This window comes from Dendrobates tinctorius, unplaced genomic scaffold, assembly GCF_039654945.1.
Source record: "Dendrobates tinctorius isolate UK_male_01 unplaced genomic scaffold, ASM3965494v1 ptg000125l, whole genome shotgun sequence".
Lineage (NCBI taxonomy): Eukaryota > Metazoa > Chordata > Amphibia > Anura > Dendrobatidae > Dendrobates > Dendrobates tinctorius.
The window spans coordinates 13,344,944-13,633,301 of NW_027361793.1; the positions used below are offsets into that span (position 1 = coordinate 13,344,944).

The 288,358-nt window shown below is 45.1% G+C and overlaps 1 protein-coding gene across 3 annotated transcripts; it reads left to right on the forward strand.

Annotated features, from left to right (window-relative positions):
* The first annotated feature begins 78,372 nt into the window (after positions 1–78,372).
* On the forward strand, positions 78,373–213,261 carry ZDBF2 (zinc finger DBF-type containing 2). Of its 3 annotated transcripts, none has more exons than XM_073541889.1 (7): positions 78,373–78,544; positions 109,629–109,726; positions 118,770–118,821; positions 140,622–140,673; positions 181,823–181,928; positions 186,058–186,185; positions 210,444–213,261. In XM_073541889.1, the coding sequence occupies exons 3-7, from the start codon at positions 118,770–118,772 to the stop codon at positions 213,049–213,051; spliced, it is 2,946 nt and encodes a 981-aa protein (XP_073397990.1). In that variant the 5' UTR covers positions 78,373–78,544; positions 109,629–109,726; the 3' UTR covers positions 213,052–213,261. The 3 variants fall into 3 exon arrangements, with proteins under 3 accessions (XP_073397990.1, XP_073397992.1, XP_073397991.1); XM_073541890.1 differs by having other exon boundaries at positions 78,407–78,509; XM_073541891.1 differs by lacking the exon at positions 118,770–118,821.
* Positions 213,262–288,358: the final 75,097 nt, after the last annotated feature.

Genomic DNA, 288,358 nt, shown 5'->3' on the forward strand with positions numbered 1-288,358 from the left:
CCTCCCCTGGGAAATGCTGACCTGGTACGATACCAGCACCTTCAGTTCCGGAAGTACTGGGGCCCGCTCCTTCCGGAGTGCCGAAAATCAGGGCTTTAGCCACTACCTCCTGGAACTGAAGGTACGATGTATTGGTGTGTCGTACACATTGTGACAGCAGGAAAGCGTTGAGCATTGCCATTTGTACAATGTGCACGGCCAGCTTTTTGTATCACACCCACGCCTTTCTCAAAGCATTTTACGGTTGGAGGAGTTGATCGGAGAGATCAACGCTCCCAATGTTTTTGTTGTACCCCGGTACACAGGTCTGTTTGCTGACCTGTGTAGAGGTACCCCGTACAGTGCTGAGGGCGCTGCCATCACCGTGTATAGTGGTCAAGAGAAGGACATCCCTCTTGTCCTTGTACTTGACCACCAGCAGGTGGTCGCTACATTGGGCTCTGCTCTCACCTTTTCTGAGCATCTGCCCAAGTAGCGTCTTCGGGAGGTATCTCTGATTTTTGTGGACAGTACTGCAGGCTGCGTTATCTCACGCAGAGAGGGATTTGTAGAGTGGGACGCTGGTATAAAAGTTATCAGTGTAGAGGTGATAACCTTTATCCAGCAGTCGGTGCACCAAATCCCACCAAATCCCACACAATTTTCCCACTCACTCCCAGGAAAGGGGGACACTCAGGGGGTTCAATTCTCGTGTTCTTCCCTTCGTACACTCTAAACCTGTGGGTGTACCCTGAGGTACTTTCACACAGTTTGTAGAGTTTGATTCCGTACCTGGCCCTCTTACTGGGCAGGTATTGACGGAATGGACTAAGGACTCATCCACGCAGATGTCCCTTTGGGGCACGTCCACTTCAGCAAACTTTTTGTTGAAGTGTTCGATGACCGGCCGAACTTTGAACAGACGGTCAAAGTTGGGGTCATTATTATGAATGAGTCACCGAGGAGGAGAGCGCAATAGGCTATGCCACCAGAACACCAGAGAGGTTGGTCACTCAGCAGATTGCAGACCCCTGATCTTAACAACACAGCTAGCAGTAGCCGTGGAGCGTTCCTACGTTGCCCTAGATTCTAGACGCCTCGTCACAGCCGGAGGACTAACTAAGCCTAAAGACAGAGAGGTGAAATCTAAACTGCCCTGGAGCAGATCCCCAAAGGAATAGACAGCCCCCAAGCATATATTGTCGGTGAGACAAGATGAAGCACAAACACAGACAGAAAATAGATTGAGCAAATGATGGGGCCCACACTGACTAGATAGGACAGGACAGAAAAGGCACTGTCTGCAATCACGCAAAAACCCTAATAATTCCAACACGAATGATGTACAAAAATACTGAGGTTTGAACAACCTCGTCCCCACTATATCAGCACTCAGGTGTGAACTGGCAGCTAGCAACAGGCTAATACAGCAGGGGAATGAGCAAACAAACACAAGATACAAAAATACAGGGCAGGAGACAGCAGCCCCAGGGGGAGCAAGCTGACCCCTGACAGCTAGGCAAAAACAGATGTAAAGGGTTTAGCAAATGACACTTAGCTGAAAAAATGCAGGATCAGGCAGCAGACAGAAATCCTCAGTAAGCAAAGAAAGCAGTATCACCGGCAGTCACTGAGAGAAGTCTGCTCGCTTATGTAGTCCCAGTCACTACCACCACTCCTCCAATTATCTTCTGCAGCTGTTGGGTTAACATCATGTTGACCAGCACCACTACCAGCAGTATCCACCAGAGGGAGCCTTGCCTCAAAAGTCGGATCAAGAGAGCTCACAACAGGTCATCTTGTGAGGGACACTGTGCATTATCGGTATAATGCAGAAATTTGTGGATAGCCTGAAAACGCTTCCGGACTATGACCATTCGGAACACTGGAGTCTTATATAAAATATCAACACTCCTATATTGCCGAAGTTCTGTCTTCTTCAGGATCCCCACGTGGAGGACCAGGCTTCAAAACTACATCATTTCAACTGCGTTTACAGGAGACCAGATAGAATATGATGAACCAGGGTTTTGTTCGAAAAATTGACGAGTGTACAAATTAGTTTGCTCCACCATGAGGTTAACAAAATCCTCAGAGAAAAAGACTTTGAAAAAGTCCATTTCTGTGAGGCCGGTGGTGTCAAACTTGACTCCTGATTATGCCGCAAAATCAGGAATCAGTGGCTCGTAATTTTTGGGGGGCGAGGTCCATACAGGGTCTGCTGAATCAGCTGTGGGAATGGTGGGTGCTGCCTCTTCATCTGTCCTGGGGCGTCTGCGTGGTGGTTCCGCAGGAGGAAGATGAGGAGAAGGAAGAGGATGAAGAATCGGAAAAGTAAAGAAAAGTGGGATCCTCTACCTCGCTATCAGTGTCGGAGGCAAGGAAAGAATACGCCTCCTCCATTGAATAGCGCTGTTGGGACAAACGTGACGAGCGGGACATTTTTTTTGTGAGTATGGTGCTTGGGTGCACTTTATTTATAACTATGTGTATGTGTGGGGGTGGCTAGTGATTGGTGCAAACTATTTCGAAAAGAAAAAGCTAAAAGGAAAAAAAGCAAATAGGGAGAAAAAATACCTGTGAAAAGAAAAATCTAAAACAGCAGGCCCTTGATCTGATAAGTGAACAGCGTCACTTATCAAAATTTATTGGCTGCTGGATGTGCGCACAGGGGTGGCGCAAAGAGGGGGTGAAAAAGAATAATGGAAAACAGCCGGCACGAGCTCTGATAAGTGAATTGCGTCACTTATCAAAATTTGGCAGCTGCTAAATGTGCACACGGAGGGGAGTAAAAGGAGGAGGAAGTGGGGGAATGGGGTGGATGAAGAGAGATCGGGCAGGGATCAGGGATCAACACTTACGGATTTAGTCAAGTGGCGCAAAGGGGGCTGAAAAAAAAATGGAAAACGGCAGGCCCGAGCTCTGATAAGTGAGCTGCATCACTTATCAAAGTTTGGCGGCTGCGGGATGGGTGTACGGAGTTGGCGCAAAGGGGGCTGAGAAAAAAAGTGAGCATGAGTGTTGATCAGTGAACTGCGTCACCAATCAACACTCGGCGGCTGCACAAAGGGGGGTGGAGGGGGGTAAGAAGAGGGGGAAGGGGTTGATGGGGGGAATGGGGTGGATGAAGAGAGATCAGGCAGGGATCAACAGTTAGGGTTGTAGTTAGGTGGTGCACAGGGGGGTGAAAAAAATGGAAAACGGCAGGCACAAGCTCTGATAAGTGAACTGCGTCACTTATCAAAGTTTGGCGGCAGCGAGATGTGTGCACAGAGGTGGCACAAAGGGGGCTGAGGAAAAAAAGCGAGCCCGAGTGTTGATCGGTGAACTGCGTCACCAATTAATGCTCGGAGCTGCTAAATGTGTGCACGGAGGTGCCGCAAAAGGGGGAGTGGAGGGGACTAAAAAGAGGGGGAAGGGGGGATAGGAAGGATGAAGATAAATTGGGCAGGGATCAGGTAACACTTACAGTTGCACTGTGTCTCTTCTTTTTTCTTTCTTCTGACTTCTTTCTTCAGCAGGGATTGTGTTGCTACAGGATGCTGTGGCACCACAAAACCCAGCACAGGAGGAGCTCTGGCAGTGTGTGACCACTCTACAGGAATCCTCAGCTATGTGTGAGGACTCCTGCAATGTGGTCACACAGGTCACATGCAGGTTAGAGACAGGTCACAGAGCGGTCACACCGCTGCTGTGACCTGTCATTGGTGGGATCGAATGATTGCATTGATCCCACTAATCAGAGCTTCCCCTGGTGACCCTCACAGCTCCGATTCCTATACAGGTCACCGGCAGGTCACCAGCAGGGCACAGAGCGGTCACAGCATGACCGTAGCTGTGCCCTTTGATTGGCGCGATCGATGATGACATCGATCTTGCCAATCAGCTCCTGCAGGCCCTACTGGGCCTGTCCTAGGCTCTTGCCTAGGATCCGTGCTATTACAGCACCGATCCATGCTGGTACTGGCAGGGCACAGCGGCGATCGCGCCAATCCGGGGGCTTTTCGGCGGTGCCTGCCGTTGCCAGGCACCAGCCTAGGATCGAGTACATCGGTACTCGATCCTAACCTAGGACCTCATTGTTTCTGCTGCTCTCATTGGCTGAAACAATGAGAAGCACTACGATGGGCTGTTTGGAATTGAACAGCCAATCACAGCGCTCGGGGGGGCTGGACCAGGGAGGAGATAGTGTCGGGATCCCGGGCTATCTTCCTAAAGGTAAGATGGCTTCGGAACTTTAATGCGATCACCACAACTTAAGTCGTGATGTCGCATTAAAGGGCATGACGTACTATTGCGTCCATGGGACTTAAGTCTCAGGTCACATGGACGGAATAGTACGTCCAATGTAAGGAAGGGATTAATTTCTCTCTCCTCTGATGTGATCGCACATCAGAGGAGAGAGAAATAGGGTCCCCGATCCCCCCGGTGGTCCTCGGCCCTCCTGCTTCCCCTCCATGGGCGCCGCCATTTCTTCCCAGAAGAAAATGGCAGGCGCATGTGCAGTGTGCCTGCCGAGATCTGCCGGCCGGCACCCGGCAACAATAGGAAGATTTTTCCTATTGGTTCATTTTGGTCTCTGTGATAGACCCTATCACAGTGATCAAAATAAAAAAAAAATAGTAAATAACCCCCCCTTTATCACCCCCATAGTTAGGGAAAATAATGAAATAAAGAAAATATATTTATTTTAATTTTTCCGTTAGGGTTAGAATTAGGGTTATGGTTGGAATTAGGGTTAGGGTTGAGATTAGGGGTGTGTTGGGGTTAACTAGAATTGAGGGGTTTCCACTATATACTGTAGGCACACCAGGGGGTCTCCAAATGCGACATGGCGTCCAATCTCAATTCCAGCCAATTCTGCATTGAAAAAGTCAAATGGTGCTCCTTCCCTTCTGAGCTCTGCCATGTGCCCAAACAGTGGTTTACCCCTACATATGGGGTATGGACGTACTCAGGACAAATTGCACACCAACGTTGGGCATCTTATTTCTCCTGTTACACTTAGGAAAATAAAAAAATTGAGGGATGAAAAATCTTTCTTGGAAAAAAAAGATTTTTTCATTTTCACGGCTCTGCGTTATAATCTGTGAAGCACTTGGGGGTTCAAAGTGCTCACCACACAACTAGATAAGCTCCATGGGGGGGTCTAGTTTCCAAAATGGGGTCACTTGTGGGGGGTTTCTACTGTTTAGGCACATCAGGGGCTCTGAAAATGCAACATGACGCCTGCAGAACATTCCATCAAAGTCTGCATTCCAAAATGGTGCGCCTTCCCTTCCGAGCTCTCCCATGTGCTGAAACAGTGGTTCATGCCCACATATGGGGTATCAGTGTACTCAGGACAAATTGCACAACAACTTTTGTGGTCCTATTTCTCCTGGTAGCCTTGTGAAAATAAAAAATAACGGGCTAGAAAATCATTTTTGAGGAAAAAATGATTTTTTATTTTCTCTGCTCTGTGTTATAAACTTCTGTGAAGCACTTGGGGGTTCAAAATGCTCACCACACATCTAGATAAGTTCCTTAAGGGGTCTAGATTCCAAAATGGGGTCACTTGCTGGGAGTTTCCACTGTTTAGGCACATCAGGGGCTCTCTAAACGCAACATGGCATCCAATCTCAATTCCAGCCAATTCGGCATTGAAAAAGTCAAATGACACTCCTTCCCTTCTAAGGTCTGCCGTGCACCAAAACAGTGGTTTATCCCCACATATGGGGTATGGGCTTACTCAGGACAAATTGCACAACAACATTGGGGTCTAATTTCTCTTGTTACCTTTGTAAAAATAAAAATGTGGGGGCGAAAAGATAATGTTTGTGAAAAAAAAATTATCAGCTGTCATGTGTCCCTAACAGCCACAGGTGGACTTATGATCCAGCTGCGGCTGTTAACATGTTATATTCCGCTGTCAATCTCTGACAACGGCATTTAACATGCACGCACAGGAAGTGCGTCACGTGACCACAGGTTGTCTATGGGTTGGCATGTCAACCCAGGGTCTGCAGCGGTCATTGCTCATAGCAAGTGAGCATTTCTGCTACATAAAGCAGGGCTGCAGTTCTTCTCTATGTAGCACAAGCGATCAGATGATCGCAGCTTCTAGTCTCTCATGGAGACTATTGAAGCAAGTAAAAAAAAAAAATTTTTAAAATGTAAAAAAATAAAAAGTTCAAATTATCACCCATTTGCCACATTCAAAATAAAACAATTAAAAAAATTAAAAATACACATTTTTAGTATCACCATGTTCAGAATCGCCCGATCTATCAACATATAAAAATAATTAATCAAATCAGTAAATCGCGTAATGAGAAAAAAAATCAAAACGCCAGAATTAGTTTTTTTGTCACAGCAACATTACATTAAAATGCAATAATGGGCGGTCAAAAGATTGTATCCACATGGAAATGGTAGCAATAAAAACATCAGTTCGGCACACAAAAAAATAAGCACTCACCCAGTTCCAGATCCCAAAAAATTGAGACTCTACAGGTCTCAGCAAATGGCGACTTTTTTTTTTACAAAATTTGGATTTTTTTACCACTTAAATAATAAAGAGCCTATATAGATATTTGGTATCTACAAATCACCTGGAGAATCATGTTGGCAGATCAGTTTTAGCATTTCGTGAACATGGTTAAAATAACCCCCCAAAAACAATTGTGGAATTGCACTTTTTTGCAATTTCACCGCACTTTGAATTTTTTTCCAGTACAAGATATGGTAAAATTAATAGTGTTGTTAAACACACAAGTTGTTTCGCAAAAAACAAGCCCTCAGGTGGCCATATTGACGGTAAAATAATAAAATTGTGACTTTGGGAAGGAGGGGAGCAAAAAACAGAGACTAAAAAATGAAAATACCCCTGGTCCTTAAGGGGTTAATTATTATAAAAAAGGTGAACAGATCATCGTTGCAGCATGGGTCTTGCTTAGTCGTGGGCAAAATGCGGCTTGCAGGTCACATCCGGCCCTCTGGCTGTTCCAACCCGGCCAGAGAACCAAGACAGCCAAAGGACTAAAACAGTGGCCAACATGCTGCACCATGCCTTTGCTTGGTGTCTGTCAGCTGTCACCGCTATCCGCCTACACAGGATGACGAAATTTCATGGCGTCACCTGTGCACTGCAGAGAGTCAATGCATCGGAGAGCAGAGCGTATATGATGGGATGTAAGTCTATAGGAGACTATGTGGAGCGCTCATACTGTATATTAGGAGGTGGTGTGGGGGCTCATGCTATATATAGGAGGCTATGTGGGGGCCCATGCTGTATAGAGGAGGCCATGTGGGGGCCCATGCTGTATAGAGCATACCATGTGGGGGCCCATGCTGTATAGAGCATACCATGTGGGAGCCCATGCTGTATAGAGGAGGCCAACGTTGGGGCTCATGCTCTATAGAGTCTATGTGGGGGCTCATGCTATATATAGGAGTCCATGTGGGGGCCCATGCTGTATATAGGAGTTTATATGAGAGCTCTTGCTGTATATAGGAGGCTGTATGGGGGCTCATGCTGTATATAGGAGGCCATCCAGGGGTTCATGCTGTATAGAGCAAGTCATGAGGAGGATCATGCTGTATACAGGAGGCAATGCAGGGGTACATACTGTATAGAGGAGGCAATGTGTGAGCTCATACTGTATATAGAAGAGCCATGTGGGTGGATCAAGCTGTATATAAGAAACTATGTGAGGGCTCATACTGTATATAGGAGGCAATGTGGGTGCTCATTGTATATAGAGGGGCTATGTGTGGGCTCATTCTGCATACAGGAGGAAATGTGGGGGCTCATACTATATATAGGAGGATATGTGGGGCTCATACTACATATACAGTGCCTTGCGAAAGTATTCAGCCCCCTGGAACTTTTCAGCCTTTTCCCACATGCTTCAAACATAAAGATACCAAATGTAAATTTTTGGTGAAGAATCAACAACAAGTGGGACACAATTGTGAAGTTGATCGAAATTTATTGGTTATTTTAAATTTTTGGGGAAATTCAAAAACTGAAAAGTGGGGCGTGCAATATTATTCGGCCCCTTTAACTTAATACTTTGTTGCTCCACCTTTTGCTGTGATTACAGCTGCAAGTCGCTTGGGGTATGTCTCTATCAGTTTTGTACATCGAGAGACTGAAATTCTTGCCCATTCTTCCTTGGCAAACAGCTCGAGCTCAGTGTAGTTTGATGAAGATCGTTTGTGAACAGCAGTTATCAGCTCTTTCCACAGATTCTCCATTGGATTCAGGTCAGGACTTTGACCTGGCCATTCTAACACCTGGATATGTTTATTTGTGAACAATTCCATTGTAAATTTTGCTTTGTTTGGGATCATTGTCTTGTTGGAAGACTAATCTCCATCCCAGTCTCAGGTCTTTTGCAGACTCCAACAGGTTTTCTTCAAGAATGGTCCTGAATTTGGCTCCATCCATTTTCCCATCAATTTTAACCATCTTCCCTGTGCCTGCCTGAAAAGCAGGCCCAAACCATGATGCTGCCACCGCCATGTTTGATAGTGGGGATGGTGTGTTCAGGGTGATGAGCTGTGTTGCCTTTACGCCAAACATATTGCTAGGGCTGGCGGACACTTCTCTGATGGTCACACATGATTTGGCAAATTTTTGCACTAAGAATCTTCATTTTTGAAGATCAGGTTTTTGTTTTCTGTAATTGCAAATAATACATCAACAAAAAACAATATCGTATAAATATCACAAAACTAAAATATAATGATCCTACCTGATAATAGTATGTCTTTCCTATTGTGCGATCTTTACACAATTTTGTGATACGTTCATGTGCTATTTGCTGTTGATTAGCAAAGTATATTGATTGTACTGTTTGCATTTATCGGTGTTGGCTTTGTCATTTTACATTTCTGTGCAGCTTATTTTCTCAGATTTGTCGCCCATATGCTATTTAATCCTTCTTTGAGATTGGCCACACGGTGTCCCTGAAATGTCTGGATGCGTGCGTGTGTACACTCAGCGTGAATATATGAGGTTGTCAAAGATTGTGTTAATTGCCGTGTTTCAGAATAGGATAATGGACAGGGCTGCCAACCGTCCATAAATATAAATATAAAGAGCATTTTTTCCCCCCCGTTCTTAAAAAAATATTGAAGAGTCTATGATTTTCTTGAAACTTGAGAAACTAGTACAGGTTATTATTTTTTACCATTTTACAGAATATTGTAAATGATGCTAATGTGTTCATTTTAGTATTATTGGCTATTGACATAAATTAAATTTGTAATGATATATTGTGTGTTCTGTCTCCGACATAATTAATGACTCCTGAACTGTCTATTTTGATAACATACAATGATTGCTGTATGTATAGAATTTTCAGATTTCCATAGTTTAATGTTTGGAGAATGTTTATCCCAGCAAAATGTGGGTCGCCCTCCCAGGGCCGTGGGGTACTCGGTACCGGGCCGGTGTCAGGGGGATGTGTCACAGCAGCGGTGACCCGGACAGTGGCCCATGGCGCCCAAGTCAATGGCGGAATGTATATGTAGTTAATGAAATGGAATAGTTTGTGACGCCACCTGTGGTGCTCGGCAAGGGAGGTGTTAAGCCGACGCTGCAGACAGATCCTCTGGAACAGATGGTAGGATGCAGCAGTGATGGTATAGCCCTCCACAGGCAGGGCTGATGTCCCAGGGCAGTGTAGTTGTAATGGTTGTGGAAAGGTGCAGGCAGTGTAAAAGATGGTACCCAGACGTAGCGGTGCTGAAAGGGTTGGCGCGAGAATGAATGGAGGACACCGAGGCTTGCAGTTCCAAAGCTTTACTCACAGTCTGCGGTACACAAGGGTGCCTGCCTCCGGGCCGTGTCCTCCGGGTCAGAGACTCAGCCAACCTCCAGGCCAGATGGAAAGCTCCTCTCCAACACTCCGCCAACATGTACCTTTCCTGAATGACTCCTATATCGCGCCTTAAAGTGTGAAGATCTCCAGTACCGTGGTACTCTGGAGTTCCTCTTGTCAGATGTTCCCAAGAACTCTACTCGTATGGCAGACAGCTGTAGCCTGCTTCGGGGACTCTCTACTCCTAAGTCCCGGCTCTCTATCCGTGTTGCTGTTGTGCCCCAAGTCTTAGATGGGAGTAGTGCATTTACAGCCAACTACTCCACCGGTGTCTGCCGCAGAACTATAAGTGTCCATACAGCCTCGGGGACTGGGCCCCGGCCTTGCGCTGAGAACCTATAGGCAGGGTTCCTCTTCCAACCCACGTCTCCTCTCTGTTCTCCTACTCCTTCGTTCCATACTGATCCTTCTCTCTCTTATGGAAGCTTAGGTTGCAGTTCTACGTCTTTCTCCTTCTGTTCCTTTCCCGTGTTAGCTGGCTCAGATCACTGAGGCAGCTGCAGCACTCCTTCCTCCATCCCTTCTTCCAGGGATCCCCACTCCTCCCGAGTGGCTTCCTCTCCCAGACTCTCTGTCTGACTGACTTCTTACCCGCCTGACCTTATGCCAGACTGAACGTGTAATCCAACACTTTCCCACTCTTTTATATATCTCAACTCCACCCACCTCCCAGCACATCCAGTGTTCCATGCAGGGAACCACCAGAGGTGCTCTGCTACTCTCTAAGCACTGAGCCGCAATGTGGTTGTGCAGAACTACCCTGTTGTGTGGAGTGCGAGTGTTGGAGCGTGGAAAGGAGTTCCCACCTTACCTGGATGGTGGGGCACTACTGTCACGGTCACGCCTCCAGTTGGGCGAATTTAAATAATAAGACGTGCAGCTGGATACACCGCCTCCAACTGGCGAATTTAGGTATTACATGTATTTATAAAATAGTCTGGAAACCCCGCCTCCAGTAAGGCGAATTTAAATAATAAAGGGGAACCTGGGTAACATTAACAATGGGGGGCCCTGCGATAGGGAATAGGGACGTGGAGACCTCCTGCACTCCCCTGAGCCAGAGTCACTGCACTCCTAACGTTCCCTATGCCGGTTCCACACCGGGCGACGCACGCGTACCTCAAACCCTGACTCGCCCTGCACCTAAACCCTCACTAGGGAATTGGTCGGTGCGGAAACTAATCCCACCACTGCACTAAACACACATGAGGAAAAATGACAAAACAGGGGGAACACCACTTAGCTTTGCTCTGTTGCGTACGCTCCTAGCAACAGAGCCCACCACCTGCGTGCATCTTCTCCTCCACCCGAATCCATCACCATAACCGGATCCATCACCATAGTGCAGCCTTGAAGCAAAGTCCACCACCAGTTGCAGCTGCCCAGTAAAAAGAGTCCCAAAGATGAATCCAGCTTCTGCCAAAAAGTCCAGCATGCTTGAGTCCAGTTTTCAGCAACCAAGTCCAGCATGCTGAGTGCAACTCTCACCATCGTCGCCACTCCACCAAGCCATGCAAGCACCTCCTGCTGACACCATAAACTGTGACTCCACCACGCCATGCCAGCCCTCCATGCAGACTCCATAGCTGACTCAACCCCTCTGGCTGGGCTGCCCAGGACTCTCAATCAGCTCCTTCTTTCACCCAGGCTTCCTTGAGAATGACTAACTCACAATATCACCAACAGTGATTGAACACACCTGATTTATAATTACGTGCACATTAAACCAAAGAAACTAAAGTGCACTACCGCTCACCACCACCGGGGCAACTTAGAATGAACGACACCACGTGTAAAAATTCTAATGGCCACCGGGGGCAATCACACCACTTTGGCACCAAGCGAAAGGAAAAAAGTTCACTTTGTCCATTTATTTGTCAGATCCACCATGGATCATGACGACTACAACTTAGGAGAAGGTGCAGTACCTCTGTGGCGACTGAGCCTCAGGGGCGCCACATACCCCCCCGTTAAACACAGCACGTCCGCGGGCTGCAAGACAACAAAGTTGACAGTACAGGAACACACAAAATTTTATAATGCTTCATAAACAATTCTTATACTAAACTTCCTAGTATAGGAGGTACTTATTCTTGAACGTTACAAACAATTCTTATTTAACTATCTAAATTTCAAGTCAAATAGTGCAATTTTTCATTCTAAATGCTATTATCTGTGACTCACTATCATTTCAGTATTATTCAGCTTTCCTTCTCTAGTACACGTTTCTCTATCATTTTTCTCTCTTCTAGACGCAAGATGCTGACCGCAAGTACCTGGTCCGTCACCTGTCACGTTCAATTCTTTATTCTTAATTCTCTATCAAAATATTCCTAATGCTTTGTAAAAGCCATTTACTAACTGCCCACTCCTTCCTAGCACCTAGGGCTTCTGCAGCTTGTCGGCGCTGATAAGTGATCCTGAGGTCACTATCCCAAAGTGACTGAGACTCATCTATTCCCCGAAAATGTTGAATCGTGCGCGCCTGTTCCAGCCGTACCCTTCTCAGTAGGGACCTCTTCCACCTTCCCATCTCTGACTGACTAGCACCACCAGCGGACTCTTCCAACTGCCCCATTTCGAGTTGCCGCAAACCCGCCTCAGACAACGTGAATTCGGAGGTCAACCCATTAGGAGGGTCGGGGTATATACCTGGTGCCTCCTGGCGGTGTGGCCTCTGCTCCGGCGCAGGCATAATGGCAACGGGCGCTGCCCGGTGAGACACTGGGGAAGGCGGGGGAGCCAATGGCAGCTCCGGCTCCACGGGGGTCGCTGGTGGGACCTGCGCAGCCGCGTCAGGTCCGGGCAGGGGCTTCTCTTCCTCTGCTTCAGCTCCCTCGGCTGCGTACAAGTCCTCCGATAGTAGCGGCAGAGAGGGAACAGGGTATGCTGCCAGCAACATGGCAGCGGTCACAGGCTCCACAGGTTCTGCCGGGTGGAGGTCCGGTGCAGTGGCGGCAGGTACCAGTGTCGCGGGTACTGCAGGTGTAGGCCCCTTCTGGGCGCGCTGCAGATTCAATGTCCAAAGTGGCTCCTGCCTCAGTTGCAGGCGGCACGCCAGCTGGGTAATTTCGTCCTCCAGCTGCTGGTGGTTCATCTCTGCTACAGGGTCGGAGCCTTCAGCCATGGCGCCGGGGAGATCCATCTTAAACTCCGCGCGCTCTCTAGGCCTCCTTCCCTCACTCTCCAAAATGGCGTTCTGGCATTCTTCTTCCTGCCTCGGCCCCTTTCCTTCCACTGGCTTCTTCTGCCCCTCATTCTGGGGGCGGCGTCTTCTTCCAGCGCCTCCATACCAAGCCAGTATACGAACCCCTCGGGGGTGGGCCATGTCGCTGTCACATAGTAATTCAGGCAGGGGAGGCCCAGGACTCTTCGTGGTCTTTTCTTAGGACCTCCCATCTCTTCACGCCCCTCTTCTCCGCACCAGCAGCCATTTCTAATGTCCCTTTTACAGTCCATCAAATCAGGTCTTCTGCACATTTTCAAAAGTATAAAATCCAACAAATCTTAGGCACACAGAACCCGATGGCATCAGGTCTCGTCATACTGTTCGTGATGCCAAATTGGGTCGCCCTCCCAGGGTCGTGGGGTACTCGGTATCGGGCCGGTGTCAGGGGGATGTGTCACAGCAGCGGTGACCCGGACCGTTGCCCATGGCGTCCAAGTCAATGGCGGAATGTATATGTAGTTAATGAAATGGAATAGTTTGTGACGCCACCTGTGGTGCTCGGCAAGGGAGGTGTTAAGCCGAGGCTGCAGACAGATCCTCTGGGACAGATGGTAGGATGCAGCAATGATGGTATAGCCCTCCACAAGCAGGGCTGATGTCCCAGGGCAGTGTAGTTGTAATGGTTGTGGAAAGGCGCAGGCAGTGTAAAAGATGGTACCCAGATGTAGCGGTGCTGAATGGGTTGGCGCGAGAATGAATGGCGGACACCGAGGCTTGCAGTTCCAAAGCTTTACTCACAGTCTGCGGTACACAAGAATGCCTGCCTCCGGGCCGTGTCCTCCGGGTCAGAGACTCAGCCAACCTCCAGGCCAGATGGAAAGCTCCTCTCCAACACTCCGCCAACATGTACCTTTCCTGAATGACTCCTATATCGCGCCTTAAAGTGTGAAGATCTCTAGTACCGTGGTACTCTGGAGTTCCTCTTGTCAGATGTTCCCAAGAACTCTACTCGTATGGCAGACAGCTGTAGCCTGCTTCGGGGACTCTCTACTCCTAAGTCCCGGCTCTCTATCCGTGTTGCTGTTGTGCCCCAAGTCTTAGATGGGAGTAGTGCATTTACAGCCAACTACTCAACCGGTGTCTGCTGCAGAACCATAAGTGTCCATACAACCTCGGGGACCGGGCCCCGGCCTTGCGCTGAGAACCTATAGGCAGGGTTCCTCTTCAAACCCACGTCTCCTCTATGTTCTCCTACTCCTTCGTTCCGTACGGATCCTTCTCTCTCTTATGGAAGCTTAGGTTGCAGTTCCACGTCTTTCTCCTTCTGTTCCTTTCCCGTGTCAGCTGGCTCAGATCACGGAGGCAGCTGCAGCACTCCTTTCTCCATCCCTTCTTCCTCTGCTACTCTCTAAGCACTGAGCCGCAATGTGGTTGTGCAGAACTACCCTGTTGTGTGGGGTGCGAGTGTTGGAGCGTGGAAAGGAGTTCCCACCTTACCTGGATGGTGGGGCACTACACCTTAGGAGAAGGTGCAGTACCTCTGTGGCGAATGAGCCTCAGGGGCGCCACATATGCGCTCCTGAAGGGTGATGATGGAACTTGATATTTAGATTTAAGGATGATTTTTACTTTTGATTCAAACTAGAATACAACCGGTTTCGACTTCTAAGAGTCTTCCTCAGGTATAATGTCAAGCATATAAACAGATCTGTCTGAACACATTTTATAGCAGATCTCCCAGCATGTGGTTTTGGGTGGGGCTTTTTCAGACACACCCAGATTGTCTTTTTGTTGTAAAAAAAATTTTTTATGTGAAACTTTTTGTATAACATTCATCTGGTATATGGGTTTTGTTAGATTCCTCAGAGTGCAAAATCCTGCATATCTGAGTATCTGTGTTCAGACAGATCCATTTATTTGCTTGGCATTATACCTGAGGAAGACTCTTAGAAGTCGAAACCGGTTGTATTCTAGTTTGAATTAAAAATAAAAATCATCCTTGAATCTAAATATCAAGTTCCATCATCATCCTTCAGGAGCGCATATTGCTGGGAAAAACATTCTCCAAGTGTTATAGCCTATGAAAGCACTGTCCAGTCCTCTCATTAGTTCCCAGATCCTTGCAGCAGACTGAATGGAAAGAGGAATGGAGTGATCCAGGGATTGGATCTACATGCAGTATCTCAAGACACCAATTAAGTGAGTGTAGTTGGAGCGCCCCGCGGGGCCTGGGGGTACTCGGTACCGGGCCCGTCGCCTTCCATGGGGGACGGTGTCACGGCGGCGGCGTCCCGGTCCGTGGCCCAGAGGTGTCCAGTAATAAAATAGGGGAAAGTTGTGTGGTATTTATGTGGCAAAAATGAAAATAAAGTTATTAGATGGTGAAATACGTGACACCACCTGTGGTATTCTAGTCAGAGGTGACCAGCGGCTGCGGTGTTGCTTCTCTGGGATGGATGTTGGGCACAGCTATGATGTTGTAGCCCTCCACAGGTAGGGCTGTAGTCCCAGGGCAAAGATGTTAAATAAATAGTAAAAGTGGCTGTAAACGTTGGGGTGCAGATAAATGAGAGAAAGACACAGAGAGGTGCAGTTTCTTTTCCTTTTACTGGTAATAGGTTGCAGTCCGGAGTACCATATACAGGTGATGGAATGAGTCCGGCTCGCTTGGAGGCATTCAGGGGATCCACCTTGCCAGGTGGGGATTTAGGACCTTCCTTTCTGTGTTTTGTGTGTGTGTCTCCGCTGTATATAACTATGCTGCGACCCTCTATTTGTTTCACTAACCTGTACGGCTGTCAGCATGAGCCTATTCCATGGGTAACTTTCTCTTAACCGTCGGCCCCGGGCTACTTATCCGCTGCCATGCCCTCAGGTGATTAATGTGCACAGGAATTTACAATCCCCTGTACTTTCAGATTCGGCTATCAGGACTTACAGTTCCTGTCAGCCTAGGACTCTGATGTCCCTTTTCTCTTTATTAGTGCTTCACTCAGGGGTCTGCTATATGCAGTATTTTAGCTTCCCTAGAGTTTCTCAGTCTCTGCTCTTGTCCTTTCCCTCTTCACAGATCAGCTCCCTGTCTTCATCTGACAGGATCTTCTAGAAAGATCTCTTTACCTCACCTCCTCACGTTGTAAACTGTCATTTCTCCTCACAGCTCACAGCTGCTTCGTTTCCATGACAACCCCCTCAGCTGATTTCTAGCTGACTCACCAACCCCCTCTGCTGTCCAGAATTTAAAAGGCAGCTCCCTTTTCTGACCTGCAGCATGAAATTGTGATTAAATCTATGCTGCCTGGCATGGGGATCCCTTTCTGCCTCCAAGCATGACTTTACCCATTAGAGGGAGGTAATGTCACTGTGACAACTGGACTCTGGGGTGTCACATATTCACACTGTGTATATACCCTTGGAAACTAATTACAACACTAAGAAGCTTGCATTTACCATTTTTCTCCCTATGAATCCCCTCTTGTTTCATAGTTTGATGTTTAGTGTTTTTGGCTCCATCTAGTGGCCAAAGTCATAACTGCATGTTATTATACATTGCACTTCCTGATTCATTTTCCCTCCAATCCACAATGTATCCTGGGTAAGTTTGCAAAGTACCATGGTCTATTCCTGCCCCCTTTTTCTCTTCAGTCTGCCATTTTCTATCAAGTCTGCATATTGGAAGCACCTCATCCCTCTTCTCCCCCTGCGTTAGCATCGCCGTTTCACCATCTATACACCTACGTTCAATAAACCACAGATTCAACCTACAGTCTTCTTATTGGACCCCGGTGTAGCGGTTTACCTGCTTGTTAAGCTATATGAATCCCGTTCATTTAGTTGAAGACAGGACAGTGAAACAGTGGCTCTCCAGCTAGTGGGAATATAGAGAGAAGAGCTTTCCATCTTGCAGGACCGCAGTAAAACAGCAGCTATCCAGCTAGTGGAACTCAGAGATAGAAGAGCCTTCATCCATCCTGCAGGAACTAGTAAACTGCAGTAATCCACCTAGTGAGAATCAAGTCACCGGCTACACAGAGACTAATACAGCTACAGCAATCTCTGCACAGCCAAGCATCCCTCTAAGACACCATGTCCCACAAATCACACAGGACAAAATCTGCTACATCTGCCTCCTCAAAGACTGTATCTATCAGCAGCGCGGTGTAAAATGCACACAATGTGGCACCACAGATCATAACCGTGTCCTACACCCTGGCCCAGCTCCATGGAGTGCACAAAACACGCCAGCTGACAGTGAGCATGGCGGGGAGGAAAAGAGCCCTGATGCAGCTACGCCAGAGATCACTTCACAATGTACTGAAGTCTGTAAAGGGACAATAGACAGTAGGTCTTGATCTAAAATATGCCACGTCAGAGTGTAATCGATCCCTGGCTAGATCAACATTCTTTGACCTATTCAACATTAAAGGACCAAGCACTCCTTACGCATTAAAGACGTGCAGGTACTGTGACAACAGTGGGCAGGAAAGCCAATGACTACCAAATTGAGTCCTTAGATGGCAAATTCTGCCTGCCACTACCTACAATCATCGAGTGTAATCAGATCCCAGACAACAGGTCTGAAATCCCTACACCAGATGTGGCAACCCATTAAGCTCACTTAAAACGCATAGCACACCTTATACCGGAACTCGACCCTCAGGCACAGATAATACTGCTGTTGGGAAGAGATATTCTGCAGGTTCATAAAGTGAGAAGTCATATCAATGGACTCAACAATGCTCCCTATGCCCAAAGGCTAGACCTAGGATGGGTCATAATAGGAAACGTATGCTTGGGACACATGCACGCCCCATCTTCTGTGACAAGTATGTTAACAAATACATTGGAGAAAGGGCGCCCATCTCTATTTCAACCTTGCAACAACGAGTTCCATGTCAAGGAACTACCAAGCAGCATCCAGCTACCCAATAATTTAATAGACTCTACTCATGACAACAGTATGGTGTCTGGAAGCTATGAGGATCAGATGGGGTGCACAGTCTTCCAGAGAACTAAGCAAGACAACCAAGTAACAATGTCGGTAGAGGATAAGCTGTTCTTAGAGGTAATGCACAAGGGGCTCGTAAAAGATGAGACCAACAGCTGGGTCGCACCAGTCCCCTTCAGAACCCACAGACCATGTCTACCAAACAATAGAGATCAGGCATTCAAACGTTTCTCCTCTCTCAAACATAATCTGCAGAAGAAACCAGAGGAGATGAAAGATCACTTCTTCTCCTTCATGTCAAAGATATTTGACAACTGCCATGCCGAACTAGCTCCCACTCTCAAAGACTCTGAAGAATGCTGATTCCTACCCATGTTTGGAGTATACCACCCTAAGAAACTGGGCCAGATTAGAGTGGTGTTCGACTCCAGTGCTAAGTTTGATGATGTCTCCCTGAATGATGTTCTACTGACAGGACCAGACCTCAATAACAAACTGCTGGGATTACTTATGCGCTTCCGTAAGGATTCTATTGCCTTCATCGCTGACATTCAGCAAATGTTCCATTGCTTCTTTGTGAGAGAGAGAGACAGGAACTTCCTAAGATTCTTCTGGTACAGAGACAATGATCCTACTAAAGAAGTCACAGAGTACAGCATGAGAGTGCACCTCTTTGGCAATAGCCCTTCTCCTGCAGTCGCCATCTATGGACTCAAAAGGTCAGCTCAAGAAGGAGAAACAGAATATGGATCAGATGTCAGACAATTCATAGAAAAAGACTTTTATGTTGATGACTGTCTGAAAGCCATACCTTCAAATGATGAGAAAATGGAAACGGTCTTAGGAGCGCAGGAAAGAGACTCAGACAAGAGATGGGGTTAAACCACAATGCGTTTCGATGGAGAATCCGTCTTCATCAGGTGGAAGTTTCATGCCTTCAAATGAGACTGCCGGCAGTCTTCTCAGGAGAGCCCAAGAGATGCTTGCTTGCTTCAACCTCAGGCTTCACAAAATAGCCCCAAACAGCCAAGAACTCATGAATAGTGTTGAGCATTCCGATACCGCAGATATCGGGTATCGGCCGATATTCGCGGTATCGGAATTCCGATACTGAGTTCCGATACTTTTAGCATATCGAATACCGGAATCGGAAGTTCCCGTAATGCTATGAGCCAGTTTGATTTGATTCAGCCAATGACAATCCTCAGAAGTGTGGGCACATCCTGTTAGGCATTTAGGCATGTTAAGTAATGGCATGGCTGTGATTGGCTGCTGAAATGATGTCATGATGCACTATAAAAGCCGCCGCCGCCATTTCGGGTTCACTCTGCTGTGAATTCAGTTAGGGACAGGCTCCAGTTCAAGACTCTGAGGGACAGTTAGAGATAGCGATTTTCCAAATCATATTGTGCTTTACCCAGGCTACATAATCAACCACTGTAGCTTTCTTTTGCCTTGCAGCAGTGTTCACAGCTGTCTGCAAGGTCTGTGTGAGTGCAGCTCACGCTGTGTAGTGTGTCCTGCAGCCACGTTTGGTTGTAGGCCGCTCAGCGCACGTCACTGCCTCATACATATTTTTATTTTATTGCTGCTCATTTTTCATTCTCCTATTGGTGTGCATCCATCCGTATCCATATACGTTGGTTGCAAACACTATAGGAGTAGACAGCGGAGCCTCTCTGCAGACTTTCAGTGCTAGTGCCCAGTTTTCTGCACTGTTCACGGCTGTCTGAGAGGTCTCTGTGTGTGAGTGCAGCTCACGCTGTAGTGTGTTCTGCAGTTACGTCTGGTTGTAGGCTGCTCAGCGTGCATCACTGCCTCACACATATTTTTCTTTTACTGCAGCTCATTTTTCATTCTCCTATTAGTGTGCATCCATCCGTATCCATATACGTTGGTTGCAAACTCTATAGGAGTAGATAGCGGAACCTCTCTGCAGCCTTTCAGTGCTAGTGCCCTCTTATCTGCACTGTTCACGACTGTCTGAGAGGTCTCTGTGTGTGAGTGCAGCTCACGCTGTAGTGTGTTCTGCAGTTACGTCTGGTTGTAGGCCGCTCAGCGTGCGTCACTGCCTCATACATATTTTTGTTTTATTGCAGCTCATTTTTCATTCTCCTATTAGTGTGCATCCATCCGTATCCATCTACATTGGTTGGTTGAAAACACTATATAGGAGTAGATAGAGGAGCCTTTTTTCTGGCTTGTGCCCTTCAGCCGCAGCCAGATTAGTATTACCCTATTTTTTGGAGCCTCATCTTTTGCATTGTAGGTTACCTTCCTGCATTGTAATAGCTCCAAAAAGTTTGTGATACTATCGCTTTCAAATCTTTGGTCACATCCTTTTTGTTTTTTTGAAAAAAAAAACAAAAAAAAAACAAAATAAAGTTCACCAAACACTCCATTTGACAGCTGTGTAGGCCACATTAGCTCATATTAAAGTGTAGCCCACACACTTTATAAAATTAGTGTTTCTTATACCTGTTAGCAGCTGTTCAGGAATAAGCACACTAAGCCCCCCCTTTGTACTTTTCTGCCTATCTTTATCAGTCTACCAAGATGAAGACGGCAGTGAGTAAGGCACATGGTCGTGGGCGTGGAGTTTCAGCAGGGAGAGGACGTGGGGATTCTGCAGGGAGAGGACGTGGGGATTCTGTGCCTGCTGCAGGCACCAGTGAGTCAGCATCCCCCAGTTTTACCAGGCAACAGTCCTTTATGCGCAGCTTTGTAGGACCTCGCCGTACCCAACTGCTGCGGGAGGAACAAATTGAAGCCATTGTCGGATGGATGGCAGCTAACGCATCGACTTCAATGACTTCCACGTACTCTCAGGGCCAGAGCACTGAAGAGCAACCATCTGTCTCTTCACCACCTGCCAAATTACCCAGGCAGTCAGAGAGAGCTGGACAGGAGCCATCACAGTCTCTACTTCTGTTCTCTGAATCTGTTGGCTTGGAAAGAGGGGGCCAGCCAAGCAGCATTCAAGAATGTGAAGAAGAGGGAGTATGCAGTGATGCGCAACTGCTTTGTCCCTCTGAATCTGAAGAGGCGGGTAGACCAGTGCCTATGGTCAGCACACCTCAGTACGCATCAGATGATGACGAGACTCAGGTGCCACTTTCTGGTGCGTACGGTGCTGGTGAGACAACCCAGGAGAAGCAGGTGTTTGAAGAGGGGAGTGTAGATGATTAGGTCCTTGACCCATCATGGCGTGAGGAACAGGAAGGTGGTGGGAGCAGCTCTGAGGAAGAGATTCCCCGAACGGCCAAAACAGGAGGGAGAGGGAGGGGGCAGACTTGGTTGCCTGTAGCCTCCACTTCGGCACCCGTTAGGAGCATTCCTCTTCCAAAAGCCAAAACGGGCGCTCCCAAGACTTGCAGTGCGTGGTCCTTTTTTGACACAGTTGTAGATGACATTTGCTTTGTCAAATCCAAGCTGTGTCATCAGAAAGTCAAAAGAGGGAAAAGTGTGAACAACCTCAATACCACAAATATGTGGAAACATGTGCGGACCAAGCACGTGGTGGAGTTACAAAGACACACTGAAGACGTAGGCCAACCTACAGCACCACCTACCACCTCTTCAGCTCGTGTTGCTGCTTCTTCCTCCAGCTCACACACAGCAGGTTCGGCTTCCTCACAGGATCGCTTTCCTCACAGGATCACCATGGAAGAACCTCTAGCACTGTTGTCCAGAGACCCAGTGACATTCCACCCACAGCACCACGTTCCCGTTCATCCTCACACTCCCAGGCCACTCTACAGCCATCGGTAGCACAGGCATGGGAGAAAAGGAGGCCATACTCGGCAAACCATCCCCGAGCACAGGCTCTGAATGATGGCATTGCCAAATTACTGGCCCTTGAAATGCTCTCATTCAGGCTTGTGGAGACTGACACCTCCCGGAACTTCAAGGCATTGGCAGTCCCACAATACACCGTGCCCAGCTGCTTTTATTTCAGCAGGCAAGCCGTCCCTGCCCTGCAAAAGCATGTGGAGGGAAAAATTAAGCATGCGCTACTAAACGCCGTCAGTAGCAAGGTCCACCTGACCACCGATGCGTGGACCAGTACCCATGGACAGGGACGATACCTTTCCCTCACTGCCCATTGGGTCAATGTTGTGGAGCCGGGTACAGATCTTGAGAGTGGCGCTGTAAGTGTTCTGCCAACTCCAAGGATTGCAGGAATCCAGCCTGTACACATTGACTCCTCCTCATACTCCAGTTCCTCAGAATCAGCGCTGCAGGAGCCTGTTACGACCGATATGAGCACAGCCGTGGTCAAACGTCAACAGGCCGTACTGAAAATAATTTCTTTGGGGAATTGAAGCCACACAGCGCAGGAGCTCTGGAATGCCATCAAGCAGGAGAGAGACGTGTGGTTTCTGCCAGCGAATCTCCAGCCAGGCTTGGTAGTGTGTGACAATGGCGGAAATCTGGTGGCAGCTCTGGGCCTAGGCAACCTCATTCACATCCCATATCTGGCACATGTGCTCAACTTGGTCGTGCAGAGCTTTCTGAGGGACTATCCGGATCTTGATGCACTGTTACACAAGGTCCGCATAGAGTGCGCTCATTTGCGGCGTTCCAGCACAGTAAGATCGCGCATTGCAGCTCTGCAACACCAATTACGCCTTCCGGAACATCGCATCATATGTGACCTACTCACCAGGTGGAATTCAACCTTACATATGTTGGAGCGGTTGTGTGAGCAGCAGGCAGCAGTAATGGAGTACCAGCTGCATCAGGCGCAAACAAGTCGCACTGTGCGCCGGTCACACTTCAGCACCAGTGAGTGGGCCTCTATGAAGGACATCTGCCTCGTTTTGCGTGCCTTCGATGATTCCACGCGGATGGCGAGTGCAGGTGATGCACTAGTCAGCATGACTGTTCCCCTTATCTGCCTGCTTCAAAAAACACTGCAAGCACTAAGGGAGGAGGTTTTGGAAGAGGTGGAGGATGAGGAGTCACAAATGCCATCTGCTTCTGGACAGTCTGCGCAACGTGGTTCCTCACAAAGACCTAGGCAGGGGACACTTTGTGAGGAGGATGAGGAGGAGTCAATGGAGGAGGAAGACATCTCTCCAGACGAGGGAGGTACACAATGCTCTAGTCAGTATGTACAGCGAGGGTGGGGTGATGCAGACCAGGCAGAGATGACACATCAAGCAGGGGACAGCGTTTCTTTGGCAGTTGGGAGTCTGCAGCACATGGTTGATTTCATGCTGCAGTGCCTGAGAAATGACCGCCGCATCGCCCACATTCTCTACACGGCTGATTATTGGGTGTACACCCTCCTAGATCCTCGCAACTGGGACAACTTACAAAGTCTCATAACACCGTTGAATCGGGAGCGTAAAATGCGGGAGTACCAAGACACACTGGTGCAGTCCATCATGTTCTCCATTCCACCCGAGAGCAGTGCTGCTAGTGCTTTACAAAGCAGCTCTGTGCGTCGAGGCAGTGGAGGAAGCTCTGCACAAAGAGGGAGCAGAGGCAGCGCCTCAGCACAAGGCAAGACCAGTATGGCCCAAATGTGGCAAAGTTTTGTGTGCCCGCCACAAATGTCTACACCATCACAGACGGCTCCAGTCAGCAGGAGGCAACGTTTCCGTCAGATGGTGACAGACTACATGTCTTGCCCTGACAGTGTACTCCCAGATGGCTCTTCCCCCTTCAAGTTTTGGGTCTCTAAGCTGGATACATGGCCAGAGCTTAGCCAGTATGCATTGGAGGTGCTGGCTTGCCCTGCTGCCAGTGTATTATCGGAACGCGTCTTTAGGTGGTGTACTAACAGACCGTCGCACGCGACTATCCTCCGATAACGTTGACCGGCTTCCTTTTCTGAAAATGAACAAGGCCTGGATCTCGCCAGAATTTGCCAGTCCTCTTCCAGAATAAATAATTGGTTGGCAACAGTATCCAGGTCTCCTGTTGTGTTCATGTTTCTACCACCTGAACTGTAATCCCTGGGCTTCAACACAGCCAGTTGTTGCTCAGAAGTGTTGTCTGCACTGAGAAAAACACTAGCTCATGTGTTAGTGGGGTTCAGTAACGCCAGCTGCTCCCCTGCTGTGTGGACGGCAATGTCTTCTGCTGCCTCCACATTCACACTACTATTGATTTCAAACTTGCTCCAACTAGGCCTCTGGCTCCACTCTGTCTCTAGTATTTCCCCTGGCCTCCAACCCCACCAGTTGCTGCTCAGAAGTGGCGTCTGCACAATCAACACTTGTTCCTGTGTTACTGGGGTTCAGTAACATCAGCTGAACCCCTGATGTGTGTCCGGCAATGTCTCCTGCTCTGTCCACATTCCCACTACTAGTGGGGACATTGTGCAGACGCCACTTCTGAGCAGCAACTGGCGGGGTTGGAGGCCAGGGGAAATACTAGAGACAGAGTGGAGCCAGAGGCCTAGTTGGAGCATGTTTAAAATCAGTAGTAGTCTACAACAGATATTAAACTTGATGAAATTAGGCCTCAGCCTACACACTGATTTACCCTGGGCTCCAACATCGCCAGTTGTTGCTCGGAAGTGCCGTCCGCAACAAAAAACACTAGCTCCTGTGTTAGTGGGGTTCAGTAACGCCAGCTGCTCCCCTGCTTTGTGGACGGCAAAGTCTCCTGCTGCCTCCACATTCAAACTACATCCGATTTTCTACTTGCTCCAAGTAGGCCTCAGCCTGCTGCATGATTACTCCTGGGCTTCAACACAGCCAGTTGTCGCTCGGAAGTGCTGTCCGCACAGAGAAAAACATTTGCTCCTGTGTTAGTGGGGTTCAGTAACGTCAGCTGCTCCCCTGCTGTGTGGACGGCAATATCTCCTGCTGCCTCCACATTCACACTACTACTGATTTTTAACCGTGCTCCACTTAGGCCTCTGGCTCCACTGTCTCTAGTATTTCCCCTGGCCTCCAACACTGCCAGTTGCTGCTCAGAAGTGGTGTCTGCACAATCCACACTTGTTCCTGTGTTACTGGGGCTCAGTCACTTCAGTCATTACTAGTAGTGGGAATGTGGACAGTGCAGGAGACATTGCCGGACACACATCAGGGGATCAACTGACGTGACTGAGCCCCAGTAACACAGGAACAAGTGTGGATTGTGCAGACGCCACTTCTGAGCAGCAACTGGCGGTGTTGGAGGCCAGGGGAAATACTAGAGACAGAGTAGAGCCAGAGGCCTAAGTGGAACACGGTTACAATCAGTAGTAGTCTACAATCTATATAAAACTTGCTTCAATTAGGCCTCAGCCTGCTCCATGATTGATCCTGGGCTTCAACACAGCCAGTTGTTGCTCGGAAGTGCCGTCTGCACAGAAAGAAACACATGCTACAGTGTTAGTGGGATTCAGTAATGCCTGCTGATCCCCTGCTGTGTGGATGGCAATATCTCCTGCTGCCTTCACATTCAAACTACATCACATATAAAACTTGCTGCAATTAGGCCTCAGCCTACTCCATGATTCACCCTGGGCTTCAACACAGCCAGTTGTTGCTCAGAAGTGCCGTCTGCACAGAGAGAAACACATGCTCCAGTGTTAGTGGGGTTCAGTAATGCCTGCTGCTCCCCTGCTGAGTGGACGGCAATATCTCCTGCTGCCACCACATTCAAACTACATGACATATAAAACTTGCTGCAATTAGGCCTCAGCCTACTCCATGATTCACCCTGGGCTTCAACACAGCCAGTTGTTGCTCGGAAGTGCCGTCTGCACAGAGAGAAACACATGCTCCAGTGTTAGTGGGGTTCAGTAATGCCTGCTGCTCCCCTGCTGTGTGGACGGCAATATCTCCCGCTGTCTCCACATTCAAACTACATCACATATAAAACTTGCTGCAATTAGGCCTCAGCCTGCTCCATGATTGATCCTGGGCTTCAACACAGCCAGTTGCTGCTCGGAAGTGCCGTCTGCACAGAGAGAAACACATGCTCCAGTGTTAGTGGGATTCAGTAATGCCTGCTGATCCCCTGCTATGTGGATGGCAATATCTCCTGCTGCCTCCACATTCAAACTACATCACATATAAAACTTGCTGCAATTAGGCCTCAGCCTACTCCATGATTCATCCTGGGCTTCAACACAGCCAGTTGTTGCTCGGAAGTGCCATCTGCACAGAGAGAAACACATGCTCCAGTGTTAGTGGGGTTCAGTAATGCCTGCTGCTCCCCTGCTGTGTGGACGGCAATATCTCCTGCTGCCTCCACATTCAAACTACATCACATATAAAACTTGCTGCAATTAGGCCTCAGCCTACTCCATGATTCACCCTGGGCTTCAACACAGCCAGTTGTTGCTCGGAAGTGCCGTCTGCACAGAGACAAACACATGCTCCAGTGTTAGTGGGGTTCAGTAATGGCTGCTGCTCCCCTGCTGTGTGGACGGCAATATCTGCTGCTGCCTCCACAAACTACATCACATATAAAACTTGCTGCAATTAGGCCTCAGCCTGCTCCATGATTGATCCTGGGCTTCAACACAGCCAGTTGTTGCTCGGAAGTGCCGTCTGCACAGAGAGAAACACATGCTCCAGTGTTAGTGGGGTTCAGTAATGCCTGCTGCTCCCCTGCTGTGTGGACGGCAATATCTCCTGCTGCCTCCACATTCACACTACTACTGATTTCAAACTTGCTCCAATTAGGCCTCTGGCTCTACTCTGACTCTAATATCTAATAGTAGTGGGAATGTGGACAGAGCAGGAGACATTGCCGGACACACATCAGGGGAACAGCAGACGTTACTGAACCCCAGTAACACAGGAACAAGTGTTGATTGTGCAGACGCCACTTCTGAGCAGCAACTGGCGGGGTTGGAGGCCAGGGGAAATACTAGAGACAGAGTGGAGCCAGAGGCCTAGTTGGAGCACGTTTAAAATCAGTAGTTGTCTACAACAGATATTAAACTTGATGAAATTAGGCCTCAGCCTACACCCTGATTGACCCTGGGCTCCAACATCGCCAGTTGCTGCTCAGAAGTGTCTTTGGCACGGGTACTCCCTCCTGCCCAGCCTGGTTCCAGCACGCCTGCTGTTTCCGGGTAGTGTCAACATTACTTTGCCACCAATACGTTGTCCTGTCGTGTTGCGGTCGGGTTAGCCGAGTCTATGGTCCCTGCAGTTTAGGTGCTTCCTATGTGGGCTGCAGGTTCTGGTAATAAAGGCTGGTTCTGTAGTGCCAATAGGACAAGCACCCCCTGTAGGACTGTGGGTTTCGGTAACTGCGGCCAGCTAGCGGCCTTGCAACTTTGTTTATCATGGGTACCTTCTGCTACCCATCCGGGTTCCAGCACCGTCAGCTGGTTCTCTGCATTGCCTTTGGCTGAAGTGCCTCCTTCTCGGTATCCGAGTTCCAGCAATGTCTGCTGGTCCTTGGTAGTGCTTTGTAGCACAGGTACTTCCTGCTTAATAACTGTGTTCCAGCACCATCAGCTGGTCCACAGTTGTGCCATTGGCTCTTGTTCCTTCAGCTGCCACTCTGGGTTCCAGCACTGTCAGCTGGTTCTTGGTAGTTCCATTGACTCTTGTAGCTTTTGCTACCCATCCGGGTTCCAGCACCATCAGCTGGTTCTCGGCAGTGCCTTTGGCCGAGGTGCCTCCTTCTCGGTATCCGAGTTCCAGCAACGTCTGCTGGTCCTTGGTAGTGCTTTGTAGCACAGGTACCTCCTGCTTAGTAACCGTGTTCCAGCACCATCAGCTGGTCCACAGTTGTGCCATTGGCTCTTGTTCCTTCAGCTGCCACTCTGGGATCCAGCACCGTCAGCTGGTTCTCGGTAGTTCCATTGACTCTTGTAGCTTCTGCTACCCATCCGGGTTCCAGCACTGTCAGCTGGTTCTTGGCAGTGTCTTTGGCACGGGTACTCCCTCCTGCCCAGCCTGGGTCCAGCACGCCTGCTGTTTCCGGGTAGTGTCAACGTCACTTTGCCACCAATACGTTATCCTGTCGTGTTGCAGTCGGGTTAGCCGAGTCTATGGTGCCTGCAGTTTAGGTGCTTCCTATGTGGGCTGCGGGTTCTGGTAATAAAGGCTGGTTCTGTAGTGCCAATAGGACAAGCACCCCCTGTAGGACTGTGGGTTTCGGTAACTGCGGCCAGCTAGCGGCCTTGCAACTTTGTTTATCATGGGTACCTTCTGCTACCCACCGGTTCCAGCACCGTCAGCTGGTTCTCGGCAGTGCCTTTGGTCTAGGTGCCTCCTTCTCGGTATCCGAGTTCCAGCAACGTCTGCTGGTCCTTGGTAGTGCTTTGTAGCACAGGTACCTCCTGCTTAGTAACCGTGTTCCAGCACCGTCAGCTGGTCCACGGTTGTGCCATTGGCTCTTGTTCCTTCTGCTGCCCCTCCAGGTTCCCGCACCGTCAGCTGGTCCTCGCTAGTTCCATTTGCTCTTGCAGCTTCTGCTACCCATCCGGGTTCCAGCACCGTCAGCTGGTTCTCGGCAGTGCCTTTGGCCTAGGTGCCTCCTTCTCGGTATCCGAGTTCCAGCAACGTCTGCTGGTCCTTGGTAGTGCTTTGTAGCACAGGTACCTCCTGCTTAGTAACCGTGTTCCAGCACCGTCAGCTGGTCCACGGTTGTGCCATTGGCTCTTGTTCTTTCTGCTGCCCCTCTGGGTTCCAGCACTGTCAGCTGGTCCTCGCTAGTTCCATTTGCTCTTGCAGCTTCTGCTACCCTTCCGGGTTCCAGCACCGTCAGCTGGCTCTCGGCAGTGCCTTTGGCCTAGGTGCCTCCTTCTCGGTATCCGAGTTCCAGCAACGTCTGCTGGTCCTTGGTAGCGCTTTGTAGCACAGGTACCTCCTGCTTAGTAACCGTGTTCCAGCAACGTCAGCTGGTCCACGGTTGTGCCATTGGCTCTTGTTCCTTCTGCTGCCCCTCCAGGTTCCAGCACCATCAGCTGGTCCTCGCTAGTGCCATTTGCTCTTGCAGCTTTTGCTACCTATCCGGGTTCCAGCACCGTCAGCTCGTTCTCGGCAGTACCTTTGGCCTAGGTGCCCCCTTCTCGGTATCCGAGTTCCAGCAACGTCTGCTGGTCCTTGGTAGTGCTTTGTAGCACAGGTACCTCCTGCTTAGTAACCGTGTTCCAGCACCGTCAGCTGGTCCTCGCTAGTTCCATTTGCTCTTGCAGCTTCTGCTACCCATCCAGGTTCCAGCACCGTCAGTAGGTTCTCGGCAGTGCCTTTGGCCTAGGTGCCTCCTTCTCGGTATCCGAGTTCCAGCAACGTCTGCTGGTCCTTGGTAGTGCTTTGTAGCACAGGTAGCTCCTGCTTAGTAACCGTGTTCCAGCACCGTCAGCTGGTCCACGATTGTGCCATTGGCTCTTGTTCCTTCTATTGCCCCTCCGGGTTCCAGCACCGTCAGCTGGTCCTCGCTAGTTCCATTTGCTCTTGTTCCTTCTGCTAACCATCTGGGTTCCAGTACCGTCAGCTGGTTCTCAGCAGTTCCTCAGCCTTCTTGTACCTTCTGCTACTTTTCCAAGTTCAAGCTTGTGGAAATGGTTTCTGGTTCTCACTCTGGATCTCCCTGACGACGACCCTGAAGACGACGACCCTGAAGACCACACCGAAGAAGACCAAAAGGATGACCCTGAAGAAGATGACCAAGAGGACAAAGAACATGAAGACAACCACCAAGATGCAGAACAAGAAGAGACAGAAGACCAAGAAGCAGAAGAACAAAAAGCAGAAGAACCAAAATCAGAATAACATTAAGCATAAGATTAAAAATCAGAGCAAAAGATGTTATCTAAATTATAAGCAGAAGAAGACTAAGCAGTGTATGGGGGTGAGTCCGTTCCTCCTCATGGTGCCCCTGGAAAATGCCTGCTGCTGCAGGCCAAACTGAACGCAGACAAATCCTGTTGTAAACCTTTTGTGACAGGCAGAACGGAAGGTGTAATCTTCAAACTTTTATAGATAACAACTACAGGAATGCCTGTTACAAATAAGAATATGATGAAGAAGAAGAATAGGAAGAAGATGAAGAAGTAGAATATGAAGAAGAATAATCATTGAATAAGAAGAATATGAATAATGTACAAAAAAAGAATAATAGTGAGAAGGTGAAGAAGAAGATGAATAAGGTGTAGACGAAGTTGATGAAAAAGATGCTGCTGCTGCTGAGGATCATGAGGGAGAAAGTGTGGGAGAAGTAAAAGAGAAGGTGAAGAGCATGGGAGTAGTGAAACATACATATCTGACAAAATATAAAAGAGGTTAACATAGCCAATATCTTTGTAACTCCGAACGTCTTTAAAAAAAAAAATTAATTCCTGCTATTCCATTTAATTGGGCTAAACCTCTATGTCTTTAATGTCTCCTCCACCACCCCCAATACATTCTACATTATTCTTAGTTGTTTTTCTTCTTGTAGAATTAACCTACAAGGAAAGAAAGGGGTTTTTTTAATTCCGATATTTCGGAATATTGACTTGAATGCGACTTCCGGGATCGGAATCGGCGATACCCGATACTTTTTGGATAGCGGCCGATCCAATCCGATCCGATATTTCTCAATATCGGATGGTATCGCTCAACACTACTCATGAAGGCATTCCCTGCACAAGACTTGTGTAACGATCTCAGAGACCTGGACCTGGGGTCAGACCCCACACCAATGCAACGTAGCCTCGGGCTTCTCTGGAATCTACAGTCAGACGCCTTTACCTTTCAGGTTAACCTGGAAGAAAAGCCTTTCACATGCAGAGGTGTCCTGTCTACCATCAATAGCCTGTATGATCCCTTAGGTTTTGCAGCTCCTGTTACTATACAAGGCAAAGCCATAATAAGAGACTAAACTAAGGAGACTTCTGACTAGGATGCACCTCTGCCACCTGATAAGAGAATCCAGTGGGAAGTGTGGAAGAACTCTTTAGCAGCCCTCTCCAATCTGAATGTGCCAAGGCCATACACCCCTGTGCCATCTACAGAGATACCGAGCCATAGACTGTATGTCTTCGCAGATGCTTCTGTCAAAGCAATTGCTGCTGTTGCTTATCTCAAAACTGTGGACTCCAAATGTCAGAGCCACGTCGGATTTGTTATGGGGAAGGCCAAACTTGCTCCACAGCCAGAGCACACCATACCAAGGTTAGAACTTTGTGCTGCAGTCTTAGCCGTCGAGTTAGCAGAGTTCATCGCATCCGAGATGGTTATCAATCTGACACAAGCCAAGTTCTACTCAGGCAGCAAAGTAATCCTGGGATACATCCACAATGATATTGTCATGGTTAGGACATGGTTAATGTCCTGTTCTCACAGGGTTAACTTTTGCCAGCCTCTCTTTGGATCTGGGAGGGGTATTTATACTCACTCCAGACTAGCATTCTCTGTCAGCTATACTGTTATTCTGGCTGTGTGTCTGACCGACCCCCCTGGTGTGCGTGTATTCTGCATTGCTTGTTTGATTCCCGTGTATGACCCGGCCTGTTCCCTCACTCAGTACTCCGTCTCTCGTTTTGGTACTATTGTCTTCTCCGGTTCTGACCTCTTGGCTTGGCTATTGTTACTTCGTTGCAGTTTGTCCCTATTGTACCGTCCATTGCCCGTTCTGGTTTTCTGATCTATTGCTACGTCCTGACTATTCGCTCTGTCTAACCCTTTGGTATTGTCCTGCTATCTCGTGCTTTGACCCGGCTTGATCTGGTTTCTGTCTCTGTCTATGCCCCTTGGTAACATTGTCCTCTAGTTACCTTTCTGGGAGTTTCCCTGCAGCTCCTAGCTCTGTGGAGCTTAGGCCATGCCCCCAGCAGTCACGTGCTTCAGGTCCTGGGGAGCATGCATCATCACCACTGCTGCCCGCTACACAGGTATCTTTGAGCACTGTTTTTGTACTCAGGACACGCGCACTGGCTCAGTGAGCAAGTGCAGTGCGGTGTTCCTGACAGATACCAGGTAATTCTACATTTATAACAACAACAGGGTGCTACGAATTAGGAGATCAGTTCACCTTTGAACTTGTGAGAGAGGACTCAGGTGCTGAAATCCGCCCTCAGGTGCCTACACTTCGTGCATGGACTCCAGCTACTTTCCTCACCCAGAAACCAGCACTATCCAGTGCCCCTCCAGGATGATTTGACGCTAAGGACCTCTACAAGCGCCAATGGAGACAGGTACAAAGTCTTGCAAATACATTCTGGGACATGTGGCGCAAACAATATTTGTCTACCCTGCAGACACAGACAAAGTGGCAATCTACCAGGCCTAATCTGAGGATGGGTGACCTCATCCTTGTTAAAGACTGTCAGGCCCATCGAAACCAGTGGCCACTTGGACTAGTGACTGCTACATTCCCGAGTAAAAATGTTAATGTCCGCAAAGTCGAACTCAGGATGACCAAAGGAGATAAACCTAAGACATTCTCCAGACTAGTGATTGAGCTGGTCCTATTGTTGTCTTCAGAGGATAGGAATAGTGGCATCCGTTCAATGCCAGATGGGGAGTGTTCTGTCTCCGACATAATTAATGACTCCTGAACTGTCTATTTTGATAACATACAATGATTGCTGTATGTATAGAATGTTCAGATCTCCATAGTTTAATGTTTAGTGTTTTTGGCTCCATCTAGTGGCCAAAGTCATAACTGCATTTTATTATACATTGCACTTCCTGATTCATTTTCCCTCCAATTCACAATGTATCCTGGGTAAGTTTGAAAAGTACCATGGTCTATTCCTGACCCCTTTTTCTCTTCAGTCTACCATTTTCTATCAAGTCTGCATACTGGAAGCACCTCATCCTTCTACTAGCCCTGCGTTACCATCGCTGGTACGTGACATGTTCCCTCTATACATCCCTATCTCTCATATTGTTCAGCTTAGCTAGTTCCCCAGTTCAGCTAGTAGTGCAGATTGTGTATGCCTATTCTGACTCATGGATATGTAGAACGTATGGTGCCTGGATAGACCTCTCTTTCTGGGCCCCTTCCATATCGACCTGTACTCACGTCCATACCGATTAATCAGACAGCTTAACTCAGCCACGATCTCATGTAAGAAGACTCCAGGAAAAGAGGGATGCTTTAACTGAAATTCTTGTATTATGATGAAAGCAGCAGGTAAAAAGGAATATTCTTCAGAGGACATGTAACAGGATGCATACAGATGGAGGGACGATCACAAAATGGAGAATGAAGGAGGGAACAAACATACATCACAGGACTACAGGGAAAGAGTTGGAACAAAATACAGGGAAAGGCAAACTTCTGCCTAGCAACAGATGATGCAACACAAACAATGCAAATATTAAATGATTTCCCAAGTCGTGGGACATGACACTCCCCATCTGAAATCCTTGGATTTCACGATGTCCGTAATTCTTCGAAGTCGTTCGAACCTGAAAAACAAGAGAAAAGAGAAAAACATGTATACAATAATAAACATCAAACATTTTTACTCCCCTCCCCTCACCCCCACACGCAGTGTGGGGTACAGCACGCAAGCATCCCATAAGCAAAGCATCACAGAAGATAAGCATCCAGCAAAACAGCAGTTATACATGGCATGGAATTAACATTCATCATCTCTCTTCACACAGGTAATCAACTGAGCCACCCTGCATGTATTTACTCCATTCACTGCCAGCAAGCAGCCTGAATGATACAACTTCCCACCTCTGCTGCCTCTATTTCTCTGCTGTAATATATCCAAATGGTAATCAACTGAGCCACCCTGCATGTATTTACTCCATTCACTGCCAGCAAGCAGCCTGAATGATACAACTTCCCACCTCTGCTGCCTCTATTTCTCTGCTGTAATATATCCAAATGGTAATCAACTGAGCCACCCTGCATGTATTTACTCCATTCACTGCCAGCAAGCAGCCTGAATGATACAACTTCCCACCTCTGCTGCCTCTATTTCTCTGCTGTAATATATCCAAATGGTAATCAACTGAGCCACCCTGCATGTATTTACTCCATTCACTGCCAGCAAGCAGCCTGAATGATACAACTTCCCACCTCTGCTGCCTCTATTTCTCTGCTGTAATATATCCAAATGGTAATCAACTGAGCCACCCTGCATGTATTTACTCCATTCACTGCCAGCAAGCAGCCTGAATGATACAACTTCCCACCTCTGCTGCCTCTATTTCTCTGCTGTAATATATCCAAATGGTAATCAACTGAGCCACCCTGCATGTATTTACTCCATTCACTGCCAGCAAGCAGCCTGAATGATACAACTTCCCACCTCTGCTGCCTCTATTTCTCTGCTGTAATATATCCAAATGGTAATCAACTGAGCCACCCTGCATGTATTTACTCCATTCACTGCCAGCAAGCAGCCTGAATGATACAACTTCCCACCTCTGCTGCCTCTATTTCTCTGCTGTAATATATCCAAATGGTACAACTCCATACTTCTGCTGCTTGACCATTTTGCTGCATATTTAAATGTGCTTGCTAAAGCTTTGGTATAATTCATTTGTTGCACTGTATGTAATACTTACTGCTTTAGATCTGTGACTGGGGCCTTTCTAGATCTTATTGTCATGATCCAGTGTTCGATCTGGCGGTATTAAAAGCACAAAGTGAACTTTTTTTTACTTTGGAAAGTTCCAAGGTGTCTTGACTGTCCCCGGTGGTGGTGAGTGGTATTGCACTTTAGGGTTTTTTGCACTTAATTATGGATCAGGTGTGACACCCTATAAAGGTGTGCTCAGGGGGTTCACTCACTGGCTGTGATATTGTGAGTTTGTGTTCACTCTGTTTTTGGAGAGCCTGGAGGAAGGATGGAGCTGGTGAGGAGTCCTGCGCAGCTTAGCCAGGGGGGATGTGTGTCAGCTATGGTGTCTGGACGAAGGGCTGGCATGGCGTGGTGGAGTCGCAGTGATGGTGTCAGCGGGAAGTGTCTGCATGGTCTGGTGGAGTGGCTACTATGGAGAGTGGCACTCACCATGTGGGACTTGGCCGCTGAGCTGGACTCAAGCATGCTTGACTTCGTGGCAGAAACTGAACACTTCCTTGGGACTCTGGTACTAAGCAGCTGCAACTGGTGTTGGACTCTGCTCCAAGGTTGCACTAAGGTGAAGGATCCTGTTATGGTGATGGATCCGGGTGGAGGAGAAGATGCACTCAGGTGGAGGGCTCTGTTGCTAGGAGCGCACGCAACAGAGCAAAGCTAAGTGGTGTTTCCCCTGTATTGTCTCTTTCCTCATGTGTGTTATTAGTGCAGTGGTGGGATTAGTCTCTGCACCGACCCATTCCCTAGTGAGGGTTTAGGTTCAGGGTGAGCAAGGGCGTTGAGGTACGCGTGCGGCGCCCGGTGCGAAACCGGCATAGGGAACGTTAGGAGTGCAGGGACACTGGCTCAGGGGAGCTCAGGAGGTCTCCAATTCCCTTTTCCCTATTGCAGGGCCCACCATTGTTAAAGTTTCCCAGGTTCCCCCTTTATTATTTGATTATTGTATGTATAACGTGTAATACCTAAATTCGCCAGGTGGAGGCGGCGTATCCACCTGCACGTTTTTATTATTTAAATGCGCCCCACTGGAGGCGGTGTATCCAGGGTCACGTGTGTTATGGGTCCGCCTTGCGGTATCATCTGCGTCCACACACACGTGACCATGACACTTATCAGGTGGAAGGTGCTATAGCATTTTGCCACATCTTGGTCTAGTGCCTTTGATCATCTAACATCCCCTGGTGTGCTGGCCCCAGCTGCCAAATTATACCCAACCATCTCCCACAATCCCTCTCTCCTGACCCTGTAGTGTGGCCTATATATGTAGTAGTTGCTAAGGGGAAGCACGCAGTGTGGGGTACAGCACGCAAGCATCCCATAAGCAAAGCATCACAGAAGATAAGCATCCAGCAAAACGGCAGTTATACATGGCAGTTAATCAGGGCAGGAGTCAGGTAACACACACCTTGCCTTCCCCTTTAACCATGTGCTTTATTTTTATCCTCCTGTGTTCCCTTGCCATCCACATTCATCACCCTATCCCCCCTCCATCACGACTCATACACATCAGCCCCTCTATACTTCCCTCTCCCATGTACAGCTCCCACACACTCCTCACCTTCCTGAGAAACCTCAGCCCATCTTGCCCAAACACATCGCAGAAAAAAACTACGTACAATTCCAACAACTATTGGCTCTTTATCTTCCTTCTCCTACTGATTTCAGGGGACATCTCCCCCAACCCTGGTCCACCATCCCCCAACCTCGACCCCTACCCTACCTCATATCGAAACCACAATAATCTGATTAACATTACTTGCACTCCCTCATCTCAATCTTTTAATTGTGCCCTCTGGAATCCACGGTCTGCTTGTAACAAGCTTCCTTTCCTACACAACTACTTTCTGAACAACTCTCTTAATCTGTTGGCCCTCACTGAAACCTGGATTCAGGATTCTGACACTGTCTCTCCTGCTGCCATTTCCTACGGTGGCTTACAATTCTCTCACTCCCCGAGACCCACAAACAGACCTGGTGGTGGAGTTGGCATACTCCTGTCCCCACAATGCACTTTCCAGGTCATCCCCCCAGTCCCATCACTCTTATTCCCTTCTTTTGAGGTCCACACCATCAGGCTCTTCCGTCCCCTCTCCCTCAGGGTAGCGGTCATATACCGGCCCCCAGGCTCACCCACCCTCTTCCCTGACCACTTTTCAGCCTGGCTGCCACACTTCATGTCCTCAGAACTACCAACCCTCATCCTGGGAGACTTCAACATCCCCATTAACAGCCCTAATTCCACATCTGCATCCCAGCTTCTATCACTAACCACCTCTCTAGGCCTCTCACAGCTTTCAACCTCTGAGACACATAAGGACGGTAACACCCTTGATCTGGTCTTCTGCCGGCTCTGTTCAATCTCCCACCTAAACAACTCACCGCTTCCACTCTCTGACCACAACATTCTCTCCTTCACGCTCACAAATCCTCGCCCACCCCAGCTCATTCCTACCTACCACACAGTCAGAAATCTACAAGCTATTAACCCTCAGACACTTTCAGATTCCCTACACTCATCTCTGTCCCCAATCTCCTCTCTTTCCTGTCCTAATCTGGCTGTTCATCACTACAATGACACTCTTAGAAGCACCCTTGACCAAGTAGCTCCCCTCACTCAACTTCTCAACTTCTCCAGCGATGCTCCAGGAGTGCTGAACGCCTATTGAGAAAAACCCGCACACCAGAAGACTTCATCCACTTCAAATTTATGTTAAGAACCTATAACGCTGCCCTTCACCTTGCCAAACAGACCTACTTCACCACCCTGATCTCCTCACTAGCCAACAACCCCAAGAAACTTTTTGACACTTTTCACTCCCTCCTCAGGCCAAAAGCACAAGCCCCTATCACAGACATTTGTGCTGATGACCTGGCCTCCCACTTTACAGAAAAAATAGATAATATCCGTCAAGAAATCTGCTCCCAACCACCAAGTGCTGTGACTCCCATCCCTTCCTACATCTCCCCTGGCTCACTCTCCACATTTGATCCCATAACAGAAGAAGAAGTCTCCAGACTCCTCTCTTCTTCTCGTCCGACTACATGCACTACCGACCCCATTCCCTCACATCTCCTCCAGTCTCTCTCTCCAGTCGTCACAACCCACCTAACTACAATCTTTAATCTCTCCCTCTCCTCGGGCATTTTCCCATCCTCCTTCAAACACGCCATCGTTACTCCACTACCAAAGAAACCTGCTCTCGACCCATCCTGCACAAACAACTACAGACCAGTCTCCAATCTCCCCTTCATCTCTAAACTTTTGGAACGCCTAGTTTACTCCCACCTTACCCGTTACCTCTCCATTCACTCCCTTCTAGACCCTTCACAGTCCGGCTTCCGCCCCCTACATTCGACTGAAACTGCACTCATCAAAGTGACCAATGACCTTCTGACAGCAAAACGTAACGGTGACCACTCTCTGCTCATTCTTCTTGACCTATCTGCAGCTTTCGATACTGTTGACCACCATCTCCTACTCTCTAGGCTCCAGTCACTAGGCATTAAGGACACTGCACTCTCCTGGTTCTCTTCCTATCTCTCTGACCGCTCCTTCAGTGTTTTGTTCTCTGGCTCCACGTCATCTCCTCTTCCTCTTGCTGTCGGGGTACCTCAGGGCTCAGTCCTTGGCCCCCTTCTTTTCTCTCTCTACACGGCCCCAATTGGACAGACCATCAGCAGATTTGGCTTTCAGTACCATCTTTATGCTGATGACACACAACTATACACGTCTTCCCCCGACCTTACCCCCGCTGTACTACAGAACGCCATTGACTGTCTGTCCGCAGTCTCCAATATCATGTCCGCTCTCTATCTGAAACTCAACCTCTCCAAAACTGAACTTCTTCTGCTCCCGCCGTCTACTAACCTCCCTAAATCTGACATTTCCTTCTCCGTGGGTGGTACCACAATAACACCCCGGCAGCAGGTGTGCTGTCTGGGTGTTATGTTTGACACCAATCTCTCCTTTACATCCCATATACAATCCCTTACCCGCTCTTGCCGCTTACACCTAAAGAACATCTCTAGAATCCGCCCTTTTCTCACTATGGAAACAACAAAAACCCTCACTGTTGCATTGATCCACTCTCGCCTGGATTACTGCAACGCTCTATTAATTGGCCTCCCCGTCACTCGACTATCCCCTCTCCAGTCCATACTCAATGCAGCAGCCAGGATCGTCCATCTGGGTAATCGGTACTCGGACGCGTCCGCTCTTCGCCAGTCCTTACATTGGCTGCCCATTCATTATAGGATCCAATTCAAAGTACTTGTTCTCACCCACAAAGCTCTCCACAGTGCGGCACCCCCTTACATCTCTTCTCTCATTTCTGTCTATCGGCCTAGCCGATCGCTGCGCTCTGCAAACGACTTTCGACTAACCTCTGCACTAATCCGTACCTCCCACTCCCGACTCCAAGACTTCTCCCGTGCTGCTCCTATCCTCTGGAATGCTCTACCCCAAGAAATCAGGACTATCCACAATTTGCATAGTTTTAGGCGCTCCCTCAAAACACACCTGTTCAGAGCGGCCTATCACATTCACTAATCAAAGTCATTCTCTGTGTAAGTGTGCGTGCGTAGCCCATTCACTATCTCCATCCATCCTTCACTCCTGCAAGATGGCTGGACCTTCATTGTAAATACACCATTGTAAATACACACCTGTACTCTGTATCTCCCTCACCTCATTGTAGATTGTACGCTCTCACGAGCAGGGTCGTCTTATTTCGTCTTATTTTGCTTTAATTATTGTATTGTTAGCGTTGTTACTTATGACTTGTGTTTTGAAACTGTTAAACTGTAAAGCGCTGCGGAATATGTTGGCGCTATATAAATAAAGATTATTATTATTATTATATTATTATTTTTAAAGTCCAACTCGTTGTTGTTGACCCGTAGATCACACCGGAAGATAAGTCCAAGACTATAAACCCATCTTCGGATTGGGGAAGCCGGAAACATGCGAACTCTTCCACCAACCCAGCAATCCAATGGAAAATGTCAATGTTCAATAAAAAACTGGGGAATGAGGAGGAATGCTCCCCGCCGTGAGCAACGTCCAGGAGCAATGTTCAGTTCATGTGACGTCCTCCTTTGGCAGTAGCAGCACGAGATCGGTGACCGGACGGAGGAAGGTTCGGGTAGAGCCCCCTTTTGTCGCCTTAACTTCTGTCTTACGAGTCTTTCCGTCCTCGCTGGGCATGACCTTGGTGATAAGACCCATTGGCCAGTCGTTACGATGAGCCTCTTTGTCTTTTAAGAGAACAAGGTCTCCTTCTTGGAGATTGGGACTGGGTGTCTGCCATTTGTGACGGTTTTGAAGCAGGTGCAAGTATTCGGTCTTCCAACGGTGCCAAAACACGTTGGCTATGTGTTGTACTTGCTTCCACTGACGTTTGTAAATGTCCTTGTTATCGAAATTCCCGAGAGGAACTGTAGCAGCTCCAATCTTCTGTGTAAGAAGTGTAGCTGGGGTAAGAATCATTGGAGAATAACAATGTGGGACTTGGAGTTGCTCTAAGAAGTTCAAGGACTTCTTCCATGTCTCCCACCTTTGCTGTTTCTGAGTCGGAAGCGGGGTGTCCCAATCAGTGTTCTCGGCAGTGAGCTGTCTTAACAGTATCTTGCCTTGAATAGTGATGGATGCTACAAACCCGAGAGGATCGTAGATGCTGTTTATGACAGATAGGACTCCTCGTTTGGTAAAGGGTTTGTCACAGGGCGACACTTGGAAGGTGAAGGTGTCCTGTTTGATATCCCACAGTAGACCAAGGCTGCGCTGTGTGGGAGGAACATCAGAACCTAGGTTGAGGTCCTTTAGGTTCGTGGCATGGTCCTCAGATGGAAACGCGCTCATTACTTCTTGACTGTTAGAGATGATCTTGTGGAGTCTGAGGTTTGATGTGGATAGCATTTCCTGTGTCCTGGAGAGTAGGTCAATTGCCTCTTCGCTTGTGGGCAAGGACTTGAGCCCGTCGTCTACGTAGAAGTTCTTCTCTACGAATTGACGAGCATCGGATCCGTACTCTCTCTCACCTTCCTGGGCTGTCCGTCTCAGTCCGTAGATCGCCACAGCAGGTGAAGGACTGTTGCCGAAGACATGGACCTTCATCCGGTAGTCTATGACTTGATTGTTGACATTGTTGTCTTTGTGCCATAGGAACCTAAGATAGTTTCTGCTGTCTTCCTTCATGATAAAGCAATGAAACATCTGCTGGATGTCGGCCATTATAGCAACAGGTTCTTGTCTGAAGCGGATCAATACTCCAAGGAGACTGTTGTTCAGGTTGGGTCCAGTTAGTAGCAGGTTGTTGAGAGAGAGGCCTTCATACTGAGCACTGGAGTCAAACACCACTCTGATCTGGTTAGGCTTGCGAGGGTGATAGACACCAAAGGATGGAAGGTACCAACATTCTTCTCCTTCCTTCAGTGGTGGCGCAGGTTCAGCATGATCTTTGTCAAAGATGTTCTGCATAAAGTCGATGAAATGCTTCTCCATCTCTGGTTTCCTCTTTAGGGTACGTTTTAAGGATGAGAACCTTGCAGTTGCTTGCTGCAGGTTGTTTGGCAACCTCGCTCTTGGGAAACAAAAGGGTAAAGGAGCTACCCAACTGTTGGAGTCATCTTGAACAAATTCTTTGTCCATAACCTTTATGAATTCTTTATCTTCCCTTGTGGGTGCTAGCTTGTTGTCTTCACTTGTGGAATCGAACACTGTTGACCAGAGGTTTTCGTCCCAGGGCTGGAGCATGTTCATGTTGTTGAAGGACTCCTGTTGCCTCTTGGTGTTGCTCACTTTCTCTTTCACCCAGTTATGATGTGGGCATGGCTGAAAATGAGTGCTGTGACCATTTGGCAAGATGTGTGTTTTGTAAGAGGAGATGTTATTAGGTCTCTTCATCTTGTCTATGCAAACATCGCCTATAATTACCCAGCCTAGATCAAAGCGTTGGGCAAATGGTGCGTCGTGTGGTCCGTTAATTTGCTGACGTACCTTGTGCAGCCGGAGAATGTCTCTGCCAAGCAGAATCAGGATATCTGCGCTGTTGTTGAGGGCTGGTATCTTGTTTGCTATCCCCTTGAGATGTGGGTGATGAAGAGCAGCCTCTGGCGTTGGGATCTCTTCTCTATTGGATGGAATCTGGTTGCACTCGACAAGTGTGGGTAAGGGTATCTCCACGGTGTTGTCGAGGGATGTCACTATAAGACCACTGGCCCTTCTCCCAGAGACCTCTGTAACACCGCTGCAGGTACCTAAGGTGTAAGGGTAAGCAATTCCCTTTAAGTTAAACATATGAAAGAGTTCTGACCTTGCAAGTGATCGGTTGCTCTGATCATCCAAGAGGACGTACACCTTCGCGGCTTTCTCTGGGTGACCGTTGGGATATACGTTCACCAGGCAAATCTTCGCACAGGACTTGTCCCAGAGACCTTCTCCGCAGACTTCTGTGCATGAAGAAGATATTGTGGTATGACTTGCAGTTTGAGCTGCGTCCTCCCCGCCATGGCTCGTGGTGGGGGAAGGAGTACGTGTAGAGTCAGGACGGTATGGGTGGAGTGCTTGTACGTGATCCTCACTGTCACACTCCATACACTTAATTGTAGTTTTACAGTCTTTAGCAAGGTGTTCAGTAGAAGCACAACATCTGTAGCATACCCCGAACTTCTTTAGAAGTTCCTTGCGTTCTTGGAGCGGTTTCTTCCTGAAGCCGATGCACTTTTTTAAGGGATGTGGCTTCTTGTGGATGGGACACTCACGATTTGGGTTCTCTATCTTTTGACCCTTGTTGCTCTTGCCTGGGGCTGATGTTGGTAAGGGAAGAATATCCGTCTTCTTCACTGACACTGGACCCCTGCGGTTTCTGTCATTCGAGCGTGTGCTCACGTATTTAGAGGGAGGTGAAGCTGGGCCACTGGATTCTCCGTAGGAAAAGCTTGGGTCGTTCTTACGCTCTGCAATGTCTTTTATAAACTCACAGAAGTAGGAGAACGGAGGAAATGACACTTGATGGTCTTTCTTGTATTTTGACCCTATTGCAGTCCACTTCTCTTGTACATTGTATGGTAGCTTGGAGATAATGGGGTTTACTCCACGAGCAGTGTCCAGGTAGCTAAGGCCAGGTAGGTGGGTGTCTGCCTTGGCCAGCTGGAGCTCTAACAGCAGGTCACTGAGCTCTAGGAACTTTGAACTGTCCTTGCTGGATATCTTTGGAAAACTCTGTAGTCGCTTGAACAGTGCATCCTCTATGGCTTCTGGACTGCCAAAGTTTCTCTCTAGTCTTTCCCATGCAGCCATGAGACCAGCCGTTGGATTACTGATATGTACAGACCTGAGTCTCTTGACACGCTCTGTGGATTGTGGTCCTAACCATCTGATCAGCAGGTCCAGCTCTTCCGCAGCAGTGATGCCGAGGTCACCAGTTACGGTTCTAAAGGCACTTTTCCAACCTCTGTAATTTTCAGGTTGGTCGTCGAACCTTGTGAGACCGGTTTTAGTAAGTTCACGGCAAATCATGTACCTTGCGAAGTCGGACATGTCTGTTCTTTCTGACTTAGGATGCACAATTGTAGGCTGAGCGGTGTTGTACCTAGAGGTGGAGACGTCTTGGACTTGAAACATGGGGAAGTATGGAGTGGCATATGCATTTAGTCCAGCAACTGGTTTGGTGGGTATAGTTTCTGCTACATGTGGAGGTGGCACTGTGTGGTTGTCGAGGGTATAATGACCTTGAATGCAGGATTCTGTAAGTGGATCGGCATCCTGGTGCTCTAGAGAAGCGTCAACACCATCAAGAGTGTTAGTGATGATCTGCGGTTCGCCATCTTGGCTTAGCACGTAGTCTCTTGTGCGTTCAATAGGGTCTTCTGCCTCCATTTCACACAAACTGACGCTGTCTCTTTGACTCCCACTGACAGCCTGCTCGAGTACCTTTAATTCTGCCATGGCTGTTGCATGCTCACATTCCTTCTCTAGAGCTTCCTTTTCCGCTTTGACGCGTGCCGCTTCTGCATCCATTTCTGCTCTATTTTGTGCAGCAGCTGCATCCATTTCTGCTCTCTTTTGTGCAACAGCTGCGTCCATTTCTGCTCTCTTTTGTGCAACAGTTGCGTCCATTTCTGCTCTCTTTTGTGCAAAGGCAGCATGTACCTTAGTAGTTTCAGCCTTAGCACGTGCTCTTATAAGCTGCTCAGTAAGAGTAGAATATTTTGATGAACTTGACCTAGATGAACGTTTTGAGTGCTTACACGATTTGGATGAGCGAGTTGATGCATCTGGTGTTCGTGCGATTCTAGCCTCTATCCTGGCTTTAATGTCACGTACAGTGCAGTCTCTTTCAGAATTAAGCTGCTGGAAACCTTGCAATTCGTTTAAAGTCTCTGGGAGATTCAGTTTCTTCAGGAGAATAATGTATTGGTCACTCTTCTGCATATACATTTGGTATGCTGTGCATAATTGTTCTAGGACTCCCTCTGGTGGTAACTCATGAGAAGCAGGCCTTGATGCAGTGTCTATATGACTCAGCACTTTCTTCCATACTGAAGACACATCACTATATAATTCACATTTTGCAGTCTCTAAATTCTCCATGACTTTCCATGTGGGTTTGACTGTACGTTTTCCCCTTTTGCTAGATGGTGGATGGGGGTCTGGGTCTCTTTCCTGTGCTTGTAAGTCTGGTAGGGACATAGTATTCCTTGCTTCAGACATGATTAGATTGCAGGCAGGAAGAGTTGATGATGGGGGTTATACTTCCCACTGTTCAGCAACAGGAAATACACAGAGACTCTGCACAGAGTTGATACTTATATCTAATGCTGGAGCAGCTGCAGGGTCCTGTGTAATGATGGGAGTTATATTCCTCTCTGTTCAGCTGCAGTGTGTAGCTTCTATGCACGCTGGGGTCTGGCTGGAACTGTCCTTTTCCACTGAGATTTAGCACAGACCTTGAGTTACTGTCTCTGAAGGCAGGTTATTCCTTTTTACTATTCTGACTCATGGATATGTAGAACGTATGGTGCCTGGATAGACCTCTCTTTCTGGGCCCCTTCCGTATCGACCTGTACTCACGTTCATACCGATTAATCAGACAGCTTAACTCAGCCATGATCTCATGTAAGAAGACTCCAGGAAAAGAGGGATGCTTTAACTGAAATTCTTGTATTATGATTAGTGTTGAGCGATACCGTTCGATACCCAAAAATATCGTATCGGATGGTATCGCCCGATACGAAAAAAATATCGGGTATCGCCGATTCCGATACCGGAAGTCCCATTCAAGTCAATGGGACTTCCGGTATCGGAATTAAAAAAAGGCCTTTATTTCCTTGTTGGCTAATTCTACATAATTGAAAACAAATAAGAATCATGTAGAATGTATTGTGGGAGGTGGAGGAGACATTAAAAGCATAGTGGTTTATTCAAATCACATGGCATAGCATTAATTCCAATTTTTTTTTTCAAGACGTTCGGAGTTAAAAAGATATTGACTATGTTAACTTTTTTATATTTTGTCAGATATGTATGTTTCACAACTTCCATGCTCTTCACCTTCTTTTGTACTTCTCCCACACTTTCTCCTTCATGATCCGCAGCAGTAGCATTTTTTTCATCAACTTTTTCTTCACCTTATTCATCTTCTTCTTCACCTTCTTCCCATTAATTTTTTTTTTCCATTCTTCATATTCTTCTTATTCAGCTATTATTAATTTTCATATGCTATTTCTTCATCTTCTTCCTATTCTTCTTTTTCTTCATTTTCTTATGGTGACAGGCATTCCTATAGTACTTATCTATAAAAGTTATAAGATTACACCTTACGTTCTGCCTGTCACAAAAGATTTACAACAGGATTTGTCCGCGTTCAGTTTGGCCTGCAGCAGCAGGCATTTTCCAGGGGCACCACGAGGAGGAACGGACTCACCCCCATTTACTGCTTAGTCTTCTTCTGCTTATAATTTTGATTTCTTCTATGCTGATTTTTTGTCTTATGCTTAATGTTCTTCTGCTTTCTGTTCTTCTGCTTTTGCTTCTTCTGCATCTTGTTCTTCTGTCTTTTGTTCTGTATCTTGGTGGTTGTCTTCATGCGAGAACCAGCTGACAGTACTGGAACCCGTAGTGGCAGCAGAAGGAACAATAGCCAATGGCACTACTGAGGAACAGCTGACGGTGCTGGACCCCGGTTACTATGCAGGAGGTACCTGTGCTAGAAACCACTACCAAGGACCAGCTGACGGTGCTGGACCTCGGATACCGAGATGGAGGCACCTAGGCCAAAGGCTGTGGCGAGAACCAGCAGACAGTGCTGGCACCCGGATGGGTAGCAGAAGGAACAAGAGCCAATGGCACTACCGAGGACCAACTGACGGTGCTGGACCATGGTTACTAAGCAGAAGGTACCTGTGCTAAAAAGCACTACCAAGGACCAGCTGACGGTGCTGGACCTCGGATACCGAGATGGAGGCACCTAGGCCAAAGGCTCTGGCGAGAACCAGCAGACAGTGCTGGAACCCGGGTGGGTAGCAGAAGGTACCCATTGAAAGCAAAGTAGCCAGGCCGCAAGCCGGCCACAGTTACCGAAACCCACAGTCCTACAGGGGGTCCCTGTCCCATTGGCACTACGGATCCAGCCTTCAGTGCCAGTTCCCGCAGCCCACATAGGAGTCACCTAAACTGCAGGCACCGTAGAGTCGGCTAACCCGGCCGCAAGACGACAGGACAACGGATTGGTGGCATAGTGACCTTGACACTACCCGGAAACAGCAGGCGTGCTGGAACCAGGCTGGGCAACAGGGAGTCCCCGTGCCAAAGACACTGCCGAGCACCAACTGGCGTTGTTGGAGCCCAGGGACAATCATGGAGTAGGCCGAGGCCTACTTGGTGGTAGTTTAAGATTGTTTGTAGGCTACAACAGACTGTCAACGTGCTCCAATTAGGCATCTGTCTCCACTCTGTTTCCAGGATTTCACGTGACCACCAACACCGCCAGTTTATGCGTACAGTAGCCGTCTGCCCAATCCACACGTGTTGCTGTGTTACTGGGATTCTGTAATGTCAGCAGATCCCCTGATGTTTGTCTGCCAATGTCTCCTGCTCTGTCCACATTCCCACCACTTGCAGTGGGAAGGTGGACAGCGCAGGAGACAGTGGCGGACACACATTGGGGGATCTGCTGACGTAACAGAACCCCAGTAACACAGGAACACGTGTGGAATGCGTGGACGGCAACTGTGAGCAGGAACTGGCGGTGTTGGAGGTCAGGGGAAATACTAGAGACAGAGTGGAGACAGAGGCCAAATCAGAGAATGTTTAAATCTGAAGTAGTTACAATTTGGAGGCAGCAGCAGTTTGCCCTCCACACAGCAGGGGATCAGCTGACGTTACTGAACCCCACTTTCACATGAACGAGTGTGTTTTTCTGTGTGGACAGCACTTCCGAGCACCAACTAGCGTTGTTGGAACCCAGGGACAATCATGGTGCAGGCCGAGGCCTACTAGGAGCGAGGTGTAAAGCAGAGGTATTTTGACTTTGGAGGGAGCAGGACACTTTGCCCTCCACACAGCAGGGGATCAGCTGACGTTACTGACCCCCACTTTCACATGAACGAGTGTGTTTTTCTGTGTGGACAGCACTTCTGAGCACCAACTAGTGTTGTTGGAGCCCAGGGAGAACCAGGGTGCAGGCCGAGGCCTACTTGGAGGCAGTTTAAGATAAGACGTTGTTTGAATTTGGAGGCAGTAGCAGTTTGCCCTCCACACAGCAGGGGATCAGCTGACGTTACTGAACCCCACTTTCACATGAACGAGTGTTTTTCTGTGTGGACAGCACTTCCGAGCACCAACTAGCGTTGTTGGAGCCCAGGGAGAACCAGGGTGCAGGCCGAGGCCTACTTGGTGGCAGTTTTAGATTGTTTGTAGGCTACAACAGACTGTCAACGTGCTCCAATTAGGCATTTGTCTCCACTCTGTTTCCAGGATTTCACGTGACTACCAACACCGCCAGTTTATGCGTACAGTAGCCGTCTGCCCAATCCACACGTGTTCCTGTGTTACTGGGATTCTGTAATGACAGCAGATCCCCTGATGTGTGTCTGCCACTGTCTCCTGCTTTGTCCACATTCCCACCACTTGCAGTGGGAAGGTGGACAGCGCAGGAGACAGTGGCGGACACACATTGGGGGATCTGCTGACGTAACAGAACCCCAGTAACACAGGAACACGTGTGGAATGCGTGGACGGCAACTGTGAGCAGGAACTGGCGGTGTTGGAGGTCAGGGGAAATACTGGAGACAGAGGCCAAATCAGAGAATGTTTAAATCTGAAGTAGCTAAAATTTGGAGGCAGCAGCAGTTTGCCCTCCACACAGCAGGGGATCAGCTGACGTTACCGAACCCCACTTTCACATGAATGAGTGTTTTTCTGTATGGACGGCACTTCCGAGCAACAACTGACGATGTTGGAGCCCAGGGATAGTCATTTTGTAGGCTGAGGCCTACTTGGAGGCAGTTTAAGATAAGACGTTGTTTGAATTTGGAGGCAGTAGCAGTTTGCCCTCCACACAGCAGGGGATCAGCTGACGTTACTGAACCCCACTTTCACATGAACGAGTGTGTTTTTCTGTGTGGACAGCACTTCCGAGCACCAACTGGCGATGTCGGAGCCCAGGGAAAATGAGGTAGTAGGCCGAGGACTACTTGGAGCCAGGTGTAAATCTGAGGTTGTTTGACTGTGGAGGGAGCAGGACACTGCCATACACACAGCAGGGGATCAGCTGACGTTACCGAACCCCACTTTCACATGAACGAGTGTGTTTTTCTGTGTGGACAGCACTTCTGAGCACCAACTGGCGTTGTCGGAGCCCAGGGAAAATGAGGTAGTAGGCCGAGGCCTACTTGGAGCCAGGTGTAAATCTGAGGTTGTTTGACTGTGGAGGGAGCAGGACACTTTGCCATACACACAGCAGGGGATCAGCTGACGTTACCGAACCCCACTTACACACGAGCGAGTGCTTTGTCTGTGCGGACAGCACTTCTGAGCACCAACTGGCGGTGTCGGAGCCCAGGGAAAATCAGGTAGTAGGCCGAGGCCTACTTGGTGGCAGTTTGCGATTGTTTCTAGACTACTACTAACTGTCAACGTACTCCAATTAGGCCTCTGTCTTCACTCTGTTTTGAGTATTTCCGCTGGCTTCCAAACACGCCAGTTGCTGCTCTGAAATGCCGTCTGCACAACCCACACTTGTTCCTGTGTTACTGGGGTTCTGTAACAGCAGCTTCTCCCTAGAGGTGAGTCAGGCAATGTCTCCTGCTCTGTCCACATTTCCACTACAAGTAGTGGGAATGTAGACAAAGCAGGAGACATTGCCGTGCTCAACTCTGGAGATGAGCAGATGTTACAGGACCCAGGTACCACAGGAACAAGTGTGGATTGTGCAGACGGCACTTGAGAGCAGAAACAGGCGGTGTTGTAGGCCGGAGGAAATACTCAAAACAGAGTGGAGACAGAGGGCAAATCAGAGAACATATTAAATCAGAGGTAGTCAGAAGTTGTAGGCAGCAGGAGAGTTTGCCGTACACACAGCAGGGGATCAGCTGACGTTACCGAACCCCACTTACACATGAGCGAGTGTTTTGTCTGTGCGGACAGCACTTCTGAGCAACAACGGGCGTTGCTGTAGCCCAGGAAATAAAGTTTAGGTCATAGAAACATGAACACAACAGGAGACCTGGATCCTGTTGCCAGCCAATTATTTATTCTGGAAGAGGACTGGCAAATTCAGGTGAGATCCAGGCCTTGTTCATTTTCACAAAAGTAAGCCGGTGAACATTATCGGCGGATAGTCGCGTGCGACGGTCTGTTACCACACCACCTGCAGCACTAAAGACACGTTCCGATAATACACTGGCAGCAGGGCAAGCCAGCACCTCCAATGCATACTGGCTAAGCTCTAGCCATGTATCCAGCTTAGAGACCCAATACTTGAACGGGGAAGAGCCGTCTGGGAGAACACTAACAGGGCACGACAAGTAGTCTGTCACCATCTGACGGAAACGTTGCCTCCTGCTGACTGGAGCCGTCTGTGATGGTGTAGCCGTTTGTGGCGGTCCCACAAAACTTTTCCACATTTGGGCCATACTGGCCTTGCCTTGTCCTGCGGCACTGCCTCTGCTACCTCTTTGTGCAGAGCTTCCTCCACTGCCTCTACCCACATGGCTGCTTTGAAAAGCACTACCAGCAACACTTGTGGGGGGAATGGAGAACATGATGGCCTGCACAAGTGTTTCTTGGTACTCCCGCATTTTTCGCTCCCGGTTCAACTGTGGTATGAGGCTTTGTAAGTTGTCCCGGTAGCGAGGATCTAGGAGGGTGTACACCCAATAATCAGCCGTGTGGAGAATGTTGGCGATGCGGCGGTCATTTAACAAGCACTGCAGCATGAAATCAACCATGTGCTGCAGACTGCCAACTGGACCGGAAACGCTGTCCCCAGCTTGAGGCAGCATCTCTGCCTGCACAGCATCACCCCACCCTCGCTGTACACACTGACTACTAGAGCCTTGTGTACCTCCCTCCTCTGGAGAGATGTGTTCCTCCTCCTCCATTGACTCCTCGTCATCCTCCTCACTAAGTGTCCCCTGCCTGGGCCTTTGTGTGGAAGCACGTTGCGCAGACTTACCAGAAGCAGATGGCATTTCTGACTGCTCATCCTCGACCTCTTCAAAAACCTCCTCACTTAGTGCTTGTAAGGTTTTTTGAAGCAGACAGATGAGGGGGACAGTCATGCTGATTAGTGCATCATCTGCACTGGCCATCCGCGTGGAGTCATCGAAGGCACGCAAAACTTGGCAGATGTCCCTCATAGTGGCCCACTCAGTGGTGGTGAAGTGTGTCCGGCGCACAGTGCGACTTGTTTGCGCCTGATGCAGCTGGTACTCCATTACTGCTGCCTGCTGCTCACACAACTGCTCCAACATACAGTGGGGCAAAAAAGTATTTAGTCAGTCAGCAATAGTGCAAGTTCCACCACTTAAAAAGATGAGAGGCGTCTGTAATTTACATCATAGGTAGACCTCAACTATGGGAGACAAACTGAGAAAAAAAAATCCAGAAAATCACATTGTCTGTTTTTTTTTCATTTTATTTGCATATTATGGTGGAAAATAAGTATTTGGTCAGAAACAAAATTTCATCTCAATACTTTGTGATATATCCTTTGTTGGCAATGACAGAGGTCAAATGTTTTCTGTAAGTCTTCACAAGGTTGCCACACACTGTTGTTGGTATGTTGGCCCATTCCTCCATGCAGATCTCCTCTAGAGCAGTGATGTTTTTGGCTTTTCGCTTGGCAACACGGACTTTCAACTCCCTCCAAAGGTTTTCTATAGGGTTGAGATCTGGAGACTGGCTAGGCCACTCCAGGACCTTGAAATGCTTCTTACGAAGCCACTCCTTCGTTGCCCTGGCGGTGTGCTTTGGATCATTGTCATGTTGAAAGACCCAGCCACGTTTCATCATCAATGCCCTTGCTGATGGAAGGAGGTTTGCACTCAAAATCTCACGATACATGGCCCCATTCATTCTTTCATGTACCCGGATCAGTCGTCCTGGCCCCTTTGCAGAGAAACAGCCACAAAGCATGATGTTTCCACCACCATGCTTTACAGTAGGTATGGTGTTTGATGGATGCAACTCAGTATTCTTTTTCCTCCAAACACGACAAGTTGTGTTTCTACCAAACAGTTCCAGTTTGGTTTCATCAGACCATAGGACATTCTCCCAAAACTCCTCTGGATCATCCAAATGCTCTCTAGCAAACTTCAGACGGGCCCGGACATGTACAGGCTTAAGCAGTGGGACACGTCTGGCACTGCAGGATCTGAGTCAATGGTGGCGTAGTGTGTTACTTATGGTAGGCCTTGTTACATTGGTCCCAGCTCTCTGCAGTTCATTCACTAGGTCCCCCCGCGTGGTTCTGGGATTTTTGCTCACCGTTCTTGTGATCATTCTGACCCCATGGGGTGGGATTTTGCGTGGAGCACCAGATCGAGGGAGATTATCAGTGGTCTTGTATGTCTTCCATTTTCTAATTATTGCTCCCACAGTTGATTTCTTCACTCCAAGCTGGTTGGCTATTGCAGATTCAGTCTTCCCAGCCTGGTGCAGGGCTACAATTTTGTTTCTGGTGTCCTTTGACAGCTCTTTGGTCTTCACCATAGTGGAGTTTGGAGTCAGACTGTTTGAGGGTGTGCACAGGTGTCTTTTTATACTGATAACAAGTTTAAACAGGTGCCATTACTACAGGTAATGAGTGGAGGAAAGAGGAGACTCTTAAAGAAGAAGTTACAGGTCTGTGAGAGCCAGAAATCTTGATTGCTTGTTTCTGACCAAATACTTATTTTCCACCATAATATGCAAATAAAATGAAAAATAAACAGACAATGTGATTTTCTGGATTTTTTTTTCTCAGTTTGTCTCCCATAGTTGAGGTCTACCTATGATATAAATTACAGATGCCTCTCATCTTTTTAAGTGGTGGAACTTGCACTATTGCTGACTGACTAAATACTTTTTTGCTCCACTGTATGTAACGTTGAATTCCACCTGGTGGGGAGGTCACATATGATGCGATGTTCTGGCAGGCGGAATCGGCGTTGCAGAGATGCAATGCGCGATCTTGCCATGCTGGAACGCCGCAAGTGAGCACACTCTAGGCGAACCTTGTGCAGCAGTGCATCAAGATCCGGATAGTCCCTCAGAAAGCTCTGCATGACCAAATTGAGCACATGTGCCAGACATGGTATGTGAGTGAGGTTGCCTAGGCCCAGAGCTGCCACTAGATTTCGGCCATTGTCACTCACTACCAAACCTGTCTGGAGATTCGCTGGCACAAACCACACATCGCTCTCCTGCTTGATGGCATTCCAGAGCTCCTGTGCTGTGTGGCTCCGATTCCCCAAAGAAATTAATTTAAGGATGGCCTGTTGACGTTTGGCCACACCTGTGCTCATATCTGGCCTAACAGGCTCACGCAGTGCTGATTCCGAGGAACTAGAGTAGGAGGAGGACTCAATATGTACAGACTGCATTCCTGCAATCCTTGGAGTTGGCAGAATACGTACAGAGCCACTCTCCAGATCTGTACCCGGCTCCACAACATTGACCCAATGGGCAGTGAGGGAAAGGTATCGTCCCTGTCCATGGCTACTGGTCCACGCATCGGTGGTCAGGTGGACCTTGCTACTGACGGCATTTAGTAGCGCATTTTTAATTTTTCCCTCCACATGCTTTTGCAGAGCAGGGACAGCTTGCCTGCTGAAATAAAAGCGGCTGGGCACATTGTATTGTGGAACTGCCAATGACATAAAGTTCCGGAATGTGTCAGTCTCCACCAGCCTGAATGACAGCATCTCAAGGGCCAGTAGTTTGGCAATGCCGGCATTCAGAGCCAGTGCTCGGGGATGGTTTGCCGAGTATGGCCGCTTTTTCTCCCATGCCTGTGCTACTGATTGCTGGTGAGTGGCCTGGGAGGGTGCTGATGACTGCGAACGTGGTTCAGTGGGTGGAATTTCACTTGGTCTCTGGACAACAGTGGCAGTGGTTCTTCCATGGCGTTCCAGTGAGGAAGCCGAACCAGCTGTGTGTGAGCTGGAGGAAGAGGCCCCAACACGAGCTGAAGAGGTGGTAGGTGCTGCTGAAGGTTGGCCTACATCTTCAGTGTGTCTGTGTAACTCCACCTCGTGCTTGGTACGCACATGTTTCCACATATTTGTGGTATTGAGGTTGCTCACATTTTTCCCTCGTTTCACTTTCTGATGACACAGCTTGCATTTGACAAAGCAAATGTCATCTGCAACTGTGTCAAAAAAAGACCACGCACTGCAAGTCCTGGGAGCGCCCGTTTTGTGTTTTGGAAGAGGATTGCTCCTCACGGGTGCCAAAGTGGAGGCTACAGGCAACCAAGTCTGCCCCCGCCCTCTCCCTCCTCTTTTGGCCGTTCGGGGAATCTCTTCCTCAGAGCTGCTCCCACCACCTTCCTGTGGCTGACGCCATGATGGGTCAAGGACCTCATCATCTCCACTCCCCTCTTCAAGCACCGGCTGGTCCTGGGTTGTCTCGCCAGCACCGTACGCACCAGAAATTGGCAACTGAGTCTCATCATCATCTGATGCATACTGAGGTGTACTGACCATAGGCACTGGCCCACCCGCCTCTTCAGATTCAGAGGGACAAAGCAGTTGCGCATCACTGCATACTCCCTCTTCTTCACGCTCTAGAATGCTGCTTGGCTGGCCACCTCTTTCCAAGCCAACAGATTCTGAGAACAGAAGTAAAGATTGAGATGGCTCCTGTCCAGGGCTCTCGGACTGCCTGGGCAATTTGGCAGGTGGTGAAGAGACAGATGGTTGCTCTTCAGTGCTCTGGCCTTGGGAGGATGCGGAAGTCATTGAAGTGGATGTGTTAGCTGCCATCCATCCGACAACGGCTTCAATTTGTTCGTCACGCAGCAGTGGGGTACGGCGAGGTCCTACAAAGCTGCGCATGAAGGACTGTTGCCTGGTAAAAGTGGGGGATGCCGGGTCACTGGTGGCCGCAGCAGATACCGAATCCCCACGTCCTCTCCCTGCTGAATCCCCCCCGTCCTCTCCCTGCTGAAACTCCACGGCCACGACCACGTGCCTTACTCCCTGCCTTCTTCATCTTGGTAGACTGATAAAGATAGGCAGAAAAGTAAAAAAGGGGTGGCTTAGTGTTCTTATTCCTGAACACCTGCTAACCAGTATAAGAAACACTAATTTGGCTAAGAGTGTGTGTACTACACTTTAATATGATCTAATGTGGCCTAGACAACTGTAAAGTGGAGTGTTTGGTGAACTTTATTTCCTTTTTTTTTTTTGGGTGGGGGAAAGGAAAGAAAGGATGTGACCAAAGTTTGAAAGCTATAGTATCACAAACTTTTTGGAGCGATTACAATGCAGGAAGCTAACCTACAATGCAATTGATGAGGCTCCAAAAAATAGGGTGATACTAGCCTGGCTGGCCCTGAAGGGCACAAGCCAGCAAAAAGGCTCCTCTATCTAATCCTATATAGTGTTTGCAACCAACCAATGACAATGGATGCGGTTGGAAGCACACTAATATAGGAGCAAAAATCTGGCTAAATTTGCTGCAAAAAAAGGACTATGTATGAGGCAGTGACGCATGCTGAGCGGACTACAGCTAGCGGTGGCTGTAGAACACACTGCAACGTGAGCTGCACTCACACACAGAGAGACCTATCAGACAGCCAAAAACAGTGCAGAGAAATGGGCTATAGCACTGAAAGGCTCCGCTGTCCACTCCTTTAGTGTTTGCAACCAACGTATATGGATACGTATGGAAGCACACTATAGAGGAGAAAAAAAAAGCAGCAATAAAAGAAAAATGTGTATGAGGCAGAGACACACGCTGGCCGGCCTACAAGCAGACGTGCCTGCAGGACACACTACACATCGTGGGTCTGCACTCACACAGCCCTTGCAGACAGCTGTGAAAACAGCGCTGCTAGGGAAAAGCAAGCTACAGTGGTGGTTTATGTAGCCTGGATAAAGCACAATATTGTTTTTAGAATCGCTATTTCTAACTGTCCCTCACAGTCTTCAACAGCAGCCTGTCCCTAACTGAATTCACAGCAGAGTGACCAGAAATGGCGGCTGCAGCGCTTTTTATAGTGCATCATGACATCATTTCAGCAGCCAATCACAGCCATGCCAGTAGTTCACATGCCTACATGCCTAACAGGATATGCCCACACTTCTGAGGATCCCCATTGGCTGAATCAAATCGAGCGGGCTCCTAGCATTATGGGAACTTCCGATTCCGGTATTCGATATGAAAAAAGTATCGGAACTAAGTATCGGAATTCCGATACAGCTAATATCGGCCGATACCCGATACTTGCGGTATCGGAATGCTCAACACTAATTATGATGAAAGCAGCAGGTAAAAAGGAATATTCTTCAGAGGACATGTAACAGGATGCATACAGATGGAGGGACGATCACAAAATGGAGAATGAAGGAGGGAACAAACATACATCACAGGACTACAGGGAGAGAGTTGGAACAAAATACAGGGAAAGGCAAACTTCTGCCTAGCAACAGATGATGCAACACAAACAATGCAAATATTAAATGATTTCCCAAGTCGTGGGACATGACAATGCCTATGTATAATGTGTATTCCTATGGACACAGCACTGATTCTCTGTATTTGTCTTGTATTGTAGTTTCATCATCTATATACCTACGTTCAATAAACCACAGATTCAACTACAGTCACTTTATTGGACCCCAGTATAGCGGTTTAGCTGCTTGTTAAGCTATATGAACTATATTCATTTAGCTGAAGACAATACATTGTGGTTTTACAATGTATCATAAAAAATGTAGGCTGTTATTGCTCAACAATTTGTCCAGAAAAAAAAAATAAAATCAAGTTGGCAACCTTGCTAATGTATGGCTAGTAATTTTCCATTAAGCAGATATATGAGAATGTGAAATTATCCCATCGTGTGATCTGTGTATATTCAGCTGTGTACTTAAAGGGAGAATCTGAATCACTCCAGGGGTCCCTGCAGTTCAGCATTGGGGTGTGATATTGTACTTAGGCTGGTTTCACATTAGCGTTTTTTTGCACAGCGCATCTGTGCGCATGTGTCATGCTTACCTATGTTTAACATGGCGTACGCATGGTCTTGCTTTTGCATGCGTTCGTCTGCGTTTTCATGCGCATGCGTTTTTTCAAGGTGTGAGTCTAGACGCGCCAGACGCAACCTGTTGCATTTTTGGGTCCGCCCAAAGACGTAAAAAAAACGCATGCGTTCGCTTGCGCATGGAATGCGTCATAACAACACATTACAGTCTATGGGTATGCAGGCATGCGTATGGACATGTGTATGCCTGCGTTTGCATATGCATTCGTTTTACGAGTAAACATGTGTAGACACTGGTTTAACGCCTAGAGAACGAATGCGCATAAAAAAACGCAAACGCATGCAAAAACACATGATGCGTTTTTGCATGCGCGTCTACTTGAGTACGATGCGCAGCGCATAAAGACGCAAATGTGAAACTAGCCTTAAACTCCATCCCCTGCATTGAGTCTCAGCCATGTCTAATGTGGGAGGTGAAGCTAGCCAGTGGAAGTGTTAGGTGAAGGATGCTCTGAAATTCGCAGCCCCACCCACGGTACTCGGCCCACCTTACCTGCATACGACACTAATGAAGTATTAAAATAAATAATTACATTAGAGAGTATTTGTACAGAACCCCACATTTTTATGTCAAAAGTGGTGAATGTATTTATAAAATAATAAGGTATATATATATAAGTAGCCGGCCAATTTTAATGGTTTGTTTGTAGCCCTTGGTGTACCATCAGTGTATTGGCTACGCCTGTGATGGGAAGGATATGGGAATGAATATTTGACTCATTTTAACAAAATATAGGAATCCGCAGGACTTCCAGAATCACTGAGCAGCCTTTTACTGGATGTCAAGACTTCACATAGCTAACACATGAAAGCTGTTTATGTGGCAGTCACCACTGAAAGACAGACTATAAGGGTGTGTGCACACGCTGCGGATTGCAGTGCGGATTTGGCCGCGCTGATTTTGTAAAATCCGCAGGTAAATCTGCAGGTCAAAAGACATGCGGTTTTACCTGTGGATTGGCCTGCGGTTCTGCCCTGCGGTTTTTCATCTCCTCAATGGAGGAGATGGCAAACCGCAGCGGAATCTGCAGAAAGAATTGACATGTCAATTCTTTCTGCGGTTTCAAAACCGCGCGGAAAAATCCGCACCGTCTGCACTGCGGCTTTTAATTCCCATAGGGAATAATGGTACTGTACACTGCAGCAAAAACTGCTGCGGATCTGCAGCGGCCAAATCCGCTGCGGAACCGCAGCGTGTGCACACAACCTAACTCCCACTGTCAGCATTCTAAATTACAGGCGGTGACTCCACATTCTGACTGCAGCATTATATAAATATTCTTGCTAATGTCTTCCTACCCCAAATCCTAATAGGACATTACCATTTCTCTACACTACATCCTATTACAGCATAGTGATAACCTCGACATTTATTTTTCTCATTTATATAGCGCTATTAATTCCCCAGCGCTTTACATACATTATTGGCACTGTCCCTGATCGGACTCACAATCTGCATTCCCTATCGGTATGTATCTGGAGTGTGGGAGGAAACCGGAGGAAACCCACACAAACACGGGGAGAACATACAAACTCCTTGTAGATGTTGTCCTTGGTGGGATATGAACCCAGGACCCCAGCGCTGCAAGGCTGCAATACTAACCACTGGGCCACCGTGCTGCCCAAGAGCTATATCTGTGCCATCATTTGCTGCAGTGGATGGGACAGAGATAATGCTGGGTACTGATATCTAAAAGGTTTTGTTTTAATCTTTTTACCCTCCACAGGTCCAGGGCTGCCTCCTTGTTACTGTACCCTCACTACTACCTGTTGGGGGCAATTATCATGTGCACTGTAGTTAGTACATTAACATTAGAAACAAAGACTACTGGATCTGAGAATGATATTTAACTCTGATTTTTGTGACGGACTCAGCTCCTGCTGAGCCCATTTTTTGAGTGGACCCTCTGGGTCGTGGCACCCACCCACCGAGGGCGAGCTGACCTTGTGAGAATCCACCCCCTATACAGGGAGTGTCAGGGGCAAGACCAAGGGGGTGAGCCACCACGACTGCTGGGACCAGACGGCCGGCTCAGGGGACACTAGACGTGTGTCTGACGACAAGGACGAGCAGGAAGCAAGACGAGACTAGACGTAGGTGCAAGGTATCTTCATTAGAATAACACAAGATCACATACAGGGAAAACAAGCAAAACGTGCAAGGTGCGCGCGTGGGCACGCCAAGGTCCATAACATGGTACGTGCCAGATGGCACGCCTAGGCACAGGTAATGGCATGATGGCATCGGACTCCGGACTGCTGGCAAACCGACAGGGTCCAGGGATCAGGCTGCGGACGTCAGCTCCGGACATCAGGCCGCAGTCATCTGGTTCCGGACCTCTGGCAACGGTCGGCAGGTTCCGGGCATCCGGCAGGCAAACCAGGGTTCAGGCAAGGAGGCACGACAGATATCCAAGCAGGGTGCGTGTTTAGGGAACACGCCAAGGTCCAAGGCTAGGTGCGTGTGTAGGGGACACGCCAGGGTCCAAGGCTAGGTGCGTGTGTAGGGGACACACCAGGGTTCAAGACTAGGTGCAAGGCAAGGTGCGTGTGTAGGGGACACGCCAAGGTTCGCAAACGAGACAGGGTGCGTGTGTAGCCACGTCAAAGCATAGAATAAGACAGAGTGCGTGTAGAGACACGCCAAGGCACAAGACAGAGTGCGTGTAGAGACACGCCAAGGCACAAGACAGAGTGCGTGTAGAGACACGCCAAGGCACAAGACAGAGTGCGTGTAGAGACACGCCAAGGCACAAGACAGAGTGCGTGTAGAGACACGCCAAGGCACAAGACAGAGTGCGTGTAGAGACACGCCAAGGCACAAGACAGAGTGCGTGTAGAGACACGCCAAGGCACAAGACAGAGTGCGTGTAGAGACACGCCAAGGCACAAGACAGAGTGCGTGTAGAGACACGCCAAGGCACAAGACAGAGTGCGTGTAGAGACACGCCAGGGTTCAGAGCAGGGCTGCGTGCTAGGAGCTACGCAGGGACGCACACCTCACTGGCCAATGCACACGGCTGTAACGCCAGCACGAGGCACGACTAAGGCACAGGAGGGGGCAAAGGAACCTTCGTGCTAGGAGCCACGCCAGGTTCAGGGCAGGGTGCGTGCTAGGAGCCACGCCAGGGTTCAAGGCAGGGTGCGTGCTAGGAGCCACGCCAGGGTTCGAGGCAGGGTGCGTGCTAGGAGCCACGCAGGGGGCACGCCACACTGGCCAGTACACACGGCTGTACACAAACACGTGGCACTTACCACGGCACAGGAGACGGCCAAGGGGAACCCACGCCGGGGTTCAATGCAAGGACAAGGCAGGGAACAAGGCAAGGAAAACAAGCAGAAACAGAGCCAGGTCAGAGCGAGGACAGAGTCTAGCAGCGGAGCGTAGGCAGAAGCCCAGAGCCGGGCCAAGGGAAGACCTTGGGACTAGACAAAGAAACGAGCACTAAGGAGAGGAGAAATGGTGCGTGTGCCAGGGAGCACTACAGAGCACCATAGGAGAGAGCGAGGCAGAGCAAGCAAAGACTGAGACCATAGGGAGGAACACAAAGCAAGGAATAGCAAGGCAGAGAACACAGGGAGGACTACAAGTCAAAGCATAGCAAAAGCAAGACATGGCAAAACAGGCGAGGCAGAGAACAAAGGAAGGACTACAAGTCAAAGCATAGCTAAGGCGAGACATAGCAAAACAGACTAAGACAAAGAACAGCAGAAGGACTACAAGGCAAAGCAAGGCAAAGACAAAGACAAACATGGCACGAGAGACAACACAAGACAAGAGGCGGAATACGAGCACGGAGCGTGTGCAGAGACGCACTACAGAGCAAAGTGCAAGGGCACAGAATAGAGGGAGCAACCCCACAGACCCAGAGCCTTGCAGGGAAGCAACACAATAATCAGGCCCTGAGCATAGGAAGAGGCGGCCTGATATAGGGCATAGCACCTTCTCCTCCAGGTCAGGACCAGGGGAGAACTTCCGGGATTCTAGACATGACGAGATGATAGCAGAACCAGACAGTGCAGGATCTTAGGAAACGTCACATGATCAGGGTTTCAGACATGACGAGATGATCACCGAACCAACCAGTGCAGGATCCTAGGAAGAACACATGATCCGGGATTCTAGACATGACGAGATGATTGCAGAACCAGACAGTGCAGGATCTTAAGAAACATCACATGATCAAGGACTCCAGACATGACGAGAAGATCACAGAAGGCAGAGCAGAAACGCAGGGATCCTGCAGCTCAGACATGAGGTGAGTCTGCACACAGCTCTAGCGAACATGCAGGACAGCAGACAAAACATGCGCATGCACATCGCTCCAGGAGTTCTTGAGACAAACAGACATGGCAGACATGGCGGACGTGACAGTACCCCCCTCTTTAAGCCCCCTCTCACCGGGGCTGGAAAGAAGAAAAAAAAAAAATTTTCTTCGGCAGAAACCAGAGTTTAGTACAAAACCACTCCAACAATGTTGATCCGACATCTGAAACGGACACCTGCACCGGTCAAGACACAGGAGCCGCTAACGAGACATGAAGATCCAGTGGTGAGGACTGCGGTTAGACAAGCAAGTCTTCTTACTCTGGCTGCCATCATTTCCAAATGAGTCCAGAGGTCAAGGGCCAGGTCTGATTTACATCAGAAGAGTGGCCGGGGTACCGCCATATTCAGGAGAGTCCAGGAGACAGAGCAGATCAGATTCTATAACAGACAGGTCATCAGACGGGTAGCCGAGGTACCAGCGGAGTCCATGGCCTGATTAACTGTGACGGACTCAGCTCCTGCTGAGCCCATTTTTTGAGTGGACCCTCTGGGTCGTGGCACCCACCCACCGAGGGCGAGCTGACCTTGTGAGAATCCACCCCCTATACAGGGAGTGTCAGGGGCAAGACCAAGGGGGTGAGCCACCACGACTGCTGGGACCAGACGGCCGGCTCAGGGGACACTAGACGTGTGTCTGACGACAAGGACGAGCAGGAAGCAAGACGAGACTAGACGTAGGTGCAAGGTATCTTCATTAGAATAACACAAGATCACATACAGGGAAAACAAGCAAAACGTGCAAGGTGCGCGCGTGGGCACGCCAAGGTCCATAACATGGTACGTGCCAGATGGCACGCCTAGGCACAGGTAATGGCATGATGGCATCGGACTCCGGACTGCTGGCAAACCGACAGGGTCCAGGGATCAGGCTGCGGACGTCAGCTCCGGACATCAGGCCGCAGTCATCTGGTTCCGGACCTCTGGCAACGGTCGGCAGGTTCCGGGCATCCGGCAGGCAAACCAGGGTTCAGGCAAGGAGGCACGACAGATATCCAAGCAGGGTGCGTGTTTAGGGAACACGCCAAGGTCCAAGGCTAGGTGCGTGTGTAGGGGACACGCCAGGGTCCAAGGCTAGGTGCGTGTGTAGGGGACACGCCAGGGTTCAAGACTAGGTGCAAGGCAAGGTGCGTGTGTAGGGGACACGCCAGGGTTCAAAGCGAGGTGCGTGTGTAGGGGACACGCCAAGGTTCGCAAACGAGACAGGGTGCGTGTGTAGCCACGCCAAAGCATAGAATAAGACAGAGTGCGTGTAGAGACACGCCAAGGCACAAGACAGAGTGCGTGTAGAGACACGCCAAGGCACAAGACAGAGTGCGTGTAGAGACACGCCAAGGCACAAGACAGAGTGCGTGTAGAGACACGCCAAGGCACAAGACAGAGTGCGTGTAGAGACACGCCAAGGCACAAGACAGAGTGCGTGTAGAGACACGCCAAGGCACAAGACAGAGTGCGTGTAGAGACACGCCAAGGCACAAGACAGAGTGCGTGTAGAGACACGCCAAGGCACAAGACAGAGTGCGTGTAGAGACACGCCAAGGCACAAGACAGAGTGCGTGTAGAGACACGCCAAGGCACAAGACAGAGTGCGTGTAGAGACACGCCAAGGCACAAGACAGAGTGCGTGTAGAGACACGCCAAGGCACAAGACAGAGTGCGTGTAGAGACACGCCAAGGCACAAGACAGGGTGCGTGTAGAGACACGCCAGGGTTCAGAGCAGGGCTGCGTGCTAGGAGCTACGCAGGGACGCACACCTCACTGGCCAATGCACACGGCTGTAACGCCAGCACGAGGCACGACTAAGGCACAGGAGGGGGCAAAGGAACCTTCGTGCTAGGAGCCACGCCAGGTTCAGGGCAGGGTGCGTGCTAGGAGCCACGCCAGGGTTCAAGGCAGGGTGCGTGCTAGGAGCCACGCCAGGGTTCAAGGCAGGGTGCGTGCTAGGAGCCACGCAGGGGGCACGCCACACTGGCCAGTACACACGGCTGTACACAAACACGTGGCACTTACCACGGCACAGGAGACGGCCAAGGGGAACCCACGCCGGGGTTCAATGCAAGGACAAGGCAGGGAACAAGGCAAGGAAAACAAGCAGAAACAGAGCCAGGTCAGAGTGAGGACAGAGTCTAGCAGCGGAGCGTAGGCAGAAGCCCAGAGCCGGGCCAAGGGAAGACCTTGGGACTAGACAAAGAAACGAGCACTAAGGAGAGGAGAAATGGTGCGTGTGCCAGGGAGCACTACAGAGCACCATAGGAGAGAGCGAGGCAGAGCAAGCAAAGACTGAGACCATAGGGAGGAACACAAAGCAAGGAATAGCAAGGCAGAGAACACAGGGAGGACTACAAGTCAAAGCATAGCAAAAGCAAGACATGGCAAAACAGGCGAGGCAGAGAACAAAGGAAGGACTACAAGTCAAAGCATAGCTAAGGCGAGACATAGCAAAACAGACTAAGACAAAGAACAGCAGAAGGACTACAAGGCAAAGCAAGGCAAAGACAAACATGGCACGAGAGACAACACAAGACAAGAGGCGGAATACGAGCACGGAGCGTGTGCAGAGACGCACTACAGAGCAAAGTGCAAGGGCACAGAATAGAGGGAGCAACCCCACAGACCCAGAGCCTTGCAGGGAAGCAACACAATAATCAGGCCCTGAGCATAGGAAGAGGCGGCCTGATATAGGGCATAGCACCTCCTCCTCCAGGTCAGGACCAGGGGAGAACTTCCGGGATTCTAGACATGACGAGATGATAGCAGAACCAGACAGTGCAGGATCTTAGGAAACGTCACATGATCAGGGTTTCAGACATGACGAGATGATCACCGAACCAACCAGTGCAGGATCCTAGGAAGAACACATGATCCGGGATTCTAGACATGACGAGATGATTGCAGAACCAGACAGTGCAGGTTCTTAAGAAACATCACATGATCAAGGACTCCAGACATGACGAGAAGATCACAGAAGGCAGAGCAGAAACGCAGGGATCCTGCAGCTCAGACATGAGGTCAGTCTGCACACAGCTCTAGCGAACATGCAGGACAGCAGACAAAACATGCGCATGCACATCGCTCCAGGAGTTCTTGAGACAAACAGACATGGCAGACATGGCGGACGTGACAATTTTATTTTTTTTCCCCAGGGTAAGCTAATAACCATAAAAAATTAAAGAGAAAACCCTTTATCCACCTCAGGTGCCAAAGTTAATAGCAACTGTAGGACTTTAGTTTTAGAGCAGGAAGTCTGATTAAAGGGAACCTGTCACCAGCAAAAATGCTATTAACCTGTAGAAGTGGAGTTATTCGGCAGGTTAATAGGGTTACTAACCTGCCCAGCGCCTGCACGTAGCTGAACACTGCAGGGAGAAAATGAACAGGTTTCAGTCATAGGGGTGGCGCCAACTCAGTCACCACTCAGACTACAGCAGCGGCGGCTGTAACTGCACCCCCGGCCCTGACTGCCTAATAGAGCGGTGACTGAACCCGAGCCAGCGCCACCCCCATGACTGAAGCTGAATGCTTCCAGGGAAAATAAAGTTCATTTTCTCCCCACAGTAATTTTGCCTGCTCCTCCTGAATCTTCCTGAGAACCCTTGAGATTAGGCTACTGGAGGAAAGGCATATGAAAGAGTCTTGCTCCAAACCTTGTTTAACCCCTTTCTGACATTGGGCATAATAGTACGCCAATGTCAGACTACCTCCCTTTTGTAAGAAAAAGTCCTTACTGAGAGCTGGAAGAGCCAGGAAAAAGATGTAGACAATCCTTTTATCAAGCTGAGGTTGAAGTTTATTGAGAGATACACGGCAGAACAGGTTCACAGAAAGTCAGTTGAGATCAAGCATGCAGGCACAAAACAGGGGTCCAGACAGGCAAAGTAACGCTGGGATGTCTGGCAATGGTTTGGCCCCGAGCTAGATTATAGGTGCCTTCTTTTATACATAATGCAAACAAAGAAAGCTGCATACATATTATGGCAAAAAGGGCGTATACAACCCCTGGCAAACATTATGGAATCACCGGCCTTGGAAGATGTTCATTCAGTTGTTTAATTTTGTAGAAAAAAGCATATCACAGAAACAAAGGTCAATTCAAATGGCAACTTTCTGGCTTTAAGAAACACTAAAAGAAATCAAGAACAAAAAATGTGGTAGTCAGTAATGGTTACTTTTTTAAACTAAGCATAGGGAAAAAAAATATCAAATCACTCAATTCTCAGGAAAAAATTATGGAATAACCCTGTAAATTTTCATTCCCAAAACTAACACCTGCATCAAATTAGATCTGCTCATTAGTCTGCATCTAAAAAGGAGTGAGCACACCTTGGAGAGCTGTTGTACCAAGTGGACTGACAAGAATCATGGCTCCAACACGAGAGATGTCAATTGAAACAAAGGAGGGGATTATCAAACACTTAAAAGAGGGTAAATCATCACGCAATGTTGCAAAAGATGTTGGTTGTTCACAGTCAGCAGTGTCTAAAATCTGGACCAAATACAAACAACATGCGAAGGTTTTGTGAATTCTCTTGCATGGAGTTCTGAGCCGAAACTCACTCTGCTCCCTCTGGTGGTTGCTGAGAGTAGTGGAGCTGACCAGGTGGATGGAAGTTCCTCACCTGATGAAGATAATTGGAAACCTGGGATTACTGGCTGGGAGCATATAATTGAGCTGGCTGCTCTTGGAGTTTGCTGGTGATTTCCTCAGTGTGCATTTGGAGCTCTTTTGTCCCCTGCCTGATCTGCATGGTTCAGCTAAGTATTCTTTTGCTGATCCTTTGCATCTAATCTGGTTGTGTTTTCTTTTTGCTTTTTGTTTTGCTGCTAGGGTTCAGTGTGCTCCCTGCTGGGGGCAGCTCTGGGCCCTGCTTCATATGTGGCAGCTTGTTCAGTCTCCTGTTATGTTAGTATCTCTTTGCTTACTGCCAGTTTATACCAGAGTGCTGATCTAGCCGGGGTGAGATCATAGGTTATTTTTGTTTATCAGTAGTGTTGGACTTTTTAAGGGTTTTTGTGCATGATTGCAGACAGTATCTTTTCTATCCTGTCCTGTCTAGACAGCTTGGGCCCCACCGTTTGCTCAGTCTGTTCTCTGCCTGTGTTTGTGTCTCATTTTGTCTCACCAACAATATATGTGTGGGGGCTGTCTATTCCTTTGGAGATCTGCTCCGGGGCAGTTTAGATTTCATCTTTCTGTGTTTAGGCTTAGTTAGTCCTCCGGCTGTGACGAGGCATTTAGGGCATCGTAGGAACGCTCCACGGCTACTGCTAGTTGTGCGGATTGGATCAGGGGTCTGCAATCAGCTTAATTACCAACCTCTCTGGTCTTCTGGTGGCCTAGCCTGTTCTTGCCAACCTCTTTGGTGACCCATTCATAACAGGAAGGTTGTTAAAGGCAATCATACTGGTAGACCAAGGAAGACATCAAAGCGTTAAGACGGGAAACTTAAAGCAATATGTCTCCAAAACAGGAAATGCACAACAAAGCAAATGTGGAACGAATGGGAGGAAACTGGAGTCAACGTCTGTTACCGAACTGTAAGAAACTGCCTACAGGAAATGGGATTTACATACAGAAAAGCTAAACGAAGGCCATCATTAACACCTAAACAGAAAAAAAAAGGGTACAATGGGCTAAGGAAAAGCAATTGTGGACTGTGGATGACTGGATGAAAGTCATATTCAGTGATGAATCACGAATCTGCATTGGGCAAGGTGATGATGCTGGAACTTTTGTTTGGTGCCGTTCCAATGAGATTTATAAAGATGACTGCCTGAAGAGAACATGCAAATTTCCACAGTCATTGATGATATGGGGCTGCATGTCAGGTAAAGGCACTAGGGAGATGGCTGTCATTACATCTTCAATAAATGCACAAGTTTATGTTGATATTTTGGACACTTTTCTTATCCCATCAATTAAAAGGATGTTTGGGGATGATGAAATCATTTTTGAAGATAATGCATCCAGCCAAAGAGCAAAAACTGTGAAAACATTACTTGAAAAAAGACACATAAGGTCAATGTCATGGCCTGCAAATAGTCCGGATCTCAATCCAATTGAAAATCTTTGGTGGAAGTTGAAGAAAATGGTCCATGACAAGGCTCCAACCTGCAAAGCTGATCTGGCAACAGAAATCAGAGAAAGTTGGAGCCAGATTGATGAAGAGTACTGTTTGACACTCATTAAGTCCATGCCTCAGAGACTGCAAGCTGTTATAAAAGCCAGAGGTGGTGCAACAAAATACTAGTGATGTGTTGGAGTGTTTTTTTTTTTTGTTGGTTTGTTTTTCATGATTTCATAATTTTTTTCCACAGAATTGAGTGACTCCATAATTTTTCCCCTCTGCTTGGTTTAAAAAACTAACCATTACTGACTACCACATTTTTTGTTCTTGATTTCTTTTAGTGTTTCTTAAAGCCAGAAAGTTTCCATTTGAATTGACTTTAGTTTTGTGCCATGTCTGTGATTTGCTTTTTTTCTACAAAATTAAACAACTGAACATCCTCCAAGGCCGGTGATTCCATAATTTTTGCCAGGAGTTGTATATGGTATCATCATACTGCAGAAAAGGAACAGGTGTTATTAGGACAGAGGAAAAAATGTTACTCTGAGGCAGCGGACTTCCGGTACTGGGGAAAGCGTGATGTCATTAATTGTTACAGCTAGGTCGGGTAAAGAAGATCTGTGAGATGGAGGAAAGATGATGAGCTCAGATTTGTCCACATTGAGCTTGAGGAAGCGAGAGGAGAAGGAGGATATGGCTGATACACTCTGGGTTTCTGGACAGCAGAGAGGTGACGTCTGGGACAGAGAGGTAGATCTGGGTGTCATCAGCATAAAGGTGGTACTGGAATCCATGGGACTTTATGAGTTTCCCCAGACCAAGTGTATAGATTGAGAAGAGTAGGGGTCCTAAAACAAAGTCTTGGGGGACTCCAACAGAGAGAGGGTGGGATGAGGAGGTGGTGTGGGAGTGGGAGACGCTGAATGTGCGGTTGGAAAGGTATGAGGAGATCCAGGATAGGGCGAGGTCTTTGATGCCGAAGGAGAGGAACTGTAGTAGGAAGCAGTGGTCAACTGTGTCGAATGCAGAGGACAGGTCGAGAAGCAGGAGTATAGAGTATTGTCCATTTGATTTGGCTGTAAGTAGGTCGTTAGTAATTTTGGTAAGGGCTGTCTCAGTGGAGTGATGGGGCGGAAACCAGATTGTAGATTGTCAAAGAGCAAGTTAGATGACAGGTGGGAGGAAAGTTTAGCGTGGACGTGCAGCTCCAGGAGTTTGGAAGCGAATGGGAGCAACGATATTGGGCGATAGATGGACATAGCGGTTGGGTCGATTGTTGGCTAATATGTATCGAATAAAACGTATTTTAGCTTTAACTCTTTTGAGTGGTGTTTTGGATACTTTGTATCCTTTCCTTAGATGGTTTAGTGTGCATTGGTCCTGGAATGTGTAGTGCCAGCTTCCAGCAAAGTGCCTGAGCTGTCCCCCCCACGTAAATGGTGTTATTGTCTCCTTGGACCTGAACTTGAGCCGAAATGGGAGCTCTACCCCTAACCCCTTTGGGATGGCTCGACCTACCTTATTTCCCTTTGCCCTACAATCTTGCCCCCCTTCAGGATGGGATCTCTGAAAGGGCTGAAACTTCCTAGCTCTATCTTCTTTAAGGCTCCATGCACACGTTCAGTATTTGGTCAGTGTTTCACATCAGTATTTGTAGCCAAAATCAGGAGTGGAACAATCAGAGGAAAAGTATAATAGAAACCTGTCACCCACTCCTGGTTTTGGCTTTCAAGTACTGATGTAAAATACTGACCAAATACTGAACGTGTGAATGTGGCCTTAGGCTATGTACCCACGTATACAGAAAATTCCAGACAAAAAACTGGACTCCTTCACAGAAAACGGGCGTTTTTTTCAGCGTGTTTTTGCTGCGATTTTGCATTTTTTACTGCGATGCGTTTTTTTCGCTGAAAAAATGCATCAATATGCACAAAAAGTGCAGAATTCATTAAAAAGAATGGGATGTTTCTTTTAGGCTACTTTCACACATCAGGTTTTCGGCGTCAGGCGCGATCCGGCGTCGTGCCGGAACGCCGGATCCGGCAAATGTTTAGTAAAACCGGATGTGACGGATCCGGTTTTCTGCTGGATCCGTCTTTTTCTTGACAGACAAAACCGGATCCGTCTCATCCGGTTCATCCGTTTTTCTATCCGTTTTTCGACGGATTACGCCGGATCCGGTTTTTAAAATTGACCCTTGTGGCCTTCCGAACGGGATTGGCTACTGGAAAACTATATATAGCATGTTCCTACAGCCCTTCTTTGACAGGTTGTAGAGGAGAAAGTGCAGGTTGGAGAGAAGAGCAAGTTTACTGGCGAAGATGGATGTTGTCATTGGAAATATTTTGAAGAATTTGGCGGATTTTACAGCGGAGGCAAATCGTTTGAGGGTGATTGTTCTGGAGAAGGAGAGAGCGAGACAGCAGCGCATCAGGCATCGTAGACGACGTTTGTGGATCCACCCCATCACAGCCAAGAGAATGACGCGTGGGGTCTATTCTACACTATGCATGGACCTTCGACGAAACCCGGATAAATTTTTTGGATATGTTAGGATGAAAATGGAGAATTTTGATTACTTGGTGGAGCGCATTGCACACCTCATAAGAAAAGCGGACACCTATTGCCGCTTCTCCGTTTCACCCGCAGAGCGTCTGATGGTGACTTTAAGGTAAGCCACATTTATTGGATATGATCGCATCAGAGCACACTTTCACTGCAATCTTGTTGGTGGTAATTTGTATCTCCAAGTGTTAGGTCAGTTTTGGTATAATGCTGTGATTTAAAACTAATTTATTGTTTGTTAATTCCCCACAGATTTCTTGCAACTGGAGAATCACTTTCGTCACTGCATTTCCAGTACAGACTCGGGATTTCCACCATATCTGGAATTGTGAAGTACACATGCCGTGCACTGTGGGACTCCTTAGCTGAAGAGTTTTTACCAGAGCCCACAACAGAGAGGTGGATTGAAATTGCTGACAAGTTTCAACAGATATGTCAGTTTCCAAACTGCTTGGGCGCTGTGGACGGGAAACATATCCGCATTGTAAAGCCAGCTGGATCTGGATCGGAATATTTCAATTACAAGAAATATTTTTCAATTGTCCTCATGGCCATCGCTGATGCGGAATACAAATTTATTGCGGTTGATATTGGGGCCTATGGCCGCTCCAATGACTCTCAAGTTTTCAAACTGTCTGCCATGGGGCGTAAACTGTATGGAAACACCTTCCAGTTCCCACCACCTAGACCGCTGCCGCAAACATCTGGTCCACCTATGCCATTTGTCTGTGTAGGGGATGAAGCCTTCCAGCTGTCAGAACACCTTTTGAAACCGTACTCTAGCAGAGGATTGACAAGACCAAAACGCATTTTTAATTACCGCCTCACAAGAGCAAGAAGAATGGTTGAATGTACCTTTGGTATTCTGACAGCCAAATGGCGGGTCCTATTGACTGCGATCAACCTCAAGACAGAAACTGTGGACGAGGTGATCAAAGCGTGCGTGGTACTCCACAATTTTGTTATATGCAAGGAACCCATTTCCATTGAGGACACCTCTGAAGAAACCACCTTGCAAGATTACCATGACATTACCACTAGAAGTTCTGTGACGGTTTCAGTAATGAGGGACAATTTTGCACTATACTTTATGTCATAGAATCATAGAATCGTAGAGTTGGAAGGGACCTCCTGGGCCATCTGGTCCAACCCCCTGCTCAAAGCAGGATTCGCTAAATCATCCCAGTTAGATGTCTGTCCAGCCTTTGTTTGAAGACTTCCATTGAATGAGAACTCACCACTTCTCGTGGCAGCCTGTTCCACTCATTGATCACTCTAACTGTCAAAAAGTTTTTTCTAATATCTAATCTGTGTCTCCTCCCATTCAGCTTCATCCCATTGCTTCTAGTCTTTCCTTGTGCAAATGAGAATAAAGTTGATCCTTCTACAATGTGACAGCCCTTTAGATATTTGTAGACAGCTATTAAGTCTCCTCTCAGTCTTCTCTTTTGCAAACTAAACATTCCCAAATCCTGCAACCTTTCCTCATAAGACAGGGTTTGCAGACCGGTCACCATTCTGGTCGCTCTTTTCTGAACTTGCTCCAGTTTGTTGATGTCTTTTTTAAAATGTGGTGCCCAAAATTGGACACAATATTCCAGATGAGGTCTGACCAAAGAGGAGTAGAGGGAAATAATTACTTCACGTGATCTAGACTGTATGCTTCTGTTAATACATCCTAGAATTGCATTTGCCTTTTTTGCTGCTGCATCACACTGTTGACTCATATTCAGTCTGTGATCTATTAGTATACCCAAGTCTTTTTCACATGTGCTGTCACTTAGCCCTATTCCTCCCATTCTATATATGCTTTTTTCATTTTTATTGCCCAGATGTAGTACTTTGCATTTCTCCCTGTTAAAAACCATTCTGTTAGTTGCTGCCCACTTCTCCAGTTTATTTAAATCTTTTTGAATCCTCTCTCTCTCTTCTCTAGTATTAGCTATCCCTCCTAGCTTTGTGTCATCAGCAAATTTAATCAGTTTACCCTCAATTCCTTCATCTAAATCGTTGATAAAGATGTTGAACAATACAGGGCCCAGGACAGAGCCCTGTGGTACCCCACTTGAGACATTCTTCCAACTGGATGTGCAGCCATTTACGACCACTCTTTGGGTCCGATCACTAAGCCAGTTATGAATCCACCTAACAGTTGCCTTGTCCATTCCATACTTAGTCATTTTTTCAATAAGGATTGTATGAGAGACTTTGTCAAATGCTTTGCTGAAGTCAAGATATACTATATCTACAGCATTTCCTTGATCCACCCAATCAGTAATACCATCATAGAAGGAAATTAAATTAGTCTGACATGACTTATTAGTTACAAACCCATGCTGACTCTGTTTAATCACTTCATTCTTATCCAGGTATTGACATACATGTTGTTTAATAATTTGTTCAAAGATCTTTCCTGGTATAGAAGTCAGACTCACCGGCCTATAGTTGCCTGGGTCCACCTTCTTCCCCTTTTTGAAGATAGGAACAACATTTGCTCTTCTCCAGTCTTCTGGCACTTCTCCTGTTCTCCAAGAATTTTCAAAGATTATGGAGAGGGGTTCAAAAATTTCTTCTGCTATCTCCTTCAGTACTCTGGGGTGTAATTCATCTGGACCTGGAGACTTGAATACATTTAGGTTAGCTAAGTGTTTCCTCACCATCTTTCTGTTTATAGATATCCTGGATTCTTCTATTCCCTTAATAGGACAGTGAATAACAGTTGATGTTACATTTCCATTCTGAGAGAAAACAGATGCAAAATAGGAATTTAAAAGTTCAGCCTTCTCAACATCCTATCTTACCATTTCATCATTTTCATCCTGTAAAAATCCTATAGCATCTTTGACTTTTCTTTTACTTTTGACATATCCCCAAAATCCTTTATTATTGCTTTTGACATCTCTTGCAAGCCTCAATTCATTTTCAGCTTTAGATAATCTGATTTGTGCCTTGCAGGTTCTGCAGACAGCATTATATTCTTCTTTAGATATGCCTCCTTCTTTCCATTTTATAAACATTTTTTGCTTCCTTTTTAGCATGTGCTTAAGTTCTGTGTTCATCCATCCTGGTTTCCTTAAATGCTTCCTATTCTTCCCTCTTTTCGGAATTGTTAACAACTGTGCTTTGAGAATTTCATTTTTCAAGATTTCCCATCCTTCCTGGACATTTTTGTCTTTAAGGATATCCAGCCATTGGATCCCTCCCTTGTCACCTCAAGGCAGAGTACACTGGCAGGATGACAGAGTGTGAAAGATTTGTGCCCCAAACTTGTGTACCTTCTGTACCAACAGTATATACCTTTGCCAACCAAAGTTGGCTATCTTGTCATGGTCTCTATTTTTAGCTTTAGGCCACAGGTGTGTACCTGGTTGTGTTTTATGCAAAGTATTTCACCTTTTAACAAAAGTTGTGTACATTGTTAGGAAATCACCAACAATAAACACAACTTTTTAGGTGAAATACTTTGCTTCAAACACAACCAGGAACACAACTGTGGCAAAAAGCTAAAATTTACCCACAGTTATATACCTAGTTTTGAATACCATTTCACCTTTTAAATACCCTGTATTTAACCTTTTTCGCCGCAGAAAGAAATGACAGACAACCAGTGTAAAATAATTTAACTTTTATTGAAAAATGTTTTTTTTAGTAAACTTTTTTAAAATTTTAATAAACATGTTTAATAAAAATTTGAAACTATAAAACTGAAACCATAAAACTGGTCATTTTTATTTAAAAACACACATTATAATTCTGTGTAGTGTGTGGTGGAAATACTGCTGTAGGGGCTGCGGGACACTTCGACACTGGGAGTGTGGAGAGAGGACTGGGATCGTTGTGGGGAAGGAACAGTTAGAGGTGAAGGTGTGGAAAAAACTACAGAATGGGTGGACATGTGGGAAGCAGAAGAGGTGGTGGGTGGTGGAGTGGAGGGTTGGGCAGGGACTGTAGGAGCAGATGATGTTGATGGCAAGTTGTATGGGGAAGGAGTTTGGTACGGGGCAGGTTGCTGGAAGTGGGGAGATGTCTGGTACGGGGCAGGTTGCTGGAAGTGGGGAGATGTCTGGTACGAGGCAGGTTGCTGGAAGTGGGGAGATGTCTGGTACGGGGCAGGTTGCTGGAAGTGGGGAGATGTCTGGTATGGGGCAGGTTGCTGGAAGTGGGGAGATGTCTGGTACTGGGGAGGTTGCTGGTACTGGGGAGTTTGCAGGTACTGTGGAGGTTGCTGGTACTGGTGAGGTTGCTGGTGCTGGGGAGGTGGCTCCTGCTGGGGAGGTGGCTGGTGCTGGGGAGGTGGCTGGTGCTGGGGAGGTGGCTGGTGCTGGGGAGGTGGATGGTGCTGGGGAGGTGGATGGTGCTGGGGAGGTGGATGGTGCTGGGGAGGTGGATGGTGCTGGGGAGGTGGATGGTATGTAATAGGAGGGGGAGGATGGAAAGTGGCTGGAGGTGGATGGTATGTAATAGGAGGGGGAGGATGGAAAGTGGCTGGAGGGGGTGTAGATGTAATAGGAGGGGGAGGATGGAAAGTGGCTGGAGGGGGTGTATATGTAATAGGAGGGGGAGGATGGAAAGTGGCTGGAGGGGGTGCAGGTGGAGGAACTACTGTGGTGGGAGGAGGAGGAGGAGGTTACTTGCTGGAGAGCAGCGTGGCATGAATGCATTACATGCATCTGCTGGGCAGGAGAGAGCGTTTCCATGCGCTCCACAACAGACCTGAAAAAGGTGTGGTTTGGCGAAGATCTTGCTTCTGAATGCATGGTTTGCAGAAGTGTCTTCACCTCCAGAATGCTGGAGTTGATCTGCTGATAGCCTGCGGAGATTTGCTCTGACAAGACTTTTAGACAGTTCTGGAAAGATGCATTCAGATGCAAGAACTCTGGCGCATAAGTCTTTTCCTGACCCCTCTGCCGCTGCCGCCCAGTACCCGCAGGTGTACTAGAGGTGGCAGGGGCAGAAGGGTGGGGTAAAGGGAAAGCGATCTCCTCACCAGCAGCTTCATGTAATGTAGGCGGCCACGATGCTCCTGTGCTGGTGGATGGGACAGATGGGTCGAATGTGTGGGAAGGCTGGGAAGGTGCAGATGTACCGGGGCGGTCGAAGTGTCCCTCGGTGCCGGTCTCCTCAGGGATCGCCTCAGAAGGGTCCAATCGTGCAGGCTCCCGAGTGCTGCTCACCGTGCTGTGGAATAAAGAGAAAAAAAAACAATTAAAATACTGACATGGTATGGCCCTGGCTGAAAAAAAAATTTACATCTAACATTTTTTTTCACATGTGGTGTGTAATATTTACCTTCTGGTGACCATTATTTCCCGGAGGAACGACAGGGCTTCTGCGTACTTGTACTTGCTCCTGCGTCCTCCAGATCCACTCGGGGCCCGCATCTCTTTATTGAACTCCTTCTTGAAACGATCCCTCACAGACCGCCACCGATTCACAATTCTGTTCCCTGAAACGAGAAAGGAGTGGTTAGTATACAACATCAGTGTTTCCCAAACTCCAGTCCTCATGGTCCCCAGGGGTCATGTTTTCAGGATTTCCATAGTAAATAGAAATCCTGAACACATGATCCGTGGGGACCACGAGGACTGGAGTTCGGGAAACACTGGTTTACATCAAGCAACCGGTACTGTATATACTTACGCTCTGTAATCTGGGCCCGAACATCGAGGTCCTCCCAGCGGCCCACAAGGAGCGAACAGATTTCCTCCCAGAGTCGTCGGGTAACGATCAGGTCAGCGTGGCGGCGGTCAGCCATATTCCAGAGCGGCTCCCTTTCTCTGACAAGATCGATGAGGCGGTCCATATCAATCCCTCCATCCTCAACGTCAGAGTCGGGAGCACGCTGTGAAGGCTGTTAAAGAAAAAGACAAAAATAACATAATTAGCCTCCACAAAAGAAATGAAATAAAAAGTGCAAAAAAACAAAGCAAAAATATTTATACTTACACGCTGGTGACCGCCGCGTTGCTGTCGCCGACGACCCTGGGAGGCACTGCGAGCACCTCTTGGCCAAGCACCAGATTGGGAAGACTAGAGAAGAAAACAAAAAAAGTTATGTCTTTGGATGTAGGCATTTGTTTGCTGTGTGTGGTCTGCAGAACATTGTTTTCTATGAGTTGTGTGTAGTGTGATGTTGTGTTTCTGCGTTTGATGCAAAAAACTTACCAATTGTGAGCCCACTCCAGGTGTCTGTCCACCCCTTCCTTCTTCTTCTGGGAGCTCCTCTTCATCTTGTGATTCCTGTTTTGAAATAAAAGGCCATGAATAGACATATATTACAGAGAAGATGGATTTTGGAAATAAAAACTTACCGTCAAACGCTGACGATGCGAGGGAGGGCTCCCAGAAGATGATGTGCTGTCTTCCTGGTGGCCATACTCCATGCCTGTGGGTGGTGTTGAAGCTGCTGCCATTGCTGCTGCTGCATCTATTGGGCGGCTGTTGAATAAAGAGAAACAAAGGGCCAATGAATATCTTGATATTCAATAGCCCTAGTTTGGAGGAATGGGTTATTTGATAATTACCGTCTCTCCTCTGCTGCTGGCCTCCCCTCCTCAGCATGTTCTATTTGCTGCTCCATTTGGGGTGGTGGTGGTGCGGATGGTGCTGCAGTGGTCTCCTGCCTTCTCCTGCGCCTGGTTGCTGTCTTGGGTGGCATGTTGGGTGTGGCTGTGGGTCCCACTGTCTTGCTTTTATATATGTCTTGTGGGCAGAGCTACTGAGCATGCTCAGACCAAAAAACCGGATCCGGCCGCCGGATCAGGCTTTCGCCGGATCCGGCGCATTGCGGCGCTCATAGGCTTTCATTGTGTGAAAAAGCCGGACGCGCCGGATCCGGCGTGTCCGGCTTTTTCGCCGGAGACAAAAAACGTTACAGTAGACGTTTTTTCCAGACGCCGGATCGCGACACATTGCGACAGATTGCCGGATCCGGCGATAACCGGATGAAACGCATGGCCATCCGGCGCGATCCGGTGCAAATGCAAGTCAATGGGGGGGAAACCGGATCCGGCATTGCATTTCGCCGGATCCGGTTTCTGTCAAAAGCGCCGGATCGCGCCTGACGGCGAAAACCTGATGTGTGAAAGAGGCCTTAAGCGTTTTTTTAAGCACACACCCTTAAACCCTTCCTTTTTTCTGAGGCCTTCTCTAAGATTTTATCTAACACTGGCCCAAATATTCTTAACCCTGAAAAGGGAATGGAGTAAAGTTTATTTCGGGAAAGGTTATCCCCCAACCTGCCTCTGTGGTGCCCTGTCCTGTCTCCACCGCTACCCCGACCTGCTCATTTTGGTGTAGATGGGAGAAACCATTGTAAAAACGCCAAAATGCGCTGAATTTGCATCTAATCAAAACAAATTTAAAGGCAGAATTCTGGCAAATTTGCTCTAAGGAATCAGGGCCTAAATATTGCTCTTCTCGTCTTACAGCCTCAGGAAAGAAGAGTTGTATGTGGCACGATGTTCTGCTAAAGTCTACACTGCATTATGCTTTAGTTATAGTTTTCAATACACTTTTGTATGTTTTCTTGCTGAAAAATCCACGCCAATAAATGCTCTTTTTAAAACAATATGCAAATTGCCTCTTCAGAGAAGAGGACTTGAACTCTATAGCGCCTCCTGTTGGCAGTCACACTCCACAAGGAGAGAGGTTTATCCTTTAGACCTCAGTCCAGAGCCTCTCACCTAGCCAAATCAGTTCTCATACTTTGCCCTGATGACGTACAATACCCTGAAACACCGTGTCTGCAAATTGAGATTCTGATTTGGCTTTTATCCTAAGACATATTGTAAGACTCATTAAAGGGTCAATAGTGCCATAAAGGATCGCTGCTTCCACTGGTGGCGCGATAGAGTTCAAGTCCTCTTCCTCTCTGAAGAGGGAAGCTGCATATTTACATTTCCCAGAGGAGCATGCATGGCCTGCAAGTCTCCTTAGGCTAGGTTCATACTGCGTTAAAGCAGCCCAATCAACGCATAGCATTGACGGGCTGTGTTAACGCTATGGCATAACGCGGTCGCGTTATGCTATACCGCTAGCGCAGATGCTTCATCTGCGCTAGCGGTAACGGACCCTTGGATGCTGCAGCCCGCGTCCGAGGGGCCGTCCGACTATGGCATGCGTTGGTGATGTGCCCGATAATGGGGGTTAATAGCAGCGTTAACGGCCTGCGTTACACCGCGTTATGCTGCCTTAATGCAGTGTGACCCCAGCCTAACAATGGTCACTCTCCACAAGCCTTAGGCCTGTTTCACACTTCAGTTTTTTGTGTCAGTTAAAATCCGCCAAAATAGCAGAAAACGGATCTGCAAGCGGACTGACAGAAACGGTGGTTAGCGGATCGGCGGATGTACGGATCCGCCGAAGGTAAAAATTTTAAAGGAACCACGCCTGGGGGAAAAGGGGAGAGAGAAAGAGAGAGAATTTTTTTTTATCCAGCAGCCAGACAGAAATGCGGGTTAAACCAGGAAATAGCGGATCCGGACAGTAAAAAAATGCTCCGTCCGGGCCGCTGAGCGGACGCCAAACTCTTGGCGGATCCGTACAAAAGAAGATCGGACGACCATCCGTCAAGATCCGCCGATAATGCGGATCCGCCAAGAAAAATGGCGGATCCGGTTTTTTTTTCAAATCGGCGGATCTTGACTGATGGTCACAAACGGAAGTGTGAAACAAGCCTTAGATAGTATTTAAAACCAAAAAGGTTATGGCATTTTGTTGTGGTTTATTGCACATTGGGCATGGTTTTTTGCGAATGCAATTGACTAACGTCAAAGAACAGCAGCGTGTGCACGTCAGGGGAGGGTTCCCGCAGCCCAGCATTCCGCCAGCTGGAAGAAAACTCGGCTTCAAACTCCAAAAAACACACAAATGGTTGAAAAAAAAAAACAGCACCAAGGTGCGATCACAAGGAGACTTTCATCTTGATAAACATCAAAAAGCGCATTATTGTAAGCCACAATGACACAAAGCAATCTAAAAGTAAGAAAACTGCAAACCTGCAGTAGAAACCAATGTGTATGAGGCTACCGCCACCGCGGCACACACAGTACGACCCTGCTGGACAGCGGTGGTCGCCAACGTGTCACACTAGCTGTGCTGAACTACTACTCCCAGCATATCCTCATAGACGCTGGGAGTAAAGTATTAAAAAGTATTAAAGTGTGTGTTGTGTCACAACTTGCTGCACACCACGTGACACAACACACTGCAGCACGCATGCGCGCCCGCAGCGGCTGAACGCAGCACACAGGAGCTCCCTGAGACGATCTTCTATCCATGGTCGCTACTCGATGGTTCTCTCCCCTGCAGGAAGTAGAAATGTGCGACCCCGGAAAGAAATGGAAAGCTGGGAAAGTAATAGAAGAGAGGCCTGGACGCTCGGTACGGCGGGAACGGCACAAGTTTCACTACTGAGGGTGAGAACTGGGCGGAGACTGAAATGGAGATGTCAGACACAGGTCGTCCTCCTGCACTCACTGTCCTGGTCTGTGTGCACTACAGAGCAGGCTGGGGGGAGTTGTCAGAAGCAGGTCCTGCACTCACTGTCCTAGTCTGTGCACTACAGAGCAGGCTGGGGGGAGTTGTCAGAAGCAGGTCCTCCTCCTCCTGCACTCACTGTCCTGGTCTGTGTGCACTACAGAGCAGGCTGGGGGGAGTTGTCAGAAGCAGGTCCTCCTCCTCCTGCACTCACTGTCCTGGTCTGTGTGCACTACAGAGCAGGCTGGGGGGAGTTGTCAGAAGCAGGTCCTCCTCCTCCTGCACTCACTGTCCTGGTCTGTGTGCACTACAGAGCAGGCTGGGGGGAGTTGTCAGATGCAGGTTCTCCTCCTCCTGCACTCACTGTCCTAGTCTGTGCACTACAGAGCAGGCTGGAGGGAGTTGTCAGATGCAGGTCCTCCTGCACTCACTGTCCTAGTCTGTGCATTCACTACAGAGCAGGCTGGGGAGAGTTGTCGGAAGCAGGTCCTCCTTCACTCACAATCCTGGTCTGTCCTCTACAGAGCAGGCTAGGGGGAGTTGTCAGAAGCAGGTCCTCCTCCTCTTGCACTCACTGTCCTGGTCTGTGTGCACTACAGAGCAGGCTGGGGGGAGTTGTCAGAAGCAGGTCCTCCTCCTCCTGCACTCACTGTCCTGGTCTGTGTGCACTACAGAGCAGGCTGGGGGGAGTTGTCAGATGCAGGTTCTCCTCCTCCTGCACTCACTGTCCTAGTCTGTGCACTACAGAGCAGGCTGGAGGGAGTTGTCAGATGCAGGTCCTCCTGCACTCACTGTCCTAGTCTGTGCATTCACTACAGAGCAGGCTGGGGAGAGTTGTCGGAAGCAGGTCCTCCTTCACTCACAATCCTGGTCTGTCCTCTACAGAGCAGGCTAGGGGGAGTTGTCAGACAGGTCCTCCTCCTGCACTCACTGTCCTGGTCTGTGCCCTACAGAGCAGGCTAGAGGGGAGTTGTCAGCAGGGCTGTGGAGTCGGAGTCGGAGTCGTGGAGTCGGTGCTCATTTTGGTGGAGTCGGAGTTGGAGTCGGTATAAAATGGAGCGACTCCGACTCCTAAAATATATAATAAAATGGGTACAGTAATTCAATGCAGGATGTGCTGAATATTTTTTCATAGGAGTTTGGGAAAGTTATGAAATGTCCTATAAATGGCTGTTCTATTCCTGATCTAAGGCTACATTCACACACAGCATTTTTCCTGTGTTTTTTGAGGATACGTTTTTCAGCTGCAAAAGCTGATCATCTTTTTAAAAAACCGCATCACCTGAAAGGTTTTTGAGCTCATAGATAAGTTTTTCAATAGCAAAAGCAGATTAGAAATCTGTTCTATCTATCCATTTATCCATATCTGTCTATCCATATCGTATCTGTACCAAAAAGAATGAAAACCGGGTAGTACACCAATATATATTGTGTTCTATCTAAATATCTTGATTATTGGATCATAAAAATGATTAAATGTCTGAGGTTCACATTGTACTACAATAAATTTTTCACTCAAATATAAGCAATATGTGTGGGAGTCGGAGTCGTGGAGTCGGTGTAAGGGAAATTGAGGAGTCGGAGTCGCAGGTTTGGCTTACTGACTCCACAGCCCTGGTTGTCAGACAGGTCCTCCTCCTGCACTCACTGCCCTATTCTGTGCACTACAGAGCAGGCTGAGGGGAGTTGTCAGAAGCAGGTCCTCCTCCTCCTGCACTCACTGTCCTGGTCTGTGTGCACTACAGAGCAGGCTGGGGGGAGTTGTCAGAAGCAGGTCCTGCACTCACTGTCCTAGTCTGTGCACTACAGAGCAGGCTGGGGGGAGTTGTCAGAAGCAGGTCCTCCTCCTCCTGCACTCACTGTCCTGGTCTGTGTGCACTACAGAGCAGGCTGGGGGGAGTTGTCAGAAGCAGGTCCTCCTCCTCCTGCACTCACTGTCCTGGTCTGTGTGCACTACAGAGCAGGCTGGGGGGAGTTGTCAGAAGCAGGTCCTCCTCCTCCTGCACTCACTGTCCTGGTCTGTGTGCACTACAGAGCAGGCTGGGGGGAGTTGTCAGAAGCAGGTCCTCCTCCTCCTGCACTCACTGTCCTGGTCTGTGTGCACTACAGAGCAGGCTGGGGGGAGTTGTCAGATGCAGGTTCTCCTCCTCCTGCACTCACTGTCCTAGTCTGTGCACTACAGAGCAGGCTGGAGGGAGTTGTCAGATGCAGGTCCTCCTGCACTCACTGTCCTAGTCTGTGCATTCACTACAGAGCAGGCTGGGGAGAGTTGTCGGAAGCAGGTCCTCCTTCACTCACAATCCTGGTCTGTCCTCTACAGAGCAGGCTAGGGGGAGTTGTCAGACAGGTCCTCCTGCACTCACTGTCCTGGTCTGTGCCCTACAGAGCAGGCTAGAGGGGAGTTGTCAGCAGGGCTGTGGAGTCGGAGTCGTGGAGTCGGAGTCGGTGCTCATTTTGGTGGAGTCGGAGTCGGAGTTGGAGTCGGTATAAAATGGAGCGACTCCGACTCCTAAAATATATAATAAATTGGGTACAGTAATTCAATGCAGGATGTGCTGAATATTTTTTCATAGGAGTTTGGGAAAGTTATGAAATGTCCTATAAATGGCTGTTCTATTCCTGATCTAAGGCTATGTAGCGTTTTTCCTGTGTTTTTTGAGGATACGTTTTTCAGCTGCAAAAGCTGATCATCTTTTTAAAAAACCGCATCACCTGAAAGGTTTTTGAGCTCATAGATAATGTTTTCAATAGCAGAAGCAGATTAGAAATCTGTTCTATCTATCCATTTATCCATATCTGTCTATCCATATCGTATCTGTACCAAAAAGAATGAAAACCGGGTAGTACACCAATATATATTGTGTTCTATCTAAATATCTTGATTATTGGATCATAAAAATGATTAAATGTCTGAGGTTCACATTGTACTACAATAAATTTTTCACTCAAATATAAGCAATATGTGTGGGAGTCGGAGTCGTGGAGTCGGAGTCGGAGTCGGTGTAAGGGAAATTGAGGAGTCGGAGTCGGAGTCGCAGGTTTGGCTTACTGACTCCACAGCCCTGGTTGTCAGACAGGTCCTCCTCCTGCACTCACTGCCCTATTCTGTGCACTACAGAGCAGGCTGAGGGGAGTTGTCTGACCGGTCCTCCTCCTGCACTCACTGTCCTGGTCTGTGCACTGCAGAGCAGGCTGCGGGGAGTTGTCAGAAGCAGGTCCTCCTCCTCCTGCACTCACTGTCCTGGTCTGTGCACTACTGAGCAGGCTAGGGGGGAGTTGTCAGAAGCAGGTCATCCTTCTGCACTCACTGCCCTAGTCTGTGCACTACAGTCATGGCCAAAAGTTTAGAGAATGACACGAATATTAATTTTTACAAAGTCTACTGCTTCATTTTTTCTAATGGCAATTTGCATATACTCAAGAATGTTATAAAGAGTGATCAGCTTAACAGCAATTACTTGCAAAGTCAATATTTGCCTAGAAAATGAACTTTATCCCCCAAAACACATTTCAACATCATTGCAGCCCTGCCTTAAAAGGACCAGCTAACATCGTTTCAGTGATTGCTCCATTAACAGGTGTGGGTGTTGATGAGGACAGGGCTGGAGATCAATCTGTCATGATTAAGTAAGAATGACACCACTGGACACTCTAAAAGGAGGCTGGTGCTTGGTATCATTGTTTCTCTTCTGTTAACCATGGTTATCTCTAAAGAAACACGTGCAGTCATCATTGCACTGCACAAAAATGGCCTAACAGGGAAGAGTATCTCAGCTAGAAAGATTGCACCTCAGTCAACAATCTATCGCATCATCAAGAACTTCAAGGCTTCCCTTGTTGCAAAAAAGGCTCCAGGGCGCCCAAGAAAGACCAGCAAGCGCCAGGACCGTCTCTTAAAAGTGTTTCAGCTGCGGGATCGGGCTACCAGCAGTGCAGAGCTTGCTCAGGAATGGCAGCAGGCAGGTGTGAGTGCATCTGCACGCACTGTGAGGCGGAGACTCTTGGAGCAAGGCCTGGTCTCAAAGAGGGCAGCAAAGAAGCCACTTCTCTTCAGAAAAAACATCATGGACAGACTGATATTCTGCAAGAGGTGCAGGGAGTGGACTGCTGAGGACTGGGGTAAAGTCATTTTCTCTGATGAATCCCCTTTTCGATTGTTTGGGACATCTGGAAAACGGCTTATTCGGAGAAGACCAGGTGAGCGCTACCACCAGTCTTGTCTCATGCCAACTGTCAAGCATCCTGAAACCATTCATGTGTGGGGTTGCTTCTCAGCCAAGGGAATGGGCTCTCTCTCAGTCTTGCCTAAAAACACAGCCATGAATAAAGAATGGTACCAGAATGTCCTCCAAGAGCAACTTCTCCCAACCGTCCAAGAGCAGTTTGGCGATCAACAATGCCTTTTTCAACATGATGGAGCACCTTGCCATAAAGCAAAGGTGATAACTAAATGGCTCAGGGAACAAAACATAGAGATTTTGGGACCATGGCCTGGAAACTCCCCAGATCTTAATCCCATTGAGAACTTGTGGTCAATCATCAAGAGACGGGTGGACAAACAAAAACCTTCAAATTCAGACAAAATAAAAGCATTGATTTTGCAAGAATGGACTGCTATCAGTCAGGATTTGATCCAGAAGTTGATTGAGAGCATGCCAGGGAGAATTGCTGAGGTCCTGAAGAAGAAGGGTCAACACTGCAAATATTGACTTGCTGCATTAACTCATTCTAACTGTCAATATAACCTTTTGTTACTCATAATATGATTGCAATTATATTTCTGTATGTGATAAAAAACATCTGACAAACACACATAAAAACCAGAGGGCAGCAGGTCATGTGAAAATATAATATTTGTGTCATTCTGTAAACTTTTGGCCATGACTGTACACAGCAGGCTAGGGGGAGTTGTCAGAAGCAGGTCATCCTTCTCCTGCACTCACTGTCCTAGTCTGTGGACAACAGAGCAGGCTAGGGGGAGAGTTGTCAGAAGCAGGTCCTCCTCCTCCTGCACTCACTGTCCTGGTCTGTGCACTACAGAGCAGGCTGGGGGGGGGGCGGAGTTGTCAGAAACAGGTCCTCCTCCTCCTGCACTCACTGTCCTAGTCTGTGCACTACAGAGCAGGCTAGGGGGTGTTGTCAGAAGCAGGTCCTCCTGCACTCACTGTCCTGGTCTGTGCACTACAGAGCAAGCTGGGGGGAGTTGTCAAATGCAGGTCCTCCTCCTCCTGCACTCACTGTCCTAGTCTGTGCACTACACAGCAGGCTGGGGGGAGTTGTCAGATGCAGGTCCTCCTCCTCCTGCACTCACTGTCCTAGTCTGTGCAATAAAAAGCAGGCTAGGGTGGATTTGTCAGAAGCAGGTCCTCCTCCTGCACTCACTGTCCTAGTCTGTGCACTACAGAGCAGGCTGGGGGGAGTTGTCAGATGCAGGTCCTCCTCCTCCTGCACTCACTGTCCTAGTCTGTGTACTACAGAGCAGGCTGGGGGGAGTTGTCAGATGCAGGTTCTCCTCCTCCTGCACTCACTGTCCTAGTCTGTGCACTACAGAGCAGGCTACGGTGGAGTGGTTAGAGTGAGTTGTGCCTGTTTTGGAGTTGATTTTTGAAATTTCTCTACTGAAATACAGGAAAGATATATATCTTTGTACCATGTTAGCCAGTAGATAGAAAAATATTTAGAATTGAGAGTCCTCAGTGGTTGATACCTTTTAATGGCTAACTGAAAAGATGGTAACAAATTGCAAGATTTCCAGACTACTTAACATTAAATTACTTGTATTAAAAGGTAACTTCAAATCTCAGAGAGACAGAAGGGTCTGGCTGTCATGTCAGACGCTGTTCACACCACAGCGTCCGGCAGGCAGAGGTAGTTCCACCTCCAGCCACTATAGCCTCAGTGGCGCAGGCTTGATCTTCAGGCTCTCGGGGGTTAATCCTGCTGGAGACCAGGTTGGAAGGTTAGTCACGCCCACGGTCTTTAAATAGTCATACTGGCATATGGGCGTCGCCGATTATAGCTTGTGTTTTCATACCAAGTGGTTCCGGTCTGGAGTGGAGGTGTTGCAGAGAGAGAGATTCGTATCTGGTGTTGTATGATCTGTCGTTATCCTTTCTCCTTCCCATATTTGTGTTTAGTTGTGCCCTGTTCACATTACTGTATATTCCTGTGTGTGTGCGGCGCAGTGCAGTTTAAGTTCTCCCTGTCTGTCATTATTTGTGTGGGAGCTTTGGTGGTGTGTCTCCTCACTGGGTGGAGGGTGGAGGGTTAAGTGCAGGGCTGAGCAGGAGATAAGGAAAGGGTGGAGGCTCAGGCATTTGCACCTTCAGCAAAAACCCTGGGTTGAGGGTCAGACAGGGTTTCCCCTAGTGAAAGGGACACCACAGGGGCCCCGGGTATTTCTGCCTTAGTTGTCCTAAGCCCCAGGTGACATTATAATCGGCCCACATTTTTTCAGGAGTCCATGGATCCCATGGATTCCATAACCCGCCAGTTGGCGGCGCTGTCCTTACAGGTCTCCGAGTTGAAAGGGGCAGTTCAGCAGCAGGGCCTGGTAGTAGCAAAGGTGCAAACGGCATCTGCAGGTATCGGTGCAGAGCCGAAGTTTCCGCTGCCAGAACGATTTTCAGGCGATCGCAGCAAATTTGTCGTATTTTGGGAGGCCTGCAAATTATACTTCCGCATGCGGCCAATCTCCTCAGGTAATGAGGCCCAGCGAGTAGGGCTGGTGTTGTCATTACTGAGTGGTGACCCCCAAGCATGGGCATTTTCCTTACCAGCTGACTCTGCTACATTTCATTCGGTCGATAATGGTTTTTTCTGCCCTCGGGCTCATTTACGATGACCCTGACCGACTGGCTCTAGCGGAATCTAAAATCCGCGCCCTCCGCCAGGGGGAGCGCTTGGCAGAGGACTATTGTTCGGAATTTCGCCGCTGGGCTGTAGACACACAGTGGAATGACCCAGCACTGCGGAGCCAGTTTATTCATGGGGTATCAGGGAGGGTGAAACAAGCCCTCCTGATGTATGAGACTCCGGCATCATTGGAGTCTGCCATGAGTTTGGTGATACGTATTGATCACCGTTTTCGTCAGGGGGCCCAGGAGACGCTACCTCTGGGGGAAAGCAGAGGTGCAGATGTGGTTGAAGTAGATGAGTCCCCTGAACCTATGCAGATTGCTGGCGTGGCACAGGTTCAGCCTCGCGCTCCGGGATTCCGGAAGCCCGGAGCATGTTTCTACTGTGGTAAAAGAGGTCATTATGTTAACGTTTGACCGGTACTACCTAAGAGGGTCACATCGGCGGAAAACTGTTAAGCTCAGAGGGTATGGAGGAGACCCAACTGAGCGTATGCATATCCTCCATGATGGTATCTCAATGTATGCTCCCTGCCAAGGTTATTATCGCCGGCAGAGAGCTACCTATATCAGTGTTTGTGGATAGCGGTTCCGCTACCAATCTCATAGATGAGGAGTTTGCACACACCGCCGGGTTTAAGATCGAAAAACTTCCTCACCCCATACAGGTGGTGACCATTAATGCTGTTCCCCTCCCTCAAGGGGAGATTACTGAGTTTGTGGCAGAGGTGAAACTCCACATTGGGGTCCTACATTCTGAGTCGGTTACATGTAGGGTCCTCCGTAATCTCCCAGCTCAAATGGTCCTGGGTTTTCCATGGCTGTCCAGGCACAACCCGGTAATTGATTGGAAAACTCAGGACATAGTGCAATGGAGTGGTTTCTGCCAAGACAATTGCTTGGCCACATGTGTGTCCGCCGTGACGCCCAGCCTGCCGGAGGCTTTGCAGGATTTCGCGGATGTTTTCTCTGAGAAGGGTTGCTCAGAACTGCCTCCACATAGAGCCTATGACTGTGCGATTAGGTTAAAACCCGGGGTCAAATTACCTAAGGCCAGGATGTTTAATATTTCTGGTCCTGAGAGGCAAGCTCTGAAAGACTACATCGCGGAGAGTCTGAGCAAAGGACACATCCGGCCTTCGTCCTCGCCTGTAGCCGCGGGGTTTTTCTTCATTAAGAAGAAAGATGGGGGGGTTACGCCCGTGTCTGGATTTCCGAGAGTTAAACCAGATTACTATCCGTGATCCCTACCCAATGCCGTTGATCCCGGATTTGTTCAACCAGGTAGCGGGGGCGAAATGGTTTTCTAAGCTGGACCTCAGGGGGGCGTATAACCTCATAAGGGTCCGTCAGGGGGATGAGTGGAAGACGGCGTTTAACACTCCTGAGGGTCATTTTGAGAGTCTGGTTATGCCGTTTGGGTTGACCACCGCGTCTGCCGTTTTCCAACATTTTATTAATGATGTATTTGCTCATGTCCTGGGGAGATTTGTGATTGTATACCTGGATGATATCCTCATTTATTCTAGCGATCGGGACACTCATTTGGAGCATGTTAGGCAGGTGTTACAGTTGCTCCGGGAGAACCAGCTCTATGCTAAGCTGGAAAAATGTTTATTTTTTGTCCAGGAGTTGCCCTTTTTGGGATATATTGTGTCCGCAGCCGGTTTTAAAATGGACACCGCTAAGGTGCAAGCGGTGCTGCAATGGGAGAGGCCGGAGAGTCTGAAAGCACTCCAGCGGTTCCTTGGGTTTGCGAATTATTATAGGAAATTTATAAAACACTTTTCGACTGTCGCCAAACCGCTCACGGACATGACAAAAAAGGGTGCCGATCTGGCGAACTGGCCTGAGGTGGCTATACGTGCATTTGAGCGTCTGAAGAATAGTTTTGCTTCAGCCCCCATTCTGGTGCAACCAGACGTGTCTAAACCTTTTGTGGTAGAGGTTGATGCGTCGGAGGTAGGAGTGGGGGCAGTACTGTCTCAAGGCTCGTCCTTGAGCGAGATGCATCCATGCGCCTACTTCTCCAAGAAGCTGTCGCCGCCCGAACGGAATTATGATATCGGCAACAGGGAGTTGTTGGCCATCAAACTGGCTTTTGAGGAATGGCGACACTTCTTGGAGGGGGCGGCTCACCAGGTCACAGTCATCACCGACCATAAGAATCTGCTCTACCTGGAGTCGCCCAAGCGTCTGTCTCCTAGGCAGGCTCGCTGGGCATTGTTTTTTACTCGTTTCAATTTTCTTGTGACGTACCGTCCCGGGGCTAAAAACACCAAGGCGGATGCTTTGTCTAGGTGTTTTCCGGGGGGAGAACCTCGGGAAGAGCCGGTACCCATCCTCCAGAAAGGGGTAGTGGTCTCGGCTCTCACGACGGAGGTAGAGGCGGAGATTGCCGAGGCCCAAGAGGAGGTACCACCAGGACTTCCCGCCAACAAATCATTTGTACCCCTGCATCTTCGGCTTAAGGTGTTGAAGGAACACCACGATTCGGTACTGGCTGGTCATCCAGGGGTGAAGGGCACCTTAGAGCTGGTATCGCGTCGTTTCTGGTGGCCCAAAATCCGGCAGGACGTGGTCTCGTACGTGGCAGCTTGCATCACGTGCGCTAGGGCTAAGTCACCCCGAACCCGTCCTGCTGGCACGCTACAGCCTCTGGGGGTACCCAATAGGCCATGGACAGAAATCTCCATGGATTTTATCACTGACTTGCCAGCCTCGGCAGGGAACACGGTCATCCTGGTGGTGGTTGACCGTTTTTCAAAGATGGCGCATTTTGTGGCGTTGTCTTCTTTGCCCAATGCTAAGACGTTGGCTCAGGTATTTGTGAAGGAGGTGGTCAGACTCCACGGAGTACCATCTGACATAGTATCTGATAGGGGTACGCAATTTGTGGCGAGGTTTTGGAAAGCTTTTTGCTCAAGGTTGGGGATCAAGTTGTCACATTCATCGGCGTTTCATCCACAGTCTAATGGACAAACTGAGCGCATGAACCAAAATCTAGAACAGTATTTACGATGTTTTGTGTCCGACAACCAGGAGGAGTGGTCTACTTTCCTTCCTCTGGCCGAATTCGCGTTAAATAATCACCGCCAAGAGTCATCAGGAGAGTCTCCTTTCTTTTGTGTGTACGGTCAACATCCTCAGTTTTGTACCTTACATCAGGGTGACTCCGGGGGTGTCCCGGAGGAGGATCAGCTAGGAGCCCAATTGTCATCAGTCTGGAGGCGGGTGAAACAGCGTTTGTTGAGCATGAGTGCCAGGTACAAACGGGTGGCTGACAGTAGACGCGTGCCAGGTCCGGACCTGTGTGTGGGTGAATGGGTGTGGTTAGCTACGAAGAACATAAAACTCAAAATTCCATCTTTAAAACTGGGTCCAAGGTTTATTGGGCCTTTTAGGATTTCTGCCATCATTAACCCAGTGGCTTATCGGTTGGAACTTCCTGCGGTGTACAAAATACATAACGTTTTTCACAGGGCTTTATTGAAAAAGGTGGTAGGCTTGGTGGACACGACGCCGATGCCACCTCCAGTCATGGTGGATGGCGATTTAGAGTTCGAGGTCGCCAAGGTAGTGGACTCTCGAGTAGTACGCCGTACTCTTCAGTATTTGGTGCACTGGCGGGGTTATGGTCCGGAGGAGAGGTCTTGGGTTCCAGCCTCAGACATACATGCGGATCGGCTGGTCAGTTCTTTTCACCGTCGTCATCCGGACAAGCCGGGTCCTATGAGTCTTGAGGGCCCTGGGGTCCCTCGTAGAAGACGGGGTACTGTCATGTCGGACGCTGTTCACACCACAGCGTCCGGCAGGCAGAGGTAGTTCCACCTCCAGCCACTATAGCCTCAGTGGCGCCGGCTTGATCTTCAGGCTCTCGGGGGTTAATCCTGCTGGAGACCAGGTTGGAAGGTTAGTCACGCCCACGGTCTTTAAATAGTCATACTGGCATATGGGCGTCGCCGATTATAGCTTGTGTTTTCATACCAAGTGGTTCCGGTCTGGAGTGGAGGTGTTGCAGAGAGAGAGATTCGTATCTGGTGTCGTATGATCCGTCGTTATCCTTTCTCCTTCCCATATTTGTGTTTAGTTGTGCCCTGTTCACATTACTGTATATTCCTGTGTGTGTGTGGCGCAGTGCAGTTTAAGTTCTCCCTGTCTGTCTTATTTGTGTGGGAGCTTTGGTGGTGTGTCTCCTCACTGGGTGGAGGGTGGAGGGATAAGTGCAGGGCTGAGCAGGAGATAAGGAAAGGGTGGAGGCTCAGGCATTTGCACCTTCAGCAAAAACCCTGGGTTGAGGGTCAGACAGGGTTTCCCCTAGTGAAAGGGACACCACAGGGGCCCCGGGTATTTCTGCCTTAGTTGTCCTAAGCCCCGCGTGACACTGGCAGTATAAACTCATGACGACCTTTGACACAGTCGGTGCAGGAATGAATGTGTCACATGGATTTATGTCTTTTTACATCAATTAAGGAATTTGCTCTTGAGACCTTCTGGGGGCATCTCAACACAGAACCAGACCCCAATCACAGGACAATAAAACTTTCACACTCCTTATCACTGAACTGTTCCATTATTTATTTTTATCCCTGTGCCATAATGACAATTCTGCTTCACGTCACTTGTCTTTTCTATTGCATTATTTGTGTGCTGTGTTGTGTATAAATATGTGATTCTTCAGATGTTGTATTAGTCTAGCCTGATGAAGAGACCTGAGTAGTCTTGAAAGCTTGCAGTTTGTTACCATCTTTTCAGTTAGCCATTAAAAGGTATCAATCACTGAGGACTCTCAATTCTAAGGGTCTGTGCACATGGTGCGGTTTCTACTGCGGATCCGCAGTGGAACTGCAGGTGATGTATAGTACCCTTATAGCCTATGTAAAAAAAAAAAAAAAAACGCTGTGCACATGCTGCGGATTTTTCCGCCCGGTTTTTGTGCGGGAAAAAAAAAAGCAGCATGTGACTTCTTTTGTGCGGTTTTGCTGCAGTTTTCCACCTGCTCCATTCTACAAATCTGCAGGTGGAAAACCACACAAAAACGGCAGTAAACCCGCAAAAAAAAGGAAGAAATCCGCAGGAAAAATGCAGGTCAGAAAAATCCGCGGGAGGATCCGCACCGTGTGCACATAGCCTAAATATTTTTCTAATGAAATAGTGATTTATATAATAAACATTTAGAAAAAAATAAATTATTTTGAAGTGTTCCAAGTTTTAATCCCACCCAGTGTTGTTGATTACTGGCTGCAGAGGGAGGTCCTCTTAACAACTCCTGTCTAGTGGGTTCAGGTGCAAAGCAGACTAGAATGGATGGGGGATGAGGCCGAGTGTGATATTGCTATTTATTTAATTATTAAAAATAAATAAAACTGTGATGTGTTAGAACGAAGCTTGTCACCATGTATTTGCTTCCCCCATCTGAGAGCAGCGTTACATCGGGGCAGAGACCCTGATTTTCAGGAATGTCACTTACTGGGCTTCTTCGTTTAGTTAAGTTTGATTTAGAAACTGTTTTCTCAGCTGCAGATCTAGCAGTTCTCTGAATTCTGGGCTCTGTATATCCCCGCCCACATCACTGTTGGCAGCTTTCTGTGTACACTGTGCATAGGCAGAAAGCTGCCATTCAATGGTGGGGGCAGGGTTGGACTACCTGACAGCGGGTTTACTAGTTCTCTAGTGATATTCTTCTGTTGTCTCTACATCATGCTGCTCTCTGATTGGGTAGCAAGAACCTGGTGACAGATTCCCATTAAAGCTACCCTGTCACCTTGACTGGTCACCATATTTTGGCTGCATGTTGGGTGTGTGAGGTCTAAATGCAGGACATGCTGTACTCAACTTTATTGAATATAATACAAAAAACCTTGGCACACAAAAAGAGAGAATTCAAATGATCCAAGAACAAGTTTATTGTATATCATAATTCCATATAATGATAGACCAAAAAGAAGATATGACAAATGATCCACAGAAAAATTTCAACGTTTCGGCTATAACTCCTTTTTCAAGAATTTATCTGCAGAGAAACCCAACCATAAATAAAAAAAATTTTTCGTAAGAAAATTATAATATCTTTGTCAAATATAGATTATACATATAATACACTCAATATATTAGCAAAACCAATAAAGTGCAATTGATACCAAAATGAATAATAATTCACATAGAGAAAAGGCTCCTTTTACAATTCTCATGTATCATAAAACACTATACAACTCCTTGCATACTAGGAGTTCAATACCTGTGGGAATAATGATCCATAGACATCAGAATGAGGTTCATCTTATAAACCACACAAACGTGGAATGCCTTATAAAAGAAAAAAATATATAAATCAGAAAGAAATATTCATGATACCTTTTAACAAGAATTACTTTTTCATAATATGCCCATGAAGAAAAAACATAAATGTCTCATGTCAAGACACAAAATACGCTCAATAAATGTGCCTTATCCAGGTACAAAATGCGCTCCATAATGATATTATATAAAAATATACTCAGTGCTCACTCATAGTTCCTTATTAAAATAAATAATGTGCTCTATAAAGGTGCTGAGTCCCGACACAAATTGGGCAGTATCTAAATACATAACATGCAAAATGAGAACTGCATCCAAACATGCCACATGTACAGGTCCGTGGCTCACGTGCAGGTACACACTAGCTGCCCATGCAGAGTGCGCTCCACATAGGCGCCATATCTAAATACATAACATGCAAAACGAGAACTGCATCCAAACATACCGCATGTACGGGTCCGTGGATCGCTTGCTGGTACACACTAGCCGCCAATGTAGAGTGCTCCGTGACTGTTCTGAAAGAAGCTGGACCTCTTATATCCGGTTGCATAAATCACCTCCAGGTCAAGGATCAGTGTCTAGCAGAAGAAACTGCGCATGTGCCGCCGAAGTGTGGTGAAAAAGCCAAAGTAACTGCAGTTGTGAGCGTGAGATGATGTAAGCTCACTTCCAGTGAGGTCCCGGGCCCAGACTAAAAGATAAGTGTACCATCACCATCAATAATATTTGGAAGAGAAAATCATTTCCCCCGAGCACTGTATGAGTGGAGCTAAATATAAAGAAGAAAAAGGGAAAAATTAGAATAAAAATTTAGGCAAATATAATATACAAGAATAACAATATATATGTGATAATTATTCCCACAGTTTATAAACACACAAGTCTTTTTTATGAACAGTATAATGCCGTCATTGCACACATTAGTGAATTACCATAAAGAACAAAAAATTATCACAGGGTAAATACTAAATGAATAATAGAAATATCTGACAAATTAAGAACAGTCATGAGAACCAACGAGACATGACCAAAATTCAATATTGGCCAAATTAACACACAATTTCATACTCCCTGTTTAACCTAATGGTGCCAAGGTCTGAAGGGTGTGCATCCAAAAGGATTCACGCTCCTTCAATCTTTTAACCCTATCGCCCCCTCTTCTGGCCATAGGTACCCAATCTATAACCTGATATTTCAACTGCGCCACAGAATGTCCATGTGCCAAAAAATGAGCAGGAATAGGCAACAAAGTTCTTCCACATCTAATGGTGGATTTATGCCATGGGTTCCAATGTGGCACCCCCCTATGCCAATATTTTCATGTCATACTTTGGGGAATCCTTTGTATACGGTGATCCCCTATTCTTGTCTCACGCTTTATATTGGAAGCGTTATATTGATGACGTTTTCCTGATTTGGACAGGGGGTGAGGATACTCTTTTAGAGTTTTTCAATAGATTAAATACACATGTGACGGGACTTACTTTTTCCCTTCACCATGACTGTTTTTCATTTAATTTTCTGGACACATTGGTTTCTATTAACCCAGATGGTTCAATTAGTACAGATTTGTATATTAAGCCTACAGATAAAAACAGTCTTCTTCATTTTGGCAGTAATCATCCGCGACATGTGAAGTATGCATTACCAAAGTCACAACATGTGAGGATAAATAGGATTGTTTCTGATTTACCCACAAGAGAATTGAGACCTCATGAAATGGAAATGTGGTTTCGCAAAAGGGGTTACCCTATCCAAATCTTGAAACAATCTAGGATCCCTTCCCCTCGTAGGGATAAGTCGAATAAATTGGCATTTGTCAGTACCTTTCACCCTTATAGTACTCTGGTTAGCAGTTGTATTCTACGGCATTGGGATGTATTGAAAAACTCGTACCCCAACGTTCCTGAATTCTGTTCTAGACCTCTTATGTGCTATAAGAGATTGAACAATATTAAGAACCTTTCAGTTAGGGCTGATGTTGGCTCTAGTAAAAAAGAGATTGTTCAAAGAACCTTGATAACATCCCGGAGGGGTACTTTCCGTTGTTTGCAGTGTTCCAATGTAATGAAGGGTGATACATTCACCCATCCTCGTTCAGGGCGACGTTTTCAGATCAATGGATACTTCACATGTGATTCTTCTTTTGTTATATATCTGATTAAGTGCCCATGTGGCCTCGGATATGTTGGGGAGACTACCCAACATATCCGAGACCGCATTTCCCAGCGTAAATCCACCATTAGATGTGGAAGAACTTTGTTGCCTGTTCTTGCTCATTTTTTGGCACATGGACATTCCGTTGCGCAGTTGAGATATCAGGTTATAGATTGGGTACCTATGGCCAGAAGAGGGGGTGATAGGGTTAAAAGATTGAAGGAGCGTGAATCCTTTTGGGTCCACACCCTTCAGACCTTGGCACCATTAGGTTAAACAGGGAGTATGAAATTGTGTGTTAATTTGGCCATGTCTCGTTGGGTCTCATGACTGTTCTTTATTTGTCAGATATTTCTATTATTGATTTAGTATTTACCCTGTGATAATTTTTTGTTCTTTATGGTACTTCACTAATGTGTGCAAGGCGATCTGACCATTGCCTCTATGTAGCAGAGGCGATCGCGCTATGGCAGCTTATAGCCTCCTATGGAGACTGTTGAAGCATGCCAAAAGTAAAAAAAAGTGTTTAAAAATATATATAAAAGTTCAAATCACCCCCCTTTCACCCCATTCAGAATCGTCGATCTATCCGTAAAAAAAGGATTAACCTGATCGCTAAACGGCGTGGCAACAAAAAAGTAAAAAAGACAGAATTACGTTTTTTAGGTCGCTGCGATATTGCATTAAAATGCAGTAACGGGCAATCAAAAGATCGTATCTGCACCAAAATGGTTTCATTAAAAACATCAGCGCCGCACACAAAAAAATAAGCCCTCACCCAACCCGAGATCACGGAAAATGGAGATGCTATGGGTCTCGGAAAATAACACTTTTTTTATTTTAGCAAAGTTTAGAATTTTTTTTCCCCACTTAGATCAAAAAGAACCTAGTCATGTTTAGTGTCTATGAACTCATACTGACCTGGAGAATCATAATGGCAGGTCAGTTTTAGCATGTAGTGAACCTAGCAAAAAAGCCAAACAAAAAACAAGTGTGGGATTGCACTTCTTTTGCAATTTCACAGCAGTTGGAATTTTTTTCTCGTTTTCTAGTGCACGACATGGTAAAACCAATGGTGTCGTTCAAAGTACAACTCGTCCCGCAAAAAATAAGCCCTCACATGGCCATATCAACGGAAAAATAAAACAGTTATGGCTCTAGGAAGAAGGGGAGTGAAAACGAAAATGCAAAACCGAAAAAAGCTCCGGGGGTTATAATGGATGAGTGTTTGGCTCAATGAAAGTCTTTGGGTCGGTGAGCTGTTCGAGAAAACAATGGACAGCACTAGAACATGTCACATGGATTTGTTAATGTATCATTAATGCAGTGTTCCAGGTTTGTAACATTAATAATTGAACCTTAGATTAAGCAAGGGCTCATGGAAACGTTTGTGAAGTTTGGTCCAAACTCGGACTGTCCCTGGGTCTCTCGACACAAACGCGACAGTTTCATAGGCCTATATAAGGCTGTTAAGGTCTGGAGAGCCTTTGCCGGGCCATGCATTGCAGTCTGTGCTTGGACCGAGTTCACTGGCTCCTGTAGATTGGCTGTGAAGATCCTCGGCCAGGACAGTAAAAGCTCCTGCTTGGCTTGAGATCCAGACAAAGCCATCCAATGTGATCCAGACATAGAACTGCCCTTAGTCATGTATCTGTAGTGGCAGCATTAGCGACTTTCCCTGCCCACTGGCTGCCTGGGACATCTGGCTAGGAGGACAGTAAAGATTTGGAGACTGACTTGGGGCACTCTGGTAAAATTGTCTTACAGTTATGGTTTTGATTAACCCCTTAATGACCCCAGCTTTTTTCGGTTTTGCGTTTTTGTTTTTCGCTCCATTTCTTCCCAGAGCCATAACTTTTTTATTTTTCCGTCAATATGGCCATGTGAGGGCTTATTTTTTGCAAGACGAGTTGTACTTTTGAACGACACCATTGGTTTTAGCATATCGTGTACTGGAAAACGGGAAAAAAATTCCAAGTGCAGTGAAATTGCAAAAAAAAGTGCAATCCCACACTTGTTTTTTTTTTTGTTTGGCTCTTTTGCTAGGTTCAGTAAATGCTAAAGCTGACCTGCCAATATGATTCTCCAGGTCATTACGAGTTCATAGACACCAAACATGTTCTTTTTTTATCTAAGTGGTGAAAAAAAATTCCAAAGTTTGCTAAAAAAAAAAAAAAAAAGGCGCGATTTTCCAATACTCGTAGCGTCTCCATTTTTCGTGATCTGGGGTTGGGTGAGGGCTTATTTTTTTGTATGCCGAGCTGGCATTTTTAAGGATATCATTCATGTGCAGATGCGATCTTTTGATCGTCCGTTATTGCATTTTAATGCAATGTCGCGGCAACCAAAAAAACGTAATTCTGGCGGTTTGATTTTTTTTACGCTACGCCGTTTAGCGATCGGGTTAATCCTTTTTTTTTATTTAATCGGGCGATTCTGAACTCGGCGATACCTAATATTTGTATGTGTAATTTTTTTTTTAATTATTTTATTTTGAATGGGGCTAAAGGGGGGGTGATTTAAACTTTTATATTTTTTTTATTTTCTTCATTTGTTTAAAAAACATTTTTTTTTTAAATTTTGGCATGCTTCAATAGTCTCCATGGGAGGCTAGAAGCATCCACAACAATGATTGCCTTTGCTACATATAGGCGATGAATTGAATTACAGCATTGCTATGAGCGCTGACCACAGAGTGGCGCTCATAGCAGTCCGGCATCAACAACTATAGAGGTCTGCAGGAGACCTCTGGTTGTTATGTCAATGCATCGCTGACCCCCGATCTCTTGACGGGGGTTAGAGATGCGCTTATTTCCGGCCCGGCGGCCGGAAGTGCTAAATGCCGCTATCAGCGTTTGACAGCGGTATTTAATGAGTTAATAGGTGCGGGTGGATCGCGATTCCACCTGCGCCTATTGCTGGCACATGTCAGCTGTTCAAAACAGCTGACATGTCCCGGCTTTGATGCGGGCTTACCGCCGGAGCCCTCATCAAAGCGGGGGATCTGACCTTGGACGTACTATTGCGTCCAAGGTCAGAAAGGGGTAAATGTGGGAAGTGTGGTCCAGGTAATAAATTTAATGTCACATTTTCACCCATGATTGAGACTTACGAAGGACAAACTGTTACAATTATAGCAGTAATACCGTTATTGGCTAACCAGAAAAATAATTGAAAGTAACGTTCTCTAGTTAGCCTGTGCTTATTACACCAATAATTTTGTCTTTTTTGAGAAAAAAAAACTATTTAAAGGAGTTTTCCCTCTACACAAACATCCATATTGTGAAGTGAATGGGGCATGTTACATCATGTTTACCTATTCCTGCCGAAAATTACGTGATCTCATCTGCTCTACTCGTATCACAATGCACAGGTGCGCCGGCACCTGCACAGGAGAAACAAGAAGCCAATGCCCATAGAAGGGCGGAATACTGCAATTGCAGGGCGCAGGACAACCACTACACGTCACAGGGTCCTGTAATGCTAATGGGAGGTCACAAAAAGCGGCGTGAAAGTGCAATGAGGACTGCGCTTGCTTCTGGTGGAGTACAAAGTTCTTAGCCAACGCGTTTCTTGAGCCTACTTAGAGTCTGCCCTGATGAAGTGAGCCAGTAGGCTCAAGAAACGCGTTGGCTAAATAAAGAACTTTGTACTCCACCAGAAGCAAGCGCAGTCCTCATTGCACTTTCACGCCGCTTTTTGCAAATTTGCCCTAGGACCCTGTGCAGACTTGCTGCTGCTTCTCATGCGTTTATGGGTGTTGTGACTTCTTCACAACCCCAATAGGTGAGCACCTTCCTTTTTTCTCTGTTAATGTGTTTTTTGATACGGATTTTACACAGTGGATGCGCCCTGTATTTTTCCTTTCAATGGGAGGTCACAGGCACGCAAATGAAAAGACCAGAGGCCAAGTTTCCTTCTAGGCACCACACACCTCGGGGCCTGGAAGACCGGATTAACATAAAGGATTAAAAGAGGATTTCTGAAGAATACGACTGCTGATATAAGGCATACAGGGACTATTTTAAGTATTCTAGTACCTGTATGCCCATATTAATAGCATGGGTACGTCCAAGGGGGTGACAGATTACCTTTAAAATCTATTTTGTGATTCTATCGCAAAAAGCTGCACGTTTTCATAAATGTTTCAAAAATTGCATACAAATAACTTGTACAGAAGCACTAAAAAACTATAGGGAGAAAAATACTTTATCTAAAAAACTAATTAAAGCTGCCAAAAAGGAAACAGAGAAGCAAATTGCTAAGGAGAGTAAAACTAATACCAAACTATTCTTCAACTATATCAATAGTAAAAGAATCATAAGTGAAAGTGTAGGCCCATTAAAAAAATTGTGAGGAGAGAATGGTTGTAGATGACGAGGAAAAGCTAATATATTAAACACCTTCTTCTCCACAGTGTTCACGGGGGAAAATGAAATGCTAGGTGAAATGCCAAGAGACAAAGAAAACCCTATATTAAGGGTCACCAATCTAACCCTAGAAGAATGCAAAACCGGCTAAATAAGATTAAAATCGATAAATCTCCGGATCCGGATGGCTTACACCCATGAGTACTAAGAGAACTAAGTAATGTAATAGACAAACCATTATTTCTTATATTTAGAGACTCTATAGCGACGGGGTCTGTTCCACAGGACTGGCGCATAGCAAATGTGGTAACAATATTCAAAAAGGACTCTAAAAGTGAGCCTGGAAATTATAGGCCAATAAGTCTAACCTCTATTGTAGGTAAAATATTTAAAGGGTTTCTGAGGGATGTTATTCCGCATTATCTCAATGAGAATAACTGTTTAACTTCATATCAGCATGGGTTTATGAGGAATCGCTCCTGTCAAACCAATCAAATCAGATTTTATGAAGAGATAAGCTATAGACTGGACCAAGGTGAGTCTTTGGATGTGGTATATCTTGATTTTTCCAAAGCGTTTGATACCGTGCCACACAAGAGGTCGGTACACAAAATGAGAAAGCTGGGTTTGGGGGAAAATGTGTGTAAATGGGTAAGTAACTGGCATAGTGATAGAAAGCAGAGGGTGGTTATAAATGGTATATTCTCTAACTGGGTCGCTGTGACCAGTGGGGTATCGCAGGGGTCCGTGTTGGGACCTATTGTCTTCAACATATTTATTAACAATGTGGTAGAAGGTTTACACAGTAAAATATAGCTATTTCCAGATGATAAAAAAAACTATGTAAAGCAGTCAATACAAGAGAAGATAGTATTCTGCTACAGATGGATCTGGATAAGTTGGAAACTTGGGCCGAAAGGTGGCAGATGCAGTTTAACAATGATAAATGGAAGGTTATACACGTGGGAAGAAGGAATCAAAATCACCATTACATACTGAACGGAAAACCACTGGGTAAATCTGACATGGAAAAGGACTTGGGGAACCTAGTTAATGATAAACTTACCTGGAGCAGCCAGTGCCAGGCAGCAGCTGCCAAGGCAAACAGGATCATGGGGTGCATTAAAAGAGGTTTGGATACACATGATGAGAGCATTATACTGCCTCTGTACAAATCCCTGGTTGAACCGCATATGGAGTACTGTGTACAGTTTTGAGCTCCGATGCTAAGGAAGGATATAACGGAACTAGAGCGAATACAAAGGAGGGCAACAAAATTAATAAAGGGGATGGGGGAACTACAATACCCAGAGAGATTAGCAAAATTAGGATTATTTAGTCTAGAAAAAAACCACTGAGGGGCAATTTAATAGCCATGTATAAGTATATAAGGGGACAATACAAATATCTGTTTATATTAAGGAATGTGATGGTCACAGGGGGCATTCTCTGTGTCGGGAGGAGAGAAGGTTTTTCCACCAACATAGAAGACGATTCTTTACTGTTAGGGCAGTGAGAATCTGGAATTCCTTGCCTGAGGAGGTGGTGATGGCAAACTCAGTTGAGGGGTTCAAGAGGCCTGGATGTCTTTCTGGAGCGTAACAACATTGTATCTTACAGTGATTATGTTCTTTAGAAGGATGTAGATCTGGAGATTTATTCTGATGGAATATAGGTTGAACTGGATGGACAAATGTCTTTTTTCAGCCTTGCTAACTGTTACTATGTAACAATTGCTTTGGGTGTGGTTAGAGAGGAAATGTGTCAAGTTTTTGTTACTTTTCAAAAAGTCGCAATTAATGAATCTGGTCACTACATCTGGAAATCCTAAACTCCATCCATAAGGCTGTGTGCCGACGTTGCGTATTTTATGCGTTTCCGCCGCCGTGGAAACACTTAAAAAGCGCTAATAAAACGCATGCCTATGCAATCCTATGGGATTCCGCAGTTGCTGTGCCCATGCTGCGGATTTTACCGCTGCGGAATCGCATAGCGGTAAAATCCGCAGCATGTCCATTATTTCTGCGGAATCGTGGCAATTCTGCCGCCATAGGATTACATTGAAACGCTCACTTTACGCATGTGGCTATGAGCGATTCATGTGTGGATGGTACCCAGGGTCTGGAGGAAAGGAGACTCCTCCATGCCCTGGGTAGCATATTCCTGTAAAAAATAGAATTAAAATAAAAAATCGGGATATAGTTTTACCCTCTGTCGGCCCCCAGAGTTCTCCCGCCTCTCGGCCACACTGCCAGCATCTTCCGTTCCCAGGGATGCATTGCGCGAATGACCTCTGATGACGTAGCGGTCTCACGTGATGCTACGTCATCAGAGGTCATTGTCGCAAGGCATCCCTGGGAACGGAAGATTCTGGCAGCATGGCTGAGAGGCGGGAGAGCTCCGGGCGCCAACAGAGGATAAGTATAACCCTATTTATTTTTTTTTAAATTATTTTTAACATTTTATCTTTTACTATTGACGCTGCATAGGCAGCATCAATAGTAAAAAGTTGGTCACACTTGTCAAGCACTATGCTTGACAAGTGTGACCAACCTGTCAGTCATTTTTCCAAGCGATGCTTCAAATCGCTTGGAAAAGGGCTAGCATTCTGCAAGCTAAAAACCCTTGCAAAACGCTTGTGAATTCCGCATGCGATTTACCCGCGGCGGGGAGTTGCGGAAATGCTGCGGACATTTCCGCAGCATTTCTGCAACGTGGGAACTTAGCCTTGAGGTGAACATAAGTTCTTAGCTTCACTGTGACTTTTCGTAGCACTTTTGATTGATTTTTAACTATTTTGTGGCAACTGTAGGCCACCCAATTACATATAACTCAATGTATTGCTTTAGGCTGCAGTTATAGCAAAATAGTTAAAATCCATCAGTAGTGCTACAAAAAGTTGCAGTGTAGCCTAGGCCTAACTAGCCAAAGGGGCAAACACAAATAACAGAGGCTTTCAAAAAGACACAAATTAAAATAACAATTATCCACAAATGAAAAGCAAAAAAATGGATAAAAAAGCCACAAATTCAGTAATAATTGGGCTCATAGTTTTTTGGCTAACCTTGTACCAGAAAACTTTTTGTGTATATGGAAGTTTCCAAAATGCAGCTGAACATGCACCTCTGCTAGTAGGGGCAGCAGGCCCAGAGAGGGAATGGGGTAGGGTGCAGCCAATTCTCCCTGACTGCTGTGATATACCTGGCTTTTAGTAAATATATGAAGCTTTGTTATTTTCATATCTCTCACAGTGGTTTTATTTTAAGGCTTATGTTCTTTAAGTGTATGGAATGTATATGCTCCTGTATCTCTAGTGTTTCTTTTCAGCAGTTTGTAACTTTATGCTAAAAAACAAACAAATAAATTATTACACCAATTGTGTGGGTTTTTTTTTGTTTTCCTGGGGAAAAAAACAAATTATCCTTTCTTGCATTGCTGTCTGCCAAGAAGGACAACTGTTTAATGTGTTGGCTCCTATGTCAGGAGATGTGCAATGAGACACTTGATCCAGCAGGACTAGTAACTGCTCATACAATAACGGCTCCGGATGTAGTGAACGGTTGGAGGAGAGGCGCATTCTGGGCAGATGTTTGGATTGCATGGTGGTACACACTTTTTACATCTGTATTGACCAGCAGGGTTATTTTATTAAGGCGTTCTTGATAATAAATGCTTTGTTTTGTAGGACTATTCTTCCAGCTGTGATCTTCCCCATTACAGTTTTTGTGTGAGTTATCAAGGGATTGAGTTGCTTTAGGCATGTCATTCTATAGCAATCCAAACTTTGAACACATTTTTGGGGTCCTTGTACACACACAGGCTATGTTCACACTAGGTGTTTTTGCTACTTTTTTTATGCATTTTTTATGCTAATTTTTAGCTGATTTTTACAGTACCAGCAAAGCCTTTGAGATTTCAGAAATCTCATGCACATACATCAGTTTTTTTGTCATCAGTATTTTGTGTTTTGCATGTTTTTTTTGGACATAGAGCATTGTCACTTTAAGCGTTTTTTCAGCATTTTTCATCCATTGACTTGAATGAGTGGTGGAAAAGCGCACCAAAAACACAGGTATCATGTTTTGCTGCGTTTTTTTTGTTCCAAAACCTGATTCTATTGAATAGGACTTTTTTTCAATATTTAACTTTATCAGCATGCACAAGAGACAAATTTAGCATGCCAAAAATGCAGCAAAAAAACACAAAGAAAACATGCTTTTTTTCTACATCTTCTTTCCTTCCAAGAGATAAGGTTTTGCTGCAGAAAAAAAAATGCCTAGTGTGAACTTGCCCTAAAGGGATTCTGTCAGTAGGATGAAACCTAAGCAGAGATGGGGTGACCCCTGGATTTTCAGGTTCGGCCGAACAGTTTAAAAAAACAAACAAAAAAAACACAAGTCCGGGTACCTGAACAGTACCTGAACCCAATCTTGGACCCCATTCCGTTGAATGGGGGGCCCGAACAGCCATGTGCTTGACAGCGTGGCAAACGCTGCTTCTGATAGGCAGTAAAATTATTACCGTCGGTCAGACAGCCGTGGTTCCCACACTGTCAAATGACAGCATGAGCACGGATCTGTGATCGGAGGTATAAAGTTTACCCCTGGTCACTGGTGTCGGCTGATGGCACTACTTCCTTCAGCCGATGCCTGCTGCCGCTAATAGCAGTGAGAGCAGGAGCGGCTGATGGGAGTATTCATCAATGCTGTAAATAAAAAAAAATGTCGTGGGTTCCCCTGTATTGTTGATAACCAGTCAGGCAAAACTCTCAGATGGGGGCTGCAACCCTCAGCTTCAGCAAGGCTGGTTATCAAGAATAGAGGGGTCCCCACTCTGTTTTATTTTTAATTATTTAAATAAATAATTAAAAAAACAGCATGGGATCCCCCACATTTTTGACAACCAGCCTTGCTAAAGCAGAAAGCAGAGGGCTGGTATTCTCAGGCTGTTAAGGGGCCATGGACATTGCCCTCTGGCCTAAAAATAGCCTGCAGCTGCCCAGAAAAGGCACATCTATTATATGGCGCTTTACCCAGCTCTTCCCACTTGCCCTGTAGTGGTAGCAAGTGGGGTTCAGATTTGTGGGGTTGATGTCACCTTTGTGTTGTCTGGTGACATCAAGCCCACGGCTTAATAATGCAGAGGCGTCTATAAGACACCGATCCATTACTAATTCTATAGTTATATTGAAAATAAACACATAGCCAGAATAAAGTCTCTTATTTGAAATATAAACAAAACACTTTAACTTTTTTTAATTAAAAATAAACACCGTTATGCTCACCTAACGCCCATTCCATTGAAGCCTTCATCTCCTTTAGTAAAATAAAAAAGAACAATATCCCTTTAGGCTATGTGCCCACGTAGCGATTCTGAAGCAGAATAAACCTGAGCAGAACTGCACACCCTGCTCCCAGGAAAACGCATGCGTTTTTTGACGTGCTTTTGTAAGCGTTTGTCAAGCGTTTTTGCATGCGTTTTCCTAAGCGTTTTTGCCCATATAATTGATGGTATGCGGAATCGCATGTGATTCCGCAAAATTAATGAACATGCTTCGTTTTTAATCGCTAAGCGTTTCCCCAGCGGTTAAAAACGCACCATTGGAACAACATGTGCGTTTTTCATTAAAAATCAATGAACTGCTACCTTGGATCTAATCCTTGAAAACAGGGAGGAAATGGTTGAGGAGGTAAAAGTGGCTGGAACCCTAGGAGGTAGCGACCCTGCTATTTTAGAATTTTGGATAACTAGAGGCGGAAGACCTGTGAAGACTCAGACGTCAAGGTTAGATTTCAGAAAGGCAGATTTTAAGGGATTCAGAAAGATAATTGGAGGGATCCAATGGCTGGATATCCTTAAAGACAAAAATGTCCAGGAAGGATGGGAAATCTTGAAAAATGAAATTCTCAAAGCACAGTTGTTAACAATTCCGAAAAGAGGGAAGAATAGGAAGCATTTAAGGAAACCAGGATGGATGAACACAGAACTTAAGCACATGCTAAAAAGGAAGAAAAAAATGTTTATAAAATGGAAAGAGGGAGGCATATCTAAAGAAGAATATAATGCTGTCTGCAGAACCTGCAGGGCACAAATCAGATTAGCTAAAATGAATTGAGGCTTGCAAGAGATGTCAAAAGCAATAATAAAGGATTTTGGGGATATGTCAAAAGTAAAAGAAAAGTCAAAGAGGCTATAGGATTTTTACAGGATGAAAATGATGAAATGGTAAGACAGGATGTTGAGAAGGCTGAACTTTTAAATTCCTATTTTGCATCTGTTTTCTCTCAGAAAGGAAATGTAACATCAACTGTTCTTCACTGTCCTATTAAGGGAATAGAAGAATCCAGGATATCTATAAACAGAAAGATAGTGAGGAAACACTTAGCTAACCTAAATGAATTCAAGTCTCCAGGTCCAGATGAATTACACCCCAGAGTACTGAAGGAGATAGCAGAAGAAATTTTTGAACCCCTCTCCATAATCTTTGAAAATTCATGGAGAACAGGAGAAGTGCCCGAAGACTGGAGAAGAGCAAATGTTGTTCCTATCTTCAAAAAGGGGAAGAAGGTGGACCCAGGCAACTATAGGCCGGTGAGTCTGACTTCTATACCAGGAAAGATCTTTGAACAAATTATTAAACAACATGTATGTCAATACCTGGATAAGAATGAAGTGATCAAACAGAGTCAGCATGGGTTTGTAACTAATAAGTCATGTCAGACTAACTTAAATTCCTTCTATGATGGTATCACTGATTGGGTGCATCAAGGAAATGCTGTAGATATAGTATATCTTGACTTCAGCAAAGCATTTGACAAAGTCTCTCATACAATCCTTATTGAAAAAATGGCTAAGTATGGAATGGACAAGGCAACTGTTAGGTGGATTCATAACTGGCTTAGTGATCGGACCCAAAGAGTGGTCGTAAATGGCTGCACATCCAGTTGGAAGAATGTCTCAAGTGGGGTACCACAGGGCTCTGTCCTGGGCCCTGTATTGTTCAACATCTTTATCAACGATTTAGATGAAGGAATTGAGGGTAAACTGATTAAATTTGCTGATGACACAAAGCTAGGAGGGATAGCTAATACTAGAGAAGAGAGAGAGAGGATTCAAAAAGATTTAAATAAACTGGAGAAGTGGGCAGCAACTAACAGAATGGTTTTTAACAGGGAGAAATGCAAAGTACTACATCTGGGCAATAAAAATGAAAAAAGCATATATAGAATGGGAGGAATAGGGCTAAGTGACAGCACATGTGAAAAAGACTTGGGTATACTAATAGATCACAGACTGAATATGAGTCAACAGTGTGATGCAGCAGCAAAAAAGGCAAATGCAATTCTAGGATGTATTAACAGAAGCATACAGTCTAGATCACGTGAAGTCATTATTTCCCTCTACTCCTCTTTGGTCAGACCTCATCTGGAATATTGTGTCCAGTTTTGGGCACCACATTTTAAAAAAGACATCAACAAACTGGAGCAAGTTCAGAAAAGAGCGACCAGAATGGTGACCGGTCTGCAAACCCTGTCTTATGAGGAAAGGTTGCAGGATTTGGGAATGTTTAGTTTGCAAAAGAGAAGACTGAGAGGAGACTTAATAGCTGTCTACAAATATCTAAAGGGCTGTCACATTGTAGAAGGATCAACTTTATTCTCATTTGCACAAGGAAAGACTAGAAGCAATGGGATGAAACTGAATGGGAGGAGACACAGATTAGATATTAGAAAAAACTTTTTGACAGAGTGATCAATGAGTGGAACAGGCTGCCACGAGAAATGGTGAGTTCTCCTTCAATGGAAGTCTTCAAACAGAGGCTGGACAGACATCTGACTTTGATGATTTAGCGAATCCTGCTTTGAGCAGGGGGTTGGACCAGATGGCCCAGGAGGTCCCTTCCAACTCTACGATTCTATGCTTTTCTTAAGTGTTTCTGCAGTAGAATCGCTTGTCAAAAAGCGCTGCAGAAACGCTTAAAAAATGCTGCATGGGCACACAGCCTAAATGTCCGATGTTCTGTCCCATGCTGTAACCATGTCTACGGATTAATAATTTTCAACCCTCACGGTTCCAAGATGTGATCGTCCAGGCTGAGAGCCACTGAGGAATTAGCTGCTGTGAGCAGTGGTGACGTCATCGAGGTTACTGGAGGTCACTTAGCCTGTGATCCCAATATTCATGACCTCTTACCAGCTTGAGAATACCAGCACACAGCTGTCTGCTTTAGCAAGGCTGGTTGTAAAAAATGGAAGGGGATCCCAGCTGTTTTTTTTATTAAAAAAAAAACTGCATGGATACCCCTCTGTTCTTGATAACCAGCATTGCTCAAGCTGACAGCTGAGGGTTGCATCCCACAGCTGTGAGTTTTGCCTGGCTGTTTATCAAAAATACAGGGAACCCACGCCGTTATTTATTTATTTTTTTTATGCTTTATTTACAGCGGCGGCTGATGGATTCTCCCTTCAGCCACTCCGGCCCTCATTGTTATTAGCGGCAGCAGGCCTCGGCTGATGGGAGCAGGAGTCCCATCAGCCAACACCATTGACAGGAGGTAAACTTTACGTCTGATCATAGCTGTGCGCTCACGCTGTCATTTCACAGCGTGGGATATGCAGCTGTCTGACCAGCTGTAATCATTTTACCTCTGATCACAAGCAGTATTTTCGACAAACACCCGGTGTTTCTGAGGCCGAACCTGAACAGTAACACGGACTTCCTGCTGAAGTCCGTGTTCGGTGTCCATGTCCGAACAGTAGGTGCTTTGTATGGATGCCGAACTTTACTATTTGGGTTCGCCCATCTTTACTTCTAGGCATGGGCATGTAGGTCGTAGGAAGCTGAATAACAAAATACCTTTATATCTGTGATCTGATGTGTTATTCCAAAGAAATCCATGTTTTTCTTAAATGTAAATGATCTATTCCAGGCTCTGGGGAGGATGCTGCTGGGATGATGACTCTTTACCAGTGTGAAACAAGTAAATGCAGGAAGAGAAATTTAATTTCTCCTGTTCTGTTACTCATTTTTTGCAGCTCTCTTGAGCTCTGCTGTATTGTATCAATATGTCAGTCTGCCAGTGAGACTGAAGCTGAAAGGAGCCTGCAGATGTGTCAGGTATAATCACACACAGCTCTGCAGTGAGACCAGTAGAGCAGCCATTACACCGGTAACACACCTTCATGTAAAATAAGCTCTGGAGGCAGAGTTATCCTACAGGAACCATCCTCCCAGGAGCCTGGAAGAGGTCATTTATATAAAGTGATAGAGGATTACGCAACAACAAGTGATCTAATAAAGGGGTTCTGTCGGGTGATTTTTGTATAGTATACTAATAGGATCCTGAAATAGGACTTGGGCAGCCCTTTCAGGATATGTAACTTTTATTTCTATACTTGGGCCCCATTGTGTTTCTGTAAGCCCTGGGAAAATGTAGTCGTGAGTCAAGCATATGTAAATTGCAAATGAATATTTACCACCTTCCCCCACCCATAATCCCACTCACCCCTCTGCACTTGAGTCACTGGTTCAGTCAGACTGCTGTGTTTGCCTGAGGATCACATTACAATCCTTGGACTGGCCATCTTCTCTTCTGACCTGAGCATGACAGCTGTATAACAATACATGCTGTCACTCTCATGTCAGTAGAGCAGACGGCCTGTCCGAGGATTGCGATGTGATCCTCAGGCAAATAACACAGCAGTCTGACTGCACCCAATCAGAGACAACGGCCTGGAGGACTGGGTGGGATTTGCTTGACTTGCTGGTGCCCATGTAAATGTGAAATTAATATTCATCCCTGTCCCCTCTGTAATCCCATCCATGCTTCTGCGCTAACATCACCAGCGCAGAGGGGTGGGCAGGGGAAGAGGTGAATATTCATTTACAATGTACACATGCTTAACTTGCCGGTATGCAACGAAATTTTCTGAGGCTTACGGAAACACAATGGAGCCAGGTACAGAAATAAAAGTTATAGTGGCTTGCGGAAGTTTTCACCCTCCTTGGCATCTTTGATGTTTTGCTACCTTACAACCTGGAATTTCACTATTTTTTTTGACGGTTTGCATCAGTTCATGTAAAGAACATGCCTACAACTCTGAACATTTGGTTTTCTTTTTATTGAGTCTGCACAACAACAAATAGCACAAAGTAACTGAAAACTTCTGTGTTCATAACTATTCACCCCAATAAAGTCAGTATTTTTGTAGAGCCTACTTTTGCGGCAGTTACAGCTGCAAGTCGCTTTGGATAAGTCTTTATGAGCATTCCACATCTTGCCACTGGGATTTTGGCTCATTTGTCCAGTCAAAACTACTCCAGCTCCTTCAAGTTAGATGATTTCCCAGAGCTCCAGACCTTAATCCAATAGAGAATCTTGCTGCTCCACTGAATATTGTAGTAATAAAAAAAATTGCCTTATTTTAAGTCCCCACATTGCGTTTTTAGCTTGCAGAATTCTTGCGCTTTCCAAGCGATTTGAAGCATCGCTTGGAAAACTGATTGACAGGTTGGTCACACTTGTCAAGCATAGTGCTTGACAAGTGTGACCAACTTTTTACTACTGATGCTGTCTATGTGGCATCATTAGTAAAAGATAGAATGTTAAAAATAATAAAAAAAATAGTGATATACTCACCTGGCACCCGGAGTTCTCCCGCCTCTCAGCCACACTGCCAGCATCTTCCGTTCCCAGGCATGCTCTGCGCGGAGGAACTTTGTGACGTCACGCTTGCAAGACCTCGACGTCATCTCAAGTGATTCGCGCAATGCATCCCTGGGAACGGAAGATGCTGGCAGTGTGGCTGAGAGGCGGGAGGATTCTGGGGGCTGTCAGAAGGTGAGTATATCCCTATTTTTGATTTTAATTCTATTTTTTACAGGATTATGGTACTCAGGGCACGGAGGAGAGTCTCCTCTCCTTCAGACCCTGTGTACCATCCGCACATGAGACGCTCACTTTACGCATTGTGGGCATAGCGGCGGCTGTGCGCAGGCCGACGCTGCTGCATGAAACGCCAATGTGAAAGCATCTATTTTAACCCTGCCTAAGGCAGTTAACCCATTTTTAACTAAAAAGATTTTGAATCTTTGCTTTTCTCCCAGTAATCGCTCTTTCATTCAACTTTCCCAGCATGAATAAAATACTTTACATGCAGATTACCACTAGATCTGCAAGTAAATGGCATTTTTGTTGGTGAAGGGTTTCCTTTAGGCAGCAGGCTTGACATCACGTGCTTGTTGTACATTAAGCTTTATTAGACAAATTCGCTTTGGTTCAGATTGTTTTGTCCTTTCGAAAACTAACCTGAGTATCACAACCTTTCCTTTTTGTGTTTCAGATCACATTCAGAGGTGATAGTGGCTAATGTGACTATGTGTTTGGCATTCATGTCCGCTAGGAACTAAAGAGTATAAGTGAAGAATCGACCATTAAAAGGTTTGTGCTAAATGAGGAACATGTGCCATTCTGCCACTCTTCAACGTTGAAATTGCAACATCAAGAAGGAAAAATCATGGAGTTGTAGAAAACACAGGCTGGCTAGACATGTTATTGAAATACAGATAAGGAAAAAAGTGAAACCAAAAAGTTTCAAAACAAATTGCAAAGGGAGCTGCCAGCAGTGAAACTTGATGATTTGCCCAAGGGCATTCAGCGTGGCAGAACATTCTTCAGACATCTGTTAATAACCTCAGTGATAAACAAAACCTCCAAAGACTAGGTATACAGGATTATGTAATCTAAATACAGAACCAGAAAAAGAATAATCCCTAAAAATTAACCTTTAACCCCTTAGCGACAGAGCCAGTTTGCAGCTTAATGACCAGGCCAATTTTTACAATTGTGACCACTGTCCCTTTATGAGGTTATAACTCTGGAACGCTTTAATGGATCCTGCTGATTCTGAGATTGTTTTTTCGTGACATATTGTACTTCATGTTAGTGGTAAAATTTCTTCGATAAGTCTTGTGTTTATTTATGAAAAAAACAGAAATATGGCAAAAAATTTTAAAATTTTGCAATTTTAAAACTTTAAATCTTTATGCTCTTAAATCAGAGAGATGTGTCACATAAATTTCTTAATAAATAACATTTCCCACATGTATACTTTACATCAGCACAATTTTGGATGCAAAATTTTTTTTTGTTAGGAAGTTATAAGGGTTAAAAGTTGACCAGCGATTTCTCATTTTTACAACAAAATTTACAAAGCCATTTTTTTTAGGGACCACATCATATTTAAAGTCATTTTGAGGGGTGTACATGACAGAAAATACCCAAAAGTGGCACCATTCTAAAAACTAGACCCCTCAAGGTGCTCAAAACCACATTCAAGAAGTTTATTAACCCTTTAAGTGCTTCACAGGAACGAAAGCAATGTGGATGGAAAAAATTAACATTTAACTTTTTTTTGGAAAAAAATTACTTCAGAAACAATTTTTTTTATTTTCACAAGTGTTAAAAGAGAAAATCAACCACAAAATTTGTTGTACAATTTCTCCTGAATACGCCGATACCCCATATGTGGGGGTAAACCCCTTTTTCAGCACACGGCAGAGCTCGCAAGGGATGGAGCACCGTTTGACTTTTTCAACGCAGAATTGGCTGGAATTAAGATCGGATGCCATGTTGCGTTCGGAGAGCCCTTAATGTGCCTAAACAGTGGAAAACTCCAACAAGTGACCCCATTTTGGAAACTAGACCCATTAAGGAACTTATCTAGATGTGTGGTGAGCACTTTGAACCTTCAAGTGCTTCACAGAAGTTTATAACGTAGAGCCGTGAAAATAAAAAGTATTTTTTATTTCCACAAAAGTGATTTTTTAGACTCCAATTTTTAGACCCCCAAAGTTGGTAAATAGTGGAAACCCCTCAATTCTTGCTCCAACCCTAACCCCAACACACCCCTAACCCTAATCCCAACCCTAATACTAGTTCGCCCTAACCCTAGCCCTAACCCTAGCCCTAACCCTAGCCCTAACCCTAGCCCTAACCCTAGCCCTAACCCTAGCCCTAACCCTAGCCCTAACCCTAACCCTAACCCTAGCCCTAACCCTAGCCCTAACCCTAGCCCTAGCCCTAGCCCTAGCCCTAGCCCTAACCCTAGCCCTAACCCTAGCCCTAACCCTAACCCTAGCCCTAACCCTAGCCCTAGCCTAACCCTAGCCCTAGCCTAACCCTAACCCTAGCCTAACCCTAGCCTAACCCTAACCCTAACCCTAGCTTAACCCTAGCCTAACCCTAACCCTAGCCTAACCCTAACCCTAGCCTAACCCTAACCCTAGCCTAACCCTAACCCTAGCCTAACCCTAACCCTAGCCTAACCCTAACCCTAGCCTAACCCTAACCCTAGCCTAACCCTAGCCTAACCCTAACCCTAACCCTAGCCTAACCCTAACCCTAGCCTAACCCTAACCCTAGCCTAACCCTAACCCTAGCCTAACCCTAACCCTAGCCTAACCCTAACCCTAACCCTAGCCTAACCCTAACCCTAGCCTAACCCTAACCCTAGCCTAACCCTAACCCTAACCCTAGCCTAACCCTAACCCTAGCCTAACCCTAACCCTAGCCTAACCCTAACCCTAGCCTAACCCTAACCCTAGCCTAACCCTAACCCTAGCCTAACCCTAACCCTAGCCTAACCTAGCCTAACCCTAGCCTAAGCCTAACCCTAGCCTAACCCTAACCCTAGCCTAACCCTAACCCTAGCCTAACCCTAACCCTAGCCTAACCCTAACCCTAGCCTAACCCTAACCCTAGCCTAACCCTAGCCTAAGCCTAACCCTAGCCCTAACCCCTAACCATAGCCTAACCCTAGCCTAACCCTAACCCTAACCCTTATGGAAAACTGAAATAAAAAATATTTTTTTTATTTCATTATGTGTGCCTATATAAGGGGGTGATAAACGGGGGGGTTATGTACTATTTTTATTATTTTGATCACTATGATCGTTTATCATAGTGATCAAAATAATGAATGGAATCTGCCAGCCGGAGCCAGCAGATTCCCGGCGGGCGCACTGCACATGCGCCCGCCATTTTCAAGATGGCGGCGCCCATCGGATGACGCCGGCGGGCGCGGGACCACCGGGAGGGGACAGAGGACAAGGGAGAGGTACCGGGAGGGGACCGGGGGGATCGGGGACCCTATTTCTCTATCCTCTGATGTGCGATCACATCAGAGGAAAGAGAAATTAAATGTAAAATCGCGGCTTTTTTTTTTTTTTTGCGGTCGCCGTTATAGGGTTAATAACGGCGATCGCAAAAGCGGGAGTCGGTAAAAACCGACCGATTCATGTTCTCTGGGGTCTCGGCTACCCCTGGCAGCCGAGACCCCGGATAAAATCCGACACTGGGGGGCGCTATTCACTTAAATCACAGCGCCGTGAATTAACGGCGCTGTGGTTTAAGTACCCTTAATTACCGCCGTTAAAAGGCGTATCGGCGGTCGTTAAGGGGTTAATTCAATCACTAAAAAGCATATAATGGTAAAATTACCTAAATACACAGGGAGTCAGGGATCCAAGTCAAGTCCAAACAGTTGAGTAATTAACAAAATAGAGGGCAAAAACACTACTTTGCCCTAGTACGCCCTAAAAAGGCCCTTCCTGACCGCGGAGGTTGGCACCCTAGTTGTTGACGATGTGGCGCCCGCGCTCAACGTCGGCGTCCCTAATAACTCTCTGGACCACCATACGTATACAAAAATGGGGGACACAAAAAATAACCACATTCACACCCATAATACCGAAAATAGAAAAAGTGAGGAAACAATTGTTGTCTCGTGCAAAAAAAGTGCTAAGTGCTGTAAACTTCTCATAGTATGCACACTGTAAACTTATCTCGTAGTCTAAAAAGCCTCTTACAATCAAGTGCTTATTTCAAAATATGGGTTTTCAGCAGGTCAAATAGGACTTATCTCGTAGTCAAAAAATACTAGCCTGCTCCAAGAATAAACTAGACCCATAAAGAAAAATACTGTATATACTCGAGTATAAGCCGACCCCCTAATTTTGCCAAAAAAACTCGGAAAACTTATTGACTCGAGTATAAGCCTAGGGTGGGAAATGCTCCATAGATTATTCCCCCATATGGTGTCCCCAGAAGAAGCTCCATAGATTATTCCCCCATATGCTGACCCCATAAGAAGCTCCTTAGATTATTCCCCCATATGCTGACCCCATAAGAAGCTCCTTAGATTATTCCCCCATGTGCTGCTGCTGCTGCATGTAAAAATAAAAAAAATGACATACTCACCTCTCCGTCGCTGGGTGTCAGATACTCACCTGTCCTGCGTCCATGGCTGCTCACCTCTATCTGCCACGTCATCAGTCAGTGACGTTCAGACTGCAGGGGACGCGGTGCGCACTAATCACGTCACCACGCCCTCTGCTGTCTGAAGTCACTGACCGATGACAGACAGCAGCAAGCAGCCATGGACGCAGGACAGGTGAGTATCGCTATACTTACCCGTCCTGACGCTGTCTCTTGAGTCCCCAGCTTCTCTGCGCTCTCTCTTCCTGAGTTCAGCGGTCATGTGATACCGCTCATTAAAACTCATGAATATGCGCATATTCATGAGTTTTAATGAGCGGTACCACGTGACCGCTGAAGGCAGGAAGAGCGCGGAGAAGCTGGGGGCTCAAGAGACAGCGTCAGGACGGGTAAGTATGACCTGACACAACAACGCCCCCCTCCCCCTCCGACCCCCCCAGTGTATATGATTCGAATATAAGCCGAGAGGGGGACTTTCAGCCCCAAAAAAATGGGCTGAAAATCTCGGCTTATATTTGAGTATATACGGTATTGAGGAAAAAACGTCTACAGAGAGATCAATGTCTATAGTCGCCAGTATACAAAAACACACACATATTTGTCCAAAATTTAAGGACCAGCACAAAAGATGATGTAAACACTACACATTTAAATGACAGCAAAAATGCTGTCTGTCACGCAGCTGTTGCATATGCACAAAACGTTAATCAATCTAATATACTCTTGAGGCTCAGTCCACCTCATCAAGTGTGCATATGGTAACAATATTCTAGCAACAGCATGCATATAAGGCAATCCTTCATGAGGTTTAAAATTACATCCCCTCAATGAGCCTTAATTGCTCATGTGGCAAATAAAATATATAACAATGCAATAACCCTTTCCAAATGCAAGCACGATATATAGACAAATACTTTCCCTCATAATGTGGAGGACCATGAAAATTCATATATCAAATAACACTGCAGTGCTCAGCATTTTCACAAATCAAGAAAAATAGAAAAATCTCCGTCTCAGAGGGTTAACATTGTTCATTGAAAAAAATGCCACATGGAATCTGTCAAAAACATAATGTGTAGCGTATACTTATCAGCCATAGATGCAGACAGGAACCCGACGCGTTTCCCTCTCTACATTAGTGAGGGTTCATCAGGGGTCAAAAAGTGGGGGCTCAGTACCCCTGGCCGAGGTGACAATGCAGTGTGCGGCTTGCTCCAGGCACATAAAACGCCATCAGTTCAAAGATTCAGCCTAAATGTAGCGACGCCCACTTCCGGCATATAATGATCCAATATGGTGTTCATATGCCACGCAGGCTGTGGGCGGAAGGGGAGTAATGAGAGGGAAGGACACTGAATATTACATAGTCCAACTCATAGCCATGTGACTTAAGGGCGTGCATTCACCTAATACAGCGCACAGGAACGCCTCTTCTGTGAAATGGTTCCGGGCATAATCTGACTCCTACCCGGATATATTGAGAGCGTACATCCACCTAATACAATGCAGAGGGACGTCTCTTATGTTGTATGGTTCCAGGCGTGTATTTACTGATGTCATACTACATCCTATCAAAAGGGTGCCAGATGTAATCAGGCCGCTCAATGAACACTACCAAATATAATATTTTTAATATATTAGGTCAAGGAGGATGCAAACAACCGGGAGCACATATACAGTTGTGGCCAAAAGTATTGACACCCCTGCAATTCTGTCAGATAATACTCAGTTTCTTCCTGAAAATGATTGCAAACACAAATTCTTTGGTATTATTATCTTCATTTAATTTGTCTTAAATGAAAAAACACAAAAAGAATTGTCCTAAAGCCAAATTGGATATAATTCCACACCAAACATAAAAAAGAGGGTGGACAAAAGTATTGGCACTATTCGAAAAATCATGTGATGCTTCTCTTATTTGTGTAATTAACAGCACCTGTAACTTACCTGTGGCACCTAACAGGTGTTGGCAATAACTAAATCACACTTGCAGCCAGTTGACATGGATTAAAGTTGACTCAACCTCTGTCCTGTGTCCTTGTGTGTACCACATTGAGCATGGAGAAAAGAAAGACGACCTTAGAACTGTCTGAGGACTTGAGAAACCAAATTGTGAGGAAGCATGAGCAATCTCAAGGCTACAAGTCCATCTCCAAAGACCTGAATGTTCCTGTGTCTACTGTTCGCAGTGTCATCAAGAAGTTTAAAGCCCATGGCACTGTGGCTAACCTCCCTAGATGTGGACGGAAAAGAAAAATTGACAAGAGATTTCAACGCAAGATTGTGCGGATGTTGGATAAAGAACCTCGACTAACATCCAAACAAGTTCAAGCTGCCCTGCAGTCCGAGGGTACAACAGTGTCAACCTGTACTATCCGTCGGCATCTGAATGTAAAGGGACTGTATGGTAGGAGACCCAGGAAGACCCCACTTCTTACCCCGAGATATAAAAAAGCCAGGCTGGAGTTTGCCAAAACTTACCTGAAAAAGCCTAAAACGTTTTGGAAGAATGTTCTCTGTTCAGATGAGTAGAGCTTTTTGGGCAAAGGAATCAACATAGAGTTTACAGGAGAAAAAAAGAGGCATTCAAAGAAAAGAACACGGTCCCTACAGTCAAACATGGCGGAGGTTCCCTGATGTTTTGGGGTTGCTTTGCTGCCTCTGGCACTGGACTGCTTGACCGTGTGCATGGCATTATGAAGTCTGAAGACTACCAACAAATTTTGCAGCATAATGTAGGGCCCAGTGTGAGAAAGCTGGGTCTTCCAGCAGGACAATGACCCAAAACACACTTCAAAAAGCACTAGAAAATGGTTTGAGAGAAAGCACTGGAGACTTCTAAGGTGGCCAGCAATGAGTCCAGACCTGAATCGCATAGAACACCTGTGGAGAGATCTAAAAATGGCAGTTTGGAGAAGGCACCCTTCAAATATCAGGGACCTGGAGCAGTTTGCCAAAGAAGAATGGTCTAAAATTCCAGCAGAGCATTGTAAGAAACTCATTGATTGTTTCCGGAAGCGGTTGGTCGCAGTTATTTTGGCTAAAGGTTGTGCAACCAAGTATTAGGCAGAGGGTGCCAATACTTTTGTCTGGCCCATTTTTGGAGTTTTGTGTGAAATGATCAATGTTTTGCTTTTTGCTTCATTCTCTTTTGTGTTTTTTCATTTAAGGCTAGTTTCACACTAGCGTTTTGAAGCGCAGCGACGGCCTGCGCACGGCCGCCGCTAAGCCCCGCCCCCTGCCGCGCTCCGCCCACCGGCACATGACGCTGCATGCGCCCTGCGTCCCCTATCTTTATCACAGGGGGCGCAAGCCGTGCGCAGTATGCGTTTGGCGGCTCATGCGCCTTTTTGACGGTGCGCCGACGCAACCAAACTGCAGCAGGTTGCGTTTGGCGCAGGTCGGCGCACCGTCAAAAGGACGCATGCGCCGCCAAACGCATACTGCGCACGGCCTGCGCCCCCAGTGATAAAGATAGGGGACGCAGGGCGCATGCAGCGTCATGCGCCGGTGGGCGGAGCTACCGGCAGGGCACGGCAGGGGGCGGGGCTTAGCGGCGGCCGTGCGCAGGACGTCGCTGCGCTTCAAAACGCTAGTGTGAAACTAGCCTAAGACAAATTAAATGACGATAATACCAAAGAATTTGTGTTTGCAATCATTTTCAGGAAGAAACTGAGTATTATCTGACAGAATTGCAGGGGTGTCAATACTTTTGGCCACAACTGTAAATAATCCCTAATGGAAGATATGTTAGTATTGAAACCTATTTATTGATCAATCAATAGGGAGTATTTAATAACGAATTAAATGATATAATCAGACATATATACCAAACAAGGTATAAATATAATGCTCCAATCTATACTCAGTAACAGTGTCCATAATTTTAACCCCCTCAAGTTTGGAGCAAACATGTTTTTTGTGTCCTATAAATAACAAAAGTAATATAAAGATATCCCGACACAATTGTCCTAAAAAGGTTCTAAACAAGCCCTGCAGGTATACTGGAAAGATGCAGGAGCCCATTAGTTATAGATAACTGATGAAGTTTAACTGTTCGTTAAGGCTGTTCGTTAAGGCCATTCGGGCTCTGTGACTCAAGCCAGTAGATCCAGCGTGTTTCACGCTGTAGGATCTTCCTGTCCCAATCCCCCTGCCTAACTGCGGGTTGAACTCTCTCAATAACGCGAAAACTGATCTGTTTATCATCCCCCCATGTACTAAGTTGACATGACGAGCAAGGGAGGTATCCCTGTTGTGTCTGATGTCCCCCTAATGTTCACCTATACGTATGCGTAATTCACGCTTAGTTTTTCCCACGTAATCAAGGGGGCATGAACAAGTACATAGGTATACCACCCCCGTCGTTTTACAGTTTGCAAAGTCTCTCATTTGATATATCCTCTTAATATAGGCACTGCAGAAAGTTTGCGATGGACATATAAATTTACAAAAGCTACAGTGTCCACATCTATATGTACCAATTCCTCTGTTCTGTAGCCATGTACCTTCTCTCCTCTGCGGTTCCAGGTGGCTACTTACCATCCGATCTTTAATTGACTTGCCCTTCCTGTATGTAACTGACGGTCCTGGACAACTTCTTATCATACCCTTCACTTGACCCCATAAAATAATGAAGCTTATACTCCCCTCCCGTGGTCGCGGTCCCGGTGCTCTCTGCTGTTGTTGTGACACATGGTGCCCAGCGAGCAATCAGCCTAGGCGTTGCTGTCCCCGCCTCCTGTCGAATTGAGCAGGAAGAGGCAGTCCGAGATCAGCTGCAGCCCTGGCTTCGTCTTCATGTTCGATTTGTATGAAGGCGGGGACAGTGATGCTAGCGCTCATTGGGCGCCGTCATAACAACCGCATGGGAGCCCCGGGAGAGTGAGTGCTGACACTGCAAGATAAACTTTATCTTTTATGGGGGCCAAATGTTTTGATCAAGAAGGGTTTGTTCTAGTAGTGGACAACCCCTTGAAGTCCAAATTTATATTATTGTCTTCATCTACACAACATAGATATTGAAGCTAAAATTATGAAAAGACTTAGAGGTGTCCTTACACAACTATTGTTATAAGAGATAAGGATTACATTTTTGTAAATGTGTCCTCTTAGTTTATTCCATATGAGCAGTACATTTTGTGTGAGAATTTTGTATATGATTTGCAAGGTACTTTAATCTTTCATTATAATTATTATTATTCAGATGTATGATAGGAGACGGCGATCTGAAGAGGAAACATCTGCTTCATTACAAGGTACTAATTTTGTGAATGTCTTGATCACATACCACTGGCTGTTATACAGATAAATACTGTATGAGTTCATTGTAAAGTTCAATATTGTTTCAGGAGATAAATAATCGTTTAATGCTTCATTATAGCTGACCTGAGCTCTTGCTCTATTATTTGAAAAATTATAATATTGTGGGCATATTCTAATTTCCAGTCATTGCCAATTCAAATAGTTAAATGACACTTCTATTTTTTTCCAGATTAATCCTTTTCATATAGTAATTTATTTTCGGCTCACAGCCATTACTTAACCCCTTAATCCCATATGACGTACTATCCTGTCCATGTGCCCTGGGACTTAATTCCCAGGGACGGGATAGTACGTCATAGCGATCAGCGGCGCCCACGTGGTGAGCGCCGCTGATCGCGGCCGGATGTCAGCTGATTATCACAGCTGACACCCTGCACAATGTGTCAGGGGCTGTCACGGACCGCCCCTAACACGTTAACCCCTTGCACACCGCGATCAAACACGATCGCGGTGTACCGGGGGTTAAAGGGAAGCATCGGCAGGGAGGGGGCTCCCTCCGTGCTTCCCTGAGCCCCCCACGGCAGCGCAATGTGCAGCGCTGCTGCGGGGGGCTCCTTCCCTGCAGGCCCCCGAATCCAAGATGGCGACGGGGACCTTCGGGGGCCTGAAGGGAGCTGGCTTCCTCATGCCTGCAAAGCGCAGGCACGAGGAAGCCTGCTGCACTGCCTTTGACAGATCGCTGATCTGTCACAGTGATCTGTGATGTGACAGATCAGCGATCTGTCACAGCACAATGATGTCCCACCTGGGACAATGTAATAAAGTTTAAAAAAAAAAAAAAAAAAAAAGTGTTAATTAAAAAAAAATCGCCAAATAAATTAGAAAAAAAAAATATTCCCCCAATAAATTCATTTTTTGGAAATAATAAAAAAAACAAAAAAAAACAATAAAAGTACACATGTTTGGTATCGCCGCGCCCATAACGACCTGCCCTATAAAACTGTCCCATTAGTTAACCCCTTTAGCAAACCCCTTAAAAAATAAAAGCGAAGCAAAAAATAATTATCATACCGCCAAACAAAAAGTGCAATAACGCGCGATCAAAAAGACACATATAAATATTCATTGTACCGCTGAAAACGTCATCTTGTCCCGCAAAAAACGAGCCGCCATACAGCATCATCAGCGAAAAAATAGTTACAGCTCGCAGAATAAAGCGATGCAAAAATAATTTATTTTTTATATAAAATAGTTTTCATTGCATAAAACCGACAAAACATAAAAAAAACCTAAATGAGGTATCGCTGTAACCGTAATGACCCGAAGAATAAAGCCGCTTTATCAATTTTATCGCACGCGGAACGGTGTAAATGCACCCCCCCCAAAAGAAATTCATGAAACGCAGGTTTTTGTTCATTCTGCGTCCCAAAAATCGGAATAAAAAGCGATCAAAAAATGTCACGTGCCTGAAAATGGTACCAATAAAAACATCAACTCGTCCCGCAAAAAATAAGACCTCACATGACTCGGTGGGTCAAAATACGGAAAAATTATAGCTCTCAATATGTGGTGATGCAAAAACTATTTTTACAATAAAAAGCGTCTTTTAGCGTGTGACAGATGCCAAACATAAAAACCCGCCATAAATAGTAAATCAAACCTCCCGTTATCACCCCCTTAGTTAGGGAAAAATAATAAAATTAAAAGAAAATGTATTTATTTCCATTTTCCCATTAGGGTTAGGGCTGAGATTAGGGTTAGGGGTGTGTTGGGGTTAGGGTTGGAGTTAGAATTGGGGGGTTTCCACTGTTTGGGCACATCAGGTGCTCTCCAAATGCAACATGGCGTCTGATCTCAATTCCAGCCAATTCTGAGTTGAAAAAGTCAAATGGTGGTCCTTCCCTTCCAAGCTCTGCAATGCGCCCAAATAGTGTTTTACCCCCACATATGGGGTATCAGCCTACTCAGGACAAATTGCAAAACAACTTTTGGGGTCCAATTTCTCCTGTTACCCTTAGGAAAATAAAAAATTGGGGGCAAAAATATCATTTTTGTGGAAAAAAAATGATTTTTTTATTTTCACACCCGGTCGTTATAAACTTCTGTGAAGCACTGGGGATTCAAAGTGCTCACCACACAACTAGATAAGTTCCTTAGGGGGTCTAGTTTCCAAAATGGGGTCATTTGTGGGGGGTTTCCACTATTTAGGTACATCAGGGGCTCTCCAAAAGCAACATGACACCCGCAGACCATTCCATCAAAGTCTGCATTCCAAAACGTCACTACTTCCCTTCCGAGCCCAGACGTGTGCCCATACAGTAGTTTTCTCCCACATATGGGGTGTCAGCGTACTCAGGACAAATTGGACAACAACTTTTGGGGTCCAATTTCTCCTGTTACCCTTGGTAAAATAAAAAAAATTGGGACTAAAAGATCATTTTTGTAGAAAAAATATGATTTTTTAATTGTACGGCTGTATGTTATAAACTTCTGTGAAGCCCTTGGGGGTTCAAAGTTCTCACCACACATCTAGATAAGTTCCTTGGGGGGTCTAGTTTCCAAAATGGTGTCATTTGTGGGGGGTTTCCACTGTTTAGGTACATCAGGGGTTTTCCAATCGCGACATGGTGTCCGATCTCAATTCCAGCCAAAAACGTCAATTGGCGCTGCTTCCCTTCCGAGCTCTGCCATGCGCCCAAATAGTGGTTTACCCCCACATGTGGGGTATCAGCATACTCAGGACAAATTGCACAATAACTTTTAGGGTCCTGTTACCCTTGGGAAAATAAAAATTGGGGGTGAAAAGATCATTTTTGTGGAAAAAATATGATTTTTTAATTGTACCACTGTACGTTATAAACTTCTGTGAAGCCCTTGTGGGTTCAAAGTTCTCACCACATATCTAGATAAGTTCCTTGGGGGGTATAGTTTCCAAAATGGGGTAACTTGTCGGGGGTTTCCACTGTTTAGGTACATCAGGGGCTCTCCAAACGTGACATGGCGTCCGATCTGAATTCCAGCCAATTTTGCATTGAAAAAGTTAAACGGCGCTCCTTCCCATCTGAGCTCAGCCATGCGCCGAAACAGTGGTTCCCCCCACATATCAGGTATCAGCGTACTCAGGACAAATTGCACAATAACTTTTGCAGTCCAATTTCTCCTGTTACCCTTGGTAAAATAAGTAAAATTGAACCTGAAGTATTTTTTTTGTGAAAAAAATTTAAATGTTCATTTTTTTTTAAATATTCAAAAAATTCCTGTGACGCACCTAAAGGGTCAATAAACTTCTTGAATGTGGCTTTGAGCACCTTAAGGGGTGCAGTTTTTAGAATGGTGTCACTTTTGGGTATTTTCTATCATATAGACCTCTCAAAGTGGCTTCAAATGTGATGTGGTCTGTAAAAATAAAATGGTGTTGCAAAAATGAGAAATCGCTGGTCAATTTTTAACCCTTATAACTTCCTAACAAACAAAAATTTTGGTTCCAAAATTGTGCTGATGTAAAGTAAACATGTGGGAAATGTTACTTATCAAGTTTTTTGTGTGCCGTATCTCTGTGATTTAAGGGCATAAAAATTCAAAGTTGGAAAATTGCGAAATTTTCGCCAAATTTCCGTTTTTTTTCACAAATAAACGCAAGTTATTTGAATGAAATTTTACCACTAACATGAAGTACAATATGTCACGAGAAAACAATGTCGGGATCCATGGAAGCGTTTCAGAGTTATTACCTCATAAAGGGACAGTGGTCAGAATTGTAAAAATTGGCCCGGTCATGAATGTGCAAACCACCCTTGGGGCTTAAGGGGTTAAAGTTAGTTTACAAAAGTGTATTGCTCGCTGTACTACAGGCTCTGTACTGTATTTCGTAGTACTGGCTACTTGTGCATAGATCTTACAACTAATTTCTTCAGTAAATTGCATATAATATAGTTTTATTATGTACTCATAAACTGTATTTTGTATATAATGCTGAAAAATATATTCTGTTCCCAATAGATTGGCTTCACTTCAAATAAAATTGAAGTGTAGTAGCATTAACCCCTTTACCCTGAAGCTTGTTTTCACCTTGCTGACCAGGCCAATGTTTTCAGTTCTTACCACTGTCACTTTATGAGGTCATAACTCTATAAGGAAGGGTGTGTGCACACGTTGCTAATTTTATTGCGGATCCGCAGCGTTTTTTGCTGCACGGATTTGCATCAAATCCACAGTGTAGTGCACAGCCAATGTAAACCTATGGGAAATGGAGATTTCCTGTGCACACGCTGTGGAAAAAAACGCACAGATTCGCAGTGGTTTTTTTTCCGCAGCATGTCAATTGTTTGTGCGGATCTGCGTTTCTGCACCCATTGACTTGCATTGAGTCAGGCACATCTGCAGTAAAAACCGCAGATGTAAAAAAGATCTGCGGTTTTACTGCACATGAAACGCTGCAGATCGGGAGGAGGTAAGTGTGTGGGCAGAGCTATGTGCGTGTCTGTGTGTGCAGGTGGGGTCTGCGTGAATCTGTGTGTGGGTCGGCAGGGTTGTGTATGGGGTCGGCGGGGCTTTGTGCGGTGTCAGCGGGGGTCTGCTGGGCTGTGTCATTGTAGAATCGTAGAGTTGGAAGGGACCTCCTGGGCCATCTGGTCCAACCCCCTGCTCAAAGCAGGATTCGCTAAATCATCCCAGTTAGATGTCTGTCCAGCCTCTGTTTGAAGACTTCCATTGAAGGAGAACTCACCACTTCTCGTGGCAGCCTGTTCCACTCATTGATCACTCTAACTGTCAAAAAGTTTTTTCTAATATCTAATCTGTGTCTCCTCCCATTCAGCTTCATCCCATTGCTTCTAGTCTTTCCTTGTGCAAATGAGAATAAAGTTGATCCTTCTACAATGTGACAGCCCTTTAGATATTTGTAGACAGCTATTAAGTCTCCTCTCAGTCTTCTCTTTTGCAAACTAAACATTCCCAAATCCTGCAACCTTTCCTCATAAGACAGGGTTTGCAGACCGGTCACCATTCTGGTCGCTCTTTTCTGAACTTGCTCCAGTTTGTTGTGTGTAGGCAGGCATCGTCCGATGGGACTACTAGTCCCATCCGGCTATGCCTGCTACAGTGACAGTGAGTGACACATTAGCCAATGATGGGACAGTAGTAGTCCCATCATCCGGCTAATGTGTTGAATGTAAAAAAAAAAGCCACATACACATATATAGTTCATACTCACCATCTACACCTAATCCCCGAAGCCCTCACTCACCTGCAAAAAAAATAAATAAATAAATAAATAAACAATATACTCCCTGTGTCAGACTTAATCCAATTAATAACAATGACGATCCCCCGTGGAGAGCTGTCATATAAGATGATGTGACCGCTCTCCAGGGGCTCCAGTGATACAATGACAGAGATAATCCTCCGTATTGTATCACTCTACCGCCAACAGGTCACCTGAGTTTATCTGTCACTTTGCGGCACTACAGCATGAGAATTTTCTCACGCTGTAGTGCCATAGGGTACCGTTACACGTAGCGATGCACCAGCGATCCCGACAACGATATGGATCGCTGGTGCATCGCTAAGTGGTCGCTAGTGAGCTGCCACACAGGCAGATCTCACCAGCGACATAGCAGGGGTCGGGGGTCGCTACTTACCTATCAGACGAGGCGATCCTCACGTCCTCCCGCCCGCGTCAACGCGTCGCTCGTCGGCGCCACAGGAAGCTCCCAACGAGAAATGATCCAGGACGTTCTCGCGCGACCATCGATGAGCAGCGGGGGAGCCGGTCGGAGTTAAGTATCAGACATAGCGATATCGCTAGCAATATCACTGCTACGTCACAAAATCGGTGATGCTTCATCTATATTGCTAGCGATATCGCTATGTGTAACGGGGGCTATAAAGCGAGAGGCTTAACTCCGATGACACACTGCAGGAGGGTTATCTCCGGTCAGTGTTCATCGGAGGCCTATAGAGCGGTCACATCTACTGATGTGTCAGCTCTATAGGGGAGATTGTCGTGGGACACTCGTTTTTAAAGAGGGACTGCGTCGGACAGGGAGTATTTGTGTTGGTTTCTTTTATTTTTTTTACAGGAGTCGATGGCTTTGCTTGGGTTTAGGCATTTAATAAAAATAATAAAAAAATGTGTAGTGTTTTATTTCATTAAAATGCTATTTTCTGGCTGTGTCTTTTTTTTTTTTTTTTAACCCTTTGATACTAAAAGTTTAATAATGGATAGACGTCTTACTGACGCCTCTCCGTTATTAACCGGGCTTAATGTGACCTTACAATAGCAAGGTGACATTACATAGTAACATAGTAATTAAGGTTGAAGGGAGACATCTAGTTCAACCCATCCTATCCTAACTTGCACTAACATGTTGATCCAGAGGAAGGCAAAAAAACCCCATGTGGCAAACAGTAAGCTTCACATTGGGGAAAAAAATTCCTTCCCGACTCCACATACGGCAATCAGACTAGCTCCCTGGATCAACGCAACACTAAGGAAACTAGTGTATATACCCTGTAATATTATACTTTTCAAGAACGGCATCCAGTCCCTTCTTAAATTTTAGTAGGGAATCACTCATTACAACATCATATGGCAGAGAGTTCCATAGTCTCACTGCTCTTACAGTAAAGAATCCGCATCTGTTAGTATGCTTAAACCTTCTTTCCTCCAGACGTAGAGGATGCCCCCTTGTCCCAGTCACAGGTCTAAGAGTAAAAAGATCATTAGATAGGTCTTGGTATTGTCCCCTCATATATTTATACATTGTAATAAGATCACCCCTAAGCCTTCGATTCTCCAAACTAAATAACCCCAAGTGTAATAACCTGTCTTGGTATTGCAGACCCCCCAGTTCTCTAATAACCTTGGTCGCTCTTCTCTGCACCCGCTCCAGTTCAGCTATGTCTTTCTTATACACCGGAGACCAGAACTGTACACAGTATTCTAAGTGTGGTCGCACTAGTGACTTTTATATAGAGGTAAAATTATGTTCTCCTCCTGAGCATCTATGCCTCTTTTAATGCATCCCATTATTTTATTTGCCTTTGCAGCAGCTGCCTGACACTGGCCACTAAATGTGAGTTTGTCGTCCACCCATACACCCAGTTCTTTTTCAGTGACAGTTTTGCCCAGTGTTTTACAATTAAGCACATAATTATACATCTTGTTCGTTCTACCCAAGTGCATGACCTTACATTTATCCCCATTAAAGCTCATTTGCCATTTATCAGCCCAAGCGGCTCCCTGGAACTTTTCAACCTTTTCCCACATATCATGCTTCAAACATAAAGATACCAATTGTAAATTTTTGGTGAAGAGTGGGACACAATTGTGAAGTTGAACGAAATTTATTGGTTATTTTAGATTTGTGGAAATTTAAAAACTGAAAAGTGGGGTGTGCAATATTATTCGGCCCCTTTAACGTAATACTTTGTTGCGCCACCTTTTGCTGCGATTACAGCTGCAAGTCGCTTGGGGTATGTTTCTATCAGTTTTGTACATCGAGAGACTGAAATTCTTGCCCATTCTTCCTTGGCAAACAGCTCGAGCTCAGTGAGGTTTGATGGAGATTGTTTGTGAACAGCAGTTTTCAGCTCTTTCCACAGATTCTCGATAGAATTCAGGTCTGGACTTTGACTTGGCAGTATCAACACCTGGATACGTTTATTTGTGAACCATTCCATTGTAGATTTTGCTTTATGTTTGGGATCATTGTCTTGTTGGAAGACAAATCTCCGTCCCAGTCTCAGGTCTTTTGCAGACTCCAACAGGTTTTCTTCAAGAATGGTCCTGTATTTGGCTCCATCCATCTTCAAAACCAATTTAACCATCTTCCCTGTCCCTGCTGAAGAAAAGCAGGCCCAAACCATGATACTGCCACCACCATGTTTGACAGTGGGGATGGTGTGTTCAGGGGGTGATGAGCTGTGTTGCCTTAACCCCAAACATATTGTTTGGCATTGTTGCCAAAAAGTTCGATTTTGGTTTCATCTGACCAGAGCACCTTCTTCCATATGTTTGGTGTGTCTCCCAGGTGGCTTGTTGCAAACTTAACACTTTTTATGGATATCTTTGAGAAATGGCTTTCTTCTTGCCACTCTTCCATAAAGGCCAGATTTGTGCAGTGTACCACTGATTGTTGTCCTATAGACAGACTGTCCCTCATCAGCTGTAGATCTCTGCAGTTCATCCAGAGTGATCATGGGCCTCTTGGCTGCATCTCTGATCGGTCTAATCCTTGTTTGAGATGAAAGTTTAGAGGGACGGCCGGGTCTTGGTAGATTTGCAATGGTATGATACTCCTTCCATTTCAATATGATCACTTGCACAGTGCTCCTTGGGATGTTTAAAGTTTTGGAAATCCATTTTGTATCCAAATCCAGCTTTAAACTTCTCCACAACAGTATCACGGACCTGCCTGTTGTTTTCCTTGGTCTTCATGATGCTCTCTGTGCTTCAAACAGAACCCTGAGCAGGTGCATTTATACGGAGAGTTGATTACACACAGGTGGATTATATTTATCATCATTAGTCATTTAGGACAACATTGGATCATTCAGAGATCCACAATGAACTTCTGGAGTGAGTTTGCTGCACTGAAAGTAATGGGGCCAAATAATATTGCAAGCCCCACTTTTCAGTTTTTGAATTTCCTCAAAAATTTAAAATAACCAATACATTTTGTTCAACTTCACAATTGTGTTCTACTTGTTGTTGATTCTTCACCAAAAATTTACATTTGGTATCTTTATGTTTGAAGCATGATATGTAGGAAAAGGTTGAAAAGTTCCAGGGAGCCGAATACTTTTGCAAGGCACTGTATCTATAGCTCTATCTATCTATCTATCTATGTGTGTGTAATGGAGTGTGGGTTGGACAAATGTAAAAGAGGAGGTTGAACCAGAAATGACATCGCAAATCTTTTTTTGTTAAATAACATATCTTTATTTAGCTTGCAAAAACGCATACAATCCACATAAAAAACTCATGAAAATCCGCATCAAAAACGCGCTGATTTTTACCTGCGTTTTCTGCCAAGAGGTGCAGATTCTGTGCAGAGAATTCTGCAGGTAAATCTGCAACGTGTGCACATACCCTAACTTTTGAATAGATCCCACTGATTCTGGGATTGTTTATTCATGACTTATTTTACTTCATGATAGTGTTTTTGATATAACGTGTGTTTATTTCTGAAAATATCAAAAATTTTCAAAATTTCTCAATTTTCAAACTTTTAATTTTTATGCCCTTAAATAACAGTTGTGTCACACAAAATAGTTAATAAATAACCTTTCCCACATGTCTACTTTACATCAGCACAGTTTGTGAAACATGATTTTTTTTGTTAGGAAGTTATAAGGGTTTAAAGTTGATCAACGGTTTCTCATTTTTACAACAAAATTTTCAAAAACTTCTTTTTTTTAGGGATGATATAACATTTGAAGGGACTTTGAGGGGCCTATATGACAAAAATTATCTAAAAGCAGTACCAATCTAAAAGTGCACCTTTCAAGGTGCTCAAATCCACATTCATGAAGTCTATTAACCCTACCCTTCAGGTGCTTCACAGGAATTAATGGAATGTGGAAGAAAAAAATAACTTTAATAATATTTAACTTTCTTTCACAAGAATGTTCCTTTTAGACCTAACTTTTTTTTTTCTATTTTTGCAAGGGTAACAGGAGAAAATGGACCATACAGTTTGTTATGCAATTTATCCTGAGCCTACCGATACCCCATATGTGGGGGAAAACCACTCTTTGGGCGCACGGCAGGGCTTGTAAGGGAAGGAGCGCCATTTGACTTTTTGAATGTAAAATTTGCTGGAATAATTAGTGGACGTCATGTCGCGTTTGGAGAGCCCCAGATGTGCCTAACAGTGGAAACCCCCCACAAGTGACACCATTTTGGAAGCTAGACATTTCAGGGAACTTATCTAGATGTGTACTGAGCACCTTGAACCCTCCCAGGTGCTTCACAGAAGTTTATAACGTTGAGCCGTGAAAATAAAAAAATCACATTTTTCCCTCAAAAAAAAGTTTTTTAGCTCCAAATTTTGCATTTTTACAAGGGTAACGTTAGAAAAAGGACCCCAAAGTTTGTTGTGCAATTTCTCTTGAGTTCATAGCCCATATGTAGTCGAAAACTACTTTTGGGGCACAGTGCAAATCTCCGAAGGGAAGAAGCACCATATTACAATGCAGATTTTGCTGCACTGATTTGAGGGTGCCATGTCACATAGGCATAGCCCCTGAGGTGTCAGAGCAGCAGAGCTCCCTATAAGTGACCCCATTTTACAAACTAAACCTCTCAATGAATTCATCTACTTCTCAGCTACATGGCGAGACTCGGGAGGGACGGAGCATTATTTGCCTCTTGGAGTTCATCTTTTCCTAGTATAGTTTGTGGACCCGATTATAAAAAGCCCCTAAGATCAAGAACAAAATTCCCCCTCATTGACCCCATTTTGGAAATTATACCCCTTTAGTGATGATTTTGACTCCATGAATGTTTTCCAGAAACAAGCAGTATTGGATGTTGCTGAGTGAAAATTACAAAACTGCCCTTCTAGTGACCAGTATGTTGAAGTGACCAGTACGTTGTTATGCCCAGTACAGTATGTCCAGTTCATGCTTTTGTAGACACGCATCTGTAAATTAGGTGGGCTATCATCACTACAGAAATGCCAAAGATGTGGGTGCTAAATGTGGTTTAGGCACTCTGAGGCTCAGAAGGGAGGAGGCATTTGGATTTGGGACCTCAGAATTTGCTGAATTTCTTTTGGGCAGATGAGAAGCCATTGTGCTTTTACATTGCCTTTGTGCTACTGTGGAAGCCCTCTATATTTCTTTTAATAAAGTCTGTGGAGCCTCATTTAAGAGTCTCAAACACAGGACTAGCCAGATCTTCCTCCAGGGAAGGACCCAGCCAAGGAGTGGCTCCTTTCGGAAACCACCATTACCACCATATTAAGTGGCCCTTTAAGTCAATATCCAGCTCTTTACGAGTTTACAGATATACCAAGGCCAGGTATCCATCCACAGACAGCTGTTTCGGGGTGTTGACCCTCATCAGTGTGGCGTAGGATTCTGGCTAGGTGGAAGCAATGCCTAGTAGACCAACCTTACAATACAATCACTGACCTCAGGGAGACCAGTCAAAGAAAACACTGCGGCAGCCGGCAAAGGCGCTCAATCAGTGAAATCCTAGGTGCATTGCTCCCTGGGAAATACGAATATGCAAATAAAGTCTGTGGAGCCTCAATTAACCCCTTAATCCCATATGACGTACTATCCCGTCCATGTGCCCTGGGACTTGGTTCCCAGGGACCGGATAATACGTCATAGCGATCAGCGGCGCCCACGTGGTGAGCGCCGCTGATCGCGGCCAGATGTCAGCTGATTATCACAGCTGACACCCAGCACAATGTGTCAGGGGCGGTCACAGACGGCCCCCGACACGTTAACCCCTTGCACACAGCGATCAAACACGATCGCGGTGTACCGGGGGGTTAAAGGGAAGCATCGGCAGGGAGGGGGCTCCCTCCGTGCTTCCCTGAGCCCCCCACGGCAGCGCAAAGTGCAGCGCTGCTGCGGGGGGCTCCTTCCCTGCAGACCCCCGAATCCAAGATGGCGACGGGGACCTTCGGGGGCCTGCAGGGAGCCGGCTTCCTCTGCCTGCAAAGCGCAGGCACGAGGAAGCCTGCTGCACTGCCTGTGATAGATCGCTGATCTGTCACAGTGATCTGTGATGTGACAGATCAGCGATCTGTCACAGGACAGTGATGTCCCACCTGGGACATTGTAATAAAGTTAAAAAAAAGTGTCAAAATAATTTTAAAAAAAATCGCCAAATAAATTAGAAAAAAAAAAAAATATTGCCCCAATAAATTCATTTTTTGAAAATAAAAAAAACAAAAAAACAATAAAAGTACACAAATTTGGTATCACCGTAACGACCTGCCCTATAAAACTGTCCCATTAGTTAACCCCTTTAGCGAACCCCTTAAAAAATAAAAATAAAAAACGAAGCAAAAAATTATGATTTATTATCATACCGACGAACAAAAAGTGCAATAACGCGCGATCAAAAAAACGCATATAAATATCCATGGTACCGCTGAAAACGTCATCTTGTCCCGCAAAAAACGAGCCGCCATACAGCATCATCAACGAAAAAATAAAAAAGTTATAGCTCGCAGAATAAAGCGATGCAAAAATAATTATTTTTTATATAAAATAGTTTTCATTGCATAAAACCGATAAAACATAAAAAAAGACCTAAATGAGGTATCGCTGTAACCGTACTGACCCGAAGAATAAAAGGGCTTTATCAATTTTAACGCACGCGGAACGGTGTAAATGCACCCCCCCAAAAGAAATTCATGAAACGCTGGTTTTTGTTCATTCTGCGTCCCAAAAATCGGAATAAAAAGCGATCAAAAGATGTCACGTGCCCGAAAATGATATTAATAAAAACGTCAACTCGTCCCGCCAAAAATAAGACCTCGCATTATGGGTCAAAATACGGAAAAATTATAGCTCTCAATATGTGGTGTTGCAAAAACTATTTTTACAATAAAAAGCGTCTCTTGGCGTGTGACAGCTGCCAAACATAAAAACCCGCCATAAATAGTAAATCAAACCCCCCGTTATCACTCCCTTAGTTAGGGAAAAATAATAAAATTAAAAGAAAATGTATTTATTTCCATTTTCCCATTAGGGTTAGGGCCAAGGCTAGGGTTAGGACAGAGATTAGGGTTAGGGGTGTGTTGGGGTTAGGTTTGGAGTTAGAATTGGGGGTTTCCACTCTTTGGGCACATCAGGTGCTCTCCAAATGCAACATGGCGTCTGATCTCAATTCCAGCCAATACTGAGTTGAAAAAGTCAAATGGTGGTCCTTCCCTTCCAAGCTCTGCCATGCGCCCAAACAGTGTTTTACCCCCACATATGGGGTATCAGCCTACTCAGGACAAATTGCAAAACAACTTTTGGGGTCCAATTTCTCCTGTTACCCTTAGGAAAATAAAAAATTGGGGGCAAAAATATCATTTTTGTGGAAAAAAAAATGATTTTTTTATTTTCACGCCCGGGAGTTATAAACTTCTGTGAAGCACTTGGGGGTTCAAAGTGCTCACCACACATCTAGATAAGTTCCTTAGGTTGTCTAGTTTCCAAAATGGGGTCACTTGTGGTGAGTTTCAATAGTTTAGGTACATCAGGGGCTCTCCAAACGCGCATGACACCCGCAGACCATTCCATCAAATTCTGCATTCCAAAACGTCACTACTGCCCTTCCGAGACCCGACGTGTGCCGTATCGTAGTTTTCTCCCACATATGGGGTATCGGCGTACTCGGGACAAATTGGACAACAACTTTTGGGGTCCAATTTCTCCTGGTACCCTTGGGAAAATAAAAAAATTGGTGACTAAAAGATCATGTTTGTGGAAAAAATACGTTTTTTTTATTTTCACGCCCAGGCGTTCTAAACTCCTGTGAAGCACTGGAGGGGTCAAAGTGCTCACCACACATCTAGATAAGTTCCTTGGGGGGGGTCTAGTTTCCAAAATGGTGTCATTTGTGGGGGGTTTCCACTGTTTTGGTACATCAGGGGCTCTCCAAACGCGACATGGTGTCCGATCTCAATTCCAGACAAAAAGTCAAATGGCGCTGCTTCCCTTCCGAGCTCTGCCATGCGCCCAAATCCAAATAGTGGTTTACCCCCATATGTGGGGTATCAGTATACTCAGGACAAATTGCACAATAACTTTTAGGGTCCTGTTACCCTTGGGAAAATAAAAATTGGGGGTGAAAAGATCATTTTTGAGGAACAAATATGATTTTTTAATTGTACCACTGTACGTTATAAACGTCTGTGAAGCCCTTGTGGGTTCAAAGTTCTCACCACATATCTAGATAAGTTCCTTGGGGGGGGTCTAGTTTCCAAAATGGGGTAACTTGTGGGGGGTTTCCACTGTTTAGGTACATCAGGGGCTCTCCAAACGTGACATGGCGTCCGATCTGAATTCCAGCCAATTTTGCATTTAAAAAGTCAAACGGCGCTCCTTCCCTTCTGAGCTCAGCCATGCGCCGAAACAGTGGTTCCTCCCACATATCAGGTATTAGCGTACTCAGGACAAATTGCACAATAAATTTTGTAGTCTAATTTCTCCTGTTACCCTTGGTAAAATAAAAAAAATTGAACCTGAAGTATTTTTTTTGTGAAAAAAAAGTAAAATGTTTTTTTTTTTTTTAAATATTCAAAAAATTCCTGTGACGCACCTAAAGGGTTAATAAACTTCTTGAATGTGGTTTTGAGCACCTTAAGGGGTGCAGTTTTTAGAAAGGTGTCACTTTTGGGTATTTTCTATCATATAGACCCCTCAAAGTGGCTTCAAATGTGATGTGGTCCGTAAAAATAAAATGGTGTTGCAAAAATTAGAAATCGCTGGTCAATTTTTAACCCTTATAACTTCCTAACAAAAAAAAATTTTGGTTCCAAAATTGTGCTGATGTAAAGTAAACATGTGGGAAATATTACTTATCAAGTTTTTTGTGTGCCGTATCTCTGTGATTTAAGGGCATAAAAATTCAAAGTTGGAAAATTGCGAAATTTTCAAAATATTCGCCAAATTTCCGTTTTTTTCACAAATAAACGCAAGTTATTTAAATGAAATTTTACCACTAACATGAAGTACAATATGTCACGATAAAACAATGTCAGAATCCCCGGGATCCATGGAAGCGTTTCAGAGTTATTACCTCATAAAGGGACAGTGGTCAGAATTGTAAAAATTGGCCCAGTCATGAACGTGCAAACCACCCTTGGGGCTTATGGGGTTAAGAGTCTCAAACACGGGACTAGCCAGATCTTCCTCCAGGGAAGGACCCAGCCAAGGAGTGGCTCCTTTCGGAAACCACCATTACCACCATATTAAGTGGCCCTTTAAGTCAATATCCAGCTCTTTACGAGTTTACAGATATGACAAGGGAAATACCAAGGCCAGGTATCCATCCACAGACAGCTGTTTTGGGGTGTTGCCCCTCATCAGTGTGGAGTAGGATTCTGGCTAGGTGGGAGCAATGCCTAGTAGACCAACATCACAAAACAATCACTGACCTCAGGGAGACCAGCCGGCAGCCGGCAAAGGCGCTCAATCAGTGAAATCCTAGGTGCATTGCTATCTGGGATACCTGGCCCTTGTCATATCTGTAAACTCGTAAAGAGCTGGATATTGACTTAAGGTACTGTCACACTTAGCGATGCACCAGCGATCCCGACCAGCGATATGACGCGGTCAGGATCGCTGGTGCATCGCTAAGTGGTCGCTAGTGAGCTGCCACACAGGCAGATCTCACTAGTGACATCACTGGGGACGGGGGTCACTACTTACCTGTCACACTAGGCGATCCTGACGTCCTCCCGCCCGGCTCCACGTGTCGCTCGTCGTTACAGCAGGAAGCGCCGCAGGAATCTGATGACGAGAAACAGTCCAGCCTGTTCTCGCGCGATAAGCAGCGGGTTGTAGGTAAGTATCACACATAGCGATATCGCTATAACGTCACAAGTTATAGCGATATTGCTAGCGATATCTCTTAGTGTGACATGCCCTTTAAAGGGCCACTTAATATGGTGGTAATGGTGGTTTCCAAAAGGAGCCACTCCTTGGCTGGGTCCTTCCCTGGAGGAAGATCTGGCTAGTCCCGTGTTTGAGACTTAAATGAGGCTCCACAGACTTTATTTACATATTCGTATTTCCCAGGGAGCAATGCACCTAGGATTTCACTGATTGATTGCCTTTGCCGGCTGCCGCAGTGTTTTCTTTGACTGGTCTCCCTGAGGTCAGTGATTGTTTTGTGATGTTGGTCTATATTTCTGTTAACAGATGACAGACCTGAGTGGGGACTTGCTTTTGTTGTGGATTTTGTTGAAACTTTTATTGGCAACATTTTACATAACATTTAGGATCACATTTATCCTGCACTCTACGCTGAGCATTTACTTTGGGGTTTCCATCTAAATCTCAGAGTGACTGAATTCATATGAAACACCCCGAAGGATCCATTCACTATAATGAGGCAGCAGATTTACTTTGGACTCCGTCTTTCCACACTTGACCGCCGGCAGCAGCAGGAAGCCGGTGGCTGACACTGCATGCTACTGAAGGATATGAATACTCACTGCTGTATGCGCACACAGTCCCGGCGAGTATTCCGACAGCTGTGCTCTGCTTGTGAGGTGAGCAGCGCCTGACGTCCTTGCCGTGTGCTGCTTACAAGCATAAAGCAGTTCCTGGCACCGGAGCATGTCGCTGCGAGGGAGCACAGGTAGGTAAGTGTAATGGTTTGTTTTTTTTAATGTTTTCTGATCGGGCCATGCATACCAGGACGAGATGGGAGCCCTGCACACCAGGATAATGATGGGGGCCATGCATACTAGATCGAATACGGAGCCCTGCATACCAGGATGGGTGTTGGGGGCCAAGATACTATTATTAAATGGAAATTAATATTCATTGCCCTTCACACCCATGGGTGTGGAATGCAGCGAGTATTCATTTCTCTTTATCAGCGGGAACATTTTCCTCCACATTTTTGGAGGAAAAAAGTGCGTCTTAAACAAATACGGTAATATTTTTCTATTTTTTTGTTCTTTATTTGGTAATTATTTTTATTTATTTTTTTAACATTTTGACACTTTTTAATAATTTTTTAAATTTGTTTTTTTACATTGTTCAGGATGGGACATCACTGTACAGTGACTGATCGTTGATATGATACTCTGCAATGCTTGCACTGCAGAGCCTTGGAGCAGTGCCTGACAGGCTGGGAAGGAAGCGTGTCAGCTCCTGCTCTTAACAGGCGCTCACAGGCCACCTTCCCTGAACGACCCTGCAGCCATCTTGCGACAAGGGGTCACCATGGAGACCATCAGCCATAATGCGATGTGATCGCGTTGTGCTTTTGGAAACAAACAGGGAGCCCAATCCCTGTGCGATGCTTCTGGATGTCGCTGTCACTATGACATCAAAGGGCTGAAACACCTGCGATCAGTGCTAGCACCGATCGTGGGGATTGCTGCAGGTTGTAAGCTCTCCCACAGTGCTGACATCCACACCCGATTGCGGCGGCGCTCAGCATGAGCCCTTGCGATTCCATCTCTGTACATGTACTGCGGTTTGCGCAGGAACACAGTTGAAGAAATTTAAAGGAACCCGTGCCGAGAGAGAGAGCAAGATATTTTGGCGGATCCGTAAAAAAACGGAACTAACGGATGACCATCCGTCAAGATCCGCCGATAATGCAAGTCAATGGGAAAAAAAAACCAGCGGATTTTGACTGATGGTGACAGATGGATGTGTGAAAGAGGCCATATCGGGAATGAGTTAAAGAGCAGTAGACCCTTAAAGTAATCCGTCACCAGCTTTTTGGTATGTAATCTGAGAGCACTATGATGTATGAGCAGACCCTGATTCCAGCGATGTATCACTTACTGGGCTGCTTGCTGCAGTTTTTTTGAAAAGGTTTATCTGCTGCTGGTCTACCAGTTCTGTGAGTGCTGAGCTCTGTATAACCCTGCCCACACCCCTGTGCATCGTCAGAAAGCTGTTGATCAATGGTTTGAGTGGATAAGGAGGTCTACATAGCAGCAGATTACTAGTCCTTTAGTGATTTCCTGCTGATAAAACAGTGATTTTTGTCAAAACTATAGCAAGCATTTGTAAGTGACAAATTGATGGAATCAGGGTTTCTGCGCCTACATTATGCTGATCTCAGATTGGGTGCCAAACAAATGGTTTATGGATTTCCTTTAAAGCGTCCATAAATGCAATAATTTTCTTTTTTTTTTTCCTATTAAAACCTCTTTAAAACCCATGAAAATTTGCAAGTCCACTTTGATTATCATGGATTTTGTTGCTCTTTTTGTGGAAGATTTGTGGTTGTAGGTTGCTGTTTTTTTTGGTGTGAATTGCAATTTTTTTGGGTGGGAAGGTGGAGTGACCCCTTCTGCTCTTATGCCCTCACAGTCCTTATCTGTAGAAGACCACACTTTTGTTTTTGGTGTACAAACACTAAAAACGCAAAAAAAAGCATTGAAGTGGAAAATTAGTTCCTATTTGAACACAAGAGCTGCTTGGTGTCTGCATACTTGGTGTCTGCATTGGAGTTCAAAATCTCATTAACTTTGCTGGTATTGTATTGATCTTTATGTGAAAAATACACAGAAAAAAATAATCAAACATGCATCATGTACTTTGACCCTAAGGGTATGTTTACATAAGGCAGGTTGTTGACAGGCATTATTGCTTTCCATTTATGTGAATGGTGTTCTTTCTATTGCAAATACATCTATTTCTGATGAATGGGACAGTCACACCACTCTTATAGGTGAAATACCCTGAATGTGTATCATTGCGGTTGCAATCTTTATTACACAAACTTTTTAGGTATTATTAATTTTTTACTTCAGTGGTCTTGAACCAACTTCCAATACAGTTTGACAGAGTTGTATGATCCAGTATCTTCTATCCTCTGTGGGCACAAGCGCCATCTTTCCATTTTAATGTCTAAATGCTAGTGATGGATGTGCATGCGTGCCACTGCTTGATACTCGATTGAGCATTTGGGTGATCAATCGAGTACCGAGCAGTGCCAAGTATCACATGGTCCTCTAGTCCCCCAATTTAATCTGAGCTGCTGCTCCCTCTCACGTCTGCTTTATTTCTCTTTTTCGTGCACGTCTGCTCTTGCTCTCTACTGCTTGATCTCTCTCTTGCTTTCTACTGCTTGATCTGTGTCTCTTGCTCACGACTGCTTGATCTCTCGCTCGCGACTGCATCATCTTTCTCCCTCGTGACTACTTCATCTCTTTCTCTCATGCTTGAATGCTTCTTCTTTCTCTCGCGCGCATGAATGCTTCATCTCTTTTTCTCTCTCTTCGCGCGTGAATGCTTCATCTCTTTGTCGCTCTCTCTCGCTTGTGAATGCTTCATCTTTGTCGCTCTCTCTCGCGCGTGAATGCTTCATCTTTGTCGCTCTCGCGCGTGAATGCTTCATCTTTGTCGCTCTCGCGCGTGAATGCTTCATCTTTGTCGCTCTCGCGCGTGAATGCTTCATCTCTTTCTCTCTCTCGCGCGTGAATGCTTCATCTCTTTCTCTCTCTCGCGCGTGAATGCTTCATCTCTTTCTCTCTCTCGCGCGTGAATGCTTCATCTCTTTCTCTCTCGCGCGTGAATGCTTCATCTCTTTCTCTCTCTCGCGCGTGAATGCTTCATCTCTTTCTCGCGCGTGAATGCTTCATCTCTTTCTCTCTCGCGCGTGAATGCTTCATCTCTTTCTCTCTCGCGCGTGAATGCTTCATCTCTTTCTCTCTCGCGCGTGAATGCTTCATCTCTTTCTCTCTCGCGCGTGAATGCTTCATCTCTTTCTCTCTCGCGCGTGAATGCTTCATCTCTTTCTCTCTCGCGCGTGAATGCTTCATCTCTTTCTCTCTCGCGCGTGAATGCTTCATCTCTTTCTCTCTCGCGCGTGAATGCTTCATCTCTTTCTCTCTCGCGCGTGAATGCTTCATCTCTTTCTCTCTCGCGCGTGAATGCTTCATCTCTTTCTCTCTCGCGCGTGAATGCTTCATCTCTTTCTCTCTCGCGCGTGAATGCTTCATCTCTTTCTCTCTCGCGCGTGAATGCTTCATCTCTTTCTCTCTCGCGCGTGAATGCTTCATCTCTTTCTCTCTCGCGCGTGAATGCTTCATCTCTTTCTCTCTCGCGCGTGAATGCTTCATCTCTTTCTCTCTCGCGCGTGAATGCTTCATCTCTTTCTCTCTCGCGCGTGAATGCTTCATCTCTTTCTCTCTCGCGCGTGAATGCTTCATCTCTTTCTCTCTCGCGCGTGAATGCTTCATCTCTTTCTCTCTCGCGCGTGAATGCTTCATCTCTTTCTCTCTCGCGCGTGAATGCTTCATCTCTTTCTCTCTCGCGCGTGAATGCTTCATCTCTTTCTCTCTCGCGCGTGAATGCTTCATCTCTTTCTCTCTCGCGCGTGAATGCTTCATCTCTTTCTCTCTCGCGCGTGAATGCTTCATCTCTTTCTCTCTCGCGCGTGAATGCTTCATCTCTTTCTCTCTCGCGCGTGAATGCTTCATCTCTTTCTCTCTCGCGCGTGAATGCTTCATCTCTTTCTCTCTCGCGCGTGAATGCTTCATCTCTTTCTCTCTCGCGCGTGAATGCTTCATCTCTTTCTCTCTCGCGCGTGAATGCTTCATCTCTTTCTCTCTCGCGCGTGAATGCTTCATCTCTTTCTCTCTCGCGCGTGAATGCTTCATCTCTTTCTCTCTCGCGCGTGAATGCTTCATCTCTTTCTCTCTCGCGCGTGAATGCTTCATCTCTTTCTCTCTCGCGCGTGAATGCTTCATCTCTTTCTCTCTCGCGCGTGAATGCTTCATCTCTTTCTCTCTCGCGCGTGAATGCTTCATCTTTTTCCCGCGCGTGAATGCTTCATCTTTTTCCCGCGCGTGAATGCTTCATCTTTTTCCCGCGCGTGAATGCTTCATCTTTTTCCCGCGCGTGAATGCTTCATCTTTTTCCCCGCGCGTGAATGCTTCATCTTTTTCCCCGCGCGTGAATGCTTCATCTTTTTCCCGCGCGTGAATGCTTCATCTTTTTCCCGCGCGTGAATGCTTCATCTTTTTCCCGCGCGTGAATGCTTCATCTTTTTCCCGCGCGTGAATGCTTCATCTTTTTCCCCCGCGCGTGAATGCTTCATCTTTTTCCCCCGCGCGTGAATGCTTCATCTTTTTCCCCGCGCGTGAATGCTTCATCTTTTTCCCCGCGCGTGAATGCTTCATCTTTTTCCCCGCGCGTGAATGCTTCATCTTTTTCCCCGCGCGTGAATGCTTCATCTTTTTCCCCGCGCGTGAATGCTTCATCTTTTTCCCCGCGCGTGAATGCTTCATCTTTTTCCCCGCGCGTGAATGCTTCATCTTTTTCCCCGCGCGTGAATGCTTCATCTTTTTCCCCGCGCGTGAATGCTTCATCTTTTTCCCCGCGCGTGAATGCTTCATCTTTTTCCCCGCGCGTGAATGCTTCATCTTTTTCTCGCGCGTGAATGCTTCATCTTTTTCTCGCGCGTGAATGCTTCATCTTTTTCTCGCGCGCGAATGCTTCATGTTTTTCTCGCGCGCGAATGCTTCATGTTTTTCTCGCGCGCGAATGCTTCATGTTTTTCTCGCGCGCGAATGCTTCATGTTTTTCTCGCGCGCGAATGCTTCATCGTTTTTCTCGCGCGCGAATGCTTCGTATCGTTCTCTCTCTCGCGCGCGAATGCTTCGTATCGTTCTCTCTCTCGCGCGCGAATGCTTCGTATCGTTCTCTCTCTCGCGCGCGAATGCTTCATCTTTTTCTCTCTCACAACTGCTTCTCGCTCTCCCGCCCGTCGAGTACACATCTCCAGGAAAAATGCTCAACTGCTTCATTGACGTACATTATGCTCAGTACTCGAGTTGAGCACCCAAGCAGTCCGATGTGCTCGATTAGAGTAACAAGCAGTTTACCACTTACTCATCACTACTAAATACTTAATTGAGGCAAGCGTTTTGCCGGGTGAAACGGGAGATTTGTTGTCTAGCTGGAAAAATGCACTTAATACGTGTTAATTTGTGTTGTAGATTTGGAAATGCTGGTTCTTTGTGTGGAAAACAGGGAAAAGTAATTGGGAGCAACCGTTTTTCCTCATTCTTTTTTTGCATTGTATAACTCTGACACACCTTACAATGCTCTGTACATGGTTCTTTTGCAGATGTCGATAGGAAAGGAGAAGCAGATTATATTAAAGTGGAGAGCAGCAGCAGGTAAGGGCCTAATCATGTAGCTTTGCACATTCTTATGTGACCTTTAGTTATACCATCTATATGTTGGCTATCTATAATCCAGTTATTCCAATTTTCATATTTTTTACATTCTGTGTACCTTATAAATGAATAGTTTACAGCAAGATACAATTCTGTAATTTCACCATCGATGCTTAATCCTCAGCTGCAGTCTGCGTTTAGGCTGCTTCTTACACTGTTCATAGCAATACATTGAGAATCTTAAAAATCCTTACAGAAGTTCCCCAGTTAAGTAATGTATGTTTCTAATCCCTGTATGTTGGTATTATGGAGCATTTAAAAATTCAGCTATTTTCAGTTATATGAGAATCACTTTTTAAAGGCTTGTTCAAATGAAACAAAACTAAAAGAAATTAACTGGAGTATAAGTTGTTATACATGCAGTGTGTAGGAGCTGGTTCACACTGGCCATTAACAAAACGTTAGATGAAAACAAAATGAGTGTATACCCTGCTATAAGTAAGTAAAAGCAGTAGTGCATATAAATAACATAGGGTACTCAGTACACACTGTTTTTGAATAAAAGCGTAAAAGCCATCCCACCGGTGCCAACGTTTTAGGTTTTCGTACATAGTGCATGCATTTCTTTGAGCTGGGCATTACGTTTATATAGCTTTGCTGAGTGTCCATAGTTGGGCCCCGGTCCTGCTCGGCCCTTGTTCACATTGAGGCCATTTTTGACACAAGGAAAGAGTTCAATACTGGCGGATAGCACCAGCCCGTTTCGGTGCACCTTGGCGCTGGTGGGATGTCGTTTGTTTTTTTTTTTTTTATTTAAAAACAGTGTTTGCTAAGTAGTATGTTATTTATATGCAATATTACTTTTTACTTATTTGCACAAGAGAATATGCTCATGAATACGAACAGCTAACTGACCAATGCATGTGAATGTGATAGTTCACATGAATATTTTTACACTCTGATGGTCTGAGTGTAAAAAAAAAAAATGCAGCTTGCACTAGTATGAGCGATATTCTGGATCAGGCTTGCTCACAATAAGTCAATGGGTGTGCAAAGAACTGATCACATAAGGATTACCATCCATGTGTCATGCTTTTCACGGATGCATTACAATTACAAACATAGAAAACAAAATTTTATTTGTATTTATTAAATTGTTCAATTCAAATACAATGCAATATACATGTACAAAAACGGATACATGGATGACTATACGACTGAAAAGTCTTTAGTTTTTTCTGGATGTAAAACAGACAATTTTTCTTACACTTGTTTGAACCTAGCTTAATGTTGTAATTACTCTATAAAATAGTCTTGGTGTAGCCATCCATGTCTGTCCAAAAGCTTGTGTATTAAATTATGGCTGGAAATACACTGGCGCTGAAATTGGGATCCCTGCAAAATGAGTATAGCAATGTAGATTTCAAGTTCCTAATATTCAGCCCTCTACAGTGACTGAAAAAAAGAATAAATGTGAAAAAAGCTGTTTTTTTAAGAAATTAAAAAGTAAATCCTATTTGGTAACGTTGCATCCATAAAAGTCGTCTCTCGAAATAGAAAATTAGTTATCCCATACATAAACATAATTTTTTTTTAGTTACTGTGCTTCCCTCATGTCTAGCTAAAAATTGCACCAATAAAATGTAAACAATTTGTGGGTTTCAGAAAACGGCACACAAAACAATATTTAAAAAAAAAAATGTATATTAGATTTTTCAAAATGGCGCCTGCACAGGAGCATTTATCAAAACATGCCATTTTGTTGAAGATAATTCCCCCCCCCCATAACTATATTGCTAAATCATAAATGAATACATGCATATTATCCAACGTATCATGATACAGCGCAGGCGCCGCCGCCTGCCTTTTAAATGTTATTTATTTTTTAAACCATATTCTATGCACTGTGTGGGCGGGCCTTATGTGGTGCTCTGCTTACATATTCATCTGCATGACTTATGACAGGTCATTGATCCCTAACTGACCTGCCCCCTGTTTTACATACTAAATATAATATGTTTTGGAAAAAAAAATTTACATTCGGCAAGCAGGCGGCAGCACGTGCACTGTAGCATGATTGCAACTGTAATGTCCATTTTATTTATAATAATAATAATCTTTATTTATAATCTTTATTTTTATATAGTGCTAACATATTCCGCAGCGCTTTACAGTTTGCACACATTTTCATCACTGTCCCCGATGGGGCTCACAATCTGAATTCCCTATCAGTATGTCTTTGGAGTGTGGGAGGAAACCCACGCAAACACGGGGAGAACATACAAACTCCTTGCAGATGTGGTCCTTGGTGGGATTCGAACCCAGGACCCCAGCGCTGCAAGGCTGCAGTGCTAACCACTGAGCCACCGTGCTTTGGTGATCTCAATTTATTCAGAAAAAAAATCTCTCAAAATGGCGCCGGCGCAGTAGCATCTGTCATCCATACGATAGATGCTACTGCACAGGGGCCGCCGGCGCCATTTTGCTAGAGAAAAAAAAGTGTCTCCACCAAGATGGCGCCTGCGCAGTAGCATCCATCTATCGAATCACTGTAAGGCTGAGTTCACACGTGGCGTTTTTTTCGCATTTCCGCGGCGGTTTTTTACTGCGCGATTTTGCCGCGAAAATGCGAAAAATAAGCATCCCATGCATTCCTATGGGATTCCGCAATGCTGTGCTAATGCTGTGGTTTTTACTGCGGCGGAATTGCTTCACTGTAAAAAAAACGCAGCATGCTCATTAATTTCGCGGAATCGCGGCGATCCCGCACCCATAGGAATGCATTGTTCTGCTTACTTTCCGCATGTGGCTGTGCACACCATGCGAAAAGTAAGCAGAACATTTGCGGATGGTACCCACGGTCCGGAGGAGAGGAGACTGTCCTCCGGGCTTTGGGTACCATATCCCTGTAAAAAATAGAATTTAAAATAAAAAATATTGTTATTCTCACCTTCGGAGGTCCCTCGCAGCCTTCCCGCCTCTCTCCACGCTCCCGGTCCCAGTAAGCCTTTGCGAGCGATGACGTCCGTTCTTGCGGGATCGCGAAGTCTCGCGATCCCGCGAGAATGGACGTCATTGCGGTAATTGTCGCAAAGGATTACTGGGACCGGGAGAGTGGAGAGAGGCAGGAAGGCTGCGCGGCACGACGGAAGGTGAGAATAACAATATATTTTTTTTTATTATTATTATTTACATTCTATCTTTTACTATTGATGCCGCATAGGCAGCCTCAATAGTATAAAGTTGGTCACACTCGTCAAACACTATGTTTGACGAGTGTGACCAACCTGTCAATCAGTTCTCCAAGCGATGCTACAGATCTCTTGGAAAGCGCTAGCAATTCTGCAAGCTAATTACACTTGCAAAATGCTAGTTTTTCCGCGGGAAAATCGCAGGAATTTAAAATGCGATTTTCCCGTGGAATGGAATTTCGGAATTCTCGCGGTAATTACCGCGAGAGTTCCGCTACATGTGAACCCAGCCTTAGAGTCTACTTTGCAGGTGCGGCCGGCGCCATTTTGAGAGAATTTTTTTTTCTGAATAAATTTATATCATCAAATAAAATTATTAAATGGACATTATAGATGCGATCTTGTTACAGCTCAGGTGCCGACGCCAGCACCTGCCTACTGCATGAGCATTTTTTTCAAAACATATTATATGCAGTATGTAAAATAAAGGGAAAGTCACTGACAGTGACCTGAATATGATAGCATAGAACCACATAAAGATCCCCACCACAGGCCGCCTCGGAGCACAAGCATATCATTAACTCAGAACTACAAATGAAGATTAAACAACAATCACAAGACAGATTTCATCAACCGAGGTATCATTTTTAACCCCTTAACTCCCGGGTCATTTTCCATTTTTGTTTTTTGCTCTCCTTCTTCCCAGAGCCATAACTTTTTTTTCTATTTTTCATTCAATATGGCCATGTGAGGGTTTGTTTTTTGCGGTGACAAGTTGTACTTTTGAACGACACAGTTAGTTGTTTTTTTTTTAAACCAACTTTTTATTGATTTTCTTACATAAAATATACAAATTATAGAATAAAAAGGATAAGTATTAGCATACAAAAATATATCAAACGTCGTAATAGTTTTCAAGGAATCTCAATGCATTCACATAATCCTTCCAATTTGCCTTTTTCACCTCCTCCTCATATATTCTTCCTTCCTGTTTTCCTTCTCCAATACTTCAACAGTTTCTTATGTCTTAAATCCAAACTTACTTAACAACCCTATCCCTTCCCCACTCCCCATGCGACTCAGCCTCAGAACCTCCCCCTATAATTTCAGCTTACCTAGGGATCCTAACAGATCTCCCTTCAAAATACCATTCAGTAGATACAAATATTAACATTATTTGCCTTATTTCTTCTCCTGAGCATATACCACTTATGAGCTTTCTCCATTTACTGAAAAAAATTGCTGTTGATCTTTCCTTGCTCCTCTCCACCACCACTTTCTCCAGCATGAGCGTTTTTTTCAGCTGGCTTATCACCTCTTCTCTCGAGGGAATTTCTCTCACCAACCATTTCTGGAGAATCGCCCTTTTACTTATCATGACTATATCGTGGAAGAGAGATGGTATTGTACCCCCTCCTTTGTCCCCTCCCTCCTGAAGATGATAATGGAATAGCCAAGCCATTGGTTCCAGCTCCAAGTTTCTATTTCAGATTGTTCGAACCAACCCCTGAACTTGCTTCCAAAATCCCTCAATTTTTCCGCACTGCCAAATCCCATGGTTTAAGTCCGTTCTTTCCGTACCACATTTCGGACATTTCACCAGTTTGTCTTGTCTAATATTCAAAAAATTGAAACCATATATGGCCATATGTATAAGTCTGTATTGAGTGTCTCTCCAGATTTCGTTTACTATCTTCTTCCTCATCTCCATCCACCCTTTCAAGATTTTTTCTTCCCCTTCTTGGTCTCCCAACTACTTTGCCCATCCCTCTAAAATTTTCCCTGGTATGTTGGGAACTAATGCTTCTCTCAAGTCCCTATAGAGACCCGAAATAGTAATCTCATGAATGTTCTTTAATAAAATCGTGTCCAAGTGGTTTACCCCATATTCATTGTTTACGTTGAGTAATTTCCTCATTATCCCTTGCTTTATCTGTTCAAACTGGAGAGTCTGGAATGGGCGCAAGTCATATTTCTCTCATTTCCCCACACGTCATCTATCTCCGCTCTGTATCATGCATCAAGTCCTTATCCCCTTCTCCCTCCACTCTCTAAACAGGTCATTTTCCCTCCCCTGTGGGAAATCTGGGCTTGCCCAGATGTTAATGAATTTTGAAATATTCCATGCTAGCCCAAACTTTTTTCTAACCGCCTTCCAGGTCATTACTGTGTCCCTACATATCAATGAGTGTTTAATATTGGGTGGTAAATTTGGTATGGATGTATGTAATATTGATCTCAGGTCCCATGGCCTACAGAATTCGGCTTCTAATGTCCAGTCAGAGTGTCTACTTGTTTGTCTAATCCAGTCAACTGCTTGTCTCAAAATGCAAGCCAGGTTATAGCCTCTAATATTTGGTAGTTTGATCCCCCCCCTCTCCGTTGGTAGCATTAGCTTACTAACGCTAATCCTCGGTCTCTTTCCCTTCCACAAAAAGTGAGAGAATGCCTTTGTCAATCTTTTTACGTCTGTATGTTTGAGAAGTAATGGGATTGTCTGCATGGGGTAAAGGAGCCTAGAGAAGCTCATCATTTTTATCAGATGATTTCTTCCCAAAAGGGTGAGCGGAAGATTAGCCCATCCCTGCAGTTCTTTCTCTATACGTTCGATTAGTGGGGAATAATTTAAGGAATATAAAGCTTTTGGATCCCTCCCCACCAGCACTCCCAAGTATTTAATTGTGTTTCTGACAATAGGAATGTCACATATTGAGCCTCTCTCTCTCTCCGCCTTTTTTACTCCCAGAAAGAGTATTTCACATTTATTTTTGTTAAGTCTCAATCCTGCCAGTTTCCCGAACCCCTCAATTTGTGCTATGACTTCACTCAGTTGTGTTTTGGGCCTACTCATAAACAGGATAATATCAGCAAACAATGCCGAACACAGTGCTCTGCCCCCCACTTTGATCCCTTCAAACCATCGTCCACCGTTCAAACGTCTAGCCAATGGTTCGATAGCTAAATTGAATAACAAAGGTGACATCGGGCAACCCTGCCTGGTTCCCTTTAACAAAGGAGACGTTCTTGATAAGAATCCCGGGGTGTTCACCCTAGCTTGAGAATTCGCATACAGCACCTGCACAAAATTTCTAAAGGCGCCATGCAAACCCAGATGATTTAACACCTGTTCCAGCCATGACCACCTCACGTTGTCAAATGCTTTTTCAGCATCCAAGGTGATCAAGGCTGGAGTTTCTCCCCCTCTCCGCTTAGCTATGTCAACTGCCAACATTACTTTCCTGATGTTCGTCACTGCTGAGCGCCCCTTGACAAATCCTGCCTGGGGGAGATCTATAATCTCTGGCAATATCGATGTCAATCTATTAGCCATCAACTTTGCCAAAACTTTCAGATCCTGGTTGATTAACCAGATAAGCCTATAACTAGTTGGGTCCTCTAGGTCCTTTCCTGCTTTAGGGATGAGCTTTATGTATGCTGAGTTAAGGGTAGCTGATACTCACTCTCCCCCATAATATCTTATTAAATAACTCCTTCAATACAGGTGAAATTAGTTCCTTTAAAATCTTGAAGAAACTGCCATTGAACCCATCTGGTCCCGGGGCTTTCGTTGAACTCCTCTTTCCTATGACTTCCCCTATTTCTTCCTCCGTCACCTCCCTATTCAATATCTCTAGATGCTCCTCTGTAAAACTAGTCATTTGTGTTCCCCTTAACCATTCCTCTCCTTCCCCCTCCTCATTAACCCCTCCTCTTTGTATAGATCTGCATAGAAGTCTCCCAGGATATCATTTATTTCCTGAGGATCTGTTGTTTTGATTCCCAAAGCATTCCTCAGTGTCGTTATATGAGTCATTGGTCGCCTTCCCCTTGCCAAGTTTGCCATTAATTTCCCTGCCTTATTCCCGTAGCGCGTCAACTCAGCCTCCTGTTGCGTTCTGTACATATTTTCTTTCCTTTCCGCTCAGATTTCAAAGTCTCCCTTCGCCTCCATCCACTTTGCTTTTGTCACCCTTGATGGTTTTTCCAGAAAGACAGTATATGCTTCTCTAACTAACTGACTGGCTTCTTGAAATTTTACTTGCGCCTGTCGTTTTGCCTTCGTCGTGTATCCCATCACTTTCCCCCTCAGTACTGCCTTGGCCGTGTCCCAAAACAACCCTATCTCTCCTCTATGTTCCTGATTCGTCAGTGTATACTCCATCCACCACTCTCTCAATATCCTGTGAAAGTTTTCGTCTGTCGCCAAGAAAGTGGGGAATCGCCAAATGTATTCCTGTCCTCTCTGAGCTTTGTCAGCTACACTTGCTACCACTGGACTATGGTCTGAAATCACCATGTTTTCTGTGTCAATCCCTTCCACTCTCTGCATCAAAGTCTCACTTGTCAAAAGAAGATCAATCCGTGACCACGAATCATGCGGGTGTGAGTAGTGCGTAAACTCTCTCTCTTGTGGGTGATACATTCTCCAGCAGTCGTGTAGGGTTGTGGTTTCCAACATCGCTTTTAAAGGTCCCTCCTTATGCCTCCCCTGTTTCCCCTGGCTTCTCCGGTCTTCTTCCTGGGAGGCTACAGTGTTGAAATCACCACCCACCATTTTACACACTTCTCCATCAAGTAATATTCTGTTTATGTTTTCAAAAAATTTTTTTTGTTCCATGTTGGGAGCATAAACATTGTGGATGCTAAAAGTGCCCTGAGTGACTACGATTTTGATATGTAGGTATCTTCCTTCCTCATCTGATTCTTGTGACTCCACCGTGTGTGCCAAGCTCTTATTGATCAGAGTGAGCACTCCTGCCTTCCTACCTTGTGATGCTGACCCATACACCATACACCTTTCCCCCCACATCTTGTTCATACGGAAGAAATCCTCTTTCCGCAAGTGTGTCTCCTGCAATAAAGCAATATCAGTTTAAGGCTATGTGCCCACGTAGCGTTTTAAAACGCACACTGAAAACCGGACTCCTTCCCAGAAATTGCGCGTTTTTTTCCCGCGCGATTTCACCGCAATTATGTTTGCGATTTTGCCGCGATTTTCGCGTGCGATAGTCAAGCACTTTCCAAGCGATTTGAAGCATCGCTTGGAAAGTGATTGACAGGTTGGTCACACTCGTCAAACATAGTGTTTGACAAGTATGACCAGGTTTTTACTATTGAGGCCGCTTATGCTGCTTCAATAGTAAAAGATAAAATGTTAAAAATGATTAAAAAAAATTAAAAAATCGGGGTATATTTACCTTCCGACGTCCCGCGCTGCCTTCCCGGGCCTCAGCGTTCCCAGCGATGCCTTGCGAGACCTGTGATGACGTTGGTCTCGCGTTATTATAGCAATCTCGCGAGACCACGTCATCACAGGACCTTGCCGCAAGGCATTACTGGGAACGCTGAGGCCCGGGAAGGCAGCGCGGGACGTCGGAAGGTAAATATACCCCTATTTTTTATTCTTTTTTTTTACAGGGGTATGGTACCCAGGGCCTGGAGGACAGTCTCCTCTCCTCCACACCGTGGGTACCAACCACACATGAGACGCTTAACTTCCCGCATGGTGGGCATAGCCACATGCGGGAAGTAAGCGATTCTCATGCATTCCTATGGGTGCGGAATCGCTGCAATTCTTTGTGATTCCGCACAAAAGAATGATCATGCTGCGATTTTTTCCGCGATGCGATTCCGCCGCGGAAAAAAGCGCAGCATTAGCACAGCATGTGCGGAATGCCATAGGAATGCATGGGTTGCGTTCTGTACACGATTTTTAAATGTTTTCGCAGCGCTTTCGCGACGAAAATCGCAGCAAAAACACTTAAAAATCGCATCGTGGGCACACAGCCTTAAGCTTCTTAAGATGACGTAAAATCATATTTCGTTTGTGTGGAGATCTGAGTCCCTTAACATTCCACGTTACTATCCTAACCATAATCCCTTAAAATGATTGCTCTTTTTCCCGGCCGTGTCGCATGAACTAGAAAAACTACTTTCCAAATCCCCCCCTCCCCTTCCCCCTCAACTGATTGCTTGAAACCACCCTCGTTTTCAACTGTACTTGATTGCTTGAAACCACCCTCGTTTTCAACTGTACATAAACATTTTTCCACTTCCATTTTTTCTGAGATGTTTAACCCCTTCACCCCCAAGGGTGGTTTGCACGTTCATGACCGGGCCAATTTTTACAATTCTGACCACTGTACCTTTATGAGGTCATAACTCTGGAACGCTTCCATGGATCCCGGTGATTCTGACTTTGTTTTCTCATGACATATTGTACTTCATGTTAGTGGTAAAATTTCATTCAAATAACTTGCGTTTATTTGTGAGAAAAACGGAAATTTGGCGAAAATTTTGAAAATTTTGCAATTTTCCAACTTTGAATTTTTATGCCCTTAAATCACAGAGATATGGCACCCAAAAAACTTGATAACTAACATTTCCCACATGTTTACTTTACATCAGCACAATTTTGGAACCAAAATTTTTTTTTGTTAGGAAGTTATAAGGGTTAAAAGTTGACCAGCGATTTCTCATTTTTACAACACCATTTTATTTTTACAGACCACATCACATTTGAAGCCACTTTGAGGGGTCTATATGATAGAAAATACCCAAAAGTGACACTATTCTAAAAACTGCACCCCTTAAGGTGCTCAAAACCACATTCAAGAAGTTTATTAACCCTTTAGGTGCATCACAGGAATTTTTTTGAATATTTAAAAAAAAAAATGAACATCTAACTTTTTATCACAAAAAAAATGCTTCAGGTTCAATTTTTTTTATTTTACCAAGGGTAACAGGAGAAATTGGACTGCAAAAGTTATTGTGCAATTTGTCCTGAGTACGCTGATACCTGATATGTGGGGAGGAACGACTGTTTCAGCGCATGGCAGAGCTCAGAATGGAAGGAGCGCCGTTTGACTTTTTCAATGCAAAATTGTCTGGAATTCAGATCGGAAGCCATGTCACGTTTGGAGAGTCCCTGATGTACCTAAACAGTGGAAACCCCTACAAGTGACCCCATTTTGGAAACTAGACCCCACAAGGAGCTTATCTAGATATGTGGTGAGAACTTTGAACCCACAAGGGCTTCAGAGAAGTTTATAACATAAAGCCGTACAATTAAAAAAACATATTTTTTCCACAAAAATGATCGTTTCACCCTCAATTCTTATTTTTCCAAGGGTATCAGGACCCTAAAAGTTATTGTGCAATTTGTCCTGAGTACACTGATACCCTACATGTGGGGGTAAACCACTATTTGGGCGCATGGCAGAGCTCAGAAGGAAAGGAGCACCGTTTGACTTTTTCAATGCAAAATTGGCTGGAATTGAGATCAGACACCATGTCACAATTGGAAAACCCCTGATGTACCAAAACAGTGGAAACCCCCCACAAATGACACCATTTTGGAAACTAGACCCCCTAAGGAACTTATCTAGATATGTGGTGAGAACTTTGAACCCCCAAGGGCTTCACAGAAGTTTATAATGCCTGGGCATGAAAATAAAAAAATCATATTTTTTCCACAAACATGATCAATTAGTCCCCAATTTTTTTATTTTCCCAAGGGTAACAGGAGAAATTGAACCCCAAAAGTTGTTGTCCAATTTGTCCTGAGTACGCTGACGCCCCATATGTGGGAGAAAACTACTGTATGGACACACGTTGGGGCTCGGAAGGGAAGTAGTGATGTTTTGGAATGCAGACTTTGAGGGAATGGTCTGCGGGTGTCATGTTGCCTTTGGAGAGCCCCTGATGTACCTAAACTATTGAAACTCCCCACAAGTGACCCCATTTTGGACACTAGATCCCCCACGGAACTTATCTAGATGTGTGGTGAGCACTTTGAACCCCCAAGTGCTTCACAGAAGTTTATAACGCTCGGAAGTGAAAATAAAAAAATCATTTTTTTTCCACAAAAATGATATTTTTGCCCCCAATTTTTTATTTTCCTAAGGGTAGCAGGAGAAACTGGACCCCAAAAATTGTTTTGCAATTTGTCCTGAGTAGGCTGATACCCTACATGTGGGGGTAAAACACTGTTTGGGCGCATGTCAGAGCTTGGAAGGGAAGGAGCACCATTTGACTTTTTCAACTCAGAATTGGCTGGAATTGAAATCAGATGCCATGTTGCATTTGGAGAGCCCCTGATGTGCCCAAACAGTGAAAACCCCCAATTCTAACTCCAACCCTAACCCCAATACACCCCTAACCCTAGCCCTAACCCTAGCCCTAACCCTAGCCCTAACCCTAGCCCTAACCCTAGCCCTAACCCTAGCCCTAACCCTAGCCCTAACCCTAGCCCTAACCCTAACCCTAGCCCTAACCCTAGCCCTAGCCCTAACCCTAGCCCTAGCCCTAACCCTAGCTGTAATGGAAAAATGGAAATAAATACATTTTTTTTATTTTATCATTTTTCCCTAACTAAGGGGGTGATAACGGGGGGTTTGATTTACTATTTATGGCGGTTTTTATGTTTGGCGGTTGTCGCACGCTAAAAGACGCTTTTTATTGTAAAAATATTTTTTGCATCACCACATATTGAGAGCTATAATTTTTCCGTATTTTGACCCACTGAGTGATGTGAGGTCTTATTTTTTGCGGGACGAGTTGACGTTTTTATTGGTACCATTTTCGGGCACGTGACATTTTTTTGATCGCTTTTTATTCCGATTTTTGGGACGCAGAATGAACAAAAACCAGCGTTTCATGAATTTCTTTTGGGGGGGTGCGTTTACACCGTTCTGCGTGCGGTGAAATTGATAAAGCAGTTTTATTCTTCGGGTCAGTACGGTTACAGCGATACCTCATTTAGGTCTTTTTTTTATGTTTTGTCGGTTTTATGCAATGAAAACTTTTATATAAAAAATAATTATTTTTGCATCGCTTTATTCTGCGAGCTATAACTTTTTTTATTTTTTCGCTGATGATGCTGTGTGGCGGCTCGTTTTTTGCGGGACAAGATGACGTTTTCGGCGGTACCATGGATATTTATATGCGTCTTTTTGATCGCGCGTTATTACACTTTTTGTTTGGCGGTATGATAATAAATCATTATTTTTTGCTTCGTTTTTTATTTTTATTTTTTAAGGGGTTCGCTAAAGGGGTTAACTAATGGGACAGTTTTATAGGGCGGGTCGTTACGGACGCGGCGATACCTAATATGTGTACTTCTATTGGTTTTTTTTTTTTTTTTTTTCAAAAAATGGATTTATTTGGGGGAATATTTTTTTTTTTTGTAATTTATTTGGCGATTTTTTTTTAAATTATTTTAACACTTTTTTTTTTAATTTTTTTTTTTACTTTATTAAATAGTCCCAGGTGGGACATCACTGTTCTGTGACAGATCGCTGATCTGTCACAGGCAGTGCACAAGGCTTCCTCATGCCTGCGCTTTGCAGGCACTGAGGAAGCCAGCTTCCTGCAGGCCCCCGAAGGCCCCCGTCGCCATCTTGGATTCGGGGGCCTGCAGGAAAGGAGCCCCCCGCAGCAGCGCTGCACATTGCGCTGCCGTGGGGGGCTCAGGGAAGCATGGAGGGAGCCCCCTCCCTGCCGATGCTTCCCTTTAACCCCCGGTACACCGCGATCATGTTTGATCGCGGTTTGCAAGGGGTTAACGTGTCGGGGGCGGTCCGTGACCACCCCTGACACATTGTGCCGGGTGTCAGCTGTGATAATCAGCTGACACCCTGCCGCGATCAGCGGCGCTCACCACGTGGGCGCCGCTGATCGCGGTAGACGTACTATCCCGTCCATGGGCATAGGGGCCTGGGTCCCATGGACGGGATAGTACGTCTGATGTCAGGAAGGGGTTAATTTACCTCCCAAGCCTCTGCCATAAGTCGAACTGTCTTGATTGACACCCCTTTCCTGATGTCTCCCTCCTCCCCTCTCATAATCTCCCACCAATTCCATCCCCTTCCATCATTTTTTGCTGATTTACCAAGATATGACACTTCTAGTTAGAAGACAGAGAGAAGCACAAGACATAACTATACGCTTATCACCATATTCCTCCTCCCAAAGTTCCAAAAATTACAATCTCCTCTTCCTCCTTTCTTCCCAGTTGACGTGGCCATGTGTCGTTTTTCTTTTGGACTTTCCGCTCTGGTGCCCGCTTGACCCCACTCTGATTCTGGATCCGGTCTGTCTGAAGATGGTCTGTTAGAAACGGAGCCTCCTCCATCCGATTCCGTGACAGTCCCCTCTTTTGGGTTCTTGTCCTGTCGCCGTGAACTCCCCTCTTGGGTTAGCATCCGCTCCGCTTCCAACGGGTCCCGAAAAGTCTTAGTCGCTCCATCTGGCCCTCTTACCCTCAATATTGCAGGGTAGAGGAGCTGGAATTTGATGTGTTTGTGGTAAAGAGTTGTGCACACCTGACTAAAAGCTTTTCTTTTCCGGGTGACTTCCGCAGAGTAGTCCCCAAATATTAAGATCTTATGTCCTTGGATACACAGAGGTTACTTTCTGTTCCTGAAGGCCCTCAGGATTTCTTCCTTGTCTTTGTATTCTAGATATTTGACTATGACCTGACGTGCTCTGGACCTTTCATCTTGCCTGGATGTATCGTCTGTAGTGGTCCTTCTCTCCTCTCGCACCGTCATCGGTCCCACTCTGTGGGCTCTTTCCACACGACCTCTGTGTGTTAGGCCCAGGGCCTGTGGAAGTTCTTTCTCAAAGATTGCATCCAGCTGGCTTGGCATCACTGACTCCGGCAGTCCCACCACTCTCAGATTGTTCCTCCTTGACCTGTTTTCCAGGTCATCCATTTTTTTCTTTCATTAACTGGGTGCTCGTGTCTTAATTCTTTAAATCTGCTCTCCAGGCGAGCTAGTGTATATTCAGCGTCGGACACCCTCTGTTCTGCCTCAGTCAGCCGGACATTCTGATCTATGTCCTCCTGCAATCCTGCTAAAGCTTCCTTCACAGAGATACCGCTCCATGCACTGACCCTCAGTGAGGTTATTAGCTGTTTTCACGCCGTCCTGGGGAGTCTCCGTGTCATTTTTGTGAGATTTAGTGCAGTGGCCAGCTGGAGCTTCTCACCTCCCTCACCTCACATCACAGCGCCGGAACCGGAAATGACAGTTAGTTTTAATATATCATGTACTTGAAAATGGGGAAAAAAAATTCCAAGTGCGCTAAAATTGCAAAAAAGTGCAATTCCACGTTTTTTTTAAACGTGATTTCTAAATGTTAAAACTTACCTGCCATTATGATTCTCCAGGTCATTATGAGTTCACAGACACCAAACATGCCTTTGTTCTTTTTAAATTTATTCTTATTTAAGTGGTGAAAAAAATTCCAAAATTAAAAAAAAAAAAGTCACCATTTTCCGGGACATGTAGCATCTCCATTTTTCGCGATCTGCTGCTTGGTGAGGGTTTATTTTTTGTGTGCCGAGCTGATGTTTTTATTGATATAATTTTGGTGTAGATACAATGTTTTGGTCACCCATTATTGCATTTTATTGTACTGTAGCGGCGTCCCAAAAAATTTTATTCTAGCGTTTTGAATTTTTCTGTTCTTCAGCTTAAGAACAGCTGTTTAGTAATCGAGGTAATTCTAATTTTAAATAGATTGTTTTATTTTGAATGGGATGAAAGGGGGGAGACTTCATTTTATATATATATATATATATATATATATATATATATATATATAATTTTTTTTTTTTTTTCTTAAAAGCAATTTTTTTTTTACTTTTTCCATGCTTCAATAGTCTCCATGGGAGATGGGAGGCTGCAGTCCTTTGATCTCCTCTGCTACGCACAAGTGATGATCAGATCACCTGTGTGTAGCAGAAATGCTCATCTGATATGAGCGCCGACCACGGCGCACGTGACACAGGGGGATTCCGGCTTGCATATTATTACAGCACATGTCGGAAAGGGGTTAATCAGTATAACGGCGCCAACCCGACACTGTCTGTAGGTTACTCAGCACAATTCAGCTGACAGGTTCCCTTTAACCCCTTTTTGTCATGTGACGTACTATCCCGTCCATGTGCCCTGGGACTTAATTCCCAGGGACGGGATAGTACGTCACAGCGATCAGCGGCGCCCACGTGGTGAGCGCCGCAGATCGCGGCCGGGTGTCAGCTGATTGTGCCGGGTGTCAGCTGTGATGATGTGTCAGGGGCGGTCCCAACACATTAACCCCTTGCACACCGCGATAAAACACGATCGTGGTGTACCGGGGGTTAAAGGGAAGCATCGGCAGGGAGGGGGCTCCCGCCGTGCTTTCCTGAGCCCACCACAGCAGCGCAATGTGCAGCGCTGTTGCGGGGTGCTCCATCCCTGCAGGTCCTCGAATCCAAGATGGCGACAGGGACCTTCGGGGGCCTGTAGGGAACTGGCTTCCTCAGTGCCTGCAAAGCGCAGGCATGAGGAAAACCTGTGCAGTGCCTGTGACAGATCGCTGGTCTGTCACAGTGATCTGTGATGTGACAGATCAGCGATCTGTCACGTGACAGGTATTTCCCCCCTGGGACAATGTAATAAAGTAAAAAAAAAAGTGTAAAATAATTTTTAAAAAATCGCTAAATAAATAAAAACAATTAATATTCCCTAATAAATTCATTTTTTGGAACTAAAAAAAATTAAAAATAAAAGTACACATATTTGGTATTGCCGCGTCTGTAACGACCCGCCCTATAAAACTGTCCCACTAGTTAACCCCTTTAGTGAACCCCTTAAAAAATAAAAATAAAAAACTAAGCAAAAAATATTGATTTATTATCATACCGCCGAACAAGAAGTGCAATAACGCGCGATCAAAAAGACGCATATAAATATCCATGGTACCGCTGCAAACGTCATCTTGTCCCGCAAAAAACGAGCCGCCATACAGCATCATCAGCAAAAAAATAAAAAAGTTATAGCTCGCAGAGTAAAGCGATGCAAAAATAATTATTTTTTATATAAAATTGTTTTCATTGCATAAAAGCGCCAAAACACAAAAAAAACCTAAATGAGGTATCGCTGTAACCGTACTGACCGAAGAATAAAAGGGCTTTATCAATTTTACGGCAGGCTGAACGGTGTAAACGCACCCCCCAAAAGAAATTCATGAAACGCTGGTTTTTGTTCATTCTGCGTCCCAAAAATCGGAATAAAAAGCGATCAAAAAATGTCACGTGCCCGAAAATGATACCAATAAAAACGTCAACTCGTGCCGCAAAAAATAAAACCTCACATGACTCGGTGGGTCAAAATATGAAAAAATTATAGCTCTCAATATGTGGTGATGCAAAAACTATTTTTACAATAAAAAGCATCTTTTAGCGTATGACAGCTGCCAAACATAAAAACCCGCTATAAATAGTAAATCAAACCCCCCGTTATCACCCCCTTAGGGAAAAATAATAAAATTAAAAGAAAATGTATTTATTTCCATTTTCCCATTAGGGTTAGGGCTAGGGTTAGGGCTGAGATTAGAGTTAGGGGTGTGTTGGGGTTAGGGTTGGAGTTATAATTGGGGGGTTTCCACTGTTTGGGCACATCAGGTGCTCTCCAAATGCAACATGGCGTCTGATCTCAATTCCAGCCAATTCTGCGTTGAAAAAGTCAAATGGTGGTCCTTCCCTTCCAAGCTCTGCCATGCGCCCAAACAGTGTTTTACCCCCACATGTAGGGTATCGGCCTACTCAGGACAAATTGCAAAACAACTTTTGGGGTCCAATTTCTCCTGTTACCCTTAAGAAAATAAAAAATTGGGGGCAAAAATATCATTTTTGCGGAAAATAATGATTTTTTTATTTTCACGCCCGGGCGTTATAAACTTCTGTGAAGCACTTGGGAGTTCAAAGTGCTCACCACACATCTAGATAAGTTCCGTGGGGGGTCTAGTTTCCAAAATGGGGTCACTTGTGGGGAGTTTCAATAGCTTTGGTACATCAGGGGCTCTCCAAACGCACATGACACCCGCAGACCATTCCATCAAAGTCAGCATTCCAAAATGTCACTACTTCCCTTCCGAGCCCCGACGTGTGCCCATACAGTAGTTTTTCTCTTCGCCACGACAGCACCCACTGAGAGAGGGGATCCGCCCCCAGGAACAGGAAACCTACAGAGAGATAAATGGGGCACTCCCCCTCTCTCCCTCAGTTTGGTTTCCTGTTCCTAGGAAGGAACCCACAGAGAAGAGGATTCCTGGCCTGGTAGCCGCCCGCGGCATTATATGAGCAACGGGGGGCCCCAGAGCTGGAAGCAGCAACGGGCGGATCTGAAATAGGAATCCCCCCTCTGCTGGTAATGCGGGTGAGGCCGTGGCGAGAGTGCCTGGCTCACCAGGAAGTGAAGTGGAGGAGCACCTGGGAAATCCCTAGGAGGGGATTGCGCATTAAGAAAGCGCGGCACAGCGTCAGGGGTCCGGGGAACCTGGAAGAAGACCCCCCCCTCCCCCCGCCCCAAAAGGAAGACCGGGGATAGCAAGGCCAGGGTGGAAAATGATGCCCTGAGCTTGTGCAGGACGCAAGGTGTGCCACAGGCGCTTGAGATGAAAACCGAAATACCTGGGTATGATGGTCCGGCGGTGCAGGGGCGGCGGTCCTCTCCCGGGTGAACACGCGGCCAGGAGAAGGATGGCCGGCGCCATTGCGAGGAGGCCAGGCGACCCGGAAGTGGAGGGGCACTTCCGGGGTAGGTAGAGGTATCACGAGATCGCGGGCGCGACCGCGACCGCGCATTCGCAGTAGCGCAAGAAGAGAAAAAAAAAAGGTCTGGGGGGGAAGGGGAAACGAGGAGAGGAAGTGAAACCTGGAGGCTGCATAAAAGCACCGCCCAGAGGCACGCCGGTGCGCAGCCATGTCGTCAGCAAACGACCCGGTTTCGCTTCTCGAGGGGCAGCTAGGAGAATCCTCTCAAAACTGTACTCGGAGAAATAGCAACACCAGAAGGAGCAGCAGCTCCAGAAGAGAGACCAGCGGACGCTTTAGACAGAGCGAGCCTTCGGAAAGGAAGCGGAAGAAAGCACCTCGTTCCTCACCTCAGCCTGAGCCTCGAGCCCCACAGCCAGTATTGAGCTGACGAAATTCACAGGTGAGTGACCCAAAAGGTGAGTGACCCAAAAGGGTCAAGCTCTTAGCTGATGGCGTTCCGTTCTTCTTTCTGTTTATATACCCTTAGGCCAAAAGAACGGAGAAAAATAAACACAGGGAATGTGCATTATGCTCCCAACCCCTCCCAGATGGTCACCCTAAACGGTTATGTCAATTGTGTATTGATCAAACACTGCGGGAGGAGTCCTCCAGTAGAAAGGAGGATATTTGTATGATTTTCAGAGAAGAACTACAGGTCTTAGGAGGTGCTAGTAGTCATGGTGGACTGACCTCCGTTAGAGGAGTAAGGTCACCGACATCTGGGTCACCTTCGGAGGCTGGGGAATTGGATTCGGATAGGTCTCAGGAATGCCTAACCGAGGAAGAGGAGGCTTGCTTTCCCACTGACAGCGTGAAAAATTTGGTCAGATCCGTGCGGAATACCATGGGGTTATGTGACGTTAAAGAACCCAAAACCCCGCAGGAGATTATGTTCGCGGGCATCGCCCAAAAGAAAATCAAAGCCTTCCCCGTAGTACCAGCTATTAAAGAACTGGTAAAAAAGGAATGGGAAAGACATGGGCTAAGAGCTTTCATCCCCTTAGCTTCCAAACGAAAATACCCCTTTGACGATGGCGAGCTGGCGTCTTGGTCTAAGCCTCCCAAGGTGGATGCAGCAGTGGCCTCCACCTCCTGCCGATCTTCCCTACCAGTAGAGAACGCAGGATCATTGTCTGATCCACTAGACCGCAAAGCTGACACCTTCCTCAGATGGTCTTGGGAAGCATGCATAGGGGCCTTTAAGCCGGCTATAGCAGCCACTTGCACGGCAAGGTCCATGATAGTATGGTTGGACGAACTGGTGGATAAAATAAAGAGCGGAGCGTCTAGAGATAAGCTTCTTTCCTCCATTCCCCTAATTAAGGGGGCAGCCGCCTTCCTATCCGACGCCTCAGCTGACTCCCTCCGTCTATCTGCCAGAACGGCGAGTTTAACCAACACACCCTATGGTTGAAGGGGTGGAGAGGTGACGTACAAACTAAAACCAAACTCTGTACTATACCATGTCAGGGTAAGTACCTGTTTGGCACACAGTTGGATGACATCCTAACAAAAGCGGGGGAGAGGAAGAAAGGATTCCCTAACCCATACATTCCCTTTAACAGGAGAGCCTTCATGAAGCCTCCATTTGGCAAGAAAAAGGATTTCAGATCCCAGGAACGTTGGGGTAATAAAAATGCCAAACAGAGAGGCATCTTATGTGGAAAGCGTCCCTTTAGGCCAGGGGACAGGTTCCGGTAGCGATAAAACACCGGTAGGTGGCAGGCTACTAAAATATAGTCATCAGTGGCAGAAAATAACATCGAACTCGTGGGCAATTAATATCGTGTCATCGGGCCTAAGGCTAGAGTTTGTTCGGTGCCCACCGAACTCCTTCCTATTGACTTCCTTGAAGTCCCCAGCGCAACAGTAAGCCTTGGAAATAGAGATAACGGGGCTCTTGTCTAAACAGGTTCTGATAGAAGTGCCAAAAGAAGAGTGGGGCACAGGATTCTATTCTCCCCTATTTTTAGTACCTAAGCCGGATGGTTCCTTTAGAACGATAATTAATTTAAAAAAGCTTAATTCATTTCTAAGGTTGCGGGCCTTTATAATGGAATCGATACGCTCAGCAATAAAAATCTTGTTTCCTAGGTGCCATATGGCAGTATTGGACCTAAAAGATGCCTATTATCATCTCCCCATATACAGAGAGCACCAGAAGTTCCTTCGGGTGGCAGTCTTGATAAAGGGCCAGATACGACACTTCCAGTTCACGGCGATGCCGTTCGGATTATCCATGGCACCCCACGTTTTTACCAAGCTGATGCTAGAGGTGATGTCGTACTTAAGGCTAAATGACACCTTAATAGTCCCGTACTTGGACGATCTGCTTATAGTGGGAGATTCGGTATCCCAATGCGAAGGAAGAGTAGCTAACATAATCTCATCCCTGCAGACACTAGGCTGGCTGGTCAACTGGGGAAAGTCCAGACTGCAACCGGTAACCTGTCAGACGTTCCTGGGCCTTCAAGTAGACTCTGTAAGTCAGAGATGTTTCTTACCAGAAATAAAAACACGAACCTTGATTAACAAAGTACGGATGGCGTGCAATAAGAGCTCAATAACCTTGCGAGAGGGTATGTCCTTATTAGGCTCCCTAATATCATGCATTCCGGCGGTACAATGGGCCCAATACCATTCCAGAAAATTGCAGTGGGCCATTTTACGAGAAACAGAGAGGCTACACGGGCGGTTGAAAGGGAGAATATCCCTATCACCGGAGGTAATCAGCTCTTTAAGGTGGTGGTTAAACCCTAACAATCTAACAGGAGGTGTTCCATGGTGGATTATCCCCTCTAGAGTGGATACCACGGATGCTAGCCCCTCGGGATGGGGAGCCCATCTAGGAGAAAACATGGTGCAGGGTCGGTGGTCCGAACTCGAAACAGAGAGCTCATCTAATATGAGGGAGCTAAAAGCGATATATTTTGCTATATCTAAATTTCTTCCGCAGCTAAAAGGTACCCACACGAGAATCCAAACAGACAACATCACCTCAGTGGCATACATAAACCGGCAAGGAGGTACGCGATCAGGACCACTCATGTCTATCGCGGAGGATATTCTAGAGATGGCCGAATTATATCTCCACTCCTTATCCGCCACCCACATCAGAGGAATAGACAATTCCAGAGCGGACTATCTCAGTCGCCAAACTTTACACCAAGGAGAGTGGGTTCTCAGCCAACACATCTTCAAAATGATAACTGCCAGATGGGGCAAACCAGACATAGATCTGTACGCGACAAGAGCCAACAGATGTGTAGAAAAGTTTGCTTTGCTGTACAGGGAGGACAATCCAGACGTCCTCGATGCCCTGCAGATACCCTGGACATTTCAACAGGCCTACGCCTTCCCTCCTAGGATATTGCTATCGACAGTGATCAGGAAGATAAGGGAAGAGGGGGCAGGGGTAATCCTAATAGCCCCTTTTTGGCCCAAGAGGCCGTGGTTTTCATGGTTGACAGCGATGTCGATAACCGACCCATGGATCCTCCCACTACATCGGGACCTTCTCTCCCAGGGACCCTGCCACCATCCCCAAATCAAATCCTTGCACCTAGCGGCATGGAATTTGAAAGGAGGCTATTAAAATTAAGAGGATTCTCAAATAATCTTATTAATACGCTACTAGAGAGTAGAAAGGAGTCCACAACAAAAATTTACGTAAAAATATGGAAGAAATTCTTAACCTTTCACACAGCAAAGCTTTCCAGTGAGGTGCCCATTAGGGCTATTCTAGAATTCCTGCAGAGGGGCCGTGAGCTAAGACTCTCGGTTAACACCCTGAAGGTTCATGTATCTGCTCTAGGGGCATTATATAATCATAATGTGGCAGGCAATAGATGGGTAACCCGATTTATTTCAGCTTCTCAGAGGGTGACTCCAGTCCACATCCCTCAGGTGCCTACGTGGGACCTTAACTTGGTCTTAGATGCATTAACTCAGGCCCCTTTCGAACCTATGCACCTAGCATCATTAAAATACCTTTCATTTAAAACTGCCCTATTGGTAGCCCTAGTCCTCTGACGACTTAAACTTCAGTAGAGCAGTCCTTAGCACGGTGTACCCTCCCAAGTGACTATCTCTGAAAGTCTCTCAGTGGGTGCTGTCGTGGCGAAGAGAAAAAAACGGAATACTTACCGGTAATACTCTTTTGTAGAGTCCACGACAGCACCTGTTCACTTCCCTCCCTTAATTTAGAACTCACACGTGGTTCTCCTTGGTGGTGGGAAAAAGAAAAGGGGAAAAAAAAAAAAAAAAGGAAAAGAGGGAAGATAAGGGATTTCTTAGGTTGTATAGCAATAGATATTTATAAGTGTCAACTATTTGGCTGCCAAATTGACTAAAACATGTATGGCGGTTCCTCTTGGTTCTTTGTAATCCAAACTGAGGGAGCGAGGGGGACCGCCCCATTTATCTCTCTGTAGGTTTCCTGTTCCTGGGAGCGGATCCCCTCTCTCAGTGGGTGCTGTCGTGGACTCTACAAAAGAGTATTACCGGTAAGTAATCTGGTTTTTCTCCCACATATGAGGTATCGGCGTACTCAGGACAAATTGGACAACAACTTTTGGGGTCCAATTTCTCCTGTTACCCTTGGGAAAATAAAAAAATTGGGGACTAAAAGATCATGTTTGTGGAAAAAATGCGATTTTTTTTTTTTTTATTTTTTTTTATTTTCACGTCCGGGCGTTATAAACTTCTGTGAAGCACGGGGGGGGGGGTTCAAAGTTCTCACCACACATCTAGATAAGTTCCTTGGGGGGTCTAGTTTCCAAAATGGTGTCATTTGTTGGGGGTTTTCACTGTTTTGGTACATCAGGGGCTTTCCAAACGCGACATGGTGTCCGATCTCAATTCCAGCCAAAAACGTCAAATGGCGCTGCTTCCCTTCCGAGCTTTGCCATGCGCCGAAATAGTGGTTTACCCCGACATGTGGGGTATCAGCGTACTCAGGACAAATTGCACAATAACTTTTAGGGTCCTGGTACCCTTGGAAAAATAAGAATTGAGGGTGAAAAGATCATTTTTGTGGAAAAAATATGATTTTTTAATTGTACGGCTGTACGCTATAAACTTCTGTAAAGCCCTTGGGGATTCAAAGTTCTCACCACACATCTAGATAAGTTCCTTGGGGGGGGTCTAGTTTCCAAAATGGTGTCATTTGTGGGGGGTTTCCACTGTTTTGGTACATCAGGGGTTTTCCAATCGCGACATGGTGTCTGATCTCAATTCCAGCCAATTTTGCATTGAAAAAGTCAAACGGTGCTCCTTCCCTTCTGAGCTCTGCCATGCGCCGAAACAGTGGTTCCCCCCCACATATCAGGTATCAGCGTACTCAGGACAAACTGCACAATAACTTTTGCTGTCCAATTTCTCCTGTTACCCTTGGTAAAATGAAAAAAAATTGAATCTGAAGAATTTTTTTTTGTGAAAAAAAGTTAAATGTTCATTTTTTTTAAATATTCAAATTCCTGTGACGCACCTGAAGGGTTAATAAACTTCTTGAATGTGGTTTTGAGCACCTTTAGGGGTGCCGTTTTTAGAATGGTGTCACTTTTGGGTATTTTCTATCATATAGACCCCTCAAAGTGGCTTCAAATGTGATGTGGTCCGTAAAAATAAAATGGTGTTGTAAAAATGAGAAATCACTGGTCAACTTTTAACCCTTATAACTTCCTAACAAAAAAAATTTTGGTTCCAAAATTGTGCTGATGTAAAGTAAACATGTGGGAAATGTTACTTATTAATTTTTTTGTGTGCCGTATCTCTGTGATTTAAGGGCATAAAAATTCAAAGTTGGAAAATTGTGAAATTTTAAAAATTTTTGCCAAATTTCCGTTTTTTCACAAATAAATGCAAGTTATTTGAATGAAATTTTACCACTAACATGAAGTACAATATGTCAAGAGAAAACAATGTCAGAATCACCAGGATCCATGGAAGCGTTCCAGAGTTATTACCTCATAAAAGGACAGTGGTCAGAATTGTAAAAATTGGCCCGGTCATGAACGTGCAAACCACCCTTGGGGGTTAAGGGGTTAATTCTACAGTCTATGGAAGCTGCTGCATCTGGATCTCAAGCTCTAGAAGTGTTGCGTCTCACACAACCATACAAGGTGAGCGGTTCTACTCGTTTACATCAACCCTCTAACGTGAATAAGACTCTGTTGCGCTCTTGCATTTTTTACAGTTTATACTTTTGACATGACATGCAGAGCCGCTAACGCTATGGGGTGGGTGCACTGGACAATTGTTTAGGGCCTTTATCCTAATAATGGTCCCCAGCATTTACAAGTAGAAACTGCACTAATAGTAGCTGTCCTGCATTATTGGTACAGTTTCTGAAGAACTGAGCAGCAGGAGTATGTGTGCGAGTACGCTTTTTGTATACGTGTGTGTGTATGTGCTCTGAGTATATACATATGTGTGCTATGCATGTTTACATTTTTATGTGTATATTCATGTGGGTGTGTGTATATATACATGTGTTTGCATGTGCTCTGTGTAAATTCATTAGTGTGTTCTGTGTAATTACATTGGTATGTGTGTGCTTTATATATGTACATTGTGTGTGCTCTTTGTATATACATTGATATATGTGTGCTTTGTATATGTACATTGACTGTGTGTGCTCTGTGTATGTACATTGGTATATGTGTGCTCTGTGTATGTACATTGGTATATGTGTGCTCTGTGTATATACATTGGTATGTATGTCCTCTCTGTATGTACATTGGTATATGTGTGCTCTGTGTATGTACATTGGTATATGTGTGCGCTGTGTGGTATGTGTGCTCTGTGTATGTACATTGGTATGTGTGTGCTCTGTGTATATACATTGGTATGTGTGTGCTCTGTGTATATACATTGGTATGTGTGTGCTCTGTGTATGTACATTGGTATGTATGTCCTCTCTGTATGTACATTGGTATGTGTGTGCTCTGTGTATGTACATTGGCTGTGTGTGCTCTGTGTATGTACATTGGTATATGTGTGCTCTGTGTATGTACATTGGTATATGTGTGCGCTGTGTGGTATGTGTGTGCTCTGTGTATGTTCATTGGTATGTGTATGTTCATTGGTATGTGTGTGCTCTGTGTATATACATTGGTATGTGTGTGCTCTGTGTATGTACATTGGTATGTATGTCCTCTGTATGTATATTGGTATGTGTGCTCTGTGTATGTACATTGGTATGTGTGTGCTCTGTGTATGTACATTGGTATGTGTGTGCTCTGTGTATATACAATACATTGGTATGTGTGTGCTCTATGTATGTACATTGGTATGTGTGTGCTCTGTGTATGTACATTGGTATGTGTGTGCTCTGTGTATATACAATACATTGGTATGTATGTCCTCTGTGTATGTACATTGGTATGTGTGTGCTCTGTGTATGTACATTGGTATATGTATGCTATTTATAATACAGTGTTCAGCATAAATAAGTGCAATCTCTTTTAAAAGCAAAATTTTCATCAATATCTTACTAAACACAAGAACAACTTCCAAAATTTTGACAAGACTGGGTTTCATAGAACAGCATTTTTTAACCATAACATAAAAGTAAGGTTAATAATATAACTTATCACAAAATATTCAGTCTTACTCAAATTAGTTGATGAAAAAATGAGTATACCCCACATCAAACACTACTACGACCTAAAATGTACTCTTTTAGAGCCTGGATGCTGGATGGAGAGTGATGCTCGACTTTTCTTTTGAAAACTCTTCATAGGTAGTGTTGAGCGATACCGTTCGATACCCAAAAATATTGTATCGGATGGTATCGCCCGATACCCATTATTTTTTCCGTATCGCCGATTCCGATACCGGAAGTCCCATTCAAGTCAATGGGACTTCCGGTATCGGAATTTAAAAAAGCCTTTTATTTCCTTGTTGGCTAATTCTACGTAATTGAAAACAAATAAGAGTCATGTAGAATGTATTGTGGGAGGTGGAGGAGACATTAAAGGCATAGTGGTTTATTCAAATCACATGGCATAGCATTAATTCCAATTTTTTTTTTCAAGACGTTCGGAGTTAAAAAGATATTGACTATGTTAACTTTTTTATATTTTGTCAGATATGTATGTTTCACAACTTCCATGCTTTTCACCTTCTTTTGTACTTCTCCCACACTTTCTCCTTCATGATCCGCAGCAGTAGCATTTTTTTCATCAACTTTTTCTTCACCTTATTCATCTTCTTCACCTTCTTCCCATTAATTTTTTTTTTCCATTCTTCATATTCTTCTTATTCAACTATTATTAATTTTCATATGCTATTTCTTCATCTTCTTCCTATTCTTCTTTTTCTTCATTTTCTTATGGTGACAGGCATTCCTGTAGTACTTATCTATAAAAGTTATAAAATTACACCTTACGTTCTGCCTGTCGCAAAAGATTTACAACAGGATTTGTCCGCGTTCAGTTTGGCCTGCAGCAGCAGGCATTTTCCAGGGGCACCACGAGGAGGAACGGACTCCCCCCATTTACTGCTTAGTCGTCTTCTGCTTATAATTTTGATTTCTTCTATGCTGATTTTTAGTCTTATGCTTAATGTTCTTCTGCTTTCTGTTCTTCTGCTTTTGCTTCTTCTGCTTCTTGTTCTTCTGTCTTTTGTTCTGTATCTTGGTGGTTGTCTTCATGTTCTTTGTCCTCTTGGTCTTATTATTTAGGGTCATGTTTCTGGTCTTCTTTGGTGTGGTCTTCAGGGTCGTCGTCATCAGGGTCGTCGTCATGGAGATCAATAAGGATTACCAAAGACAATTTCAAAAAGCTTGATCTTGGAAATGTAGCAGAAGGTACAAGAAGGCTGAGAAACTGGCGAGAACCAGCTGACAGTACTGGAACCCCTAGTGGCAGCAGAAAGAACAAGAGCCAATGGCACAACCGTGGACCAGCTGACGGTGCTGGACCCCGGTTACTATGCAGGAGGTAACTGTGCTAGAAACCACTACCAAGGACCAGCTGACGTTGCTGGACCTCGGATACCGAGATGGAGGCACCTAGGCCAAAAGCTCTGGCGAGAACCAGCAGACAGTGCTGGCACCCGGATGGGTAGCAGAAGGAACAAGAGCCAATGGCACAACCGTGGACCAGCTGACGGTGCTGGACCACGGTTACTAAGCAGAAGGTACCTGTGCTAAAAAGCACTACCAAGGACCAGCTGACGGTGCTGGACCTCGGATATCGAGATGGAGGCACCTAGGCCAAAGGCTCTGGCGAGAACCAGCTGACAGTGCTGGAACCCGGGTGGGTAGCAGAAGGTACCCATCCAAAGCAAAGTAGCCAGGCCGCAGTTACCGAAACCCACAGGCCTAAAGGGGGTCCATGTCCCATTGGCACTACGGATCCAGCCTTCAGTGCCAGTTCCCGCAGCCCACATAGGAGTCACCTAAACTGCAGGTACTGTAGAGTCGGCTAACCCGGCCGCAAGACGACAGGACAACGGATTGGTGGCATAGTGACCTTGACACTACCCGGAAACAGCTGGCGTGCTGGAACCAGGCTGGGCAACAGGGAGTACCCGTGCCAAAGACACTGCCGAGAACCAACTGGCGTTGTTGGAACCCAGGGACAATCATGGTGAAGGCCGAGGCCTACTTGGTGGTAGTTTTAGATTGTTTGTAGGCTACAACAGACTGTCAACGTGCTCCAATTAGGCATCTGTCTCCACTCTGTTTCCAGGATTTCACGTGACCACCAACACCGCCAGTTTATGCGTACAGTAGCCGTCTGCCCAATCCACACGTTCCTGTGTTACTTGGGTTCTGTAATGTCAGCAGATCCCCTGATGTGTGTCTGCCAATGTCTCCTGCTCTGTCCACATTCCCACCACTTGCAGTGGGAAGGTGGACAGCGCAGGAGACAGTGCCAGACACACACAGGGGGATCAGCTCACGTAACAGAACACCAGGAACACAGGAACAAGTGTGGAATGCGTGGACGGCAACTGTGAGCAGGAATTGGCGGTGTTGGAGGTCAGGGGAAATACTAGAGGCAGAGTGGAGATAGAGGCCAAAAGAGACAATGTTTAAATCTGAAGTGGTTACAATTTGGAGGCAGCAGCAGTTTGCCCTCCACACAGCAGGGGATCAGCTGACGTTACCGACCCCCACTTTCACATGAACGAGTGTTTTTTTCTGTGTGGACAGCACTTCCGAGCACCAACTGGCGTTGTTGGAACCCAGGGACAATCATGGTGCAGGCCGAGGCCTACTAGGAGCCAGGTGTAAATCGGAGGTATTTTGACTTTGGAGGGAGCAGGACACTTGCGTGGACGGCAACTGTGAGCAGGAACTGGCGGTGTTGGAGGTCAGGGGAAATACTAGAGACAGTGGAGACAGAGGCCAAATCAGAGAATGTTTAAATCTGAAGTAGTTACAATTTGGAGGCAGCAGCAGTTTGCCCTCCACACAGCAGGGGATCAGCTGACGTTACTGAACCCCACTTTCACATGAACGTGTGTGTTTTTCTGTGTGGACAGCACTTCCGAGCACCAACTAGCGTTGTTGGAACCCAGGGACAATCATGGTGCAGGCCGAGGCCTACTAGGAGCCAGGTGTAAATCGGAGGTATTTTGACTTTGGAGGGAGCAGGACACTTGCGTGGACGGCAACTGTGAGCAGGAACTGGCGGTGTTGGAGGTCAGGGGAAATACTAGAGACAGTGGAGACAGAGGCCAAATCAGAGAATGTTTAAATCTGAAGTAGTTACAATTTGGAGGCAGCAGCAGTTTGCCCTCCACACAGCAGGGGATCAGCTGACGTTACTGAACCCCACTTTCACATGAACGTGTGTGTTTTTCTGTGTGGACAGCACTTCCGAGCACCAACTAGCGTTGTTGGAACCCAGGGACAATCATGGTGCAGGCCGAGGCCTACTAGGAGCGAGGTGTAAAGCAGAGGTATTTTGACTTTGGAGGGAGCAGGACACTTTGCCCTCCACACAGCAGGGGATCAGCTGACGTTACTGACCCCCACTTTCACATGAACGAGTGTTTTTTTCTGTGTGGACAGCACTTCCGAGCAACAACTGACGATGGTGGAGCCCGGGATAGTCATTTTGTAGGCTGAGGCCTACTTGGAGGCAGTTTAAGATAAGACGTTGTTTGAATTTGGAGGCAGCAGGAGAGTTTGCCGTACACACAGCAGGGGATGAGCTGACGTTACCGAACCCCACTTACACATGAGCGAGTGTTTTGTCTGTGTGGACAGCACTTCTGAGCACCAACTGGCGGTGTCGGAGCCCAGGGAAAATCACATAGTAGGCTGAGGCCTACTTGGTGGCAGTTTTCGATTGTTTCTAGACTACTACTAACTGTCAACGTACTCCAATTAGGCCTCTGTCTTCACTCTGTTTCGAGTATTTCCTCTGGCTTCCAACCACGCCAGTTGCTGCTCTGAAATGCCATCTGCACAACCCACACTTGTTCCTGTGTTACTGGGGTTCTGTAACAGCAGCTTCTCCCTAGAGGTGAGTCAGGCAATGTCTCCTGCTCTGTCCACTTTTCCACTACAAGTAGTGGGAATGTAGACAACGCAGGAGACATTGCCGGACTCACCTCTGGAGATGAGCAGATGTTACAGGACTCAGGTAACACAGGAACAAGTGTGGATTGTGCAGACGGCACTTGAGAGCAGAAACAGGCGGTGTTGTAGGCCGGAGGAAATACTCAAAACAGAGTGGAGACAGAGGGCAAATCAGAGAACATATTAAATCAGAAGTAGTCAGAAGTTGTAGGCAGCAGGAGAGTTTGCCGTACACACAGCAGGGGATCAGCTGACGTTACCGAACCCCACTTACACATGAGCGAGTGTTTTGTCTGTGTGGACAGCACTTCTGAGCAACAACGGGCGTTGCTGTAGCCCAGGAAATAAAGTTCAGTTCATAGAAACATGAACACAACAGGAGACCTGGATCCTGTTGCCAGCCAATTATTTATTCTGGAAGAGGACTGGCAAATTCAGGTGAGATCCAGGCCTTGTTCATTTTCACAAAAGTAAGCCGGTCAACATTATCGGCGGATTGTCGCGTGCGACGGTCTGTTACCACACCACCTGCAGCACTAAAGACACGTTCCGATAATACACTGGCAGCAGGGCAAGCCAGCACCTCCAATGCATACTGGCTAAGGTCTGGCCATGTATCCAGCTTAGAGACCCAATACTTGAACGGGGAAGAGCCGTCTGGGAGTACACTAACAGGGCAAGACAAGTAGTCTGTCACCATCTGACGGAAACGTTGCCTCCTGCTGACTGGAGCCGTCTGTGATGGTGTAGCCGTTTGTGGCGGTCCCACAAAACTTTTCCACATTTGGGCCATACTGGCCTTGCCTTGTCCTGCGGCACTGCCTCTGCTACCTCTTTGTGCAGAGCTTCCTCTACTGCCTCTACCCACATGGCTGTTTTGAAAAGCGCTACCAGCAACACTTGCGGGGGGAATGGAGAACATGATGGCCTGCACAAGTGTTTCTTGGTACTCCCGCATTTTACGCTCCCGGTTCAACTGTGGTATGAGGCTTTGTAAGTTGTCCCGGTAGCGAGGATCTAGGAGGGTGTACACCCAATAATCAGCCGTGTGGAGAATGTTGGCGATGCGGCGGTCATTTAACAAGCACTGCAGCATGAAATCAACCATGTGCTGCAGACTCTAGGCGAACCTTGTGCAGCAGTGCATCAAGATCCGGATAGTCCCTCAGAAAGCTCTGCACGGCCAAATTCAGCACTTGTGCCAGACATGGTATGTGAGTGAGGTTGCCTAGACCCAGAGCTGCCACTAGATTTCGGCCATTGTCACTCACTACCAAACCTGGCTGGAGATTCGCTGGCACAAACCACACATCGCTCTCCTGCTTGATGGCATTCCAGAGCTCCTGTGCTGTGTGGCTCCGATTCCCCCAAAGAAATTAATTTAAGGACGGCCTGTTGACGTTTGGCCACACCTGTGCTCATATCTGGCCTAACAGGCTCATGCAGTGCTGATTCCGAGGAACTAGAGTAGGAGGAGGACTCAATATGTACAGACTGCATTCCTGTAATCCTTGGAGTTGGCAGAATACGTACAGAGCCACTCTCCAGATCTGTACCCGGCTCCACAACTTTGACGAAATGGGCAGTGAGGGAAAGGTATCGTCCCTGTCCATGGCTATTGGTCCACGCATCGGTGGTCAGGTGGACCTTGCTACTGACTGCGTTTAGTAGCGCATTTTTAATTTTTCCCTCCACATGCTTTTGCAGGGCAGGGACGGCTTGCCTGCTGAAATAAAAGCGGCTGGGCACATTGTATTGTGGTACTGCCAATGACATCAAGTTCCGGAAGGTGTCAGTCTCCACCAGCCTGTATGCCAGCATCTCAAGGGCCAGTAGTTTGGCAATGCCGGCATTCAGAGCCAGTGCTCGGGGATGGTTTGCCGAGTATGGCCGCTTTTTCTCCCATGCCTGTGCTACCGATTGCTGGTGAGTGGCCTGGGAGTGTGCTGATGACTGAGAACGTGGTTCAGTGGGTGGAATTTCACTGGGTCTCTGGACAACAGTGGCAGAGGTTCTTCCATGGCGTTCCAGTGAGGAAGCAGAACCAGCTGTGTGTGAGCTGGAGGAAGAGGCCCCAACACGAGCTGAAGAGGTGGTAGGTGCTGCTGAAGGTTGGCCTACATCTTCAGTGTGTCTGTGTAACTCCACCTCGTGCTTGGTACGCACATGTTTCCACATATTTGTGGTATTGAGGTTGCTCACATTTTTCCCTCGTTTAACTTTCTGATGACACAGCTTGCATTTGACAAAGCAAATGTCATCTGCAACTGTGTCAAAAAAAGACCACGCACTGCAAGTCCTGGGAGCGCCCGTTTTCTGTTTTGGAAGAGGATTGCTCCTCACGGGTGCCAAAGTGGAGGCTACAGGCAACCAAGTCTGCCCCCGCCCTCTCCCTCCTCTTTTGGCCGTTTGGGGAATCTCTTCCTCAGAGCTGCTCCCACCACCTTCCTGTGGCTGACGCCATAATGGGTCAAGGACCTCATAATCTCCACTCCCCTCTTCAAGCACCAGCTGGTCCTGGGTTGTCTCGCCAGCACCGTACGCACCAGAAATTGGCAACTGAGTCTCATCATCAGATGAGTACTGAGGTGTGCTGACAATAGGCACTGGCCCACCCGCCTCTTCAGATTCAGAGGGACAAAGCAGTTGCGCATCATTGCACACTCCCTCTTCTTCACGCTCTAGAATGCTGCTTGGCTGGCCACCTCTTTCCAAGCCAACAGATTCTGAGAACAGAAGTAAAGATTGAGATGGCTCCTGTCCAGGGCTCTCAGACTGCCTGGGCAATTTGGCAGGTGGTGAAGAGACAGATGGTTGCTCTTCAGTGCTCTGGCCCTGGGAGGATGCGGAAGTCATTGAAGTGGATGCGTTAGCTGCCATCCATCCGACAACGGCTTCAATTTGTTCGTCACGCAGCAGTGGGGTATGGCGAGGTCCTACAAAGCTGCGCATGAAGGACTGTTGCCTGGTAAAAGTGGGGGATGCCGGGTCACTTGTGGCCGCAGCAGACACCGAATCCCCACGTCCTCTCCCTGCTGAATCCCCCCGTCCTCTCCCTGCTGAAACTCCACGGCCACGACCACGTGCCTTACTCCCTTCCTTCTTCATCTTGGTAGACTGATAAAGATAGGCAGAAAAGTAAAAAAGGGGGGCTTAGTGTTCTTATTCCTGAACACCTGCTAACCAGTATAAGAAACACTAATTTTGCTAATAGTGTGTGTACTACACTTTAATATGATCTAATGTGGCCTACACAACTCTAAAGTGGAGTGTTTGGTGAATTTTATTTCCTTTTTTTTTTGGGGGGGGGGGGAAAATAAAAGGATGTGACCAAAGTTTGAAAGCTATAGTATCACAAACTTTTTGGAGCGATTACAATGCAGGAAGCTAACCTACAACGCAATTGATGAGGCTCCAAAAAATAGGGTGATACTAGTCTGGCTGGCCCTGAAGGGCACAAGCCAGCAAAAAGGCTCCTCTATCTAATCCTATATAGTGTTTGCAACCAACCAATGACAATGGATGCGGATGGAACCACACTAATATATGAGCAAAAATCTGGACAAATTAGCTGCAAAAAAAGGACTATGTATGTGGCAGTGACGCACGCTGAGCGGACTACAACCAGCGGTGGCTGTAGAACACACTGCAACGTGAGCTGCACTCACACACAGAGAGACCTATCAGACAGCCAAAAACAGTGCAGAGAAATGGGCTATAGCACTGAAAGGCTGCTGAAAGGCTCCACTGTCCACTCCTTTAGTGTTTGCAACCAACGTATATGGATACGTATGGAAGCACACTATACAGGAGAAAAAAAAGCAGCAATAAAAGAAAAATGTGTATGAGGCAGAGACACACGCTGGGCGGCCTACAAGCAGACGTGCCTGCAGGACACACTGCACAGCGTGGGTCTGCACTCACACAGCCCTTGCAGACAGCTATTAAAACAGCGCTGCTGGGCTACAAAAATGCTACAGTGGTGGATTATGTAGCCTGGGTAGAGCAATAGATATGTTTGATGATCGCTATTTCTAACTGTCCCTCACAGTCTTCAACAGCAGCCTGTCCCTAACTGAATTCACAGCAGAGTGTACCCGAAATGGCGGCTGCTGCGGTTTTTATAGTGCATCATGACATCATTTCACCAGCCAATCACAGCCATGCCAGTAGTTAACATGCCTAACAGGATGTGCCCACACTTCTGAGGATCCCCATTGGCTGAATCAAATCGAGCGGGCTCCTAGCATTATGGGAACTTCCGATTCCGGTATTCGATATGAAAAAAGTATCGGAACTAAGTATCGGAATTCTGATACAGCGAATATCGGCCGATACCCGATACTTGCGGTATCGGAATGCTCAACACTACTCATAGGTGTTCATTTGGGTTCAGATCAGGAGACACTTGGCTAGTGAATCACTTGCACCTTCATCCTCTTCAGAAATGCAACCGATGTGTGTTTTAGATTATTGTCATATTGGAAAAGTGCATATCTTCCAAGAGCACTGAGTGATGGCAGTAGCTTCTCTTTCATTATAGATCAGATCTGTGAATTCATGATCTCATCAATTAAATGTAGCTCCCCAACAGTAGCAGCACTCATGAAGCCCCACATGAGGACACTGTCACCACCATGTTTCTGTCACGTCGCCGTCGGACTCGGGGGCTGGTGTTCCGGCCTCGGCCACTGGGATGCGCCGGACTGTCACGTCGCCATCAGACTCGAGGGCTGCTGTTCCTGCCTCGGCCACTGGGAGGCGCCGGACTTCTTCGACTGGTGGTGCCGGCGACAGGAGGGCTATGTCCTCATGTGGGTCCGCTCCTTTGATGCATGCCTCTGTCGTTGGGCATCGCCGTGGTTCTCCCGTGGGTGATGGTGGTGACAGAGAAGGGGCTCCTGCGCAGTCATCTGGTGGGCGCAGGCTTCGCTCCTCTGTCAGAGGTGAAGGGGATGGTGCATCGCCATCTGGCCTGGTTCTGGGGGCGGTCCAGATGAGGTCATCAGACTGTGAGCCTGTGAGGAATAGCCTTATCCTTTAAATACTTTGGGGCCTGTCCTGCAGGCTGCCAGATATAGTCTTGGTTTCCCCAGTGTGCTAGTGTTTAATTTGCTATTCTTGACTGCGACCTTTGACTGGATTTCTGACCCCTCTTCAGCCTGCCGATTTTGTACCTCTGCTGCTCTCCCAGTGACTGACCTTGGCCTGGATTTTGACTCTGCTTCAGCCTGCCGATTTTGTACCTCTGCTTCTTTCCCGGTGACTCTGTCCTTGGCCTGGATTTTGACACTGCTTCAGCCTGCTGATTTTGTACCACTGCTGCCCGCCTGGTTTTGACTTGGACTCCTGACTTAGATTTCGGTCCCGTTTATTAATCCCTTCCTGCTCTTGTTCGCTGCTCTTATAGGCAGCTACCTCTTAGGCTCTGCTGTAATTCCAGATCCCTGTATAGGGGGTAAAGGGTATCAGGGTTTCTCGGGGTGCTGTCTTACTTGCAGCTCAGACTCGCACCAGACGGACGTCACCGTTTCATTGTAGGCACCATGAATTTTTCTAAATGCCTGGTTCCTACAAAAAACGTGGTGGCATAATGCTTAGAGCTGCATCAGTGCTGCTGGTGTCCAGGATCATGACTTCTCACATGTACTGCTTTAAGTGCCCTTGGTAGACGTTCACTTTTCCAACGTGACAATGATCCAAAACACACTTGTTGCATTTATGAAGAATAGGGTGAAAATGATTCAGTGGCCAAAAATGTCTCCTAATCATAGAATGGTAGAGTTGGAAGGGACCTCCTGCGCCATCTGGTCCAACCCCCTGCTCAAAGCAGGATTCACTAAATTATCCCAGATGTTTGTCCAGCTTCTGTTCGAAGACTTCTATTGAAGGAGAGCTCACTACCTCTTGTGGCAGCCTGATCCACTCATTGATCACCCTAACTGTCAAAATGTTTTTTTTTTAATATCTAATCCGTGTCTCCTCCCATTCAGTTTCATCCCAATGCTTCTAGTGTTTCCTTGTGGAAATGAGAATAAAGATGATCCTTCTACAATGGCAGCACGGTGGCTCAGTGGTTAGCACTGCAGCCTTGCAGCACTGAAGTCCTGGGTTCACATCCCACCAAGGACAACATCTGCAAGGAGTTTGCATGTTCTCCCCATGTTTGCGTGGGTTTTCTCCGGGTACTCCGGTTTCCTCCCACATTCCAAAGACATACTGATAGGGAATTTAGTTTGTGAGCCCCTTCGGGGACAGCGATGATAATGTGTGCAAACTGTAAAGCACTGCGGAATATGTTAGCGCTATAAAAATAAAGATTATTATTATTAATGTAACATCCCTTCAGCTATTTGTAGACAGCTATTAAGTCTCCTCTCACTCTTCTCTTTTGCAAGCTAAACATTCCCAAATCCTGCAACCGTTCCTCATAGGGCATGGTTTGTAGACCGGTCACCAACCATTCTGGTCGCTCTTCTCTGAACTTGATCCAATTTGTTGATGTCTTTTTTAAAATGTGGTGCCCAAAACTGGACACAGTATTCCAGATGAGGTCTGACCAAAGAGGAGTAGAGGGCAATAATGACTTCACATGATCTAGACTGTATGCTTTTGTTAATACATCCTAGAATTGTATTTGCCTCTTTTGCTGCTGCATCACACTGTTGACTCATGTTCAGTCTGTGATCTATTAATATACCCAAGTCTTTTTCACTTGTGCTGTTGCTTAGCCCTATTCCTCCCATTCTGTATATGCTTTTTCATTTTTTATTGCCCAGATGTAGTACTTTGCATTTTTCTCTGTTAAAAGCCATTCTGTTAGTTGCTGCCCACTGCTCCAGTTTATTTATATCTTTTTGAATCCTCTCTCTCTTCTCTAGTATTAGCCATCCCTCCTAGCTTTGTGTCGTCGGCAAATTTAATCAGTTTACCCTCAATTCCTTCATCTAAATCATTGATAAAGATGTTGAACAATACAGGGCTCAGGACAGAGCCCTGTGGTACCCCACTTGAGACATTCTTCTAACTGGATGTGCAGCCATTTACGACCACTCTTTGGGTCCAATCACTAAGTTAGTTATGAATCCACCTAACAGTTGCCTTGTATATTCCATACATTTTTTTATAAGGATTGTGTGAGATACTTTGTCAAATGCTTTGCTGAAGTCAAGATATACTATATCTACAGCATTTCCCTGATCCACCCAGTCAGTGATTCTGTCATAGAAGGAAATTAAGTTAGTCTGACATTACTTATTAGTTACAAACCCAATATCAGGAGAAACCGCCAGGTGAGCACTTACCAGCAGTTTCAGCAGAATATCAGGAGAAACCGCCAGGTGAGCACTTACTAGCAGATTCAGCAGCCCTGTCAGTGAGAGCCTGGAGCCTCTGACGGCCTGTGACAGCTGTAATTACAGTGTCTGGGAGCTGGGCAAGATGACAGCAGTACAGCAGGGCTGGAAGGATCAGAATGCCTGGTGGTGAGTGTACAGACAGGACCTGCAGTCATGTGACCACAGGGGGCGGGGCTTAGTGTCCTGCTACTGGAGATGCGTTCATGATGCTACAGGGACCCTTGAGCAGAGGAGAGGGGAAAGGGGGTCACCGTACATCAGAGAAAGGATGGGGCACCAGAGGGAGACGAAATCCAAGACAAGCCGAGGTCAGTAAACGAGAGAGGCAACGCAGTACACAGGGAGCAGGCTAATCAGGAATAGTCAGGGATGTAGCAAGAGTCAGAAACCAGGGAAGCAAATACACAGTACGGAATCAAAAAGCAAACTCACAACGGGAGACAGAACTGGGTCAGAACCATACAAACATGCTATAGCACAGGCACAAGGCACAGGCACACAGAGGTCGACACATTTAGCCAAGGGTCAAAGTATAACCAACAAAGGATGGCCCCACAATGAGGCTATAAAAAGCCTCAGAGAAAACCAAAAGGAGGCCATCCGGGCTAACCCTTAACACACCCAACCCACTCACCAGCAAACCATGACACCCATGTTGACTGTTTAATCACTTCATTCTTATCCAGGTACTTACATATATGTTGTTTAAAAATTTGTTTAAAGATCTTTCATGGTATAGAAGTCAGACTCATCGGCCTATAGTTCCCTGGGTCCACCATCTTGCCCTTTTTGAAGATAGGAACAACATTTGCTCTTCTCCAGTGTTCTGGGACTTCTCCTGTTCTCCAAGACTTTTCAAAGATTATGGAGAATGGTTGAAAAATTTCTTCTGCTATCTCCTTCAGTACTCTGGGGTGTAATTCATCTGGACCTGGAGACTTGAATTAATTTAGGATAGCTAAGTGTTTCCTTACTATCTTTCTGTTTATAGATATTCTGGATTCTTCTATTCCCTTAATAGGACAGTGAAGATCAGTTGATGTTACATTTCCTTTCTGAGAGAAAACAGTTGCAAATCTTGATCTGATCTCATCTGAAACACGGGGAATTCTGAATAGACAAGTTGAGCATCACTCTCCATCCAGCAAGACAGATGTTGCAATATGTCCCCAGTTTATTCATTCCATGCCTAGAAGACTTGGTGCTGTCCTTAAAAATTGTGGAGGTCGCACAAAATACTAGATGAAATCATTTTTGATATGAGGTGTATTCATTTTTGCATGAACTAATTTGAGTAAAACTGAAGATTTTGTAATGAAAATGATATTATTAGCCTCTCATGTTATGGGTTAAAAAATGTTCTACGAAACGTAGTCTTGTCAAAATTATGGAAATAGTTCTTGTGTTCAGTGAGATTTCGATTAAATTTTTTTTTTTTTAAAAGGGTGTTTCTAATTTATGCTGAGCACTGTTCATGTATGTGTGTGTGTTATGTGTATATACATATATGTGTGCATGTGATGTTTGTTATACTTATTTGTGTGCTCTCCTCATTTATAAAGACATGAGCTATATGTAAGCAAGTCTTCAGTCTACCAACGAATGAGCAGAATGATGCTCATTCATCGAGTGATTGAAATGTTAAGTCTTTGTTTTTGGCTGCACATTGCCCGGTGTATATGATATGGGGACCAAATTATCTACTAAGTATTGTTCTGTCCCCATCATTCTTAATCAGCCTGTGTAAAGAGGCCGGGAAACGAGCGCCAAATTATTGAATGTAGTCAGCTGCACTCATTTAACCTTCTGAAATATTCTTGTATAGATGTGCCATAAATGTTTTGTGTAATGGTTCAATAGGTTAACATTTCGGGCTTCACTAACTTTTTAGGGTCACACCTTTATCTCAAATCAGTCCTGATGACATAGAGACAGTTTTGATCAGTGGGGATTCTTGTGCAGTGTCCTCCTCTTAGTTGTAAAGTGGAGGTGGAGAAGCACTCAGCGGCGCCATGTTCTCCAGAACTGAAGATGGGCTCAACAGAAATTCTCTGAGCACATCTTCAGTCTCTCATGTCAATGACCATTAAAAGTGGAAATCTGGTGTCGTCCGCCTGTTTACTTGTTTTTTGTACTTTTATAAATCTTCCTTATTGCATTATCAGTATTTTGGCTGCTATATACAAACTATGAAGGCTAATAATAGATGAAGAAAATAATAATATTATACAATAAAATGAGCCTGACAAGATGTTGATCAGCGTTGTTTAATTTTGATATGTCTTCAGGATGGACCATCCTCCTTTACATTGGATATTAGTTTTCTTACCAGTGGACTATCTTCATATGTTGGTTTCCAAATGTTTTATTGGATCCTCTTTCATCCTGCTATATTTAAATGATTACTGCTCTCACATATTCATCATCTACATCATGGATCCTTATTGATGACGTATTATGCCGAGCAACAGAGAGGAGATTGTATAGACTTGTCAAGTGATGTTAATTGCTTTTGCCTGGAAAATAACATTATTTCAAACTTTGGATGTATTGAAATTGAAGTAACCAGTTACATAAAGAAGAAAGTTCTGAAGATATTAAACCTGTCAGACCTAGAGTGATGTTTGCAGAGGGTCTGAACACTTTACTGTTGGTGCTAATTGCTGGACAGACGTTTGTAAACCAAATCAAGAAGTGTCCAATTTTACTGGATTTAGTTGACTTTGTGATTTATTTTGTTACTGAAAGGCATTGGACTCAATGAATTGTATGTTTCCCTCATTATTGCTAAGTATGGTAATTATATCTTAATTACAAAATGAAAGATTATAGTATGTTCCTTACCATATTAATATGACTTAGACTCTTTCACATCATGTTAGCATACAGTCGAGAACACGCATCATAAGGTCCCATTGTAAAGAGGAAAAAGCAGATGTATAGCTACCTGTGCACTTTAGGACTAGTTGGTTTAGTTAATTAAGTATAAGTGTGCCAATACATCCCCTCCGTTATAGCCTGCAGGACAATCTTCGATATACATTGGGTTAGTGACGATTTATCACTATTTTCGGCTTGTGTACAAGAACCCCATCCCCGTGCATACACTGAGTGCCTGGCTACCTTTGTAACGTACCTCCAGTTTCACAAGGAAATGATAATAGTACAGGCGTCCGCAGTGTAATAGTTTTTCTCAATGACTGTTCTGGTGACCCGCAGTACAGGCCGACAGAAGTCTGCGTACTTCACGGAACTATGCAGCGTCCTGCCTGTCACCGTTAGCCACCGTTTTCAGGGCAGGAGCTAGTGTTGTAAAATCCTAAGACTTTCTTCCGCTATGAAGACGGTAGTCTAGCAGTAGGTATAGGGCGCTGCACAGCTTAGTGTAGCCCGCAGCATGGACTTTGGGCGTCCACACTCCGCAATAGTTAGGGATTTATAAAAATTATTATAAAGCAGAGTCCTTCAATAAAATCCTTTTCTTGTGAAAGTGTTAGTGCACTTTAAAAGGGGTTGTAAGCTACTTACAAGAGTTATAAAGAATCCTTGAGGTGTTAAAAAATTAAAAAATACACCCACCTTCTGGATGCTCACTACTTTTCTGTGCTTTGGCCGCATTCCCCGCCTGTCTCCTGGCTACAAAAAGCTAGGAGAGAAGAATGCTGCTGAAGTGGCAGGGAGAATGTGTGTGTGTGTGTGTGTGTGTGTGTGTGTGTGTGTGTGTGTGTGTGTGTGTGTTTTATTTTTTTTACTTTAGCACCACCTTTCACCCACTTTTAAGACAATTTTAAGTAGTGTACTACTTCTTTAAAGGTGGTGTCATAAGAAAAGTTGCAGTCTCTCTTTGTGACTGCAGACTGCTGAGCTGTGCTTGCGTGTGTTTCCCAAGATATCACAGTTTTCCATGAAAGTGGGTTTCCCGTGACCGCACTTATGTGATATGTGTACTTGAAGTTCTGCATTCGTGTGGTGAGATGACCGCACACTGCCATGAAGAATTTAGGGGAATCGTGAAAATGTGCACATTGCACACTGTCGTGATTTAGAAGCCTACGGTTACTCTCAGTGACTGCAGACTTCTCCTATGAGGAGGAACAACCCCATTAAAGGCCACATAATGCTTTTTAGTTTTTTTCCCATCTAAAAATCAACTAGATAAATGCAAGGAGGAGGAAAGAGAATGCTTATTTATTTCTGAAGTTGCAGGCCCACAAGCACAATACATCCCTAATAAACTTGTCTTATAGCAAACATTTAACAACATGGAGTAAATGATCTTTTCCAGGTACGCAGTTACATATGTCCAGATTTTTCAGTTTGAACTTTGTGACTAGCGCCATCAGACAAACCGTTCACCTAATAACACTGACAGATATGAGATTACAAATCAAATAATGTAGTAAATAAAGTTGTGAAACTTAATGTATTTCTTTTGTTGTATACTACTTATACATTTTTGCTTTTCAAGTGAAAATGTTCAAATCGTGGAGCAGCCAGGAAACGGCAGACCCCCAGGGCATTACAGACAAGGATACTGCAGTTGTTGCCAAGTACATTACATTAACCTAGAAAAGGTAAGCTTACAACAGAGGCGCTGTAAGGAATGAAGCTGTATTTGCACGTATCGTAATAATGTGCAGCGTGCAGGAGGACATGGCTTCTGCTACTCTTAGGGTATGTGCACACGTAGTTTTTAGTCTCCGGATTTTGTAGAGAAAACCGCAGGAAATCCGCAGGACAAAGTGCTGCGGTTTATCTGCGGATTATCTGCGTTTTTTCTGCGGTTTTGCCCTGCGGTTTTGCCCTGCGGTTTTACACCTCATAATGGATGAGGTGTAAAACCGCAGCGTTTCTGCACCAAACAATTGACATGCTGCGGATTGTAAACCGCAGCAAAACCGCGCGGAAAAAAACGCAGCATGTGCACAGCTTTTTTTTATTTCCATAGGAAATAAAGGTACTGTAAAACGCAGCAAAATCTGCTGTGGACCCGCAGAGCCAAAAACGCTGCGGAAACGCAGCAGAATCCGCAGCGTGTGCACATACCCTTACATTATTTCTATTGCATGCTTTGAGAAGTCAAAGTTGTAGCTAGTAATTGGATTTTGTGCAGTTTATGCATCTTCTAATTAAGATTTTCCTTTTAATCATAGTGAGTCCCGGAAGTTTAAGGCTATGTGCACACGGTGCAGATTCTGTGCAGTTCTGCAGCAGATTTGGCCCTGCAGAACTGCAAGTGATGTACAGTACCATTTAAGTTTATGTAAAACAAAAAACGCTGTGCACATGCTGCAGATTTTTCCGTGCAGATTTGGTGCAGATTTAAAACTGCAGCATGTCACTTCTTTTGTGCAGTTCTGCAGCAGTTTTTCATCTGCTCCATTATAGAAATCCGCAGGTGAAAACTGCAGGGGAAATCCGCACAAAATCTGCACTAAATCTACACTAAAACTGCAGGTAAAACGCAGGTCATTTTACCCGCAGATTTAGCAAAATCTGCGCGGAAAATTCCACAGCAGAATCCACACCGTGTGCACATAGCCTTACTCCTCCTTGTGGCTGTATGTTATGACAAATCAGTAACTTAACAATATTCTGCAAAACTAAAGATTGCATAGTCAATTTCACTAAAGGGACTAAAAAAAATCATACAAAAAATAGTTAATAAAAAAAAATTCAAATCCCTATCCCATTAAATATGTTCAATATATACAGGGTGGGCCATTTTTACGGATACACCTAAATAAATATAATGGGAATGGTTGGTGATATCAACTTCCTGTTTGTGGCACATTTAGGCTATGTGCACATGCTGCGGTTTTTGCTGCGGTTCCGCTGCGGTTTTTGCCGCAGCAGTTCTGCAGACAGTGTACAGTAGCATGTTATCCTATGGGATTTACATTCTGCTGTGCACATGCTGCGGATTTTTAACTGCGGAAAAGCTGCGGTTTTGAATCCGCAGAAAGAATTGACATGTCAATTGTTTCTGCGGATTCTGCTGTGGTTTGCCACCTCTTCCATTGTCCAGGTGGCAAACCGCAGGGCAAAACCGCAGGCCAATCCGCAGGTAAAACCGCAGGTCATTTTACCTGCGGTTCCGCAGATAAGAATCCGCAGACCAATCCGCAGTGTGTGCACATAGCCTTAGTATATGGGAGGGGGGAAACTTTTCAAGATGGGTGGTGACCATGGCGGCCATTTTGAAGTCGGCCAGTGGGAAGAGGGTCATGTGACACATCAATCTTATTGAGAATTTCACAAGAATAACAATTGTGTGTTTGGTTTTAATATAACTTTTTATTCTTTCATGAGTTATTTACAAGTTTATGACCACTTATAAAATGTGTTCAAAGTGCTGCCCATTGTGTTGGATTGTCAATGCAACCCTCTTCTCCCACTCTTGACACACTGATAGTAACACCGCAGAAGAAATGCTAGCACAAGCTTCCAGTATCCGATGTTTCAGATGCTGCACATCTCAAATCTTTGCAGCATAGACAATTACCTTCAGATTACCCCAAAGATAAAAGTCTAAGGGGGTCAGATCGGGAGACCTTGGTGGGCCATTCAACTGGCCCACGACGACCAATCCACTTTCCAGGAAACTGTTCATGTAGGAATGCTCGGACCTGACACCCAGAATTGATGGTATGGTGTGGTATATGAGGTACAAAGATAGTGGCGTCATTCTTCATCAATGGAAACCTCAATGCCACTGGATATCTGAAATTGCTACATGATGATGTGTTGCCTTCTTTATGCACTGAAGATGGCACATTCCCTGAGCTTTTCCAGCAAGATGTTGCACCACCACATTATGGGTGTCAGGTCCGAGCATTCCTACAAGGAATCTGACCCCATTAGACTAGCATTTCTTCTGCGGTGTTGCTATCAGTGTGTCAAGAGTGGGAGAAGAGGGTTGCATTGATAATCCAACACAGCACTTTGAACACATTTTATAAGTGGTCATAAACTTGTAAATAACTCATGAAAGAATAAAGTTATGTTAAAACCAAGCACACCATTGTTTTTCTTGGGAAATTCTCAATAAGTTTGATGTTGATATCACCAACCATTCCTATTTTATTTAGGTGTATCCATATAAATGGCCCACCCTGTATATGTGTGTGTGTGTGTATATATATATATATATATATATATATATATATATATATATATATATATATATATATATATATAGGATTACAGTGTCATTATCCATTACATGGTAACTTAAGCAAGCCATAATATTTTGATGGAAAGAATCGTAGTCTCTCTTGGAAGGAGAGGAAAAAAATGTAAAGTGGCCATTGGTGTGAAGGTCTGATGTTGTAGGTTGTAATAATCACCTAGGCAGGTTAACAATGTAAATATTTTTATTCCTTACGTCCATAGTCTTACAGCAATTCCGAGTAGATGGTCACAATGCAATGTCTCCAGTCCACAAGATCCCGTCGTTCCACTGCCCCTGTTCCAGGAGGTGCCCACTATCTCCCAACTTTTGGTTGGCCCACAGCTTCTGTATCGCCCACCAGTATAGTCTGTATACACAGTCCATGCTCCTCCAGATGACGGATATCACAACCCGAGCACATGTATCTCACTCTAGCCAACAACAGTCCTTGAAATACTTCCTCACATCCAGATGATGGTTATCATGACTGTTGCACATGTACCCAGCTCCATCCGACAATAACATATAGTACAGTCCCAACCAGGGTTCTTCAAACATTTTTGTGGGTTCACTGATGGGCAGAGAAGCAGGTCTGTATTCCACCAGATGGAGCCATGCATAGGGAGCCAGAGACTTTATACCCACAGCTCCCGTTCAGACATTCCTCTACAGGACTGTTGGAAGTTGGGGGGAGGTGATCCTTCATTGTTCGATTGTTCAGTTGACCTTCATGTTCGTCCTAAACTGCAGTAGACAATTCGTAATGAGCAGGCATTCACAAATTAACATACAAGAGTCTCATATGAAACAATGGCTCTGAGACACTAACAAGAGTAATGGAATGATTATTTTACCTAATTACCAATCTTGTGTCTGGCCTTATGTATGCATAAGATCCAGGCTGCATGTCTTCCTCTGCTTACTGTCAATGAATGGAAGCATTGATTCCTGAGGCTGAACTGCTGAGCAAGCATAAAACACAGCAATCAAATCTCTAATAAAGCACCACAGTAAGATCGTCATAACCAGTGCTCCATGCTGGAAAGAGTCTGCATTCCTTAGAGCTGTGGACTCCGCACTACGTGCACTGGTCCAATAGTCTTTAGAACAACGCCGGCTTCTCACATGAGGAAAAGGTTAATACAGGTTATCCCAGTGTCTTTTATTACACTGTGTGCACTTACATCTATGATTTTGGAGATTATTAAGGCAGGTAATACTGATGGACTCTGTTTCTGAGTAAAGCTGTTGTAGATGCTCCTACAGGCACAAGCGCTGCTTGTTTTACAGGTTATTATCTTATTAGAGGCACACTTACTATAGTCTTGTTGTATTCTAAGATGTTTATTTCAGCTCTTCAGATGTTAGCTGACAATTCAAGAATGAAAGGCTAGTTTTATTTTTTAACTTTGCATTTGTAAAATGAACATTGGAGAAATTGAACATAATTTTGCTTTTCCTTCTGTATTGAAAGTGCACTGATGGCTTCTTAACAAGCTGTTTTCAATTATATTTTAATGTTTTCCTAGCATCTCGCAAGTGACAATCACAAACAGCTGTCCACATGCAACAGGAACCGTTTAGGAACCAGCATGTTGATGGAGCGTTTCCTTCAGGACGTACACCAATATCACCCCCAGAATTATCATGATATTAGGTAAAACTTGGGCATCACATATTCTTTTTGTGACAATGTATGATCTAGTCGGAGGTTTATGGATAGGGATGTTGGTAATTATTTAATAACTTTCCTGCATCTGTTATATTTTCTTTTCGTGCATGAATATTTTATTCATAGTTTTCTGCAAAATTCAGATGTAAAGAAGGAAACATATCAAAAGAAGCTAAAGCAAGTAAAAATTATTGTAGATGGCATGTGCAGAAGACCAAAATATGACTACACAGGGCACAAAAGCCCAGAAAATGTAAATTATATAATACACATTAAGGCCTAAATGAAGGTGGATTCAGAAATTTTAGTCCATGGGTTCAAAATTAACCAAAGACTTGGAAAAAGCCCTGCATTTCTCAGCTGCCAGAGGGTTCTCAGTGGCCCTGCATTTCTCAGCTGCCAGAGGGTTCTCAGTGGCCTGCATTTCTCAGCAGCCAGAGGGTTCTCAGTGGCCCTGCATTTCTCAGCTTCAAGAGGGTTCTCAGTGGCCCTGCATTTCTCAGCTGCCAGAGGGTTCTCAGTGGCCCTGCATTTCTCAGCTGCGAGAGGGTTCTCAGTGGCCCTGCATTTCTCAGCTTCAAGAGGGTTCTCAGTGGCCCTGCATTTCTCAGCTGCCAGAGGGTTCTCAGTGGCCTGCATTTCTCAGCTGCGAGAGGGTTCTCAGTGGCCCTGCATTTCTCAGCTGCCAGAGGGTTCTCAGTGGCGCTGCATTTCTCAGCAGCCAGAGGGTTCTCAGTGGCCCTGCATTTCTCAGCTGCCAGAGGGTTTTCAGTGGCCCTGCATCTCTCAGCTGCCAAAGGGTTCTCAGTGGCCCTGGATTTGTCAGCTGCTAGAGGGTTCTCAGTGGCCCTGCATCTCTCAGCTGCTAAAGGGTTCTCCGTGGTCCTGCATCTCTCAGCTGCCAGAAGGTTTTCAGTGGCGCTTCATTTCTCAGCTGCCAAAGGGTTCTCAGTGGTGCTGCATTTCTCAGCTGCCAGAGTGTTTTCAGTGGCCCTGCATCTCTCAGCTGCCAGAGCGTTCTCAGTGGCCTTCATTACTCAGCTGCTAGAGGGATCTCAGTGTCCCTGCATCTCTCAGCTGCCCTGCATCTCACAGCCTACTTCATTTTCTTGGTAGCCAGTGGAGAGCGACACTGGTGGATTTAGGCAGGATTCATTTAAAATCGGGTTGTACGCTCCAGTTTTTAAAGGGAACCTGTCAGCAGGATTGTGCACAATAACCTACAGACAGTGCCATGTCGGCGCTGTTATACTTATTACAATGATACCTTGGTTGATGAAATCAGTATGAATACCTAATCAGAGCACTACATGAAAAGCCCCCCCACACAGGCCGCCCTGAAGAACAAGAATCACATATTAAGGCTGTGTGCACACGATGCGATTTTTAAGCGTTTTTGCCGCGATTTTCGGGCGAGAAAACGCTGCGAAACCGTTTAAAAATCGTGTACAGAACGTACCCCATGCATTCCTATGGCATTCCGCACATGCTGTGCTAATGCTGCGCTTTTTTCCGCGGCGGAATCGCATCGCGGAAAAAATTGCAGCATGGTCATTCTTTTGTGCGGAATCGCAAAGAATTGCCGCGATTCCGCACCCATAGGAATGCATGAGAATCGCTTACTTCCCGCATGTGGCTATGTCCACCATGCGGGAAGTTAAGCATCTCTTGTGCGGTTGGTACCCACGGTGTGGAGGAGAGGAGACTGTCCTCCAGGCCCTGGGTACCATACCCCTGTAAAAAAAAGAATTAAAAAAAAAAAAAAAAAAAAAAATCGGGGTATATTTACCTTCCGACGTCCCGCGCTGCTTTCCCGGCCTAAGCGTTCCCAGTAATGCCTTGCGGCAAGGTCCTGTGATGACGTGGTCTCGCGTGACTCTAGCGGTCTCGCGAGATCGCTATAGTAACGCGAGACCAACGTCATCACAGGTCTCGCAAGGCATCACTGGGAACGGGAGCGTCGCTGAGACTGCGCGGGACGTCAGAAGGTAAATATACCCCGATTTTTTTTATTTTATCATTTTTAACATTTTATCTTTTACTATTGATGTCGCATAGGCGGCCTCAATAGTGAAAAGCTGGTCACACTTGTCAAACACTGTTTGACGAGTGTGACCAACCTGTCAATCACTTTCCAAGCGATGCTTCAAATCGCTTGGAAAGTGCTTGAGAAAATTGCGGCAAAATCGCGAACAGAATCGCGGTAAAATCGCGCGGAAAAAAACGCACGATTTCTGGGAAGGAGTCCGGTTTTCAGTGTGCGTTTTAACACGCAACGTGGGCACATAACCTAAGGCTGTGTGCCCACGTTGTGTTTTTTAAGCGTTTCCGCAACGCTTTTAGACAAGCGTTTCTGCTGCAGAAACGCTTAAGAAAAGCATCTAATGTAATAGAATGGAAAACGCACATGTTGTGCTAATGGTGCGTTTTTTTCCGCTGCGGAAACGCTTAGCGGAAAAAAATGCAGCATGTTCATTAATTGTGCGGAATCGCGTGCGATTCTGCATACATACACTGTAATTGCAAAAACGCATAGGAAAATGCATGTCAAAACGCTTGACAATCGCGTCAAAAACGCGTGTCAAAAAGCGCATGCGTTTTCCCTGGCAAGGGCATGCGTTTCTGCTCAGGGAAAAAACGCTTGAAAAACGCTACGTGGGCACATAGCCTAACTCAAAACTGAAAATAAAGATTAAACAAAAACCACAAGATGGATTTCATCAACCAAGGTATCACTGTAATCAGTATAACGACGCCGATTTGACACTGTGTAGGTCACTGTGCACAATCCTGCTGACAGGTTCCCTTTAAAAGAAGCCTGTAAGCTCAAACTGACAGCATAAACTTAAGTATATTGCCTTGTAGGGGGATATAGTCTCTATAAAAATGGTACCTTAAGGCTGGGTTCACACGTAGCGGAACTCTCACGGAAATTACTGCGAGAATTCCGCGTTTTAAATTCCCGCGATTTTCCCGCGGAAAAACTAGCATTTTGCAAGCGTAATTAGCTTGCAGAATTGCTAGCGGTTTCCAAGCGATCTGTAGTATCGCTTGGAGAACTGATTGACAGGTTGGTCACACTCGTCAAACATAGTGTTTGACGAGTGTGACTAACTTTTTACTATTGAGACCGCCTATGCGGCATCAATAGTAAAAGATAGAATGTAAATAATAATAAAAAAAAAATATTGTTATTCTCACCTTCCGGCGTCCCGCGCATCCTTCCCGCCTCTCTCTACGCTCCCGGTCCCAGTAATCCTTTGCGACAATTACCGCAATGACGTCCGGTCTAGCGGGATCGCGACGTCTCGCGATCATTCGTGATGACGTCGTGCGAATGACCGCGAGACTTCGCGATCCCGCGAGAACGGACGTCATCGCTCACAAAGGCTTACTGGGACCGGGAGCGTGGAGAGAGGCGGGAAGGCTGCGAGGGACGACGGAAGGTGAGAATAACAATATTTTTTATTTTAAATTCTATTTTTTACAGGGATATGGTACCCAAAGCCCGGAGGACAGTCTCCTCTCCTCCAGACCGTGGGTACCATCCGCAAATGTTCTGCTTATTTTTCGCATGGTGTGCACAGCCACATGCGGAAAGTAAGCAGAGCAATGCATTCCTATGGGTGAGAGATCGCCGTGATTCCGCGAAATTAATGAGCATGCTGCATTTTTTACCGCGAAACAATTCTGCCGCAGTAAAAACCGCAGCATTAGCACAGCATTGCGGAATCCCATAGGAATGCATGGGATGCTTATTTTTCGCGTTTTCGCGGAAAGTTCGCGGAGTAATAACCGCCGCGCAAACGCGAAAAAAATCCCACGTGTGAACTTAGCCTCCAAGTTCTAGTTGCTGCCTCTGTTCTGCAGAAACTAAAGTTCAATCAAACATGCTAACTGGGGTGCTTGGTGCGCCATTGGTGTCACCAATAAGCTCAGTGCATAGTTGCACCCACTAGTTGTGCATGTTCCTGCCGTCATCACTAGTAATTGACAGAGGCTCCCTGAGCTTTCTCTGCAGTGTTTGCTCCAGACAAGGCAGTCATCACTGAGAGATGCAATAGCAGTCAGCAGAATAGGGCATGGAGACACGTGACCCCACCAACCATGCTCCGAGTATACTAATTAGCATGCAAAGCAGAGACAACAATTAGAACACCAAGGGTATATTAACATGTGGCGGTTTTTGTTGCATATTTTACACAGCATATTTGGTGCGTATGATAAACAGCGTATTACAATACAAGAACAATCGATTAGAGTTGTGAAATCGCAATGCACACACCAGGTTTTTTTTCTCCACTTATTTTAAGCTTTACAAGACACAGCATGTCCATAACTTCCGCATTTTGCAAGAGGATAAAAATGTTGCAAAAACCCATGTTAAAGCTTGACAAAAACAAGTGTATTCCTGCCACTATAAAGATTTTTTTGAACGTACACTTAGGCTATGTGCACACGGTGCAGATTCTGCTGCGTTTCCGCAGCGTTTTTGGCCCTGCGGAAACGCAGCAGTTCCGCAGACCTGGTACAGTACCATATTAGCCTATGGCATTTCAAATCCGCTGTGCTCACGCTGCGTTTTTTTCCGCGCGGTTTTGCTGCGGTTTACAAACCGCAGCATGTCAATTGTTTGTGCGGATTCCGCAGCGGTTTCACACCTTTAACATAGTAGAGGTGTAAAACCGCAGGAAAACCGCAGGTCACTTTACCTGCGGTTTTACCTGCGGATCCGCTCGGAAAAACCCGCAGGTGAATCCGCAGCGTGTGCACATAGCCTTAAGATGTGATATTTATAGGGCCTGTATCCCCTACAATACTAAGAGCTTAGTTTATTCTGTCAGTTTGGGCCTAGATAAATGAACGGGTTAATGTGGATATAATCCGCGTTGCTGAGTAATAATATGTCCAAAGGTATTTCACATAAAGAAAGGTGGTTTATTCAACGCGTTTCAAATTCTACGTGACTTCTTCATCAGGAAATACCACACGAATGCAGAGTCAGAATAAAGTTGCTGTCTTAACCCCTCTCTGACATTAGACGTACTATCCCGTACATGTGACCTGGGCTTTACTTCTACTTCCCATAGACGGAATAGTACGTCATTAGCGATCGGCCGCGCACACGGGTGGTGTGCGGCCGGATGTCAGCTGATTCTCACAGCTGACACCCAGCACTAAGTGCCAGGAGCGGTCACGGACTGCTCCTGGCACGTTAACCCCCGGAACACTGTGATTAAACAAGATCGCAGCGTTCCGAACCCGACACAGAAGCTGACAGCCCCCTCTGCCTTTGGATCAGAGACCCCGCGGCATGACATGGGGGTCCTGATCGCTGCCATGGTAACTAGATGTTGTCATGTCATAATGACATCCGGGTTACTGAGAAACTTCCTGTGATGCGCAGTGCATGTCAGGATGTCTTTCAGGTCAGTGTGCACAGAGTGCTGTTGTGAGTTCATTTTTCCCTTCACCATTGAGGTCTGATGAACTCCCTCTTCTGGTGAAGGAAGGTAGTGAAGCTGATTACCAAACACCTGAGCAGATAGATCATGACTGGGTGGCTGGAACTACAGACTGGATATAAGGCAGCCGACACCCTTCTGCCTGGCTGGTGATTTTCCTGCTGGATTCTTGGAGACCAGTCTGATTCCTGCTGCTCTAAGCTAAGTTTTTTTTGCTCTGCGTTTGTACCCTTGTTTTGGTGTTGTTTTTCTCTGTTTTTTGGAGTTCAGCCATCCCCGGCCGAGGGTGAGCTGAATTCCATTTTTGTCTCTGATCTTTTTATCTCTTGCTCTGTCTTCAGAATATACCTGAGTGCTGATATAGTCTTTTGAAGTCTAGCGACTTCAGGGCCTGTTTTTTCCTATCAGTCGGCTTGGTCATTTTTGATAGTTTTTTTGCGGATTGCAGACAGCAGCTTTCCTATCCTGTCCTATTTAGTTAGCTTGGGCCCCATCATTTGCTCAACCTATCTTTCTATCTGTGTTAGTGTTTTCATCTTGCCTCACCGTCATTATATGTTGGGGGCTGCCTATTGCTTTGGGGTCTGCTCTGGGGCAGTTTAGATTTCCCCTTTCTGTCTTTAGGCTATTTAGCTCTCCGGCTGTGATCGAGGGGTCTAGGGCACCGTAGGAACCCCCCACGGCTACTGCTAGTTGTTGTGATAGGTTCAGGGGTCTGCAATCCGATAGCTGCCAACCTCTCTGGTTTTTCTGGACTTAGCTGTATTTTTGTTTTTCCTCCTTCGGTGACTCATCATAACAATCAAAAAAACTTAGCTTAGAGCAGCAGGAATCAGACTGCTCTCCAAGAATCCAGCAGGAAAATCACCAGCCAGGCAGAAGGGCGTCGGCTGCCTTATATCCAGTCTGTAGTTCCAGCCAGTCATGATCTATCTGCTCAGGTGTTTGGTAATCAGCTTCACTACCTTCCTTCACCAGAAGAGGGAGTTCATCAGACCTCAATGGTGAAGGGAAAAATGAACTCACAACAGAGTGCAGTGCTGACAGCTTCTGTAGCATGCTTTATTAAAAAAAATAATACAAAAATATTTATTCTATCATTAAATCAATATTTGAATTAAAAAAAAATCTAAACAATAAAAGTACACATATTTGGTATCCCCGCGTCCATAATGACCGGACATATACAGTTGTGGCCAAAAGTATTGACACCCCTGCAATTCTGTCAGATAATACTCAGTTTCTTCCTGAAAATGATTGCAAACACAAATTCTTTGTTATTATATTCATTTAATTTGTCTTAAATGAAAAAACACAAAAAGAATTGTCCTAAAGCCAAATTGGATATAATTCCACACCAAACATAAAAAAGAGGGTGGACAAAAGTATTGGCACTGTTCGAAAAATCATGTGATGCTTCTCTTATTTGTGTAATTAACAGCACCTGTAACTTACCTGTGGCACCTAACAGGTGTTGGCAATAACTAAATCACACTTGCAGCCAGTTGACATGGATTAACGTTGACTCAACCTCTGTCCTGTGTCCTTGTGTGTACCACATTGAGCATGGAGAAAAGAAAGAAGACCAAAGAACTGTCTGAGGACTTGAGAAACCAAATTGTTAGGAAGCATGAGCAATCTCAAGGCTACAAGTCCATCTCCAAAGACCTGAATGTTTGTCTCTACCGTGCGCAGTGTCATCAAGAAGTTTAAAGCCCATGGCACTGTGGCTAACCTCCCTAGATGTGGACGGAAAAGAAAAATTGACAAGAGATTTCAACGCAAGATTGTGCGGATGTTGGGTAAAGAACCTCGACTAACATCCAAACAAGTTTCAAGCTGCCTTGCAGTCCGAGGGTACAACAGTGTCAACCCGTACTATCCGTCGGCATCTGAATGAAAAGGGACTGTATGGTAGGAGACCCAGGAAGACCCCACTTCTTACCCCGAGACATAAAAAAGCCAGGCTGGAGTTTGCCAAAACTTACCTGAAAAAGCCTAAAACGTTTTGGAAGACTGTTCTCTGTTCAGATGAGACAAAAGTAGAGCTTTTTGGGCACAGGCATCAACATACAGTTTACAGGAGAAAAAAGGGAAAAAAAGAAGGCATTCAAAGAAAAGAACACAGTCCCTACAGTCAAATATGGCGGAGGTTCCCTGATGTTTTGGGGTTGCTTTGCTGCCTCTGGCACTGGACTGCTTGACCGTGTGCATGGCATTATGAAGTCTGAAGACTACCAACAAATTTTGCAGCATAATGTAGGGCCCAGTGTGAGAAAGCTGGGTCTCCCTCAGAGGTCATGGGTATTCCAGCAGGACAATGACCCAAAACACACTTCAAAAAGCACTAGAAATTGATTTGAGCGAAAGCACTGGAGACTTCTAAGGTGGCCAGCAATGAGTCCAGACCTGAATCCCATAGAACAGCTGTGGAGAGATCTAAAAATGGCAGTTTGGAGATGTCACCCTTCAAATATCAGGGACCTGGAGCAGTTTGCCAAAGAAGAATGGTCTAAAATTCCAGCAGAACATTGTAAGAAACTCATTGATGGTTACTGGAAGCGGTTGGTCGCAGTTATTTTGGCGAAAGGTTGGGCAACCAAGTATTTGGCTGAGGGTGCCAATACTTTTGTCCGGTCCATTTTTGTAGTTTTGTGTGAAATGATCAATGTTTTGCTTCATTCTCTTTTGTGTTTTTTCATTTAAGACAAATTAAATGAAGATAATAATACCAAAGAATTTGTGTTTGCAGTCATTTTCAGGAAGAAACTGAGTATTATCTGACAGAATTGCAGGGGTGTCAATACTTTTGGCCACAACTGTAAAACTGTCCCACACGTTAACCAGTTTAGTGAACACCATAAAAAAGGGCAACAAACAATGCTTTATCATCATACCGCCATCAAAAAGTGGAATAACAAGAGATCAAAAAGACGGATATAAATATACATGGTACTGCTGAAAATGTCATCTTGTCCTGCAAAATGATTACTAGATACTCACTTGATGCTAAAGTTGGTGTTGGAACGTGTTCAGGAGACCAATAAAGTGCGGCATATGTTCATCAGCAGACGGGTAATGCTGGTGAAATAGTATTATTAATAGTAGAATGATACAATGTGTGTATATTGTACACTATGAGAGTGCTCAATTTAGAGTCACGGTACTTACCTGTCACACTGGACGGCTTATGACCCCATTTAGATAGATGCTGCGTGAGGTTAGCACCGATGGGACATGTATCTAGATGGCCTTTTTAGGAAAAATTGCTAATGGGGATGGCAAGATAATTGATAAATAAAGTGCATGGGTATGTGCTGTAATGTCTATCGTTCTGTACATGTCCCCTCTGAAATGTAAAGTGCTGCGGAAAATGTCGGCGCTATAGAAATAAAATTTATTATTATTATTATTATTATTATTATTAGCACTAGATCTATGCTAGCTGACACTTACTTTAGTGGTTGCAGTGTGTATGCAGATTAAAGGGGTCATGGTGCAATGGATCAATAAAGGCACTCTGATGGAGTAATGTGTAATATAATTGTACCCACCGTTAAGAAATAATCCTCCTTTGTATAGCGGGATGATTGGTGTTATGCACTTACTTATGCAGCGTGTTGCTGGAAGAGAAGTATTAGCAGGTTCGGAGTGCTGCTTGACAGTTGGGGTGCCATCAGCGCGTGGAGAGGAAGGCGGAAAGACGCCAGCACCTCGCACGCTCCGGCGCTGAGGACGCAGCGTGATAGAGGGGGCGGAGCTTCTGTGACATTACTTAGGAAGCAAGGACAGGTGTTATCAATGGGTCAAGGAGGAGGATGGCAGGAACAGGCTAAGCCACCAGAAAACCAGAAAGGTTGGTAACTAAGCGGATTGCAGACCCCTGATCCTATCCACACAACTAGCAGTAGCCGTGGAGCGTACCTACGATGCCATAGACGCCTCGGCACAGCCGGAGAGCTAACTAAGCCTAAAGCAAGGTGAAATCTAAACTGCCCCGGAGCAGACCCCAAAAGGAATAGATAGCCCCCAAACATATATTGTCGGTGAGACAAGATGAAACACAAACGCAGGCAGAAAAATAGACTGAGCAAATGATGGGGCCCAAACTGACTCGATAGGAAAGGAAAGACACTGTCTGCAATCACGCAAAAACCCTGAAAAATCCAACACGTCTGATGTACAAAAAAAACAATGAAGTCACACGACTTCGCCCCGACTATATCAGCACTCCAGTATGAACTGGAAGCAAAGCAAAAGAGACCAATATAACAGGGGACTGAACAAACTGACACAGGCTGTACCATATGGAGCGGTGGTCCAGCACGGCCCCCAGAGGAGCAAGCTGAACCCGCACAACAAGCAGAGAGAGACAAAACCAGATCAAATGCAAAGGATTAGCAAATGAACCACTTAGCTGAACAATGCAGGATCAGGGCAGGAGACGTCAGACCACAGAATGCACAGGAAAGCAATCACCAACAGGGATTGCAGGAAGTCTGCAGACTTAAATACTCCCATCAGTAACCCCAGATCTCCAATCATCATCATCAGGTGGCAGACCTCTGTCAATCTGGCCAGGTCCACTACCTCCAGTAACCACCGGAGGGAGCAGGGGGAGCTTTGGCTCAGAAATCTGAGCCAAGGAATTCACAACAGACAGGTGCGCGAGAGGACACAAACCGACACGTTTCGAGAGGTATCTCCCCTCTTCGTGAGGGCTGTGCTGCTTGCTTAGCATTCTGTCCTTAAATACTGGCACTCATCATGGTAATTAGTACCCTTAATTAGTGGCGATTAATAGGTCCAACTCAGTACATAGAAAATGCATTAAGGGCTTTATTAGATCAATTGCTTCTTGTTTATGATGTTAATAGATTAGGGTACACGCCTGCTGATGCTTCTACATGATGTTAAAATGCTGCAAGTGCTTTGATCGATAAAGGAAAGTGAATGGCTGCTGTTGAGATAAATGGATGGAATTGAACAATAAAACTTTGAAAAAGTGCATATGCCTTATGTATTTTAATGGGTTAATGCCATATATGGGGAATGAATTTTATAAAATGTAAGTTTTAATCATAATAGTGCTAAAATTAGTGTGTCTGATGGTAGCAATGTAATTAAAATGTACTCTTTATTAGAACTTTAATTAAAAAGTATAATAATAAAATAAATACCTACTCTTGGAATTTGAAAAAGAATATATATGTTTAAAAACTGCTTACCAACATACATATAAATAAAATTATGTATAAGTATGAAAAAAATAAATATAATACATGTAATACTATTAACCCCTTAGTGACAGAGCCATTTTGCAGCTTAATGACAGGGCCAATTTTTACAATCCTGACCACTGTCTTTGAGGCTATAACTCTGGAACGCTTTAACGGATCCCGCTGATTTTGAGGTTGTTTTTTCGTCGCATATTGTACTTCATGTTAGTGGTAAAATTTCTTCGATGTGTCTTGTGTTTATTTATGAAAAAAAAAAGAAATATGGCGAAAAGTTTTAAAATTTTGCAATGTTCAAACTTTTAATTTTTATGCCCTTAAATCAGAGAGATGTGTCATGCAAATTTCTTAATAAGTAACATTTCCCACATGTCTACTTTACATCAGCACAATTTTGGAAACAAATTTTTTTTTTTGTTATGAAGTTATAAGGGTTAAAAGTTGGGCAGCGATTTCTCATTTTTACAACAAGATTTACAAAACCATTTTTTTAGGGACCACATCATATTTAAAGTCATTTTGAGGGGTGTACATGGCAGAAAATACCCAAAAGTGACACCATTCTAAAAACTGGACCCCTCAAGGTGCTCAAAACTACATTCAAGAAGTTTATTAACCCTTTTTGTTCTTCACAGGAACTGAAGCAATGTGGAAGGAAAAAATTAACATATAACTTTTTTTTGCAAAAATATTAATTTAGAACAAATTTTTTTTATTTTCACAAGTGTTAGAAAAGAAAATGACCTGCGGATTATCTGCAGTTTTTCTGCGTTTTTGCCTGCGGATTTCCCCTGCGGTTTGACACCCTGTCATTGAGCAGGTGCCAAACCGCAGCAGAATCCGCACAAAGAATTGACATGCTGCGGATTTGAAACCACAGCAAATCCATGCGGAAAAATCCGCAGCATGTGCACTGCGGATTTCATTTTAGATAGATTAGAATGGTACTGTACACTGCAGCAGAAACTGCTGCGGATCCGCAGGACAAAATCTGCTGTGGATCCGCAGCAGAATCCGCAGCGTGTGCACACACCCCAATTCTAACCCTAGCCCTAACCCTAACCCTAATTTTAACCCTAACCCTAATGAAAAATTTGAAAAAAAAAATAATTTTATTATGTATTAGAGTGTGTGTGTGTGTGTGTGCGCGTGCGCATTATTTACTTTTTTTATTTTATTTTGATCACTGTGATACTTTATCACAGTGATCAAAATAAATGTATGGCATCTGCCATTTGGCAGATTCCAGGCGGTCGCACTGCGCATGAGCTGCCTGCCATTTTCCAAGATGGCGGCGCCCACCGGAGCTCGGGACGGAGCCCAGGACCACCGGAGGGGACCCAGGACCATCGGTTAGTATAAGGGGGGATCGGGGACCCTATTTCTCTCTCCTTTGATGTGCGATCACATCAGAGGAGAGAGAAATTTAATTGAAAATCGCGGCTTTTTTTTTTTTTTTTTTTGCGGTCGCCGTTAGGGTTAATAACTGTTTAGGCACATCAGGAGCTCTTCAAATGCGACATGGCGTCCGATCTCAATTCCAGCCAATTCTGCATTGAAAAAGTCAAACGGTGCTCCTTCCTTTCCTCTTACCCTTGTGAAAATAAAAAATTAGGGGAGACAAGATCATTTTTGTAAAAAAAAATATGATTTTTTATTTTTACGACTGTACTTTATAAATTTCTGTGAAGCACTTGGGGGTTCAAAGTGCTCACCACACATCTAGATAAGTTCCTTAGGGGGTCTAGTTTCCAAAATGTGGTCACTTGTGGGGGGTTTCCACTGTTTAAGCACATCAGGGGCTCTCCAAACGCGACATGGCGTCCAATCTCAATTCCAACCAATTTTGCATTGAAAAGTCAAACGGCGCTCCTTCCCTTCCGAGCTCTGCCGCGCACCCAAACAGTGGTGTACCTGCATGTATGGGACATCAGCGTACTCAGGACAAATTGTACAACAACTTTTGGTGTCCAATTTCTCCTGTTATCCTTAGTAAAATAAAATTGGATCTGAATTAAATTTTTTGTGAAAAAAAGTTACGTTCATTTTTTTTTAAACATTCCAATTTTTTTTTGAAGCACCAGAAGGATTAATAAACTTCTTGAATGTGGTTTTGAGCACCTTGAGGGGTGCAGTTTTTAGAATGGTGTGACTTTTGGGTATTTTCTACCATTTAGACCCCTCAAAGTGACTTTCAAATGTGTTGTGGTCCCAAAGAAAAATGGTGTTGTAAAAATGAGAAATCACTGTTTTAACTTTTAACCCTTATGACTTCCTAACAAAAAAATATTTTGGTTCCAAAATTGTGCTGATGTAAAGTAAACATGTGAGAAATGTTAATTAATTAGTATTTTGTGTGACATATCTCTGTGATTTAAGGGCATGAAAATTCAAAGTTGGAAAATTACGAAATTTTCGCCAAATTTCCGTTTTTTTTTACAAATAAACGCAAGCTATATCAAAGAAATTTTACCACTATCATGAAGTACAATATATCACGAGAAACCATTGTCAGAATCACTGGGATCCATGGAAGCGTTCCAGAGTTATTACCTCATAAAGGGACAGTGGTCAGTATTGTAAAAATTGGCCTGGTCATTAACATGCAAATCACCCTTGGGGGTAAAGGGGTTAAATATGCAGAATTTCAAATATCGGCTCCAAACTGGCAAACTGACAATGTTAGGCTACTTTCAGACTTGTGTTACCAAGCGCAGCGCAGGGCCACCGCTAAGCTTCGCCCCCGGCTGCGCCCCCTCCAGTCAGCTCCTCCTAGGGGCGCATGACGCTGCATGCGACCTGCGTCTTTTACCAAAATTCTACAGGGTGCGTTTGATGCGCTCGGCGCAGCACCAAAAAGGCGCATGCGCCGGCAAAAGCGCACCAGCACACTGCCTGCATACCCAACGCTAAATATAGGAGACGCAGGTCGCATGCGACGTCATGCGCCCCTAGGAGGAACTAACCGGAGGGGCGTGGCGGTGGGCAGAGCTTAGCGGCGGCCCTGCGCTGCGCTTGGTAACGCAAGTCTGAAAGTAGCCTTAGAGTTCACAGATACAACACATGACATAATCATTAATTGATGCATATTTGAATAAAATAGATATTTTAAACATTGATATTTCATAACATTAACAGCAATTTTTTATTCCATAGTAAAAATGAAAAAAGAAAAATAATTTTATGAAAAAACAAGTATGGGTACGAACTTGCATCAAAAGGACACAATAAGTGACTCTCCTTGTGGTTCTGTACATGAGCCACAATGTATGCTGAAAAATTCTGAACAAAGAGAGAGAATATAATCCCCATATAACCATTTTAACAATTATTCTTAATTATATTAGGATTATATTCTCTCTCTTTGTTCAGAATTTTTCAGCATACTTTGTGGCTCATGTACAGATCCACAAGGAGAGTCACTTATTGATTGTGTCTGGGTCGCCCTCCCAGGGCTGTGGGGTACTTGGCACCGGGCTGGTGTCAGGGGAAGGTGTCACAGCGGCGGTGACCCGGTCCGTGGCCCTGGGCGCCCAGTATCAATGGCGGTGGTGTTAAAGGTGTTAGAGTTTATTGGTATAGTTCGTGACGCCACCCGTGGTATTTGGCAAGTGAGGTGTTAGCCAACGCTGCGTACAGATCCTCTGGGACTGATGGTGTGGTGCAGCAGAGATGGTATAGCTCCCCACAGGTGGAGCTGTAGTTCCAGGGCAGTGTAGGTGCAATGGATGAGGAGAGGCGCAGGATGGTGTAGATGTTGTTACCCAGGTATAGCGATGCGGGAATAACTGGAGGACACCAGAGTATGCGGTTCCAAAGCTTTACTCACTGTTTGCAGTTCACACAACTGCCTGCCTCTGTACTGTGTTCTCCAGGTCCGGGCTCCAGTCAACCTCCAGGCAGGACAGGACTCTCCCTTCCACACTCCGCCAATATGTACCTTCACTGAACGACTCCTCAAATGCGCCTTTAGGTGCGAAGCACTCCAGTACTTAGTTACCCTGGAATGCCTCTCTATAGATGTTCCTAGTCTTTACTTGTATGACAGACAGCTGTAGCCTGCTTCGGGGACTCCTCTCCTGAATCCCGGCTCTCTATCCATTTCGCTGTTGTGTCCGAAGTCTATGGTGGGAGTAAGGCGTTAGCGGCTCACTACTGCTCCGGTGTCTGTTGCCGGATATAAAGATCCAATCAACCTCGGGGACCGGGCCCCGGCCTTTGCGCTGAGAACCTATAGGCAGGGTTCCTATCCAACCCACTCCTCCTCTCTGTTCTCCTTTTCCTTCGTTCCGATCTGTTCTATCTCTCTCTTATGGAAACTGTAGTCTTCAGTCTACGTCTTTCTCCTTCTCTTCCTTTCCTGAGAAGCTCGTTCCACTAAGACCAGTCCTCAGCCTCTCCTGACTGACTGCCTTCCTCCGCCTTGAGCTCCTCTCAGGCTGACCTGCTGTCAGCCTGCTCTCTTTTCTGGGTCTGTCCAGACTGACCCCTTCTGGGTCTCTCCCAGACTGAGCTGACCTCCTGTCAGACTGACTTCTTCTGGGTCCCCCCCCCCCAGTCTGACTTGAAATCCTACACTTTCCCTCTCTTTTATATCATCTAACTCCACCCGCCTCCCAGCACATCTCGTGTTACGAAGCAGGGTTCCACGAGGGGTGCTCTGCTAACCCCCAGCCTGAAGCTGTTAGGTGGCCCCACTGAACTATCCTGTGTGTGGAATGCAGGTGTGGAGCGTGGTCAGGAGTTCCCACCTTACCTGGATGGTGGGGCATTACACCTTAGGAGAAGGTGCAGTACCTCTGTGGCGACTGAAGCCTCAGGGGCGCCACATGTCCTTTTGATGCAAGTTCATACCCATACTTTCTTGTTTTTTCTTTTTTCATAAAATTATTTTTCTTTTTTCATCTTTGCATTTTAACTATGGAATAAAAAATTGCTGTTAATGTAATGAAATATCAGTGTTTAAAATATCTATTTTATTCAAATATGCACCAATTAATGATTGTCATGTGTTGTATCTGTGAACTCTGACATTGTCAGTTTGTCAGGTGATCCCTTTGGCGCCGATATTTGAAATTCTGCAGTGTTAAGACAGCAACTTTGTTCTGACTCTGCATTTGTGTGGTATTTCCTGATGAAGAAGTCACCTATACTTAGAAACGCTTTGAATAAACCACCTTTCTTTATGTGAAATACGTTTGGACATATGATTATTCAGCAGCACGGATTATATTCACTTTAAAGGGAATTTGTCACCTAATTTTTGCCCTATGAGATGCGGCCACCGCCATCAGGTGCTTATCTACTGCATTCTATAACGCTGTAGATAAGTGCCTGAAGTAACCTGAAAGATATGAAAAATGAGTTATATTATACTCACCCAGGGGGCGGTGTGGTCCGATGGGTGCCGCGGTCCACTGCCTCCCATCTTCTAGCGATGACGTCCTCCTCCTTGCTTCTGTCGCAGGCGCAGGCGCCGGGTCTCTCTGACCTTTCCCGGTGCCTGCGCACTGCAGTACTCTGCGCTGCCCTCAACAGAGCAGAGAATTACGCCTGCGCAGAAGCCGTGACAGAATCAAGGATGAGGACGTCATCTCTAGAAAATGGGAGGCGCCGGACCTGGATCGCGACACCCATTGGACCGGACTCCCCCCCCCCCCCCCCCCCCCCCCCCGAGTGAGTATAATATAACTCGTTTTTCTTCTCTTTCAGGTTACATCGGGGATTAGGCCTGTTTCACACATCAGTTTTTCACCATCAGTCAAAATCCGCCGTTTTGGAAAAAAAACAGATCCGCCGTTTTTCTTTGCAGATCCGTTTTTTCCCCCATTGACTTTCATTATCGGCGGATTTTGACAGATGGCCGTCCGTAGCATCCGCATGTTTGCGGATCCGCCAATATTTTGGCGTCCGCTGACCTGACCGAACGGAGCATGTAACGTTTCTTCTCCCTCCGGATCCGCTATTCTGTGTTTTAACCCGCAATTCTGTCTCTCTCTCTCTCCATCTCTCTCTCCATCTCTCTCTCCATCTCTCTCTCTCTCTCCATCACATCACGGCTGCTGCTCCCGTATCTCCATCGCAGCTATTCATCTCACGGCCCCGACATAGCCGGCTCCCGCGAGATCACGGCCCCGAGGCTACCGCGAGATTATGGCCGCTCCCGGAGAACACTACATCACCGGTATTTTTTTTCATTTTTTCCCAGGCGCGGTTCCTTTACATTTTCACCATCGACGGGTCCGTACATCCGCCGATCCTCTGCCACACGTTTCTGTCAGTCCGCCTGCGGATCCGTTTTCCGCTATTTTGGCGGATTTGGACTGACAGAAAAAACTGAAGTGTGAAACAGGCCTTATCTACAGCATTACAGAATGCTGTAGATAAGCCCCTGATGGTGGTGGCCGTATCTCATAGGGCAAAAATGAGGTGACAGATTCCCTTTACCCCTTTCATTTATCTACAACATGGTCACTTGCTGACCTGTGGATCTGCTGCAGCGGATAACTTTTTTTGCTTTATCAAAAGCTCCATCTGGTGAGTAAAATTTGATTATATCAATTCACTTTGCGTTGGATAAGACCCTATTTGTGCTGATTGCAGCACTCCTTGGTCAGTTTGGACCTGACACTCCCTTTCAAGAAACGAAAAAAAAGTTGATAAGTGGTTTGGAAGATCTATATTTTGAAGTAATTTAGTCACTACTAAATTTAAGCATTAAAAAGCCCATTAGCTCTCCCTTGCAGAGTATATTGGGGTTCATACTGCAATTGAGAAGCCTGCACTTTATCTCACATAAAAGCAAAAAAAAGACATTAAAAGAAAAAATAACTGAGCTGGAAAAAAGCTTTCATAAAAGTATTGCTTAATAAAGCCAGCCTGCCATTAAGAATTAGCCCCAGGGATGAATGAATTAATGCATTGATTATATATTGCTGATATTAAAATGGATAAAAAAAAAAGGGAACCGGAAAAATAATATAAACCTGGGATTAATCGAGCAAGCGGGTCTGACTATGAGAGCAGAGTGACTAATACACTTACGTATAAATGATGTTCTGCGGTAAGTAGTACACAGTAGGACAATGTGGTTTTTTGGTTATGCAATAACTCATGTGATTGGGAACATTGTATGGTCCCTAGCTGTGGTATATCCAGTAGGTTAGCTTCCGTGGACAAACAAACTCAGACCAGCGTTGTGTAACGTCACAGCAGTGTCATTAGTGGCATCTAGTGTCCAAAATCCAGTATTACTCCTACATGCTTCAGAAGGCTTTAGTTTTTTTTGTCAGACAGTCAACTTTAGATCTACCACTCCACTGGGCCAAAAAGCTTTCCCAGGCAAGCGAGCTATTGTACAACCATAAAACCTCATCCTAGATCATTGAATCTATTAGAACAGTCACTTTGTTCAAATAGCACAGATCTGCTTTGTCATCTAGTTGAATTATGGAGATTAACACCAGTTTTTTATTTATCTCAATATATGTATTTTACGATCAGTGGTATCAAATCAATATTTCTTGGGCTACAACTTTGGAGCACATATAGTCAGTCATACTGGTGGGTTACATTTTTTAGGTATATTTTTATAGAGGGGTCCATCACTCGTCAGTGAATTGCGTAATTGTCCTGACGATTGGAGACTGCAAAGCTGACATCTGATGAGAATTTCATGTTAACAGCACCTTTAGAAATGCGTATACTCAGAAAATTGGTGACGTGCTCAATACGTGTTTCACCCGCTGTATGTGTGTGTGTGTGTGTGTGTGTGTGTGTGTGTGTACAGTGGATCCGGAAAGTATTCAGACCCCTTTAAATTTTTCACTCTTTTTTTCATTGCAGCCATTTGGGAAATTCTAAAAAGTTACTTTTTCTTCTCATTAATGTACATTCTGCACCCATCTTGACTGAAAAAAACAGAAATGTAGAAATTTTTGCAAATTTATTTAGAAAATAAAAATTGAAACCTCACATGGTCATAAGTATTCAGACCCTTTTCTCAGTATTGAGTAGAATCATCCTTTTGAGCTAGTACAGCCATGAGTCTTTTTGGGAATGATACAACAAGTTTTTCACACCTGGATTTGGGGATCCTCTGCCATTCTTCCTTGCAGATCCTCTCCAGTTCCATCAGGTTGTATGGTGAACGTTGGTGGACATCCATTTCCAGGTCTCTCCAGAGATGCTCAATTGGGTTTATGTGAGGGCTCTGGCTGGGCCAGTCAAGATTGGTCACAGAGTTGTTTTGAGGCCTCTCCTTTGTTATTTTAGCTGTGTGCTTAGGGTCATTGTCTTGTTGGAAGGTGAACCTTCGGCCACGTCTGAGGTCCAGAGCACTCTGGAAGAGGTTTTCATCCAGGATATCTCTGTACTTGGCCGCATTCATGTTTCTTTCAATTGCAACCAGTTGTCCTGTCCCTGCAGATGAAAAACACCCATAGCATGATGCTGCCACCACCATGTTTCACTGTTGGGGTTGTAATGGGCAGGTCATGAGCAGTGCATTGTTTTCTCGACACATACCGTTTAGAATTATCACCAAAAAGTTCTATCTTCATCTCATCAGACCAGAGAATCTTATTTCTCATAGTCTGGAAGTCCTTCATGTGTTTTTAGCAAACTCTATGCGGGCTTTCCTATGTCTGGCATTGAGGAGAGGCTTCTGTCGGGCCACTCTGCCATAAATGCCCGACTGGTGGAGGGCTGCAGTGATAGTTGACTTTGTGGAACTTTCTACCATCTCCGTACTGCATCTGTGGAGCTCAGCCACAGTGATCTTGGGGTTCTTCTTTACCTATCTCACCAATGCTCTTCTCCCACAATTGCTCAGTTTGGCTGGGCGGCCAGGTCTTGGAAGACTTCTGGTGGTCCAAACTCCTTCCATTTAAGGATTATGGAGGCCACTGTGCTCTTAGGAACCGTGAGTACTGCAAAAATTCTTTTGTAACCTTGGCCAGATCTGTATCTTGCCACAATTCTGTCTCTGAGCTCCTTGGTCAGTTTCTTTGACCTCATGATTCTCATTTTGTCTGCCATGCATTGTGAGCTGTGGGGTCTTATATAGACAGGTGTGTGCCTTTACAAATCAAGTTCTTTCTGGTTAATTAAACACAGCTGGACTCCAATGAATGAGTAGAACCATCTCAAGGAGTATCACAAGGAAATGGACAGCATGTGACTTAAATATGAGTGTCTGAGCAAAGGGTCTGAATAATTATGACCATGTGATATTTCAGAGATACTATTGAAGAGAAATAGCGCAATAGTGCATTATCCAGTGCAGGTATATCAATTTAAAAATAATGCACTCACCAGATGGAGCTTGTAATAAGCATGGAGGATTCGCTGCTGCAGAAACCACAAATCCACGAGGGACCGACGTAGAAGATGCAGGATAGGAAAAAAAAAAAGTGGTCAGACAATCCGCACTGCAAATCACTATGAACAATTATTATTACAGTGGTCTTTATTCAACGCGTTCCTAAGTTTCACAGAACTCTTTCCTCAAGATCAAACCACATGCAAGTATCATGAAAAGGTTCTTAAATAGAAAAAACAGTACACCTGAATGACAAGTGTGATATTTCAGTTTTTCTTTTTTAATAAATATGCAAAAATTTCTATATTTCTGGGTTTTTTTTCAGTCAAGATGGGGTGTAGAGTGCACATTAATGAGAAAAAATGAACTTTTTTGAATTTACCAAATGGCTGCAATGAAACAAAGAGTGAAAAATTTAGAGGGGTCTGAATACTTTCCGTACCCACTGTATATACAGTTGAAACCAGAAAATTACATACGCTATATAAGAAGACACATATGTTTGGTTTTCTCAATATCTGGCATGAAATCAAAATAAACCTTTCCTGTTTTAGGTTAATTAGGATTACCATAATCTATTTATATAATTGCCTTGTAATGTTTTCAAATTTCCTGTTCTGTCCAGATGTCACCGTATCCCAAAATTCCAAGCGGAGGAAGTTCACCGACCGCCTTATTGGGACTCCCAAGTGATGGGTGTCTCATTATGGAAATTGCTGCTGGTACCAATCTATTGCGCGGTACCACCAGCCTAATATTGTCGCACCACGCGCACACTCTATACGCCGTACGCACCACACACACACACACACTCTCACATTCACACTCTCACATTCACACATACTCATTCGCTCACACTCTCACACACTCACGTGGTCTCTTGCACAGTACCACCAGCAGAACACCGTCGCACTGCGCCTGCGCAAATTCCACGCAGGCGCAGTGAGTCATTCGGCTGATCTCTGCGGCAAATGCTCGACGTGTCTACAGGCAGAGGAAGCCGGTCACCTTAAAAGGGTTTTCCCACTAACGAAAGTTCACTTTTAAATTTGTCTATGTCTGACTGTGTACGGAGCATACCACATCTCCTGGGCAGGGGAGGACGCAAAAGACAATACTGACATTACAGCAGGGGATCACGGAGGATTAATTTTGTGAGGTAAAATATTTCACTGACTGCTTTTAAATAATATTACAATATTTTACCTCACAAAATGTATCCTCTGCGATCTCCTGCTGTAATGTCAGTATTGTCTTATGCTTCCTCCCCTGCCCAGGAGCAGTGGTATGTTCTGTACACGGTCAGACACAGGGGTGAGAGAGACAGAGCACAGGGGGGAGACGGCTCAAAACGGACAGCACATGAGGGGAGAACACAGCACAGGAAGTAGAGAAACAGCAGACAAGGGGGATAGCACATGGTAGACAAGTCAAAGAAGAGAGCACAGATGGGAGAAGTCAACACATAAGGAAAGAGAGAGTGGATAGGTGGGTGAGCACATGGGGGGGGGGGGAGAGATTCTCAACGCTGCAAAGCCCGCACCCATCTTGGCATTACCGTCTTCTCGATGCGATAGCATCGGGCCTCCATCTAGTTATTAATATTTGTCATATGCTAGAATATTGAGAGAAATATATTGTTTTAAGGCATTTTTATTACTGCAAAGTCAAAAGTTTACATATACTAAGATTACTATGTCTTAAAACAATTCTGGACTGCCCATATGATGATGTAAAGTGTTTGGAAGCTTCTGATAGGTTTATTTGTAACATCTGAGTTAATTAGAGACACATATGTGGATGTATTTTAATGCACTCCTGAAACACACTGCTTCTTTTTCTAGCATCATGGGAAAGTCTTAAGAAATCAGCCAAGATATCAGGAAGAGAATTGTGGACTTGCACAAGTCTGGCTCATCCTTGAGTACAATTTCAAGAGCAATCATACCGCTCAGGAAGGAAAGGGGTTCTGGGTCCCAGAGATGAACATGCTTTGGTCCGACATGTGCATAGCAACCCAAGGACAAAAGCAAAAGGCCATGTGAAGATTATGGCGGAAGCTGGTAAGATTGTGTCAATATCCACTGTGAAATGAGTACTGTATCAACATGGGCTGAAAAGCCACTCTGCCAGAAAGAAGCCGTTACTCCAAAAGAAACATAAAAAAGCCAGATTAATGTTTGCAAATGCACACAGGAACAAAGACATTAATTTTGAAGACATGTCCTGTGGTCTGATGAATCTAAAATTGAACTTTTTGGGCATAATGACCATGGAGGAAAAAGGGAGAAGCTTGGAAGCCTAAGAGCACCATTCCAACTGTGAAACACGGGGGTGGCAGCATCATGTTGTGAGATTTTTTTTGCTGCAGGAGGGACTGGTGCAGTTCACAAAATAGATGGCATCATGAGAAAGAAAGATTATGTGGCAATACTGAAGCAACATCTCAAGACATCAGCCAGAAAGTTAAAGCTTGGGCGGAAATGGGTCTTTCAAATGGACAATGACTCAAAGCATGCGGCTAAAATGATAACAAAGTCAGTGTTTTGGAGTGGCAATCACAAAGCCCTGATTTCAATCCTATTGAAAATGTAAGGGCAAAACTGAAAAAGCAGGTGCGAGCAAGGCAACCTACAAACCTGGATCAGTTACACCAGTTTTGTCTGGAGGAATGTTCCCAAATTCCAGCCAACAATTGTGAGAAGCTTGTGGAAGGATATTCCAAACATTTGACCCAAGTCATTCAGTTTAAGGGCAATGGTACCAAATACAAATGAAATGTTTCTAAACTTTTGACTTTGCAGTAAGTAATAAAAATGCCTTAAACATTCTCTCTCTCTCTCATTATTCTGGCATTTGGCAAATATTAATAATTATGGTAATTCTAATTGACCTAAAACGGGAAAGATTTATTCTGATTTCATGTCAGATATTGAAAAAACATGCATATGTGTCTTTTTATATAGTGTATGTAAACTTCTAGTTTCAACTGTATGTATTATTTTATTCGTTTAATATAAGTGCTAGGTTGTGACTCTGAATCAGTCTTTAGTTTTTTTTTTTTTGTGGCTTGATAAATTCCTCTATACTGCATGGATTTTGCCTTCCTCTTGGCCTTTTTATAAATAAATAAACATTGAATTTTATGGATTTCTTTCTTTTTCAGCCAGCCCACTAACTTGATGTTTGATAATGACTGCACACTTTTGTATAGTGTGTGTGTATGTATATGTGTGTGTGTGTGTATATATATATATATATATATATCTATCTCTCTCAATGTGGGTATGTATGTATGTGTGTGTGTATGTTCGGGATTGGCATCCACACCGTCGCAGCTACAGCTACAAAATTTGGCACAGTCACACGTCTGGACCCCGAGAGCGTCCTAGGCTATATTGTGAGGCAAAATTTTAACCCCGCGCGTTCCAATTCACCAAACAATTTTGCCCCTATCTACATAATTGGGAAAAAGTGTGTATCAAGCCCCGCCCCTCATTATGATGTCATAATGGTTGCCATGGCGACGCTGATGCCATCATAGGTTGCAAGCCCTGCCGCTCACTATGATGTCATAATGGTTGCCATGGCGACACTAATGTCATAATAGGTTGCAATGGCGAAGATGCTGTCACAATGGTTGCCATGGTGACGATGTCTTAATTGATTGCAATGGTGACGGTTATGTCATAACGGTTGCCATGGTGATGATGATGTCATAATGGGTATATGGGCACGGGACTATAGGATGGAGGATGTGTGATGGGTATATGGGCACTGGACTGTGGGATGGAGGATATGTATGACAGGTATATGGGCACGGGACTATGGGATGGCGGATATGTATGATGGGTATATGGGCACGGGACTATGGGATGGAGGATATGTATGATGGGTATATGGGCATGGGACTATGAGATGAAGGATGTGTGATGGGTATATGGGCACTCGACTATGGGATGGCGAATATGTGTGATGGGTATATGGGCATGGGACTATGGGATGGAGAATATGTATGATGGGTATATGGGCATGGGACTATGGGAAGGAGGATGTGTGATGGGTATATGGGCACTCGACTATGGGATGGTGGATATGTATTATGGATAGATAGATATATATATATATATATATATATATATATATATATATATATATATATATATATATATTTTCTGTCTTTTCACCCCAATAAAATTTTTTCTTCTTTGCTTTTCAGACCAACTTATGATGATATACCTGAAGCAAATATGCTTTCTTCTGCTAATGGAAACCAACTGTGTAATCTACCACTTCAAACACAAACAAATGAGCCTCCACCTCCTTCTTTGTTACTAAGTCGGTGCTTGGACATTAACAATGTTTCTGCAGGAACTTCAAATTTCAAATACAATAAAATGACATTTACACAGACTCGTGACACAAATCCTGCACAGGGACACCATTCCAAAAGTGGTGGAGCACATCAGAATGTGCAAACTGGTTGCCAGGAATCGGAAGGTAAAGCATCACATATTGTGACCTTCTCTCCAATTATGTTACCCTTGAATTCATCTTGCCAGCAGTTAGAGAAAAACAATAATTTTGAAACACCTCATTTTATATTATCCGAAGAATCAAGTGAAAATCTAGAGATAAATTATGGAAAGGGAAAAAGGCATCCTGGGCTTAATGTAACCTCATGTTCTTCATCTGGTTTACAAAACACACATTTTGTTCCCCAAGGCAGCTGTTATAACTTGACCTCAGGAACAGTATCTGGAATCAAAAACGAATTACAATCTCAGGAGGGGAAAGACCATATGCTCAGGGATTGTCTGGAGAACAAAAAGCCAAGAGATGCTATTGGTGAACATGATGGATTTAAAATGCTAAAAGATGCAAAGATAAAGTTATTAAGAAGTAATAAAACAACTGTGGATGACATAATTGAAGAAGTCATATGGCAATACTGCCCTGAATCCTCAGCTTTGATACTGCAAGAAAAAGATAAAGAAAGTGTTTTCTCTTTAAATGTTAAATCAATTACTGGTTACACAAAGGCCTCAAGTCTAAGTTTTGACTGGAAAGTACCTCTTCAGTTTGAAGACGATCGTTCAAAGAGAATGCATTTAGATTTTCTGGAGTCCAATGTAAGTATTGATGAAGACTACGAATCGAAGCTTAAATGTGTTCTGAGAACAAGCCCACTTAAAGAAATAAATATAAAGCTTGACCCTGAAGAAGAAATCCTTCCCGCTCTGCCTCATGTGCCTCCTTCTTTTGTTGGTAAAACCTGGTCACAAGTAATGTATGAAGATGACTTAAAAGTAGAAGCTCTCGTTAAGCAGTTTAGAAAAGGTAAGTTTCACTGCTACTTTGAGAATGGATCTTTAATAAATGGTAGCAGCAAGAAACATCATAAAATGAAAATAACAAAAGAGAAATGTGGAGCAAAGATTGAAGACCAAAAAGAAACAGAAACCTTTAATATGCTACCACTATTATTAGATCATTCTGATATTGTTAGTATTAAATCTGAAAAATTATTGCAATCCACACTTCCTAAACCCTGTAGAAGAACATGGAGACAAGCTTCAAGATGCCAGGTGGTTAAAGTCAGCCATGGTACTCAAACAAGTTTGGTCAATTTTCCCGTGGTAAAAAAGAAAATCCTGAAAAATGAAGAACACCCAGTTTTTGATTTTGTGGAAGAAAAGACTCCAGATATGAAAACTCGGATGTGTGCGTTAAAACTTCCAGAATCGTATACCAAAATACTAAGTCCTTTACAACCGAAAACTATGGTGTATGTTCTCTCTCACCCAGACTTAAAAGCAAATACTAGTAAAGCCGCTTCCATTTGTAGTAGAGGTCGTAATCAATATTCTACTGATAGTAGGGACTTGGTCTTTTATAAATACAAGCAATCCACTCCAAAATATTATGACCCTCTAACTAACCGCATACTTAAAACACCTCCACGAAACTCAATACGAGGCATTAAGGCACCTTGTGTACGAAAGCTGTTCCGTACACTAAGTAGTGATGTGAATGTTGATAATCTAGATTTTGAGCAAAAGGAGTCCACAAATTCTAAGAAGTCTTTAAGCAGTTCTGCCGGCTCTCTACAATTTGAATCTAGTACAGGAAAAGATCTAAATATAAGCGTTAAGGGATCTGAGTTATCGGTGAGCCCAGAATATAATGGCACAGTGAAAACTTTACACCCCGATAAACCATATGCTGATTTTTCACTTTCGCCCTTTAAAAGCAGTTTTTCCCGAACCAAGGTTGACATCCAGCAAAGCTCCATGATTACAAAATCTATTATGAAAGCATTAAAACCAAAGAAAAATATACGAAGAGATTCTTCTAAACCCTCAACAAGGATAACCAGGGTAAGAATGGAATCTAGAATTGTCACAAAATCCAAGGATAATTCCCAAAGAATGGTTAAAAAACTAACCCAAGGAAAAGCAACACAAAATAAGCAGCGAAGTAGAAAATCATCTTCTGAAGTTGCAAAATCAACCAGGGGAATAAGTCAGACTTTTCAGCCCAGTAAGAAAGTTAGAGGCCAAAGAAGTCAGTTTGCTAGTAGAAATGGGAAAGCACCTGCAAAATCACAATTTGTTTCTGAAAAGCCTGCAAAAAGAAAGCCAAACATTTCTAAAAAGAATACTCAAACGAACTACAAAGACAAAATTGTTAAAAGAACTCGTATCGGAATCTCTGAGGGTCCCATCTATAGCACTATCCACCAACTGAGGAGTAGGCTTAAAGCTTCAGCTACAGATTCTAGTGCTCCAAGGACTAACAGAACTACAAGGAAAAAAGTCAGATGAAACTACTGTTGGACTGTTTGACATCTAAACACTGTCTGCTGGAAAACGGGTTTTCTAATAAAATGTTTATTTTTTTATGAATTTGAAAATTTGATTAAGCTTATTTGATTAAGCTTATTTCAAAATTATTTTACACATTTCCATTTTTTATAGATAATTATTGTAAAATACTAGAGTTGTTTATTTTATAAAGCTATGTCAACTAAAGTATTATAACTGTTTGTGTGTCATTGAACTGTATTGTATATTTGATATCAGATCACCATCAAGAAAAATGTGTACAGCTTAAGAATATAAGGAAATATCAAATTATAGGCTGTTGAGACTTAACCCCTTTCTGACATCGGGTGTATATTTACGCCGATGTCAGACTCCCTCCCTTTGATATGAGCTCCGGCGGTGAGCCCACATCTTTCCCGGGACATGTCAGCTGTTTTGAACAGCTGACATGTACCCGCAATAGCCACTGGTGGAATCGTGATCCACTTGCGGCTATTAACTAGTTAAATGCCGCTGTCAAACGTTGACAGTGGCATTTAAATGGTGCTTCCGGCAATGGCGCCTGAAATATGCACACCCAGTGACCTGCGTCACGTGATCGCGAGTCACCGGTGTGACGGCATGACAACCCATGGTCTATGGTTATCAGTGCCGGCTTGCTGTGAGAGCCACCCAGTGGTCGGCGCTCATAGCAAGTCAGTAATTCATCTACAAAGAGGCGAACTGATCATCGCCTCTATGTAGCTGAGCCAATCGAGTTGTGGCTGCTTCTAGTCTCCCATGGAGGCTATTGAAGCATGCCAAAAGTAAAAAAAAAGTGTTTAAAAATATTAAAAAAAATAAAAGTTCAAATCACCCCCCTTTCGCCCCAATCAAAATAACAGTAAACAAAATAAATAAAATCAAGTATACACATATTTGGTATTGCCGCGTTCAGAATCACCCGATCTATCAATAAAAAAAGGATTAACCTGATCGCTAAACGGCATAGTGAGAAAAAAAGTCAAAACGCCAGAATTACTTTTTTTGGTCACCGCGACATTGTATTAAAATGCAATAACGGGTGATCAAAAGATCGTATCTGCACCAAAATGGTAGTATTAAAAACATCAACTCGGCACGCAAAAAGTAAGCCCTCACCCGACCTGAGATCACGAAAAATGAAGACACTATGGGTATCAGAAAATGGTGCATTTTTTTTTTTCAATAAAGTTTGGAATTTTTTTTCACCACTTAGATAAAAACAAACCTAGACATGTTTGGTGTCTATGAACTCGTAATGATCTGGAAAATCATAATGGCTGGTCATTTAGTGAACCTAGCAAATAAGACAAACAAAAAACACTAGTGTGGGATTGCACTTTTTTGCAATTTCACCGCATTTGGAATTTTTTTTCCCGTTTTTTAGTACATGACATGCAAAAACCAATGGTGTTGTTCAAAAGTACAACTCGTCCCACAAAAAACAAGCCCTCACATGGCCATATTGACAGAAAAATAAAAAAGTTATGGCTCTAGGAAGAAGGGGAGCAAAAATACGCAAAACCGAAAAAAGCCTCGGGGGTTAAGGGGTTAACGTTGCATTCCCAGCAATATTTTTTTCTCTCATGCATTTCAAAAGTATGTGTTGTAGTGTAAGTATATTAAAATACTCTTACCCAGGTTTCAGTGCAGTTTTAAACTCCGCTCTAGCAGGGGTTTTTTTCCACCTCTGGAGTAGTGCTACTAATTTCCCTGTCCCTAGTTTTGTACTTAGCAGCCACCATCTTCTTCTTTTATAGGTGCCACTCCGGTCCCATGGTGCCACCTTGTGACCGCAACTGCTGATAGTCAGGAAGTCAGAGGTTACAGTTACAAGCTCTCAATGTAAGTTTAAGAGAGCCTAATTCAGGCTCTCATAGACTTACATTCAGATGTGACTTTCGGATCCGTCCTGCAGGTCACAAACTGCTGGAGACTGATCAGAGTGGTGCCAATAACAGGAAAAAAACAGGTAAGTATGAGACCGAGTGCAGTGAACTTAGATTAGAAGCACTACACCAGCGCATTAATAAAACAAAAACGCTGGAGTGGTGCTTTCAGTCCACTTCTGGACCATGTGACTACTCTTCAGCTTTCCATGCTCACACATCAACTACTACAATGCTGCTTTCTTAATGTAAGTCTAAGACTCAGAAGCCCTATAGATGTACAATGAGAAAGTGTATTTTGGGCCATATATAAACCCCTGTGTGAGCCGGTTTATCTGATTAGAGGTCACATGATCCAGAAGAGAACTAGGGAAGACTGCACTCTGTAAATATTTTTCATACTTATACCACGTTATACAGTACTTGATCAAAAGTTTACACACACTTGGTCATGCAATGATTTTTCTCGTTCCAATTAGAATATGCATATTTTAGGTTCAGACTGAAGGCAGCAAAACCACAAAGGTACACATGGATTGGAAGCAAGGAGTAAAGAAATACATGTGAAATAAACCAGATTGTGTTACAACTTAGATTCCTAAAGCACCTCCCTTTTACTCTGATGACAGTTCTACATACCCTTTGCATTTTCTCAAGCAGCTTCATCTGGTAATCGCCTGGAATTGCTTCCAATGAACAGGTGCACCGTGTCAAGAGTTTGTTTTTAGAATCACCAGCCTTCAGAAAGTGTTTGTTACAATTAGGTGTGTTTTGCCAATGCAGTGTTGGTACACAATTTCATACAGTGCTAAGCCCTATTCCTCAACTCTTCTAAGTCAGAATAAGGCAAGAACCAGTGAACTAATTAAAGAGAAACAGCAGTCCATCATTACTTTAAGACATGAACCTTGACGATATCCTAAAGTGCACCATTAGTCACTAAAATGAAACTTGCTCTCAGCACTGCCCAAGGAAAGGAAGATGAATAATTCTGCTGCAGAGGATAAGTTCATTAGTGCAGTCAGCTTCAGAAACCAAAAATTGAAAGGGCCTCAAAAACAGTCCACATAAAAGAAGCAAAAGACAAAGTATTGGATACATTTCAACATCAGACACATCTCAACAACAAATGTCCAAAGGAGGCTTCAATTTATGCTCACATTTCTGCAAAGAAGCCACAACTGAGGTTTGCTAACAAGATCAAGAGACTTGTTTTTGCCACGTAACACACAGACTGGACATTTGATTAGTGGAAATTTGTTCTGCGGTCTAAGTCGAGTGAGACTTTTGCTACGAAAATTTGAGACTTTTGGTACTTTGTGAAATGCAGAGAAGGTGAGCAGATGGTTTCCAGGTGAGCAGAGCCCACTGTGAAGCATGGAGGATAGTTGTGGGGTTTATTTTCTGGTGTTTGTTCTAATTTCAGGGTACATTCACTGAGCATGGCTACCATCGTATTTTGCAGCAACATGTCTTTCAGTCTGGTTTGCACTTAATGGGGCATCATTTGTGTTGCAACAAGACAGTGATCAAAAGCTCACTTCCAGATTATGTAAGAGCTATCTAACCAAGAATGAAAGCGTAGTACTGTGTCAGAAGACATTGTCTCCACACACACCCAACCTCAACCCAAGTGAGATGGTTTGTGATGAGGTAGACAGCAGAGTGAAGACAAAGCAGCCACCAATGTTCAGCACCACTGTGGAAGCCTTCAAGAGTTTTGGAAAGCTATTCATGACTACCTGATGAAGCTTCTTGAGAGAATGCTGAGGGGTGGGTTGTAAAGCTGTGATCAGTAAAAGGGAGGTATTTTGAGGAATCAAAAGTTTAATACACAGTCTGGTTTCTATCACATGTCTTCTTGGTGTCTTTTTTTCCCTCAGTCTGAATGTACAAGAAAAACCATCTCTTTTTACTGTGCGTGTGTATGAATGTATATACATACAGTCATATGTTAAAGTTTGGGCACCCCTATTAATGTTAACCTGTTTTCTTTATAACAATTTTGGTTTTTGCAACAGCTATTTCAGTTTCATATATCTAATAACTGATGGACTCAGTTATATTTCTGGATTCAAATGAAGTTTATTGTACTAACAGAAAATGTGCAATCTGCATTTAAACATAATTCTGTCGTTTTGACTTTTTTCTCGTTACGTTGTTTTTAATTCTTTTTTCATATTGATAGATCAGGCGATTCTGAACACGGCGATATCAAATATTTTTATGTTTGATTTTTTTTACTGTTTTATTTTGAATGGGGCGAAAGGTGGGTGAGATCTTTTTTATATATATATATATATATATATATATATATATATTTAAATATTTTTATCAACCTTTTTTTACTTTTGACATGTTTCGATAGTCTCCATGGGAGACTAGAAGCTGCCATAATTCGATCAGCTCTGCTACATGCGATGATCAGATCGTCTGTATGTAGCTTAATTTCTGACTTGCTATGAGCACCGACCACCAGGCGGTGCTCATAGCAATCCAACAGTGACAACCATAGAGAGGTGTGTTGGAGACCTCTGGTTGTTATGCCAACCCATCGGTGATCCGCGATCATGTGAAGGGGTCACCGTTGGGCGGGATTTCAGGCGTTCTTGCTGGAAACGCAAGTTAGATGCCGCTGTCAGTTTGACAGCAGCATTTAACAGGTTAACAGCCGCGGGGTGGAACGCGATTCCACCAGCAGCTGTTAGAGGCTCATGTCAGCTGTTTAAAACAGCTGATATGTGCTGGGAAAGATGCGGGCTTACTGCCGGAGCCCACATAAAAGGAAGGGAGTCCGACATCGGTGTACTATTACTCGAAATGTCGGAAAGGGGTTAAAATCGTAGTTTTGAAAGGAAAGCTGCTGTGCTCATTTATGCTGACCACTGTGTGTATGTGTATATATATTTATTTTTAGAGAGGATTGAAGAAAATAAATAGCTGGGGATGCTTCTTTAGGTCTTCCAAACAAATTAAACAAAAGTTGTTCAAACTGGATCAATTGACCATCTAATATGTATGGGGTCCTCCTGACTCTCCCCAGACAATGTCAGGGAGGAGAAGGATACCACCTGTTGAATCTCCACTGCCAATGTGTATGGGCTAATAAAGAGAGCTGCTGTAGGCCGCTATCTAATGTGTACATCTGGCTGCAGACTGTAACTTACCTCTTGCTGAGCCTGGAGTCCTGCTTATACAAATCTTGAATGGATGAAGTGTAAATCCTGTTGATCTGTTGTATGAAGCATATTTGGTTGTTATGGGGACTAAAACCGCAGCTCATGGTTCAACACATTCAGAAGTATACATGTCATGATACCAGTGCTGGGTGACCGGCACTTCTGGGGTTAATGTTCTGATTTCAGTGCAGACTCTCACCTGCACACCTAGGACCTATTATGGTGGCCTCTCATTGGTTCTGGGGAGGCTTCTTATAGCCTCAGGAAGCTCCCATCCCCCGTCAGTTGTACTTTCGCCATTGGCATTGTGTGGTGACCCCTGAGTGTGTTAGTGCTGTGTTCTGGTTGCTTGATTCTCTGTGTACGACTCGGTCTGTTCTCTGGATTTTGCTTTGGATTCTGCTTGGTACCTTCTACGTCCGTTTGGTTTTTGATCTCTGCTTGGCCCTGACTATCCGTTCTGTCTCATCCCTAGTACTGTACTGATATCTTGTGTATGACCTTTGGCTTTGTCTGACCTTCCGTCTGTTTATCCCTCCCATACCTCACTTGCCTGTATTGACCTCTGCTTTGCCTGACTCTGAGTTTTCTACCTTCTCTGAAAGCAGGACGCTAAGCCCCGCCCCCTTGCAGTCACATGACCGTTCACATGACCATAGGTCCAATGCCGGCTTGCTAAACTTCTACATTCAGGTCCTGTGCATCTTTATTTTCCGGCTGTTCTTGTCTCCAGGGGTCCCTACGGTGCGGGTGAGTCCCTGCTTAGCGGAGGCTGTACGCCGGCGCTCTCAGGACCCTGACATTATAACTGACCATTAAGTTTTTTGGGGGTTTTTTATGCAGAGAGTTATGGATCCCATACTGTCTCTGGCTGACCAGATGAAAAGTCTGAGTCAGATGTTTCAGGGTTTATCTCTGGAGCAGTCAGCTCTGGCTCGTTCTCAGCAGCAGGTTTCTGAGACAGTGCGGGGGGCTTTAGCTGCTGGGTCTCTGGGGGCTGGGGCGAGTGATGTTGCTTTGGTGTCCCTAGAACCACCTGTTAAACTGCCTGACTTTTTTCTGGAAACAAAAAGGAGTTCAGGGTCTTCATGGAGGGGTGCAAACTTTTTTTTTAGTTTGAGACCACGTTCCTCTGGGGACGAAAGTCAGAAGGTTGGGGTCATTATGTCTCTGTTAAGAGGGTCCCCACAAGCTTGGGCTTTCTCCCTTTCTCCCACTGCCCCTGAGAGAGTGTCTGTGAATGCATTCTTTGAGGCCCTCGGGCACATTTATGATGAGCCTGACCGAGTGCGATTGGCAGAGGACATGGTGATGAGTGTCTGTCAGGGGAAACACTCAGCTGAGTGGTTTTGTACTGAATTCCGCCACTGGGCCGCAGAGGTCTCTTGGAACGACGCCGCACTCCGAGGACTCTTTCGCAGAGGCTTGTCCGAGCGGCTGCAGGATGCCATGGCATTACATCCCCCACCTAACTCTCGAGGACGCCATGACCCAGGCCGTCCGGATGGACCGCAGGCTGCGGGCCAGAGGGGTGATGCAGGTGGAGACTCCATTGTTCCCCAGTGGGAAAGAGACTGCCCCTGAGCTCATGGATGTAGGCGCCCTCTCCCTGAAGGATACGGAGAGGAAACGCCGGAAGGACAAGCAGTTATGCTTTTACTGCGGTAAAACGGGACATTGGGAAAGGGAGTGTCCTGATTGCCCGTCTTCAACCCGGTCGGCGGGAAACGACTAGGTCTGGGTAGTCAACGGGGAGACTACTCAGACCCTCAGGTACCCTTTTCCTTGTTTTCTAAAGTGTTACTGCCTGTGGAACTATTTGTGGACGGTAGTTTTTTCCTCTACAGCCTTCGTGGACTGCGGGTCATCGATTAATCTCATTGACTCCCAATTGGTCACACACTGCAAGATAGGGACAGTTAGGCTCAAGGTTCCAATCAAGGTGATGGCCATTGACTCCTCTCCCCTCACTAAGGAGGGAATTCTCTTTATGTCTGACTTGTTTTTGCTCAGAGTGGGTGCTACTCGTGTGGAAATCCTAAGTTTTGTGCTGGACAATCTACCTGCAGGGTTGGTGTTGGGCATGCCCTGGTTACAACGCCATAACCCAGTTATTAACTGGAAAATGGGGGAGATTGTTCATTGGGGGTTTAATGATTTTAAGTTACGTGATAAATCCGCACTGCTGGTTGAACCTGTTAAATCTGTGTCTGTATCATCTGTCGAGCTGGAAGGTATTCCGGAATGCCTGAAGGTCTTCAAAGATGTATTCTCCGAAAGCGAGGCCGAGACGTAACCGCCACATAGACCCTTTGACTGCGCTATTGAGCTGGTCCTGGGGGCTAAATTACCTAAAGCCCGTCTGTTTAATTTGTCCGGTCCTGAGCGCTTGGCTATGAAGGAGTACATTGCTGAAAGTCTGCGCAAAGGACACATACGTCCTTCATTCTCACCTGTGGCGGCAGGTTTCTTTTTTGGAAAGAAAAAAGATGGCGGGTTATGTCCCTGTCTCGACTTCTGGGAGCTTAATCAGATTACTGTACGGAATACTGTACCCCCTTCCGTTGATTCCCGATTTATGTAACCAACTATCGGCAAAGTGGTTTTCTAAACTGGATCTTCGGGGGGCGTATAATTTGATAAGGGTCCGAGAGGGGGATGAATGGAAAACCGCTTTCCTCATGACCGAGGGACTATTTGAAAATTTAGTCATGCCGTTTGGTCTTACCAACGCCCCTGCCATATTTCAGAATTTCATTAACGTGGTTTTCTCGGATCTCATTGGTCGTTTTGTCATTATCTACTTAGATGATATTTTGATATACTCCGACAAGCATTCTCATTTGGAACATGTACGAACTGTTCTCCAAAGACTGAGAGAAAATCATCTGTATGCCAAATTTGAGAAATGTGTATTCTGTGTGCAAGAATTGTCTTTTTTGGGGTTAAATGTATCCGGTGAGGGTTTTCGCATGGACCCCAAGAAGGTGCAGGCCATTGCGGATTGGGTGCAACCCCGAGATCTTAAGGGTCTTCAGCGCTTCTTGGGGTTTGCCAATTATTACCGCAAATTTATCCGGGGGTTTTCGCAAGTGGTCAAACCTCTCACTGATCTAACATGCAAAGGTGCAAATGTGAGAAATTGGTCCTCACTCGCAAAAGAGGCCTTTGCGACGCTGAAAAAATGTTTTATGTCTGCTCCTGTCTTGGTACAGCCAGATCCTTCCAAACCATTTGTGGTGGAAGTGGACGCCTTCGAGGTGGGGGTGGGAGCGGTGTTGTCCCAAGGGCGTGCCACTCTAACCAACCTCAGGCCATGTGCCTTCTTTTCCAGGAAGTTCACTGCTGCTGAAAGAAATTATGATGTAGGCAATAGAGAGCTTCTTGCGGTCAAGTTGGCGTTTAAGGAATTGAGGCACTTTTTGGAGGGGGCCAGTCACCCGGTTACTGTGATCACTGATCACAAAAATTTGTCTTACATCGAGTCTGCTAAAAAGATTAACGCCCAGACAGGCCCGTTGGTCACTTTTTTTCTCGTTTCCAGTTTACTATTACATTCCGTCCAGGGTCAAAGAATGTAAAGGCTGACGCCTTATCTCGTAGTTTTTACCCTGTGTCTGTCCCTGAGCCACCGTCCTCCATTCTGCACCCTGGGGTGGTGTTAGCAGGGATCTCGTCTGAATTGGAACGGAAAATTGAGGGGGCCCAGTCTCTGGCTCCTGCGGCCAAGCCAGGGGGCAAGCTGTTTGTCCCAGAGCAACTTCGCCTTAAACTCTTGCAAGAGTTCCACGAATCCAAGTTGTGTGCTCACCCTGGTATATCAGCCACGCGACTGGCGGTGGCTAGTATCTTCTGGTGGCCTACTCTGAGTTCTGATATAAGAAAATCATTTCTGGTTGTGGGGTCTGCGCTCGTTCTAAAACCTCCCATAGCCGGCCGGCGGGGGAGCTGATGCCCTTGGAAGTTCCCGAAAGACCGTGGACCCATCTGTCCATGGATTTTATTACCAATCTTCCCTCTTCCAGGGGTAATATGGTGGTATGGGTAGTGGTGGACAGATTTTCAGAGCAGGCTCATTTTGCACCCCTGTCTGCATTACCTTCTGCTGAGACCTTATCCAGATTGTTTGTGCAGCATGTGGTCTGCTTGCATGGGGTACCCCTGAATGTGGTGTCTGATCGTGGTGTGCAGATTGTGGCTAAGTTTTGGCGTGCTTTCTGCAAAAAATTAGGGATATCTCTGTCCTTTTCGTCTGCATACCATCCTGAGAGTAATGGTAAGAGGGAACGCACTTATCAGTCTCTGAAACAGATCCTCAGATGTCTGACTTCTGCTAGACAGAATGACTGGTGTGATATACTGCCGTTGGCTAAATTTGCCTTCAATAGTCGGGTAAGTCAATCCACTGGTATGTCCCCTTTCTTGATCAACTATGGGTTCACTCCTCATTTTAGTGAGTTTTCTTGTCTGGATTCGGGGTGTCCCGGGGCTGAGGACTCTGTTCAGCAGTTAAAAGATACATGGGCAGAAGTCCAGCGGCGTATATCTAGGTCTCAAGGCAGGTATAAGTTTTTCGCGTACAGGAAACGAACACCTGGTCCCATGTTTCAGGTGGGAGAGAAAGTTTGGCTCTCCACGCAAAACATTAAATTAAAGATTCCGTCAGCCAAGTTGGGCCCCAAATTCATTGGCCCGTACAAGATTGTGGAAAAAATCAACCCAGTAGCGTACAGGCTGTGCCTTCCACCCTCTTTAAAGATCCCTAACATCTTCCATAGATCTCTACTGAAGCCGTTTGAAGCAGTCCGGGTAGAATCCGAGTCCGCTGCTCCTCCGGTTTCCGTTGAGGGACATGTGGAACATGAGATTGGTCACATCGTAGATTCTAGGTTGGTACGGCGGTCAGTACAGTACCTAGTTCATTGGAAGGGGTATGGGCCGGAGGACAGGTCCTGGTTGCCGGCCCGGTTGATGCATGCAGATCATCTGGTTCGGGCTTTCCATGCTAGGTACCCGGGCAAGCCTGGGGGTCCAGATGCCCCCTGTTGAGAGGGGGGTACTGTCATGATACCAGTGCTGGGTGACCAGCACTTCTGGGGTTAATGTTCTGATTTCAGTGCAGACTCTCACCTGCACACCTGGGACCTATTATGGTGGCCTCTCATTGGTTCTGGGGAGGCTTCTTATAGCCTCAGGAAGCTCCCATCCCCCATCAGTTATACTTTCACCATTGGCATTGTGTGGTGACCCCTGAGTGTGTTAGTGCTGTGTTCTGGTTGCTTGATTCTCTGTGTACGACTCGGACTGTTCTCTGGATTTTGCTTTGGATTCTGCTTGGTACCTTCTACGTCCGTTTGGGTTTTGATCTCTGCTTGGCCCTGACTATCCGTTCTGTCTCATCCCTGGTACTGTACTGATATCTTGTGTATGATCTTTGGCTTTGTCTGACCTTCCGTCTGTTTATCCCTCCTGTACCTTGCTTGCCTGTGTTGTGCTTGACCTCTGCTTTGCCTGACTCTGAGTTTTCTACCTTCTCTGAAAGCAGGACGCTAAGCCCCGCCCCCTTGCAGTCACATGACCGTTCACATGACCATAAGTCCTATGCCGGCTTGCTAAACTTCTACATTCAGGTCCTGTGCATCTTTATTTTCCGGCTGTTCTTGTCTCCAGGGGTCCCTACGGTGCGGGTGAGTCCCTGCTTAGCGGAGGCTGTACGCCGGCGCTGTCAGGACCCTGACAACACATAGGAATTAGTTGAATATGACTTAAAGGGTTCTCTGTGTCAGGAAATCTCATGTCCCCAGATGCATTTTGTATTAAAAATAAGAAAAAGCAACCTTCCCAGATCGAGCTCTGAGTCTCTGCCGCTGCTCTTGGTGTCTGTTATTGTCTGCAGTGTTGATAACTCTGAAATCATGAACTCAATTGAGCTTACTGATTGACTGTAATCATCTGGGCTGAGGAAACCAGACACAAACACACACACACACACACACACACACACAGTGCGAAAGCAGAGACTCATTGTTAAACCTGGGGAGAGTGAGTAAAGCATAGTGTGGTTTTTTTTTGTTTTTTTTTTATAAACGGGTCGTGGGGAGAGTGTTTTCTGAAAGCATCTACCCCAAATAGTAATGTTTGATTAGAACCGAGAATTTATATATTTTTGTACAGTTCCGCAGTTTTTTTTTCTTGTCCGCTAAAACCAGGGAGTATAGTTCTTGGACATTATAATATATATTCGACAGCAAAAGATGTATTAATACTTAAACCGTTGAAAAATAGTGATGAGTGAACGTGCTCATATAAGGTGTCCATACATGTTCGGGTGCTAACCGAGTGACTTAGACGTGCTCAAAAAATGTTTGAGGTCTCACAGCTGTATGTCTTTCAGCTGTTCGACAGCCGGAAATAAAAAAGAAGTAGTGATTGCCTGTTTGTTAGCGGGACATGAAGGATCGGGGACTGGAACGTATTTTTCGAGCACTCCGAAGTCACTCAGCACCCGAGCACGCTCTCTCCATCACTGTTGACAAACTGTTAGTACATTTTCAAAACTGTCTTCTAAATATTTCACAATTAACACTATTATTACATTCTAAATTAAGCTGGGGTCACACTTGCGAGAAACTTGCACAAGTCTCACGTCTCTATACCCGGCACTGCCGCCAGCACCTAGGTTTACAGCACTAATTCTCCAGGAGCAATTCTGTCCAGAGAATGTTTCCCTAACTACTGAAAGATGCAACTTTTGTTTCCTACACAGGAAAGAGATTATATGTAAAAATGACTTTAATCAATTTGAATACATGACAAGTAATGATATGGTCGCTATCTTGTAAAGCACTTATCATAGCCATAATGTGTTTAAAAGGTCGTTTTGTGTTCAGATTTTTTTTGTAGTTTGTAATTTGTTTGAAATGTATTGCTATGTAATACCACTGGGTGGCAGTGTTCTTTTCTGTTCTTGTTTTTACCTTGGTCATAATTATGGAGATAAATTGGCTAATGTATTCAGTAAGCTGTCGTCTACATTATCCCTTTTATCTATGACAAGAAATTATTTATGATCACAGTACATTTTTAGTCCATTCTAGTTGTATTTGACATTAACCAATTCAGAGGTATTGATACTGAAAATTCTATGCAAATGTTTGGTATTTGAGAAAAAAATGAAAGATACAAGTTTTGCGCTATTTTTAATAGGAAAATAAAAGAGTGACAATTTCTCCCACTAGTGAATACAGATTTTATCAGTCTTGGACCTTTTATTTTTGTCATATGTATAACTGCAAAAACAAATAGTAAAAAGTGACACTCCTAGACTAAGTATGTTATTTTTACATTTATTTTCTGAAAGATCTCCCCTTTTTGTGCAAGTGGTTCTCAAAGTTTGGAGTCCATACTCTGCCTGTAGCCGTCAAGCAACGAGGAAATGTGTGTTTTGGGCTTTTCTCCCTCGCTCTCGTTATAACTCATTTGCTAGAGTGCATTGGGACTTTCTTTTCTCCAGTGGTATGAGTAGGGCAGATGTGCAATACTGCACACAGCCAATGATCATATAGAAAACTGCTTTTGGAAGTAAGCAGTAATAGTTCATAGTTTCCATCCCTTTTATCCCATTCTATTAATACTGTAAAAAAACGGTTGAATGGTGTGGATTTTTATGTGTTGCCCATTAATAAAGCCAAATGAAACTTCTGTTAAGGAATTTACCCCTGTGTTTTCTACAAGATTTCTACATGATTACATTTCAGGAAAAACCTCTTCAAAGACAAAACACCCAAAAAAGGAAAAATAAAAATCCATTTATTTGATTACACATGGTTAAGAACATTACTGAATGCATGTGATAACAATAAAAAGGGAGAAGCAGTTTTATAGCCTTATGTCACAGCTAAGAAACTGAGCTTTGCAGATTAAGTACTGCCAATCAGACACAATATGACAAGTAAACAAAATATATTCAGGAATACAATAAGTCACTGTCACGAGTTCACATAAATCAAAACTAAATAAGAGTAATGGTAAATTTAGGATGTTATACAGGAAAAGGCAGAAAAAATGAATAATATAAGCAGCAGACAAATGAACACCACATATAGTAGAAGCCCAAACAGTTAATGTAAAGATAAAATATGCTTACGGTATTATACATTTGAACCCAAGGCCGAACTGGACATCTGGCAATTCTGGCAAATGCCAGAAGGGCCTGTCTGGTCATGGGCCATCTTGTCTGCTACTTTGTTAACAGAATCTGTGTTCTCAAGACACCCATACTGTTAAGAGTTGTGACGGTGCACAAAGTCGCTGACTCCGTCATTTAGCCCAGCAGATCCCGGGTATCATTAGAAATATTCGTCTTGCAGAAAATCTTCCTTTCCTCCATCCAGGGTAATATTAGTAATATATCCCATCTGGTTTATGAGGACGGGGACAACATGGGCCTGTGTGATTTCAAATGCCAGGACTGAATTCCAGCCCCAATCCGTACTTGTTTGAACCCCTCGTGTCCTAGTAGTTAATAGTCATTATGCTCTGTTATAACATCAAGAAAAGTAATATTACCTTGCTACAGAAAAAAGCCATCACACAATACATTTTGACGCATGTTTCACTTGTACACCAGCTTTGTCAGGAGGTTTTAGTAACATGCAGAAAATTGTTTTGAATTTTATTTATTGATTTAATTTTCTTTTAAGATACACACAACATTCAGAAGGTTCACACACTAAATTATGTAGCAAAAATGATCCTTAAAATAGTTCACAAATTTACAATATACTGTATTTATGAAGGCGTTTACCAAACGACTACTTCAGACATTTATTACACAGGAGGTGGTGTCCAACCTATTTGTATGTTTTTACTTTTCTTTATTAACTGCTGAAAAAGGGGTGATTCAAATTTTTATATTTTTAAAACTTTTCTGTATATTACTTTTTGTTAGTCTTACTAGTGAACTTGAACCTGCATGTAATGATTCCACCTACCATATCTGTGTGTTTTGGATGCAGTGAATTGCTATCTGTTGTCCAATCTAGAGCAGCGGTGTGCTGAGCTGTCAGTATTTGATGGACAGCTCATCTGCCAAATGGGATGGTGGGGCATGCTGAGCTGTCAATGTCTTTATTGACAGTTTAGCCATCCAGTTGGAGTTTGGGTATTGCTTAAGCTTCCTCCATGTGTCTCCTGTTCAGGTAATTACCTGGCTATTTAGCCAGCTCTATGCCCCAGACTAGTGCTATTTGCAGCTTCTTGCTGACTGTTGTATGTTTGCCTTGTTGCTCTGTGCTCTAATCTACTGCTGCCTGACCTTGGACCTTGTTCTGACCATCTGTTTGCTTTGAAACTTTTCTTGATCCGCTGTCTTCCTGGTATTTAGACCCATGGACCGTGAACTGACTATCCCTTTGTCACATCTCTCTGACGTTAACGTACACTGCTGACTTCTGACATTGGACCTTTTAATTACCGTATTTTATTTGGTTGCCCATGACAGCACCAATGAGAGGGGATCCGCCCTTCAGGAACAGGAAACCTAGAGTTACAAAAGGGCGGCACCTCTCTCACATATCAGTTGGTTTTCTGTTCCTCGAGGACGGGGTTCCTACAGATACCTGGAGGAGTCGTCGGATCCCAGGCCTGGCCGGTCAGTTCAGGTAGCGGGGGTTCTCCTACATTGGCAGGTGCGAGTTCCCTGGAAGCGCCACGGTGGGTCCGGGGAGGATTTCACATTGGTGAGCGGAGCAGGTGGAGCTGTTTCCAGAGGATTTCTGTCTCTGGAGGGCCAGCGCTGGCAGGTGAGTATCCTCCCTGATGGATCCATCGGCTCTGACTCGCGCTCTCCGATGTCCTGTGACATCTTCCGGTTTCGGCGGTGTCACGGGCCCGGTGAAGCGGCACGGCGGCCAGCCGATGGCTGGTGATGTCCCTGGGCAGTCCTCTGGCACGCTCCTGTGGGCCTCATTGGGGGTCGTGGTGACGCATCGGGGGGCCGGGCCTAGGAGACTGTACCGGAAGCTGGGTGCCGGCCGGCTTTTTTCCACTGTATATTGCCGGGTCGCGTGCGCTTGGCTCGCCGAGGATGATGACCGGGGGGCTGGGGGGGCGTGGATTTGGGAAACATGTTGGGTCCAGATGAGGGGTGGTACACCCCTGGCCAGAGACCTGCTGACCCGGATATCTGGGGGGAGGGGACATAAAAGGGTCCTGGATGCCTGCAGACACTGCTTCTGAGCCATTACCAGGATGGAGGTGGCAGAAGCTTCCTTGGATCAGCAGGAGGACCAGCAGCTGTGGGGACAGCAGAATACAGAGCAGCATGCTTTGGAGAGGCCCCATACAAAGCCCCGACAGATGGGTAGTAGCCGGGCAAGTGGTTAGTCCAGCCGCAGGAGTTCCTACAGGGTGGAGGAATCAGCAGCATTGGCGGAGAAATGTTCCCCTCGTGATCCGGGGAAGAAGTGTTCTGGGAAGTCGAGGCACAGGGAGTACCACTGCAGATGCCTCCTTCCAGACGCTTACCCAAAAAAGTTATGTTAGTCTTGTGTATGGCAGAGGGTAGGGTTCTAAAAAGGGGGCGAGTAGCCTCTAGAATGCAGTGCCTTATATTTCCTCCTACAGGTAGTGGAATAAACCCCCGACTTCACCACAAGCCTAAGGGAGATAATTAGGACTGAGGTGAAGGACTCCTTAAAGTCCCTAGCTCAGGGGTAGCGTTCCAACATGAAGGGGAGTGGAGGTAGAGCGAGTTTTACAGACTCGGATTCCTCGACTGACCTTAGAAGGGATGAAGATTCCTTGGGGCCTTCTGCATCATCTCCAGAGAGGACTCTAGCCATTTCTGCTCTCCCTTAGACTGCATGGACAAATTGGTAAAAGCGTTCAGGTCCACTATGGGGGTAGCAGATTCTAGACCGGAGTGTTCAGTACAGGACTTAATGTTTGGCGGATTGGATCCAAGGAAATGCAGGTCCTTTCCGCTGAATAGTAAAATTCAGAGCCTGGTAGACCAGGAATGGAAGAGGCCGGAAAAAAGGGGCTCCTTGCCTCTGGCATTTAAATGAAGGTACTCCTTTGAGGATCCCGTGGTGGACAGGTGAGATAAGGTGCCGAAGTTCGATACAGCTATGGCTAAAGCTTCTAAAAAATCTTCCCTACCCTTTGAGGACCTGAGTTCTTTGAAGGACCCTCTAGAGAAAAAGGCGGACACCTTCGTGATAGGCAAAACACAAGCCGCGGAGACACCATCACATGTTTCTCAACGCAAGCAATGACTAGCCAGGTCTTTCCCCGGGAAGGAACAACCATGGGAAGGGCAGTCTCCAATGAAGGAAACCACCTATGCCAAAACATGGTATCCATCCACAGACAGCTGTTTCGGGGTATTGCCCCTCATCAGTGTGGAGTAGGAAACTGGCCAGTAGGAGCAATGCCTAGTAGAAGACTGTGAAAAATGAGGATGAATGAACTCATGGAGATCAACATCCAACACTGCAGAGACACCATCACATGTTTCTCAACGCAGTGATTCTAGAGCAATGCCCCCATCCCATATGGGAAATATGTAAATACATGCAAAATACAAGCCGCGGAGACACCATCACATGTTTCTCAACGCAAACAATGACTAGCCAGGTCTTTCCCCGGGAAGGAACAACCACGGGAAGGGGCAGTCTCCAATGTAGGAAACACACTGATGAGGCGCAATACCCTGAAACAGCTGTCTGTGGATGGATACCATGTTTTGGCATAGGTGGTTTCCTTCATTGGAGACTGCCCTTCCCGTGGTTGTTCCTTCCCGGGGAAAGACCTGGCTAGTCATTGCTTGCGTTGAGAAACATGATGGTGTCTCCGCGGCTTGTGTTTTGCATGTTTTTACATATTTCCCATAAGGGATGGGGGCATTGCTCTAGAATCACTGCATTGAGAAACGTGATGGTGTCTCCGCAGTGTTGGATGTTGATCTCCATGAGTTCATTCATCCTCATTTTTCACAACCTTCGTGATAGGGACATGGGAGATGTCAGCTGGCTCCCTGAGACCAGCGGTAGATTCCACTTGTACGGCCAGATCCACGATGGTCTGGCTGGATCAACTAGAGTCCCAGTTAAAAGGCGGAGCCCCACGGGAGTTAAGAATGCCTTACCAATTATTCAGAGAGCTGCAGTTTTCTAGCCGAAGCTTCGGCGGACTCTGTAAGGATGGCGGCTAGGGCAGCAGGGGCTGTCCAACGTGGCTCGAAGGGCACTGTGGTTGAAATGCTGGCCAGGGATATCCAGGCCAGATCCCGACTCTGCTCCATCCAATCTGAAGGAGAGTACCTTTTTGGTCCAGTCCTGGATGAACTTTTAGAAAAAGCAGAGGATGTTATAAAGAAGTTCCCCAGTTTACCGACTCCTTCCTACCGACGTCCTTTCGGCAGGAAAAGGTTCAATCGTAGGAGACCTTCCAGGGAGCAAGTTAAGTGGGATGAAAGGAAGAGGAAAGGTACGGGATTTATGTTTGGAGGCACCTCACATGAGCATAAAAAAACATCCGAATGACTAGCGGTGCCCGTGGGGGGTAGGCTGGCAGCCTTCTACCCAGCCTGGTCCCTGATCTCCAACATTGAATGGAATATAAGCCTAATTTCATCAGGGTTTCAGTTAGAATTTTCTTGTGTTCATCAGAATTAATTCAGGTTTACTCCCTTCCGATCTTCAGAGCAGACTGCCCTGGAGTTGGAGATCCGTGATCTATGTCATAAAAGGATCCTGGTAGAGGTACCTGAGGCAGAGAAAGGTAGAGGTGTTATGAATGGGTCACCGAGGAGAAAAAGCAAAACAAGCTGTCTCAGAAAACCAGAGAGGTTGGTAACTACGCAGATTGCAGATCCCTGATCCTACCACACAACTAGCAGCAGCCGAAGGACTAAATAAGCCTGAAGCATGAAAAGGGGAAAACTAACTGCCCCAGAGCAGACCCCAAAGGAATAGATAGCCCCCACACATGTATTGACGGTGAAACAAGATGAAGGCACAAACACAGGTAGGAAAATAGGCTGAGCAAACGATGGGGACCAAACTAACTAGACAGGAAAGGAAAGACACTGCAACCTGCAAAAAACCCTGCAAAAATAATGTCCAATACTTCTGATAGCAAAATTAACCCTGAAGTCACTAGACTTCTCCCACTATATCAGCACTCTGAAATATTCTGAGACAGAGCAAAAAGAGACCAAACTAGTAAGGGACAAAAAAGCAAATTGGCAAAATATTGATAAATAAGAGTGGAAATTTAGCACAGCCCCCAGCCGGGGCTGGCTGACCACACAAAAACAAGTGTGAACATTAGCAGAAAAACTTAGCTTTAGATGACTGGAACAGAGCTGAAAACCAAGAGCTGACAAGCCAGAAGGAATCACCAGCAACTGAATAGGGTGTCGGCTGTCTTAAATCCAATCTGAGACTCCTGAGGTCCAATCGTCATCCTCATTCTCAGGTGGCAGATCTCCACCGATCAAATCAGCCTCACTACCTCCTGTCACCACCAGAGGGAGTCTGGAAGGAGAACTCACAACTGGTGAACCAGAGAATGAACTCACAATAGTCCCCCCCCCCTTGAGTAGGGGTCACCAAACCCTCATCCACACCACCAGGCCGATCAGGATGGGCCCGGTGAAAAGCACGAACCAATCTATTGGCATGAATATCGGAAGCAGAGACCCAAGAATTATCCTCCTGACCATAACCCTTCCATTTGACCAAATACTGGAGTCTCCGTCTAACCAAACGAGAATCCAATATTTTCTCTACCTCATATTCCACATTGCCTTCAACCAACACAGGGTCAGGAGGTGCTGCCATAGGAACCACTGGCTCAACAAACCTCTTCAACAGAGATTTGTGAAATACGTTATGGATCTTGAACGTAACTGGAAGAGCCAATCGAAATGAAACAGGATTAAGAATTTCCAAAATCTTATAAGGACCAATAAATCTTGGCTTAAATTTAGGAGATGCAACCTTCATAGGAATATTCTTAGACGACAACCAAACCATATCACCCACTTTAAACCGGGGACCAAGGGTCCTATGCCGGTTGGAAAATCGCTGGGCCTTTTCCTGATAGAGTGACAACTTATCCACCACTTGGTCCCATATCTGCTGCATTCTCTTAACCACAGTGTCCACACCTGGGCAGGACGAAGATTCCACTTGCCCTGAAGAGAATCGAGGATGAAACCCAAAATTACAGAAAAAGGGTGACATCAAAGTGGCAGAACTAGCTCTATTGTCCAGTGCGAATTCGGCCAAGGGCAAAAATGAGACCCAATCATCCTGATCAGCAGATATAAAACATCTCAAATAAGACTCCAAGGTCTGGTTTGTTCTCTCAGTCTGTCCATTGGTCTGGGGATGAAACGCGGAGAAGGATAACTGAAAAAAAGGCTTTCCAGAATCTGGAAACAAACTGGACTCCTCTGTCGGACACGATGTTCTCAGGAATCCCATGTAACCGAACCACCTGTTGTAAAAACAAGGGCACCAACTCAGCGGAAGATGGCAACTTTGGGAGTGGTACAAGATGGACCATCTTCGAAAATCAATTACAAATGGCAGAAAGAACTACCCCCTCATCTAGGATGATAGTAGGCTCGGTCACACTAAGAGAATCGGCAAAGAAACTCCTAGAAAGGGCGTCTGCCTTAGCATTCTTAGTGGCCGGAAGAAAAGAGACCACAAAATTAAAACGCGTGAAAAACAAGGCCCATCTAGCCTGTCTAGGATTCTAGCGTTTGGCCGACTCCAGATAAATCAAATTCTTGTGATCGGTGAGGACCACAACTTGATGTCTAGCTCCCTCCAACCAATGTCTCTACTCCTCAAATGCCCACTTCATGGCCAACAATTCCCGATTCCCCACGTCATAGTTGCGTTCAGATGGGGAGAACTTTCGAGAAAAGAAGGCACAGGGATTCATCTTAGAAGTCACAGGGTCTTTTTGGGACAAAACAGCTCCTGCACCAATCTCAGAAGCGTCTACCTCCACCTGAAATGGAAGTGAGAAGACAGGTTGCCGTAAAACTGGAGCTGAAGTAAATCTCTGCTTAAGCTCCTGAAATGCTGAGATAGCCTCAGGAGACCAATTCAGCACATCAGCGCCCTTCTTGGTCAGATCAGTCAGTGGTTTGACAATACCAGAAAAATTACCTATAAATTTACGATAGAAATTAGCAAAACCCAAAAACTTCTGGAGGGCCTTCAAAGAAGTAGGCTGAACCCAATCATAAATGGCCTGTACCTTGGCCGGGTCCATTTCAATAGTCGATGGAGATACGATAAATCCCAAAAAATGAAATCCTCTGTACACCAAAGAGGCATTTTGATCCCTTAACAAACAGGGAATTCTCCCTCAAAATCCGTAACATAATCCGGACGTGTTCCACATGAGAATCCCAATCACTAGCAAAGATCAAAATATCATCCAGATAGATGATCAAAAACTTATCCACAAAGTCACGGAAAATATTCATAAAGCACTGGAAGACAGAAGAGGCATTAGTGAGCCCAAAAGGCATCACCAGGTACTCAAAATGTCCCTCCGGAGTATTAAACGCCGTCTTCCATTCATCCCCATGCTTGATGCGAATAGGATTATACGCCCCCCTGAGGTCAAGCTTAGTAAACCAGCAGGCACTCTTAACTCTGGAGAATAAGTCAGACATCAGTGGTAACGGGTACTGATATTTAACCGTCATCTTGTTAAGAGAACGATAATCAATACAAGGTCTTAATGAACCATCTTTCTTGGCCACAAAAAAACCAGCACCTAAAGGTGACGAGGATGGTCTAATATGACCCTTCTCCAATGACTCCTTAATATAGGATCGCATAGCATCATGTTCGGGTACTGATAAGTTGAAAAGCCGACCCTTGGGAAATTTACACCCAGGCATCAACTCAATTGCACAGTCATAACTCCTATGAGGAGGCAAAGACGCAGACTTGCTCTCACTAAATAGATCAGAAAAATCGGCTAGATAATCAGGAATATCATGAGACTGAGGAGAGGTGGAGAAAACAGGAGCGTCCCTAAGAACACACTGACAACCCCAACTCACCACAGACCCAGATTTCCAATCCAATACTGGATTATGAGTTTGCAACCAAGGAAAACCCAGAAGAATAGTATCATGCAAATTATGCAGCACCAAAAAGTTACAATTTTCTTGGTGGTCTGGGGCAACTCGCATTGTCACCTGGGTCCAAAACTGAGGTTTATTCTCCGCCAAAGGAGTAGCATCAATATCCCTCTAAGGAATAGGCGTCCGCAGAGGCGTCATGGAAAAACCACAACGTTTAGCAAAGTCCAAATCCATCAGATTCAACGCTGCTCCTGAATCCACCAAAGCCTTTGTGGAAAATGTGGATAAGGAGCAGATCAGAGTAATTGCCAAAAGAAACTTAGGTTGTGTACTGCCCACAGCAAATGTGTGTGCAAAATGTTTCTCTCGTTTTGGGCAGACAGAAATAGTATGAGAGATGTCTCCACAGAAAAAAAACAGCTTACTACGCCTTCTAAACTCCTGACGTTGCGCCCTAGACAAAACCCCATCACATTGCATAGGTTCAGACCTTTGTTCAAAAGGTGGCAGCGCCTCCCGTGTAGTTTTACGTTCACGTAAACGCCGATAAACTTGATTGGCTAATGACATAAAATCATCCAGACCAGAGGGAACAGGAAATCCCACCGTAACATCTTTTACGGTCTCTGATAAACCCTTCCAAAAGAGAGCTGCCAATACACGATCATTCTATGTAGTAAGGACCGCCCACTTTCAAAATTTTTTACAGTATAACTCTGCAGAATCCTGACCCTGGTTTAATGCCAACAGGGTTCTCTCAGCTTGATCAACAGCATTACATTCATCATACAACAACCCCAAGGCTTGAAAAAATGCATCCACATTAGTCAGAATAGGATTTTCAGGTGTCAGAGAAAAAGCCCAATCCTGGGGATCGCCGTGCAGCAAGGAGATGACAATTTTAACCTGCTGCACAGAGCTCCCCGATGAGTTAGGCTTCAAGCCCAGAAATAATTTACAATTTTTCTTAAAATTCAGAAATTTAGACCGATCCCCAGAAAACACATCAGGAGTAGGGATCTTAGGTTCAGCAGCATGTGACAGAATGAGGTAGGTGAAAATACCCTGCACTTCAGCAGCCAGCTGCTCCACACGATCAGACAATTGCTTAATCTCCATTAGGAAAAAGAAAAAAAATCCTAAGGTCCCAGAGAAAAAAGGAAAAAATATTTAAAAAAAATAACAAAATTTGACACTTTTTTTTTAAACAACTTTTTCCTGCTTTAGAGTACCCTAGAATCTGCGGTATGGCTGGTGATTCTGTTATGAATGGGTCACCGAGGAGAAAAAGCAAAACAAGCTAAGTCACAGAAAACCAGAGAGGTTGGTAACTATGCAGATTGCAAATCCCTGATCCTACCACACAACTAGCAGCAGCCGTGGAGCGTACCTACGATGTTCCTAGATGCTTTGTCACAGCCGGAGGACTAAATAAGCCTGAAGCATGAAAAGGGGAAAACTAACTGCCCCAGAGCAGACCCCAAAGGAATAGATAGCCCCCACACATGTATTGACGGTGAAACAAGATGAAGGCACAAACACAGGCAGGAAAATAGGCTTAGCAAACGATGGGGCCCAAACTAACTAGACAGGAAAGGAAAGACACTGCAACCTGCAAAAAAACCCCTACAAAAATAATGTCCAACACTTGATAGCAAAATTAACCCTGAAGTCACTAGACTTCTCCCACTATATCAGCACTCTGAAATATTCTGAGACAGAGCAAAAAGAGACCAAACTAGTAAGGGACAAAAAAGCAAATTGGCAAAATACTGATAAATAAGAGTGGAAATTTAGCACAGCCCCCAGCTGGGGCTGGCTGACCACACAAAAACAAGTGTGAACATTAGCAGAAAAACTTGGCTTTAGATGACTGGAACAGAGCTGAAAACCAAGAGCTGACAAGCCAGAAGGAATCACCAGCAACTGAATAGGGCATCGGCTGTCTTAAATCCAATCTGAGACTCCTGAGGTCCAATCGTCATCCTCAGTCTCAGGTGGCAGATCTCCACCGATCAAATCAGCCTCACTACCTCCTGTCATCACCAGAGGGAGTCTGGAAGGAGAACTCACAACTGGTGAACCAGAGAGTGAGCTCACAACATAGAGGATTCTACTCCCCTCTATTTTTGGTTCAAAAACCAGACTGTTCCTTCATAACCATCATTAATCTTAAGGCCCTCAATAAATTTCTGTTAATACATCCCTTTAAGATGGGAGTCAATCAGTTCAACAATAAAGCTAATGTTTGAAAACTTTTATGGTGGTATTAGATTGAAAGGATGCTTATTATCATGTACCCAATCATGTAGCCCATCAGCGTTTCTTTAGGGTGGCAGTTTCCATAGGAGGGTCAGTCCATCACTTTCAGTTTAGGGCCCTTCCCTTTGGCCTTGCAGTTGCCCCTCGTGTGTTCACTAAGGTTGTAGCTGAGGTCATGGCCCACCTACGTGAATCTGACATCCTTTTTATTGCCTACCTTGACGACTTATTGTAGGCAGAACAACGGACCATTGTTTAGTGCAGTTGCAGAGGGCAATATCTGTCTTGGAACGCTTAGGGTGGCTACTAAATATTAAAAAATCACAGTTACAGCCCCTGAGAGTGCAGCAGTTTTTGGGCCTAATTTTAGACAGTCAGGAGTGTTGTCTACCGCTCGACAAAGTTGTTTTGCCTGCGTTATCAGGTTCTGAACATCTCTAACAACCCCACCATGTCCCTTAGGAAGGCCATGTCACTGTTGGGTTCTCTGTCATCCTGCATCCCCGCGGTCCGGTGGGCACAATTTCTTACAAGGACTCTACAAAGGGACGTCTTGTTGAATAATAGGACCCTTAGGGGTTGTTTGGAGGGTCTGCTGACTTTATCCCGAACCTCTGTAAGATCCCTTGAGTGGTGGCTAGATCAGAGTACCTTATCCAGAGGGGTGCCCTGGGAGTGTAATACAACGGATGCAAGCCCTACTGATTGGGGGGCTCATATGGGAAAGGTCATGGTCCAGCTTCTATGGGAACACCATGAGATAAAGGTGTCTTCTAATCTGAAGGAATTAATAGCAGTAGAAGTAGAACTGGCAATTAAGACTCCTTGCATATCTGCAGGGTCATCATGTGCCAGTCCTTTCCGACAATCAGGTTGTAGTGGTTATATCAACCACCAGGGCGGGACTCGTTCCAGACCTCTGATGGAAGCAATAGAACGCCTGTTGCAGTTAGAGCAGCATTTTCTATCTTTGACAGCACTGCATATAAGAGGGAAAGACAATGCCACAGCAGACTTTTTAAGTCGCAACCTACTGAGACAGGGGGAATGGTCTCTAAAATATGCCATCTTCAACCAGATTGGGTGTATGTGAGGTCAGCCGGATGTGGACCTCTTCGCTATCAACAGGAACAGAAAAGTGAGACAATTCTGTTCACTGGACCCCAGAGAAGGCCCGCTGGCAGTAGATGCCTTCCAGATAAAATGGTATTTCAGTCTGGCTTACGCATTTCCTCCCTTATCTCTGCTACCTCTAGTAGTGAGGAAAATCAGGAAGGACAAAGCAAGGGTAATAGTGATTGCTCCATTTTGGCCTAGGGGGGCATGGTTTTCATGTGTCAGGGCCATGTTGGTGTCCGATCCTTGGGTCCTGCCGGACCTTCCAGATCTCTTATCCCAGGGCCCAGTCTACCATCCTCAGGTGGCTGGCCTCCATCTGACGGTGTGGAGTTTGAAAGGTCGTTACTATGGGATAGAGGTTTTTCTGAAAACTTAATAAATACACTTCTTAAAAGTAGGAAAGAGATTACAACCAGGATCTATGCTAGGACCTGGAAGAAATTATTACAGAAGTCGGAAATTATAGCTGGGAAGAGAATTCCAATAGCTCAAATCCTGGAGTTCCTTCAGAAGGGTCTAGACATGGATCTCTCCACCAGCACCCTTAAGGTGCAGGTATCAGCCCTGAGGGCCCTTTTTAGCTGCGACGCTGACAGTAACTACTGGGTTAGCAGGCTTATCAAAGCAGCGGGCAGGTCCAGACCCATTGTTAGGGAAAGGTTTTATGCCATGGGATTTAAACCTAGTACTCACAGCCATGTAGGAAGCTCCTTTTGAGCCCATTTCATCAGCCTCTGTGAAAATACTCTCCCTCAAGGTAGCCTTCTTGGTGGCGTTAACATCCGCACAGAGGGTCAGTGACATCCAGGCACTTTCTAATATACAGAGTTCAATGACAATAGGGTAATACTTAGGCCTGATCCAGCTTACTTGCCTAAAGTAGCTTCAAGTTTTCATAGAACACAGGAAATAATCCTTCCATTTTTCCTCCCCAGCCCGGTCAACCAGAAAGAAAGGAAGCCCCACACTCTAGATGTTAGGTATTCTAGGAGACATCTCCTATCGGTCACTGATTCCTGGAAAAAGGACAATGCCTTGTTTGTCTCCTTTCAAGGCACCAGGAAGGGTCTTAGGGTGTCAAGGAGCACATTGGCTAGGTGGATTAGGGAGGCTATTTCTCCAGCGTACACGTCAAGCAGCAGGCCGGCACCTGAGAAGCTGAGGGCAGCCTTGTGGGCAGAGCGGTCGGAAGTCTCTATTGACCAAATATGTAAGGCGGACAATTGGTCCTCTCCAAGCACATTTTACAATCATTGTAGGTTAGATTTGGGTGCTTCCTCAGACCTCCTTCGGTATAATCCCTAAGTAGTTATTACTCTCTGTAATTCTCGTTGGTGCTGTCATGGGCGACCAAATAAAGTCTTAGTTACTTACCGTTAACAGTATTTTTCAGAGCCCATGACAGCAACCTTAGATTACCTCCCTTTCACATTGGGTGTGCACTCCTTCCTGTCATAAGGTTGACATGTGTGTAATACTTAGTAGTTGGAGTATTACCGATATACTCATGTATAAGCCGACCCGAGTACAAGCCGACCCCCCCCTAATTTTGCCACAAAAAACTGGGAAAGCTTATTGACTGTTAGGCGTCGGATTCCTGTCACTGCATAGCAGGAATCTCGAGCCTTGCATTCGGTAGTCTCCCATTCCTCTCCGGCCGCAGAGGAGGCTGCTTAGCAGACTCGTCGATCCCGGCGCTCTGCTCAGACCAGCTCTGTGGGTTTGGTTGCTGCTGCCACCTCTGGTCCAGCTATAGCAACGCTTGCTGGTCAGCAGCGAGCTACTCCAGGGACTAAGTCCTCCTTTCGTTCCACTGAGCATGCCCGTGGGATGATCTCATTGGAGATCGGAGGTCACATGCTCAGGTCCTTCTCCAACTCGGATTGGACCATCAGGAAGGTCCCGGAAGGACGCTGCGATAAAAGGTTTGCATGGCCGCTAGGCCATGCGCTAGTATAGACTGCATTACCAGACTATGAGGAGTGAGTGTTGTATGCATGTATGAATGTCTTTTTTGAATGACTCATTAAGAAACCCCTACCCTTGGTACGCATGTGTTATGCAGCCTAGCCTGTTAGGTGTAGGTAGAGGCAGAGTCTGAGACTGGCATCAGTGTCCACCGCTGGCTCTGCACGCCACGGTGCACGTGCTCGACACGCCACCATAGTCAGCGTCTATAGTGGCGTCCGCAAGTGCGACGCCACACACCCAAAAGGTCTAGAGGGACTCTTGCCCCGTGTCCTTGGGGCAGAGTTCTGTGACCGCATTCTGTGCGCTCCCTTGCCGAGCTCTGTGAGCTTTAAACAGGCAGCGGCATTTATGTTCTGTGGTAGTATGGCTCTGTGAAGCAACAGAGTCCGCCCCTGTACACACCGGGTGACGCTAACCCGCGTGTGTTTTTCTATTATACCGCCATATAGCATCCGCCATTACTGAGCAGCAGTTTACCACCCCTGCACGTGGACCCCGGGCATATTTGGTGCGTTCTGCCAGCCCTAACAATGACTCGTGTATAAGCCTAGGGTGGAAAATGCATCAGCTACTGGTAAATTTCAAAAATAAAAATAGATACCAATAAATGTAAAATTAATTGAGACATCAGTAGGTTAAATGTTTTTGAATATCCATTTTGAATCAGGAGCCCCATATAATGCTTCATACAGTTCATGATGGCCCCATAAGATGCACCATACAAAATACACCCCATTGTTATGAATGCGTCACCGAGGAGGATGGCAGGAGCAGGCTAAGTGTCTTACCGAGTCAATATGATGGACTTATAGTCCTTACATACGTAGCGCTCACTAATATACTAATTAGGCAAGAGGCAAGAAGTCTGTGCTCAGTAAAACAATAGTATTTTATTCTATTAAAATCAGAGATATTAATGAATTAACATATAAATTTGCACATGAATTTTAGCAGCACTAGTCTAACATTACATGATCAATACATCATCTATTCATAGAGAAAATAAGCATCAATATATTACCGGATATTGTAGCATCACTCTATCGGGGGACTCGATTGGCGAGGAGGAAATATCCTGTAAAACTCCATCACAGAAGATATGCGTCCATAAGTCTCCTGGAATGTCCCTACTCGCCAGTGGAAATTCCCTCGGTTATATACAAACTGTTCCTAGATATGAATCTAGTCCTGCGCACTACAACTTCTACAAGTAATGTTTACACAAGCTGTACAGCTGCACAGTGAACATTCCAACCCGTGCTCTGCTCGTGTTACGCAAGCGCTGTATGGTTGTTTTTCACATTCCTTATGCATGTTCTCATCATGTACTCAAAGAGGTTATTCAGTGGTCAAATCCCCAGTCTCTGGTAATGTTGTACTGAATACTTTTGAAAAGGAATAATAAGACCCGTGATCACCTACCTACCATCTTGATACCTTTTCTAATATCAATCATACATCATTCATATCACATAAGTATCACAATCGGTCCTTGAGCACGGGAATTATTTTCCACTTCCATAGGTCACCATCAGTACTTTTGGTTTCCTACAGAATATTTTGTATGCCATATAGCAATTCCACATTGAAAGGAGCATTACTAGTATGGCAAGTACCAACACAGGGTGAATGATCCAATTTAGCATCTTTTGAGCTGAGGGAGAATGACCCATGAATATATCATACCAATGATGAGAAGTAGCATCAGCTATTATAGACCCCATTTTTACAATTTTTCCTACAACTATGGTAGTTCTAATTATATGCTGTTGTATTGTTTTACTTAAAACAGAAAGCATCTTCATACCCTCTTCTGAATGCGTAATAACATCTCTTAATTTAGTCATATTTAATTCCCAATTGTTTACTTCTAAAAGTTTAGGGTTCCACTGAACCGTTTCTTGTATAACTTGATCAGGAGTTAGTAAGAATGTCTGATTTTCCCATCGTATTGTGGATACATCCTTCAAACATCCCACAAAGGGAGTTTGCATATCTGGTATTATAGGGGTATCTGTTACCACACAAACTTCTTGTGAAGCTATTTCTACTAACAATTTGAATGTTATAGGTAAAACAGTGAATTCACAGATATTAATGGTATTTTGCAATAGACAAGGTTCATATACTGTAGAATATAATCTGCAAATCTTTCCGTCCAAAGTATCCTCACATAAACTTAAATCATGTGTTCTATTGTTAACATCATTATACATACCATACATGGTAGGCATCCAAAACCATTTTGACCCTGGGGGCCCCAATAATAATGGTAATACAACATACCTACACATTATTTGTTGATTTGTTACATTGTATATATATATATAATATACCTTGACAACTTGTATCACTGCAAATCATTTTAGGGACTTCAATTTTTAACCATGAAGTTTTTGAAATTGTATTATTAAATACGGTCCTCCAAACTTTTTCATTCCCTGTCATTAATTGAGTTTGCATTGTAGTTTTCTGCTGCATTTGATATATGGTCTGCAATGTACAAGTGGTCCAATTCAAAGCTTTACTTATATTAGACCCTGCTTCAAAGTTAAAATTATTTGAAGCATTCTGCATAGCTAATAAAAACTGATCTACTCCGGTGGCTTGAGTCTATGGCTGCCATATAGTAGGCATCCATTTTCCTTGTAAAGTCAAAGCATTCTGTATATCCTTCCCTGCATTACTCATTCGATTGGCCAGAGCCTCTATATCAAAACCATTTAAAGTTCCAGTTACTGTACCATATGCTCCCATTAATGTATCATACCATGCTCGCTTCTTTCGAATGGGCCATGGGTCTGTGGGAGGAAAGGTAACTACAACTGAAACAACGGTTTTCCGAGATTGGGTACCAGTTTTTATACAGGATGTTGGGATTCTTTTCATATGTCCCGGATCAATCTTTGAAGCATTTGTATGAATTATTCTTAAGTACCGTCTTAAGCTAGATACTCCTCCCCATACACCACCATCCTTCCTATTTGACTTAGATTTAATAGCTATTACCCTATTTGTCATATTGGCACATACTATTCGTTTAGTTCTATTTAGCTGAAAACTAAAATTCATAGCATTTAGTCCTTTATCAGAATAATTAGCAAATACTGTCCAATTTATTCCAACATTTGGAGGTTTCATTAACAGTTTGTCTATGTCTTCCTCGGAGCAAGCAATATTTTCTTCTGCTGCAACTTGTACAGTTCCAGTGCCATTCGTTAGCACTGTAAAAGGCCATGGTCGTCGTCCTGGATAGTCATAGGGTGGGGGTTCTTCATATAGCGGCCCATACATCCACGATGCTGTTGTGTTTAATAGCGTCAGGTTCACATTGAATACCAATGTTCCATTATTTGATACATTATAAACATTCCAATCGCCAGGCCTTGGCAAGGGAGGCACCTGTTCTGTAGTCAACTTAACTCCGGGGGTCCATGTATCAACGACCCAACACAGCCCTCCAAGGATTCCAAGGCACCACTGTACAAGCATCTAAAATTTAAATAAAGATAGTTATTCTCGCAAGTAACATTTTTCTTGTGGGATGTATTCCCACTTTTCCTGCCCTGGTCTCATGATCAATAGGGTACGGTCTTTCCCAATGGCAATAACCTCCGCCGCAGATGGCAGTCCTTGCCTATTTTGTACCCAAATTTTTGCTCCAACATTGGTCACATCAGATGACCCAAATCCTTTATCCCCCCTCATAGACAGTTCTAGAGGAGCTTGTCCTTCAATTGATTGAGCAAGATCAATTGGAATCACCAACATTTGAGCCATTTTCTGTCCTTAAGCAATAACCAATGGCTCTATTCCCAAATTTATTATGAGGACTTTAATTTCCCCTTGATAGTTAGCATCAATGACTCCTCCTACCACTACTGCCCCTTTCAGAGCAAAACTAGAGCGAGTGGCCAACTGACCATAATGTCCCTTGGGTATCTGACACCCTAATCCCGTTGAGATTGGGACAGTCTTACCTGGAGGTACAACAATCGCTTCTATTGCACTGAGATCTAATCCCGAAGACAAAGGAGGTGCCCTCTCAGGGATTTTGGCATCTTGAGTTATCTTCCACCAGGTAATTGTATGTACCACATGTGCCTCATGTACTGTAAGGTTTGGTGTCAGCATACTCATTAGTGGTGTCATGGAATCAGTAATAGGCCTGTTGTTAATGATTTGTAATGCCTCACTTAAATTGTCTCTCCACTGGCCATATTCTCCTTCTACACCGTGCACTTTCTTTAATGTGGATTTCAAGATCCCATTCATTCTCTCCACTAACCCTGCAGCTTGTGGATAGTATGGCATGTGATATACCCATTGAATATTATGCTCATTAGCATAGTCTTTTACTTGTTGGCCAGTGAAGTGTGACCCATTGTCAGTTTGTATTTGTAATGGAACACCATAATATTGGGTAATAATCTATAAAGTCCTAAGTGTACTCCATTGTGTAGCTGCTTTGCAGGGGAAACCAATCAGTAGTCCTGAATATGTATCTACAGCTGTACAAATGTATTTGCACCCCCTGCTTTCACTGAGTGGACCAATAAAATCCATGTGCCAAATCTGTGCAGGTAATTGACCCCTTGCTATGTGTCCCTTAACTGTGTGTGGTACTTCTCGTTTCTGTGAATGTTGGCATATTGGACATTGTATAATGACTTGCTTAATTATGTCCATGGTTAAGGGGACACCTCTTTCTTGGGCCCACCTGTAAGTGGCCTTTTCTCCCAGGTGTCCACTTTTGTTGTGCGCCCAAACAGCTGTACCGTGCAGCCATTTTTCTTTATCTTGATCAACTTCCGAAGTTTGCCTAATGGCGGTGGCTTTATCTGCTTCAGAATTAAACAAACGGTCAAGTGAGTCAGCAGGCATATGTGCATCAACATGAAAAACAGTAGTAGGTGTGGTTTGTACCATTTCTTCTATAAACTCCCACACCTCCTTCCCCCACACTTCCTTACCATGGATGAGCCAATTATACTTTTTCCATCCCATCATCCAAGTTGCAAGTCCATTAGCTACAGACCATGAGTCTGCGAAGAGATGGCATTCCCTTCCTTGCTCAAAACTTAATGCCAAAAAGATAGCATACAATTCTGCATATTGACTGCTTTTACCATGACCTTCCATGACCAGATGTTTTTCCAATCTGGGGTTATAAGCCACACTTTTCCAATGTCGTTTTCCATTGACATATCGGGCTGATCCGTCTGTAAAGCAAGCATGTTGCTGTTGCTGCTCAGTTAGATCTTCATACGATTTTCCCCATTTGACAGGAGATTCCTCTAACATAGTAGATTGTAAAGGGGACTTCACTCCCTCCCCTATCAGCTATTTTCTCATGAAGGGAGGCGATCCCGCCTTCACCTTTCTTTGCTCTTTCAGAAATATACCATTTCCATTTTATGATACTTTGTTCTTGTGCGTGTCCTACCCTATTTGTTTTAGGGTTAGATAATACCCATTGCATGATGGGTATTGCTGGTCTTAAAAGAACCTCATGTCCTAAAGTCAATTGTTCAGTTTCCACTAATGACCAATAGCAGGCCAACAATTGTTGTTCAAATGGAGTATATTTTTCTCCAGCATCGGGGAGTTTTCGATTCCAAAACCCTAAGGGGACTCTTTTCCCCCTTGTTTCTGCCAAAGTGACCAATTGGCATACAAATTCTGCAATGATACATGTAATTCTACACTCCCCGTCATCATTGGCCACAAATCTACAGCCTGTTGTATGGCTTCTTTTACCATTTCAAATGCAGTTTGTTGTTCCTCTCCCCAATGAAATTCATATTTCTTTCTAGTCACTTTATACAATGGAGCTAGCATCTGTCCCAAATGAGGTATATGTTGTCTCCAAAATCCAAACAATCCAATATATGATTGAGTTTCCTGCTTAGACTTAGGAGTAGGGAAATTGATAATTTTCTGTTTAGCTTTTAGCAAGATTTCCCTATGTCCTTTGTTCCACTGAATTCCTAAAAATTTTACAACTTGAGACGGTCCATGGACCTTGGCATCATTAATCTCCCATCCCTTGTTTCGCATGTGAAATATCAATTTATACAACTGTTCCTTCACTGACTGTTTATCATTACCCTGTATCATATCATCGATATAATGTGAAAATAGCATTTCAGAGGGCAAAGGAAACTCATCCAGGTGTTCTGCCACCGTCCGGTGACAAATAGGACTGTGTAGCCATCCTTGTGGCAACCTGGTAAAAGTGTATTGTCTTCCCAACCAGGTAAATGCAAATTGATCTTGAGCTTTTTCCTCTATGGGAATTGTAAAGAACGCATTAGCCAAATCAATCACTGCATACCAGGTACCGCTATGACTTTGCACATTTTCTACTATAGTAATAGTGTCCGGTACTGCAGCTGTTAGTGGGGGAGTATATTTGTTCAATTCTCTATAATCCACAGTCATACGCCAGGAGCCATCACTCTTTTTCACTGGCCAGACAGGATTGTTCCAAGCAGTGGTGGCTGTACGCATTACTCCAGCGTCAACCAAATTTTTGATTGTTTCAGTAATTTCCTTATGTCCTCCCGGAATTCGGTATTGTTTCATAGCTACCATTTTTGTAGTCGGGGGAACATGTATAGGTGGCATTTTCACTTTTTCAACTACCACAGGTCTCATTTGGATTTCACCTGTTCTGACTCCGAAGGAAAATTTTCCCTCAGCCAAATTTAGCGTCATCCCTTTCAAAACATCTATTCCCAAAATATATTCTTGTATAGGTACTACTAAAACTCGATAATTCCTTATTGGTAAATTACCTATTTTCAGGGCAACTTGTATCTGGACCCCAGTGATAACTTGTCCTCCTAATCCTGCAATTTTAATTTTCGGACCTTTGAATTTGTTTGGTTTTCCATAAATTAAGGTAGCCTCCGCCCCAGTATCAATTAATGCGGGAACCCTTTGTACATTGCCCCCTTTTCAATGGATACTTAAATTTATGTATGGACGTTGATCACTTTTTATCCATACGGGGGCTTGGCTGGCTACCTATGATATCTCTTCATCAGAATTTTTTCCCGTGGCTGCCTCATAGGCATTCCTGCCCCAGCCATCACTTACCCGAGTAGCTACTGCTGCAGCCAGTTCCTCCCAAGGATAGACTGTTTTAAAGTCTTCCCATGACACTTTCTCAGGTGCTGTTGGAATTTTAAAAGCTTTCTCCTTCTCTTGACCAACTTCTTTTTTAGCATCCACCTTTTTAGCAGACACTTTCTGCTTATATAATCTCCACAAGTCACCTGTCTGTTTTCCATCTATAGATTCTTTACTCATTCCAGCTTTCAATAATGCCTGGAACATTTCCCTCCGGGATACCCGATCCGGATTAGAGGGGTTCCCTTCTTTCTTCCATTCTGAATTATAGGGTTTACTATTACCTGGGTGTGTTTGGGAGGGATTTTGAGGAGAGGATGCCTGGGCTGCAGCTTTCCAGTCACCCATATCCTGCAGCTCCCTCATTCGAGTAATCACTCTGCTCACTGGTTCTCCTGTCATTGCCACTGTTAAGGTCAATATCACAGCTTTATATGCAGGAGGAGCAGTCTTTACCAACCGACTCCTCATGCTTGCAGTCATTGGATACTCTGTATATTCTTCTTCTACAGCTAACACTGAAACTGCACTCCGCATTGCTTCTTCTTTCAATCTTTCAATACCATCACGGAGAGTATACCATGGTTTATCATTGACTGGTATGTCAGCCTTCCTAAGATATTTATCCATTATAGCTCTGGCTACAATAATTACAATATTTTGCAATTGTTCTTGATTCTCCTTGAAATAGTTTTTGAAATATCTCTGGATCACAGGATCCCGGGAAAGAGTAACAAATTTAGTGATGTCCTGAAAATCTAGTTTTATCCCTATTCCTCCAAAATCATGCATCCTAACTAACCATGCAATTTCTGACTCTCCTGGCCTTTGTTTAAACTGAGTTAGAATGCTGTCTACCTCATTTTGAGTATAATCTTCGGTGGAGACTCTGGTTCGGGTATGGGGAACACTTCGGTCTACCATAAGGGGTTGTCCGTCAGCCTCAAATTGAAGCTGGCCAGCTGCATCACGGGCTTGTTCCCGGATTATTTCATTTTCCGTGTGTTCCATACGCCTTTGAATTGGATTAGCTTTTACTTTTGATGAACCCTTTGGGGGACCAATAACAGGGACTGGTGGGTTCTCCCAGTCATCTGAAGAAGAGGTATCCCACACATCCCCATCCCATTTATCCGGGTCCCAATTTACAGATGCAGTGGCTATGCTTTTATAAACTTTTTCTTTGTTGATTTTTCCTTTTCGCTTACGATATTTATTTTGAGCAACCTTTATAGCAGCTTTTTCTGCTACATTCTGATAGTGTTCCAACTTATCTTTAAGCAGATTGGTATTACAATCCAGCACCACTTTCTGCCCACCTAACTCTATCACTTTTTGTTCCAACTGAGAAAATTTTCTCTGCATCTGTTGATTCCTCTCATGCATCGCGCGATATGCACTGAGCAGGATCCAGGTTCATCGCCCAAGCGACACTACATCACCCGCCTTTGCGGGGACCCCCCTGAGTACTTCAACAATATCAGTGGGTTCACTACCTTTGAGCTTACTCGACCATTGTTCTGCTAGCCCAGAGCTATTCAATTCATGTGCCAGTATATCATAGGGTGCCGTGGTCCAGCCAGGCACCTCTACAACATCATCTTGTTTTTCTTTCGTTTCCTAAACATTGTCACTATTATTGGCAAAAAAAAAAAAAAGTGCCAACTATATATTTGTGATAACAAAACTGTGTTTAAAGAAAATCCTACCGACTACGCCAATTTATGTCTTACCGAGTCAATATGATGGACTTATGGTCCTTACATACGTAGCGCTCACTAATATACTAATTAGGCAAGAGACAAGAAGTCTGTGCTCAGTAAAACAATAGTATTTTATTCTATTAAAATCAGAGATATTAATGAATTAACATATAAATTTGCACATGAATTTTAGGAGCACTAGTCTAACATTACATGATCAATACATCATCTATTCATAGAGAAAGTAAGCATCAATATATTACCGGATATTATAGCATCACTCCTCTATCGGGGGACTCGATTGGCGAGGAAGAAACATCCCGTAAAACTCCATCACAGAAGAAATGCGTCCATAAGTCTCCTGGAACATCCCTACTCGCCAGTGGAAATTCCCTCGGTTATATACAAACTGTTCCTAGATATGAATCTAGTCCTGCGCACTACAACTTCTACAAGTAATGGTTTCACAAGCTGTACAGCTGCGCAGTGAACATTCCAACTCGTGCTCTGCTCATGTTATGCAAGCGCTGTATGGTTGTTTTTCACATTCCTTATGCATGTTCTCATCATGTACTCAAAGAGGTCATTCAGCGGTCAAATCCCCAGTCTCTGGTAATGTACTGAATACTTTTGAAAAGGAATAATAAGACCCGTGATCACCTACCTACCATCTGGATACCTTTTCTAATATCAATCATACATCATTCATATCACATAAGTATCACACTAAGCCACCAGAAAACCAGAGGTTGGTAACTAAGCGGATTGCAGACCCCTGATCCTATCCACACAACTAGCCGTGGAGCGTACATACGATGCCCTAGATGCCTCAGCACAGCCGGAGAGCTAACTAAGCCTAAAGCAAAAAAGGTGAAATCTAAACTGCCCCAGAGCAGACCCCAAAAGAATAGATAGCCCTGAAACATATATTGTCGGTGAGACAAGATGAAACACAAACGCAGGCAGAAAAATAGACTGAGCAAATGATGGGGCCCAAACTGACTAAACAGGATAGGAAAGAAAAGACACTGCAATCACGCAAAAAAACCCTGAAAAATCCAACACATCTAATGTACACAAAAACACTGATGTCACACGACTTTGACCCCACTATATCAGCACTCCGGTATTAACTGGAATCAGCAAAAGAGACCAATATAACAGGGGACTGAAACAAGCAGTAACATGGAGCGGTGGTCCAGCACAGGCCCCAGCAGGAGCAAGCTGAACCTGCACAACAAGCAGAGATAGACAATACCAGATCAGATGCAAAGGATTAGCAAATGAATCACTTAGCTGAACAATGCAGGAACAGGGCAGGAGACATCAGACCTCCGAATGCACAGGAAAGCAATCACCAGCAGGGATTGCAGGAAGTCTGCAGACTTAAATACTCCAATCTGTAACCCCAGATCTCCAATCGTCATCATCAGGTGGCAAATCTTTGTCAATCTGGCCAGCTACTCTACCTCCAGTAACCACCGGAGGGAGCAGGGGGAGCTTTGGCTCAGAAGTCTGAGCCAGGGAATTCACTACAGTACCCCCCCTTGAGGAGGGGTCACCGAACCCTAATCCACGCTACCAGGCCAATCAGGATGGGCCCGGTGAAAGGCACGAATCAATCTCTTCGCATGGATGTCAGCAGCAGAAACCCAAGAATTATCCTCTTGGCCATAACCCTTCCACTTGACCAAGTACTGAAGTCTCTGTTTAGCCAGGCGAGAATCCAATATCTTCTCTACCTCATATTCCAAATTACCCTCATCCAGTACAGGGTCAGGGGGTGCCACTAAGGGAACCACTGGCTCCACAAACCTTTTCAACAAAGATTTATGAAAAACGTTATGAATCTTAAATGTAACTGGAAGAGCCAAATGGAAAGAAACGGTTAAGGATTTCCAAAATCTTATAAGGTCCAATAAACCTTGGCTTGAATTTTGGAGATGCAACCTTCATGGGAATATTTTTTGAGGACAACCAAACCATATCACCCACTTTAAACCGGGGACCAATGGTCCTATGCCATTTGGAAAACCGTTGGGCCTTTTCCTGAGGGTGGGACAACTTATCCACTACTTGGTCCCAAATTTGCTGCATTCTCTCTACCACAGAATCCACACCTGGGCAGGCAGAAGTTTCCACCTGCCCTGAAGAAAATCGAGGATGAAACCCAAAGTTACAAAAGAAAGGAGACATCAAAGTGGCAGAACTAGCCCTATTGTTTAGTGCGAATTCGGCCAATGGCAAAAACGAGACCCAATCATCCTGATCACCAGGTATGAAACATCTCAAATATGACTCCAAAGTCTGGTTTGTTCTCTCAGTCTGCCCATTGGTCTGAGGATGAAATGCAGTGGAGAAAGACAACTGAATTCCCAGTTTGGAACAAAAAGCTCTCCAAAATCTGGAAACAGGTGAATATCGCATATACTTACCCCCTCCTAGCGCAGTCTTTGCAGCCCCGCTTCTCCTACGGTCTCTGACAGCTATTTCTTCCTCTAGTGGTCACGTGGTGCCGCTCATTAAAGTCATGAATATGCGCATATTCATGACTTTAATGAGTGGTACCACATGACCCCTGAAGGAAGGCGCCTGAGACCGTGGGAGAAGCAGGGTGGCTGCAGAGACATGCCAGGAGAGGGGTAAGTATCATCTGACACCCCTGCTCCCCCTCCCCCGCCAACTCCCTGGTGTATATGACTCGCGTATAAGTCGAGAGGGGGGACTTTCAGCCCAAAGAAATGGTGCTGAAAATCTCAGCTTATACTCGAGTATATACAGTATTCATAATTTTGCCATTAACCTTGGTGGTCCTCTTGAGCTCTATAATCCAACTGATGCATGGGAGAGATGCCGCCCTTTTGTAGCTGTAGGTTTCCTGTTCCTGTAGGGCGGATCCCCTTCTCATTGGTGCTGTCATTGGCTCAGAAAAATACCGTTAATGGTAAGTAAATAAGACTTCGGACTATAAGGTGCACTTTTTTCTCAAAAATTTTTTGGGACAAATGGGGATGCGTCTTATTGTTGGAATATACTTACAAGTAGAGTGGCAGCAGCAGGTGTCGGGTGATTCTGCGGCGGTCCGATGCAGGACGATGATCATACTCCCTTTCCAGGCTGGTGCAGCCGCTTTGGTCTTGCTTTGTGGTGCGGGGGCTGTGCCGGTGTTTTGTGGAAGGCTGGAGGGTCCCGCACATTCATTGCGGTGATTCGGTGGCCTCCGGGAAAATGGCCACCGGGGGCAGCGCATGCTCAGATTGAGATCTCAGCAACGACAAGATTGTGCTATAAATCTTTTTCCTGATGCTAAATTGCCTAAACCTTGTTTGTACAATTTGTTGAGACCTGAATGTACCGCCATGAAAGAATATGTAAGCAAAAGTTTACAGGAGGGTCATATTCGTCCTTTCTCCTGGCCTGTAACTGCAGGTTTCTTTTTTGTGAAAAATAACGATGGGGGTCTCCGCCCTTGCCTCAATTTCCATTAATTAAACAAGATTATGGTTAAGAATACTTACCCACTTTCACTCATCCCCAACCTTTATAATCAGCTTACTGGGGCTAAGTGATTTTCTAAACTTGATCTTAGGCTTATACAACCCTTGGCAAAAAATTATGGAATCACCAGCCTTGGAGCATGTTCATTCAGTTGTTTAATTTTGTAGAAAAAAAGCAGATCACAGACGTATTCGCGATCTCGGCAAGAACTGGCCCAAGCTGATCGTGAGGTGAGGATGTTGCTGCCTTTTATTTGTGCTGCAGCATTGACTGTTTGCAAAGTTCTATCCGGTGTGTGTGCTAATAATTAAGTTGCCTAAAGTGCATTTTCTAATTTTTTTTTTTTTAATTTTTTTTTCCCAACAGTGAACAAAATCCGCACACGTTAGCGCTCGATGAAGGACCGCTTCAACACTGATGTTCGTGCTGAGGGACAGGTTCGGAGTGGTTCAGCGGCAAGGCTCAGAAGAAGGTACCGCTATCATCGCGAGTTGGCTTTCCTGAGACCGGTCCTTGCCAGCAGAGCGTAAGTGGTTTTTTTTTGGTTTGTTATTGCTATGTGCTTTTCTATTCCACAGCTGATGCTTCTTGTTAATGCATGATACCAATGGTTTCCCTTTCTTTCCACAGCACTTGGAGCAGCACCCTGCAACCTGTCCCGCGAGCGGTTCTTCATCGATCGACCTCGGACCCGTCCCAGCCATCCGACAGCCAGGAAGCATCTTGCAGGTCAGCAGCACAGACAGCTGGTGACCAGGAAGCTGGTCCATCAGGTGTTCCCCTGTCCCAGGTCTCTGTCACTGGTTATGCGGGCACTACCCGCCAGCGGCAGAGGGCCTCGGACAGACCTGTCATGCCCGAGTTCATGCTCTTGAGCGAGGCCTTTAAGGGCAGCCTCAAGGCGCTGTCCGCCAGAATGGAAAGCGGTTTTTCCCTGATGGAACGTGGTTTTAACCACATGGAACATCGCTTCCACTCTGTTGACCAGCGCCTTGACCGTCTGGAGACCGACCTCAACAGACCAGCGCACCATTTTTTCAGTAAAATTGAACAGGGCATGGCGGAACACCTTAGTCCTGAGCAACAGCTGAGTGTGTTACAGGCCTGCAACACTGCTTACTTGCAGGCTATGCAGCAGAATCGGTATGTGCAGCAGTCAGTGGTGTCATTTCCCACAGTTCCACCGCTCACTCGCTTCACCACACTACCGACTTCTGCTGGATACCACTGCACGGCCACCTGCATTCTCAGCGAAGCCGGACATCACTACACCACCCCAAGTCTGAGTGCTGCTGGACACTCCTCCGCCACCACCACTATGGCAAGCGCTGCTCCTGTATGGAGCACCACCACCGCCACAGCACCACCAGCTTGGAGCCAAACCACAGCAGAACCTGCTTGGGCCACAGGCACCACCAGTCAACACCAAAGGAGCACCGCCAGCACTCTTCAGCAACAGAGCACCGCCAGCACTCTTCAGCAACAGAGCACCGCCAGCACTCTTCAGCAACAGAGCACCGCCAGCACTCTTCAGCAACAGAGCACCGCCAGCACTCTTCAGCAACAGAGCACCGCCAGCACTCTTCAGCAACAGAGCACCGCCAGCACTCTTCAGCAACAGAGCACCGCCAGCACTCTTCAGCAACAGAGCACCGCCAGCACTCTTCAGCAACAGAGCACCGCCAGCACTCTTCAGCAACAGAGCACCGCCAGCACTCTTCAGCAACAGAGCACCGCCAGCACTCTTCAGCAACAGAGCACCGCCAGCACTCTTCAGCAACAGAGCACCGCCAGCACTCTTCAGCAACAGAGCACCGCCAGCACTCTTCAGCAACAGAGCACCGCCAGCACTCTTCAGCAACAGAGCACCGCCAGCACTCTTCAGCAACAGAGCACCGCCAGCACTCTTCAGCAACAGAGCACCGCCAGCACTCTTCAGCAACAGAGCACCGCCAGCACTCTTCAGCAACAGAGCACCGCCAGCACTCTTCAGCAACAGAGCACCGCCAGCTCTCCTCATCGTAAGATCACCGCCACCAATACTCCTCCTCGGAGTCCCCCAAGAACTTTGGTTGAGATACCAGACAGGCAGCCTCCTGCTCGGAGCACCGACCCAACTTTCTCCCCTTCTAGGAGCACCGCCACCACAGAGCAGCAAAGGAGTGATCAGCATTCCCTATTTTACGGGGCAACGACACAGTCCACCTTTACCAGGCGGTCGACCAAAGTAAGGCGGTCACAGGCTGCAAGTTGCCCCGGGCAGGATATTCCTGCGCCAAAGAAGAAAAAAAAAACTGTTCGTCCATCCACCCTCTCCTCCTAATGTGTCTCAACCTGCCTCCATGTCCATTCCAGAGCTCCCTTCCCCCAGTACTTTCGTCGCCCCTTCTCCTAGAACCCCTTCCTCAACCTCCAGTCGTTCCTCGTCTCTCCACATGCCCAAAGTATCCCAATCTTCCCCCAAACGTCCTTCCTAATAAAAAAAAAAAAATATTTTTTGTAAAAAATAAATGTGCAATTGTGCTTTCAAATTATTTTGATCGGTTACTGTGTCAGTCGCCGACTACACACACTGTGCCGTACACTTAGCGTTTTTGCCACCAGATATCTCCATTACTGAGACATGTTTCTTGTGTCAGTCTTGGAGATATGTGTTGTCAACGAAACAAATCTACATGACTTGTCTTTTCAACAACAGTCTCTACATTCTTGTAATATTGCACAGACTGGATCCAACATACTTCCACAATTCTAGTCCTCAAGATACACCATCAGATCATGTTGTATGGAATCCTCTTTTTTTGTGCTATTGTGAAGCAGTTAGCAACGGAGCTATGGATTTCATTACAACATGATCTGTTGGTGGACCTTGAGGAGTGGATTTGGGGAACCCTGCTGGATCCAGTCTGTGCAATATTACTAGAATGTACAGACTGCTGTGGAAAACACAACCCATATAGATTGGTTTTGTTTTTTTGACAACACATATCTACATGACTTGTCTTTTTCACAGCAGTCTCTGCATTCTTTTAACCCCTTTCCTACAATGGACGTACTATTCCATCAATGTGACCTGGGACCTAAGTCCCATGGACGGAATAGTACGTCATGCCCTTTAATGCGACATCGCTACTTAAGTTGCGGTGATTGCATTAAATTGCCAATGCCATCTTACCTCAGGATAGATGGCCTCGGCATCCCGGGCAGCCTCCGTCCTGGCCCACCCCTCTGTGAGCTGTGATTGACTGTTCAATTCAGAACGCCAATCACAGCGCTTCTCTTTGTTTCAGCCAATCAGATTGGCTAAAACAACAGGATCCTAGGCTGGGATCGAGTACCGACATACTCGATTCTAGGAACGGTGCCTGGCAACGCCAGGCACCGGAGAAAAGCCCCCAGATTGGCAAGATCGCCAATCTAATCAATAGCGCCAATCGCAGCGCACAGCGGCGCAGTATCGCCACTGTGCCCTGCGGTACCGGCCCGGATCGGTGCTGTAATAGCTCCGATCCTAGGCCGGAGCCTAGGGCAGGGCCTGCAGGAAGTGGTTGGCGCGATCGATTAGATTGGCGATCGCGCCAGCCACAGGGCACCGCTCTGTGCCCTGCTGATGATCTGGCCATGACCTGCCTAGGAATTGGAGCTGTGAGCTCCGATCCTAGGCAGTTACCATGGTCACCAGGCAGAGCAGGGATTGGTGGGATCGATGTAATCATTCGATCCCACCAATGACAGGTCACAGCAGCGATGTGACCGCTCTGTGACCTGCCTCTGACCTGTCTGCAGGGGTCCTCACTCTAGCTGAGGATTCCTGCAGATAGGTCGGACGCAGCAAGAGCTCCTGTGCTGGGTATTGTGGTGCCACAGCTTGTAGCATCACAATCCCTGCAGAAGAAAGAAGAAAAAAAACTACATCTGTAAGTGTTAATTGATCCCTGATCCCCTGCCCAATCTATCTTCACCCCCCATCTATCTTCATCCCCCCTTCACCCCCCTTTTACCCCCTCTCCACCCCCCCTTTGCGCTGCCTCCGTGCGCAGCCTCGTCTCCCGAGATCTCGGGACGAGTTCTGAACCCCCGCATGCGCCGTCCCCGGACCGGCGGCCATCTTCCCGGCGACCATATTCCCGGAGGCCACCGCAACATGGTGGCAGCCAGCAGCGGATGTGCGGGGGCCTCCGGGCTGCGAGGAAATGCCGACGGAGCCGCCGCCCCTGCACCGGAGCACAGCCAGCTGCCCCAGCACAGCCCACTTGCCCCAGCCCAGTACAGCCCACTTGCTCCAGCTGCCCCATCCCAGCACAGCCCACCTGCCCCAGCCCACTTGCCCCAGCACAGCCCACCTGCCCCAGGACCGCTGCCCCAGCCCAGCACAGCCCACCTGCCCCAGCCCAGCTGCCCCAGCACAGCCCACCTGCCCCAGCACAGCCCACTTGCCCCAGCACAGCCCACCTGCCCCAGGACAGTTGTCCCAGCACAGCCCACCTGCCCCACCCCAGCACAGCCCACCAACCCCAGCACAGCCCACCTGCCCCAGCCCAGCACACCTGCCCCAGCACAGCCCACCTGCCCAGCACAGAGCCGCCACCACAGCACCAGCCTGGAGCACTGAATGACCTCTGTGACCACTCCTCCACCTGTGCCGGATCCCTTCCCAGGTAAGCTGAATTCAGACTGTAAGACGGACCCCCATTTGACACATTATTATTTTTTTCCCTATTTTCCTTCTTAAAATTGGGGTGCGTCTTATGGTCCGGTGGGTCTTATAGTCCGAAAAATACGGTAAGTTCCTTGGCGGTCTAGTTTCCAAAACAATGCCACTTGTGTGTTTTTGTTTTTACTGTCTAGGCACATCAGGGGCTTTGCAAATGGAGTATGACGCCCGCAGACCATTCCATCTAAGTCTGCATTCCAAAACGTCACTCCCTTCCGATCCCCGACGTGTGCCTAAACAGTTTTTTCCCACATATGGGGACCAGCGTACTCAGGACAAATTGGACAACAACTTTTGGAGTCCAATTTCTCCTGTTACCCTTGGGAAAATTTAAAAATTGGGGACTAAACAATCATTTATGTGGGCACAAAATAGGATTTTTTATTTTCACGCCTGGGCAGTATAAACTTTAGTGAAACACTTGGGGGTTCAAAGTTCTCACCACATATCTAGATAAGTTCCTTAGGGGGTCTAGTTTCTAAAATGGGGTCACTTATGGGGGCTTTCCACTGTTTGGGCACATTGGGGGCTCGTCAAGCGCAACATGGCATCCAATCTCAATTCCAGCCAATTTTAGGTTGAAAAAGTCAAACGGCGCTGCTTCCCTTCCGAGCCCTGCCGTGCGCCCAAACAGTGGTCCCCCCCACATATAGGGTATCAGCGTACTCAGGACAAATTGGACAACAACTTTTGGGGTCCAATTTCTCCTGCTACCTTTGGGAGAAAAAAAATTGGGGACTAAACGATCATGTTTGTGGAAAAAATATGATTTTTTATTTTCACGCCCGGGCGTTATAAACTCCTGTGAAGCCCTAGGGGGTTCAAGGTGCTCACCACACATCTAGATAAGTTCCTTAGGGGATCTAGTTTCCAAAATGGGGTCACTTGTGGGGGGTTTCCACTGTTTGGGCACATTGGGGGCTCGTCAAACGCAACCTGGCATCCAATCTCAATTCCAGCCAATGTTAGGTTGAGAAAGTCAAACGGCACTGGTCCAATTTCTCCTGCTACCTTTTGGGAGAATAAAAAATTGGGGACTAAATGATCATGTTTGTGAAAAAAATATGATTTTTTATTTTCACGCCTGGGCGTTATAAACCCCTGTGAAGCCCTAGGGGGTTCAAGGTGCTCACCACACATGTAGATAAGTTCCTTAGGGGGGCTAGTTTCCAAAATGGGGTCACTTGTGGGGGGTTTCCACTGTTTGGGCACATTGGGGGCTCGTCAAACGCAACATGGCGTCCAATCTCAATTCCAGCCAATTTTAGGTTGAAAAAGTCAAACGGCGCTGCTTCCCTTCCGAGCCCTGCAGTGCGCCCAAACAGTGGTCCCCCCAACATATAGGGTATCAGCGTACTCAGGACAAATTGGACAACAACTTTTGGGGTCCAATTTCTCCTGCTACCCTTGGGAAAATTAAAAAATTGTTGCTAACAGATCATTTTTGTGACTAAAAAGTTAAATGTTAATTTTTTCCTTCCATGTTGCTTCTGCTCCTGTGAAGCGCCTGAATGGTAGTTTTGAGTAGCTTGAGGGGTGCAGTTTTTAGAATGGTGTCACTTTTGGGTATTTTGTGCCATATTGACCACTCAAAGTGACTTCAAATGTGAGGTGGTCCCTAAGAAATGGTTTTGTAAATTTTGTTGTAAAAATGAGAAATCGCTGGTCAACTTTTAACCCTTATAACTTCGAAACAAAAAAAAATTTTTATTCCAAAATTGTGCTGATGTAAAGTAGACATGTGGGAAATGTTATTTATTAACTATTTTGTGTCACGTAACTCTCTGGTTTAAGGGCATAAAATTTCAAAGTTTGAAAATCGCAAAATTTTTGCCATATTTCCATTTTTTTCATAAATAAACGCACTTTATAGCGAAGAAATTTTATCACTAAAGTGAAGTACAATATGTCACGAGAAAACAGTGTCAGAATCGCCTAGATCCGTTGAAGCGTTCCAGAGTTATTACCTCATAAAGGGATAGTGGTCAGAATTGTAAAAATTGGCCCGGGAGTTAACGTGCAAACCACCCTTGGTAGTGAAGGGGTTAATATTGCTCGGACTGGATTCAGCAGGGTTCCCCAACTCCAATCCTCAAGGTCAACCAACAGATCATGTATGGAATCCTCTTTTTTTTTTTTTTGGGCTCTTGTGAAACCGTTATCAATGGAGGACCGTGAGGAGTGGAGTTGGGGAGCCCTGCTGGATACAGTCTGTGCAATATTAAAAAATTGTAGAGACTGCTGTGAAAAAGACAAGTCATGTAGATTGGTTTCGTTGACAACACATATCTCCTTGACTGACACAAGAAACATCAGTAATGGAGATATCTGGTGTATTGCACACACTCAATTATGGAAGGGTTCCCCAACTACAGTGTTAAAAGCCAACAAACCATGGTTTTAGTAATTCGATGTGAGTTACAAAAAAAAAAAAAAGGAAAAAAAAAAAAAAAAAAGGGAAACATGATCTGTTGGTTGACATTTAGGACTACATTTTTGAAACCCTGGCATAGAGGATAGTGTTGAGTGCAAGGCATATCTATTGTTACCTTCCTTTTTTTTTTTTCCGTTCGCATTTAACTATTAGAGAAAAGGCAAGGAACTATAGATATGCCTTGTAAATAACCACATACTCTATTATGTGTTTGTGGAAGAAACACATTACTGATGGTGAGAATAAATGCTATATATACTTCCCAAATACCCTGACCTTGCATCACTATCACACCTGGGCAGGTGAATTGATTTTGAACCTGCAGCGTTGCTATAACACTCCATATATTTTGCAGAAGAGTGTAGTGATGCTGCAGTTTAATCTGTATTGTAATGGCCATTTGTGATAAGTATTTTACCTGACACAGTTGTATTATCTCCACCATCGCTGTTAATTGAACACACTGTAGAGATTATAAAGGCAATAAAACTTGTGTGTGTATGTATAGTCACCTACTCAGGAGTATTAGTGAATTCATGATGCACAAAACACAGCATCATAAATTGACTGATACACCTGGCTACTTGCTAATGGTATTGGGAGTGTAAAAACAGAGAATGCACTCAGTACAGGTAGCAAAACAGTTTTTTTTATTAACATACCAACAACATGCAATAAAATTTTTTTACACCATTTGCTCTTGCCATTCCACCCGTCCTACATCTGAGTTGAAGTAGGCCGCAAATTGGTCCCTCATTTGGCCAACTTCGATGGATGACCTGAGAGGGTGCTGTGTAAATTCAGGCAATGGATTAGGAGCAACATCATCAAGATCAAAGTTCGGGTGTTCTCGAGAAATTACAAAATTATGTAGAACAACACACGCCTTGACCACCTCATCCACTGTTTCCAGTTTCAGATTAATAGCTGTGCCAAGAATGCGCCATCTAGATACAAGTATACCAAATGCACACTCTTACTGTTCTCCTGGCTCTGGTGAGCCTGTAATTATTCTTTTGTGGAGGTCCAAGTCCCGGCTGGAGTAGGGTTTGAGCAGGTTTTGGCACATCTGGAACGCTTCATCACCAACCATTACAAATGGCTGTGGCGGACCTTCGGTGTTGGGAAGAGGCCATGGCATGGGGAAATTGAAGTTGTTGCCATACAACCTCCTGCCCATGTCAGAGGTCTTAAAAGCCTGGGAGTCATTCCCACGGCCAAATGCCCCAATGTCCACTGCAATAAACATACATTCTGCATCCGCAATGGCCATCAGTACAGTAGAAAAGTACTTTTTGTAGTTATAGAACTCAGCCTGAACTTTTGAGCTTGATAATCCTGATGTGTTTCCCATCCACTGCTCCCAAACAGTTAGGGAAATTGCATACAGTCCAGAATCTGTCGGCGATTTCCAACCACTTTTCTGCGGTTGGCATGGGCATGAATTCGGGACAAAGAACGTTCCACAAAGCCCGGCAGGTGTCCTCAACAATTCCAGACAAGGTGGATATTCCAATCCGGTACTGGAAGTGCAGTGAAGAGAGGGTCTTTCCAGTAGCCAGGAATCTGTGACACATAGAAAAAAAAAAATTAATTATTTGTGTATAGGAATTTTTGTACACACCTAAAATTCAATAAAAAAAATATATCTGCAGCCTTTTGTTCAATACATGCTATAAAAAAATTACCACTGCCTTTTGTTAACTACATGGTAGAACTATAATTCTGCCAGATTTAGAGTACATGTCACAACAAAGAAAATTAGGCAGGCATTGGTTTTGCGAAACTACAGACCGTAATGTGACCAGGAGCTGTTCCTCAGGCGTGATCGCACGCCGGAGCTGCGTGTCCTGTCTCCGGATGACTTCTTTTGCCCAACCAAGCAAATAGTGAAAGGTTTCTTTGGTCATCCGGGTATAATCCATAAATTTCTCCGGGTTTGCCTGTAGCTCGCTGTAGAGGGTGTGGTACGCTCCACGGCTCTCCCGGAGTTCAATAATGGGATGTATCCACAGACGCCGCTGCTGCTGTCTTCGCTGCCTCTCTCCCACTGTTCTTGGCAAGCAACGGCATAAGCCTGAGCCGTCCTCAGGTCCAGATCCAAGTCAAAGCTCTTCCAGCGCAGATCCATGTTTCTCAAGTCAAATGCAAGCAAATGTGAAGAATTCAGCTGTAAACAGGGGCTATATAAAGAATTTCAATAAGACATGCCCACTGGTGTCCCATTGGTGGAGTGTGTTGCAAGAATTTTTCAAGGATTTTTTCTCCAGTTTATTGCGCATAAAACATGCAAACGCATGAAAACCACTTACAAACGCATAAAAACGCTGCGATTTTTTGTAGTAATGCGCACAATAATGCTACAAAAAACGCTGCCTTTACAAGCGTTTGCATGTGCTTTTGACATGCGTTTCATGTGCCCTCCAAACGCAGCGCAAAAAAACGCTAGTGTGAAACTAGCCTAAATGAGTGTCAAACAGTACTCTTCATCAATCTGGCTCCAACTTTCTCTGATTACTGTTGCCAGATCAGCTTTGCAGGTTGGAGCCTTGTCATTGACCATTTTCTTCAACTTCCACCAAAGATTTAAAATTGGATTGAGATCTGTTTTGGTTTAACCAATGCATCGGCAGGCTTTCAAAATTTATGAATTACATTTTTTCTGATATTGCTGAAAAGTTTATTGTGTTATTCCTTAATGACATTCTAAAGTTTTCACCTGATCTGGATTTACAGCATGTTCATTTTGTTTTACAAAAACTCGGGGGAAATTATTTGTTTACAAAATTGGAAAAGTGTACTTTTTCTGTTCGCTAATTCATGAAGTTCATTGTATCTGCTGAAGGGTTTAAGGCCGGGGTCACACTGGCGAGGAATACGGCCGAGTGAGAGGCGCTAAAAGCCCGCATTAGACACGGACCAATGATTCTCTATGGGGTCCCTCGCACCAGCCGTATATTTCTCATCCGTATTCTGCGGTCCATGCCAATCGCAGCATGCTGCGATTGTCAGCGTACTACGGCCGTAGTACGCCAATGCAAGTCTATGGGTGCGCAAAAAATACGGATTACACACGGACCACACATGTGACTTGCGAGAAATACGCACCCGGTGTCTTTTAGCAAAGCCGGCAATTCAGTGCGCTATACAGTAATCTCACACTGACAGTTTTAATAAAGAAACGAAAGAATAGATGTATACACATAGAATGCATATATATATGTATTCTATGTTTCTATATCTATTCTTTGGTTTCTGTTAGAAACCCTGTCATAGGGCTCCATTATATGTGCATTTTGCAAGCCTGCGAGAAAATCTCGCCATACGGATGCTTACATGCGCAAAATACGCGACCACACCTTGATTACGGATGACATACAGAGCACTGTTTAGGGGCCATTCATCCGTATTACGCATGTAAAATACTGACCGTATTTTGCGTCGGTTAGTGTGACCCCGGCCTTAGATGAATCCTGGGAAGGTGCAGGCTATAATTGATTGGGTTCAACCTCGGGACTTTAAAACTTTGCAACTTTGTCTAGGATTCGCCAATTACAATAAAAAATGTATAAGGGGTTTTTCTCAGATTGTTTTTTTGTTTTTCTCAGATTACTGACCTCGCACATATGGGGGCGGATCTTAAGATTTGGTCATTGGATGCTATTGGGGTCTTTAATAAATTAAGAGTATTTCATGTCACATCAAGTTTTGATCCAACACGATCTACAGAAACCATTCATCGTAGAGGTGGATGTTTCAGAAACTGCAGTGTGAGCGGTCTTGTCTCAAGGTCCCAAAATTCTGGCCATGTGCATTTTTTTCTAGGAAATTTTTGTCTGCTGAGAAAAATTATGATGTTGGGAATCGCTAGCTGCTTGCTGTCAAATTGGCTTTTGAAGAATGGAGGCATTTTTTTTTTGCAGGGAGCTATTCATCAGGTAACTGCTGTGATGGATCATAAAAATGTAGCTTCTATTGAATCAGCTAAACATTTAACCCCAAGACAGGCCAGTTGGTCCTTATTTTTTTCTAAATTCATTTTTTCCATCACTTTCAGGCAGGTGTCCAAGAATGTTAAAGAAGTTGTCCACTACTATAACTATTTTTTTCATAAATCTTGCTATTATGTGCCACTAAAAACATCCACTGTGTTTATTTTAGCAATATCATGCTCTAGCAGCACATTCTCAGTGCTGGCTCCAGCTCTCATGGGGTTAATCGACAACTTCCTTTCTCCTGACTTATTGTGCTCTAATACTACAAGCTCCATGGTGCATTGCAGAGGCCTGTAACCCAGCACACCCACTCCAAACCACACCCAAACCCCTCCCCGCCTCCTCTATCTTCAATGAAGCAGCTTATTGTAAGGGTATGTGCACACGTTGTGGATTCTACTGCGGATCTGCAGCGGATTTGGCCCTGCGGATCCGCAGCAGATTCTCCTGAGGTGTACAGTACCATTATTTTCAAGGTAAAACCAAAAACACTGTGCACATCCTGCAGAAAAATCTGCAGCTGAAACACTGTGGCTTAATTTCCGCAGCATGGCAATTCTTTGTGCGGATTCTGCGGTGTTTTACACCTGCTCCATTATAAGAATCCGCCGGTGTAAAAACGCAGGTGAAATCCGCACAAATACTGCAAAAAATCCGAAGGAAATCTGCACTAAATCCACAGGTAAAATGCAGGTCATTTTACCTGCGGATTTAGCAAAATCTGAGCAGAAAAGTCCGCAGCACAATCCGCAACGTGTGCACATACCCTATCATATTGCAAGCATCATGAACACACGCACGAGTGTGCACAAACTGAGACATTCTTTTTTTAAAAAAATAATGAATATGTACCCATGTACATACCTTTATAGTGCTGAAAGCTATAAGGGTATGTGCACATGTTGCGGATTCCAGTGCAGATTTTTCCGCACAGAATCCACATTTCTTGGCAGAAAATGCAGGTGCGTTTATGATGTGTTTTTGAGGCGGTTTTCCATATGGATTTGTCTGCGTTTTTGTAACCTAAATAGATATGTTATTTAACAAAAAAAAATTTGTGATGTCATTTCTGTCCAACCTCCTCTTTTACATTTGTCCAACCCACACTCCATTACACACATACATAGATAGTAGGATGTCATGGTGTAGGACATGGTTAATGTCCCGTTCTCGCAGGGTTAACTTTTGCTGGCCTCCCTTTGAATCTGGCAGGGGTATTTATACCCACTCCAGACAAGGATTTCCTGTCAGCTATATTGTTGTTCTGGCTGTGTGTCTGACCCCCTGGTGTGCGTGTATAGTGCATTGCTTGTTTGCATCCTGTGTATGACCTGGTCTGTCCCCTCACTCTGTTCTCTGTCTCACATTTTGGTACTATTTTCTTCTCCAGTTCTGAATTCCTGTCTTGGCTATCGTTAATATGTTACAGTTTGCCCCTATTGTACCGTCTATTGCCCATTCTGGTTTACTGATCTATTGCTTCCTGACTATCCATTCTGTCTTATCCTTTGGTACTGTCGTGCTATTTGTGCTTTGTCCCCGGCCTGATCTGATTTACGTCTCTGTCTATGCCCCTTGCTAACATTGTCCCGTAGTTACCCTTTTAGGAGTTTTCCTCAGCTCCTAGCTCTCTGGAGTTGAGACCACGCCCTCAGCAGTCACATGCTTCAGGTCCTTTTAGTCTGGAGCACGCATCGTCACCACTACTGCCCCGCTCCACAGGTATCTTTGTGCACAGTTTTTGTACTCCGGATATGCGCACTGGCTCAGTGAGCAAGTGCAGTGCGGTGTTCCTGACAAAGGATAGATATGGGATAGATATATCGATAGATATGAGATAGATAGATAGATATGGGGTAGATAGGTGGATAGATGATAAATAGTTAGATATGGGATAGATAGATGATAGATAGATATGGGATAGACAGATATGGGATAGATAGATAATAGATTGATAAATGGGATAGATATGGCATAGTTATATAGAGATGGGATAGAGAGATACAGTCATATGTTAAAGTTTGGGCACCCCTATTAATGTTAACCTTTTTTCTTTATAACAATTTTGTTTTTTGCAACAGCTATTTCAGTTTCATATATCTAATAACTGATGGACTCGGTTATATTTCTGGATTCAAATGAGGTTTACTGTACTAACAGAAAATGTGCAATCTGCATTTAAACAAAATTTGAACGGTGCAAAAGTATGGGCACCTCAACATAAAAGTGACATTAATATTTCGTAGATCCTCCTTTTGCAAAAATAACAGCCTCTAGTCGCTTCCTGTAGCTATTAATGAGTTCCTGGATCCTGGATGAAGGTATTTGTGACCATTCCTGTTTACAAAACAATTCCAGTTCAGTTAAGTTTGATGGTCGCCAAGCATGGACAGCCCGCTTCAAATCATCCCACAGATGTTCAATGATATTCAGGTCTGGGGACTGGGATGGCCATTCCAGAACATTGTAATTGTTCCTCTGCATGAATGCCTGAGTAGATTTGGAGCGGTGTTTTGGATCATTGTCTTGCTGAAATATCCATCCCCTGCTTAACTTCAACTTCGTTACTGATTCTTGCACATTATTGTCAAGAATCTGCTGATACTGAGTTGAATCCATGCGACCCTCAACTTAAACAAGATTCCCGGTGCTGGCATTGGCCACACAGCCCCAAAGCATGATGGAACCTCCACCAAATTTTACTGTAGGTAGTAAGTGTTTTTCTTGGAATGCTGTGTTTTTTAGCCTCCATGCATAACGCCTTTTTGTATGACCAAACAACTCAATCTTTGTTTCATCAGTCCACAGGACCTTCTTCCAAAATGTAACTGGCTTGTCCAAATGTGCTCTTGCATGCCTCAGGCGACTATTTGTGGCGTGCTTGTAGAAACGGCTTCTTTCGCATCACTCTCCTATACAGCTTCTCCTTGTGCAAAGTGCGCTGTATTGTTGACCGATGCAGTGTGACACCATCTGCAGTAAGATGATGCTGCAGGTCTTTGGAGGTGGTCTGTGGATTGTCCTTGACTGTTCTCACGATTCTTCTCTGCCTTTCTGATATTTTTCTTGGCCTGCCACTTCTGTACTTAACAAGAACTGTACCTGTGTTCTTCCATTTCCTTACTATGTTCCTCACAGTGGAAACTGACAGGTTAAATCTCTGAGACAACTTTTTGTATCCTTCCCTTGAAAAGCTATGTTGAATAATCTTTGTTTTCAGATCATTTGAGAGTAGTTGTGAGGAGCCCATGATGCCACTCTTCATAGGAGAATCAAATAGGAGAACTACTTGCAAATGGCCAACTTAAATACCTTTTCTCATGATTTGATACACCTGGCTATGAAGTTCAAAGCTCGATGAGGTTACAAAACCAATTTAGTGCTTCAGGAAGTCAGTAAAAAGTAGTTAGGAGTGTTCAAATCAAGAAAATAAGGGTGCCCATACTTTTGCACCGGTCAAATTCTGTTTAAATGCAGACTGCACATTTTCTGTTAGTACAATAAACCTCATTTGAATCCAGAAATATAACCGAGTCCATCAGTTATTAGATATATGAAACTGAAATAGCTGTTGCAAAAACCAAAATTGTTATAAAGAAAAAAGGTTAACATTAACAGGGGTGCCCAAACTTTAACATATGACTGTAGATGATAGATGGGATAGATAGATATGGGATAGAAGGATGGATAGATAGATTGTCATGATCCATGCTGGATCAGGACTGATAAAAAGCACAGGTAACCTTTTTTTTCTTAAGCTGTGCTTGAGTTTGGTTTTTGCCCCAGTGGCCATTAGGATTATTGCACTGTGGTGTCTTTTGGTCTAAGTTTGCCCCCGGTGGTGGTGAGCGTCATTGCACTCTAGTTTCTTTAGATAAGTGCACACGATTATTATGCAGGTGTGATTGCCTGGCTCTGCTATAAAAGAGTCACAGGTGTTGCAATCAGTGTTGGTGATAGTGTTCATTTCAACCATCCTTGGTGGAGGAAGGAGCTGGAGAACGTTCCTTGCAGCACTGTCTTAGCCCTGGTGTGGAAGGAGTCATAGGGGATTTCCATGTAGCTCTGACAGAGCTTGGTGGCAGCGATTCAGGAGGAGAGCTGCATTCTGGTGGTGGACTCTGTTGCCAGGAGCAAGTGCAACAGAGTAAAGCTAAGTGGTGCTTCCTTGTTTGTGTTTTTCCTTAGTGTGTATTAGTACAGCGGTGGGGCCAGTGCCTGCGCCACCCAGCTCCCTAGCAAGGGATAGGTGTAGGGTGTGCTAGGGCGACAGGTTCCTGAGCGGCGCCCGGTGCGGAACCGGCATAGGGAACGTTAGGAGCGTTACGGACACTGACTCGGGAGTGCAGGAGGTTTCCTCGTCCCCTTTCCCTATCGCAGGGCCCACCATTGTAACTGTTTCCCCATGTCTTGTTTTAGTTACCAGCCTGCGGGCCGTGTCACACAGGACAGTATCACGTGCCACGTCTTGTAGTTTTAGTCACCGGCCTGCAGGTCGCATCACACATGACGGGTCATCGTGATATAGATATGGGATAGATAATAGATAGATTAGATGATAGATGAGATAGATATGGGTTAGATAGATACATAGATAGATGGATAGATAGATAATGGATAGATAGATGGATATGGGATAGATAGATAATAGATGGGATAGATAGATATTAGATAGATATGGGATAGAAAGATAGATAGATATATAGATAGATATGGGATAGGTAGAAAGATAGATATGGGATAGATACATACATACATACATATATCTATCCATAGATATTTCCATAGATATATCCATGTTTATTAATGAACAATATTCTTCATTTAAAAAAAAATTAAAAAAATGTGGGCTCCCGCACAATTTTCTGCACCAGAGGAGGAAAGCCGGGGGCCAATATTTGTATCCTGGGAAGGGTGTAATACCCATGGAGCTTCCCAGGCTATGAATATCAGCCTGCAGCTGTCTGCATAGCCTTTACTGGCTTTTAAAATAGGGGGGACCCCCAAAAAAATGACGTGGGGTCCCCTTATTTTAAAGCCAGAAAGGCTACATAGACAGCTGCGGGCTGATATTCATAGCCTAGGAAGGGGCCATGGATATTGGCCCCCCCGGCTACAAATACCAGCCCACAGCCACCCCAGAATACTGGCACTTAGCCCCTCTCTTCCCACTCCTGTGTAGCAGTGGGATATGGGGTAATAAGGGGTTGCTATTGGAAGGTGACATTAAACCCGGTTAATAATGGAGAGGCGTCAATAAGATCGTTCCATTATTAATCTTATAGTAATAAAGGGTTAAAAAACCACACACATAAGAATAGAGTATTTTAATTAAATAAAACACAACACGGTTTTCATAATTTTATTGCACGCCCAGATTCAAGCGACGCCCTCAATCTGTAATAAAAAGTAAAAAAATAAACCATGTACTCCCTGTCCGACGCAGTCCAATTAAAAACGAGTGTCCCACGACGATCTCCCCTATAGAACAGTGACATCAGGTGATGTCACTGCTCTATAGGGCCTCCCAGTGATGAACTGACAGGAGACAATGGCTCCTGCAGTCCATCACTGAGGTTACCGGAGTTCAGGCTCTCACTTTACAGCAATGCTGCGTGGGAATTAGGACTAAGGTTAGGGTTAGGGGCTAGGATTGGGGTTATGGGACCTCTTTCCCGGTGGCGGAGGGATAATCTGCCTGTCATTTCATCGTGGAGCTCCTGGAGAGCGGTCGCATCAGCTGATGCAGCTGCTCTTCATGGGAGATCGTCGTGGGACCCTCGTTATTATCTGGACTACTGCGGAGAGGTGAGTATAGGTTGGTTTTTTATTTTATTACAGGAGATCGATGGCTTCGGGGAATTAGGTGTGTGCATTGAGTATGTACTCTGTTATGAGTTGTATGTTATATGCATGTTCTGAATGTTGTATGTTCTGTATGTTATATGTTGCATGTTATGTGTTTTTTTTATACATTCAACACATTAGCCGGATGATGGGACTACTACTGTCCCATCATTGGCTAATGCGTCACTCTCTGACAGTGTAGCAGACATAGCCCGATGGGACTTGTAGACATACACCCCACCCGCACAGCCCCCCGCCCGCATGACAGCCCCCTTCCCGCACCGCAGGCACCGCCGCTCGCCCGCCCCGCTGATAGCGCCGCTCGCCCGCCCCGCTGACAGCACCCCCACCTCACCGCAGACAATGCCACCTTCCTGCACCGCAGACAGTGCCTCCCACACCACAGACAGCGCCGCCCACACCGCAGACAGCACCGCCACCCCACCGCATACTACGGCGCCCGCCCCGCAGACAGTTCCACCCACCGCAGACAGCACCGCCACCCCAATGCAGACAACGCCGCCCACCACAGACAGTCCCCCCGCCGGCACAGGTGCCCGCCCAGCCCCGTCACTCTGGATGGGAGAGATGAGATGCTGCAGAGTGACGGGGCTGTGACGTGCGGTGCAGCACCACCCACAGACTGCTGTCATAGAATCGTAGAGTTGGAAGGGACCTCCTGGGCCATCTGGTCCAACCCCCTGCTCAAAGCAGGATTCGCTAAATCATCCCAGTTAGATGTCTGTCCAGCCTCTGTTTGAAGACTTCCATTGAAGGAGAACTCACCACTTCTCGTGGCAGCCTGTTCCACTCATTGATCACTCTAACTGTCAAAAAGTTTTTTCTAATATCTAATCTGTGTCTCCTCCCATTCAGCTTCATCCCATTGCTTCTAGTCTTTCCTTGTGCAAATGAGAATAAAGTTGATCCTTCTACAATGTGACAGCCCTTTAGATATTTGTAGACAGCTATTAAGTCTCCTCTCAGTCTTCTCTTTTGCAAACTAAACATTCCCAAATCCTGCAACCTTTCCTCATAAGACAGGGTTTGCAGACCGGTCACCATTCTGGTCGCTCTTTTCTGAACTTGCTCCAGTTTGTTGATGTCTTTTTTAAAATGTGGTGCCCAAAATTGGACACAATATTCCAGATGAGGTCTGACCAAAGAGGAGTAGAGGGAAATAATTACTTCACGTGATCTAGACTGTATGCTTCTGTTAATACATCCTAGAATTGCATTTGCCTTTTTTGCTGCTGCATCACACTGTTGACTCATATTCAGTCTGTGATCTATTAGTATACCCAAGTCTTTTTCACATGTGCTGTCACTTATCCCTATTCCTCCCATTCTATATATGCTTTTTTCATTTTTATTGCCCAGATGTAGTACTTTGCATTTCTCCCTGTTAAAAACCATTCTGTTAGTTGCTGCCCACTTCTCCAGTTTATTTAAATCTTTTTGAATCCTCTCTCTCTCTTCTCTAGTATTAGCTATCCCTCCTAGCTTTGTGTCATCAGCAAATTTTATCAGTTTACCCTCAATTCCTTCATCTAAATTGTTGATAAAGATGTTGAACAATACAGGGCCCAGGACAGAGCCCTGTGGTACCCCACTTGAGACATTCTTCCAACTGGATGTGCAGCCATTTACGACCACTCTTTGGGACCGATCACTAAGCCAGTTATGAATCCACCTAACAGTTGCCTTGTCCATTCCATACTTAGTCATTTTTTCAATAAGGATTGTATGAGAGACTTTGTCAAATGCTTTGCTGAAGTCAAGATATACTATATCTACAGCATTTCCTTGATCCACCCAATCAGTAATACCGTCATAGAAGGAAATTAAATTAGTCTGACATGACTTATTAGTTACAAACCCATGCTGACTCTGTTTAATCACTTCATTCTTATCCAGGTATTGACATACATGTTGTTTAATAATTTGTTCAAAGATCTTTCCTGGTATAGAAGTCAGACTCACCGGCCTATAGTTGCCTGGGTCCACCTTCTTCCCCTTTTTGAAGATAGGAACAACATTTGCTCTTCTCCAGTCTTCTGGCACTTCTCCTGTTCTAAAAAATTTTCAAAGATTATGGAGAGGGGTTCAAAAATTTCTTCTGCTATCTCCTTCAGTACTCTGTGGTGTAATTCATCTGGACCTGGAGACTTGAATTCATTTAGGTTAGCTAAGTGTTTCCTCACTATCTTTCTGTTTATAGATATCCTGGATTCTTCTATTCCCTTAATAGGACAGTGAATAACAGTTGATGTTACATTTCCTTTCTGAGAGAAAACAGATGCAAAACAGGAATTTAAAAGTTCAGCCTTCTCAACATCCTGTCTTACCATTTCATCATTTTCATCCTGTAAAAATCCTATAGCATCTTTGACTTTTCTTTTACTTTTGACATATCCCCAAAATCCTTTATTATTGCTTTTGACATCTCTTGCAAGCCTCAATTCATTTTCAGCTTTAGCTATTCTGATTTGTGCCCTGCAGCTTCTGCAGACAGCATTATATTCTTCTTTAGATATGCCTCCCTCTTTCCATTTTATAAACATTTTTTTCATCCTTTTTAGCATGTGCTTAAGTTCTGTGTTCATCCATCCTGGTTTCCTTAAATGCTTCCTATTCTTCCCTCTTTTCGGAATTGTTAACAACTGTGCTTTGAGAATTTCATTTTTCAAGATTTCCCATCCTTCCTGGACATTTTTGTCTTTAAGGATATCCAGCCATTGGATCCCTCCAATTCTCTTTCTGAATCCCTTAAAATCTGCCTTTCTGAAAGCTAACCTTGACGTCTGAGTCTTCACAGGTCTTCCGCCTCTAGTTATCCAAAATTCTAAAATAGCATGGTCGCTACCTCCTAGGGTTCCAGTCACTTTTACCTCCTCAACCATTTCCTCCCTGTTTATAAGGATTAGATCCAAGGTAGCAGTTCCCCTTGTTTTCTCCTTTACCTTTTGGAAGATAAAGTTGTCAGCAAGAGAGGATAAGAATTTCCTTGACCTGTTAGTTTTGCCTGAGAGAGATTCCCAACAAATGTCTGGATAGTTGAAATCTCCCATGACAACTATGTCATATTTTTTGGAGAACTTGGCCATTTGATGCATAAAGAGTTCATCCATATCTTCAGCTTGCACAGGCGGCCTGTAGTAAATGCCTACAATGGTGTCCTTTCCATTGTTCTGTCCTTGTATTCTTACCCAAACAGTTTCCACAGAACTCCCAGTCTCTGAAGCTTCAATCTCTGTGCAGATATACGCATTTCTAACATACAATGCGACACCCCCTCCTCGTTTATCAAGTCTGTTTCTTGCAAATAAGTTGTATCCTTATTGATGAGTGACAGCAGTGTGCAGAGGCTGGGTCCCTCCTGCTTTCCAGAGTCAGGAAATTGATGTGACATCAGCGGATGTTAGCGGCGGCTGCAGCCTGGGGGTCACGTGACCCGGACTCAGCCGCCTGCATAGCGCCGCTCGCAGGCTGTATTGGCAACGCAAGGTATTTACAAAATTAATTGGGGGCCCCGGGGGGATACAAAGGAGGGTTAATAAAAAGTAGTGAACAACCCCTTTAAGGCTGATGCTTTGTCATGCATACTTGATTCAGCTTCTCCTTCAGAACCTCCATCCTCCATTCTTCCTCAGGGTATTGTGATTTCTGGGCATCACGGTGGCTTGGATCCCACCAAGAACAACATATGCAAGGAGTTTGTTCTCCCCGTGTTTGTATGGGTTTCCTCCTGCTACTGCTCTGGCGACAGTGCCGATAATGTCTGTAAAGCGCTATGGAATTAATGGCGCTATGTAAGTGTGTAAAATAAATAAAATATTTCTGTGGTTTCAAGGTTGGAAGCAGAAATCCATGAGGTTCAGTTCCTACTCCAGGATCTAAATGATTTGTGCCTGTATATATAAGATTATGTCTGTGGCAGCAGTTTCTTGATTCCATCTTGAGTGGTCACCCTGGGGTCACAGCTACACAGAAAGCTATTGCTTGAGTCTTTTGGTGGCCATCCATGCTTAATGATATTAATGATTTTGTATCTGCTTGTGAGGTTTGCGCACACGCGCTAAAGTCTATCATAACCGGCCGGCCTGTGAAATGGTTACATTGCCAATTCTAGAAAGACTCGTTTGTCCATGGGATTTGAGAGAGAAGACTGTCATTTTGGTGGGAGTTGACCGATTCAGTAAAAAGGCACATTTTGTTCCTATATAAGAGTTACACAATGCTGGAACACTTGAGAGGTTGTTTATCAATCATGTGGTTTCACTGCATGGGATTCCTTTAAATATTGTGTCTGATAGGGAGTGCAATTTGTCTCCAAATTCTGAAGAGCTTTTTTTAAGAAATTGAGGCTTGACTTGTCATTTTCCTCTGCTTAAAGCGGTTGTCCGGGCTTTTCTCATAATCTCAGTGCATATCTGGGCTGCAGAATGCTGACAATAAGTATTTTACCTTCTGTGGCCAGTTTGCAGGGTTTCATCTCTTGCTTGTAAGAAAAACGTCCGGGGGGTGTGTTCTGGCATTGAAATGAGAACTAGTCGTTTCCTCACTAGTTTCACTTTCCATAGATCACTGTTCAGCGTGTGTCTGGGGGAGGAGCAGCTGGGTGGTTCTTCTCTCTGCACTGAGGCTGCTAGAGGGGGAGGATTTGTTACTGTGTGAGGAGGGCTTGTTCATGTGGTCGGGGAGGGCCTGTTGCTATGGAGGGTGGGGTTGTTGCTATAGAGGGCAGGTTTTTAGTAGAGTAGGAGGAAATGACCAGTTCTCATTTCAATGCCAGAACACACACCCCTGGACGTTTTTCTTACAAGCAAGAGATGATATCTTGGAAACTCTGCACACTGGTGACAGAAGGTAAATTACTTATTGTCAGCATTCTGCAGCCCAGATATGCACTGAGATTATGTGAAAAGCCTGGACAACCCCTTTAACACCCTGAAACCAACGGTCAGGACAAATTCTTAGGTGTTTTGTTATGGCTCAGCATCTACCCTGTGTGGAGCAGGCTCTGTTTCTGTGACCGTTCCAAAGAACTTGACACACTCTGTGTAATAATAGTATAGGAGGATTCAGGGGTTGGGATTTCCCTTTACTGAAACTAAGAGGTCTAGGTAAATTACTTAACCCTTTTCCCACTCGAGACGTATCCATACGTCCCTGTGACTTGGTACTTATTGACCTGGCACCTTTTGGATGCGTCTCGACGATGTTGCACGCACAATCGCTGCTGGGAGTCAGCTAATTCCGACAGCTGACACCCGGCACTCAGTGCCAGGAGTGCTCCTGCACCGTTTCTGGCACTGTAACCCCCTAAATGCTGCGATTGAGCTCGATCACAGGATTTCGGGAGCAGGCAGAGGGAAGAAAGCCCCTCTGCCCTTGAATTGGATACCCCACACGTCATCGCGGGCTACCAATCATTGCCATGGTGACCCGATCTGGATCATCAGAGCTAGCAAAGTTGCATGATCATGCTCAGAGCATGATCAGTAAGTTTGCCTGTGGGTGCAGCGCTGACAGTTTGCATAGCATAGGGATGCTCCTTCATCCCCATGCTATAAAAGCGATCAGCCTGCAAAAAATGAAAGTCCCATAGTGGGACAAGGTAAAAAAGGTAAAATAAAAAAAATATATATTTTTTTAACCCCTTCACCCCCAAGGGTGGTTTGCACGTTCATGACCGGGCCAATTTTTACAATTCTGACCACTGTACTTTTATGAGGTCATAACTCTGGAACGCTTCCATGGATCCCGGTGATTCTGACTTTGTTTTCTCGTGACATATTGTACTTCATGTTAGTGGCAAAATTGCATTCAAATAACTTGCGTTTATTTTTGAGAAAAACGGAAATTTGGCGAAAATTTTGAAAATTTCGCAATTTTCCAACTTTGAATTTTTATGCCCTTAAATCACAGAGATACGGCACACAAAAAACTTGATAACTAACATTTCCCACATGTTTACTTTACATCAGCACAATTTTGGAACCAAAATTTTTTTTTTGTTAGGAAGTTATAAGGGTTAAAATTTGACCAGCGATTTCTCATTTTTACAACACCATTTTATTTTTAGGACCACATCACATTTGAAGCCAATTTGAGGGGTCTATATGATAGAAAATACCCAAAAGTGACAACATTCTAAAAACTGCACCCCTTAAGGTGCTCAAAACCACATTCAAGAAGTTTATTAACCCTTTAGGTGCGTCACAGGAATTTTTTTGAATATTTAAAAAAAATGAACATCTAACTTTTTTTTCACAAAAAAAATACTTCAGCTTCAATTTTTTTTATTTTACCAAGGGTAACAGGAGAAACTGGACTGCAAAAGTTATTGTGCAATTTGTCCTGAGTACGCTGATACCTGATATGTGGGGGGGAACGACTGCTTCGGCGCATGGCAGAGCTCAGAATGGAAGGAGCGCCGTTTGACTTTTTCAATGCAAAATTGGCTGGAATTCAGATAGGACGCCATGTCACATTTGGAGAGTCCCTGATGTACCTAAACAGTGGAAACCCCCTACAAGTGACCCCATTTTGGAAACTAGATCCCCCAAGGAACTTATCTAGATATGTGGTGAGAATTTTGAACCCACAAGGGCTTTACAGAAGTTTATAACGTACAGCGGTACAATTAAAAAATCATATTTTTTCCACAAAAATGATCTTTTCACCCCAATTTTTATTTTCCCAAGGGTAACAGGACCGTAAAAGTTATTGTGCAATTTGTCCTGAGTACGCTGATACCCCACATGTGGGGGTAAACCACTATTTGGGTGCATGGCAGAGCTCGGAAGGGAAGCAGCGCCATTTGACGTTTTTGGCTGGAATTGAGATCGGACACCATGTCGCGATTGGAAAACCTCTGATGTACCAAAACAGTGGAAACCCCCCACCAATGACCCCATTTTGAAAACTAGACCCCCTAAGGAACTTATCTAGATGTGAGGTGAGCACTTTGAACCCCCAAGGGCTTCACAGAAGTTTATAATGCCAGGGCGTGAAAATAAAAAAATTGTATTTTTTCCACAAACATGATCAATTAGTCCCCAATTTTTTTATTTTCTCAAGGGTAACAGGAGAAATTGAACCACAAAAGTTGTTGTCCAATTTGTCCTGAGTACGCTGACACCCCATATGTGGGAGAAAACTACTGTATGGGCACACGTCGGGGCTCGGAAGGGAAGTATTGACGTTTTGGAATGCAGACATTGATGGAATGGTCTGCGGGTGTCATGTTGCCTTTGGAGAGCCCCTAATGTACCTAAACAGTAGAAACACCCACAAATGACCCCATTTTGAAAACTAGACCCCCTAAGGAACTTATCTAGATGTGAGGTGAGCACTTTGAACCCCCAAGGGCTTCACAGAAGTTTATAATGCCACGGCATGAAAATAAAAAAATCGTATTTTTTCCACAAACATGATCAATTAGTCCCCAATTTTTTCATTTTCCCAAGGGTAACAGGAGAAATTGGACCCCAAAAGTTGTTGTCCAATTTGTCATGAGTACGCTGACACCCCATATGTGGGAGAAAACTACTGTATGGGCACACGTCGGGGCTCGGAAGGGAAGCAGTGACGTTTTGGAATGCAGACTTTGATGGAATGGTCTGCGGGTGTCATGTGCGTTTGGAGAGCCCCTGATGTACCTAAACTATTGAAACTCCCCACAAGTGACCCCATTTTGGACACTAGACCCCCCACAGAACTTATCTAGATGTGTGGTGAGCACTTTGAACCCCCAAGTGCTTCACAGAAGTTTATAACGCTCGAACGTGAAAATAAAAAAATCATTTTTTTCTACAAAAATGATATTTTTGCCCCCAATTTTTTATTTTCCTAAGGGTAACAGGAGAAATTAGACCCCAAAAATTGTTTTGCAATTTGTCCTGAGCAGGCTGATACCCTACATGTGGGGGTAAAACACTGTTTGGGCGCATGGCAGAGCTTGGAAGGGAAGGAGCACCATTTGACTTTTTCAACTCAGAATTGGCTGGAATTGAGATCAGACGCCATGTTGCATTTGGAGAGCCCCTGATGTGCCCAAACAGTGGAAACCCCCAATTCTAACTCCAACCCGAACCCCAACACACCCCTAACCCTAATCTCAGCCCTAGCCCTAGCCCTAACCCTAGCCCTAACCCTAATGGAAAAATGGAAATAAATACATTTTTATTATTTTATAATTTTTCCCTAACTAAGGGGGTGATAACGGGGGGTTTGATTTACTATTTATGGCGGTTTTTATGTTTGGCGGCTGTCGCACGCTAAAAGACGCTTTTTATTGTAAAAATAGTTTTTGCATCACCACATATTGAGAGCTATAATTTTTCCGTATTTTGACCCACCGAGTCATGTGAGGTCTTATTTTTTGCGGGACGAGTTGACGTTTTTATTGGTACCATTTTCGGGCACGTGACATTTTTTGATCGATTTTTGTGATGCAGAATGAACAAAAACCAGCGTTTCATGAATTTCTTTTGGGGGGGGTGCGTTTACACCGTTCCGCGTGCGGTAAAATTGATAAAGCGGTTTTATTCTTCGGGTCAGTACTTTTTTTTATGTTTTGTCGGTTTTATGCAATGAAAACTATTTTATATAAAAAATAATTATTTTTGCATCTCTTTATTCTGCGAGTTATAACTTTTTTATTTTTTCGCTGATGATGCTGTGTGGCGGTTTGTTTTTTGCGGGACAAGATGACGTTTTCAGCGGTACCATGGATATTTATATGCGTCTTTTTGATCGCGCGTTATTACACTTTTTGTTTGGCGGTATGATAAATCATTATTTTTTGCTTCGTTTTTTATTTTTATTTTTTAAGGGGTTCGCTAAAGGGGTTAACTAATGGGACAGTTTCATAGGGCGGGTCTTTATGGACGCGGCAATACCTAATATGTGTACTTTTATTGTTTTTGTTTTTTTTTATTTCCAAAAAATGGATTTATTTGGGGGAATTATTTTTTTTTTCTAATTTATTTGGCGATTTTTTAAAAATTATTTTAACACTTTTTTTTATTTTTTTAACTTTATTAAATAGTCCCAGGTGGGACATCACTGTCCTGTGACAGGTCGCTGATCTGTCACATCACAGATCACTGTGACAGATCAGCGATCTGTCACAGGCAGTGCCGAAGGCTTCCTCATGCCTGCGCTTTGCAGGCACTGAGGAAGCCAGCTTCCTGCAGGCCCCCGAAGGCCCCCGTCACCATCTTGGATTCAGGGGCCTGCAGGAAAGGAGCCCCCCACAGCAGCGCTGCACATTGCGTTGCCGTGGGGGGCTCAGGGAAGCACGGAGGGAGCCCCCTTCCTGCCGATGCTTCCCATTAACCCCGGTACACCGCGATCATGTTTGATCGCGGTGTGCAAGGGGTTAACGTGTTGGGGGCGGTCCGTGACCGCCCCTGACACATTGTTCCGGGTGTCAGCTGTGATACTCAGCTGACACCCGGCCGCGATCAGCGGCGCTCACCACGTGGGCGCCGCTGATCGCGGTAGACGTACTATCCCGTCCATGGGCATAGGGGCCCGGGTCCCATGGACGGGATAGTACGTCTGATGTCAGAAAGGGGTTAAAAAAGAATAGAAAAAAAATCAATATATTATAAAAATGAATAAATATTTTTATGAAAAAAAATATGAACAATAAAAGTAACAAATTTGGTATTGTTGCATCCGGACCGACCCAATCTATAAAACTGCCCCAGCAAAAACAATGCTTTATCATCATACCGGTGAATAAGAAGTTAAAACGCAATAAAAAAAGACAAATATAAATAAACATGGTACTGCTGAATAAGTCATCTTGTCCTGCAAAAAATAAGCCGTCATACAGCCACATCAGTGGAAAAATAAAAAATAAAAAAGTTAAAGCTCCTACAATAAAGCGATGCAAAAATAATTAATTTTTCTATAAAATAGATTTTATAGTGTAAAAGCGCCAAATCATAAGAAAAGTTATAAATAATGCATCGCTGTAATCGAACTGACCCAAAGAATAAAACTGCTTCATCAATTTTACCACACGCGGAACATAATAAAAATCCCCTCAAAATTCCTGAATTGCTGGTTTTTGTTCTGCCTTCCAAAAAATCGGAATAGAAAGAGATCAAAAAATTTAATGTGCCCGAAAATGGTACCAATAAAAATGTAAACTCATCCCGCAAAAAACAAGCCATAACATGACTCTGTGAGCTAAAATATGGAAAAATTATAGCTGTCAAAATATAGCTCTGCTTTTGCAATAAAAAGTGCTTCTTAGGCTAGTTTCACATTTGCGTTTAAGGCCGCAGCGACGGCCTGCGCATGGCCGCCGCTAAGCCCTGCCCCCTGCTGTGCCTCCGCCAGTAGCTCCGCCTATGGGCGCAGGACGCTGCATGCGTCCTGCGTCCCCTATCTTTAGCACTGGGGATGCAGGCCGTGCGCAGATATGCGTTTGGCGGCGCATGCGCAGGCCGTCGCTGCGGCCTTAAACGCATCCCCACCATAATCTTGGTGCATATCTGGGCTGCAGAATGTTGACAATAAGTAATTTACCTTCTGTGGCTAGTCTGCACGGTTTCCAAGATATGATCTCTTGCTTGTAAGAAAAATGTCCAGGGGGGGTGTGTTCTGGCATTGAAATGAGGACTGGTCGTTTCCTCCTCAATAGTTTCACTTTCCATAGATCACTGTTTAGCGTGTGTCTGGGGGAGGAGCAGCTCCTCTCTGCAATGAGGCTGCTAGAGGGGGAGGATTTGTTACTGTGTGAGGAGGGCTTGTTCATGTGGTCGGGGAGGGCCTGTTGCTATGGAGGGTGGGGTTGTTGCTATAGAGGGCATGTTTTTAGTAGAGTAGGAGGAAACGACTGTTCAATGCCAGAACACACCCCCCTGGACGTTTTTCTTACAAGCAAGAGAAGATATCTTGGAAACCGTGCAGACTGGCCACAGAAGGTAAATTACTTATTGTCAGCATTCTGCAGCCCAGATATGCACTGAGATTATGTGAAAAGCCTGGACAACCCCTTAAAGTTTAAAAAGATTTTGATATGTTCACCATTGTTTTTTTGTTGATTTGCTTTGAATCCCCCTCAAGAATGTGATCATATGCTATTTTTGATGAGGTAACATAGTAACATAGTAACATAGTTATTAAGGTTGAAGGGAGACTTTAAGTCCATCTAGTTCAACCCATATCCTATCCTAACTTGCCCTAACATGTTGATCCAGAGGAAGGCAAAAAAAACCCATGTGGCAACAGTAAGCTAGACATTGGGGAAAAAAATTCCTTCCCGACTCCACATACGGCAATCAGACTAGCTCCCTGGATCAACGCAATATTAAGGAGACTAGTGTATATACCCTGTAATATTATACTTTTCAAGAAAGGCATCCAGTCCCTTCTTAAATTTTAGTAGTGAATCACTCATTACAACATCATATGGCAGAGAGTTCCATAGTCTCACTGCTCTTACAGTAAAGAATCCGCGTCTGTGAGTATGCTTAAACCTTCTTTCCTCCAGACGTAGAGGATGCCCCCTTGTCCCCGTCACAGGTCTAAGAGTAAAAAGATCATTAGAAAGGTCTTTGTATTGTCCCCACATATATTTATACATTGTAATAAGATCACCCCTAAGCCTTCGATTCTCCAAACTAAATAACCCCAAGTGTAATAACCTGTCTTGGTATTGCAGACCCCCTAGTTCCCTAATAACCTTGGTCGCTCTTCTCTGCACCCGCTCCAGTTCAGCTATGTCTTTCTTATACACCGGAGACCAGAACTGTACACAGTATTCTAAGTGTGGTCGCACTAGTGACTTATATAGAGGTAAAATTATGTTCTCCTCATGAGCATCTATGCCTCTTTCAATGCATCCCATTATTTTATTTGCCTTTGCAGCAGCTGCTTGACTCTGGCCACAAAATGTGAGTTTGTCGTCCACCCATACACCCAGGTCTTTTTCAGTGACTGTTTTGCCCAGTGTTTTACAATTAAGCACATTATTATACAACTTGTTCGTTCTACCCAAGTGCATGACCTTACATTTTTCCCAATTAAAGCTCATTTGCCATTTATCAGCCCAAGCTTCTAGTTTACGTAAATCCTCCTGTAATATAAAATTGTCCTCCTCTGTATTAATTACCCTGCAGAGTTTAGTGTCATCTGCAAATATTGAAATTCTACTCTCTATGCCCCCTACAAGGTCATTAATAAATATGTTAAAAAGAAGCAGGCCCAAAACTGACCCCTGTGGTACCCTACTGCTAACCGTGACCCAGTCAGAGTGTGCTCCATTAATAACCACCCTTTGTTTCCTATCCCTGAGCCAGCTCTTAACCCACCTACACATATTTTCCCTATCCCCATTGTTCTCATTTTATGTATCAACCTTTTGTGTGGCACCGTATCAAAAGCTTTTGAAAAGTCCATGTACACCACGTCCACTGCATTCCCTTGGTCCAGTCCGGAACTTACCTCTTCATAAAAGCTTATCAGATTAGTCTGACAGGAACGGTCTCTTGTAAACCCATGTTGATATTGGGTCATAAGGTTATTCTTCTCCAGATACTCCAGTATAGTATCTCTTAGAAAACCCTCCAGGATTTTACCCACAGTTGAGGTTAAACTTACTGGCCTATAATTTCCAAGTTCAGTTTTTGTCACCTTTTTGAATATTGGCACCACATTTGCTATACACCAGTCCTGTGGTACAGACCCTGTTATTATGGAATCTTTAAAGATTAAAAATAGTGGTCTATCTATGACTGTGCTTAATTCCTGCAGTACTCGGGGGTGTATCCCATCCGGGCCCGGGGATTTGTCAGTTTTAGTGATTTGTAGACGCCGCCGTACTTCCTGCTGGGTTAAGCAGGTGACATTTAATGGAGAATTTTTATCCCTGATCATGTTATCCGTCATGGGATTTTCTTGTGTAAATACTGTTGAAAAAAAGTCATTTAGCATATTGGCTTTTTCCTCATCCTCATCCACCATTTCACCCAGACTATTTTTAAGGGGACCAACACTATCATTTTTTAGCTTCTTACTATTTATGTAGTTAAAGAATATTTTGGGATTATTTTTACTTTCTCTGGCAATGAGTCTCTCTGTCTCAATCTTTGCTGTCTTGATTTGCTTTTTACAGAATTTATTTAATCTTCTGTATTTATTTAATGCCTCATCACTACCTACTTGCTTTAATTCTCTAAATGCTTTATTTTTATCTCTTATTGCGCCCCTTACAGCTCTATTTAGCCATAGTGGTTTCCTCTTATTTCTCGCATGTTTATTCCCATACGGTATATATTGTGCACAGGTCCTATTCAGGATGCTAATAAACGTCTCCCATTTTCTTAGTGTATTTTTATGTCTCAGGATATCGTCCCAGTTAATTGCACCAAGATCATCTCTCATCCGTTGGAAATTTGCCTTCCTGAAGCTTAGCGTCCTTGTAACCCCTCTACTACACATCTTATTAAAGGATACATGAAAACTTATTAATTTGTGATCACTATTACCCAAGTGACCCCCAACCCTTACATTTGATATGCTGTCTGGCCTGTTGGTTAATATTAGGTCTAGCAGTGCCCCCCCTCTTGTTGGGTCCTGAACCAGTTGTGAAAGGTAATTGTCTCTCATCGTTGTCAGAAACCTATTACCCTTGCTGGAACTGCAGGTTTCGGTTTCCCAATGTATTTCAGGGTAGTTGAAGTCCCCCATAATAATGACTTCTCCTTGAGTCGCTGCTTCATCTATTTGCTTAATGAGGATATTCTCTGTAGCTTCCATTATTTTTGGAGATTTATATCAAACCCCTATCAGTAATTTATTATTTTTCCCCCCTCCCCTTATCTCTACCCACAGGGACTCTACATTTTCATTAGATTCATATATATTATCACGAAGGATGGGTTTTAAGGATGATTTTACGTATAAACACACGCCTCCCCCTCGCTTATTTGTACGGTCATTTCTGAACAGACTATAGCCCTGTAAATTAGGTGTTTTCTTTAGTATATGATAATGATTGGTGTGAAACAGAAAATATCCCCGGCTAGAAATCAATGGCTAGAATTCCCCTTGAAAGAAATTAAGCATCCAGAGACCATACATGTGGGTGGCTCTGTAGAGTAAACATGCAACTATGAGAAAGATATAGGGACTATGAATGCATGAGTTCTAGTCCCGACAAATACTAGCACACCTGATGGTCCTTAGTGATGAAACTAATAAGGTGAATTTTTTTATGGGTTGAAAAAACAGTTTTGTCCCATCAGGGATATATTGAATAAAATGATTAATAAAAGTTTTAATATTGATGCTAAAAGATAAATAATTTTATTAATTTTGATTTTTTTTCTCTCAAAAATTACAACACAATTGTATTAAATATAGAAGTGCGTATGTGTGTGTATAAATATATATGTGTATGTGTGTGTGTATATATATATATATATATATATATATATATATATATTATATGTATATATAATTTTTTTAAAAAATTCTTTTATTTATCTCTTATAATCATTTCCCTGTTAGAGTACGGGGATTTTGCAATCTTGTTAAAGAAAGGAGAATTATATGAATAATTTTACCTAATATAAAAAAAGTATAGAAAATGAGGTTTTTATTAGATTCCAAGTAATATAGATTCCACCTAAACTAGCCTTCCAACATTTTGGAGAGGTGTGCATGAGTTTTTAATTGATTATAATTGATTGAAGGGTTGAACCCCCTTTTTTTCCTCTATATAAATGTGTCTTTTAAAGACATGAATGATTTTACCTGATGAAGCCTAAATTTATGTATAGCCGAAACACGTTGTATGTCTAACAATAAACTGGATATTCCTTTAAATTTTCGGAGTAATTAATGAATCAACTGGAAGCGCTCCTTGACAAACTGGAAATCCTTTGCAGCATCCACATGTTTGGCATTTCTGAAATGATGAGAGCCCGTCTAACTTACGGAAGCAGCTTGGTTTTTGCAGGACAAGGTGATGTTTTCAGCGGTACCATTTTTATTTACTTTCGTCTTTATCGCATTTTATTGCACTTTTTGTTCATCGGTATGATGATAAAGCATTATTTTTTGCCTCGTTTTTAATTTTTTTATGGTGTTCACTAAAAGGGTTAACTAGTGGGACAGTTTTATAGGTCGTTGCGGAGATACCAAATGTGTGTACTTTTATTGTTTATATTTTTTTTCATTCAAATATTTATAGATACAATATCTTTTTATTTTTTTATTTTTGATTTTTTTGAATAATTTTTGCAATTATTTTTAAAAATATTTACTTTTATTAAACATTTTACATAGTCCCACTATGGGACAATCATTTTTTGCAGGCTGATCGCTTCTACAGCATGGGGATGCAGCAGCATCCCTATGCTATAGAAACTGTCAGCTCTGCACTGACAGGGAAAGTTGCTGATCATGCACTGCACATGATCAGCAAGTTTCCTAGCTCTGATGACCCAGATGTTGTCATAACATCAGGTCACCATGGCACCGATCAGGACCCCGTGTCACACCGCGCTGTGTCTGATCCAAAAGCAGAGGGGCTATTAGTCCTCTGCTGGCTCCCAGAATGCTGCAATCTCCTTTGATCACAGCATTTTGGGGGTTAAGGTGCAGGGAGCAGTCTGTGATCTCTCCTGGTACCGAGTGCCGGGTGTCAGCTGTCATAATCAGCTGGTACCGAGTGCCGGGTGTCAGCTGTCATAATCAGCTGACACCCGGCGGTGATCACCTTCACACCACCCATGTGCGCTGGTGATCACACAGACGTAATACTCTGTCCCTGATCAGATAGACCTAGGTCACATGGACTGATTATTATTACGTCTGATGTCAGAAAGGGGTTAAAAACCTTGTTTTTGTTGAATGAATATAATTTTTTTACATAAATCAATGCAAACATTGCCTGAAGCACATACAGTTAAGTCCATATATATTTGGACAGAGGCAACATTTTTCTAATTTTGAGACTAAAACACACTTCACTGCTCTTATGCTAAAGAAGTAACAGTTGAATAGCTCTGAGAGCGCACTCCCACATGTCACACGCTGCTTCATTGCCTGAAAGCTGAGCTCGGCAACCTGGCACCTTATCACTGCAAGTAAGTGTCCAAAAGTGCCGTTCCCCATTGATGTGGGCTTAAGTGCAATGAGTGTGGTTTAACTACTTCCTCACCACCATCAGTCAGCTAGTGTGTGCCATTGTAATCTCTGCCTTGTGTGATTTTTGGCCTTTATTCATCTGGAGTTTCTAGGGGCTAATGAATTTAACTCACACAATGTTTGTGTAATTTGTGTAATTTTAGCATCACTGCTGTTTATCAGTAACTGTGTGCAACATCAGATAAAGGTTATATTTCAATTATAGCCTTGGTTGTCGTGTTTTTGGCCTTTATTCAACTGTTACTTCTTTAGCATAAGCGCAGTGAAGTGTGTTTTATTCTCAAGTTTGCTATCTCATTCTTCAGGACTTGCACAGCGCCTGGTCTTCACTAGCAGCTATTGCAGTAGTTTTCTTAGGTGAGCGCCAGTGTGTAGAATTTATTGTTTTATTTTTCTAATTTTGGTTCTAGACATTAGCACAATGAATTTTAAACAAAACAATTCAGATGCAGTTGAAGTTCAGACTTTGAGCTTTCATTTGAGGGTATCCACATTAAAATTGGATGAAGGGTTTAGGAGTTTCAGCTCCTTAACATGTGCCACCCTGTTTTTAAAGGGACCAAAAGTAATTGGACAGATTAAATAATTGTAAATAAAATGTTCATTTCTATAGTACTTGGTTGAAAACCCTTTGTTGGCAATGACTGCCTGACGTCTTGAACTCATGGACACCACTAGAAACTTTCCTCCTTTTTGATACTCTGCCAGGCCTTCACTGCGGTGGTTTTCAGTTGCTGTTTGTGTTACACCGCTCCGCCATACTTACCCGGCCTCCGCTCCCACGCCGCAGTCGCCCTCCGCTCCCACGCCGCAGCCTCTCCACCCGACGGCCGCGGCGGTCACCTGAGACAGCTCCGCGACCGATGCCTTCCCTGCATGCTATGCGCATGCGCCATAGGCCGCGGCCGCGCCTCCTTCCTGCTCCTTATGCTCCGGCTGTGCCCTGACCCGGAAGCACCTTTGGACCAATGGCTGACCAGACGGGGCCATATCAGGCCGCTTCCCCCTGAGGGAGGCGCCTGATCGTTGTGTTTCCTGACACTCTGGCCTCGCTCCATCGTGCACACTCTGCTCCTGCAGTTCCTGTCTCGGCTGCTCCTCACAGCAGCTTCTCAGTCCTGCTACCCGTGTTCCTGGTTACCTACTCCAGTCCTGCCTTCAGTGTTCCTGTCGTCCTACTCCAGTCCTGCCTTGTGTTCCTGCCGTCCTACTCCAGTCCTGCCTTCAGTGTTCCTGCCGTCCTACTCCAGTCCTGTCTTCAGTGTTCCTGCCATCCTACTCCAGTCCTGTCTTCAGTGTTCCTGCCGTCCTACTCCAGTCCTGTCTTCAGTGCTCCTGCCGTCCTACTCCAGTCTCAGTCTTACTCCGGTCCATCCTGAGCCGCCCCTCTCGGTACCGGCTACCGTGGTACTCGAACCCCTGGGCCTGCTCCTAACGGTCCCTGTATAGGGGTCGGTTCCACCTGGCAGCTCGCCCGGGGTCCCTCGGTGCCATGGCCCAGAGGGTCCACTCTCGGAGCTCCCGCTCCTGACCACCCACGCTAACAGTACGATCAGGCCATGGACTCCGCCGGTACTACGGCTGCTACCCAGAAAGAGTTGCTATTCCTACGGGAGAATCAGGGGCGCATTATGTCAATCATGAAGTCGATGGACACCCGTTTGTCGGCCTTACAGGTGGCCGATCCTGGAAATGCCACTCAGCTGGCCAGTCTCCAACAGGAGCTGGGTCAGCAGCAAGATACTCAAACCCACATTTTGTCCTACATGGCCTCCTTTGATAGTCGCTTGTCGGCCCTCCAGGCTGCCGCTGCAGTGCCGACTCCTCCCCCTGCGTCTGCTGCTCCTCCGACACCCCGCCTCGCCAAGCCGCCTCGTTTCACCGGGGATCCCAAGCTCTGTAGGCGGTTCTTAAATCAGTGTAGTCTCCACTTTGAATGGCTGCCGCAGCAATATCCCTCGGACCGGGCCAAAGTGGCCTTCATCATGTCCCAATCTGGAGGGAGAGGCCCTTTCTTGGGTAAACCCGCTCTGGGAACGTGACGACCCGGTCGTTTCGAGTCTCCCGGTTTTCCTGGATACGTTTCGTAAGGTTTTCGATGAGCCGGGCCGGTTAGCCTCTCTCACTGAGTCACTCTTTAACTTACACCAGGGCTCTCTCACGGTCGGACAGTACGCTATTCGCTTTCGCACTATTTCCTCTGAGCTCGGCTGGAATAATGCAGCTTTGGTGGGGGCATTCTGGCGCGGTCTTTCTAGTAAAATAAAGGATGAACTCGCTGGTCGAGATACCCCGTCCACCTTAGAGGAACTTATCTCGCTGGCTACCCGCATTGACCTGCGCTTCCTGGAGCGCGCTCGGGAGTCAGTGAGAGACAGGCGCTCCTCCAGGTCAGTTTCTCCTTTCACTCAGTCGGCCAGCTCACGTTCAGTCGGATCTTCTTCCCTCTCTTCGGGTGAGCCCATGCAGATAGATCATCTCAGGTTGGCCGAGTTACGTCAGAGAGAGAGACGGGCACAAGGTCTGTGCCTCTATTGCGGTCATTCGTCACACTATATCCGCACCTGTCCTAAGAGACAGGGAAACGACTCCACCTAGGTCAGGTAAGAGAGGCCTTCCTAGGTGATAATGATGATTCCTCTCAACCCCTTACGGTTTCTGTGCTTTTGGTTTCAGGAGGGAGGCGTGGTTCCGAGGTGGCCTACGTGGATTCGGGCTCAGCGGGTAACTTCATTCGGCCGGAAGAGGTAGACAAATACCAAATTCCTGTAGTCACTCTATCTAACCCAATTCAGATTGCCACCGTGGATGGCAAACCGCTACAGGTGACCGTCACCTTGGTCACTGAAGAGGTGGAATTGCAAATCGGAGCCTTACATCGAGAGAAGATAGCCTTTTACGTTTTACCTAAGCTCTCTCACGCCATTCTACTCGGTCTTCCATGGTTAAGGACTCATCAGCCTGTTCTCGACTGGTCTTCTGGGGAGATACTCCGCTGGGGGCACCCGTGCCAAGCTCGCTGTCTGACTCCTGTCCGCCTGGCGGCCGCTCCACGGTCACCTCCAGACCTCCCGGGTCTTCCTCCAGCTTACAGCTCCTACGCCGATGTTTTTGATAAGAAGGAAGCGGAGGTCCTCCCTCCACACCGGCCGTTTGACTGCCCAATTGAACTTGTTTCTGGTTCAACCCCCCCAAGGGGCAGAATCTACCCTCTGTCTCCC

Coding starts and splice junctions, on each gene's coding strand:
- ZDBF2 (XM_073541889.1), top strand. CDS start 118,770: ATGTATGATAGGAGACGGCGATCTGAAGAGGAAACATCTGCTTCATTA. Junction 140,674..181,822: donor AAAGTGGAGAGCAGCAGCAG/GTAAGGGCCTAA, acceptor TTGCTTTTCAAG/TGAAAATGTTCAAATCGTGG. Junction 186,186..210,443: donor CAGAATTATCATGATATTAG/GTAAAACTTGGG, acceptor TTTGCTTTTCAG/ACCAACTTATGATGATATAC.